At 59.2% G+C, this 266,656-nt stretch overlaps 18 protein-coding genes and 1 pseudogene across 31 annotated transcripts; 7 read left to right on the top strand and 12 right to left on the bottom strand.

Annotated features, from left to right (window-relative positions):
* Positions 1-12,922: 12,922 nt before the first annotated feature.
* On the bottom strand, positions 12,923-15,473 carry SLC52A2 (solute carrier family 52 member 2). Its single transcript, XM_082858681.1, has 5 exons — positions 15,420-15,473; positions 14,557-14,800; positions 13,576-14,443; positions 13,366-13,489; positions 12,923-13,257 (listed from the first exon to the last, which is right to left on the bottom strand). Exons 2-5 carry the CDS (start codon positions 14,684-14,686, stop codon positions 13,045-13,047), a joined length of 1,335 nt encoding a protein of 444 aa, XP_082714807.1. The 5' UTR covers positions 14,687-14,800; positions 15,420-15,473; the 3' UTR covers positions 12,923-13,044.
* Positions 15,474-15,625: 152 nt separating this feature from the next.
* FBXL6 (F-box and leucine rich repeat protein 6) lies at positions 15,626-18,648 on the top strand. Of its 3 annotated transcripts, none has more exons than XM_082858390.1 (9): positions 15,626-16,047; positions 16,323-16,481; positions 16,646-16,709; positions 17,006-17,137; positions 17,213-17,320; positions 17,408-17,521; positions 17,625-17,820; positions 17,909-18,155; positions 18,448-18,648. In XM_082858390.1, the coding sequence occupies exons 1-9, from the start codon at positions 15,641-15,643 to the stop codon at positions 18,596-18,598; spliced, it is 1,578 nt and encodes a 525-aa protein (XP_082714516.1). In that variant the 5' UTR covers positions 15,626-15,640; the 3' UTR covers positions 18,599-18,648. The 3 variants fall into 3 exon arrangements, with proteins under 3 accessions (XP_082714516.1, XP_082714515.1, XP_082714514.1); XM_082858389.1 differs by having other exon boundaries at positions 17,589-17,820; XM_082858388.1 differs by having other exon boundaries at positions 17,006-17,521; positions 17,589-17,820.
* Positions 18,649-38,986: 20,338 nt separating this feature from the next.
* SCRT1 (scratch family transcriptional repressor 1) lies at positions 38,987-42,050 on the top strand (the record flags this gene model as incomplete). The annotated part of the gene is made up of 2 exons (XM_082858520.1): positions 38,987-39,101; positions 41,107-42,050. The coding sequence occupies 2 exons, from the start codon at positions 38,987-38,989 to the stop codon at positions 42,048-42,050; spliced, it is 1,059 nt and encodes a 352-aa protein (XP_082714646.1).
* A 6,454-nt stretch (positions 42,051-48,504) lies between these two features.
* On the top strand, positions 48,505-57,927 carry DGAT1 (diacylglycerol O-acyltransferase 1). The gene is made up of 17 exons (XM_082858420.1): positions 48,505-48,753; positions 52,892-52,979; positions 55,056-55,096; positions 55,202-55,287; positions 55,370-55,422; positions 55,657-55,762; positions 55,908-56,021; positions 56,125-56,199; positions 56,280-56,383; positions 56,471-56,509; positions 56,611-56,652; positions 56,727-56,771; positions 56,849-56,961; positions 57,047-57,112; positions 57,205-57,292; positions 57,376-57,438; positions 57,531-57,927. Exons 1-17 carry the CDS (start codon positions 48,557-48,559, stop codon positions 57,684-57,686), a joined length of 1,476 nt encoding a protein of 491 aa, XP_082714546.1. The 5' UTR covers positions 48,505-48,556; the 3' UTR covers positions 57,687-57,927.
* A 1,411-nt stretch (positions 57,928-59,338) lies between these two features.
* Positions 59,339-78,649, bottom strand: HSF1 (heat shock transcription factor 1). Of its 3 annotated transcripts, none has more exons than XM_082858622.1 (14): positions 78,470-78,649; positions 64,545-64,653; positions 64,101-64,237; positions 63,741-63,865; positions 62,392-62,467; positions 62,262-62,323; positions 62,077-62,173; positions 61,840-61,976; positions 61,490-61,759; positions 61,072-61,155; positions 60,228-60,333; positions 60,080-60,145; positions 59,932-60,001; positions 59,339-59,848 (listed from the first exon to the last, which is right to left on the bottom strand). In XM_082858622.1, exons 1-14 carry the CDS (start codon positions 78,584-78,586, stop codon positions 59,643-59,645), a joined length of 1,662 nt encoding a protein of 553 aa, XP_082714748.1. In that variant the 5' UTR covers positions 78,587-78,649; the 3' UTR covers positions 59,339-59,642. The 3 variants fall into 3 exon arrangements, with proteins under 3 accessions (XP_082714748.1, XP_082714749.1, XP_082714750.1); XM_082858623.1 differs by having other exon boundaries at positions 59,932-59,977; XM_082858624.1 differs by lacking the exon at positions 61,072-61,155.
* Positions 78,602-99,897, top strand: BOP1 (BOP1 ribosomal biogenesis factor). Of its 2 annotated transcripts, none has more exons than XM_082858620.1 (16): positions 78,602-78,992; positions 80,464-80,661; positions 86,617-86,697; positions 97,082-97,236; positions 97,335-97,452; positions 97,531-97,632; positions 97,703-97,915; positions 97,989-98,150; positions 98,239-98,319; positions 98,391-98,460; positions 98,539-98,671; positions 98,750-98,930; positions 99,006-99,294; positions 99,368-99,452; positions 99,529-99,636; positions 99,718-99,897. In XM_082858620.1, exons 1-16 carry the CDS (start codon positions 78,720-78,722, stop codon positions 99,869-99,871), a joined length of 2,403 nt encoding a protein of 800 aa, XP_082714746.1. In that variant the 5' UTR covers positions 78,602-78,719; the 3' UTR covers positions 99,872-99,897. The 2 variants fall into 2 exon arrangements, with proteins under 2 accessions (XP_082714746.1, XP_082714747.1); XM_082858621.1 differs by having other exon boundaries at positions 78,880-78,992; positions 98,391-98,439.
* On the bottom strand, positions 93,847-95,400 carry SCX (scleraxis bHLH transcription factor; the record flags this gene model as incomplete). The annotated part of the gene is made up of 2 exons (XM_082858551.1): positions 93,847-93,891; positions 94,828-95,400. The coding sequence occupies 2 exons, from the start codon at positions 95,398-95,400 to the stop codon at positions 93,847-93,849; spliced, it is 618 nt and encodes a 205-aa protein (XP_082714677.1).
* A 191-nt stretch (positions 99,898-100,088) lies between the features above and the next one.
* On the bottom strand, positions 100,089-167,178 carry MROH1 (maestro heat like repeat family member 1). Of its 2 annotated transcripts, XM_082858619.1 has the most exons (43): positions 167,109-167,178; positions 153,868-153,945; positions 152,784-152,929; positions 147,087-147,218; positions 146,533-146,695; positions 146,199-146,297; positions 141,541-141,692; positions 141,013-141,153; positions 140,673-140,765; positions 136,233-136,311; positions 135,890-136,003; positions 131,731-131,804; positions 130,126-130,248; positions 125,092-125,199; positions 124,836-124,980; positions 124,705-124,745; positions 124,252-124,393; positions 123,874-123,926; positions 123,226-123,333; positions 122,679-122,798; positions 122,322-122,444; positions 121,407-121,553; positions 121,288-121,314; positions 120,252-120,374; positions 120,043-120,122; positions 119,851-119,962; positions 119,673-119,768; positions 119,069-119,173; positions 117,007-117,142; positions 116,781-116,893; positions 115,563-115,715; positions 109,792-109,946; positions 106,621-106,786; positions 105,805-106,001; positions 102,941-103,078; positions 102,480-102,594; positions 102,028-102,174; positions 101,651-101,839; positions 101,319-101,474; positions 101,094-101,228; positions 100,921-101,023; positions 100,781-100,846; positions 100,089-100,331 (listed from the first exon to the last, which is right to left on the bottom strand). In XM_082858619.1, the coding sequence occupies exons 2-43, from the start codon at positions 153,887-153,889 to the stop codon at positions 100,246-100,248; spliced, it is 4,923 nt and encodes a 1,640-aa protein (XP_082714745.1). In that variant the 5' UTR covers positions 153,890-153,945; positions 167,109-167,178; the 3' UTR covers positions 100,089-100,245. The 2 variants fall into 2 exon arrangements, with proteins under 2 accessions (XP_082714745.1, XP_082714744.1); XM_082858618.1 differs by having other exon boundaries at positions 101,094-101,474.
* Positions 167,179-167,505: 327 nt separating this feature from the next.
* Positions 167,506-174,177, top strand: LOC309974032 (testis-specific serine/threonine-protein kinase 5-like; the record flags this gene model as incomplete). Its single annotated transcript, XM_082858472.1, is given in 11 exon segments — positions 167,506-167,570; positions 171,486-171,725; positions 172,086-172,215; positions 172,382-172,593; positions 172,665-172,720; positions 173,010-173,029; positions 173,033-173,130; positions 173,224-173,339; positions 173,657-173,794; positions 173,868-174,044; positions 174,047-174,177. Coding segments are annotated over 11 exon segments (1,383 nt in total).
* A 1,059-nt stretch (positions 174,178-175,236) lies between these two features.
* Positions 175,237-177,018, bottom strand: HGH1 (HGH1 homolog; the record flags this gene model as incomplete). Its single annotated transcript, XM_082858532.1, has 6 exons — positions 175,237-175,432; positions 175,518-175,640; positions 175,729-175,820; positions 176,023-176,121; positions 176,220-176,320; positions 176,393-177,018. The coding sequence occupies 6 exons, from the start codon at positions 177,016-177,018 to the stop codon at positions 175,253-175,255; spliced, it is 1,221 nt and encodes a 406-aa protein (XP_082714658.1). The 3' UTR covers positions 175,237-175,252.
* Positions 177,019-184,193: 7,175 nt separating this feature from the next.
* WDR97 (WD repeat domain 97) lies at positions 184,194-192,958 on the bottom strand (the record flags this gene model as incomplete). The annotated part of the gene is made up of 24 exons (XM_082858471.1): positions 184,194-184,396; positions 184,506-184,567; positions 184,664-185,205; positions 185,500-185,662; positions 185,749-185,870; positions 185,951-186,148; positions 186,251-186,445; positions 186,529-186,693; positions 186,786-186,908; positions 187,901-187,984; positions 188,080-188,205; positions 188,287-188,514; positions 188,593-188,742; positions 188,914-188,974; positions 189,250-189,371; positions 189,460-189,592; positions 189,695-189,785; positions 189,862-190,098; positions 190,181-190,323; positions 190,395-191,100; positions 191,289-191,410; positions 191,573-192,201; positions 192,386-192,516; positions 192,721-192,958. The coding sequence occupies 24 exons, from the start codon at positions 192,956-192,958 to the stop codon at positions 184,194-184,196; spliced, it is 4,974 nt and encodes a 1,657-aa protein (XP_082714597.1).
* A 13-nt stretch (positions 192,959-192,971) lies between these two features.
* MAF1 (MAF1 homolog, negative regulator of RNA polymerase III) lies at positions 192,972-196,030 on the bottom strand. Of its 2 annotated transcripts, none has more exons than XM_082858667.1 (8): positions 195,698-196,030; positions 194,841-194,966; positions 194,608-194,736; positions 194,368-194,533; positions 194,114-194,235; positions 193,914-194,033; positions 193,613-193,744; positions 192,972-193,486 (listed from the first exon to the last, which is right to left on the bottom strand). In XM_082858667.1, the coding sequence occupies exons 2-8, from the start codon at positions 194,921-194,923 to the stop codon at positions 193,465-193,467; spliced, it is 774 nt and encodes a 257-aa protein (XP_082714793.1). In that variant the 5' UTR covers positions 194,924-194,966; positions 195,698-196,030; the 3' UTR covers positions 192,972-193,464. The 2 variants fall into 2 exon arrangements, with proteins under 2 accessions (XP_082714793.1, XP_082714794.1); XM_082858668.1 differs by having other exon boundaries at positions 195,706-196,030.
* Positions 196,031-196,131: 101 nt separating this feature from the next.
* On the top strand, positions 196,132-200,798 carry SHARPIN (SHANK associated RH domain interactor). 3 transcript variants are annotated; one of them, XM_082858666.1, is made up of 9 exons: positions 196,132-196,863; positions 197,153-197,327; positions 199,395-199,532; positions 199,604-199,745; positions 199,830-199,920; positions 199,987-200,140; positions 200,220-200,338; positions 200,426-200,554; positions 200,644-200,798. In XM_082858666.1, exons 1-9 carry the CDS (start codon positions 196,507-196,509, stop codon positions 200,725-200,727), a joined length of 1,389 nt encoding a protein of 462 aa, XP_082714792.1. In that variant the 5' UTR covers positions 196,132-196,506; the 3' UTR covers positions 200,728-200,798. The 3 variants fall into 3 exon arrangements, with proteins under 3 accessions (XP_082714792.1, XP_082714791.1, XP_082714790.1); XM_082858665.1 differs by having other exon boundaries at positions 199,637-199,745; positions 199,830-200,140; XM_082858664.1 differs by having other exon boundaries at positions 199,830-200,140.
* Positions 200,799-201,959: 1,161 nt separating this feature from the next.
* Positions 201,960-204,438, bottom strand: CYC1 (cytochrome c1). The gene is made up of 7 exons (XM_082858326.1): positions 204,271-204,438; positions 203,466-203,662; positions 203,257-203,383; positions 203,013-203,170; positions 202,757-202,917; positions 202,348-202,448; positions 201,960-202,244 (listed from the first exon to the last, which is right to left on the bottom strand). The coding sequence occupies exons 1-7, from the start codon at positions 204,400-204,402 to the stop codon at positions 202,140-202,142; spliced, it is 981 nt and encodes a 326-aa protein (XP_082714452.1). The 5' UTR covers positions 204,403-204,438; the 3' UTR covers positions 201,960-202,139.
* Positions 204,439-214,310: 9,872 nt separating this feature from the next.
* On the bottom strand, positions 214,311-217,821 carry GPAA1 (glycosylphosphatidylinositol anchor attachment 1). Its single transcript, XM_082858387.1, has 12 exons — positions 217,659-217,821; positions 217,239-217,418; positions 217,042-217,153; positions 216,673-216,820; positions 216,491-216,592; positions 216,208-216,404; positions 215,939-216,135; positions 215,689-215,842; positions 215,430-215,525; positions 215,099-215,289; positions 214,847-215,017; positions 214,311-214,703 (listed from the first exon to the last, which is right to left on the bottom strand). Exons 1-12 carry the CDS (start codon positions 217,730-217,732, stop codon positions 214,457-214,459), a joined length of 1,869 nt encoding a protein of 622 aa, XP_082714513.1. The 5' UTR covers positions 217,733-217,821; the 3' UTR covers positions 214,311-214,456.
* Positions 217,822-219,059: 1,238 nt separating this feature from the next.
* EXOSC4 (exosome component 4) lies at positions 219,060-220,964 on the bottom strand. The gene is made up of 3 exons (XM_082858615.1): positions 220,784-220,964; positions 219,574-219,780; positions 219,060-219,456 (listed from the first exon to the last, which is right to left on the bottom strand). Exons 1-3 carry the CDS (start codon positions 220,952-220,954, stop codon positions 219,097-219,099), a joined length of 738 nt encoding a protein of 245 aa, XP_082714741.1. The 5' UTR covers positions 220,955-220,964; the 3' UTR covers positions 219,060-219,096.
* An 11,286-nt stretch (positions 220,965-232,250) lies between these two features.
* On the top strand, positions 232,251-242,059 carry OPLAH (5-oxoprolinase, ATP-hydrolysing). 4 transcript variants are annotated; one of them, XM_082858340.1, is made up of 27 exons: positions 232,251-232,467; positions 232,925-233,148; positions 233,223-233,414; positions 233,917-234,016; positions 234,097-234,220; positions 234,306-234,501; positions 234,583-234,748; positions 234,856-234,994; positions 235,087-235,154; positions 235,282-235,547; positions 235,643-235,755; positions 235,866-236,036; positions 236,185-236,322; positions 236,414-236,552; positions 236,674-236,786; positions 236,973-237,124; positions 237,598-237,758; positions 237,837-237,938; positions 238,010-238,184; positions 239,803-239,987; positions 240,108-240,254; positions 240,340-240,474; positions 240,636-240,785; positions 240,910-241,067; positions 241,159-241,319; positions 241,474-241,571; positions 241,832-242,059. In XM_082858340.1, exons 1-27 carry the CDS (start codon positions 232,314-232,316, stop codon positions 241,976-241,978), a joined length of 4,074 nt encoding a protein of 1,357 aa, XP_082714466.1. In that variant the 5' UTR covers positions 232,251-232,313; the 3' UTR covers positions 241,979-242,059. The 4 variants fall into 4 exon arrangements, with proteins under 4 accessions (XP_082714466.1, XP_082714467.1, XP_082714465.1 ...); XM_082858341.1 differs by having other exon boundaries at positions 232,882-233,148; XM_082858339.1 differs by having other exon boundaries at positions 239,803-240,245.
* Positions 242,060-242,196: 137 nt separating this feature from the next.
* On the bottom strand, positions 242,197-245,472 carry LOC309974030 (sphingomyelin phosphodiesterase 5-like; annotated as a pseudogene). The gene is made up of 7 exons: positions 245,412-245,472; positions 243,327-244,208; positions 243,176-243,295; positions 242,758-242,899; positions 242,622-242,693; positions 242,472-242,532; positions 242,197-242,393 (listed from the first exon to the last, which is right to left on the bottom strand). The product of its transcript is annotated as a sphingomyelin phosphodiesterase 5-like (transcript).
* Positions 245,473-246,338: 866 nt separating this feature from the next.
* Positions 246,339-263,505, bottom strand: SPATC1 (spermatogenesis and centriole associated 1; the record flags this gene model as incomplete). The annotated part of the gene is made up of 5 exons (XM_082859056.1): positions 263,093-263,505; positions 255,121-255,696; positions 254,479-254,994; positions 254,229-254,368; positions 246,339-246,668 (listed from the first exon to the last, which is right to left on the bottom strand). Exons 1-5 carry the CDS (start codon positions 263,295-263,297, stop codon positions 246,339-246,341), a joined length of 1,767 nt encoding a protein of 588 aa, XP_082715182.1. The 5' UTR covers positions 263,298-263,505.
* Between the last annotated feature and the right edge of the window lie 3,151 nt (positions 263,506-266,656).

Genomic DNA, 266,656 nt, shown 5'->3' with positions numbered 1-266,656 from the left:
ACCAAGGAAACCTTCCCGCAGTGACCACCACTCCCGTTCCACTCACACCCCAGACACAGTCTCCTCCAGTCTCCCCCAGTGGATCCCCCACCCCCAAGCATATCTGCACAATCTCCCAGCACCCTGTGTTTCCAGGGCCTTGAATCTTCAAGCTGCCCTTAAAGAAAAAGAGTGCAGGTGTATATTCAGAAGCATGACACACAGACATGATGGGAACAACGTTCCCCCAAAAGGTTTGTCCAAGTTCTAACCTCTGGAATCTGTGATGTGACTTTCTTTGGAAATAGGGTTGTTACAGATGTAATTAAGTTAAGGCTCCCTAGTGGAGATCATCCTGAATGAGGATGGGCTCTAAATCCAATGACTGGTGTACTTACATGAGAAGGGAGAAGGAGATCTGAGACACAGAGGAAAAGTCCATGTGAAGACAGAGGCAAAGATTGTGGATGTGGCCACAAGCCAAGGGACACCGAGGATGGCTGGCACCACCAGAAGCTGGATGGGAGCCTGGAACAGATCCTCCCGACAGCCCTCAGAAGGAACCAACCCTGCCAACATCTTGATTCCAGACTTCTGACTTCTAGCACTGTGATAGAACAAATTTCTGTTGGTTTAAGATACCAGATTTGTGGTAATTTGTTCCAACAGTCCTAGAAAACTAGTGCAGTGTGTCAAAGGTTTACTTAACTCATTAACTAATGCGAGAACCAGGAAAGGGGTTACAAATTCAAAAAAAGAGGTTCGAAAACCACAAATTTATATGGAGTAAAGGAATGCTAAAATAAACTTTAAAATAGATGGAGATCGGCTTTTTTCACAGGAAAAATACAAGTGAACCTCTACTGGACCAAATGTATTTGCATGTCTATAAAAAGGAAGTATTTTCATTGCTCTTGGTCACGGGTAATTTATAGAGCTATAAAACAGCTCACAGACAATGAACGGCAGGGACCCGACGAAGTCAGAATTGGACAACCCGGAAGGGCACGCGCTAAACAACACTGGAGATACCAGCATGATACTTTTTTTTTTTAAGTAAGACATTTCTGTATTGCTTGTTTTTGTTTTTTTAAATATATTTTATTTATTTAATTTTGGCTGCGTTGGGTCTTTGTTGCTGTGCGCAGGATTTCTCTAGCTGCGGCGAGCGGGGGCTACTCTTCGTTGAGGTGCGCGGGCCTCTCATTGCGGTGGCCTCTCCTGTTGCGGAGCACGAGCTCGAGGCGCACGGGCTTCAGTAGTTGTGGCACGCAGGCTCTGTAGTTGTGGCGCATTGGCTTAGTTGCTCCGCGGCATGTGGGATCTTGCCTGACCAGGGCTTGAACCCGTGTCCCCTGCACTGGCAGGCGGATTCTTAACCACTGCGCCACCAGGGAAGCCCGCAGGTGTCATTTTAAAAGGCTGCGTTTCAGTTTACAAAAAGAGTCTACTAGGGCTTCCCTGGTGGCGCAGTGGTTGAGAGTCCGCCTGCCAATGCAGGGGACACGGGTTCGTGCCCCGGTCCGGGAAGATCCCACGTGCCGCGGAGCGGCTGGGCCTCTGAGCCATGGCCGCTGAGCCTGTGCGTCTGGATCCTGTGCTCCGCAACGGGAGAGGCCACAGCAGTGAGAGGCCCGCGTACCGCAAAAACAAAAGCAAAAACAAAAAGAGTCTACTAAATGACTATGGGTTACAGATAGCTTGAGGAGAGAGAAAGGGCTTCTTTACGTACCGTACCCAGTGTTAAAAAGAAAGCCACAGCCCCCACAGGGAATCACTTATGCTCGGCCAGGCCACTAAACCAGGGCTTAACACCAACCCTCACTGACGCTTCAACCTCCCCCAGAAATGCAGTCTTAACTGGTCAGTCAGGAATTCTCTGGTCGGCACCAATGAGGTTACCTGCCACATGGGCCCTCTCCACCCACAGAGGAAGAGGAAGTCATCCGCCACAATGACCCCTTCCATCCCCCATAAGTAGGTGACCTAAGCCTGACATCGTCTTTTTTGTTTATGAGTTTTTTGTCTTGCTTTTAAAAACCTTCCCCTTTCTGGAGCCCTTTGGAACTCCCCTATACTTGCTGGATGGCACGCTGCCCAATTCATTAATTGGTCAGTAACACCAATTAGACCTTCAAATTTTAGTTGGTTGGATTTTTGTTTTTTAATACCAGGAAACAGAGCATTGAAAGAACATCAATGGTGTTCAGGCAAATGACCACGGAAGCATTTCCCTCACCTGCTCACGCTGTCCTGTTATCAGTTTCTGGTTAGCTGGGTTTGGGGTGAGCCCAAAGCACAGGCTGCTTCTCCATGAGAGGCTGGAAATGGGGAGTCCGCCTCAAGGTATCCAAAGGTCATCCGAATGTCCATCCTCGGATAGGTCAATAGTTTGAAGGACATGGTCCCAACTTTTTCTCAGGGACTCTGGGGCTATCCTCCATGAAGGCTCAGTCTCTCTCCTGTGGCTGATGGCAGAGCCTCAAAAGATAAGAGACTCAGTGGGTGTGGCTAATTTACTACCTAACATTTTCAAATGGAAGAGGTCTGACGAGGGTCAAAATAAGAACGATGCAACTGACAAAAAAATTTGGTTGTTTCTGTGACATGCAAAGATAGTAAAACAAATTAAAAAATTTTTTTGGCCGCGTGGCACATGCGATCTTAGTTCCCTGACCAGGGATCGAACCCGCACCCCCTGCATCGGAAGCACGGAGTCTTAACCACTGGACTGCCAGGGAAGTCCCCAGTAAAACCAATTTTTAAAAAACTTAGACAAAGAGTTCATGCAGGCGCCAAGCAAAGAGTCCAGGCGGCTAGTGCTTAAAGGGCCCAACCCCCCCGAAGGCTTTCAGGGAAAGGTTTTTAAAAACAGGGTGAGGGGCTTCCCTGGTGGCGCAGTGGTTCAGAGTCCACCTGCCGATGCAGGGGACGCGGGTTCGTGCCCCGGTCCGGGAAGATCCCACGTGCTGCGGAGCGGCTGGGCCCGTGAGCCATGGCCGCTGAGCCTGCGCGTCCGGAGCCTGTGCTCCACACGGGAGAGGCCACAGCAGTGAGAGGCCCGCGTACCGCAAAAAATAAAAATAAGATAAATAAATAAATATATAAAAAAACAAAAAAAACAGGGTGAGGGACAGGGTTGTGCGGTGAGTGGTCAGCTTGTGGACATTCTCCTGATTGGCTGGTAGTGAGGTAACCGGGAGTCAACATCATCAACTTTCTGGTTCCAACTGGTCTGGGGTCCATGGGCTTGTGGGCAGCAGACAGTTAACTTCTTCCAGCTGGTGTGGGTTTCAGCATCTGCAGATCAGCTCAAGGACATGGCTCAGAATAGTCTCTATGGTCCTTGAGGAGGAACTAAAGGTCCCTGGCTTTAATGGCTAAACTATTATTATTTTGTTTTGACTTTGCTTGACTGTTTTCCTTTCTTTCTGCAGTTTATCACTTCTCTGATTAAATTTACTCTTTAGAACTCAGGGAAGGATTAGGAGGCTGAAGTTTTTCTACAGACAAGAGGCAGGCAGAGGACATGTGTGTGTGTGGCGGGGGTCTGCTCCAAGAAGGTCCCGTAGGTCCTGCTCGGTTACGGAATGTCTACTCAATATTTTGCCCATTTTTAATTGCGTTACTTGTCATTTTACTGTAAAGCTGTGAGAGTGCTTTATATATTCTGGATACAAGTCCCTTATCAGATAGATGATTTGCAAACATTTCTCCCCATTCCATGGATTGTCCTTTCAGTTTACTGATAATGTCCTTTGAAGCACAGAAGTCTTTAACTTTGATACAGTCCAGTTTATCTAATTTTCCTTTTGTTGCTTATGCTTTTAGATTGTTAAGATTTAATCCTACGTTTTCTTCCAAGAATTTCATAGTTTTAACTCTTAAATTTGTCTACGATCCACTTTTGAGTTAATTTTTGTATATGGTATGATATAGGGGTCAAACATCGTTCTTTTGCATGTGGATATTCAGTTGTATAAAAGATTATTCTTTCAACATTGAATTGTCTTGGCACCTTGCCAAAAATCCATTAATCATAAACGTAAGAGTTTCATCCTGAACCTGTGATTCTGTTCCATCGATCCATGTGTCTTGAATATCCAGCACCACCTTGCCTCAATTAGCATAGCTTTGTAATAAGTTTTGTAACTGGGAACTGTGAGAGATTCCTCCAACATTATTCTTTTTCTTTCTTTTAGTGTGTTTAATATTTTATTGCATCTCTCTATATTATATCTCTATATTATACATGACCACATTTTTATATTATCATACATACATATATGCTTTGAAAGCAAATGCTCTTCTTTTTTTCTTCCAGTTTTATTGAGATGTAATTGATGTTTGCACTGGATAAGTGTGAGGTGTGCAGCATAATGATTAGACTCCCACACATCATGAAATGATGACCTCAGTACGTTTACTGGACATCCATCATCTCATATAGATACAAAATAAAAGAAAAAGGAAAAAACGTTTTTCTCCTCGTACTGAGAACTCTTAGGATTTCCTCTTAACAACTTCCGTATGTAACATTCAGCAGTTGAATATACTAATCATGTTGTACATTACATCCCTAGCACTTATAACTGGAAGTTTGTACCTTTTGACCAGCTTCATCCAATTCCCCCTCCCCCCACCCCTTGCCTCTGGTGACCACAAATCGGATCTCTTTTTCTGAGTTTGTTTTCGATGTATAATTGACCTACAACACTAGGTTAGTTCCAGGTGAACAACAGAGCGATTCAATATTTCTACACATTACAGAATGATGCCCAGGATAAGTCTAGTTACCAGCGGCCACTGTAACCAAAAGTGGGGTCCAGCTGCTCCCTGCTCAAAAGCCAATAAAGAGGCAACGTGGTGGAGAGGAAAGTTTCTTTATTTTGGATGCCAGCAACTGGTGTGGGGGGCGCACCTGTCCAAAGGCCGACTGCCCCCGCCACCCGCAACCGGAGGCAAGAGCTTTTATAGACAGACGGAGGGGCTATGTGTAGAAACAGCACAGTCAACTCTGACAGTCATCTTGAAATTAGTCTTTGGTGGTCTGACTGGCATCATCTTGATTGTTTTAAGCACGGTTAATCTTCAGTTCCAGGGTCTGTTTGTTCCCTTTCCTTTGAGGCCAGTTCTTGGAATTGTGGCAGCTTATGTCATGGCTACAGCCTGGTCATCATGTAGTTAACTTCTTCCACCTGGCGGGGTTTCAGTATCTATAAGACAGCTCACAGGATACGGCTCAGAACATGATCTATAGCCCTGGAGAAGGAACTAAAGGAATCTGACTCTGCTTAATGACTAAGCTATTACTATTTGGTCTCCTTTGACTGTTTCCTTTTTTTCTGCATTTTCTCACTTCTCTCTGATTAAACTTTTCTTTGGCTAAAGTTTTTCCACAGACAAAAGGCAGGCTGAGGACATGGTGGGCAAGGACCATAGGGTCCTGCTCCGTTTCATCACCACACAAAGTTATTACAATAGTATTATTGTTATTATTATTATTATTATTTTTGCGGTACGCGGGCCTCTCACTGTTGTGGCCTCTCCCGTTGCGGAACACAGGCTCCGGACGCGCAGGCTCCACGGCCATGGCTCACGGGCCCAGCCGCTCCGCGGCATGTGGGATCTTCCTGGACCGGGGCACGAACCCGTGTCCCCTGCATCAGCAGGTGGACTCTCAACCACCGCGCCACCAGGGAAGCCCCAACAATATTATTGACTATATTCCCAACACTGTATGTTTCATGCCTGTGACTCATTTATTTTGTAACTGGACGTTTGTGCCTCTTGATCTCCCCCACCTATTTCACTCATCCCCCACCCCTCTCCTCTCTGGCAACCACCAGTTTGTTCTCTGCATCTATGAGTCTGTTTCTGCTTTGATATGTTTGTTCGTTTGTTTTGCTTCTTATTCCACATATAAGTGAAATCGCACAGTATTTGTCTTTCACTGTCTGACTTATTCCAATCAGCATAATAACCTCTAAGTCCATCCATGTTGGGACTTCCCTGGTGGTCCAGTGGTAAGGAATCCGCCTTGCAATGCAGGGGACGCAGGTTCGACCGCTGGTCAGGGAACTAAGATCCCACATGCCGCGGGGCAACTAAGCCCGCGTGCCACAATTACTGAGCTTGCCCGCCTCAACTAGAGAGCCCATGCGCCCTGGACCCCATGCGCCGCAACCAGAGAGAGAAAACCCGCACGCCACAACTAGAGAGAAGACTGCACGCCACAACAAAAGATCCCACATGCCTCAACGAAGATCCCGCGTGCCGCAATTAAGATCCAACACAGCCAAAATAATAAAATCTAAAAACAAACAAAAAAGAGTTGGAACTTCCCTGGTGGCACGGTGGTTAAGAATCCACCTGCCAGTGCAGGGGACACGGGTTTGAGTCACGCTCCAGGAAAATCCCACATGCCGCGGAGCAACTAAGCCCATGAGCCACAACTGTTGAGCCTCGTTCTAGAGGCCACGAGCCACAACTACTGAGCCCATGCGCCACAACTACTGAAGCCCGCGCACCCTAGAGCCCGCACCCCGTAACTACTGAGCCCATGTGCCACAACCACTGAAGCCCGTGCCCTCCAGGGCCCATGTGCCGCAACTACTGAGTCCGCGTGCTGCAACTACGGAAGCCCATATGCCTAGAGCCCGTGCCCCACAACAAGAGGAGTCAGCACAATAAGCCCACGCACTGCAACGAAGAGTAGCCCCCACTCGCCGCAACTAGAGAAAGCCCGCACGCAGCAACGAAGACCCAACGCAGCCAAAAAAACAAACAAACAAAAAATCCATCCATGTTGTCACAAACGGCAAGATTTCATACTTTTCTATGGCTGAGTAATACTCCATTGTATATATGTAGCACATCTTCTTTATCCACTCATCTGCCGATAGGTTGTTTCCATATCTTGGCTATTGTAAATAATGCTGCAATAAACAGGGGTGCATATATCTTTTCTATTTAGTGTTGTTTTCTTCAGACAAATACTCAGAAGTGAAATTGCTGGATCATATGGTGGCTCTGTTTTCATTTTTTGAGGAACCTCCACAGTTTCCCATAGTGGCTGCACCAATCGACACTCCCAGCAACAGTGCACGAGGATTTGCTTTTCTCCACATCCTCGCCAACACTTGCTATTTGTTGCCTTTTGATGGTGGCCATTCTGACAGGTGTGAGGTGACACCTCATTGTGGTTTTGATTTGCATTTCTCTTATAATTAACGATGTTGAGCATCTTTTCACGCGCCTGCTGGCTGAATGTATGTCTTCTTTACAAAAATGTCTATTTAGGTCTTCTACCCACTTTTTTAACTGGGTTGTTTGTTTTCCTGAGGTTGCATCATGAGTTCTCTGAATATTTTGGATATTACTCCCTTGTTGGATATAACCTTTGCACATATCTTCTTCCATTCAATAGGCTGCTTTTTCATTTTGTTGATAGTTTCTTTTACTATCAAGTAAAAGTGCAACAACTTTTTAGGTTGATGTAGTCCCATTTATTTATTTTTGCTTTTGTTTCTCTGGCCTGAGGAGACATAGCCAAAAAAAAAAAAAAAAATGGCTAAGACTGATGACAAAGTGTACAGCCAATGTCTTCTTCTAGGAGATTTATGGCTTCAGGTCTTACATGTAAGTCTTTAATCCATTTTAGTTTATTTTTGTGTGTGAGGTGTGAGGAAGTATATATGAGGTGTGAGGAAGTATATATATGGTGTGAGGAAGTAGTCCAGTTTCTTATGCATGTAGCTGTCCAGTTTTTCCAACACCATGTATTGAAGAGGTTGTCTTTTCCCCTTTGTATATTCTCACCTCTTTTGTTGTAGATTAATTGACCATAAGTGTGTGGGTTTATTTCTGGGCTCCCTATTCTGTTCCACTGATCTATGTGTCTGTCTTGATTACTGTAGCTTTGTAGCCAATTTTATTCTTTTTAAAGATTGCTTTGGGGAACTGGCGGTCCAGTGGTTAGGACTCAGCGCTTTCACTGCCCAGGGCCCGGGTTCAATCCCTCGTTGGGGAACTAAGATCCCACAAACAGTGTGATAAAAAAAACAAAGGATTGTTTTGGCTACTCTGGGTCTCCTGCATCTTGTTATGAACATTAGGATCCGTTTGTTAGGTTTTTGCAAAAGGCCAGCTGGAATTTGATAGGCATCACTTGAATCTCTGGATCAGTGTGCAGAGTTCTGCCACATAAACACCCGAAGTCTTCTGATCCATGAATATTTACTCGCATCTTTAGTTTTTTCCAACGGTTTTGTAGTTTTCATGTAAAAGGCTTGCTTTTCTTTTGTTAAACTTATTTCTAAGTATTTTATTCTTTTGATGCTATTGTAAATGAAAAGTTTTTCTTAATTTCATTTTCAGATTTTTTGCTTCTAGTATATAAAGATACAACTGATTTCGGTATATCTATGCTGTAATCTGCAAAATTTGGTTGAATTTGTTTTCTTAGTCCTAATAGTTTTTTTGTGGATTCCTTATGAGTTTCTTTCTTTCCTTTTTAAAAATACTTATTTATTTATTTGGTTGTGCTGGGTCTTAGTTGAGGCAATCAGGCTCCTTAGTTGTGGCACGTGAGCTCCTTAGTTGTGGCATACAAACTCTTAGTTGTGGCGTGCATGTGGGATCTCTTTCCTTGACCAGGGATCGAACCTGGGTCCCCTGCACTGGGAGTGTGGAGTCTTAACCACTGCGCCACTGGGGAAGTCCCTCCTTATGAGTTTCTAAACATAGAATTGTGTCATCTGAGGGACTTCCCCTGTGGTTCAGTGCCTAAGACTCTGCCCTCCCAATGCAGGGGGCCCAGGTTCGATCCCTGGTCAGGGAACTAGATACCACGTGCCGCAACTAAGAGTTCACGTGCCACAACTAAGACCCGGCGCAGCCAAATAAATAAATAAATATTTTTAAAAAAAAAAGAAAATCAGTTTAAAAAAATCACATCATCTGAGAATAGAGATAGTTTTACCTCTTTTCCAATCTGGATGCCTTTTCTTTCTTTTTCCTGCCTAACTACCCTTGCCAGGACCTGCAGTGCAATAGAGAGCAGACACATTCGTTTGTGGATCTGCCTGCTTTTCCTCTCTGGATGTTCAAGCCCACGTGCTAACTGGCCCTGGAGCCCGAGCACCCTGGCCTCAGCAACTCTTCGCATCCCTCTGGCTTAAGTCAGCGTGGGGGTGGGGTGGGGGGGCATAGGCAGCATGGACACCTGCAGCGGGGGGCGGGGCGCTGGGGAGCTGCCTTCCCCACGACTTGCCTTTAGAGGACTGGCGCCCTGGTCTCCCCGGCCACAACATGTACCCGCTCAGCGCTCTCAGAGGGTGTTGTCCACAGAATGTTTTGCAAAGGGAATATCAAGGGCTGGCTCGGGGTATCAACGAGGGATCAGGTAGGGAATCTTTTGCAATCTGCGTTCTAAAGAGCTCGGCTTTCCTGCCTGTCTTGCAAAACGAGGGGAATTTCCAGGCTGCTTTGCCACTTGCCTTTCATTTAGCTCATACAGTTACGCAGACAGAAACCTCCTCCCGGGGGGTCCTGCCGAGCAAGGTCCTGCCTTCTCCCCCACGGGCCTGGCTTGAGGTGTTCTCAGAGGGTCGGACGTCCAGGAGACTCTTCTACGCAGGTTGGAAGTGGGTCAGGGAAGCACCCTGGTCAGGAGCTGGAGTGGCGGCCTGGGAGATGGAAGGGTCATGGGGAGTACAACAGGGAGCATCTCCAAGAGAATGACCGACTCTCCCCCAGGCAAGGAAAGATTAACCAGTGCTGTGCGTGCAAAGTCTGAACAGTCCTAAATGCTTCAGAGAGGAGACGAAAGAGGATTTCACAACTCCTGCAGCTGTGACAGACAAGAACCAACTCAACTTAAGCAAGAAATTGTGGGCCCACATAACTTGCAAGTCCAAGGGGCTTAGTTTCGGGTACAGCTGGATCCAGGAGATCCCAGAATGCTCTCGGAATTCTGCCTCTCTCCACCCTTCGCTCTGCTTGCCCTGGGACGCCTTCACTCTCTGGTGTGCACCCTGAGTAGTCTGGGTGTTTTTTATAGCTCTTGGGATGACTGACACCCCGAGGCAAATCTCTGTTAGCGCCCGACTTGCTCCCCAGGCCCAGGGCTCCCAGTTCAATCACCATGGGCAGGAGGGTGGGCACCAGCTGGATTAGCTGGGCACCCACCCAGCCAAAGGGGGGAAGGCAGGGGCCTGTGACTGACAGCCCCTGGAAGGTGCAGTGGAGAGCATGTGGCCCCACTGAGGTGGGCAGCACCCCAGGCCAGTGTGGGCCCGGTCCGAGTGGCCGACTCTGGAGTTGCTGATAACTGCACCCGCTCCCTCACCAGAGGCCCAGTCACTCCCACACTCCCATCCTCTGGCCCCATTCCCCACAGAAGCGAGGAGGTCCCTTTGAACCCATGGAGGGGAGGGCACCCCTGAAAGGACTCAGCCCTTGCCCCCGAGTCAGGCAGTGGGGCTCTGAACAGGCGCAGATGAGGGGTGTGACCATCCCCTCACCCCGGTGTCGTCACACTCATGCCCGCGTCGGACCCACACCTGCCTAGGGACCCCGGTGGGCTGACGAAGGCGGTGCTGAAGGAAGGTGAAGGCCCCACCTCTACTTGCTCAACCAGAGCCGGGTGAGCCTCGTCCCTCTGTCTTGGGGGAGTGGCTGACACCTGCGGAGGGGCTGCTGCGTGTGGCAGGGCACACCCTGGCTGCCTCTTCTCTGGTTTCGAGAGAAGCTGAGCCACAGACCGCAGAGGGCCCGTGGCTCAGCTCTGTTCTCACACAGGGGACACCGCCTCCCTTCTGGGGTCTCCTTCTAGTTCCTCACCGCCCCGGGCCTGAGAGACCCTTTGGGCAGGGCTGTGAGCTTGAGTGGCTGGCCACCTGCTGTCCAGCTGGAGGCGTGGGTGCCCGGATAGGGCCCTGGGGGGACGCTCAGGTCTGAGCGGCTGGTGTGGCTGGCCGCCCTGCTTCCCAGCCACTGGCCTCGTGCCCGGACGCCGTGAGCGGGAAGGGCGTGCCGCGCGGCCCTCTAGGACTTGACCCCAGGCGTCTTCCTCCCCTGGTTGTTTGGGCTCCTGCCTTGTTCCCTTCGGGTAGCTGACCGGACGCCCTGGAGACGCCAAAGGGCAGGGGCTCCTTCAAGCCACCCCTGCAGTCCTGGCCTCCGGGGCTCAAGGCCAGCCCCCCTCGGGAGACCGTGCCTTGCTTCCCGGGGCCCTCACGCCTGGCACACGTGGCGCAGACACACACGCCGGCAGGGGAGGCTGCCCACATGCCCAACGTGAGGGAAGGCAGGAAGGAACTGGGGGAAGGCTCCACCAGCCTCCGGCCCCAGGGTGGGCAGGGGAGGGGTGAGGGGCAGCGTCAGAGGCCAGGGGAGGGCACGCGGAGGCCCGGGGCCACACCACCCCCGTCACACCCTCGGCCTCCTCCCTCCCACTCTCCAGAGGTGGCTTCCACAGCTCACACCCGCCTGCCGGCGCCCCCCTCCCCAGCCCTATCAGGTCAGGGGGCCGGGTGGTTAGCGCTCTGGAGGGCGGTGGCCTTCTGCCTTAAGGGCTGGGCTGTGTCTGGGCCAGCTGGGAGCCTGGTCCTACCACATGCCTGATGGGGGGGGGGGGGTCAAGGCCTGGGGATCTTTCCCTCCCGCCAGGAAGTCCCTCAGCTCAGCCGGTCCTGCCAAGGCCGGGGAGGAAGCCCCTGAGAAGCCTCCGCGCAGCCCAAGTCAAGGACAGGCGGCTTCAGCAGCTTAGAAACGGCATCCGGAGAGGGCTGGCCAGCAGGGCAGGAGCCGCTCCCCCCGGAGCCCACGCTCGGCCCCTGGCAGCTGCAGGGCCCCTTGTCTGTGAGAATGGGCGCTCAGTACCACGCCAGTCACGCTGGCTCACGGCTCAGGTGTCCTGCCCCCCCGGGGAGCCTGTGCTCCCCACCTGCCCAGGAGGCTGCAGAAGCCCAGGCCCCGGCCCTGCGGCAGCCCCGCCTGAATCCCCTCGGATCGTCCCGGCCCTCCTGGCTCGGGGCGCACTCCAGTCCCCACCAGTCCTGTGTGTGGGAGCCCCCGGTGCAGGACAGCCTGTGTTTGGTGCTGAGCTCCCTGCAGACACCAACAAGCAAAGGCCTGGACTGCTGTCCCAGGGTGGGGACAGAGCGTGGGCTGCTCAGAGCCAGGGCCATCTGCCAGCAGCCCAGGGAGAAGGCAGCCACTGTCGCGTCTGTGTGAATAAAGGGTTTGGGGCCTTTGCAGGTTTGATCACAGGAGCTACAAACGAGGCTGGTGGTTTGGGGGAGGGGACCACGTCCTTGGGCAGAAGAATCCCAAGATCGGCTGGACCCTCACACCTTGGTCTCTTCTAAGTCCCACTCGCTGAGCCCTTTCTGTGCCAGGACCTGGCAACAAGCCCCGGGCACAAATCCCCCGGTAGGATCCTCCCATAAAGCAGCGGGTAAGTGGGCCACACCCAGGCCACAAAGGCAGTGACTACGAGGCAGCCCATGCGGCCTGACCCTCATGCCTGGCTGGCTCGGCCCACCGGACAGCCTCTGACTGCCGTAGCCTGTGTGGGTCCTTGGCCTACACTCCAGGCCCTGGGGGCTGGCCTTCACCCTCCCTCTGGGCAGTTCTCTATGTGTATCTGTGTTTAGGAGGAGGTTCTATGACCCCCAGGACCTATGAGTGCCCCAGGGAGTGGGACAGGCCCCTGTTGAACAGGTCAGGCTACTGCTCTAGCTCAGGGGAGGTCTATCTACACAGCAAGAGTTGTTCCTAGGGTTAGCTCCAACTCATGAAATGAACACACTTTATTGTACAAATCCCACACACGTCCTGGGCCTGGGCCAAATCCACATCCCCAGCTGGGTTCTGGCTCCGAGCCTGCTCTGTGGTCCCAACCCTGGCCTGCAGTGCCAGGTTCTCCCGTGGAGTACGCAGGCATCCGTGAGCAGGCTGCTTGTAGGGTGGGCCTCCCTGGGCTGTGGGCACGCAGGCACTGTGGCAACCCCAACCTGAAGACAAGTGGAGTGGAGCGGAGTCCCCACCTGCTCAGGCTTAGGGGCCACAAGGGTCCACACAGTCCTTCCCGCTGCGGAACACATGGTAGATGCTGGTGGGAGGGAACATGGCCACGGCGCCGAGCAGAGAGCCCACCTGGATGGCCACGCCAGCTGCCAGCAACGACTGCTGGCCGCCCCCATGCAGCAGGGAGCTGGAAGCCACCTTCACGTATGAGAACACGCCGAGACACAGAACCCACGACACCACCTGGGAAGGTGGACACAGTAGCAGGCTGAGCGTGAGATGCCCCTGCTCTAGGGTGAACCCCCTCCCTACTGCCACCCTCTTTGCTTCACTGTGCCCCAACATACTTACCACAAGGACCACGCCTGCAGAGGTGCCCACCAGAGGTGGGCAGGGGCTCAGGATTGCCAGCGCCATCAGGTAGGCCCCAAAGAGCATGCCCAGCAGGGAGAGACTGCCCAGCCCTGCCAGGGACCTGCCAGGAGTGAGCAAAAACTCAGGGCTCAGGCCCAGGCTCTCACCCCTAAGTCCCACCCTGAGTGGCCTGGGCTGCCCGTATACCTGCATAGAATACCCATGGCCAGGAAGCAGGCGAGGGGGTTGGCGGCACTGCCCAGCACCACAGCCAAGTGGTAGGCTGGGCGCCCATAGGGCAAGCAGGAATAGCTCTGCACAGCAGGCAACACGCCATTGGTCAGAGCGTTGGTGACGGCCAGCAGGCCCAGCAGGCAGACACTACGGGTGGAGAGCAGCCGATGGGCCGCAGGTTCTGGGCTGCAGGTGGTGCCTGCCGCCTTGCTGGGAGACTCCTGCAGGGGTGAGGCCTCTTCCTCTTCCTCCACTCCAGGGGCTCCCGCCTGCAGGCCAGGCCCTGGGCCTCCTGTGGGTACAGGCGGTGGTGACGGCAACAGCACCAGGAGACCCTGAAAGGCGGCAGCTGAAACGACTAATAGGGCGGACAATACCCCAAAAAAAGTGCTGGCAGGAAAACGCTCTGGGAAGTCAATGGGGGGCCCAGGAGTGCCATTGGTGGGGGTTGGTGGGCACTCGAGGCGACCCACACCCTGCACTAGGGCCAGCACACAGGGCAGCAGGGCGCTGAGGCCCTGACCCAGGAAGAAGGACCGCAGGAAGGAAGGCGGCAAGCGGCTCAGGAAGGGCAGGAACGTGACATTCGAAGCACAACAGGCCAGCGCCAGCACGAAGGAGAGAGTCAGGAAGGCCACTGAGTACTCCTGCCCCGCCACTGCTGCCACGTGGGGCCACAGGGGGGCCAGCAGGGCCGTGCCCACCACACTCAGCGCCTGCACCACTTGGATGGGGGCCCTCTCGCCCTTGCCCGGGGCCAGCCGCCTCCACAGGGTCACCACCAGCAGACCCAGGTTCCCCAGTGCCACAAGCACAGAGAGGTAGGAGGGGAGACTCCAACCTGCAAGGAAAAAAAGGAGGAAGCCGTGTCAGGGGCAGGATGCGCAGGTCCAGAGAGCAGCTGCAACCCACCTCCCCCGCACGCAGCCTCGCCCCCTGCCCACATGAACTCACCCTCGGGGAGGTCTTTCACCACCACAGGCAGCTCCACCCAGATCCCGTTGATGGCAGCCCATGAGCCCATGCCAAAGAGGGCTACCAGCACGTGGGTCAGCACCAGACGGCCCAGCGGGGGTGCTGCCATTTAGCCCAAGGCCGGAGCCTTCAGGACAGGGCAGAGGTCACGGCCAGCTCTTCTTTCCCCACGTAGGTCCACAAAAGACCTTCGGCTCCTCCGGGAACTGAAGACTTCGTCTAGCTTGAAAAAAAGTAACATGCATGCAAAATCACAAGGGAAAGACACAGAACCGTTGTCAGGAAAGGACCAGACGGCCAAGACCAGGGAAACTGGGGGGATGCCGGGGGTGGGGGATGGGGAGAAGGGACAAAGCACACCGGCAGCCTGTGTCGGGGTCACGACACAGCAAAGGCCGGCGCCAGGCAGGGAAGCAAGAAGGCGCCGAAGCCCAGGAGAGTATGATGAAAGAGGGAGATGATCTTCGGGTGTGAGCTACCGAGACCGCCAAAGCACTACCCCGCACGGATACGGGACAAGGACTCCGGGACAGGTCTACCTCTCAGGCGCCAAGCACACCTCTACGGCTTCTGCGAGACCCCGGACAGCCGGAGCCAAGTCGGGGCTGGGGATGTGGCCACGGCGGGCACCGCCCCTCGCTGCACCACGGGGGCGGCGGAGAGCCGACCGGTGCGCTGGGGTGCCTGAGCCTCCCGGTCCTGAACGAGCGCGCTCCCTGACCCGGCGACCGGCCGTCCCGCCACACTTCGAGGGCGCCGCCTCCGGCCCAGGGTCGAGGACCCAGCACAGAACGGGTGGGGCCGGAAAATGCAGCCGAGCGGGAGCGAGGACTCCAACTCACCCGCCGGGACTCGCAGAAACCACCCGCCGGCGCGCCCCAGCGCCCGATATCCCGCTCCGGAAATCGAGTGGGGAGTCCAGGGGCAGGGGCGGGTAGGGCCAGCCCGGGGCCCTGACCCCGCCCCGCGAGGCAAGCCTCGCCTCCGCCGGCCACACCCCTTCCGCCGCAGGCTCCGCCTCTTCCGCTCCCCCTGGGCGGAACTCGGAACGCAGCGAGTGGCTATGGCTCCGGGTGTGGCCCGGCGGGCCCGGCAAAGGGTCCGGATCTTGCCGCTGGCCGGGGCGCGGAGCCGCTCGGCGGAGGACTGGTGGTGGGATCGGCTGGCCCCGAGCGGCTCCGGTTACCACCTGCTGCAGTCGGACAGCATGCTGCTGGTGTTGCCAGGTCCGGGGCCCGCCCGCCGCCGCGCTCAGAGGCGCGCCGCCCGCCGTGCTCAGCTGCTGCGGCTCCACGGGGCCCGCGCCGCTGAGGCCAAGGCCAAGCCCAGGACCGTACCCGCACCCGCACCCGCGCCCGCACCGCAGCAGGAGCCCGACCCGGGCTGGGGCGACCGCATTCCCTTGGAAATCCTGCTGCAGATTTTCGGGCTGCTGGTGGCGGCGGATGGGCCTATACCCTTCCTTGGCAGGTACCCCAGGACCATCGCGCACAGCGCCGGGTCTCAGGCTGACCTCTTAGGCACTCAGCGGGTGGCTGAGCGCCCACACACGCGTCTCAGAGAGCGCAGTCTCTCAGGGCGTCCAGCTGGAATCCCAGGGGCACGACCTTGAACTGAGGGGTCCGCAGCGTTGTGAGAGTTGGCGGGGGGCAGGTCCCTCCTCTTAGAAAACCCCATAGCGACAGCCATTGAGGGCGAGCATCGACCACAAAAGGCCCGGCCCCTCAGGAGAGATTTTCTCCCAGGGCTGCACGCGTGTGCCGCCGCTGGCACGAGGCCGCCTCCCAGCCAGCGCTCTGGCACACCCTCACCCTGTCACCCCCGCTGGTTGGCCGCCCCGCCAAGAGTGGGACCAAGACTGAGAAGAAGCTTCTTACATCCCTGGAGTGGCTTATGCCCAGTCGGTGAGCAGTTCCATCTTTTTCTTATCCCCTCATTCCGCTTGTGTGTTGTGTGAATGCCCCAGGCCCCCTCCTGCCTCCCTGCACGAAGGTGATGGGTGGGGAGAAGGCTGGCAGAAGGGGCAGCATGGGAACACTGTGCAGCTCTGCCTCTGCTGTCGGCCCAGGTTCTCACAGCTCCAGAGGCTGACTCTCATCCACTGGAAGTCTCAGGTACACCCTGTGTTGAAGGTGAGAGCTCGAGGCTGCCCTGCACGCCAGCCATGACACTCTGGGGTTACCCACCAGGGAGTGGGTCAGGTACCGTGGGGCCCAACGATGCCCCATGAAGATGCCTGCTTGGTTCTCCTTTCCTGGAGTGTCTTCCAGCAGGGAGGTATGAGAGGTGGGAGCACCCAGGTAGGCCTGGCATGGCCAGAAAGGAGACCATTGCTGAGGCAGTAAAGTGCGGTTGGCGTCAGCCATTGGTCCGTTTCCCTTGTGGACCACAGCCTGCCCTCCCCCAACCGGCCCTCTGTTTTCCACAGCTGGTTAGCGAGTCCTGTCCCCGGCTCACCTTCCTCAAGCTTTCCGATTGCCACGGTGTGACCCCTGACACTCTGATCATGCTAGCCAAAGCCTGCCCCCAGCTCCACAGCCTGGACATACAGCATTCCATGGTGAGCCCAGGAGTCCCCAGGGGCCCCAAGGAAGCCTGGGCTGCATTGACCGGTACCTCTGTGCTGGGTCTCCAGGTGGAGTCCACGGCTGTGGTAAGCTTCTTGGAGGAGGCGGGGCCCCGAATGCGGAAGCTGTGGCTGACCTACAGCTCCCAGACGACAGCTATCTTGGGTGCACTGTTGGTATGTTGGTCACGGGCAGGAGCAGAGCTGGGTGCTGAACCAGGGACTGCCAGGCCTCCGACCCTGTGTTCTCCCCCACCTCTACAGGGCAGCTGCTGCCCACAACTCCAGCTCCTGGAGGTGAGCACAGGCCTCAACCACAACAGCACTCCCCTCCAGCTGCCTGTCGAGGCCCTGCAGAAAGGCTGCCCCCAGCTGCAGGTACCTGCCGCCCCACCCCTTCCACCTGTCGCCCCCTCCCCACCTGCAGCCTGGGCCTCGCTCCCAGGTGTTGCGGCTGCTGAACCTCATGTGGCTTCCCAAGCCTTCCGGGCGAGCGACGCCTCCTGGCCCAGGCTTCCCCAGCCTTGAGGAGCTCTGCCTTGCCAGCTCCACCTGCAACTTTGTGAGCAACGAGGTCCTGGACCGCCTGCTCCACGGCTCCCCTCACCTGCGCTTGCTGGATCTCCGCGGCTGTGCTCGAATCACACCTGCTGGCCTGCATGACCTTCCATGTCAGGGTCAGCACTCCCCGGGTGGTGGCTGGGCAGGTGGGATGTGGGGATTCTTGCCCACCCCGCAGCTCATGCCCATTCCTCTCACCTCCAGAGCTGGAGCAACTTCACCTGGGCCTGTATGGCATGTCAGACCGGCTGACTCTAGCCAAGGAGGGCAGCCTTCTGTTAACTCAGAAGTGGTGTCACACTCTGCAGGAGCTGGACTTGAGTGGCCAGGGCTTCAGTGAGAGGGACCTGGAGCAGGCCTTAGCTGCCTTCTCAGGCGCCCCCGGGGGCTCGCACCTGGCACTGTGCTCCCTCAACCTCCGGGGCACCCGGGTCACAGCAAGCACAGTCAGGTCAGCATCCCCACCCCCGCCAGTTCCTTGGAGCCAGTATGGCTTGATGCCCTGTCCTGCCTGGCTCGCCAGCTCCAGGGCTCTGAAAAGGGAGCCCATCCTGGCCCAGCCCCTGCTTGGGGTTGGCCTCAGGGACACCAAGGGTACTGGGCTTGGGCCTTTGGGCTGTAGGTGGCAGAGCCAGCTGCGGTGCAAGGGTAGAGAGGGCTCCTTAGACTGGCTCAGCCATGCTGTGCCTGGGTCTTCTTGGGGCCAGTGGCTCAACCTCCCATGGCCTGCACTGCTCCCACAGCGCTGTGATCAGCAACTGCCCGGGTCTGCTGTACCTCAACCTGGAGTCCTGCCGCTGCCTTCCCCGGGGCCTGAAGCGGGCCTACCGGGGCGCGGAGGAAGTCCAGTGGTGCCTGCGGCAGCTGCTCACCAGCCTGGCCCCTCCCAGCTAGGCAGCTCCAGCCAGCCAGCCCTGCCCTGCCCCCTTTCCCAGTTTTGAATGTGTGAGCGTTTTGTTACAATAAAACATTTTTAGGAACTCATGTGTGGTCTTTGGGATCCCAGTGAGAGGCTAGGGGTTGTCCCTGAGGGAACTACTTGGGGCTACAGCTGGCCCAGAACCTGTGTGTTGCGGCGTTGGGGGCAGCCCCCCAGGGCTCCTCAGTCAGCCTGTGGCCGGGCCTTGCCTGCTCAATCCTGGGCTCAAATCTTGGACTGAGTGTGAGTGAGTGAGTGTGTGTGTGTGTGTGTGTGTGTGTGCTTTCCACCCTCAGGGACACTAAGGTGAGCTGTCTGTGTTTGTATATGAGGTTCTGACCCGGGCAGAGGCGGCAGTGGGGAAGGGGAGGCCATGCTCAGCCACGGGGCTCGTGGTGGGGCCCCTGCCTACAGATTCCTCTCCAGCTCAGGCCTGGGATGTCCCACTACCCCACCCTTCAGGTGAGGACTGTGAACCAGGCTGTACAGGGGGCCTCCGGTGGGGTGGGGCCTAGCGGGGGAAGTGCACGCCCACCGCAGGGCCGGGCCGGGCCGGGCGACTCCCTGGAGACGGGAAGATCAACAGGACGGCCCTAATAGAACCGCCGCCCAGAGCTTCTAGAAGCCGGCGCAGCCCAGAGCTTCTAGAAGCCGGCGTCGCCCAGCCTAGACCGCCACTCGGTGTCGCTCCCCTGCCTTCGCCTGAGAACTGCTCCTTCCTGGACCGCAACCCTGAAGGCTTTATTCTCCCAGGTATGAGTGTGGCTGTGAGCCGTGGGCAGTGGCAACAGACAAGCCGCACAGCTGACGGTCTGTACCCCGACCCAGGCCCCCAAGGGCAGGTTCAGCGGCCTGCCTACGACCGCCGGCAGCAAGCCCTTTCAGCTCTGGGCCCAAGGACTCTTCTGCACCGAGCGCAACCTGGCCAAGCGCCTCAAGAACAACAGTTTCTACCCGTTCACGCAGCAGCAGCCCAACGGTGAGCGCGACACTCAGTTGCCAGGGGACCAGAACCCGGCGGAGCGGCGACGCGGGGCGGGGACTGGAATCTGAACGGGGCGGGGCCGGGCCGGCTGCGGCCTTCGCGGGCGCTGGAACTGCAGGCTGGACCCCGACAGCGGCCCCGGGCCCTGCGGCCGGCGGGCAGTTCCGGGTCCAAGCCCTGGCACTTCCACCTCGGGCTGCGAGCAGGGTCCCGGTATCCTCACGCGCCTCTGCCGCGCCGCCCCCAGTCTTCGTGCTCGAGTACTACCTGGACACGCTGTGGAAGGGGACGCTGCTCTTCATCGTCTGCTTCTTCCTCGTCAGCTTCGGGCTTGTGAGCGAGGTCTGAGCTCCTGGGCCCGCCCCCCACGGCCTTCCTACCCTGGGGGCCGGACCCCCACTCGGTGCCCCGCCCCCGGGTCCCGCGGCGGCTCAGAAAGTCCCCGCGGCGCCCACAGGTGCAGAAGCAGAAGACTTGGGGCTTCCCTGCCTACGGCGTGGGCGTGGGCCTGTGGCTCATGATCTCGTCGCTGCCGCGGCGCCGCCTGGTGCTGAACCACGTGCGCGGCGTGTACCACTTCTCCATCCAGGGCCGCACCGTGTGTCAGGCCCCCATGCACCTGGTCTACGTGCGCATGGCGCTCAGCTCCGATGGTGACGCACGGGGCGGGCCGCGGACTGGGGGATGGCGTCCAGGGGAAGGGGAAGCCACGTGGAGTGGGGAGGAGCAGACAACTGGCCCGTGCCCCCGCCCCCGGAGCCCCCGCCCCCGGAGCCCCCGCCCCCGGAGCCCCCGCCCCCGGCTCTACAGGGACCTGGGGCTGAGCGGCTTGCCCCTTGCCAGCCTACGGAAGGTGCTTCTTCCAGCTGGTTCTGTGCGGCCACAAGCTGGAGCCGCTGGTGCTGGTGCAGCTGTCGGAGCGCTACGAGGTGGGTCCCTCCCAGCCCGCCACGGGGTCCCAGACACGCTCCCTTCCCCTCCTTGGTTCAACATGACGCCAGCCACTGTTTAGGGTCTTAAGATAGAGCCATTTCGCAGGTGGAGAGTGCATACAACGGGGACCTGGCCCAGGCCCTCGAGCTGGGAGCCAGCGGAGAGGGCGCCGGGGCTGATGGGCAGGGCTGGAGGTGCGGTCTGGCCAAGGGGAGGGGACGCCTCCGGCGCAGCTCTTGTTCAGGCAAGAGCTGACCGCCACCCGCTCGCACAGCAAATGGAATACCTCGGCCGTCATATTGCCCGGAAGCTCAACATTAACTACTTCGACTGCTTGGCCACGTCGTACCGGCACGTGGTCCGCCACTGGCCGCCGGGGGCCACCTTCAGCCCGGGAATCCTGCTGCACCAGAACGGTGCCTAGGACAAGCGGAACTCTCACAAGTCAGCCCAGGACTTGTGATGCTGCCAGCTGGCGCCCACCCCTCCCCCACCCCGGGACTACATTCTCCCTTCCCCTCCAGTCTCCCGCCTCCACCTGACCACTGGCCTTCTTCTCAATAAAGCGACCTCCTGCTCCAAGCCTGCTCATTTCCTCCGTGCGGTGGGGGCTGCCGCCCCAGGGCCCTCCCGTGGTGCACACCTCGCAGGGCCTCAGGGAGCCTTTCAGGGAGCAACCCCGGAGTTTGGGTTGGAAGATGGGGGTCGCAGTGGGACTGAGGGTGACAAGTAGCCAGGCCTCTAGAACACGTGTGGGACACACTGCCTCTCTCGGTCAGTAGCAGTGAACTGGTCCTTCCAGGCTTTGGAAGTGCTGACCAATGAGCAGAATCCAGGAGTCAGAATCTGATCTGTCCAGTCTGGGTCAGATGCTGTTCTAGTCCAGTGAGCAATGGGATGGGGGCACCGCTGAAGGTCCAGCACTGTGCCTAGGGGTGGATCCTGCACTGGACACTAGTGGAGTTTCCCCTGCGGAGCTCTAGGCCAGAGCTCAAGGCCTGCTGGGGAGTAGACCCACCATATCCCTGGAGCGTGCTCCTGCCTGCCTGCTGGAACCCCAGTCCCATGTTCCCTGTCCAGCGGGTGTTCTTGCCTCCTGGGTGCTGGAAGCTGCTGTGGGAGCGGAGAAGGCACCTGGGTCTTCCTGTCAGCATTTTTTCTCAGGGCCATGCTCACGACCCAGGTCTTTGTGCATTGTATCAGCTGAGTGTCCCTGGAACCAGAACCAGCTGCATAATTTGCAGGGCCCCATGCAAACTGAAAATGCAGAGGTCCTTGTTAAAAAGTTATTAAGAATTTCCAGATGGCAGCACAAGAGCATTAAACCAAGTGCACCCGTTAGTGCTGCGGGCTTACCTGCCCACCAGCCAGCAGGCTGAACAGCCAGGTGTGTAGGCATCCAGCCCCACCCACCAGCAGGTTGGCACCAGACCTGGGATCCCCTGTGCCCACAGCCAGCCCCACCCACCAGTGAGCCTGCACCCTCTGCATGAGGCAAGGTCTGGCAGCCAACTGGTCCAGGGGCCAGCCCCATCTACCAGTGTGCCCACAGTAGCAGGCCTTGCCACAACAGAAGGGCCCTTGCAGCCCACACAGAGGGCAGCCCTAGAGCATACAGCTCTGGTGACCAGAGGGGAGTGTGCTGCTGGGTGGGTCGCATAGGACATCTCCAACATAAGCCACTTTTCCAAGATCAGGAAACATAACTGACCTACCTAATACACAGAAATAAAAACAGAGAATTAGGCAAATGAGGCTACAGAGGAATATGTTCCAAATGAAGGAACAAAGGCACTACAAAAAAAGGAAATTACAGGCCAATATCCCTGATGAACATAGATTAAAAAAAATCCTCAATAATATATTAGCAAACCAAATCCAACAATATATTAAAAGGATCATACACAATGATCAAGTGGGATTTATCCCAGGTATGCAAGGATGGTTTAATATCCACAAATTAATCAATGTGATACACCACATCAACAAATTGAAGAATAAAAATCATATGATCATCTCCACAGATGTGGAAAAATCTTTTGACAAAAATTCAACATCCTTTTTTTAAAAAATGTATTTATTTTTAATTTATTTATTATTTTTGGCTGCGTTGGATCTTCATTGCTGCACGTGGGCTTTCTCTAGTTGCAGCCAGCCGGTGCTACTCTTTGTTGCAGTGCATGGGCTTCTCATTGCAGTGGCTTCTCTTGTTGTGGAGCACGGTCTCTAGGCACACGGGCTTCAGTAGTTGTGGTTCGTGGGCTTCAGTAGTTGTGGCTTGCGGGCTCTAGAGTGCAGGCTCAGCAGTTGTGGCGCACGGGCTTAGTTGCTCCACGGCATGTGGGATCTTCCTGGACCAGGGCTTGAACCCGTGTCCCCTGCATTGGCAGGCAGAGTCTTAACCACTGTGCCACCAGGGAAGTCCTCAACATCCATTTTTGATAAAAACTCTCAACAAAGTGGGTATAGAGGCAACCTGCTTCAACATTATAAAGGCCATATATGATAAGCCCACAGCTAACATTATACTCAACGGTGAAAAACTGAAAGTGTTTCCTCTAAGATCAGGAACAAGACAAGGATGCCCACTCTCACCAATTCTATTTAACATAGTATTGGAAGTCCTAGCCAGAACAATCAGAGAAGAAAAATATTTAAAAGTAATCCAAATTGGAAAGGAAGAAATAAAACTGTCGCTGTTTACAGATGACATGATGCTATACATAAAAAATTATTAAGACACCACCAAAAAACTATTAGAACTAATAAATGCATTCAGTACAGTTGCAACATCAAAATTAATATACAGAAATCTGTTGCATTTCCATACGCTAACAAAGAACTGTCAGAAAGAGAAAGTAAGAAAACAATCCCATTTACAATTGCATTAAAAAGAATAAAATATCTGGGAATAACCCTAATTAAGAAGGTAAAATACCTATGCTCAGAAAACTATAAGACACTGATGAAAAAAATTGAAGATGAGGGACTTCCCTGGTGGTGCAGTGGTTAAGACTCTGGGCTCCCAATGCAGGGGGCCTGGGTTCAATCCCTGGTCAGGGAACTAGATCCCACATGCATGCCACAACTAAGAGTTCATATGCCACAACTAAGGATCCCACATGCCACAACTAAGGAGCCTGCCTGTTGCAACTAAGAAGCTGGTGAGCCGCAACTAAGGAGCCAGCGAGCTGCAACTAAGGAGCCCGCCTGCTGCAGCTAAGACCCAGAACAACCACATAAATAAATAAATATTAAAAAGAAAAAAGAAATTGAAGACAACACAAACAAGTAGAAAGATATACTGTGTTCATGGATTGGAAGGATTAATATTGTTAAAATGTCCACACGACCCAAATCAGTTTACAGATTCAATGCAATCCCTATCAAAATACCAATGGCATTCTCCACATACCCATTCACAAAGTATGTCTAAAATGTGTATGGAAACACAAAAGACCCCAAATAGTCAAAACAATCTTAAAAAAGAGAACAAAGCTGGAGCATTCACACTCCCTGATTTCAAACTATACTACATAGCTCCAGTCATCAAAACAGTATGGTATTGGCACAAAAACAGAAATATAGATTAATGGAACAGGATAGAGAGCCCAGAAATAAATCCATGTGTACAAGGTCAGCTAATCCATGACAAAGGAGGCAAGAATATACAAGGAGGAAAAGACAGTCTCCTCAATATGGTGTTGGGAAAACTGGACAGCTACAGGCATAAGAATCAAACTGGATTACTTTCTCACACCATATACAAAAATAAGCTAAAATGGATTAAAGACTTACATGTAAGACCTGAAACCATAAATCTCCTAGAAGAAAACATTGTCAGTATGCTCTTTGTCATCATTCTTAGCAATTTTTTTTGATACGTCTCCTCAGGCAAGAGAAACAAATGCAAAAATAAACAAATAGGACTACATCAACCTAAAAAACTTTTGCACATCCAACAAAATGAATAGGCCACCTACTGAATGGGAAAATATATTTGCAAATGATATATCTGAGAAGGGGTTAATATCCAAAATATACAATGAACTCATACAACACAATATCAAAAACAAACAACTCGATTCAAAAATGGGCAGAGGACCTGAATAGAGATTTTTCTAAAGAAGACATACAGATGGCTAACAGGCACAGGAAAAGATGCTCAACATCACTAATTATTAGAGAAATTCAAATCGAAACTACAGTAAGGTACCACCTCACACTGGTCAGGATGGCCTTCGTTAAAAAGTCTACAAGGGCTTCCCTGGTGGTGCAGTGATTAAGAATCCGCCTGCCAATGCAGGGGACACGGGTTTGAGCCCTGGTCTGGGAAGATCCCACATGCCGCGGAACAACTAAGCCCGTGTGCCACAACTACTGAGCCTGCTCTCTAGAGCCCGCGAGCCACAACTACTGAGCCCATGTGCCACAACTACTGAAGCCCGCGCGCCTAGAGACTGTGCTCCACAACAAGAGAAGCCACCGCAATGAGAAGCCCGCGCACTGCAACGAAGAGTAGCTCCCACTCGCTGCAATTAGAGAAAGCCTGCACGCAGCAATGAAGACCCAACGCAGCCAAAAATAAATAAATAAATTTTAAAAATAGTCTACAAATAACAAATGCTGGAGAAGGTGTGGAGAAAAGTGAACCCTCCTACACTATGGAGAACAGTATGGAGTTTCCTCAAAATGAAACTACCATATGATCCAGCAATTCCACTTTCAAGTATTTTTCAAAAGAAAGAAAAATACTAATCTGAAAAAATATATACATTGTAAATATTTTCTCTAAATTCTTCTTGAAAGTACTCCCTGGTACTCTGTCCTGCGAATCCTGGCCACCCCGGCCTTCCCAGACACCCAGCTCCGTCTCTGAACTTGAGGAGTCTGCCCGGGTGGCCCACCTGTGCCACAGCCTGGACACACTCTCTAGGCAGTGACCTGGGGGATCATAGGGCTCACCTTGTTTGTCACCTCTCAGGGGTCACTGTCCTTCATTGCTGATGCCCAATGTCTTTAGATCCATTGCTTCATCTATTTTGCCTAGTTTTTTTTTTTTTTGAATGGGAACCTGTTTGTGTCCCTCCTCCCTTTTGTTATTTTAAAAAATTAATTAATTAATTTATGGCTGCATTGGGTCTTCGTTGCTGCTCACGGGATTTCTCTAGTTGCGGCGAGCAGGGGCTACCCTTCGTTGCGGTGCGCGGGCTTCTCATTGCGGTGGCTTCTCTTGTTGTGGAGCGTGGGCTCTAGGCGTGCCAGCTTCAGTAGTTGTGGCTCGTGGGCTCAGTAGTTGTGGCTCGCGGGCTTAGTTCCTCCACGGCATGTGGGATCTTCCCAGACCAGGGCTTGAACCCGTGTCCCCTGCATTGGCAGGCGGATTCTCAACCACTGCGCCCCCAGGGAAGCCCCATTTTGCCTAGTTTTTTAGCTGTTTCAGGTAGGATGGTAAATTTGGTTCCTGTAACTGCACTCTGTGCTGGAAGTGGACACTCGTCCAAGTTCCTCTGGAGCTCAGCTGCTCTGACGCTTAAGTCGAGGCCTGACCCTCAGCACTCTCTGCACTTTGGCTGCAGAGCTGGGAGCTGCCGCCAAGGGGCTGGGCTTTCCGTGGCTAGGCCAGGCTCTTGGCCTCTCATCACCCTTCCGTTGGAGCCTCACCAGAGCTGAACCACGGCCCCGATCGCGACTGCTGCTCCTGCACGTTTGAAACGCCAGGCCCTCCAGCCGCTGGTGCAGCCGTTCATGCTGTGTGATGCCCGCTCACTACAGGGGAAAGTTTGAACCGCTGGACCCTGGCCTTGTGCCCCGGTCTGTCTGTGCCCCACCTGCAGCCAGCCAGGCAGCGAGCGAGTCTGCCTCAGTCCAGGCTGTCTTGGACCACTCCTGACTTCAACTCCCTGCCCGGGCTCTCCAAGAGGGAGACACTGAAGCAGAGTGTGCAGGATGTGCCACTGCGAGGGCTCTGGGGTCGGAACATCTTGCTAGAGGCGCCCACATCGGGCTGAGACGCCAGGCCTTTGGCTCCTGCATCGCCCAGCCCTTCGATGCCAGCCATCACGAGAAGGCTGGCACATGGGGCCAGGGGCAACCCCTGGAGCCTCTGACAGCTGAAGTTGTCCCCTGCAGGCAATGGGACCAGAGTCCCTCCTGGGTAGACGATCAGGGCAGTGTGTCACGTGTGCACCACAGAGAAAAGTCGTAGGAGTGGCTACGGGACGGGAAGAGGCTAGTTAGTGTTCAGAAGAATGACCCGCTGCCCTTGCTGAGGAAGTGTAGTCCTCAGGGGGCCGGGCTCCTGGGAGAGTGAGAAGGTGGACGGACGGGCAGCAGAGAGGATGTAGTGAGCATGGTCATCTCTCTGGGGCAGAGCTGGGGTAGGGGGGTTGCGGGGGGAGCCATGGGGGCGTGATGTCCAGAGCAAAGGTTGAATGAAAGTGGCAACCCGATGGAGAGGACAGGAAGGTGAGGTTACGGAAGTCCACACTGTATCAGGAAGTGCGGGGCTGCCAGGCTACCACATACCAAGCTTCTGTGGAGCGTAGGAGGGGTGGCAGTCCACCCCCTGCTGCCAGAGCCTCCCCCTGGTGGCCCAGGCAGCCCTGCCCTGCAGTCCCTCTGGTCACTTTCTCCCGGCTTCCTCCGCCCCCCCAGAGCTCACTCTCCTGCCCGCCGCCCCCACCCCCCACCCCCGCCGTGTCTCCTTTAAAACTCCCCAAAGAACAGTCCTGTAGGGGACACTAGTGGCCTGTGTCTGGATAGGACAGATGCCTGTGTTGACTCGGGAACACGGAGGCGTCTGAAGCGTATGGGAGGTTCCAGCTCAGGCTCAGGCTGAATGAGACCAAGGCTGTGAGCGAGTCGGGCAGTTGGATCCCTTGGACTGAGGAGGGATCTGGGCCACTTTGGGGCAGCTGGCCTCTCATATAGCCAGCTGGAGACCCTGGACGCGGGAGGCTAAGGGGACACCCTGCCCCAAACAGGAAGGGGGCAGGGCCCAGTCATACCTCTGGTGCCCCCAGGTAGGGCTGGACGGACTCAGAGCACGAGGCTGGGGCTCCATCACACAACAGCCAGGCCGCCTGCTCTCCCGCCTTTGTTTAGCTCCTAAGAGGAGAGTGGCGCTTTGCGATGGGGGGAGGACAAAAAGGAAACCAGGCTGGCCGTGATGGCCTTAGGTGGTGGTGGTGACAGTCACATGGTCTGACTCTCTACACTTTTGTGCATGTCTGATATTTTCTATAATAAGATGTTAAAAAAAAAAAAAACAACAAAAACCCCCGAAAACCCTGAATTTACATTTTCATTGTTTAATTTGCATGACTTTTCTGGCGAGGCCTCATTTCTTGTGTAGTAAATCTCCTGTTAACCCCTTGGGAGTACCAGCATTCCTGCTCTGTACAAGTTCACCTAATACTACTTGTTCCTACTATCAGAATAGTAACCATTGCTGAATTTACTGCACTCATTTTCTACTACCTTGATGTTCACCCTTTGTTTTTCCTGGTCTTTTTCAGGTAGCCGGTTTCAGTTGCCTCGTGGTCTGGCCTTCCTGCTGCGGCTCAGACCTCCCACCCCAGCAGGTCCGCCTCAAGCCCTTGTTCCAATGAGCCCCTCCCAGCACACATCACTTGTTTAGGAGTAAAGCCCCCCAGTCCTGACACCCTCCCCCGGGGCCAGGCTCCAGCTTCCCCCCACGCCCTCAGCCCCATCACTCAGCCGTTGCTCTCCCCCGACCGCGGCCCCTCCTCCCTGCTCCCTTCCCGCCAGCCTTCTCCGGGGCTGCTTTTTCTCTCCCCGCCTCACCCCCAGGCCTGGAAGTGCCACGACCCCTCTTCCTGCTGCAGCCTGCAGCCCCTTCCCCCTGCTCCCCCCAAGAGTCCTGGCTGACGCGTCCATCGCCCGTCGGCCGCACCCACCCCCCACCCCAGCCCTTGCCGAGGCATCGCCGCACCGCTGCATCAGGCCTGAACTCCCGTGCACCACCCTTCAGCTCCCTGCCCCTCGGTGTTGACCTCTTCTTCCTGCCAGTGACCTCATCCTCTGCCTCAACGACGCCCTGGACCCTGTCACCTCCAGTAACCCCCCCAACCCCACCCCGGCATCTCGGTTCAACACCCGGTTCCCTGCCCATCACCCCTCCCAGCTCACTGCTGCCTCCAGCGCCCCAGAGCCCCAGGATGACGCGTCGTCACCCTCTTCTCATCTGGTTTAGATTCCACAATCACTGCCACCCCTCCCTTGCACGCCCCTTGATTCACATGCCTCTCTCAGTAGCTCACCTGGATAAACTCAACCCCTCTGCTTACCCTCACTGGCCTCCCTGCTGTTCCTGAAAGACACAGAATCCCATCACCTCTGGAATAGAGGCCAAAGCCCGTAACCACCTCACAGGCTTAGTCTCTGCCCCCTTCCTCTCCTTCTTCAACTTGTTACTGCTCTCCCTCATGCACCTGCCCTTCTCTGGCCTAGGGTTTCTGCCCACACTCCTCCCACTGTGGCCTCAGGACCTTTGCACGGGTTGTTTCCCCCAGTACTGTTCGGTCTCAGTAGCCCTCCACTGCTTGTCTCCTCCCAGTCTTTCCCGTGCCTGCTCTCATCGTCCAAGCTTTCACTGGTTCGCCTCTGTTTCCTGGGCTGGACTGTGGGCTCTAGGAGCACAGAGATCAGTGTCTGCTGCCCCTGCTTCAGAGCACAGATTGATGTTCAATATAGGTTAGGGGGGTGAAGGCAGAACTGGTTCCAGATACGCCCACTGGGGCAGAGAGTAGGGCAGAGGGGGTGAGACGGTGACCACGGGCCCAGGGGTGGGCACACACAGGGCTCCTGGCTCTGCTGGGGCCACGGTGCTGGGGATACAGCACTGGGGGTCCCCGCTTAAAGTCTGGCTCTTCAGTAACATGCGACCTGCCAGGCCTGGAAGTGGCACACATGGAAGCAGAGGAAGGTGGCAGAACATAGAACCAACACCAGATCCTTCCCATTTGACATGGATAAGGGGCTGGGCCCAGCTCTTGCAGTGTGAACCTGGGCAGGGTGGGGCTGGTGGACAGAGACCCTGAGGCCCAGAGGCTCCTCGGGGTACGGTCCCTGCGTGGGCCTCGAGTGCCACAGTGCCCCGCAACCCACTGGGTCCGCCGGAGGCCAAAGTGGCCTTGCCTTGCGACCCACTCCCCTCTCCTGCAACAAAGACCCCTATACCTCAGCTCTCGGTGGGAGAGACTCAAGGTGGCCCCCGGTGCAAGGGGGCTGAAACTTCCCAAAGGGGTTAGTACCTCCAGCTGTCCCTTCCCAGCCTCTCCTAGCTGGACCCCACCATGGGGCACAGTTGTTAGGGGAAACACTGACTGAAACCGCCTGCCCTGGCCAGGCAAAGACAATAACAGTTTGCATGAGTTATTTTACGACAGGAGATCCTGGTAAGGAACATGGAATTAACAATCCACCACTAACCGGAAGAATACAGGAAAGGTCAAAAGGAGACACCAGTCCATGTGTCCTACCAACCTCCCAGAATCCTCCTCGCTGGAACCCATCCTGGCTGAGCGGTTGCATGTGTCACCAGAAAGTTCCCTGAGTCAGAATGATCGGCCAGAAACAACCCAGAAAGTAACCCCATCACCATAAAGCCCAAGACTGCGAACCACGTGGCAGAGCAGTCCTCCTGGGGTCCCTAACCCTCCTCCTCTCCGCCTGGGCGCCCCTTCCCAATAAAGTCTCTTGCTCTGTCAGCACGTGTGTCTCCTCAGACAGTTCATTTCTGAGCATTAGACAGGAGCCCGCTCTCGGGCCCTGGGAGGGGTCCCCCTTCCTGCAACAAATGGCAACTCTGGTGGGATCCCTTCTTTGCTACGACTGACATCCTGACCACTCGGGGTACTCGGGGACCAGCTTGACCGCAGATGGACCAGACCCAGCGGCCGCAACTGGGACCCTTTTGTTCCTGGTCTCCTCCTGACGCGGACGACTGGCCAGAGTGCTCCGACCGGGTAAGGAGCAACAGACTTTATTGACCTCTTCCCCTACCCCCTCTCTTTCCTCTTTCAACCCCTCCTATCCTACCCCATTTTCTTCTGTCCTGGTCCTGGACGCAGGAGTCTGGTTGAAGGGCCGCAGCCTGATCTGATGGTCGGAGCCTGATCACCTCCAGTGAGCAGAGAACTCGAATTCGGGCTCTGGTGTGGTCTGGTCTCTGGTTTCTGGTAGGGCCAAGTTCCCGTCCTCCCTTCCTGGAGGCCCAGGGAAAAGTCCCATAATGGTTGGACGTCTGCAGGTGGCCGGAGACGTCTGTAAGGCCACCCCTTTTGTCCCCCCTCCTTCCCCTCATCTTTTAACCTGGCCTCCTCTCCTCCCTTTGAAATCTTTGAAGACCTGAGATATTTCTATTTACTCTGTTAGTACTCGGATCTGAAGTTCTGTGTCTCCATAGGAGGTTTTCTGAGAGTCTTCAATCTTGTATTTAAGGGAGTGTCTGATTAGGATGGCCGGGCCTGTGTGTGTGTTTTTTTTTGTTTTTTTTTTTTTTGGTACGTGGGCCTCTCACTGCTGTGGCCTCTCCCGTTGCGGAGCACAGGCTCCGGACGCGCAGGCTCAGCGGCCATGGCTCACGGGCCCAGCCGCTCCGCGGCACGCGGGATCCTCCCGGACCGGGGCACGAACCCGCGGCCCCCGCATCGGCAGGCGGGCTCCCAACCACTGCGCCACCAGGGAAGCCCAAGTAAAAGAATTTTAAATGTAAGTGGGAGCAAAACTTGAACTTGGCTTTTCTCTCTCTTAAGAGGACACGATTTCTTAAAATGTTGAGCTGCGTTTGATAACAGATTTCAAGTTTCTTTACCTTTTAAGTGATCTGTTCTGTATTTGCCTTTGAAGTCTTTATTGTTACTTTGGCTAAGTGAATAACTATTGTTTCACAGTGACCTTTCATCCTTCCTGACTGAGTGTTCTAAACCCTTTTTAATTTTTTTTGACAAAACTTCCTAAATCAAATTCTAATGAAGTCCTTTTTTTACCTCTAGCTAACTTTGGGATGCTTCAAAGGGCCCTTGAAACATCCCAAAGAAAAATATTAAACTAAGTTCATCTGGTATGTTAAGTTACATGGGAAGTATTGTCAAATGAGTAATAAATCTTCTTAGGTTATATTGTATGGTAAATGTTACTAATATAGATATCCTAGACATTATAGGCAGTTCCTAAAATTCTGACATGTCCTGGTAAAATGTTATCAGTCATAATGCTAGTTATTATCTTAAAGTGTTGTATGTCACAGCAGTAATCAAGTTTCTTTGTCAATTGTATTGTAATCAGATTTAAACGTGCCTTCTTAAGTCTTTTGTCATTATAGGCAGTTATGGTTTCACTCGAATGCCTTTGCAGAAATGCTTCCTCTTCAAGAAGATTTATAGAAAGGACTTTTGGATAAATACAGGTTTCTGACTTTCAGACCATAGTGCTGAACTGGGTAACAAACTGAAGAATTCTAATGAAAAACCTGATGGCTTCGTAAAGTTGTTAACAAAAAGGGTTAGTTACATAGGACTGAGTGAACTGGTGAATACGGTTATAATTTTTATGGTTTCTATCTGAAAAATTACTGGTTTAAATCTGTGTTTTCCAGGTATACAGAAACTTTCCCCTCAAACTCATTGACTTACAGAAATTTGGTAAATGATACTCTTGTAAGCAGAATTGAAACATTTTTCTTTTTCTATCTGCTCCCTCCAGAGACTGGAAACTCTTAGGTTCCCAGCAGCTTTGTCAGATAAATTAGGAAGGCTACCTCACTAGCAGGTACAGAAATCCCAAGGTATTTTGGAGACCTCGAAAAGGGAGGAATTCACCTATATTTGTTAGGCAAAAATCTGTGATAAGCCCTTGGCATGACTTTCCTAGCCCTGAGAGGTCTTTTAAAAGTTCAGTCTGAGACGCCTTATAAAAATTTCAGCAAGTCTATATGATCAGTTACAGTTATATAAGTCATCAGGCCAAGTACTGAGACCAGACTTATTCTGCAAACAAATTAGTCTTAATTTGGTTACATTTGGTAGAAAAGAGGGTAATTTTAGAGAGAAAAAGATTATGTTTCAATGAATGTTAAATCTCACTTTTGTTAATGGAGATCTGTATTTACTAAGACTCACCTCCCAGATAGTTCTTTGCTGTTATGTTATATTAATGTAAAATTTAATTGAAGGACACTCTAAGTTTGTTTCTGAAGCATATCTCAGTAATCTATTTTTGGATGAAGATCAGATGCACCACAACCTGCAACTGGGGGATTATGCATACCGGAAAAGACATAATTTAAAAAACTATCTCCAACCTGGATGGTGGACGGAAGGACGCTTATCAGGTACTCTTAACTAGCTCATGCACAGTGAAACTGAAGGGAATTGACTCGGATTAATTTCCACTCATAAAGGGTCCCTGCACTGGACTGGCCTATAGAGAGGATGGCTGACCTCAAACCCACCTTAAGGGGCTTCCCTGGTGGCGCAGTGGTTGAGAATCCACCTGCCAATGCAAGGGACACGGGTTCGAGCCCTGGTGCAGGAAGATCCCACATGCCGCGGAGCAACTAAGCTCATGAGCCACAAGTACTGAGCCCGCGTGTCCCAGCTGCTGAAGCCCGTGCGCCTAGAGCCCGTGCTCTGCAACAAAGAGAAGCCACGGCAATGAGAAGCCCACGCGCCGCAACAAAGGGTAGCCCCTGGCCGCCACAACTAGAGAAAGCCCGCGTGCAGCAATGAAGACCCAACGCGGCAAAAAGAAATAAATAAATAAATTTAAAAAAGAAAAAAAAAACTCACCTGAAAACAATGCTCAGAGGAGAAACTACACTCACACTAGGACAAGAAGACGACAACATCAGAAGTAGACAGATTGCCCAAGATCCTCGACCTGACTCATACAATCATTTCCAATGTTTTCCTGACTTCTTGCATATGAATCAAATGTTCTCCTATCATGGGCACGATCCTATGCTAGTTTTAAAAATCAGTCCAATTGTTGGGTTTGTGACCAATTACCTGTGTCTAGTACTTCTGGGTTACCTTGGTGAATTTCTCCACTCCAAGGCCCATTGGTTGGCCCTGAGGAAATTTACTTTATTTTTAAAACATTTTTTAAATAAATAAATAAATTTAATTTATTATTTTTTTAATTTTTAAAAATTTATTTTATTTTATTTTTATTTTTGGCTGCATTGGGTCTTCGTTGCTGTGTGCGGGCTTTTCTCTGGTGGTGGTGAGCAGGGGCTACTCTTTGTTGCGGTGCACAGGCTTTTCATTGCAGTGGCTTCTCTTGTTGCAGAGCACAGGCTCTAGGTGCGTGCGCTTCAGTAGTTGTGGCACAGGGGCTCAGCAGTTGTGGCCTGCGGGCTCTAGAGTGCAGGTTCAGTAGCTCAGTAGTTGTGGCGCATGGGCTTATTCGCTCTACGGCATGTGGGATCTTCCCAGACCAGGGCTCAGACCCATGTCCCCTGAACTGGCAGGCGGATTCTTAACCACTGTGCCACCAGGGAAACCTGGAAATTTACTTTAAAAGAAAAATTATAGTCACGTTCAGGTAACTATTGATATTACTAGGTAGAATCCCTTCACCTGGCCAATTCATAATGCCTGCTCTGACCCTGGCCATAAACACGAGTTTTCTTCTGTTACTCAAGCTCATTCAGAGCAACAAGCAGAGTTTCCGCCAAGGAATGAGACCTCCCGCAATCATGGGCTGGATTTATGTAGTTAACACCAGGCTGTGGTAAGTTAAGTTTAGAGGCTCCTCTATGTTGGGAACAATTAAATCATACTAAGGATAATCAGTCTAGTAACACTAGGAAACTGGCCTGGGGGCCTTATGGACAACGCCAGTATATAACTTCCCTTAAAGATAAGGATTGGTACAGAACAGACTAAGTCAGACGAACCGGGATATGATGGGCTGCACCTAATGGAAGTTCTTGACTTCTATTCTTGCTTATGAGCTTACTAATCTGCTAGCGATATAATTTGTTTATATTGCCTGTTTTACAAAATTGTTGTTTCTTGCATTACCAAATGTGTGACTGAGCCTCTGACAGAATGATAATATATAGTTCCACATAAGATCAACGACGGCAATAGTGTAAGTCTGGATATGGGAAGAAGCAGCAAGCGGGAATATTGTCCTGCACCATAAGAGACTAGACTAGACAGGTAGTCCAGAGGCTTTTGGGCTACTCGTAAGGCCTAGTCCAATAATAGCGGCACACTGAGTGGCCTGTCAGTGAAATCTTCACCTGACCTGGGAATACGCATTCCTAGCACCGTGGGATGAAATGGTCATGAAATGCCCCCCAAACCATGCTGAAATTTACGACCCTGAAGGGGATCTGCCAACTGAAAATTGCCGTCTGCCTCTGCAAGGATTAAGTCAATGGCCACTACAGCCACTGAGCTTCAACACCCCCTGAAAGGAATTCAGGGTGGAGATCAGGAATGAGGCACTCTGTGCTCTGAGAAAACCTGGCAGAACAGGCCTTCAGATCGTGAGATATTTTCAGGAGAAGATTTTATGAGTCCAAACTCTTGCATCTTCTCATACCTAGAGAAACACTAACATCATTAATGGTGACATCTGCTTTGGCTATGAAGGAGAAAATTACAATTAAAAGTCAAAATGGATTTAAAAAAAAAAGTCAAAATGGAGTAGCTATGGTTCAGACATCCAAGGAAATAACTAGGTGACACTATGGGTGTGATTTCAGACAAGTCCTTGTATTGCTGAAAGTCACACATCCTGCAGCCCTCACCCCAAATTTTGATCAGGTAGAGACAGACTTTTACTCTATGAGGCAACACTACGCCCCCTCTCAGCAGGAAGTAGTTACAGAAGAAAGAGACCTCTGCCCCAATTCCCAAGAAGTATCTTGAGTACGAAGTCTCTCAAGAGGGAGTTGTTAGGGGAAACACTGACTGAAACCGCCTGCCCTGGCCAGGCAAAGACAGTAACAATTTGCATGAGTTATTTTACGACAGGAGATCCTGGTAAGGAACACGGAACTAACAAGCCACCACCAACCGGAAGAATACAGGAAAAGTCAAAAGGAGAGAGGAGACGCCAGTCCACATGTCCTACCAACCTCCCAGAATCCTCCTCGCTGGAACCCATCCTGGCTGAGCGGTTGCATGTGCCACCAGAAAGTTCCCTGAGTCAGAATGATCGGCCAGAAACAACCCAGAAAGTAATCCCATCACCATAAAGCCCAAGACTGCGAGCCACGCAGCAGAGCAGTCCTCCTGGGGTCCCTTACCCTCCTCCTCTCCGCCTGGGCGCCCCTTCCCAATAAAGTCTCTTGCTCTGTCAGCACATGTGTCTCCTCGGACAGTTCATTTCTGAGTATTAGACAAGAGCCCGCTCTCAGGCCCTGGGAGGGGTCCCCCTTCCTGCAACACAGTGACCTCGACCTCAGGGTGCTTGAAAGGAGGTGGGGTGGAGAGGACTAAGTAATTGCTTCCGAGCCGCATGTGTGCTCCACAACCTGGCCTTTTCGGACTGATGGCCAAGGCCTAGGCCCAGCTGCCCCTCCCCGCTGGGCGCCCCGAGGGGCTGCAGGCTCTACCCCCGAACGAGTGCGAGCTCGAGGGCGGCCTAAATGATCCCCTTGGGAGCGCCCGGGCCGTAGGACACATGTGTCGGTGCTCTGACGCCCGGTCGGTCAAGAGGGTTGGGAGCCTCGGGGACGGGGAAATTGACCGACAGGCAGGGTCTGGGACAGCGAGCCAGGAATGGAAGAATCGAGAAGCTGGATGAAGGAACAGAAATGAGGGAAAAGCGAAGGGCGATGGAGGAATGGGACTGAGGAAACAGGTGCAGAGGGAGGGACAAAGGACAGGGTAGGGGAGTGGAAGAATGAGGGAAGGGGTGGAGGAGCAAAAGTACACGGACAGAGCGACAGGGCCACTGGGATAACGGAGGGGGACAGGGACGTGGTCCGAGAGCAGTACTGGGGCGGACTGTTCGGGAGGCGGGGAACCCAGGGTGAAGGGAGTGCGCCTGGCCCGTCCCGCTGGCGCCCCGAGGGTTAGCCCGGTAATTAGGCCTCGGTCCAGATGGGCCCCCCAGTCCCGCAATCAAAATGCTAATTGGGCCCGTGCCTCCGGCTGCGCCTCTGCCTGGCCCCCCTGGGAGGGGGCAGGGACGAGTGGCTCGGCCGAGGGGGATCCCCGTCCCCGCCCCCACTGCGGGGCCCGCCGGCTGCGGCTCTGCGATAAGGGGCCAGCCGCGCCCCGCCCCCGCCCCTTGGGAGCAACTGCCACGCAAGATGAATATCCCGCCACTGCCGCGGCCTGGGCCGCCGCCACAAAGCGGGCCTGTGGTCTCCGCCGCGCCCCCGCGCCGGGCTGGCTCGCTCACAGCCACGCTCACTCGGCTCCTGGGCTGAGATGCGGGGGGAACCGGAGAGCCGGGCAGGCGGCGGGGCGCTGAGCTCAGCGCGCCCGGCACGCCCCCGAACGCGCGCCCCCGGTGCGGCCCTCCCGCCGCGCGCTCCCGGCAGGTGTCCGCGGGACCGCCGTGCCGCCCCGCACAAGGTCACCGCTCTCTGCGCCGGGTGCGCACGCGCTCCCGGCTCGGACGCGCCCGGATACTCCCGGAGCCACCCCTGCAACCTTGGTCCTCAGGGACGGAGGGCTGCGTTGGGGAGCGCTCGGAGCGTGGAGACCCGAACCTCCGGGCGGGGGAGGGTGAGGGGACAATGGCGGCGGCGGGCCCTAATTGGGGACATATGTCCTCGCGCGCGGCCATTGTGCGGCCCGGAACTCCCCGCACCCCCGCGCCAGCCATTGGCTGCTGGGCCTGACGTCATGGGGGCTGCAAACTCGGGGCGGGCGGCCGGGGGAAGGGTTATCCGCCTGGTTGCGGGGCCGCGTGGGGGAGCTGCAGGCGCGCGGGAGGGCGGAAAACCACCAGTGAAACCGAATTTCTGGAGCAAGGGCAAAGCAGCCCCTCTCCCCCTTCACATCCCGCTCGGTGCGTCGCCGCTGCGCTCGACCTCCGGCCCTTGGGAGGAAGGCGGGGGTGGAGGAGGCCTCTCCAGCGGGCGCGGGGTCAGCCCGGGTGACCGAGTGGCAGGGAGCCACTGCGGCACAGGGCGAGCGCAGCACTTCCACACTGCACTTTCGCTGCCTCAGCATTCGCTCCTTCGCCTCCCGCCTCCCCCACCTGCCCCCGCAGATCCCTCGCCTCCACACCCGAGAGTTAGACTGGCCGGACCATTCTGGGGTCCGCCCTGCGTTCCTCCCCCAAAGATCCCAAGTCCGGGCTCGTGGGTCCCAGGCCTGTTTCCACCTCTCCCCCCACGCCCCACAATGCCGCGGACAGCTGGGCCTCCGTTCCTGGAGTCTCTCGGGGGAACTCCACACAAGCCGGGCCGCGGCATCCCCAAGACCCCTCCCAGGAGATCCTGGCGGGGGCCCGGCCCAGCGCAGCCATTTCCGCCGTCCTCTCCCCCACTCCTCCCACCCCCTCCCTCAGCTCCTGGGCTTTAAAAGCCGGAGGCTGGGCCGGGCCGCAGGCAGAGGCGGCCGCGGGTGCAGGAGGCCGGGCCCAGGAGCTGTCGGAGGGCCGAGCCCCGCCCCCGGAGCCCCCGTCCCTCCCTCCCACCTTCCCTCGGCCCGCCCTCCCAGCGCACCCCTCCCCCCGAGGACCCCCGCCCGCCGCCCGCCGCCCGCCGCCCGCCGCCGCCGCCGCCGCTCGCTCCGGCTGCAGAACAATAAAGCAAGCCTCCCAGAGACCCCCTTCCGAGGACCCCCGCCCGGCGGCCGAGCCCCCGCGGCCCGCCCCTCGCAGCTCGCGCCGGCTTTACCCGCCCGGTCGCTGGCCGAGGTGCTGGCCGGGCCGGCGCTGGCCGCGGTGCTGAAGCTGCCGGCACTCCCGCCGCCGCCCCGTTCTCCGGGCCCGGCGCCGCCACCTCCGGGGGCATGGGGGGTCGCTGACTGAGGCTCCGCCGCGGTGGCGGGGGGGAGGGGAAGGGGGCCGCGGAGCCGGGCCAGCCCTGCACCCACTCGCAGCCTCCGGGCCCGGGACGGAGCCGCTCCCCCCCTCCCCGCCCTCCCAGCCTCCTCCCCCGCCTGTCCAGGGGCGGCACTGCGGGCTGGGGAGCCGGGACCAGAGGAGGAAAGGAAGGAAGGAAGGAAGAGAAGAGAGAAGAGGAGAAGAGAGAAGAGAATAGAAGAAGAGAAGAGAAGGAAGGAAGGAGAAGAAAAGGGATCCCGAGGAGCAGAGGAGGAAACGCAGGACAGGCAGGCAGAAGAGAGGACGGCACTCGCGCGGCAGCACCCAAAGGCCAGAGTGGGGACCCGTGCTGCTTCCGCCGCCCCTCGGATGGTGACGGGGCCCCGCCGCGGCCGCAGCCCCCCCGCGTCCCGGCTCCGCAGGCCCACAGCGCCGGAGCCCCGCAGGAATCATGCCCAGATCCTTCCTGGTCAAGAAGGTCAAACTTGACACGTTCTCCTCGGCAGACCTCGAGAGCTCCTACGGGCGCGCCCGAAGCGACCTCGGCGAGCGACTGCAGGAGAAAGGTGTGAGCTGGGATGAGGCTGGGGGCGGCGAGGGGCCCAGGGCAGGGCCGGAAGGGGTAGAGGGCCAGAGTGTGGGGCTGGAGGGAGCAGGGGCCCCAGGAAATAGACCCGAGGGAACCAGAACCAGCAGGAGGCAGTGGCTGGAGTGGGGCTTGGAGGGGAGGGAGATGGGGGGTAGGGAGAGGGGAAGGCAGAGGTAGGCCAGAACGGAGCCAAGGCTGGGCAGCGAGAGTGTCAATGCAGGAGAGACTGTGGGGAACAGGGGGCAGGAACAGGAGGTACCTGAAGGTACACACTGACCCACACCCTGACCGACACAGCATGGACACCTGCTGACATGACAGGACTTAGCGATGCATGCAAACCCACACTCAGGAAGCTGAGCCTGCTTCGGAGCCCTCTCCTCTTCTTTGGCTACACCTCCAGGACCCCCTGTTAGGGCCATCGGGGAAGTGCTATGAGCTCCAGGGAGTAGCCATGTGGTCCAGGGGGGCGGCCCACCTGTCAGGGCAAAGGTCCCAGCCGAGGCAGCAGCAGTGTCTTCTTCCCTGAATCCAGGGTCAGGGAGAAGGGTGTGGGCAGGTGGGCTGTGGGCCGGGAAGCCCAAAGTGCTGGGGGCGGGGGGGCTCTTTGTGTGAGGGCGCCCAAAGTCAAGGACAACTGCTAGCACGCAGGCAAGGGGTCTGAGAGTGCCAGCAGCTGGGGTGGCAGAACAAGTGTGACCTGAAGAAGCATAAGCCTGTGTGTGCCCATGTGACTGCGTGTGGCCATGTGACTGTGTGCGCTTGTGTGTGACCCTGTATGAGTGTGTGCCTGCCTGTGTGCCACTACATGGGACCATGTGACTCTGAGGCTGCTTTGCGCCCATGTGACTGGTGACCCTAGCTGAGAGTGTCTGGGTGGCTGCATGTCTGACCCTGCATGAGTAGGTGGCACAGGCCTGGGTCAGCATGCAGCCCACCCTGAGGGGACTCCAGGATTGACAGTGTCTGAGAGGCTGAGTGTAACCCTGAAGAAGCCAGAGCCTGTATTGTGTGGGGTGTGCATTTGTGACTTTGAGGTTGTGAGACCCATCTCATGCCTTGAGAACAGCGGCAGTTACCGGCATGAATAATGCTGCCTGCCTGCAGTTTGTCCCTGTGAAGGTGTCCCCTGGTGGACGCCCTGGCACTGTCTCCAATGCAGCATCTTCCTGGTCGTCTGTCCTGGGGCTGAGGAAGGCCCCCATAAAGGATTAGGGCCTGGGGGAAGAGGGCAATGCGGAACAAGGTAGGACCCAAGGCTGCAGGATGACTGAAGGGAGTGGGGGCAGAAGCAGAGTGGATGGAGGGAGATAGGGCTGGAGCTGAAGGTGGTCAAATCTAGTGAGTAGTGGGAGAGCTGGGAGATGAAAGGGAGGTGCTAGAGGTCTGCGGGAGGTAGAATTCTCCAGGGCTTGTGGGGAGACCTCGAGCACCGGAGAGGGTCGGCATCAAGGCTGGGCGCGGGTTCTCAGCACAGTGGAAAAGCCGCTGGGAGCCATGAGAGCGGGAGCGACGGGGTCCCTGGACAGGCGGTCCTGGCTTTGTGCGCTGCGGGTCTGCAGTGTGTTGCATAATCAGGGAAAACTGCTGAAGTGGGGAGAACCCGAGGGGGAGGGAGAGGGGGAGGGGAGAGGGGGGAGGAGGGGAAGGAGGGCGAGGGAAGCGCCGCCCCTCCCCCCTGACCTTGAAGCTCCGCGGAAGGTGGGGGGGGGGGCAGCCGCGCCCGAAGATGCGACTCTTTTTCCTCCTCCTGCGAGGGTGGGGCGGGGCCGGGCCGGGCCCTGTCTCATCTCTCCTCTCTTCTCTTCCCCTCCCTGCCGTCTCCATCCTCCCTGCCCCGCGGTCCCTCGGCCCCTTATTCTTTGTCCTCCTTGTTCCCTCCTTCCCGGACCCCGCTGTCTCCCGCCGCCCTCCCGTGTGTGTCTCGCCCGCTGCCCGGTTCCCCTCCCTCTGTCTCTCTGTCTGTCCGCCTCGGCCCTTAGGATACCTCAACGACTACGCGGGGCCTGCCTCTGTCTACGATGGCGACGCCGAGGCGGCCCTGCTCAAAGGGCCGTCCCCGGAGCCCATGTACGCTGCGGCCGTGCGGGGAGAGTTGGGCCCGGCGGCTGCGGGCTCGGCGCCGCCGCCCACCCCGCGCCCGGAGCTGGCCACAGCCGCGGGTGGCTACATCAACGGCGATGCGGCGGTCAGCGAGGGTTACGCTGCTGACGCCTTCTTCATCACCGACGGGCGCTCCCGCCGCAAGGCCGCCAACGCCAATGCCGCCGCCGCCCCCTCCACGGCCTCGGCGGCGGCCCCCGACGGCGACGGCGGAGGCGGGGCCGGGGCAGGCACGCGCGGTGCGGGATCGGGGGCCGGGGGTCGGGGCGGCGCGCGCGCGGGGGCGAGCACCGAGGCGCGTGCGGGGCCTGGGGCCGGCAGCGCGGGAGGCCGGCATGCGTGCGGCGAGTGCGGCAAAACGTACGCCACGTCGTCGAACCTGAGCCGCCACAAGCAGACGCACCGCAGCCTGGACAGTCAGCTGGCGCGGCGCTGCCCGACGTGCGGCAAGGTGTACGTGTCCATGCCGGCCATGGCCATGCACCTGCTCACGCACGACCTGCGCCACAAGTGCGGCGTGTGCGGCAAGGCCTTCTCCAGGCCCTGGCTGCTGCAGGGCCACATGCGCTCCCACACCGGCGAGAAACCCTTCGGCTGCGCGCACTGCGGCAAGGCCTTCGCCGACCGCTCCAACCTGCGCGCGCACATGCAGACGCACTCGGCCTTCAAGCACTTCCAGTGCAAGCGCTGCAAGAAGAGCTTCGCGCTCAAGTCCTATCTCAACAAGCACTACGAGTCGGCCTGCTTCAAGGGCGCCGCCGCCGCCGGCCCCCCGGCCCCGGCGCCCGCCGCGGCGCCTCAGCTCAGCCCCGTGCAGGCCTAGGGCGGCGTGGCCTCCGCCGGCCGGGTCGGCTCTCAGCAATACGGGCCCCCAGGGAGGTCTCCGCCGGCGAACGGGCGGAGGGGCCGGAGGGCGGGCCCCTCCTCACAGCAATAGGGGGAGGGGGCCCGGCCCCGCCCCGCCCGCCGGGGGCCCTGCCGGCCCCTTCAAGCAATAGGGTCCCGAGGGGAGACCCACCCCGAGCCCCCTCCCTTCCCCTCCAGGGTGCCCCAGGCTTTTTCCCAGCAATAGGGTCGAGGAGACCCAGAACCGAACCTCATCTCCGAGTTAGGTCTCTGAAGACCGGGGTGGGGTGAGGTAGGGAGCGCCCCCTTCCTCCCTCTTCTGCGCCCCTGGATCGTGTCGCAGAGACTCAGGTCTTCCCCACCCCTTCCCAAGCCTTCCAGGGCCAGGCCTGCGGCCTAGACGTCCAGGGAGCCGGTCCCTCCCCAGCAGCAGGCGGGGGAGGGGCAGGATGGGGGGCTGCAGAGGCGTCCCTACTCCTCAGTGTTCGTTGAACCCCAGGAGTGTTAGACGCGTTGGGGATCGGGGAGGGGGGCGGATGGCGGCACCTCTCTCCCTTGGGTTCCTTCTGGGGCCTCAGTCCGAGCCGCTCTCCTACCCTCGCCTCGCATCCCCTGCCAAATCCGAATTCTTCCAGCCCAGCTTCCCGGGCTCTGTCCTCCATAACGAATAATAATGACGCATATCAAATCGCATGGACTTATCCGACCTCCTCAGAACCCGCTCCCGCCCTGCCCCGGGGCCCCCTCCCTCGTACCCGGGCATTCGGTGTTGGAGGACGGATTTCTGGGGCCCGGCAGGCAGGCCTGGGCACAGCCCTCTACACACCTCTCTGTATTCGCTTTGCGGGTAAAGCCCCCTGGGGGGGGGGTTGCGGATGCGTCGGGTTTCTTTCTGTATTTGTACGTTATATTTATGAACGGATTGCACTCGGGTCAGGGAAGGGGCGCTGCGGCCCCTATCCTTCCCGCCGACGCCAGGGGTTTGGGATGTCCTGGATCACTTTCCCCGCCCCTGAACCCCGCCCCACCCGGGCTCCGCCTCTTGGGAGCCTCAGGCCCCGCCTCTCAGAGGCCGGTCCCCTCCCTGGAACCCCAGGCCCCGCCCTCACTCTGTTGCCAACTTACGCCCGTCTATGCCAAAGCCTCGGCGGCGACACCGCCCCAAGGGCCCGCCCCATTGGCCGCCGCCTTTGTGACGTCACTGCATGCAGCCCCACCCACCTCCCGTCCCTTCCCGGGGCTGCCCGCTCCCTGTCCCTCTTAGTTAGTCCGAAGCCGACTATAGAGCAATAATGCGCACTGCATGCGAAGCTGCCGCCGCCTCTAGAGTTACTGAGAATCAGGTATCCCCCTGCCCCACCCACCCCATAGGCCCCTAGATCAGGGACGCTGCGCGGGGCCGGACGCGCAGACTTTCTTCCCCCTCCTCCTCCCTCCTCCTCCTCCTCCCCCCCACGGCAGAGGCCGGCGGGTGTAACGGTTTCAGGGGCGGGGCGGGGTGGTTGCCCCCCAAGACCCCTCCTTCAGTCGTCCATCACCCACCAATCCTTCATTAGGCACCAACTATGTTCCAGGCCCCCTTCTGAGTCCGCTAGGGACGTGGCGACCTGCGGGGTGTGTGTGTGTGTGTGTGTGTGTACGTTTGTGACGGGCCCAACGGGCTTGGGTGGGCCAGGGATGGCCGCAGGTGCAGAGAGAGCCGCGGTCCCTAGACCTAACCGTGGCCCCTCACTCCTCCCCGCCCCAGCGCCGAGCCAGTGCTCGGGGCAGTGGGGCTCTGCCTTTGACTTGGGCCTGGGTTCTCAGCTCAGGTGGCACAGACCGAGGGCCCCAAGGCCCAGCGCCACCAGGGCCACCCATACCGAATCCCATTCCTTCCATCCCCTGGCAATGAGGGCTCTGTCACGTCAGTCCAGGGCTCCAGGCCAGAAGAAAAGGTGCACGCTGGAGCATTTGACCTGGCTAGCCCCATCCCCGTGGGTACCAAGCCCAGCTGCTACTCCGCTGCTCCTGCAGCGGGGCACCTGGACCTGAGAGGCCAGCACAGCAGAGCCCACGTCCAAGACCCCTACATCCCAGCTTGGTGTTCACACAGCTCCCAAGCTGGGGCCTGCCCCGCTTGCGCTGGGCACACCCGCATGCACACGCACACACAGGCACCCCACCCTACCCCACATGCCTATCTACCTACCTAAGGAGAAGGCCGGAGGGCTGTGGGCCGGCCAGGGTCTCCCGCTTCTCCCCACACCCCGCCGCCGCCGTGGAAAGCCATGGGCCCCCTCCCGCCCCCATAACTAAGCAGCACAATAACCGACTTAGCGAATTCAGGTAGAAGGAACGTTTAGGTAGCACCTATTTTGTACTGATTCTACGAGTAGGGCCCGAGATGCGGGGGCCCTCGGGTGGGGGCTGCGGCCGCCGGCCCGCCCCGCCCCCACCCCCGCCTGCGCCCCGCCGCCTTGTACATACTCCCACCCGGAACAGGCCGGGATTTTTACTCGGGCCGCGCCCCTCTTCCGCCCCCGTTTGGGGCCGGGCCGGCCGGACAGACGGACGGACGGACAGACCTCCTTCCTAAGCACAATAGCACCAGCTCCCCGGAGCACCGCACCTCCACGAGGAGAATAAATGCCACTCTTGATAGAACTCGGAGTGTCGGGCTGATGTATACAGGGCTGGGCCCGCGCAGCAGGGGGCACTGGGGTCACCTAGGAGGCGTCTTCCGGGTCCTGCCGCTCCTAAGAGGTCGGGGCAGGCGCAGGCCCAGCGCTGGGAGTGGCACCCTACCCACACAGCCTTGGAGTCGCGCCGCTGCCTTTTGCTGGGGTGCGCCCGTGTCTTCTTTTGCGAGAAGGCAGTCTTCCACCCTGGAGGGCCGGCTTGTCAGACCCCTGAAGGCAAGGCAGTTAGCATTTCTCCTGTGGCAGGTGACTCTGCTCTGTGCCAGGAACTGGGGAGGCTACAGTCAGATCTGGCCCGGGACTGATCTAGAATGGCCAGAGGAGGTGCAGCAGGGCCTGTAATCCTGTGGCCTGGGACACCCCCACTCTTCCTGTAGGGGCTCCTGCTGTCCCTACAGGCCTGACAGCCACCAGCGAGCCTTCCTCGATGCCACTGGAGAACATGGGGACAGCAGAGGGTGTGGGGTCTGACCCCTTCCTGCAGCCTGCTGTCCACATCCTGACTCCCAGACTCAGGGGATATGTTCCCACACTGAGGAGCCCTCCATAGGTAGCTGGGCCAGGCTGGCTCTGGGGAGGAGGTGCCCAGGGGTCATAGGAGTTCCCACAGCCGCCCACAGCCACCCACAGCCCTCGGGCTCCAGACAGGACGTCATGTTGAGGAGATGAGGGGCAGGGCTGTGCTGGGCTCAGAGAACCCAGGGACATGGACTCCTACCCCAGCAAATGCCCTCGGCACCCAGGGAGGTAGGCATGAGCTGAGAGGTCCCACATCTTTGGAGACATGTGGTCAAACCAGGTCATCCCAGGCCCAGAGCAGCTGTCTGCACACTGGCAGGGGACAGGCCCGCCCAGACTCCACTGGTATGGACAGCAGGGGAGACTGACCTGCAACAGACCATAGCCTGTGGGCCTGCTGCTCAGGGTGGGGCTCACCTGGAGGTGGGCGCCCCCTTCTGGGGAGCGTCATCAGCCTTAACAACCTCAGGAAAGCCCCCAGTATTGGTAGAGGATAGGTAGGAAGCATTGCCTAATTTGCATATGAAGACTCTGAGCCTCAGGGGGAGGAACAACTTGTCCAAGGGCTGCCTTTGACTTAAGCCCTGCCCAATACCCCACCCATCCTAAACTCAGATTCACACCTGGGTGGGCACCAATGGCAGGGAGGAAGGCTCTCAGAGGTCCACTCCTCCCCAGGGCTCCTCAGCTTCGGGGTCTGGACTGACTGTTTCTGCTTCTCCAAGACTCTAAGGGGCAGTGGGGGTGGAAGGATGGAGGCTGCCTCCCCGGTGTCTGGGACGAGCCCACGCTTGTCTCCACAGGTGTCCATGGACAGAACTTTGCATTCCAGAGAACAGGCTGCTGGTCACCATGTCCAGTGTCTTCCCTCATAGGCTTCCTTGGCCTGCCCGCGGTGCCTCCAACCTAGTGTCAGCTCGAGGCCCTTTCTAAACCCCAAAACCCTTCCAGCGCTTTTTTCGACCAGACCTGCAGGTTCCTCACCCCGGGCCAGGTGTTGCTTCCACCAGCAGGGAAACTCGCCACTGAGCTTTCTTCGACAACTCCTCATGCACACATTTGTCCCCAAACAACCTCACCTACCTTGACCTTTTGCCTCTCCCCTGTGGGTCTGGGCCGCACCGCACCCAGGATCCTGAGGTGCTGGGGCTGTGGGCGGGGCTGGCGTAGGCCCCACCTCCCTCCTAGAAGTCCCGCCCACTATCAACCACAGGCCTCCGCCTCCCTCAGACAGGCCCTGCACCCCGCTGGTACAGGGGCTCTTCCTTATTGGTGCCTTCACAGCCCCTGCCTTCCCATTGGCTCGAGGCCTTCATCTTGCTCTCAACTTCGGTGGTGGAACCCTTGGTTCCCCCACAGGCCCCGGTCAGATCGGTCCTTTCTGGCGGCCCCCAGTCCACCGTGGTCCCCTCACTCCTACTGCTTCTTGTCTGCCGACGACTTGGAGCCTGGACTTGGACACAGGCAGCCGCTTCTAACACGGCCCTTCACTCCTCGTTGGCTACTGCGCTCAGCCTCTCTGGGCCTACTGGCAGCCTGAGCCGTCGATCTTCTCCTCTACCAATCAGCGTGCCAGTCCGGGCCGGCCCTCTAGTCTTGGCTCTTTATTGGAGGATGGCAGGGCCAGAAGGTGCGCGGAGACACGTGGGCGTGGGTGGGGAGCTTACCACTAGCTGCCTGGGAGAGGTCATTGGGAGGGAGGGCCAGAGCTCCCAGGGCTCACCCCTACGCTGCGGGCTCCCGAGAGGACCCTCTCCTGCGTCCGACCTCCCTTGGGATCAGTACTCAGAAAGGCCTAGCTCCCCCTGGCTCAGGTCTGCCTAGGAACAGACGAACGTTCTTGGACACTGGATAAGAGACGGGGCTGGTCCTGACCCACCGAGGCTGGGCCATGTGGGCACGCAGAAGGGGTTCTGGCGCCCAATGAGGGCGGCCCCTTTAGCAGGCTACTCGAAAACACCTGCAAGGTAGCCTCAGCCTGCCAGGAAGGGATGCCAGGCTGCTATAAGTCGCAAATGGTCCGGTGGCAGAAGCACGTGTCACCAGGGGGCCCAGGTGCCTGTCCGTGGAGGTGATGGATCCAGGGCAAGCCGGGCGGGAAGGAGGGCTGACCTCAGGCTGAGCCTCTGGGTTTATTTGCTTTCAGAGAGGTGATCTTCTCAGCCTTGCTTACCTCAGAGGAGTGAATGGAGTGGGTTCTGCGGCTAGGGGTGTTTCTTGGGTAAACCAGGCCTGAGCCCCCAGTGAACCCTCGCATCCGGAAATCCAGGATACTCACACTCCATGCTCTTCGCAAAATGCAGGTCAAGCCAAGTGGGACCGGACTTGCCCGCCCACGGTTCTCCCCGTGCAGTTGTTATGGTGTATTAGTTGCTTCATTTAACGACTGGATGACTGCAGACTGTGCAATGACACAGAAGCCTCTGGGCCGCCGCGAATTGGCACTTCAGGATCCCCACGCCCTGGCAAAACTGGCCCGGGAGCGAAAGGCGGGAAGCTCTGCAAGTCTGCGGACGAGGGCAGAAGGGGGCTGGGTGGAGAGGCGGGCCGGGCGTGCCCATTGTGGGGGCGAGGGCAGCACCCTTGCCCTTCCCCGTCCTGGGCCTGCAGGGGAGAGGTGCTGCCCTGGGCGTAGGTGGGCCAGGCGGAGGTACCCAGGACGCGGGGCCTGGGGCCTTTCTCTCGCTCCATCCTTTGGCCTGGCGCTTGTCTGAACAACCTAAGCGGAGGAAAAGCGGGGGCCTACGGTAGTAACTAGAGGGCTCGCGGAGCATCAACGCCCTCGGTGTCTGACAGTAACGCACGAGGCATTTCATAAATAACCTACATCCCCACACCCCGCGCCTGGGCTGAGGCATGACGAAACCCTGCGTTGAAAGAGCGGGACAAGGGTCAGGCAGCGGTCAGGAGGGGCTTCCAGCTGCCAGGAAGCCGCGCGTTTTCCGCCGAGGCCCTCGGGGAGCAGCGTCCGCCCCTGGCTGCGCGCCCGCCTCCGCGCTCCGGCTCGCGCCATGAGACTACAACTCCCAGCGTGCCCCGCGCGCCAACGGACTACAAATGGACGCGCGCCGCGGCCACGGGCCAGTTAGCAGCTCCGGGAGCGACGCTGCCGCGGGCTCGGGGAGGACCCGGCGGTTGCGCGCTGATTGGCGGCGCAGGCTACGGCGGCCGACAGGGGGCGGTGGCGGCCTCTGGCCGAGGGACCGGAGGCGGGGCCTCGGGCCTCGGGCGCTGCGAGCGCGGTGGACCACGACTCCGCCGCGGCTGGGTGCGGGCTGAGGCCATGGGCGATCGCAGCGGCGCAAGCGGCTCCCGGCGCCGGAGGACGGGGTCGCGGCCCTCGAGCCAGGGCGGCAGCGGGCCCGCGGCGGCAGCGGCGGAAGAGGAGGTACGGGACGTGGGCGCCGGGGGGGACGCGCCTGCCCCGGAGAAGGACAAGGACGGAGACGTCGACGTGGGCAGCGGCCAGTGGGATTTGAGGTAGCGGTGCGCCTGACCCCTAACCTTTGACCCCGACCCGGGGCCTGCGCGACCCTCGCTGTTCCCCCAGGCGTGTCCGCCGCAGCTCGGATTCCGAGCCCGAGAGCCTGGCTTCCGGACTTTGCGTGGACAGGTGTGCCCCTTGGGCCTCCGCGGGGAAACTTAGGGAGAGGTTAGGGGTGGAGGGTCGCCTGACAGAGTCACACAGGTGGGGGCGCCGAGGGGAGCCGGCCCAGCTTCCAGACGCCCCCCCCTGCCCATCTTTAGGTGGGTCCTGAGGCTCTTTCCCAGGGTGAGCCCAGAACCTGGAGCCCGAGGTGGGCTGGTTCCAGCCACCCGTACTGTCTTCTTCCTGGAAGGAGATGGATGGCGTCTGGCGGTGTGTGATGAAGGGGGCCCCTCCTGAGGGCTGTGAGGGGTGCCTTGTGGGTAGATAAGGCTCCCAGAGGAGGGTGGGCTGGCTGGGGAGTGGGCCAGCAGGAGCTTGGGACTGCCTGAGGAAAGGGGCAGGGGGCAATGCGAGAGGGTTTCTCATTCCTTGCAGACCCTCCCAAGAATGGTCTTCACAAAGGTCCCTCATCCTTTACCCAGCGATTCATTGGCCTGGGGTCCTGCTTATATTACCAGCACAAATGCCTGCTCTAGGGTCAGAGATGGGTCCTGTATTGGGACTCTCACCCCTGGCTGGGGTACAGGAGAGGGGTTTGAAGTGGGCACACCCACAGGTGGTCTCCCTGCTTAGCTGAAGGACTCATGGGAAGCGGGTGGGGAGCAAGCTGTGGCTGATGGCGAGGACCTGGCCCACCTGGGCATTGGCTAAGCCCTGCAGCTGGCTCCAGGCGGTCGCTTTGCCGTCCTCCACGCCCCCTCCCCCCACCGGAGCCTTCCCGGCCAAGGGGCCCTCAGGGACTCTGGCTTTGGAAGCAGCTCCAGAGCTAGAGATTATCAAGGAGGAAGTGGGCAACCTGTCAGTGGGTTGGCAAGGATTTGCTCTCTCATGAAAGAAGGACCGAGGCTTTCTTCACTGGGTACTGTGGGGAGGGGATGGGCAAAGGCAGCTGTGGTGCAGGCACTGTCCTTGCCCTTGGGGTGCGCACAGTTCACCTGGGAGATAAGATAATCTCAGCACTGAGCAGTGTGGGCAAAGGTCTGGCGCAGAGTTCATGAGGGCGGCTCTCCTGAGGGGTGCTGGCTTCCTGTGGGCCTGCGGTGGGACTGAGGGAGGATGCAAAGGATAGGAGTGTCCTGGAGTCCCCTCTGCCACCTCCCCACATTATCCTCTCCAGGAGGCAGGGGCGTGGCTGGCTCCATCTCCCTCTGGAGGGGGTGGGATTTGGGGTCACTTTGTGTGAGATGGGGGGAGTGTGCCAGCTTTGGGCCAAGCTGTCACCCTGGGCGGGCAGTCACTTTCCTGCTCTACGCAGGTCAGTGGCCAGAAGCCTCCCCTGTACTCCTGCTAGTTGGGCTGAGCCAGCGGGAGCCCCGACTGCCCACCGTCAAGGTTGGGACCCTTGGGAAGAGGAGCTGGAGGTGGCAGGGATGGGCCACAGTCCCCCCGGGTCTGCAGGACACACAGGCTCTGTGCGCTTGTCCCTCATGCCAGATACCGCAGGGGTTGGGTCTCCTGGGGCAGAACCAGGCCTTGCTCTGTCTGCCCGCTTGGCATCTGGCCTCCGCCGCCCCTCCTCCCCGTCATCTTCCTCTCACCTGCCGCCTCTCCTCCCTGCTTGTTCCTCCCCCTTCTTCCTCCCTCCCCTCCCGACACTTCCTGCTCACCTTGGCCTGGCCGGGCGGTCAGGCTCTGGGTGGGGCCGGAAGGAGGGCCGCCCCTCTAGCCCTGCCTCTCAGCTCATTCCTTTCAGGTGCACCACACGCGCCTGTGCGCTCTCCAGCCCTTGGTTCACGGGCCCTCCAGGCGGGGCCTTCTTGTCGTGGGGCTCTCCCAGGGGTTTGTCTCTGGGGTGTCCTCTGTTTCTCCCTCTCTAGCAGGGACTGAGGACACGGGGAGCCCACCCAACTGGAGGAAGTGCCAAGGGGGTGGCAGCTGGGAGGCGAGCTGGCACCCTGCCCCCTCCTTGTTCTAACTGGCCCTGGAGCTGGACCGTGTAGTCCTGCGTGTGTGGTCCACACTTGGGGCTGCGCCTCTGGGCAGGCTTTGAACCTCAGTGAGCCTCAGTTTCCCTGTGTGCCCGCCTCCCAGTGCTGGTGCGAGGTGGTGATGAGTTAGAATGGCCCTGCTGGCTGGGCGGGACTTGGGAGCAGGTGGGCAGGCCGCTGGAGGGCACAGAGGCGTGGGCAGCGCCTGCAGTAGGGGAGAGGGTGACAGAGCTCTGGGCAAGGCGGCCAGGCCCCGCGTCCATGCCAACCATGCCTGGTGCCCTCTGGTCCACTGCAGCTGACTGCATCGGCAAGGCTGGACCTCTGGGGGGGTTGGTGGGCGGTGGGCTTCCTTCCCTGGGTCGGGCCCTCCGACCTCTGGGCGCACAGAGCTGCCTGGGTCGGGGGTCGTCAGAAGGCCGGTGGAGGGACCTGAGGGGCGGGTGTGGGTGGCTTGGGGAAGGCCTTAGGAGCTTGGGAGCAGCGATCTGGGAGAGCTTTTATAATGTTACTTGTTGTCAGGTTTGGAAAATGCCACCGCTCCCTCACCCCCAGTTTCATCTTAGAGATTGCTGCAGATAAAGTCAGCGTGGTCTTCTCGGTGGCCCAAAGCGGGCAGGGGTCACGCTGTTGTGAAACAGTCCCCTGGGCGTGTCGAGCCGGGCGTGGACATGCAGATGGCGGTTGGCAGCTTGTAGCATGAGGTGGCTTTGGGACGCTTCCAGTAAAAGCGACTGGGCTTGAATTTGGGGGAGGGTTCTGGGCAAGCCCGGCCAGTGGAGAGGCCCAGAGACTGTCCTGTCTGGGGAGCTGGGCCTTGGAGCTCTGCTTGCCTCTTCGAAAGGCAGAGCGCCTGGGGTGGAGCTCACAGCCCCGCTGCGCGTGCTCCAGGATGGCGCTGGAGGGCAGGTGCGAGGAGGCCAGGCCTGTGACTGGGAGAGGCGGGTGGGCCAGGTGTGGGCAGACCTCGGTCTGGGAAGGCAGAGGTCAGACCGTCAGCACTACCCTGGCTGAAGATGCTGAGTGGTGTCTCGTCCTCCCTGGCCCTCATCTCCTGGGTGCGGCTGTCTGAGTGCTGACCCCAGCCGTAGCCAGGCCTGCCACAGAGGCAGGGCCACCCCCGGAGGCCCTGTCTTCTCCTGTGCCCCAGCTGCCTCTTGAGGTGGAGCTGTGTCCACAGAAGGGAAGGGGAGGCCCTGGCTTCTCTTACAAAACCGGAGGCCTTGCTCAATGCCGTGGAAGGCCTCCTGGTGGCAGGGCACTCGGGGTGAGGCGGGGCTGCCGCCAAGGACCGGCACGAGGTCTGAGCCTTGCCCCGCCGTGCTGTGGCCCCTCCACCTCTGCCTCGCCCTGAGGGTCAGGCAGGGACGTGAGGGTCTGCGTCTGTGTCCCCCAACCCCGGCGCTGGGTGGGAGCGCTCAAGGGCGGGGGGCACCGAAAGCGCCTCCGCTGGCTTCTACTGTAGACCTCCCTGCCATCAGGCGTCCAGCGCCTGGGTGCCGGTGCCCGCTGGGACCTGTGTGGGCCAGATGGAGGGAGGAGGCGGTTGGAGTGGGGCCCTTGGCTCACTGGGTGGTGGGCTGGGCTGACTGCAAAGGCAGATTCGCACACCCCCATCTGTCCAGCATTGCCGGATGGGCCCCCGGACCCCTGGGGTGGACTCTTCCTGGGGGCCCATCAGCACTCCTTAGCCAGCGAGGGTGGCGGCAACCAGAGGCAGCTGCGGGGGCAGGGGTGCTCCCAGCCTGGGGGACTCCAGCCGCCCCGTAGCCAGCTCCTGCCTGTGGCGTGCCCCGCCCACCCGCAGTGTGGAGCGGCAGGCCTCTGGGTGTTCCTGAGAGCTTGGCACGGCCTGGCCCCTCTCTGGTGACAGTTGGGGAGTAGGCTGGTGGGCAGATGGGCGTGCGCTGCCCAGAGTGAGGGGCTGGGCGTGGCCAGGTTCACAGGTGTCTGCCAGGGCTGGGAGGCGTGGGCCTGCTTTGGGCCTCGCTCGAGGTTCTCACTGCCTTGGGCTCTGCGGGTGCCCACTCCTGCTTTCCAGGTGCCACCGCCTGCAGGATTCTCTGTTCAGCTCTGACAGTGGCTTCAACAACTACCGTGGCATCCTGAATTGGTGTGTGGTGATGCTGGTAAGTAGGGTGGCATCTTGGAGCAGGTGTCCCTGTGGCCAGGCGGGGCACGAGCTCTGCCCCCTGGGGCGGGTGGCCAGAGCTTTTGTGGCTGGGCTGAGTGGAGGGGGATCGCGGTGGCGGTGCCTGCAGCAGCCGTATACTGGGCTCCCGGAGGGCACACACTCAACCCTTGTCCCTGTTGAATCCCAGGAGACGCCTGCAGGGCTAGCGTGGGAGCCTTTGTGCCGTGGGCTGTGCCCGAGGGGCTGGGGTCTCCTGAGGGGCTTCTCTGGCTTGGCGTGGGGGCAGGAAGGAGTAGATGGGCTGGTGGGCCTTGGGGCTGTGGAAGGGGTGCTGTGGGCGCAGGGCCTCCTGGCAGCGCGTGTGAGTGGTCTTGGGGCTCCGCGAAGAGTTTCCTCTTCTGTTCCAAATGGCCCTCATGGGCGTGGAGCCCCCGGGCAGGCCTGGACTTGGAGGAGCAAGGTTGAGAATACGGTTCTAGCCCCGGGCTCCCCTCCCTCAGTCTCAGGAGGGTGAGAGTGGGGAGCCCCGCGCCTGCCTCGCTCTGCGGCCTGGTCGAGGCCACTGCTTCAGGGGCCCCGCTCCTCCGGCATTTGGCAGCTAGAGTCCAGCGCTCCAGGGTACAGCCTTTGGGCGGGGCAGGGGGCAGGGGCCTCTCTGGGCTCTGCCCCCGCCACTCAGGGCTGACGTGGCACATCACCCTTGACCCTCCACCCGACGTGTCTGCCTGTCTTGGGCGTGGCTCCCGCGGCTGCCCGTGTGCAAGGGGCTCCCGCACCTTCCCTGCCTGTGGCCCCAGGAGGCTCCCTGGGGAGCTGTGGGGCACCATGCAGCCTGGTGGGTGAGAAGCTGGCTGGGCAAGGGGAGGGCGGGCCATTGGCCAGCCCAGACCCAGGAGATGACGTGTCTCTGGTCTCTGGAGGCCGTTGCCGGCCGAGGCTGGGTTTGTGAAGAGGGGGTCGTGTGGGGCGGGCCCTCAGCTGCCTGGGCGGCACTGTCTGCTCCCCTGCAGCCCCTGGGCCTGCCTGGCCCTTTGGTGTCGCCCCAAAGCCTTCCCCCTGCTTCTGGTACCTCTGCCACACCCTTCCTGTAGGAGACGCGCATCCCGCGCTGCGTCCCCTCTGCAGCCTGGGCCTCCAGGTGGGTGCTGCCTGTTTGCAGCTCCAGCTCTCGCCTGCTGTGAGCTCTCAGGACAGGCCACCGCCAGGTGGGGTGACACTGTAGGACCGCGTGTGTCCTGGTAAGCTGGCCGCTCAGGCGTGTGACTGGGAGAGGGTGTGGCAGCTGGCCCCTGCATCTCTGAGCTTGTTCACCTCTTCGTGAACCTTGCCAGGTAAGGGACCCCACCAGTGTCCCCTGGAGAAGCATCACTTTTCTGCGGACCCTTCCGTAACCTGCACGGGGCCTGTGCCTTGTGGGGTGAGGGAGCAGGTCCCCGTCCCTGCAGAGGAAAGCCAGGCCCCCGCCACCGGCTAAGGCAAGAGCTTGTTGTGATGGGGCTCCATCCTCAGCTGCTGTTGCCGCAGGAATGGCCGAGGCGGGCAGGGGCGTGAGTCACAGTGTGGCGCTCCAGGCCCAGCTTCCCCCGGCCCCTCAGGACTCTGGCCCACAGGGCGTGGGCACTCCCGGTGCAGCGCCTGCCACACAGCCGGGCTCTGCGAGGACTGGCCTGACTGGCAGGGCGGCGCCCTGGGCGTGGGGCGTGGCTCCATCCGGCAGGCTTGGACTTTGGGACTGTTGCTGTGGCCTTGGGGCCCTCACCAGCTCGGTGGGATGGGTGCGGGCTGCTGGACGGCGTGGGTCTCTGTCTGCTGCTGAAGACACAGGCATCTGGGAGATGCCTGGTGTCGGGGCGGCTCCTGTTGGCGTGCCGGGGGCAGTGCCGAGGGGCTTCCCGCCCCTGCGCTGGCGTCTGCGGGGTGGCTGGCGAGTCTTGGAGCTTGGCGTGAGGTCAGGCAGGGCTGGGCCTGCAGGGTGGAGGCTGCTGCTGGGACCCAGGGGTGCGGGGAGGAGCTGGGGTGGCTGTTCCGGGGCCAGAGGTGACGGAGTCGTGTCCCTCTCTCTCTCTTGCAGGTCTTGAGCAATGCGCGGTTATTTTTAGAGAACCTCATCAAGTGAGTGGGCCCTGGCCCTGCCCCACCCACTGCCAGCTGAGGCCCTGCCCTCCCTCCCCCCCCCCGCCCCGCTCAGACCCTCATCCCCCACCTGCCCATCCGCAGGTACGGCATCCTGGTGGATCCCATCCAGGTGGTGTCTCTGTTTCTGAAGGACCCCTACAGCTGGCCCGCTCTGTGCCTGGTCATTGGTGAGCTGAGTGCCCAGGAGGCCTCGGGTGGGGACGGGGCTGACCCGAGCCTGAACCTGCCCTGTGGCGCTTTTGTCCTCAGTGGCCAACGTCTTTGCCGTGGCTGCGTTCCAGGTGGAGAAGCGCCTGGCTGTGGTGAGCAGCACCCTCACGCCCACCCTCGCCCTGCCCGGAGGTCTGCTCCTCTCCAGCCAGACTTAGGGCAGACCAGCAGCCCGGCCCACTGTGTCTCATCCAGGCTTTGGGGCTGTGTGTGGCTTTCCCGGGAGGGGCTGCACCACAGGCCTGGCAGCCATGCCCTAGGGAGACCCTCTGGCCGGGGAGTGAGGGCCCCCGGCTGAGCGCTGTGCTTCCCCCCCGCCACCTCAGGGTGCCCTGACGGAGCCGGCAGGGCTGCTGCTGCACGTGGTCAACTTGGCCACTATTCTCTGCTTCCCGGCGGCTGTGGCCTTACTGCTTGAGTCCATCACTCCAGGTGGGCCACCCATCTCAGCCCCATCCCAACCTGTCTCTGGGGCCCGTAGGAGAGACCTAGGCGAGCCACAGGGGCTGCCCCTGTGGCCGTGGCTCTCCTGTGGCCAGTGTGGGAGGTGCATGGCCTGAGCTTGCCTCTCCTGCAGTGGGCTCCGTGCTGGCTTTGATGGCGTACACCATCCTCTTCCTCAAGCTGTTCTCCTATCGGGACGTCAACCTGTGGTGCCGACAGCGCAGGGCTAGGGCCAAGGCCAAGGCTGGTGAGGGGCTGCCTGGGGCTGGGGCCACCCGGGGCTGCCACCTGCTGTGGGGCTGGACCCGGGCAGCATCGCAGCCTCACCCCGCCCTGCCACTTGCTCGTAGCTGCTGCGGGTAAGAAGGCCAACGGGGGAGCCGCCCAGTGCACCGTGAGCTACCCTGACAACCTGACTTACCGAGGTGAGAACCCTGCCAGGGCCTGGGGGAGGGGCTGCTGGGGGCCGGGGCCTCGGCCTGCTAGCCCCACCCTCCCATTGCAGACTTGTACTACTTCCTCTTCGCCCCCACCCTGTGTTACGAGCTCAACTTCCCCCGCTCCGCCCGCATCCGAAAGCGTTTCCTGCTGCGGCGGCTCCTTGAGATGGTGAGGCTGGAGGCTGGGGCCCTCGCGGGCTCGGGGGCCACGGGGCACTGGGGCGCTCAGCCCGCTGTTCTCTGCTTCCTCCTCCAGCTGTTCCTCACGCAGCTCATGGTGGGGCTGATTCAGCAGGTATGCGGGCTGGGCTGGGGGCTGCGCTGTGCGGGGTGGGGGAGTTGCTGGAGGAGGGTAGCTCGGGCGGCCAGCGAGCTGACACCCTGCCCTCTTTGCAGTGGATGGTCCCCACCATCCAGAACTCCATGAAGCCCTTCAAGGTGAGCAGGCAGGCCCTCGCAGGGTGGGGTCTGAGGGCGGGGCCGAGGGAGCCAGCTGCACCCTGTCTCCGCAGGACATGGACCACTCCCGCATCATCGAGCGCCTCCTGAAGCTGGCGGTGAGCAGCCTGGCGGGTTGGGGCATGTGGGGGGCGGGGTGGTGGTGTTCTGGAACCTGGCACGCGCCTCCCCGCAGGTCCCCAACCACCTCATCTGGCTCATCTTCTTCTACTGGCTGTTCCACTCCTGCCTGAACGCCGTGGCCGAGCTCATGCACTTCGGAGACCGGGAGTTCTATCGGGACTGGTGGTGGGTGGCCTTGGGTGTGGGGCCGGGGGCTGGGGGGGGGAGGGCCCTGGCGCAGCCCGGTCACCCGCCGTCTCCCGACCCCCAGGAACTCTGAGTCCGTCACCTACTTTTGGCAGAACTGGAACATCCCCGTACACAAGTGGTGCCTAAGGTGGGTGTGGGCGCTGCAGCCAGCGGGCGGGCGGCACATGGCCGGGGCGCCCGCCCCACGGCCGCCCGCCCCACGGCTGCTCCCTTTTGCAGACACTTCTACAAGCCCATGCTCCGGAAGGGCAGCAGCAAGTGGGTAGCCAGGACGGGGGTGTTCCTGGCTTCGGCCTTCTTCCACGAGGTCAGTGCCCTGTGGGCGCGTCTGCCCCACCTCGGGCGGGGGTGGCAGAGGGGTAAGCTGACGTCCCTCTCACCCCCACCCAGTACCTGGTGAGCGTCCCTCTGCGCATGTTCCGCCTCTGGGCCTTCACGGGCATGATGGCTCAGGTGAGCACCCCGCGTGGCCGGGCATCCGCTCCGCGCCCGGGAGCCAGCCCCGTGGTCGCTGAGGCCTGCTAACCGGGCCCCCGTGTCCCCAGATCCCACTGGCCTGGATAGTGGGCCGCTTCTTCCGCGGCAACTACGGCAACGCGGCCGTGTGGCTGACGATCATCATCGGGCAGCCGGTGGCGGTGCTCATGTACGTCCACGACTACTACGTGCTCAACCACGAGGCCCCGACGGCCGCGGCCTGAGCCGCTCCGGGCCGGCCCTCCTTGCTGCGGCTGCCCGCCTTGCCTCACTGCCCGTGGCTGGAGCCGGCCCCCCACCTGTGTGCTGGGGAGAGGCCTGGCTGCTCGATGCTGCCTCTCTGCCCCTATGGGGCACCCTCCTGCCCCCTCAGGGATGGCAGACTGGGCCCGTGGGAGGTGCCAGCACTCGGGAGCTGTGCCGATCCTGCCCAGGGGTCTGAACGTGTCAATAAAGCGCTGTCCACAGTGAGCTCCCTCAGCCTCCGGGGCACGGGGCTGCTGGGAGGTGGTGGCCGTCCCAGTCCCGCGGGGGCGGCCTTCCTTGGGCTTGACCATGGGAGGGGGATCTGGGTCCCTTCGGCATCCCAGGGCCTGGAGCAGTTGCCCGGCTGTGGCTGGGCTGGGGGGAGGGGGTGCGCGGCATAGGACACAACCTCCCTGCATCCCAAGACTTCTTGTCCTACAAGGTGGGGCCTCAGAACTCCCAGGCCCCGTGTGCCTGAGGGCTCCCCAGAAGTGGACTTCAGCTTGGGGTGGGGCCGGAGGCCGAGAATCAGGACTGACTCGAGGGGCTAAGAGACTCCAAGGCAAGGCTGCAGAGGACACAAAGGCCAAGTGCCCAGGACCCTGGGGAGGGGCAGCCACGTGCTGGGGCGCTCACCTGGGGTGGGCTCTGGGCCTCTGGGATGAGGCAGGTGGCCTGACCCAACCCTCGTCCTGGGCCTCCCTCTCAGTGGCCTCCCGGATAACTGCTGGCTTGAGGCCTCCCCGGCCCCCTCCCAGCCCTGCCCAGTTTTCCTGGCACTGACTGGGCTGGATGGCCCACTTGATACATCCTGAGTGTGGCCTTCGGGATACCTTGCTCCCAGAGCTTGCCAGGGAGGTGGGGGCAGCCCCGGGCTCCTGTTCCCACCTCTGGTGGAACCCCGAGGCTGTGCCGGGCCACGTGTGCCCTGACGTACAGCCACAGCCCAACAAGGTGGGCGTCTGAGGAGGTGACTGGGTGCTGGTCTCGGAGCCATGCTGCCCCTGCCCCAACCAGAAGCTGCTCAGCCCCGGGTCCTCGCCTCCTCTGGGTCATGGTGGTGGTTTGGGGAGAGGGAGGCCACCTGGGGGTGCCCTTTGAGTCCAAGGGGTTACAGGCCGCATCTCCCCGACCCTTGCCTCCTGGCGGCTGCTGGGAGAATGGTGAGCAGCGCGTGAGCCAGGTGGGGCAGGACGTCGGGTGCGCTGCTCTGGCCCCTTCCCCGTGCTGCACGCACGTGCTCACCAGTGGCTGCCTGGCGCAGGGGCGGTGCTGTGCTCCCACTGCCTCCCTTTTGCCAAAGCCAGCCCGGCCCCTCGTGACATGAGTGCAGAGCAGAGGTGGCTCTGCTGGGCAGATACACAACGGTGCACCCACCTGTGTCCCACCTGGTGCAGACCTGGCAATGGAGTTCCTAGGGGCCCTCTGACCCCTCCCGGTCCTTTAATAAAGACTTCTGCATGGACATGGCCCAGTGGAGCCAGGCAGGCTCAGGATCAGGTGTGCTGTGCCCATCTACCCTCCCTCCAGCCCCTTCTGAGACCCCTGTGTCCCTCCTCACCCCCACCCACCCACCCCAGGACCCCCGCGGGAGGAAAGAGACAGGGAGGCCACACACACGGCCCGTCGTTTATAGATCTCTGTCTCGTCTGTCTGTCCGTCCACGTATATGCCTGTATATCTCTACAGAAGGGGAAAGGGGGGACTCTCGTGTAAAAATCCAAAATACAATTCTATGAGCACCCGCGTACCGGTCAGTCCGAGTGTGGCCGTGAAGGCCCCAGCAGGCAACTGCTCATGGGGCTGGGCCCTCGGTGCTGACTGGGGGCCATGCCCGCCCAGCCGGCCCGGTACTACTGAGACCAGCCCTGCACTGGGGGGTGGGGGTGGGGTGGGGGTGTGTGGGGCGCAGGCTGGCCCTCCTCCTGGGACCTCTAGGAGACAGTGGGGTCCTTGGCTTTGGGGGGCTCGGAGCCCGTCAGCAGGGAGATGGTGGGGTCGTCTGTGTAGTCATCCCCCTCGGAGAAGTAGGAGCCCTCTCCCAGCTCGAAGAGCACCGGCAGGTCGCCACCCCCCACGTCCACGGAGCCAGGGTCCAGCAGCAGCAGGGGCTGGGCCGTGTAGTGCACCAGCTGCTTCCCTGGGGGGGGGGGGGGGGCGGGCAGGTCAGCGTGCTGGCGCGAGGGCACGGGGCGGGGGCGGGGGCGGGCAGGTTCAGCTCACCTGAGTCAGGGCTGCTGCTCTCTGCTTCAAGAGGCCTGGGGGGCTCCTGGGGAGAGAGGAGCTCCTGGATCTGCTGGGGCGGAGGGAGCGTGGTGAGGGTTCCCGGATCCTCTCCCCCGCCACCCCGCCACCCCCATGCTCTACGCACGCTGGCCAGGCTGCTGTCAAGGTCGGGCAGGCTCATGTCAGGCACTGTCACCGAAGGGCTGAACAACTGCAGGGAAGGGAGGGCAGTCAGGCTGTGCCTGTGGGCGGGCCGGGGGGCGGGGCCGGGCCAGGCCGGGGCCGGGACTCACGTCCAGCAGGGTGCTGGTGTCCACGCTGAAGCCGTGGCTTGTCAGCATGGTCTGCAGGTTGTCCAGGTTGGAGTCCATGGCATCCAGGTGGTCGCTGAGCTCGGTCCTGGCCAGACGGAGGGAATCGGGTGAAGCGGCACCCCGGGCGTCCCCACCCAGGCACCTTCCTGCCAGCGCTCACACCCGCCTGCCAGAGAAGGGCTCCCCTCGGCCACCACCCACCCTGCTCGGGCACACGGGAGGCCCTCCAAGGCAGGGCCCCTCTGCGCTGCCAGCCCGGCCCGGCGGGGCAGTGTGCACAGGGCCGGGATCCTTGGCCACCCCGGGGGAGTGGCTCAGGCCCTGCCGTCCCCGGTCACCGTGAGGCCCCGTAAGGCCTCTGGCAGCACTTTAGGCTGGGCCAAGATGGCAGGAGGGCCAAGGAGGAGTTCAGTGCTCAGAATGGGGTGGGCGCCCAGATCTTCAGGCTCGGTAAGGTTGGGCCTTTGCACCGGAAGACAGCAGGAGGCGGCGAGTAGCCGTGCTCGGCGGTGGCTGGGCCAGCCTCTCCCCCGGTGCCCACCAGGAAAGACCAGGCCTGGCGGCTGCGAACCAAAAGGCCCTGCCCTCTCCTTAGAGGAGGCCGGTCAGCACAACACCTGGGCCACCCTCTGTCAGTCAGCAACTCAGGGTGCTGGCTGGGGCCCCAGAGCCCGGGGGGCCAGTCCCTGTCGCAGAGGGCCTGGGGCGCCCATTCACCAGGCAGGGCTGAGTGCTCCCAGCCGGGCTGGGGTCTGGTCCGCGGCTGGGGAGGGGCCCGAGCTCTGGCAGAGCCCTCCTCCCTCCCCAGTGGGACAGCGCTAACCCTGGCTGGACTCGGCCATGTAGAGAGGAGGAGGGGCAGGGGAAGAGGCGGGCGACCCCAGACATCTGTGGAGCGCGAGCCACACTGCAAGATAGAAAGACAAGAGCCCCCGGATTGCAGGTGGGGGCCGGGCAGACCCCCAGGCCCCACCCTTGCCTGCCCACCTCTGGGGCGGCAGGACAGGCGCAGGGGCCCAGCAGCCTGCTGCAGGAGAGGGCGGCCTGGCCACGCGCCTGGGCTCCTGCGGTGGAGGGGCTGTGGGGCCACCTGGTTGGCATCTGTCTCCCTCCCCAGCCCTGAGCTTTGAGCTCATCCCCGGCAAGCCCTAAGCCGCAGGCCTGACGGCCGCCCGTGTCCAGCCCTCGCCAGAGGCCCGGCCGTGCTTCCAGAAGCCGGTGGGTGAGCGGACGGCACTCACTTGTCCAGGCAGGCTACGCTGAGGCACTTCTCGGGGGCCGAGGCAGGCCGGGGCGAGGGGGGGCGGCCCCCGGCATCAGCGAGGGCCGGGGCCGAGGCGGCTGGCGCAGGCTCGCTCTCCCGCAGGATGGAATCAATGAGGGCGGTCGGGGACAGGGGCGTCTCCACCACGGAGGACGGCTGGCTGGGACTGGCATCCTCTGCCCGGGGGCTCCGAGGTGGGCTGGGGGGCTCCTCCTTGACTCGAACCAGGGGGCTGCTGGACAGGGGCCTGCACAGGGGGCGCACGTGTCAGCAGGCGCCTCCACCAGCCCCACCCGCTCCCGCCTGCTGGGAAGGCGCCGGGCCCACCTCTCAGCTACGCTCCCGCCTGCGGAGGCCAAGGGGCTGCCGGGGGCCAGCTCGGTGATGTCGGAGATGATGGGTCCGGAGCTGGCAACAGCCTCTGGGGGGTAGAGGCTGGAGCCGCTATAGGCCGGGGACGGAGCCTGCCACCAGAGGGAGGTGACCACATGCAGCACCTGCCGCCGCCTCAAAACACCCCCCCCCCCCCCCCCCCCCCCGCCCCGCGCGGCACCCGCCGCTCACCGAGTAGGGCCCCGGGCCATGGATGCGCTCCAGAGAGAACTGCCGGCCGTACTTGGGCATGGAATGCGCGGAGCTGCTGTCGTTCAGCATCAGCGGGCTGTGGGAAGAGGCAGGTTAGCTGCGTCCCCAGCCTCGGCGGCCCCCAGGACACAGCCAACAGGAGGTGGGCATGCCTAGTGCCTCACATCTTTCTCTTCACCCCCAGGATCCGGTTCGACTGCACCAGCGAGATGAGGAACTGGATGAGCTGCAAGGGGAGAAGTGGTCAGCCTGGCTGCAGACAGGGACTCCGCGCCCCGCCCGCCGGCGTCGCACCTTGTTGACGACTTTCTGCTGTTGGGCGTGCTTCTGCCGCAGGCTGGCCACCTCCCGCCACAGGGCCTCGTTCTCACTGCAACAGACCAGGCGCTGTCGGGGGCTGCAGGGAGCCCCACGGACACTCCACCCCACCCGGGCAGGAGCAGGGCCGTGGGGGACTGCGTCTCGTCACAAGCCCAGCTGCCGGCCCATCCCCACCCTACCCGAGCACAGGCTGTGGGACGGTCTGGGGGCCAGGCCAGCGCCCCCGCCCCTCCTCGCGCTGTTGCGCTGCGAAGGGAGGTGCCAGTTGCGGGGGCAGCGGGGCTGTGGTGGAGACCTGGGCAGGGCCCGCTGGTGTGCCCCAGGATCTGGGCCGAGACCCCCGGGGCTTTCTCGGTCACAGTCGAGGTGGCAGAGCCTTGAGGGCGGCCCCCACCCTTGGCCGACTCTCCCTAGACCGAGGCTGAGAATGGGAGGGGAGTCCAGGAGAAGGGGGCAGTACAGCTTTCAGGCCACAGGGTGGCATGTGGGGGGGTTGTCCCGTGCCTTGAGGGGACCAGAGGTGGCCTCGAGGAGCAGAAAGGGCCACCTGAGCAGCCCACGGTCTGCCACTCCAGGGGGCCAGCCCTGCTCAGCCCCCAGCATGTCCCATTGACATGCAAGAGACCCTCCTGGCTTCACCCTGAGAGGTGTCCATGTCCCAGAGGCCAAGTTCACCTGGTTCCATCTCCAGGTATCACCCAGCCAGGGGCTTCTGCTGGGCCCTGATGTGAGTAGTCGGGGCCCAGGAGCATCCTCCATGGTCTGGGGGGCATGACGGCCGGCCCTCTGAGCGGCTTTGAGGCCTCACCGAGACACGGACAGCCACCCCGGGCTGGGGTTCCTGAGGTCCCCAGGGCCCCAAGTACATGGGAGGAGACCTAAGCCAGCCTCCATAGGGGTCCTGGCTCGGGGGAGCCTAGAGCTGGTTCTGTGATGGCCACACATGCCCCAGGGGCAGGGGTTCCAGAGAGAACCCAAAGTGTTTCCTGCTTCCCAGGCCTGAGGAGAGGCGACACCCGTGCTGAGTGATGCCAGGCACGCGCTCGGGGGCTGCGTGAGGCGCCCAAGGGCGTGGCCGCTGCTCCGGGCCCAGCTCTGCTTGCTGCCATGGGAACCGGGTCCAACCCCACCTTCTGGAAACGAGTTCAACCTGGCAGGGTGGGAGGCTGTGCAAGCCTGAACCTAGCTCTGTCTGGAGAGCGGAAGGCCTGAAGCGTCTGTCTTGGAGCCTGTGGGGCGGGACTGGGGGGAGAGACCCTCCGCTGGCGCCCCTCCCCCTCCTCTGCTTGCTCCCCAGGAGGCCTCTTGGCCCCAGCACCTACTGCTTCATGGCCAGCAGCTTGGAGTCCATGCTCTCCTGCTTCCCCTTCATCAGCTGCACGTCGGTCAGCAGCTTGGTGACACTGTCCTGGTGAATCTTTATGTCCTCGCTCCTCAGGGTGGACACCTGGGTCCCCAGGGGAGCAGTCACTGAGATGGCCTGGGGGGGGCGGGATACAGCAGAAAGGGCCAAGGGGCTGCCGGTCTGGAGGGGCCTTCGCTGTGGTGGCTGACGGAGGAGGGGCTGCCAGCAGGAAGAGGGCTCGGTGCAGCCAGGCCAGCAGGGTAGGGGGTGGACGCTGCTCCTGCTGACGGCCTGGAGGGAAGTCCGAGGACGTGGGGGAGGGAGGAGGGCTACTCACGCTGGTCACTTTCCTCTTGATGTTCTCCAGGAGCTGCTCCTGGCCGCGCAGGAAGCATGGGTGCTGGAACTCGGTGTCGTCCCTCTCTGGCTTGACCAGGCCACCCTGCTCGATGTGGACCACCTTCCGGAAGCCATCTGCGCGCGACAGGGTGGGGCAGTGCTGCCTCAGGGCTGGGGACCCAGCCCTCACTCCGGCACGGCCACCGCCCCGCTGGAGGACGAGGGAGGCTGGGGAAGTGGGGAAATGCCCAGCACTGCCCTCTTGGGAGCCCTGCCTGAGGTGGCTGGGTGGTCTCGGTCTCAGGGAGGCTCCACACCCCCCCACGACACCCCCTCCCCCTGCAGGTGCGCGGGATCCGGGCCACGCCCCCGGGCTACCCAGGGCTCAGAGCCTGGGGGCTGCACCAGGCCAGCGAGTGGGGCCCCGGGGCGGCGCACTCACACATGTTGAGCTGCCGCACGAAGCTGGCCATGTTGCTGTGCTTGAAGTACTTGGGCAGCACCTCCTTGGCGAACTGGCCCTGGTCCAGCACGTGGAAGCTGTTCCCACTCTGCCAGGAGACGTGGGGGTCACGCAGCTGCCTCCGTGCAGGGGCTGTGCCCCCACCCAGGGTGGAGGTCTCCCTGGGACCCAGCACCCTTGCCGAGGCCCGCTCACCCGGGCTGCAGAGGGCCGTTCAGGAAGCACCTCAGAGCACGGCAGGCCCCTCCCTCAGGGGGCCTCGTGCTAGCTTTAATCAGCAAACTTCCCCTAAGAACAGCCAAGACCCCAAACGGAGGCAGCCAAGAAAACGGGAACCTGATTTCTGTTACTCTGGAGGAAAACAACACAGTCACGTTCAGAAACGCAGCTTTGTTTTTCTTTTGGCAACAGAGACAAAAAACAGAGATGAACAAAACTGCTACGCTGGGCTTCCCTGGTGGCGCAGTGGTTGAGAGTCCGCCTGCCGATGCAGGGGACGCGGGTTCGTGCCCCGGTCCGGGAAGGTCCCACATGCCGCGGAGCGGCTGGGCCCGTGAGCCATGGCCGCTGAGCCTGCGCATCTGGAGCCTGTGCTCCACACGGGAGAGGCCACAGCAGTGAGAGGTCTGCGTACCGCAAAAAAAAAAAACCCCAAAAATTGCTACGCTGCTCTTCCATTTCTTTCCTGCCCTCAGTCCAAAAGCTACTGGAAGGGCGACAAGGCAGCCCTCTGTGCTGGCAGGGCCCGGGAGCGGGTGCAGTCCTCCCCTGGGACGAGGGACAGGGAAGAGCCGGAAGATCCCCGTGGCGGTGACCAGGACGCAGCAACGCTTCTCAACACGGACAAAGACGGGACAATAAACAGACGTAAGTGTGAGGTGAGGAGAAATGGTGGAAGAGAGACCTCTACAGCTTTCTTCCTCCAAAGAAGCAATAAGAAAACGAGCAGAAAATGTTCAGTCAACTTCTTCAGAACCCTGACACTCACCCAAAGGACTGCACCAACATGGGGAGAGTTTATTCAAGAAACGGTTGAATCTCAGCAAGATCAGTGAGCTGTGGCACTCAGACTCGCCCTGTTCCCGCCTCCTTTCCCGTAGCTGTGAAAACCAACAGCTGAAATCGTGGGGGAACCAGCATTCTGGCAGCCACAGGGTGAGAATGGGGCTGGGGCTCCTTCAAGGCCTGTATGGCAACTCCCTGGAAGGTTCCACTTGCAAGGCTGTTTTTGTTTGATTTGACTGGAAGCTCTCTTAGTATAAAAAGCCTTTTCCTAGGGATGTTTGTTGAAAACATCTAGAGGCAATTTTGAAACCTCTGCCTGCCTAAGACAGTGGACAGCAGACGGGGAAAAACAAGCTAACCAGAAAACTTAAAAGGAAGAGCTGGGGAATGAGATATCAAGAGGAGCTTTGAAAAGCTCCGAAATATTCCAGGGGATCTAGAAGTCACATGCCCATGTAGAGCTCTGTGCACGCCTGAGAGAGACCTGAAAAGGCCCTCTCACCTCTGGCTGACTGAGGCTCTGCATAAGCAGGAAGTGGAGGAGAAAGTCAAGGTGTCAACTACCTGGCTGGGAGGTGAACGCACGCCCAGCACATACAGAGTCCGCTGCAGAGGCTGGGAGGGTTATTGTCTCCAGGCATTGAAGGACGTTCCTGCTCCCTTTACTCCCTGACCAATGAGCTAACTGGGCAGAGAACTCAGTGACCACACATAACAACACAAACTGCCCAGAATTAGTTCAGAAAAGTCACTAAACAAACAAACAGCAACAGCAAGAAACAGCGACAAATCCTGGCCAGCGTAGACAATCTGATACTGAGTTTAACAAATGCCACATTATATTAATGGAAAGTCCAACATTCAACAAAAAGTTACGAAACATGCAAAGAAACAAGGTATGACCCATACATCGGACAAAAGCAACCAAAAGAAACTGTCCCTAAGGAAGCTCAGATGTTGGACTTACTAGACAAAGACTTTAAAATCAGGTATTTGAAATATGTTCAAAGAACAAAACAAAATGGCATCTAAAGAAATAAAGGAAAGCATAAGAATGATATCTCTTAGAACAAAGAATAACAATAAAGATAGAAGTTATAAATATGAACAAAAAAAATCATCCTGGAGTTGAAAAGTGTAACAACTCAGATTTAAAATTCACTAGCGGGCTCAAGAGCAGATCCAAGCAGGAATGAGAAAGAATCGTGAAGGAAGATATTCAACTGAGATTACCCAGGCTGAGAGACAGAAAGAGAAAAGAATGAAGAAAGTGAACAGGCCTCAGAGACAATGTGGTACGCCACCAAAGACCAACATATGCATAAAGGAGAGGAGAGAAAGGGACAGAAAGAATATCTGAAGAAATAATGGCAGAAAACTTCCCAAATTTGATGAAAAATATCCAAGAAGCTTAACAAATTCCAAGGATAAACTCAAAGAGATTCGCATCTAGATATCCATAATCAAACTGAAGAAAGCAAAAGACCAAGGAAGAATCTTGAAAGCAGTTAAGAGAGAATAGACCCATCATGTACAAGGAATCCCTAATAACAGCTAATTTGTCATCAGAAACCATGCAGGCCAGAAGCCAGTGGGATGACATACCAAAAGTGCTGAAAGAAAAAACCCTGTCAGCCAAGAATTCGATATCCAGCAAAACTATCCTCTAAAGATAAAGGCAAGGTTTCTCTGTCTGCGAAGGCAGCTAAGGAGATCCAGCGAACCACTCCAAGGAGAAAAAAAACGAAGCTTATTTAAGTCATCTAAAGTCTCTGGAAATTGTCCTAAAGGCATATAACAAATGAAGAAACATTTATTCAAGAAAACCTAAAACTCAGTAGGAACAGTGAGTCTGTAGCATTTTAGCCATAACTTACTCCCTCTTTCTCACACCAGTTCACCTGGATTGATATGACACTCTGGGAGGCTATGGCCTAGAGGTGGGGATTCCTCTCCCCTCCGTTTACAACCAAGGCTTTCTGTATCTTGCTGAGGGGCAGGCCACCAGCATTTCTCATCCTGTCCAACTTGCAGGTGAAGAGGCTAAATTCCTGGTGATTGCAGCCAAGAGGTTGAGGGTCCTCTTCCCCATTCTGCCCCCGCCTGCAGAATGGAGGCTCTACCCCAGGCATGGCAGGCTGAGAATACTGGGGCTTCAATTACCCTCACCCCAGTTAGCCTTTAACTTCTTTTTCTTGTCTTAATGTACTGGGTAGGACTTCCAGTACACTATTAGCTAGAACTGGTGAAAACAGACTTTGTGCTTTGTTCTGATCTTATGAGCAAAGCATTCAGTGTCTTACCATTATGTATGATATTAGGTGTGGGATTTTTTTTGTGTGTTGTTTTTTTTTAGAGATCCTTTTGTATCAAGCTGAGGAAGGTCCCTGCTAGCCCTAGTTTTCCTAGTTTCCTGAGGAATTTTTTTTTTAATATCATGAATGTCAAATTTTGTCAAATGCTTTTTCTGAATCAAATAATATGATCATGTGGTTTTTCTTCTCTAGATTGTTAACATGGTGGATTATATTCATTTAAAAATCTTGAACCATCCTTGCATTCCTGGGATAAATCCCATTTGTTGTGACATTATTCTTCTTATGTACTGCCAAATTTGATTTGCTAAAATTTTATAGAAGACATTATGAAGGATATTGGCCTGTAATTTTCTTGGACTGTTTTTGTCTAATCATTTGGGCCTGAAAACTTCTTTCTAGGAAGGTTTATGACTAGGAATTCTATTTCTCCAATAGACTCAGGGCCACTAATAGTTATGTTTCCCCTTGGGTGAGTTTTGGCCGTTTGTGCTTTTCAAGGAATTGGTCCATTTTATCAACTTTACATGCATAGAGTTGTTTGTAGTACTTCCTCATTATCCTCTTACCACCTGTGGCGTCTGTAGTGATACATCCTCTGTGACTCCTGGTATTAGTAATTTACCTTTTTCTTCTGTCAGTCATTCCACAAGTTACCGATCTCCATCTTTTGAAAGACTCAGCTTTCGAATGCGTTTGTCACGTTTTGCTGTTTTCAGTCTCACTGATTTTTGTTGCCTTTATTGTCGCCTTCCTTCTGCTTGCTTTGGGCTTATTTTGCCCCTTTTCACTTCAATGTGGAAGCTCAGACGCCATTCTGATTTCCCTTTTAGCACTGCTTTACGTGGATCTCACACATTTTCAGACAGGAAGAGTTTGGTGGGCTGCTGGGGAATGTCTGTGGCACAGGAGATGGAGGTCCTGTCAGATGGAAATGGGGGAGAAAACAGTGCTCCTCTGGAGGCTGCACTCCTGCGAGTCTTGATGGTGGTATCTGCAGGCTGCCACTGTGCCTCAGTCTCCCCACGTGGCATCTACCATTCACCCACACGACCTCAAGCACATCCTGTCTCACCCTAGGCCAGACTGCTTGCTGAGCTCTACCCTTGCTGACTGATTGGGTGTCTCCACACGGCTGGCCGTCTGGGATGTACCTCCGTATCTCTGAAAAGGAAGCTATAATCTATATACAGTTTACCATTTTAAATGAACAGCTCTCCATTTCTGACACACAGCTGTTTACTCGCACAAGCGAGGAATAGAGAACATTTCCATCTACCCCCCAAACCACCCCTATGTCCCTTTGCAGTCAACCCCCTCCCTCATCCCCAGGCAACCACTGATCTTTTGTCCCCATAGTTTTGCCTTTTCTGGAATGTCATGTAAGTGGAATCACAGGGTATGTAGCCTTTTGTGTTTGTATGTAGCCTTTCACTTAGCATAATGCCTTTGAGATGCAGCCGTAGTGTTGCAAGGGTAAGCTGTTTGTTCCTCTTAAATGCTGAGTAGTATTCCATTGTAGGGATGTCCCACAGTTTGTCTTCTACTCACCAGTTAATGGACATTTGGGTTGTGTCCTGTTTTTGGCTATTATAACTAAGTGCTACGAAGATTTGTGTCCCGGTTTTCTCCTTCTAGAAGTTATACAGTTTTAGCTCTTATATTTCAATCTATGTTTAATTTTTGTATATAGTATTAAACACAGGACAGGCTCACATTTGTGCTTGTGGAAGTCCAATTATTCCAGCACCATTTGTTGAAAAGACAGTTCTTCCTCCATTGAATTACAGTGGCATCTTTGTCAAAAATCAAATAACCTTGAATGGGTGGGGCTACTTCTGGACTCTCTAGTCTGTTCCACTTATTTGTATGTTTATAGTTATGCCAATATCACTCAGTATTGATTATTATAGCTTTACAGTATGTCTTGATATCAGATAGTGTGAGTCTTCCAACTTTGTTCTCCTTAAAAAAAAAAAAAGTTTGACTATTCTCTGTCCTTTGCTTTTTCATATAAACTGAAGGTTAGTGCACACAAAAATTTCTGCTTGGATTTCACTGGGGTTGTGTGGAATCTACTTACATCTTTTTCTCAGCCATGTTTTACAGTTTTCAATGAATAAATCACACACGTATATATATGTGCGTGTGTGTGTGTGTATATAGACATATATATATATACATATACACATTTTGCAAGATCTACCCCATGATAACTAGCCTACAGATGGCCTCCAAGGATCCCCACCTCCAGGAGTTCACAGCTTGTGCTGTCCCCTTCCATGACCTACCAAAAGTGTTCTCTATGACCAGCCGCATCCAGCAGACATGATGGTATTGGAGAATACATTACAAGCCCACCTTGGGCTCCCGCTCTCTCAGATCGCTTGCCCTGGGAGAGGCAAGGTGACATGCTGAAAGCAGCCCTAAGGAGAGGTCCACAGGGTGAGGAACTGAGGCTGCCAGCACCCAGCTGAGTCTATTTTTTTTTTAAGATTTTTTTGATGTGGACCGTTTTCAAGGTATTTATTGAATTTGTTACAGTATTAATTGTTTTATCTTTTGGTTTTTTGGCCGAGAGGCATGTGGGACGTTGGCTCCCCGACCAGGGATTGAACCCGCACCCCCTGCATTGGAAGGCGAAGTATTAACCACTGGACCACCAGGAAAGTCCCCCCAGCTGAGTCTTGAGATGATTGCACCCTCACAAGAGATCCTGAGGCAGCCAGCTCACGGCTCTCAGACACTGGGAGATAACAAGGGTTTGTTGTTTTAGGCAGTTAGTCTGGAGGTGACTGGTTACACAGCCACAGATAATACAACCAGTACGTGTTCTGTGGTTTTTGTAGCACTGTAAGTATTTCCATTTTCAACAGCTCGTTACTGGCACATAGAAATATATTCCATTTCTGTATATTGGCCTTGAATCCTGTGACCTCACTAAATTCATCCATTAGTTCTAATAACTTTTCTGTAGGTTCTTTGGGATTTGCTAAGTAAACAATAATGTTTTCTACGAATAGAGAGTTTTAGTTCTTGCACTTCCATCTTGATGTCTTTTACTTATGGATTTGCCATATTGCCTGACCAGGGCATCCCAAACATATTAAGGAAAAGCAGTAAGAGCAGACATCCTTGCCTTCTTTCCCAGCCTTGGGGGAAAGTATTCAGTTTTTCACCATTAAGTATAATGTTAGCAGTAGGGTTTTTTTTGGTACAAGCTTTTTATGAGATCGATGAATTTCCCTTCCTAGTTTGCTGAGCTTTTAAAAAAATTTTATGTATTTATTTTTGGCTGCGTTGGGTCTTCGTTGCTGCACACAGGCTTTCTCTAGTTGTGGCGAGTGAGGGCTATCCTTCGTTGCGCTGCGTGGGCTTCTCATTGTGGTGGCTTCTCTTGTTGCGGAGCACGGGCTCTAGGCGCGCGGGCTTCAGTAGTTGTGGCTTGCGGGCTCTAGAGCTCAGGCTCAGCAGTTGTGGTGCATGGGTTTAGTTGCTCCGCAGCATGTGGGATCTTCCCAGACCAGGGACGGAACCCGTGTCCCCTGCACTGGCAGGTGGATTCTTAACCACTGCGCCACTCAGGGAAGTCCCTTGCTGAGTTTTTATCATGAAATGCATATTGAATCTTGTCAAATGCTTCTTCTGCCTCTGTTGAGATCCTGTGGCTTTTCTTCCCCGTTCTGTTGATGTGGTGAGTTACACTAGGTCTTGAGTGTTGACCAGACTTCCACCTACAGGGCCCCTTCCAGTTCCAGGCCTCATGCTGTCTCTGATCGGAAGTCAGTCTCATTCTTACCCTATTCTTCCGTCTGGCTGCTTTTAAGATTTTCTCTTCACCACTTGTTTTCAGCAATTCGATTGTGATGTGCATTGGTTATCATTTTTATTTTTGTGCTTTATCTTCCTTGGGAATCATTGAAATTCTTGGATCTGTGGGTTTACAGCTTTCAAAGAAAAAAAAAGCTGGGGCAAATTTCAACCAGTATTTCTAAAATTCTCCTTCCTCCTTTACTCTGGAACTTAAATTGTGTGTCAGACCACGTGACATTATCCCCGTAAGGCTCTGCTCACTTTTTTCAGTCTTTTTTTCCTCTCTGTGATCACCAGGCATAGTTTCTTTTGCTAGTCTAGTGTTCAGTGATCTTTTCTTCTGCAGTTTCTAATCTGCTGTTTAATCCCCTCCAGTGACTTATAAAAACAAGCTTTAAACTTTAGAAAGTTAGATTTACAGAAAAGCTAGACAGTACAGAGTTCCCATATATCCCACGCCCCATTTCCCTATTATTAACACCCTGCATTAGTGCATATGCCACAAGTAACGAATCAATATATTGATAGTTTATTTTTAACCAAAGTCCCCATTTTGTTCAGATTTCCTTAGTTTTTACCTAATAGGTCTTTCTATTCCAGGACAATCATCTGAGACATTCCATTCCATGCACGTCTCCTTACGTCATTCTCGACAGTCTCAGACTTTCCTGGTTCCTGACGCCCCTGACAGCTTTGAGGACGGGGCTGCTTCTGTGCAGAATGTTGCTCAACTTGGATTCGTCTGATGTTTTCCCCTCATGAGGAGTTGGGGTTATGTAAGTTTTTGGAGAGGAAGACCACAGAGGTGGCTTGCACTGCCCATCACAGCACGGCAGGGCACACCCGTCAACGTGACTCGTCACTGCTGGTGGAGGCCTGTCTGTCAGGCGTCTCCACTGTACAGTCTCTCCCCCCACCCCCTCCTGTACTCCTCAGAAGGAAGTCTGTGTGCAGCCAACACTGAAGGGTGGGAATTACGTGTCACCTCTTTGAAGGGAGTCAACAGAAGTAATGTGGAATTCTTCTGCATGGGACACTTGTTCCAGAGATATTCTGTTCAATTTCCTTCCTTTTTATATCTTCCGTTTCTGTCTTAACGTTTTCTCGCTGCTGCTTTGGGCAAACAGAGCGTCTTGGTAACACCTTTGGCGTCCTTGCTCGCCACTCCCATCGCGCCTGGATCTGTTGCCGTGGCTCTTCCCTTCTTCGTTACAGGTCACATTCTCAGGCCAAGTGGATCCTCTATTAGTTTTGACTAATAGACAAAGACACGAAGAATTTTACTACATTGTGTCTGAGTTTAGTTGTCTTCCTTTCAAGAGTACTGCACCCTCAGTTCTGCAGGAAAGGATCAGCCTGATCCTTTTTTTTTTTATGCGGCACGCGGGCCTCTCACTGCTGTGGCCTCTCCCGTTGCGGAGCACAGGCTCCGGACGCGCAGGCTCAGCGGCCATGGCTCACGGGCCCAGCCGCTCCGCGGCATGTGGGATCCTCCTGGACCGGGGCACGAACCCGTGTCCCCTGCATCGGCAGGCGGACTCTCAACCACTGCGCCACCAGGGAAGCCCTGATCCTTTTAAGGCTTGTTTTTAAGCTCGTTCACACTGCATTTGGGTAGCCTTTTCCCTGGGGCTAATCCAGCCCCACTTTCAAGGCGTGGCTGTTCTGAGGTCCGTGAAAGGCTCTGCATGTTAGAGCGGCCTCTCCGCTCTGGCTGTGAGGAATCAGATGACTCGGCAGCTCTAGGTGAGCCTGGTGATCGCTCACCACGCGGCTCCTCAGCGGCTGTTCTTTCCCTGGAAGTTCTGGGGCGGCATCCCAGGCTCCCCACACGGATGCGCAAAGCAGCACTCGACCAAGATCCTCAGGGGCTCACGTGCAGCTCCTCCTCTCTGGTACCAGGCCTTGCAAATTCTGGCTGTCTCACTTTCTCCAAAGGCCGGGCTCTCAGAGTCTGAACACTGCTTCCAGATAGAAAGCCTAGGCACCTGGAGGGCTCACCTGTCCTTCCTGTTTAACAATCCTGAACACTGCTGGTGGGTTGAGTCCATGTTGAATGTGTCCTGCCAGCCTGACCTTAAGGTGTGTTAGAAGTTTGAGAGGGCCTTCTGGTGAGTCCATCGCAGAGCCCGATGCCTCCTCCTCCTCTGCTGACCACGTGCAATTCTTGCAGGAAGTCCTGGCTTACCCTTGGATATAACGGAAACCAGTGACGGGAAATACGGCAGGACCAGGGAGAAGCTGCTGCCCAGCTGCTGGCTGGTGAGCAATGCCCTTGCCCCTGCGATGCAGTTCTTAGTAAATATCAAGTCTTACTGTAAATTCAGAGTCTGTGGCCCTATTTCCTACACAACTGTGAACAACCTGAAACGTATACAAAGTTTTGCATGTAAGTACATTTTTACAGAGGGAGGATCTCTGTCTTTGAATATTTTCTCAAAGCGCCCACAACTCAACAGGATTAACATCCACGGTAATTCCATGAGAGGCCTACCTGTACTTCTCAAGTATATTCCCAGAAAAAAAGGCCCGTTTTAGTCCCCCAGCCAAAGAGACTGGTGTGTGTGATGTGCTCCGGGAGCAGTGGGCGTGTAGCTGGCACCCACGTGCAGTGTGAGCACTAGAGCCGCGTGGACGCGGCAGCAGAGAAACGCAGCCTGGCGGGAGGACACGGGAGGCACAAGGCGGGGTGCAGAGGGGAGCTCGCTTTCGGTCCCCTCCCCGGCCTTCGTCTTGTCCTCAACTGAGGATAGGACCATCTGCACTGTCCTCATGTCATTTTCTTATTTCTGCTCAGGGTCGCAGCACAGGCCCCATGACCAAAGCATCCCGGCTCATGTCCAGCCGCTGGCCCCATGCTCGGGTCTCCAGGCCCAGCTGAACATCTGCACACGGGTGACTGCTGACTCAGTAACTGCCGGCGCCCTCCCAGTGGGAGGAGACTGTGGGGCAGCTGCCAGCGCCTCCAAGATCGGGAAACATTCAGGGAGCCGGCCTCCCTCCTTCCACAGCCTGCAAAGCCAGCCCCTGCGAGCCCTGCAGATCTCAAGGAAACCCTGCAGCCAAAGGTGCAGGCTCTGGGGTCTTCACCCGGCTCCCGTGATATCTGATGGGAGCTGACCGCTCATTCCAGGGTGGGTCCTAAGGACCCTGCTGACCACTCCCTGGTCCTTTAATAAAGAATTCTGAGCACACACGGCCCAGTGGAGGCAGGCAGGCTCAGGCTCAGGTGTGCTGTGCCCATCTACCCTCCCTCCAGCCCCTTCTGAGACCCCTGTGCCCCTCCTCACACCCCCCCCCCGCCCACCCCAGGACCGTGGAGGGAGGAAAGAGACAGGAGGCCACACACATAGCCTGCCGTTTATAGATCTCTGCTCGTCTCGTCCATCCATCCATCCATCTATACATTTACCTATATATCTCTACGGAAGGGGAAGGGGGGGACTCTAGTGTAAAAATACAAACTACAGTTCTTTGAGCACCAAGTACTGGTTAGTCCGAGTGTGGCCGGGGTCAAGCTAAGAAAGCAGGTAGGGACTTCCCTGGTGGCGCAGTGGTTAAGAATCCGCCTGCCAATGCAGGGGACACGAGTTCGATCCCTGGTCCGGGATGATCCCACATGCCGCGGAGAAACTAAGCCATACGCCACAACTACTGAGCCTGCGCTCTAGAGCCCACGAGCCACAACTACTGAGCCCATGTGCCTAGAGCCTATGCTCCCTAACAAGAGAAGCCACGACAATGAGAAGCCCGTGCACCGCAACAGAGTAGCCCCCGCTCGCCACAACTAGAGAAAGCCCGCACACAGCAACGAAGACCCAAGGCAGCCAAAAATAAATAAATATATTTATTAAAAAAAAAAAGAAAAGAAAAAGAAAGCAAGCAGGTGGGGTGGAGCCGGAGCCCGGACCCCACAGGTGGAGGCCTCGCGTTGCCCTCTACCCGGGAGACGCGGAGCGTGGCGAGGGCAGGCGTGAGCCAGAGCTGGACGCCTCTGGCTCCAGAGGTGAGCGAGAGACCGTGGACTTCGGGTCCTGCTCAGCAGTCCCCCAGCTCTTTGTCTGTTTCCTGATGTCTCTGGGACTCAGTTCCCGTGTCTCTAAAAGGCCGGCTGTCACCTCCACGTGGGGCTGTGGAAGGAGAGGAACCGATACCCGAGGGGCTGGGCCTCCCGCTGCGCAGAGGGACTGGATAGGGACAGCCGTGTCCTGTTTGGCAGGTGCAGGGGCACCGGGAGCCTCCAGGCCCCCAGCGCCCCTCACAGCCTGCACCGGGTGTGCCTCGGGTCTTTTGGGGCCACTGCCCATCCCCGAGGGCGGGGCGGAGGGCCTGCTGGGGCCCACCTGGCTCCCAGGCCGGGTGGAGGAGCAGCCCTGCCTGTCGTGGGAGCCCCGAAAACGGTCCTTGGCCAGCTCGGAGTGGCCAGGTGCGACCAGGACCCTCCTCGAAGGGTCGGTCTCACAGGGAGCTGGCGACCTGACTGCAGCGACTGCTCTCCAGCCAGCCCCTCCAGTGTGACCCTCTGACCCTCTGACTGCCCGTGCTCACATGGGACTCCCTAGGCGAAAGAGGCCCTCGCTCTTAGGGCCTCGAGGTGCCTGCAGCCTAAAAGCAGAGCCTCCTTCCCCTGCGCGCTCCCTCCCCCCGTCCCTGTCCCTTGGGAGTGGGGTCAGGAGAGCCGCTGCATTCGCCAGCTTCCCTCCCGAGGGCGGTGGGGCCTCGGGTCCTGCAGGGCAGCCCCGGCCTATTCAGCAGTGGCCCCACACCAAGCGCATTGGTAACTGGCAGGGGGTCTGGAAGCGGGGGAGCCAACACGACTCTCTGGGCAGCGACGTGCTGGCCGTCCGCTGGGCTGTGCAGAGGCCGCACAACACTGCCGGACTGGCCCCCCGGCCAGAGTTTCTGGGGTCGGAAGCCACTCCCCCACATTATCAACCTTGAGGGTCAGCCACCCCACCACCGCCTTTCCCTGGTCCCCTGGGTCAAACGCAGGGAGGGTCCTCAGCAGAATGGGGAGAAAACTTCCAGCACAAGGGGGAAGGCACCGAGAGCACAGATGCCAGAACCTTCCAAGGTCTCTGGAAGCTGGACTTTGGGCTGCAAGTCTGCAGAAGTCTCCATGAGGACTTTTTGACAGAGGCCCGGGGCTTGTGTGTGCATCACTGAGGCCTTAGGCAGGGGGCTGTCTCTTTTCTCGGGGCTGGGCAGCTCTGCAGACCGTGCCCAACCCAGAAAAGGGCTCCGTTTCTGTCCTGCCTAGCAGAGCCAGCCCGCCCGCTGCGTCCTGCACCAAGCACACCCTGCTCAGCCTGTGGACAGACCAGGGGGGCTCAAATGCACAGGCTCCAGTCAGCACCCCTCTACCCCCGGGGAGGAAGTGCCAGCAGGGCCGGCGGGTGGCGCAGCCACTGTGAACGAGGCTGTCTCAGGCTTGATGGTTCCCGCTTTCCTGCTCCAAGGCCTTGCCCAGAGCACAGGCAGTGGGACTTGGAGAACTTGCTGGTGCGGCTTCACCCGCTGCCTCACGATCTTTAAGCAGAAGCAGTGAGCAGGTCAAAAGTTGGGGCGATCACCCCAGTAGGACTAAGCTCGGAACATCCCAAAAGATCTCTGATGCCCCTCCCCAAACCGGGTAAGAGTGCTGCCCGGGAGTTAAGGGAAAGGGGAAAGAGGAAGAAGGAAGGATGACAGAAACATGGGGTCATTTCCTCGGGTCTGCAAAGTTCAAGGCCTGCAACGAAGGGATGGTGGTAACAGGACAAGCTTTAGGAAAGCACGGCCCCCTCTCTGGGAATGCTGCCCACCATCACAGAGACAAGCAGTGGGAATGCAGAGTGCCACATGGATGTGCTACTTGGACCAACACGAAGTGTCCCCCACAAGGACGCGGCAGGATTTCTAGTCTCTTTACTCCCTCTCCCCCTCTTGAGGCAGAGCTTCAGCAGACAACCCAGGAACGAGGACCCAGCCTCCAGTTCTGGGCTCGCTTCAGCCCTGACTGCTTCCTTCCTAAGGGCTTAAGACTATGAAAGACAAGTACTTAGGAGAGTCTGAGAAAGCCAGCGTCTGGACCCTCAGGAGAGCAAGCATGTCTGAAGGCGCCCAGGGCGGCCTAGGCCACCCATCTGCCGGCCCTGAGCTATGGCTCCGGCCTTCCCCGGACACGACGTCACAGCCCGGACGTGAACGGCAGATTCTCGGCCGCAACTCCAGACAGTCTCTGCTGTACCTCTGCAAGCCTGAATTGTCCGGTCTGCAGGGTCAGACCACGGAAACGAGCCTGCTGCCAGGCAACTGGAGGCAGGGACGCGAACGAAGACGTCCCGAGAGGAATGAAAAACAAAGTCGCTCTTGGGAAACCCGGCTCTGGTCTCCGGACACCGGCTCGAGACCCACTGGAACTTTATGACGTTTTGCTTTCTGTTTTCGCTCCTTTTCCTTTTCCAGTAGAGTAACGCCCTCCAATTCCTGTGTCAAGCCCTGATTTCTTCCCAAAGGCTGCCGACCCCACCACCCTGGTAACTCATCTAAGAAGCTACGGGGGCCACCTGGGCACAACGCTCGCCAGCGAAACTGGGCGCTGCCCTAAGGCCAGACGCGCTTCCGCAGTTGTCCCGCACATAGTCGGCGCGAGACCGAGGAGGAGAGGCCCCTCCTGCCCAGCCCAGGGGAGCGCGCGGCAGGAGCGACGAGGGGCGGCCTCGGACGCTCTTTCCCGACGCCCTGCTGCCCGCCCCCAAAAGCCCCGGGCCGGCGCGCCCAGCCCCTCACCGGGCTCCAGCAGATAAGCGCGTCCGTGTCCGGGTCGCTCACGAGGGTCCACAGCTTGGTCAGGAAGGCCGGGACGTTGCTGGGCCCCGCCGCGCCCGGGCCCACGGGCAGATCCATAGCGGGCGAGGCGGGAGAAACGGAGGTAGCGATCGCGAGGAGGGGCTGAGGGCCGGGCTAGCGCCGCCGCCGCGCCTCCCGCTCGGGCCGCGCCGCCGCCGCTCGCTGCGCACACACGGCCCCGAGCCCTAGCATGGCCGCCGCCATCTTGCGACGGGCGCGCTCCCGCCGGCGCCGCCCGCCCGCGTCCCCACGGCGCGCGCACGCCGGCCCCGCCCCACCCAGGGCCCGCCCTGCGCCCTCTGACCCCGAGGGCCCCGCCCCCAGGCCCACGCGGTCGTGTCGCTGCCGGAAGTGGCGGCGCGGGTCGGGGCTGGCCTGGAGCATGGCGGGCACGCGGGGCGTGGGGCGCGAGGCGGCGGCGGCGGGGTCGCTGCCGGGGAAGCGGCCGCCGGAGCCGGAGGAGGTGACCGCGGGCTGCGCGAGCGGGACGGGGAGGTGCATCTGGGCCGCACGTGGCGGCTCCTCGGCCGCCAGCCCCGGGGAGCCAGGCCGGGGAAAGCGGGGAGGAGGGTCGCCTGTCCTCTGCTGGTGGTGGCCTTGTGGGGGCGTCCTGGGCAGGGAGCACCCCCTGCGCGAGGGGTAGCCGGTGTGGGGCTGGGCTGTTCTGCGGTTGGAAGAACGTCTGGGCCGGAGAGAGCTAGGAAGGAGGGCTGGCATCCTGTGCGGCAGCCTCCCTAGCCCTTTGAATTGTGCTTCCTGCGTTAAAGGGATTTGAGCCTGCAGTAACCACTTGTCTGTTGATACGTTACTAATACGTCGCATACATTGTAAAAGAGCGTACGAGAATAGTAAGGCAGTGCCTGCTGCACTGGATGCATCGTTTCAACTGGACTCATGGCCACTCCGGGTTTCCAGCTGGACCCCAGCTGGGTTGTGGGGTGTCATCAAATCTCGGTGGTAGAAAGCCGCCGAAGGCTTGTACAGTCGAGCCTCTCTGAGCCGGGACTCCACGTTGCTGGGTTGTCCGGCTGCCCGCTCACTTTGCGACAAGTCCTCCTGGCTCTGTACCCATCAGCAGCCATTTGTACTTGTGCCCAAATCATTTATGCCGTTTTCACTTGCTGTTTTAATTGTGTGGCTTACTAAGTGTTGGAGTAGTTAGTGTGTGTCAGAGTCGTTTCTGTGGAAGCTGAGTTGAGTGCTGCCAAGTAATTGGTGAGTGCAGGCTGTCCAATTAGGTGAGAGACTTCTTAACAATTGAAAAGCAGCGAATTCTCCGTTCAGATAAATGCTTGCTAAAAGTCTGCAATTTCTTGTTGCACTTCTAAAAGGTCCGCACCGTGCACTGCGTCCTGTAGACTTAGGGATCGGGGAGTGTCTGGTCAGCAGAGCTCTGCTCGGAGGAAGCTCTGGTCCTACCCCTTGAGGGGGTGAATGGAAACACTTGCTTTTAAGTAAAGCTTGTGTAGTTTTTATGTCTTTTCAACCAACCTTTACAATTTACTGATCAACTGTTGGTCCCAATCTGGTTGGATACAGAGTCTTCTGCTTCAGGTGGGAAAAGGCCCTCAGGTTGGGGTCCTCTGCTTGCCCCAGACCCTGCCCTAGTGTCCTCATAGCTCTGGGTCTGTTAAGTGCCAGGGTGGGGTGTGGAGGATAGGGGGCCGGTGTGGGGGATGTGATGGGAACTGAGCTCCTTGAAGAGTCCTTGCCTTGTGAGATGCTAGGAGTTGAATGTCTCTTCCGAGGGCACGCGGCCTGCTGTCGGCGGAGGTGGGTGGTGAGGGAGGCCTGGGTTGGGTGGGTGGTTTTGGTGGAGGTGGAGGCTGTGGCCTGAGGGCTGTGGCCTTGGAGGCCGGCCACACAGAGCTGTGGGTCAGCGCAGGGTGCCCGCTGCGTGGGCTGTGGGCTCGTTGACACCATGCTCCTTTTAGCCTTCTCTCCTCGGTGCTCCTGGTCTCAGCCCTGGGCCTGGCAGCGATCCTGGCCTCTCCGACAGCGAGGAAAGTGTGTTCTCAGGCCTGGAGGATTCCGGCAGTGACGGTAGTGAGGCCGACACTGCGGCTGAGGAGGAGGATGGGGCCAGCAGCGATGAGCAGCACAGCGGGACGGAGAAGCCCCCCAGGCAGCAGGTGCGTAGGCAAGGAGCCTCCTGGTGGGCTCTCCCCCTGGATGACCATGGCCAGGAAAGTGCCTGGCAGGCATCGGGCTCTCTGGGGGCTCCCGGCAGTGCTTTCTCCCGTTCCTTGGGAACCCCAAGACCCTCGTCCCTCCTCTGGTGCAGCGGGGCAGGGGAGGGGGTGGGTGTTGCTGGTGGGGGCTGAGTAGGACGCTTTCTTGGAGCTGAGGTGCTCTGAGCTCTAGGGCACCAGTTTTCAAGCATAGTCATGTGCTCTGTTCATAGGAACCCCAAAAATCTACCTGCCTGGGCCCCCACACCTACCCCGGTGATTCTGATGTCACTTCTCCTGAGGCTCAGGCCGCTTTGCTAGACTCAGCTGTAGGCTGGGTTTCCTAGGGGCAAAGCCCAAGGTGGCATTTGTTTGCAGGGGCCTGCCTCGGGGGAGCTGGTGGCCCCGCACTTGTGGGAGCGAGTGGAGCTCCATCCACCTGGCCTGGTCTCGGGGGCACAGGAGCCAGCTGGCCGCCGCCTGAGGCTTTGCTGTCCTGCCTGTTGCTGTGACGATGGGGAAAGGCAAACCCCACTCTTGTCTTAAGTGAGGAAAATGACAGAAAAGCTTAATTTAAGTAAAACACAACACTGGTTGTTCAGAGCATCCTAGAAACGATCTTGTAACTGTTTATACTTTGAATGGCCGTGGTGTCCTGGAGGTTAGGACCGTGATGGAAACCAAAAGCCACACTTATTTGATCTGTTTCCTAGGAAGACAAGATTTTAAATCCAATTTAAACTCTCCACCCATTCAAGCTTTAATTGTAGCGCTGGTGCACAAAGAGAAGATGGTCCACAGACTGCCTTGCCCGTGCTTTATGGGCTTATGGGCAGATTTTTCTCCTTTTTAACTTTTTTTTTTAAGACTCATTTTTATTTATTTATTTAGTTATTTTATTTTTGGCTGCATCGGGTTTTAGTTGCGGCACACAGGCTCTTTTGTTGCGGCTCACAGGCTTCTCTCTAGTTGTGCCGTGCGGGTTTTCTCTCTCTAGTTGTGGCGTGTGGGCTCCAGAGCGCTGGGCTCTGTAGTTTGTAGCACGTGGGCTTAGTTGCCCTGCGGCACGTGGGAACTTAGTTCCCTGACCGGGGATCGAACCCGCGTCCCCTGCATTGGAAGGCGGATTCTTTACCACTGGACCACCAGGGAAGTCCCTTAACTTTTTAAATTTACAAAATATTCCCTCCTTGACAAAACGTTAAATCTTAGATCAACACTATTTGGTAAAGGACGTTTCCATTCGCTGCCTTCACTCTCCTTGGTGAGCACAGTTCATGGTTAAATTATCTTCCTGGATCTTTTCCTCCTCTTTTAAAATTAAGGATCGGGGCTTCCCTGGTGGCGCAGTGGTTGAGAGTCCGCCTGCCAATGCAGGGGACGCGGGTTCGTGCCCCGGTCCGGGAAGATCCCACATGCCGCGGAACGGCTGGGCCCGTGAGCCATGGCCGCTGAGCCTGCGCGTCCGGAGCCTGTGCTCCGCAACGGGAGAGGCCACAACAGGGAGAGGCCCGCGTACCGGAAAAAAAAAAAAAAAAAAATTAAGGGTCCACACGCTTAAGTTTTTTCCTTTAAAATAGGATTTTTATCCTCTTTTATAAGCAAAATTTTAGGAATGATTTTTAAAAGTTAAAGTTATTTTTAAAGTTATTTTTTAAATAACTTTTTTTAATAAAAATAATTTTTAGTGGAAATTCTCTAGGTTAGGTACTGCTGTACAGGCATCTCGAGGCTGACCACCTGTGCCCCGCGAGCCACTGGGCTTGTGCTGCTCCGCAGAGGTACCTGTGCCGCCGTCCTGGGTCTGCTGGCGGCCGGCTCAGCGGGTGCCGAGCTGCAGCTCGGCAGAGACTCCATGCCCACCCTCTCCAGAGGGTGGGGAGCCGTCCTCGCCCCTGGCCCTCGGCTCTCCGGGGTGCCCTCTGAGCCCTCTGTCTGAGGACGTCAGCCCAGGCCACCTGGCTGGGGGCGTCCTCAGAGGGGGTGAGGCTGCCTGTGGCTCTGCGCCCTCCCCAGGCGTCCCCCACTGGCAGCCAGGCCCTCGGGCCCTCCCTTCCGTGCTCCGTTGGGCCGGCGGTGCTCCCTCACCCCGCCTGGTCTCCCGCTAGTGCCGTGCTCCCCTCCCCGCGCGTGTGCAGGCTCTTAGCGCCCATCCGCATGCCCTGTGGGTCGTCCTGGAGCCCTGCCAGCTTCCCTGGAACCTGCTTGGCCTGGGCACTCACGTCTCTGGCTTCTTGGTGCTGTAGCTGAGGGGTGTTGGAGTATTTTCTTCTAAAGCGGGGACCTCAGTACTGGGTTGGAATTAGTCCAGGCCAAGAACGGGAACTGAAGAGGTGGGTGCTCTTGACTCCTGGTGGAAGTCCCCCCATCTCCCCTTTTCTTCCACCCGTTCCTCAGAAGCCATCCACCACTCCACCTGGTGTAGCTGGCGATTCTCCATGTCTCCTGTTCACGAACAGGCTAGTCAGTGCTTCCTGTGTGTTCTCCTGTCTCCCCCCGAGCCTGGCCGCACGAGACACCCAGGAGCGGCCCCCGTGACAGCCCTGTCATGCTCTGCATCGGGGCCCCCCGAGTCAGCCTGTCCCTCTCATCCTGCAGCTACGGCAGGGCTGCTAACCTGCAGAACCTTCCTACCACGCTGGGGAGTTCCGCTAGTTCAGGGCCCTCTCGAGGGTCTGCCGACCCACCTTCACCTGCCCCAGCCCGTGGGCTGTCCCCTGCGAGCAAGCTGGAGGGGAGCCCCGGGCCCCTGCCCCACTGGCCGCCCACACGCCTCCTGTTTCCACCCTCAGGTGGTGGCTCCTGCCGCCGGGCAGCCCCAGTCACCCAGGGCCCCTTGCTTCCCTGTGTGCCCCGGTGGCACTTGGTGGTGCTTTTGGGCGGGCTTTTCCGGTCCCACAGGTCTCGCGTTGCTGGGCCTCCTCTTTATTTCTCATCTTGAGTGGGCTTAGGTGCTGGCGGCCGTTTCTTCATTTTTGTGCTTGTTTAGATCCGTGTTTCTTCTGCTCGTCCTGTTTGGTTTGGTCCTTCCTCGCTTGTGTGGGTTTTCCCGTATTTTGTTTTCTTATTCTTTTGTACAGAAGTTCCCATCTTCACTAGTTGAACCTGCTTGCTACGTTCAAGAATGTAACAGGGCTTCCCTGGTGGCGCAGCGGTTGAGAGTCCGCCTGCCGATGCAGGGGACGCCCCGGTCCGGGAGGATCCCACATGCCGCGGAGCGGCTGGGCCCGTGAGCCATGGCCGCTGAGCCTGCGCGTCCGGAGCCTGTGCTCCGCAACGGGAGGGGCCACAGCAGTGAGAGGCCCGCGTACCGCAAAAAAAAAAAAAAGGAATGTAACAGAAGACCTAGTAGCGATGCCTAATGTGCAGCTAGCATCTCCCAGATAACTTAAGAGTCCTGCCTGTACTGTCTGTGCACTGAGCTTACTGCAAACCCTTGGGCAGGAGGAGCCCATCTGGGTCTCAGCTCAGCTCTGGGGAGTGGTGGGCAGGGCCGCCAGGAGACCAGTAGCAGCTGTGAGTCCCAGGCCTGTGCACTGTGGGGTCTGGGCGTTGGCTCCTGGGGAGGGAGTGGGCCCAGTCAGTGGAGGCCACCTCAGGCAGGATGTACCCGGGCCTGTCCCAGAGAGCCCCGGCCGTGGCCCAGCGTCAGACACTCTTATTTCTGGGGATCCGAGTTCAGGGCAGGTGGGGTGGTGTCGCATCTGGGGTGACATGATCAGTGGGTTTGGGAGATCCCACAGCCCCCCCTCAGCTGTGAAGCGCGTCAGCTTCTCCTGTACCCTCCCCAGGTTTCTAGTATGTTCTGCTCTCGGAGGGTGGTCACTCAGATCACATCCCATGTTCTGGGCTTCACTCACACGTCTGGGTGGGGTGACCCGAGTGGCTGGCTGTCACCGGGCATCTCACCTCTGCCTGCCTGTCCCCCTCTCGGGACTCAGGCCTCCAAGAGCGAGCAAGCCGTGCAGCAGCGCCTGGCCGTGGAGCTGCCAGTCATGTTGGGAGGCTGCAGCCCCTCCCAGGAGAGGCCCGTCCTGCCTCCCTTGGTCCCCTGGTCTGGGACATTTGCCTACAGAACCCCACTTCCCTCTGGTCCTGCCCGTGGGCCCCCAGCCATCCACATGGACACGTTTGCGAGCCCGCAGCACGTGGCGTTGACCCCGTCTTGGGGTGGGCGCTGGCGGCTCTGGGCAGTCCCTCGCCACCTGGTGCCTGTGCCTGAGGATGTTGGGGGCCAGGGCTGGGCCGCTTGAGAAAGCGGAGAGAGGGCGGCGCTGTGCGAGTTCTCCCTTTTTTACGGTGGCCACTGCCCGGCTATGGTACCTCTAAACTTTGAAGGGGCGGGGTTTGTTAGGTCCTCCTGGTCCCAGGAGCTGGGCCACGCCCCGCATCACGGCAGCCCCCTGGTGGCCACCATCTGCCTTGCAGCGTCACCTCTGGAGGGAGGATGTGGCTTCAGAGCCCTGCTGCCGTGAGGGAGGGCCCTCCTTGCCGGGTGTCCAGCTCTTTTGCCCAGGAACTCACAGCCCCGCTGCTGGGTGTCCCCTCCCCTTGCTGAGGTCCCGCCTGTGTCTGGTTCCGCAGGCATCACTGGGGCTGGCCAGGGCCCCGGGATGGTGGCCTGTCGTGCAGGTGGTGCTGGGCTCCTGGGGTCCGGTGCCTGGTGGGGGGCATCAGACTGGCTGGCGGTTGGCAGCCTTGGAGCACCGTGGCCTGCACTGCCGACCCTGCTGCGACCAGTGGCCTGTCAGCCACGGGCTGGCCTCAGGGGGCTGTGGAGAGACTTGCAAGTGGCCCGGCCTGGGGTCCTGCCAGCCCAGGGCCTGGGGCAGGTGTGTCCGCTGGTTGCTGCTGTGGGTGAGGACGGCAGGAAAGCTTTGGGTCCCAGGCTGGCCCTCTGCGCCCCCCGCTTGCCCCCACCCCCAGGCAGTGCTGACCCACTTTCAGGGCAGGGCTCCCGCAGCGCACAGCTCGGGAGCAAGGGGTGGGAGAGACGTGGAAACCGAATCTCGCCTTTTCCTGGCCTGGAAAGAAAGTTACTCTCCCACCCTCCTTACACCGAGGGAAAAACAGGAGGGAGGGAGAGCTGCCTTGCGGGCCTTTGGCTCCTGCCCGGGCAGGGGGAGCGGGGCTCTGGGCGGGGCGCCCGTGCTTGGGGTGGGGGGGCCCCTGCTACACTTTACTGCCCCTGGAGTCGGGGGGGGGGGAGAGACGGGCTGTTCTCCCCATCAATCCCAGTTCCGGTACACCAGGTCCCCCCGCCCCACAAGGGGAGAATCTGTTTTCCAGGTTGGGGTGTGAATGAGCAGTGGCACCCACTCACTGGCCCGGTGGGCGGGGTCAGCCTGGGGCCGGGTCCTCCCAGCAGTCTGAGAGTGTGGGTGCCTCTCTGGGCCCTTGGCCGGCTGCGCTGAATGTGGCCTCCTCGGGGCAAGGGTCTTGCCCTAGGAGTGGGTCGGCTGTGGCCCCTCTGCTGGTGGCCAAGAGCGAGTACCATGGCCTTCCCCTCGGTGGAACGGCTGCTGAGAGGCCTCGTCCCCTGAGCCCAGGCTGGCTCTGGGCTCGGCTGGGCCTTTGGGCCGGGAGCCCTGCAGCCGTTGTTCGCATTAAGGGGTGCGGGGGTGGCTAAGTGCTCCTTTGCCGGTGTCAGCCCCTCCCTGGGGTCCTCTCCCGGAGCTTGGACGTTATGATGGGTCCAGCCCTTGACAGAGGATGACCCTGGGTGGGACCCCCCTCCCTGAGAGGCCCACTTAGACCTGCGGTGGGACCAGGTTGGAGCCGCTTAGAGACTGGGGTGTAGGAACCTAGGCCTCAGCGTTGGCAGGAGGGGGCGGGCATCCTGGACCCGCGATCTGCCCCAGGCACAGGGCGTCAGTGTCCTGACATAACATAATTGCTCTCCCCTTCCCTTCCCAGGCCGGGACCCCTTCGCCGAGGACGGAGGTGACGAATGTGCGGCTTGAGGACGAGTACGTGGAGGACAGCTCTGACGAGGAGGTATGGCTGGGGCCGTGGCCTCCTCGCTCGCAGGGTGGGCTGCACTGCCTGGGCAGAGGTGGGTCAGGCCACAGCGAGGCCTGAGTGGGCGTCCTGGCCTGGGGCCCCAGTCCCCGTCTGGAAGAGCGATTCAGGGTCGGGTACACGTGACTGCAGGAGTGTGTGTCATCGCAGGGAGGGGAGGGCACTGGGCACCTCGCAGCCACCCCTGGGCCCTGGGGGGTGGGCGGCGGGGCTGGCAGGCGGTGGGCGCCCCTATGCTCTGGGCGGGCACCGATAGGCCCGGGGAGGCTTCGCCGACACCAGCCGGCCTGGGCTGGGCCCCAGGGGTGAGGGTGCAGTGACAGGCCCCACGGGCACCTGCACTGGGCACTGAGGGCAGGAGACGGGCGGCCCCGGTTCTCTGCCCCTTTCCTCCCTGGCATCCTGGAGGCCTGGGCCGCTGGGGCCCTCAGTGAATCTGGTCGTCCTTCCCACGTTTACGCTCTCAAGGGGAAAGCTTGCTGCCAGGCTAGGGGTGCTCGGGCAGAGGCTGCTGTGGCTCAGCTGCCCGGAGCTGCCCGTGGGTTCTGGGGGACGCTGGGGCTGAGGAGCCTCCCAGGTAGACGTGGCCGTGCTGCTCGCCCAGCCGCCCCCGTGCCCACTGCCCTGGCGTTAGCCCTCCGGGTGTGTGCCTCCTCGGGCTGGGGGGCCTGCAGAGACGGCGGTCCCCGCCGCCCGGTGGCTCTTCCTGCCGCCTGCCAGGGGCTGTCCCCGGCTGGGGAGACACGCGCCCCCCCCCCCCCCCCCCCCCCCCGCGCAGCTTCCACCCCCATCCTCTGCTCTCTTGGCAGCGGCTGTAGGAGCCTTGGCTGCGCGCCCGGCCCGGTCTCTGTGTGCTCAGAGAACAGACACAAAACAAAATAAATTGGTTTCCTGGCCGGGGCAGCGGGCGCGCTCGGCGAAGGGGGGCCGGGGCAGCTCGGCTCCCGGCCTGTCTCCCCCCCCCCCCCCCAGGGGCTCTGGCTGTCGGCAGCCACATCCTGTCGGCTACTTTTTTATATTCGGCATTTTGAGAAATCGATGATGATTGTAAATGGAGTGCAGAGGCCGGGGGAGGGGCTTCGGCCCGCCCGCGGGGAGGCGCTCCTCCTGGCCCGGGCTGTGCCGGAGCCGCCGGGGTGGGGGCTGCTTCCTCCGGCGATGACTATCCCATATGTCGCCTGAGTGACAGGGAGCCGTACTTCTGCCAGCACAGCCGGCTGTGGCTCGAGGGGGCGGCAGAGCTCGGCTTTCAGGGACCAGGCTGGCCTGACAGATGCTCTCCTCCCTGAGAAGTGCTGCCCCGGCCCCGCCCCCGACACACACACACACTTGTCGCCGCGTCTCTGCCGTCTGTGCAAAGCAGGGTGGGCTTCAGGGAAGAGGCTTGAGAGGTGGGGTGGCGAGCAGTCCTCTCGGGAGCCCAAGGGGCAAGAGCACGCGAGGGGCGCGGGAGCCTCCCCCACCCCGGGGCTGTGCCCTGGGTGGTTGGCACTTGGGAGGGGCCACCGTCCGCGAACACTTGGTCGCACTGTGTCGGGCAGCGCCTCCTCCACGCAGCATCCTTGGAGGTGGCCGGTGGTGCCAGCACTCCACTCAGGCCTTGGCCAGCCTCCAGCAGTGGTGTCCTGACAAGGCGTGCTCCTGGGGGAGAACCTGCGGTGTGGCAGTGCCCAACCTCCCCCTCCCCAGTCCCTGTCCTGCCCACCCCTCAGGCCTGGGCTTGAGGCCCGGACTTTCTAGGCCCTCTGACCGCCGGCCTCTGCCGTGCACGGCTTTGGGGGACCCCGGCCCCAGGCACTGACGGGTGAGCAACGGCCCTCCTCGGGAGACCTGGGTCCTGTTTCCGCACCTTGGCCTTCTCCGTACCTGCCCCCCAGCTCACATCCCAGGCAGCAACAGGGCTGCAGCCCCTGAACGTGCTGCCAGGCCACGCGTGGCGGGGGTCCTGGCCACCGTGAGTGGGGGAGCCCCGCTCCCACAAGTCCACTGCACCCCTCCCCCACAGACGTGATCTCATCCAGCTGCCGCCCCGGGAGGAGGGGCGGGGGCGGGGGGCTGGGCGGCCTTCGCAGCAGCGGGGTTCCCCCACCCTGCCTCTGGCCTGGGAGAAGCTGAGGCCTTGGGCGGGTGGGGTGGGGGCGGGGCTGCGAGCCCCCGGTGTCCCGGCCCTGCAAGGGTGGGCGGGCGGCGGGCGCATCTGCGTCCGGGCTGCGGTCCTCCCAGCTCTCCCGCCAGGCGCCGCTAATGGCCTCCCGGCTACTGAGCGGCAGCCGCGTCCTCCGGGCCCCGCCCCCGGCCCCGGCCCCCGGCGCGGCCCTCGGCCCCCGGCGCTCGCTTGCTGCTGGCAGCGCAGCCGCGGCTCGGGTTTCGAGCTGTTGCGCAGAGCGTGCGTCTCGGCCTCGCGGGCCGCCGGCCTCCCTGGCGGGCCCCCGTCCCACGGCCAGGCTCCGACAGACCCTCGGGTCGCCCCGGCCGCCTGGCCTGGGAGGGGCCCGATGACACCGTGGCCTCACAGGTGGCCGTGGGGGGGCTGTGGGTGTGGCGGCTGTGACCTCAGGGCGCCCCTGGCTGCCTTTGCCAGGCACCACCTCTCAGCCAGGCCCGCTGCGTTTGGGTGTGTGTGGGGTGCCCCCCGCCAGCGCCGCCCCCCCTGGGTCCACTTGTCACACTTGGGAGACAGGGTTCCCCCTGGGGAGGGCGGAGGGTGTTGGAGGATAGCAGCACCCTCCCTTTCACTGGGGCACCTGGGTGGTAGAGGCCCTGGCCTGCCCTGTGCCCACTGGAGCCAGTTTCCTGGGCCTGGGGCGGGGCGGGGGTGGGGTGGGTGTCGCCCTAGGGCTGGAGGTGTGGCCTTGGACTGGGGCTGGCTGGGCAGGCTTGTGGGGGCAAGTTGTGTAGGAAAGGCGGTGAGCGGCCGGCTGCTGAGCAGGGCCAGCATGTGTCCCGGCCCAGGCCGCGGCTGCCTCGCTGAGGACAGGGCTCGGGGTGGGGGGCTGGCCGTGTGTGGGCAGGGGCTCGGGGCGAGTCCTCCCGAATGAGGTCTTAGAGGGGCTGGGGCTGGGATGTGTGAAGCAGCGTAGTGGGCCTTTGGCACTTAGCAAGGGGGTCCCAAGCCTGTGCCCACCTCCAGCATTCCCAGGGGAGTTTCTGGGAGCCCTTGCCTGCAGGGAGCCGAGATTCGGGTGTCCCACGTGGGAATGCCCGCTGGACCCTGGCCAACCCCAGGAGGTGGAGGGGCAGGTGGGTGGGGGTCTTGGGTATCTGAGGACCCAAGAGCAGGGGCAACCTCGGTGCCCTCTCCCCCTCCCCCTCCCCCATGGACCCCTTGGTGGGGGAGTGGACTTGCTTCTCTCTACCCCAGCAGCCGTGGAGGCACTGGTCAGGGGTCAAGGAGTGGCCTCGGAGGGGCCCTGTGCCCACACGACGTCCGACGGCTCGGGTGGGTCGGGCCAGCAGCACTTCTGTGAGGACGGCAACTGGGAGGGACAGTCTGACGGAGGAGGTTTGGGAAGGGGGTTCCGAGTTTCTCGCCCGCCCCACCCTGGCCTGGCTGGCTACAGCTGGTGGGCCCTGCTTCTGACCCCGACCCCTGCCGGGATCCCCTCAGCTGGCTTTGGTCTTTGGGGCAGGAAGAGGCCGAGTGGGACCTGGCTTTCTCCCCTTGGGCCCGTCGACCAGGACTCAGGACTCATCCTGCCAGCACCTTGTGTGGGTTCAGCTGCAGCAGGTGGCCTGGGGCACGTGGCCTGTCCTCCTCCCGCCATGGAGTGCGGGAGAGAGGAGGCGCAGGAAGGCGGGGGGCGGGGGGGGGGCTCCGTGTCGGGGGAGCTGAGGGAACACTGCCGGCATTGTAATCGGAGAGGGGCAAGGGGAAGAGAGAGCCCGAGCGAGGGCGGCTGACCCCGCGCTCCCCGGGGACAGGTGGGAGAGGCGGAACGAGGAGAGAGTGAAGGATTCCAGAGGTGGGCCGGCTTCCTTTCTCTCAGACAGACACGGGAGGGAGGTGGGCAGCGGGCCAGCGCCGTACCTGCAGTTCCAATCTGCGGTCCTGACAGCTGCAGCCACTTTGGGGAGGGGGAGGGGAGGGGGGGGCTCTGCGAGAGCGGAAAAATCCCAGCCGACACATCAGCCGGTGGCCGCCTGTGTCCGGTGCAGCCTGGGGGGCGGGGGACCCCTGCCGCCCGAAGGCTCGTCCTTGGGGCATGGCGGCCCCCTGGGAGAGCGCAGGCTGGGGGCTGTCTGGGCCCTGGAGGGGTCGGCGGGCTCCCGCCCCCACGGGGTCACATGTGCTTCCTGGCAGCCCGCAGGTGCTGCGCAGGGTGGGGGCCGGCTGGCCTGCGGGCGCAGGCGGCCTGGCGATGGATCACGTGGTGCCGGCAGCAGCTCGTTCCCCGGGCTGGGGACAGGGAGCTGACAGCCTGGCCCCGATGGCCATCAGAGCGTTTCCAGGCCTGCTTGGCCCGAAGAGGCGGCTGCTGGCCCAGGGTGCGGGCTGGGCCCTCCTTTAGTGCCGCCTCTGTGGGGCACTGGCACGCGGAGGCTCGGTGGAGGGGCGAGGCTGGCGTCCTGGGGAGGAAGTGGGGTTTGTGGTGGACGGGGGCCTGGCGGCTGCCGTGAGTAGCCAAGTGGACTCTCGTGGGGCTGCAGGGGCTCGGGCCGGCCCGCCACCCCCAGTCTGGTTTGAATTTCTGGAGCGGTGGAGGGTGACGGCGTGCCCCTCCCCGCCCCCTCCCCTCCCTCTCCTGCTGGCTGGCGGGCCAGGCTCTCAGCCTCTGCTGCTACCGGTGCAGCTCAGGGAGCGACCGGGCCCACTGCCCGGGCCCGAGGCTGGCCAAGCTGCAGCCGCTGTCGGAGTCACAGGCCCAGCAGCCGAGGGCCTGGCCCACGCGCCCCGTGCCAGGACCTGCCGGCCCCTGGGGACCGTCCCAACGGCCTGTCCTCTCCTACCGACTTGGCATCTCCGAGGCTCCCTCAGCCCCTTCTCCTCTCCTGCACCGGCTCCAAGGGTCCCTGACACCCATGCCCCTCCGGCCTCGCCCTGCCTGTCCCCCTCACCCCGCACTCTTCTCTCAGACCTTTGTGCAGGGCATGCGGCCCCCTGCCCCCTGCCGCCCATCGTCTTCGGGAGGATTTGTGAGGGAGGGTGCACTCCCACCTAGCCCAGGTATGGAGAGGTGAGGCCGGTGGGTGAGCGGCAGGTGGGCCACAGACTGTCCCCACAGAACTGCACTGGTGCCCCGGGGAGCAGGGGAGGCAGGCCGGAGACCCTGGGGGGCGTCCCTGCTTGCCCGCGTGCCCCTCTGCGGGTCGCGTTCTCGCAGTGTCCTCAGTGCCCCGGGGCGGAAGGGGTGCCTTTCTCATCCCCCAGGCAGACCCCCACATTCCTCCTGGGTCCTGGCTCTCCAGGCAGGCGGGTGGGGGTGACCGAGCATGCCCTCTCCCCCCCTTTGGCTGGCCAGCTGTAAGCTCCTGCAGGATTAAGGAGAGGAAATTTGGGGTTGGGTTTCTCTCTGAGTGGAACCTGCCGTTGTGACTTTTTATCCTGTTATATTTCTATCAGATGGGACACAGCCCCCTTCTAGTCCTTAATGGCTCTGGCTTTGAGAATTTCCTCCAAAATTACACCATCGCTTCCTGCTTCTCGGTTCCCTGGAGCCCGTCTGTTCAGAGGAGGGGGCGGCTCTAGCCCTGCCCTGTTGCGGTGCCCACGTGGGCCTCGGCACCTGCCCTCTCCCGGGGTCCCTGAGCCTGCGCTGAGGGCTTGCAGGGCCCGGGGCTGGCACCTGGCGCTCATGGCCATTCCCCGCCCGCTGGCCGGAAGTCAGGCTGCTGGCCAGCCTGGGGGTGCTGGGGTGGCCTGCACAGAGCCGCCCCCACCTCTCTTCTCTGCTGTGCCCGTGGAGCTCGCGCCACTAGTCTATAATTGTCACCTGCATGATTTTAGTGGTCCACCAGCTGTGCACAGCTCTGGGGAGAGGCCTGGATTGCCCTCCTCATGGGCATGTGGCCTTTGGGGGAGTTCGGTGGGTGGGTGGGTGGTGGGCAGCCAGGGGTCCTCCCGGTGTGAGCAGTGCTGCCGGGGCCAATTGCAGGGCTGGGGGCAGGGGTGGGCCCCAGGGGTACACACGGGCAGCTGCCACCTGGTCCATGCTCTCAGGCCTGGGGACTCACTCTGCCAGACAGTGCCCCTCGCTTACCCTCCCCCACAGGCCCACTTCATGGGGCTCTGTGGGCAGAGGCTGAGGTGCCGAGGCCCTGAAGAGCGACCAGTGAGTTGCATGCCGCAAGCACTGAGGACCCTTCAGGGCACTGGGACACCAGGCAGGCTCTTGGAACGGGGGTGGGGCGAGACTGCTCCCGGGCCTGGGCTGCCTGTGTCCTGCTCGGTCCCTCGCCCTCCTCTCCCTTCACAGGTCTCCTTTGGACCCCACGCCGTAGTTCCCTGGTCGGGGGTGCTGGGCGCGCCGGCCCTGAGCCCTGGAAAGTGGGGGACCTTCCCCGAGAACTGGGCACCTTGGCCCACGGAGCCCTGAGGGGTGGGAGGGTGGGCTCGGGTTCCGGCTCAGGGTGGATTCGCGATTGCTGGAGAGGACAGTGTGCGTCCGTGTTTAGAAGATAATTGTTTTGCTTTTAATTATACAAAGTTTCCAGACTTTATATTATCGTATCAAAGATGCCAGCACATAGCGACCAGAAGAAAACCAGGTTGGGAGCCAGCACGGAAAGTTCCAGTGGGGCTGGGCAAGTGCTGGGCCAGCTCTGAGCCCCACCGCCTGTCTGTCCCTCGGCCCCGCGCACAGCTGGGGCAGGGCTGGCCGGGGGCGCCCTCGGGGAGGCCTGTGCCCGAGCCAGGTCCATGGGGGCTCTCCGTGGACGGCCCCGCAGTGTCCGCCTGGGGGCGCCCTCGGGGAGGCCTGTGCCCGAGCCAGGCCCATGGGGGCTCTCCGTGGACGGCCCCGCAGTGTCCGCCTGGGGGCGCCCTCGGGGAGGCCTGTGCCCGAGCCAGGCCCATGGGGGCTCTCCGTGGACGGCCCCGCAGTGTCCGCCCGGGGGCGCCCTCGGGGAGGCCTGTGCCCGAGCCAGGCCCATGGGGGCTCTCCGTGGGCGGCCCCGCAGTGTCCGCCTCTAACTGCGAATCGCCGTCGCCGTCTTTCTGTCTCGGTCCTTGCCCTGCAGAGGGAGGGCAGTGTCAGGGCCCACGCAGAGACCAGTGCCAGCCTGCACCTCTGCGCTTCCCCTCTGGGTGCTGTCTCGGGTGGTGGGGTGCTGAAAGCACCCCCCTTCCACGCTCAGCCCAGCCTCCCCAGGCGGCTTGGGGAGGGGAGTATGCTGCTGCACAGCCGAAATTGTAAACTTAAATTTCCCAGATGCTCAGGCCCCAGGAGCTCGCGCGTGCCGTCTGGAGAGGAAGTGGGGACTGGGGGGAGCGCGCCGTATTTTCTCCTTGCCTGCTCACCCAGCTTTTCCAGTGCCACCAAGCACAGCAGAAGCCGTAAATCACGGCCAGCCAGCGTCTCCCGCAGCGGGGCCTCTCCCCCAGCCCCCAGTCTCCTGCCCGCTCCTGCCAGCGGGTCCCACCGCTGCACTGGTGTCCGAGTGGGCAGCCCCAGGGGCAGGGGCCAGGGGAGGGCAGGCAGGTGCCCGATAAGCCTTAGGCCAGTGGCAGAGCAAGTGGATCCCACTGCCCCTGAGTCTCTTTCCCCCGGGGGCAGGGTGGGTGGCCAGAGTTGCTTGATCCAACCCTGGTTTGGTCCCCTAGCTTCCAAGTTGGTGTCGGCCCTGCCTCAGTCTCCTCCCCCATCTGGCCCTGGGTGCCCTTGTCTGGTCCCCGTGGGAGCCTGTGTCCAGGGGACTCGTGGGGAGAACGTCCAGGGAAGGCCCGGCCCCGCCTGCTCCAGCTGCGCTCTCCTCCTCGTGCTGCGCCCCCCCCCCCCCGCCCCGGCACGGGGTTGCGCGTGGGTTAACAGGTGCTGCTGGGGAGCTCTGCCTGCCTCTGGCCCCGCCCTCTCTGCCAGGCAGGTGTGGGTTGCACGGGTGGTTTGGAGGTGGGGGGCGCCCCATCCTCCTCGCCTCCCTTTCTGGGGACGACCCGCGGCCAACACTCACCAACTTTCTTTGGTTGCTGAGGCAGAAGGTGCAGATCTGTTTGGGCTGGGCGTTCTCGCCGTCGCGGGCGGGGGGCGGGGGCGGCGGGGGTGGAGGGCTGCCAGAGCGCGCCGCGTGGAAGAAGGCGGGCCCCGAGTGGCAGGGTTGCCCGTCGCCGCAGGCCTCACCCACCAGCAACACGTTGCCCAGGTGCGAGATGTAGCTGGAGGCCAGGCGCAGGGTCTCGATCTTGGAGAGCTTGCGGTCGGCCGGCTCGGTGGGGATGAGCGTGCGCAGCGCCGTGAAGGCCGTGTTCACGCTGTTCGTCCGGTCCCGCTCGCGCGCGTTCGCCGTGTGCCGCTGTCGGGGCTCGCGGCCCGGCCGCCCCCCAGGCCCCGGGCCGCCGCCCCCCGCCCGCCGGCCCCCGGCCCGTCTTCGGGCGCCCTGGAGGCCACAGCGCGCCGCGTGCACGCGGCAGGGCTTCTCGTCGGAGCCCGAACTCTCGCTGCCGCGGTCCTCGTCCTCCGACAGCGGGCTCACCTCGGGGTACAGGTAGCGGCCGGGCGGTGCCGAGCGCAGCATCGCGAAGGACATGGGGCCGGCGGCCGCCGTCAGCTCCGCGGCGCGCTGTGCATGCCGCTGCCGCCGCCGCCGCCCAGGCCAGGGGGGCGCGGGGTCTCAGGGCTCCCGCGGTGGCGGCTGCGGCGCCGCGCGCACGTGTGCGTCCCGGGCTGGAGCAGGGCCGCGGGCCGGGCCTTTATAGCCGAGGCGGCCCCTCCCCCGCGCCGGCCCGCCCTCCTCCCCGCCTCCCAGCCCCTGGAGGCCGCTTGGAGCAGGGGCCCTCTGTCCCTCTGCCTTCTCGCGCCACGGTGAAGGGGCCTGGAGCATCTTGCTGTCTTTGGGGGATGCGGGGAAAGTGGGAGCCCCCTTCTGGGTGGTACCGGGGCTGTGCCGCCTCCTCTCCTCCCTCTTTGCGGGGGGGCAGGAGGGTCAAGCAGGACCCATGACCCGGGCCTTCTTCCTTGGCATGACCAAGTTAACCCAGCTGCCCTGGCCCCAGCGCCTAGCCACACCCTGTCTGTCTCTCCCTCCCATGTACACTTGGGCCTTCTGTGCCCGGAGGAGGGGGCAGAGAACAGCTTTGAGGGGCTGGAGTTCAGCCCCAGCTCCCTTGGCCGCCCCCTCTCAGGTTTGTGCCTGGGGTGGCCTGATGACACAGCCTGTGTCTCCTGCACCTGCCCCCTCCTGGCATCAACCTCCAGGTCTGGCCCAGGCTGTGTGTGCCCACTTTACCGGGTCCTGCCTGCGCTCCTGCTCTGGAGAAACCCCCACCGGCACCCCGTTCCCCTGCTGAGTGCTCCCGTGGGCCTTTTCTCTGGGCCACCGACCCCCCCACCCCCAGTCTGTCCAATTCAGGGATGGCTGTGTAGACTTGGGGGTCACAGGAGAAGGAAGGGCATTCCTAGCAACGGCAGGGACACGCGGGGGCACACCTGGAGGATGGGCAAGCGGGGAGAACTGAAGTCGGCAGGTTGGGGGCTGGGGGCAGGTGCAGAGGGGCAGCTCCCAGAGGGCCCTGTCCTGCTGTAAGGGGGAGGGGTTCCCAGGCTCCCGGCCGTGCTGTCTCGTTGGGGCCACTCCTCCCGGGGCTACTGTTGCAGGAAGCGGCCGCCTGGGCAGCAGTCTCTGTGCTGGGTGGAGGGAGGGTGGCGGCTGGCAGGGGCCTCGACCAGGAATGTGTGTCCAGGAATGTGGCTGCTCTGCCCGCTGAGGGTGGGGTGGGGGGCAGGGCTGGGGGGCTGGGGAGTCCCTGAACGCCTGCAGGTCACAGTGCGGTGGCTTCGGCGTCCCTTTGTGGTGGGGGGGTGGGGTCTTCCCCAGTCCCTGCCCGTGGCTACCCGGTTTTGCCTAAGGCCCCCGCCAGGGGAGGGAGCCCACGGGCGATGAGGTCACCCTTGCCTGTGGCTGCCCGGAGCCCTGGCCAAGGAATCCAGGGGGAGGCTCCGGCGTTGGCGCTACTTCAGTGGAAAATGTGAAGGTACAGCTCCGGCGCCTCTGAGGGCCAGGGGGTGGTGGGGGACAGTGCCGGCTGCCCTGCCACGTCACACCCCCGGGAGAGGGCACAAGGCAGGGTGCCCGGGCGCTGCCCCTGGCTAGCCTCGAAGCCCGTCCCTTTGCCCTCACCTTTCCCCCTCGCCTGTATCTTCTGGGGGGCTTGGAGGGACGGGTGGGCACAGTGGGTGTCCAGTGCCGATATGCTGGCCTCCTGCCCCAGGACATCCGGAACACGGTGGGCAACGTGCCCTTGGAGTGGTACGATGACTTCCCCCACGTGGGCTACGACCTGGACGGCAGGCGCATCTATAAGCCCCTGCGCACCCCTGACGAGCTGGACCAGTTTCTGGACAAGATGGACAACCCTGACTACTGGTGCGGGCGTGGGGCGGAGACTGTGGGGTGGGACAGGGCCGGTGGGCTGGGGCGGGGCGGGATGGGGCAGGGCCTCGGCGCTGACGGGCAGCCCCTAGGCGTACGGTGCGGGACCGGATGACGGGGCACAGCGTGCAGCTGACAGATGAACAGGTGGCCCTGGTGCGGCGACTGCAGAGAGGCCAGTTTGGGGATGTGAGCTTCAACCCGTACGAGGTAAGGGGCAGCCGCTGTCCCCAGGGTCTGGGGGCACCTGCGGGGCCCGGGCCCACACCCCTCTGTTCGTCCCCGCAGCCGGCTGTGGACTTCTTCAGTGGGGACCTCATGATACACCCGGTGACCAACCGGCCTGCTGACAAGCGCAGCTTTATCCCGTCCCTGGTGGAGAAGGAGAAGGTGGGTACGGCCCCATCCTCCGGCCCACCCCTGGCCACCTGCCCCCGCCCTGACCCTGCCACCTCTGCAGGTCTCCCGCATGGTGCACGCCATTAAGATGGGCTGGATCCAGCCTCGCCGTCCTCGGGACTCCACCCCCAGCTTCTACGACCTGTGGGCCCAAGAGGACCCCGACGCGGTGCTGGGCCGCCACAAAATGCACGTGCCTGCACCCAAGCTGGCCCTGCCGGGCCACGCGGAGTCCTACAACCCACCTCCCGAGTACCTGCCCAGCGAGGAGGAGGTGAGCCTGGTGCAGGCTGGGGTCTGCCTGCCCCCGCCCGCCCCGCGCTCCGGGCTCACTCCTGCCTTCACAGCGCATGGCCTGGGAGCAGCGGGAGCCCGAGGAGAGGAGGCTCAACTTCCTGCCGCGCCGGTTCCCGAGCCTGCGGGCTGTGCCTGCGTACGGCCGCTTCATCCAGGAGCGCTTCGAGCGCTGCCTTGACCTCTACCTGTGCCCACGGCAGCGCAAGATGAGGGTGTGCGGTGGGGGGTGGGGGGTGGGGCTCCCGGGCGGGGGCGGGGAGTGGGGGTGGACACAGCTGACCCCACGTGCTCCTCTCCCAGGTGAACGTGGACCCTGAGGACCTCATCCCCAGACTGCCCCGGCCACGCGACCTGCAGCCTTTCCCCGCGTGCCAGGCCCTGGTGAGCAGACAGGGCGGGGCGGCTGGCAGCACAGTTCCGGGGCTCCGCCCCTCACCGCCCCTTCTCTGCAGGTCTACAGGGGCCACGGCGACCTCGTCCGCTGCCTCAGTGTCTCCCCGGGTGGCCAGTGGCTGGCATCAGGTGGGCCTCGGGCGGGGCAGCCCTGCCATGGGGGCTGGGCTGGGGGCCGGGTGCTGAGAGCCCATCCGCTGTGCTCAGGCTCAGACGATGGCTCGGTGCGGCTCTGGGAGGTGGCCTCCGCCCGCTGCGTGAGGACCGTGCCCGTGGGGGGCGTGGTGAAGAGTGTCGCCTGGAACCCCCGCCCGACCGTCTGCCTGGTGGCCGTGGCAGTGTGAGTATGAGGCCGGGGGTGCCCGCGCCGGCGGGGGTGGTCCTGTGCCCGGGGGCCTTCACTGGGCTCTGGCCGCAGGGAGGACGCGGTCCTGCTGCTGAACCCGGCCCTGGGGGACCGGCTGGTGGTGGGCAGCACGGACCAGCTGCTGAGCGCCTTCACCCCGCCCGCGGAGCCTGCTGCGCAGCCCGCCCACTGGCTGGAAGCCTCGGAGGAGGAGCGCCGGGTTGGCCTGCGGCTGCGCATCTGCCATGGCAAGGTGCGGGGGCTGTGGGGGAGGGGGAGGGCGGGGGCGGGGCGGGGGGCGCGGCTGAGCCCACCTCCCTTCCCGCAGCCAGTGACGCAGGCGACGTGGCACGGTCGTGGGGACTACATGGCCGTGGTGCTGGCCACCCCGGGCCGCAGCCAGGTGCTGATCCACCAGCTGAGCCGGCGCCGCAGCCAGAGCCCTTTCCGCCGCGGCCACGGCCAGGTGCAGCGCGTGGCCTTCCACCCCGTGCGGCCCTTCCTGCTCGTGGCTTCCCAGCGCAGCGTCCGCCTCTACCACCTGCTGCGCCAGGAGCTCACCAAGAAGCTGACGCCCAACTGCAAGTGGGTGTCCAGCCTGGCAGTGCACCCGGCAGGTGAGGGGGCGCCCTGGTTGGTGGGGGGCAGGTGAGGGGGCCACCAGGTCCCTACCACCGCGTCTTCCCCCAGGCGACAACGTCATCTGTGGCAGCTATGACAGCAAGCTGGTGTGGTTTGACCTGGACCTGTCCACCAGGCCGTACAGGGTGCTGAGGTGAGGTGCTGGCGGGTGGCAGGCTGCTCCCTACTCACCCCCCCACACACCCCCCTCAACCTGGTCCCCCCCTCAGGCACCACAAGAAGGCCCTCCGGGCCGTGGCCTTCCACCCCCGGTACCCGCTCTTTGCATCTGGCTCCGACGACGGCAGTGTCATCGTCTGCCACGGGATGGTGTACAAGTGAGTGCCGGTGCCCACCCGCCCGCCCGCACCCCGTGGGGGCTGTGCCGCCCACGTCCTGAGCCTCTCCCTTCCCCACAGCGACCTGCTGCAGAACCCGCTGCTGGTGCCGGTCAAGGTGCTCAAGGGGCACAGCCTGGCCAGAGGCCTGGGGGTGCTGGACGTGGCCTTCCACCCCACCCAGCCGTGGGTCTTCTCCGCCGGGGCTGACGGCACCCTCCGCCTCTTCACCTAGGTGGCCCTGCTTCCCCGGGGGGGGGGGGGGGGGCAGGTGGGGCTGGGCTGTGTGTGTGCTCGGACGCTCAATAGAGGCGTTTCTCCTGCTGGCGTGACCTTCTCTGAGTCAGGATGCCTAACGGGGGAGGGGGCCTGCTGCCCTGCCCAGAAGGAGAGGCCACGTCACTGCGGCACCTGCTGAGCAGCAAATGGCTTTATTGGGAAGGGGGGGGACAGCGACTTGCCCACCCTCGTGGCCCCGGCCCTCCCTTGCTGTTGGGTGGGCCTGGGGGCTCCCCTCGGGCAGGGGGCTCCTTAGGGCCCCATCTCGGAGGTTCGGTTCGGGCCGGCAAGGCCGGTATTGCGTGTAGGGGCAGCGCTGCCACGGGAGCCTCAGGCGAACTTCACCAGGCGGCCCAGAGTCTCCGCAGCTTTCACGCGCACCGCGGGGGCCGGGTCCTTGAGCAGGAGCTGGAGCGCTGGGGGACAGGGAGCCGCTGCTGGGGGCTCCTCTGCGGCCCTCTGAGAACTGACCGTCCGAGCCCGCGGTCCCGCCCACACCCCGCTAGCAGCTGCGGCTAAGGCTGAGCCCCCCTTTCTTTCTTGGCGCGCTGAGCCTGGGGGCCAGGACCCCCGAGGCTCACACCCCACCCTGTGCGTGGGGGCCGCCCGCCCACCGCCCTCCTAAGACAGGCCTCTGCCGGGAGGGCTCAGGAGCCAACGGAAAGATAGTTTTTCCTTTTTTAGTGTTTTTTAAGCTCTTTTGGAACAGTCAAGAAGTTTCCGTGAATTACTAGAGACGATGAGGTCACCAGTGACAGGGAAAAAATCCTTGAAATCCAGGAAAATCACTTAGTCCCCCCTGGTGCCCACAGGGTCAGCGCGGCCCAGCGCGCCGTGGGGGGCGGGGCCCAGGGCTGGGGCTCACCCGCCAGGAGCTGTTCCAGGTCCACCTGCGGCCGGCGCTCAGGCTCCACGTGCAGCGCCAGGAACCCTGCGGGGCGGGGGTGGGGCCGGGGTCAGGGCCCGCGCCGTGGGGAGCGGGAGGGGGGCCCAGGGCAGCCTCACCTGTGAGCATGGGGGCCGCGGCGCGGATGTCCTCCCAGCTGCTCTTGAAGTAGAACAGGCTGGTGCTCAGCAGGCGGCCCAGCAGGTCGGGGAAGTGGTGCATCTGCAGGAGGCCCTCAGTCAGGCCCCGCCCCCGCCCTGCCGCCCCGCCCCCACCCCGCCCCGCCCCTCACCAGGTGCTTGCAGGTGGTGTTGAGGAACTCTCCGAAGTGCAGGCCCCGGCCCTCCTGCAGGTGCTTCTGGAAGATGGCTGCCAGCTCCTCACACTCCAGGTTGGGGCCGCACATGCGCAAGGCGAACCTGCAGGCCTGCAGGGCACAGGTCGAGCCCTGAGTCCCTGAGTCCCTGAGTCCCTGAGTGAGTCCGGCCCGGCCTGCCCATACCCTCTGGCTACTCACAGCAGCCACTGGGGGCTGGGGGTCCTGCAGGTGCAGCAGCAGGGGCGCGAGCCCGCCAACAAGCTGCTCCAGGAAGACGTCCTCGCAGTCCCCCTGGCAGGCTTTGTTGAGGTGCCCGAAGAGGCGGATGGACGCAGAACGGAACTCCACCTTTTCCTGGGGCGGGGTGGCGGGCGGCAGGTGTCACCCTATGGGGCCCTCCCCAGAGCTGCCCATCCGTCAACCCCGGGGCCCGGCCCTGAGCGTGCGGTGGTGACACGGCTCGCGGGGCCCGGAGAGGAAGGGGCAGGAGCCAGGCTGGCGTGGCCAGGGGCGGGGCTGGCGGGGCCTACACTGTCGAAGAAGGGCCGGATGCGGATGGCAACGTGCAGCAGCACCGAGCGCAGGTCCCAGGCCTCCACCAGGTCCAGCAGCCTCGCGAGGCCCACCATGGCCTCCAGGGCCACCAGGCTGTGCGGGTCATCCCCGTCGTCCAGCCCACCGATCATGGCCGTCAGGAGTTGGGGGCCATGGGCCCGTACCTGGGGACGCCACACACACCTGTGTGCCCAGGTCATGCTGTGGAGCGGCCCAGCGCCCCACCCTCCCGGTGCCACCTCCGCGCCCACGCCCACCGCCTGCCCCGTGCCCACCTGGGTCTCCTCACTGGCTGCAGCTCTGCCGTCTCCCTCCCGGGGACGGGGCCCCAGAGGGCTGGCCAGCCCCTCACCTTATCCGGGGAGCCCGAGGCAACGTTGGCCAGGCCCCGGAGCACCAGTCTCCGCACACGGGCGCACGTGTCCTTCTGCCGCGCCAGCAGGTTGTCCAGCAGGGACTCCAGGAGCATCAGGTCGTTCACCGTGTTGCTGCTAAGCAGCTGGGGGCAGAGGTGCTCTGACCGCCCTCGCCCCACTAACCCCAGGCTCGCCCCGCCCCCTCCCCACCACTGCACTGGGCAGCCCTCCCAGTCGCAGGTCACTTTGAGGAGGGGACGTGGCGAAGGCCAGCTGAGGCCTGTATGCCAAGCCTGGGCTCCTGGCCTCCCCGGAACTCCTGACCCAGCCCCACCCTGGCCCCTGCTGCCATGGCCTGGGGCAGGTTTTCCAGGGGGAGGCCTGAGCCTGCCTGTCGGGGAGGGGTCCCCGCTGCCTCTATTCGTGATCTAGAGCACGTGGCTCCTACCTCGGCCAGGAAGGCTGTGGAGCTGACCCTCTGCATCTCGTACACGCTGCTCTGTGTGGCGAAGAGCGCCTTCATCATCAGGGGCAGCCGGGGGCCCGCGAACTTGGCCATGGCGCTGGGAAGGAGGCTACACTGGGCAGGGCTGGGGCCTCAGGCCTCCCCCGAGCACGTCCCACTCCCATGTGGGCCTGGGGGCACTTCCGCCTCCCAGCCTGCACTGTCTGCGCCCTCCAGCCCGTGAGCCCCCCGCCCGCTGCCGGGCCCTGCACGTCCTCCCCCTCCAGACACGCCCCTCCCAGCCCGCCGCGCCTAGAGACCACAGCTGCCCCCACGCACCTGCTCCTCATGCCGGGCCCCCTCCCAGGCGCCACTGGGGGCCCCCGGATGGTACCTGAACAGTACCTGGCTTGTTAGAGCCCAGCCAGCACCAGAACTGGGGTGCGCGGGCCGGGCCTGCTCACCTGGCCAGCCGGGTGACCCCCTCCTCGTGCCCAGCCGAGGTCCTGAGCAGCTGCCAGCCCCCCTCCAGTTCCATGCGCTGCACCACGTCATCGTTGCCGCCTCGGAGAAGCACGGCCTGCAGCGCATCCACTGCGGAGCTGCGGAGACACGGGTGCGGCTGGCAGGGCTCCCAGCTCAGGCACACACCTGTCCTGCTGGCAGACATGCCCCGGGGCTACCCAGCCTGCTCCCTACCAGCAGGATCCTGTGGGGCGCAGGCTCTGGGCTCTCCCCTCCCCCTCATCTGGGCACCACTGTGGACCCTCTGGTCTCAGGCAGACTGCTCCTGTCTCCCCAACCCCCATGAGGGGCAGCTGGGGGCTCTGCAGGTAGTGTCCCCAAGGCCCCTGGAGCAGGCAAGGCCCTCAGGTTAATTTTAGGGTAACAATCAGCTGTCTTCACCTGCCTTAAAGACCTTCATTTAATTTAAAAAAAAAAAAAAAGGTGAAAAGAAAATGGAGAAAACCCTTCATAAAAATGAATTCAAGAGGCAGACCAGAGCCTGACTCCTGCCTGGGCCAGGCAGCCCCGTCTGCCACGCCCCGCTGGCCCTCTCTCTCGTAGGAGGGGCCCAAGGAGGCAGAAACCAGCTGGAATTGCGCGTCCGCCCCCCCTCATTTGATGAACCCTTCCCCAGCTCAGGCAGAGGGTGCAGGGCTGCCAGTGAGCAGGCAGCAGGGGCAGGACCCCAGACAGCACTGGGGACAGCAGTGCTGGCCCAACATGGACCTGGCAGAGACTCACACCACGACCTGCGGCCCGGAGAGACAGCACGTCGGGGTCCCCAGGGCCGCACAGGGAGGGCCTCAGGGCCGCGCCCCCAGCCCCGTGCTGACCCCCTCTCCCCTGACATCGACCACCTCACGTGTCAGGGCCCATGTGGGCCCTCAGACGTGAGCGCATCGACGTAGGCGCCGTCCCCAGGGCTCCTGGCCCAAGGGCACGCGCCCACCCCAGGGCAGTGCGCTGGACCGTCCTCGGGGCGGTCAGGCATCAGCTGCACGGGGTCTTCCTGTGACCTCGACGGCTCAGCCGCTGGGGTGCAGGGGCAGCCAGGGGCCTAGGCGCTTGGAGCGTGAGGGCCAGGTCTCGCCAGCTGCGCAGCACAGGCCTCACGTCTGGGGAGGGGCGGGGGTGGCTGTGGGGGAATCTGACGCGCTTTTGGAGGCCCCGTGACTGGTCCTGGCCCAGGGGTCCCGGCAGCCCAGGAAGCAGATGCTGGTAGACTCCCCCGAGCCCGCATATGCACACAACCCCCTGCCCCCACCTGGGCCCAGCTCCAGCCTCATGGTCGTCCCGGGGTGGAATGAGGGCTGTGGGGGTGCCCCTGGTGGGGGCGGGGAGGGATCTGGTGTCCACCGACAGCTGGACAGTCTCCCCGGCTCTGCGTCCACAGACTGACTATACCCAGCTGGGTCCCCACCCCAGGGAAGATACTGGAAGGTGGCTCCCACTATCCCAGGAGCTCTGCAATCCCAGCGAAGGCCCAGACACGGGGGGGGGGGGGGGCCCTGGATGTGGGGCGCCCACACCGACTGCAGGCACAGAAAACCATTCCAGCCACGCGGTCACCGGGCAGATGCCCACGGTGCCTGCCAAGGAGTCCCGCACGGTGTGGGCAGGGCCGGGCCACAGCTAGGGCCCAGCAGCTCTGCCCCTGGCTCCACACCCTGCTCCAGGCCCCAAGGCCCAGAAGAGGTGCCCCTGGCTCCAGCGGACGGGCAGTGGTGAGGGGCAGGTCTGGCCGAGAAGCAGGTCGACGATTCAGAGGAGGTTCCTCCCCTGCCTGTTCACCCTACTGCCCAGACTTGCCGGGGCTGTGGCGTTTGCAAGGGTCTGACTTGCTGACGAATGGCCTCCGTCAGAGCCAAGGCCTGTGCCTGGCACTGCACGCATCCTGGCTCAGGCCCCCCCAGAACCCCTCTTTGGGCCATGGGGCTGTAGGCCCCACAGCTCAGACCACGGTGCTGGAGCCGGTGTGCTAGGCCCGGGGTTGCTTGGGCCGTGTCTGCTGGGCCGTTCACATTTCCACCCGGTCTGCAGTCAGTCCAGGCCTCCTGACACACAGCCTTCGCTGGAGTGGACGCGTTAGTTCTGCGGTGGGGCAGCCCTGCAGTGGGGCGGGGAGAGCTGACTCTGTCCCTCGTGTGTCCCCAGCCAGACACTGGGGAAGGGTGGGGAGGCGGCCAGGCTGACAGTCACTCAGGCTCCGGTGGCCCCGGGGCGTCAGCTTCCTCTGCTCATCCTGTGGCCCCAGACAGCTGTTTGGAGCCCCGAAGAGCCACCAGGGGGACCAGGAATGTCCCCAGGAGCTGAAACAGCTCCACCCTGCCGTCCCCAGGCTCCTGCCCCAGGGCCCCAAACCCCAACGAGAGGCAAGGGGAAGGTGGCTGCACAGGCCAGTGGCGCCAGGGGCCTGGCTCTGAGCCAACCTGGCATCACCCGTGTAGCAGCTGGGCCCTCCCCAGCAGGGCTGGGGGCCGGGGCCAACCCAGGTGAGAGGCCGCTCAGGGGAGGCAGGGAGGCTGCTGCGGAGTTTCTGTCCGAAGATGGGGGGCCCCGGTCAAGTGTAGGAAGAGCCAGAATTTGGAGCTGAAGACTGAGGTCGCAAACACAGAGCGGGCTCGCGCAGACCCCGCCGTGCCCAAGCGTTCCTCGCACTCCGCCCTCCCAAAGAAGGCGCCGCTCACGACCCATCTGATGTCCCCAGGAAGCCCCGCCCCGACTGTCCCCATCCCTCCTGCAGCCCAGGGAAGCTGCACCCCCAGCAGGGACAGCAGCCCACAGACGAGGGTGCCAGGGGCGGAAGGCGGGGCCCACTTACCTGCAGGGTTCGAGGCTCCGCGAGGCCAGGCCTGAGCTGGCGCTCTTCCTCTCCTTGGCCTGCAGGTTCCTGGGCAGCTGGACACCCACGGTGCAGCTGACCCGCAGCAGCAGCGCCGCAAACAGCTGGGGGTAGAGCTCCAGCACCGCCGGCCCAGACGCCGGGGCAGACGCAACCTCGTACAGTGCACAGGTGGCCTGGGGAAGGTGCCACCTCAGCCTCAGTCCTCCCCGCCCCAGGCCAGGTCTAATGAGGCTGGCCACAGCGAAGGCTGGACCCTGCACCCCAGGACCCAAGCTAGCCTGAAGCCCCACTTCCTTAGCAGGTACCCCGTGTCCCCAGAAGTCTTGGGCCCTGGGAGCAGCAGGAGGCGCCTGAGGGGCGGCCGGGTGGGCAGGACGAGGAGCTCAGCCCCGGGGCAGGAGGCGGGCCCAGGGCAGTGTGGCCGCCGGGGGGGGGGGGGGGGGGGCGGGCTCCCAGCATCTGCTCTCGGTGCTTCAGCAGGAGGGGGAGGAAACTCTCACAGCTGCTGTACTGTGGACACGCTGCCAAGCTGGGTTTATTCTTTTTCCACAGGGTGAAACAGAGGGCGCTCCCTCGGGGACCGACACCTGCGGGGCCTTTACGAGCCTGGGCTCCAAGCTCGCCTGCTCCGGTGCCCCAGTCAGCCGCCAGGTGCCTGCAGGGTGCCACCCAGGCCCACCCCCCCAGGGGCCCTCCCGCAGCGGCCACGCGGCCCCGTTCCCGCCTCCTGGACCGGCAGCGGGGAGGGGGGATGGGGGAGGGGCCAGGCGTGCCGCCCCAGAGCTCACTCACCGCAAGGGGCGGCAGGGTGGCCACGCGGTCGGGTGCGCTGCTCAGCAGGAAGGCCCGGCTCTCCTTGAACGGCACGTCCCCGCTCATCTTCTCCAGGAGCAGCCCCAGGACCTGTGTGGCGAGGCCGGGCTCCACGGCCAGCGCCCTCCACAGGGTGCAGGTGTGGCTGGAGCGGGGCAGGAGGACGGTCACCCCGAGGCCACGGCCGGCCCCTGTCGTGCCCAGCAGCCTCAGCTCCAGCCAGGCCACGAGCGGCACCCTGACCTCAGACCCGAACTCACCCCTTCCTCTGACCCAGTGGCCTGCAATCAGGCGGCCCGGGGGTGAGCAGAGCTGGCAAGAAAGGGTGGTACAGGGCCAGGGAGAGGAGGCGTCCCCAGAGCTGCCAGAGCAGACACTGGACTTCCTTGGAGGGGGGCAGCGCCACCCCAGGCCGCGGGGGCGCCTGCAAGTCACTTTCCCCGCACAGAGCAGCGCGTGGCCAAGGCAGGCAGGCATGTGAGTGAGGCCAGGCGGAGGCTGCGGGAGGCCCGAGCAGCCTGCAGACCCCGGGTGCTCAGACACACGGGAGGCGGCTGCGCGTCACGTTTACGGAGAGAAGTGACAGACTCCAGATATCTAACTGGACCCGGAAATTCTAAAAATAGCGCACATTTGGAAGCCAACCAACAGCCCTTTAGAAATGAGACACAGGGACTTCCCTGGCGGTCCAGTGGTCAAGACTCTGCACTCCCAATGCAGGGGGCCCGGGTTCGATCCCTGGTCGGGGGACTAGATCCCACATGCTACGCGGTGTGGCCAAAAAGACAAAAAAAAAAAAAAAAAGAATTGAGACACCTAACCCTGCACTCAGTGACATATTTGGCACCAGCCTGGATACAGCAGGAGAGAGAAACAATGAACTGGAAGATAAATGGAGGGAGTTACCCAGAACCCGGCAGATAACAATCACGGAGGAAATTCAGAAACAGACAAGTAGGGGGTGGGACGAAAAGGTCTGGCAGACATTCGAGAGAGTGTCTGAAGAGGAGGGCTGAAAACCGGTCAGAGCTGATGACAGACACCAACTCACAGGTTCAGGAAGCCCGGTAGCCACCTGGCAGGACAAGGAATGGACACCCACGCCCCCCACCCCCCAAAGGTGCAGAGCGCCATAGACAAGGGGCACCTGGTGTGTGTCCCTCACGACCTCGGCACTACCTGGACTCACAGGAGCCAGAAAAGGACACGTCCTCTTACTCAGACTCAAAGAAAGCACGCGCCCAGCTCGAGTCCCAAACTCTGGCAAATAACCTCCGAGAAGGACAGCTGAATAAATGCATGTTCAGACGCACGAAGTGGGGCTTGTCGCCCCCAGGAGCCGCACGGGGCTCTGGGGGGTGCGCTCCAGCGGGAGGGCGCCAGGGCCCCTCGCCGCCCAGTCTCTGCACACCAGGCAGCTCTGCTGTGACGAGGCAACGGCAGCCACGGGCACGGACAAGGAAACGAAGGTGTGCTCGCTCCCGGAACGCCACCCCGGACACGGACGTTCCGGTTGCATGTGACTTTCCGGACATGAAATATAGTTCTTTGGACTTTTCCCCAACCATTTACAAGTGTAAAGCCCATCGTTGGCTCAGAGGCAGCGGGTGGTGGGCAGATTCGGCCCTGGCCGCACTGTGCCCACCTTGCCCTGACGACCCCGCTCCTATGAACACGCAAAGCACTGGCACAGCAGGAAAGGAGGGACAGCAGCACCCTGCACCCCGAGGACAGCAAAAGAAGCAGGAGAAAGTCCAGAGGGCTCCACTGACGCCACGTTCAAGGTCAGGCAAAACACACCTCTGGCAACAGCAGTCAGACAGCGGCGACCTTTCAGGGAGTTTCGACCGAGCAGGCACGGAGCCCAGTAGGGGCTGGATGCCTGCCCCATCGCCCGCTGCGTGCGGCTGAGGCCCCCCCAGGGCCTGTGGCCGTGTGCGTGCTCCTCTGCGTGAGCCGCACCCATGAAAGGCAGGGACGCAGAGCCGAGGGCCAGGTGCGTGGGCAGACACACTGCCCGCGCAGAGCAGCCATGACGATGACGGGCAGGGCAGGGGGCCGCCCCTGCAGAGGCCTGCACTGCCCAGGGACGCTGTGCCCACGCGGTCGTTCTCACGGCCACCGCTGGAGAACACAGAGTGTGCAACTTCCAGACTGACTGAGTGGAAGATGAAATTGTAAAAAAGACCCTGTCAATCTAAAAAGGACAATGAAGACGATAAAGAAAAAAGACCAAGAGAAGACACAAAATAAGACAGTGGGTTTAACCCCAACTACCTCAGCAACCGAGAGCGTCTGTTTACCCTGGAAAAGGAACACACCTAAACTGCGAGGGCAAAGGAAGGCTGACAGTGACGGGCCGGAGAGGTGACAGCGGCAGACGCTGACAGGCGTGACCTGGGGAGAAGCCACACACCTTGGAACCGGGGGCCCAGAGCGGCGCCGGCATCTAAGTGAGAGCAGAGCAGGCAGCGCGAGCCCACATCTTGACGGCAGGTGCAGGCGCGTCCGGCCACCCGGGCCGTGGCCACGGGGAAGGGCTGTGCTGCCTCCCCGCACAGGGGCCTCCAGGAGGCCACAGGTGCCGGCCTCCACCCACGCCGTGGACAGCAAACCAAGGCAGGAGCAGCGGGCCCTGAGCTCTGGAAGCACTGGGACCACAGCAACGGCCACCTGGAGGCCTCGGAGCAGGAGGGGAGGGACCCCAGGGGCTGTGGTCCACAGACGGGGCCGGGCACAGGCCCTGGCGCGGAGAAGTCCTGCCCTGAGAGCCCGAGGATGGCGACTTGAGAGTCACCGATGGGAGCTCGGGGACCGGGGTGGGAGTGGGGGGCGGGTCAGAGCTCCCACACTTCGCCCCGCCCCTGGCAACCATGAATCCCCCCTTCCTGGCTCAAGGAGGGGGCCTGGCCCCAGGGGTCTGCTCACAGATGATGGTGGACGCCCTCCAGAGAACCAGCCCTGAGGACTGGCCAGCACAGCCCATGAGAGTGAGCCTGTCTCTACCCAGTCCAGGGCCGGGGTCTCCAGGCTCCCATGCAGAGGGGCTGGGGCCCGTGAACACCACACCAGGGTGGGAGTGACCCCGGAACGTGGAGCCCAGGTGGCTGGAGCCCCGTCCGCCCCCGCAGGCTAGTGGGCACCACGTACCTGTCAAAGGGCAGGGGGCTGCCCAGAAGGCTGGACACCACGGCAGCATGGTGCCGGGCCGCCAGGACGTACACGCTGTGCTGTGCGGCCTGCAGGACGTGCTCCCCGTGGGTCTCCTGCAGCTTGGAGCACAGCACGCTCACGATCTCGGGCACCTGCGGGCGAGGAAGCCGCGGTTAGGCCTACGGCGGGGACACGCCCACACCAGGGGCCAGTCCCCCGTGGCCAGGGTGCAGGGGCCCCGGGGAGACTGGCTGGCCAAGGGGAGGGGAGGGAAGTCCTGTGAGATCAGAGCTCCCTGCTGCCCGCGCCCGATGGAGAGCCGGAACCCAGAGCCCTCGGGGCCGAGGGAGCCAATCCCACATTCCACACGGGAAGCGACAGGGACCCAAGAGGGGCCTGCCGGGAGGAGGCACTGAGACACACACAGGCGTGTGCAGGGCAGAGCGGGACGGGAAGGCCCCGGGGTGAGTGCTGAGGCTGACGGGGTGACCCAGCCTGTCCATGGAGGCAGGACACACACGGGCTGCGCGGCCCCACACCACCTCCCGTGCAGCCCTGTGCCCAGACTGAGGCCACAGCTGGGCCGGGAGAGGGCCGGCAGCCTCAGGCAGGCTTCATGGGCTGCAGCTGCTGCAGAGGCCACAGACGGGCACCCAGGGCACGGTCACCAGCGTGGGCCCCGCGCCACGGGGGTGCTGCCCACGATGGTCTGGGCTGCGCAGCTGGGAAGCACGCTGGTGCAAGGTGAAAGCTGATGACAGAGCACTGGACACGGCCCCAGGGACATGGTCCCCGGGACGGGCAGCTGGCAGTCCTTGGGCTCCGCCAACCCTGGGCTCCTGGGCAGGGCTGGCTGAGGAACCTGCCCGGGGACCTGGGCCGCAGGAGCCGCTAGCGGGAAGGGACCGGCGCGGGGGCACGGGGCGTGGTCCTCGGCAGGGGAGGCGGCGCTGCGTGTCCAGTGCTGCCTGGGTTGGGCCTCAGGGAGGGGCACTGCCGCCGCCATTTCTCGAAGGACTTGTAAGCGTAACGAGGCTGTTTTCTTTTTATGACCTCGAGTCCAGAAGGTTTGATAACCCCGCTCACAGGCATCCGCACCTCCTTCTAAGGACCTGAACCTCTTTGCTTTGCCCCCGCCCGCCTGCGTCTCCCTGACGAGACAGGCCGCCACACTAAGGAGCTCCCCGTGGTCCTGCCTGGGGACCTGGGCGGGCAAGTGGTGCTTTAGTGGAGCAGCCTTCGCAGCCGCTGGGCCGGTGCCCCCCGCCAGCCGTGGGCACGGCGACGTTCGCAGACAGATGCGCCGGGACGTTCCAGTCCACGGCTGCCACTGAAACAGGCCAGCCCGTCTCTGGGGCGAGGGGCACGGCTCCCCTCCAGTCTCCCGGGCTCTTTCTTGGTCGCCTGAAGATGTGCAGGCCTGGCGGACTCGCGCACTTGTGCGGTTCCTGCGCAGACGCGGAGAGAGCGGCCTCCCTGCAGAAGCCTGTCCCTGTCGCCCCAGGTTCTCAAGCGTTGGAGTACAGTTGTCCGTAGATATGCTTCGCGGTACGTGGAACCTCTTACGTAATGTTCCCCTTCCTCACTTCGCCTTCTTGGACGATGGTTCTCCTTCTGTGGCTTGTCTTGACAGAGCTTCCTCCCTAATCGTTTCCCTGGGTTTATCCATCTTCTTCTCTAACGTCGTCTTCGCTGTTGCATGTGCTTCTCAGCGGCTGTACCCGCTGGCGCCCGTGAGCAGCTTGAATCTGCTTCCTGCGAACCGTGATGGCAGCGCCCGGGCGCTCAGGCGTGGCGGGCTCCGGGGCTGCATCGGCACCGGGTTCTCGGCTTCCCAGGACTGGTGAGCAGGAGCCGCACCCTAGGCCTGCAGGGCTGCTCCCGCGCCTCTCGGTGGCAAGCCCCGCGGGGGCCCTTTAACCTCCCCTCACACCTGGTCTAGGCTGTTTCCTCACAATAGCCTCACGGAGCTATAACTGCGCACCACAGACTTCGCCCATTCTAAGTGTACAAGTCAGTGGTTTCCGTATATTCACAGGGTTGTGCAGCCACGATTTTAGAGTATTTCTATCACCCGAAAAGAAACCTCATTTCCACCAGCAGTCACTCCCCAGTTCCCCCGCCCCACCCCGGCAACCACGAATCCACTTTCCGTGTCTGGATTTGCCTCTTCTGAACATTTCAGAGAAATGGAATCACACTCTATGGGGCCTTTTGTGACCAGCTTCTTTCACTTTGCCAAGTGTTTTCCAGGCTCCTCCATGCTGCGGCAGGAATCAGCCGTCACTCCTTCCTGCTGCTGAGTAATGTTTCACTGAATGGACAGATCCAGCTACTAACTGATGGGCGTCTGCGTCGTTGCCATGGTTGGGCTGCCAGGCGCGTGTCGGTACAGGTTCCCATGGGCATAGGCCCACCTCTCTCGGGTACACGCCTAGCAGTGGAACTGCTGGGTTGGGCGGCGCTTCTGTGTCTAACGCCTGCCGGGCTTCTCTGCAGCAGCGGCTTCACTTCCCACGCCCGCTGTTTATTAAGAGGAGTCTGTTCTTTCCCGGCATGTCCGTCCCGCCCTCCACCTGACCAGCCTGGCTTGCTGGCGGAGGGGCTCAGCCCGGTCACGGGTCACCTGCTAGGACCACTTTTTCTGATTTAGTGTCAGAGAAACTCAAAGTCCAACAGTGTCCAGGTGTCTCTAGGGGGTCCCCCTGCCAGGCTCTCAGGGCAGGAAAGAAAACGGTGGCCCCACGGCCCGCATGGGTACTGATACCAGTGACCATGCCACATGAGACAGAGGTGGCACGTCGCAGACAGGCTGAAGGTTTAAGTCAGGAACACAGCACCCAGGGTGGGTGTGCTGAGTGTGTCTGGGAGCCTGAGCCAGGAGGAGACAGCCCAGCAGCTCCCTGAGAGGCCAGGAGCAGGCTCGGTGTGTTGGGCCCAAGGAGAGGCACCTGGATTTATCAAGGACGGGTGGGACCCGAAACTATTAAGGAACTCCTAGAAGAAAACAGGGGGAAATCTTCAGGACATTAGGTTTGGCAATGATTTCTTGGATGTGATGCCCAAAGCACAGGCAACAAAAGCAAACACAGGCATGTGGAACTATATCAAACTTTAAAACTTTTATGCATCCAAGGACACGGTCATGAGTGTGAAAAGACAACCTATGGAATGGGAAAAATATCTGCAAATCATATATCCGATAATGGGTTAATATCCAGAATATATAAAGAACTCCTACAATTCAACAACAACAAAAAAATCAAATAATCTGATTTAAAAATGGGCAAAGGACGCAAACTTCTCCAAAGAAGACATACAAATGGCCAACAAGCATATCAAAAGACGCTCAACAACACTAATTACGCGGGACGTGCAAATCAAAACCAACATGACACACCACCTCACACCCATCAGGGTGGCGGCTATCAAACCAACAGGTATTTAAAGGAAACCGTGATTAGAGAAACAGAATACAAGTTAACACAGAGACACTTGATATACAAAAATATTAAATGAAAGAATATTACCAATATTAATAATTATAGAGGTCTGTTCATTTTCTCTTTTAGCTAATTAAAATAATATGCCATATTGTACTTCTGAGGCTTAGGGGAAAATGTCCATTCCTGAAGAACTTTCGTTATGTAAAATATATATATATATATATATATATATATATATATATATACACATACATATAAAACATTAAAAAAAGAGAAAACAGGTATTAACAAGTGCTGGTGAGGATGTGGAGAAACTGGAGCCCCTGTGTGCTGCTGGTGGGGATGTAAACTGGTGCAGCCACTAAGGAAAACAGTACGGCAGTTCCTCAAAACATTCCAAATAGAACTACCCTATGATCCTGCAAATCCACTTCTGGGTATTTACCCAAAAGAAAACAGGACCTTGAAGGGATATGTATTACACCCACGCTCACAGCAGCATTATTCACAGTAGCCAAGAGGCGAAAGCGGCCCACGTGTCCATCCACAGATGAACAAGCAGACAAAATGCGCCGTGTGTACACACACACCAGGACCACCGGTGGCCACTGCCTGCGGCCTGGTCTGTCCCCTCCCCCCACACAGAGCCTCCAGGGCACCTCTCTACCACTCCAGCCTGACCCGGAAGCCCCACTGAGTGCAAGATAAGATCCAAACCTTGGGCCATCAAACCCCGACGAGGACTCACGGCCGTGCCCTGTGCTGCCCTCCTCCTCCCCCAGCCCGCTTCCACTCCCAGGAGGAGCGCGCCACGATGGCACGCTCCCCTCCCGGCGCCGCGCCGCGCACTGCGGCCCCTCCCCCGCTCCCTGGGATCCACCCAGTACAGGCCCTGCACCCAGAATATACAAAGTGCGTCTGCAAATCAATAAGCAAAGCACAGACAAGCCGGAAGAAAGATGGGCAAGGCTGGTGTCCTCACAGCAGACGACGCCTGAACAGCCAGGAAGTGTGCCAAAGTGTGCCACTGCGTAAGCCGCCAGAGAAACGCGAACAAAACCCAACCAGGAAGCCGTTACACACCCACCAGAAGGGACAGAAACGGCGTCGGCAGGGGCGTGGCATGCGGGAGCTGAACGGCCCGGAGCGCCATCTGACAGCCCTGGGACAGCTGCACGGGGGGGGGGGGGGGGGGGGCCCGGGCCTCTCCTGCAGGCCCCAGTCGCTCTCCTGGGTGTCTCTCCAACCAAAATGTACCCTCAGGTCCAACGGACCCGCGCTCTGGCAGCACTCTCAGTGCTCAGACTGGGAACTGCCCAAGCGCTCACGGAGGTGGGTGGGTGCGTGCGTGACGTTGCCCTCACGGCGGGGAGGAGCAACGCTCGGGCCAGGCCGGGAGACGCGCCGTCTCACAGGCTACCGCCATGTGGGGCAGACGTGAGGCCCCTCTACATGAGGTGCGCGCCGAGGCACGGTCTGTGCTGCAGAGCGTCTGCTGGGGTATAAGGGACTCTGGAGTGGGTAGGACCTCTGCTCCTGCCTGTGCGAGCCCCCAAGGCCATGCACTTAGGACAAACCCCCTTTTCTGCTGCTATGCTTCACTTTAATGGGGAGCTTAACTCTCCCTCTAGGCACATGGGACCCCACCTGCCAGGCCACCGGCTCTCCAGGATTCAAAGACACGCGTTCTAGAAATCCCCTGATCCTCGGAGCCTGCCTCAGACCTACACCTACGAGGACCTGGGCACGTCTGTCATGGTGGCTGCCGATGCATGTCTGGGAACTATGTGGACAGCCACGTGAGCTCACGGCCAGGACTCAGAGGCGATGGGCAGGGCAGCACCTGAGTGTCCCGGGCACCTCTGCTCTGGGCCAGACCCGCCGTGGAACCCTTTGCACAGGCACCTGGGGACCCTCTGGACCTGCGTCTTCACCAGCAGGTGAAGCAGGGAGCTCAGCCGGTGCTGGCTCGGCGCCAAGCGATAGCCCCTAGCACTGACATTGCCCTCTCGATGGCCTTTTCTACCCTTAAGCTCTCAGCAGTTACTTTCACTTAATTCTGTCTTCAAAGAGAAGAGAAAGATTTGTCCAAATCAGGCCCACAGGGAAAAGGAGCTGAGCACTGAGGGCCAAACCTCCACAGGGCACGGGTTGGGGGTGAGGGAGTGGGGTGGGGCGCCCCAAGTTACCCAGCCCCGCCCACCCACACTCTTGGCCTGTCCCAGACAAGACCACGCCCACGCCTGGCCCCTGACGAGCCCCGCGCCGGCCACGCCCCTGCCCGCCCCCGCCCATCCGAGCCCCAGCCCCGCCCAGCCCCACCTTCTCCAGGAGCACGTGGCCCCGCTCCTTCAGCAGGCAGTTGACGATCACTGCAGCGGCTCGGGAACAGTTCTGGTCGGGGTCTCCCAGGCCCTCAAACAGCGTTAGCAAGAGGCTGATGAGCTGATCTGGCGGGAGGCGCTTGCCAATAATCTAGGAGGACAGTTGCGTCAGGAAGACTTGAGAGCACAGCGTCAGCACACCTTCCAGGCGTAACATCCCAGGGGCTCGAGTTTCCTGGGAAGGGCTGACATTTCCGCCTCTCAAATCCCTCCTCCAGCCTTTCCCACCCTCATACAAGCCCTGTACGCCTTCGGGAGCTCCTGCCAGTGCAAGGGTGGGGTGGCCCATGCACGGGAGCCCCTGTCCCCAGACTGAAGCCTGGCCAGGTCCCGGAGGCAGCCTCCAGGGCCTCCAGGCCCAGGCCCCTGGAAGGGGGGGGTCCCTGGGCAGCTGCAGGGCCCAGGTCAGTGTGCCCTCCCTGAGGCTCCTCCTGACCAGTGGGGTGGGCTGGGAGTGGCCCTGGTGGTGCAGCCTCTCTAGAACTCTCTAGAATGCAGAGAGTCAAGGGTAGATGGTGGCATGTTCCACCCTGGACCGCCCGGCCACCAAGACTCTACGGACCTTCAGCTCCCCCTGCAGCCCCTGTCCTTCCCTCCACATAAAAGAGAGCAACCAGAAGTTAAAGCAGATGAACTTTGTACAAAGAAGAAATAAAAGTGGTTTAATACCCATGAAGTCTGATCCCAAACACAGAGTTCCGCTGTGCCTGGACTCGCCCAGGGCGGGGCCTCCGCTTCCCAGTGTCTGAGCCCGCCCCCACCCGACAAAGGGCCCTGTTGACCCCCTCCCCTTCCTTCTTTGGCTGGAGAGAAAGCCTCCTGACCCCTGAGGGCCATTTCCAGTCACCAAGTGGGACAACAGCGCCGCCCTGGCTTGGGGGCTCACGGGTGGGCTAGGGGCAGCTTTCTCAACCCTCTGGGGCCGGAGCTGAGCTCCTGCCCACACCCTCCCCGCTGGGCCTCGGAGGGAGGGGGGACCCCAGCAAGCACAGGAGGGGGCGGGAGGTGGTGCTGGACACCGAACTCTCTGAGTGAGACCCGTCCATGTGCCCGGCCCGGCACCCGTGGAGCCCGTGCAAGAGACGAGCTGCCGCAGAGGCCCCCTGGGCCCCGACGGTGCGGCCCCTCCTTCCCTCGCAGAGGCCCTGGCAGGTACCTGGGCTACGCTGTGGCAGGTGTGGAAGAGGATGGCGGGGTCAGGGTGCCCCAGGCCGTCCTTGAGGGTGAGGAGCTGCTCAACCACATCGTCCTGATAATCGCGGGAGAAACCTGCAGAGGCGGGAGGGAGCGCAGGGCTGGGTGGAGGCCTCCCCTGGCCTCCAGAGGCCCAGACTCTGCTCCCTCACCACACCCCCTGCACCTCTGCCCAGCCAGGGGCTCACCCTCGTAGCCCAGCTGGAGGTAGAGCAGGGAGTAGACACAGCTCACAGCCTCCTGGCGGGTGGCAGGCCATAGGTCCGCGCACCGTGGGGAGAAGAGGCCGAGGAGGAGGCCCAGGTTGTGGAAGGGCACCAGGGCCTGGAGAGGCAGATGTGCGGGTGCTGGAGGGGCACGGGGGCAGAGGTCCAGAGATGGGGGCTGGAGCTCTGGAGATGCTGCGGTGGGCAGGTGCCACCCACACCCAGATTCGGGCAGGGGTGTGAGCAGCAGGGCAGCCCCTGTCCACCCCTGTGGCCAGCAGGGCCCCTGTCAAGCTCCTCCTCCTGCATGGCGAGCCCCACCCCCCAAGTGCAGGTCCCTAAGAGGGGAGGAGGGCCGGGCGAGTAGGTGTGTGCAGGCAGAGGGACGGTCGGGCTCTGCTGCCTCGGCAGACACATGGGAAGCCCCCGCCCCAGAAGGCAAGCCCCCCGTCAGGTAAGGGGGCTGCTGCGTGAGACCTCTCTCCTCCTAACTGGGTCCTGGTCCCACCTTTCAGAGCCTTTCCTGCTCTCCTCAAATACTAAGCCTTCCCGACCCTGCTCTTAGCAAAGGGCCTTGTTTCCTATGCCCTGGACCTGGGGATGTCAACTTCCGCCCCCGCCATCACTCAGCCCTCGGCCTTCCCGGCCCCACCACCCTGCTGTCAGCCCCCCACACGAGAGGCCTCCCCAGGGAAGCAGCCCGCCCCGCCCCCGCCCTGCACGGGCTCCTAAGGACGTGCAGGGCTCCCAGGCTGCTGCTCTCCCAGAAGTCACTAGAGGGGACCTGCACAAGGCAGGGAGGCTGGAGCGCTGGACAGAGGACCCCCCAGCTGCTGTTCTCTTAGAGAGGGCAGAGCTCTGTCTCATCACAAACAAACATGAACTCTGGTTGGACCAGGGTTACATGAAAAACAGGCCACAGGGGAACCTGGGTGGGAAAAGCCGTGTAAGCGAGCAAACAGATGCTTCTGGAACACGACGAAAAAGAAATACTGCCAACCAAATCAAGCATCGCGCTTAAGAGTGAGACCGTAAAGGCTCGGGGCTGCCGCCAGCTTTCATCTTCAGCACGGACTAACATGCATCAACATCGGGGGAGAAAGGCCAAAGTCGCGGCATTTGTAAACTATGATGACTGTATCTGAGGAGTACAGAGAACTAACCAAAAATTCACTAGAAACAACAACGGAATCTTATAAACTAGCCAGTTCCTAAATACCCAAAAGTCCATAGTTTTCCTGCCTACCAGCAATCAGCAAATTATTAAATACAGTGGAAGAAAAAGTTACGCTGACAACGGCAACAGAACCTGCGACCCAGAACCTGCTTCTGAGGGGCCCAGGGGGACCTGGATGGAAAGGCCCATTATTAAAAGATGTTACTGCTCAACACACGAAAATGTGGGGTGCGTGCCCCCACAAAGCCGCGCTGGGAGCATCTGAGGACTGCGTCCAATCTACCCTAAAACCCCCTGATTAATGGCCTTGAGAGAACCGGGAAGTTCTGAAAACGTAAAAAGCTGCTTACTCTTAGCAAATATTAAAACGCATAATAACCGCGCGGTTCTTGGACCAAGCTCCTTCTCCCCCGCTCCAACCACTGAATAATACTTGCCTTTTCCGCAGCATTTCGTGGGTTCACGTCCCCCTGCCTTTGCCCAAACTGCTGCTTCTGCCGCGAACGCCCTCCTTCTCTCCTTTCACACCCAGGTCCCCATCACCCGTTCCCTCCTCCGGGGAGCACGTCAGGCGCCAGTCCCGGCCCATGATCCCGCTCCCAAGGACGAGGGTGCCCATCAGATCGACACCGGGCGGCCAGCCCTGAGGACAGTTCCTGGCCCTCATGGCTCTCCGTCCACGGCTCAGGAAGAGGACGGTGGCACTCGCTGGGACGCGGGATGAGCCCAGGCAGCAGCTGGGCGAAGGGCAGAGAGCGTGCTGGCATTCAGAGACGCAAGGGCCGCAGGCAGTGGTCCCCAAGCCGAGGGGCCAGGAATGGGGACAGGGCAAGGGAGTGGCCATGCGGGTCGCCACCTGGTACTCACGCTGATGTGCAGGTGCTTCAGGAAGTGCTGAAGCAGGCAGGCGCTCAGGCCAAGCGCCCGCACCCGCTCGTGGCCCCTCGGGGACTTGATCCATGGGCTCAGGTGCTGGGGAAGAGGGGGCTTCATATAGGTGCCCTGCCTACAGCCACCCTTCTGGGTGGGGGGGCCAGCGTGCCAGGTCAGAGCAAGCCCCCTGTGCAGTGCACCCCGCCCCGTCACTCCGTCCTGCTGGCCTGGCTCACGGCCACGGCCACCCAGAGCAAGCCAGGCATACAGAGGGACGGTGTTCCTAGGAGTGGGTCGGCCCTGCACCAGCCCACCGCAGTGCTGCAAAGGGCAGGAAGCCATGCCGCAGGCCACTGCAGGCCAGGAGGGCATGTCCGGGGCACCTCAGGGTCTCTCCATCCCGGCATCATGTGATGGGGGGGCGGGGAGAACCAGCTTGGGGCCCCCATCTGGGTCGGGGACTGCACCCATCTGCATACCTGCCCAGGCAGGAGGGGGTCCCCCCGCCGCTCACAGAACCCCCCCCACCTCCTTGCATAGCACACCACAGGGTCCCCACGGCGCCCCTGCCCCGGGGAAGCGCACACCCACCGCACACCTCCACCATGACCTGCAGGCCCTGGGGGGTCATGTTTCGCTGAAGGAGGCTTGTCAGTAAGTCCTTGAGGGCCTGCATGGTGTCCAGGTACAGGGGCTGGAACGAGAGAAGCAGCCGGTCCCGCCGTGACCCTGCCACCCGCGCACGGGCACCCACGCGGCCAGGGCCATGCTCATACCTCCTGGCGGCCGTCCACCCCCTCGGGCTCAGGCAGCACGGCCATAATGCTGTGCAGGCAGCTGTGGATGAGGTCCGCCTGCGCCTGCCCCTCCAGCGCCGGCTCCAGGGAGCTGAGTCTCGAGTTAAGGGCCCAGCACTCACGCAGAGGGGCCCCCCGGCCGGGCCCCCCAGCCCCCGGAGGAAAGGATACGCCAGGTAAGTGCAGGCGAGCATGGCCTTCTTCCGCATGGGCGTCCTCAGGGAGTCCGAGGGCTCGGCCTTGATGAACTCCTGGGGGAGCAGCCGCGGGATGGCCCTTGGCCACAGCACTGGCTTGCCTCCCAGTCAGCTGCCGCCCCTCACCCGCTGGGGAACTCAGGCCCCTCCCCAGGCCCCTCCCCAGGCCCCGCCGGCGCTCACCATCATCTGCGCCACCAGCTCCGGCTTCCTCAGGAGCTGGAAGGAGCTGCCGTGGGAGCTGCTGCGGACGGCCTGGCTGGCCATGCAAACGCTCTGCGCGAGGCACAGCCTCAGGCCCAGGTCCTGCGGGGACGCTGGGCTGCAGGAAGGCACCAAGGCCCGAGGCAGCAGCCGCTCCCTCTAGGCCCGTGGGGCTGAACCAGGATGGGGGCTGCCCACAGCAGCGAGACCAGACCACCGGCCCGCGCTTCCCGCCAAAGCCAGAAACGCTCCCCTCCACTCTGGGGCTCTTGGCCAGCCCCCCACGTGGGCCATGGGGGGTCTGTGAGGGAACACGGGGCCCTCGGCTGTCTGCCCGGCCTGGGCCTGGGGGGCCCCGGGTCACGGCCCCGGGCAGACGCAGTAGGCAGATGCCCACGCCATCCACCAGTGGAGTGGCTGGAGATGCTCCCAAGGTGGAGGGGAAGCCTGCTGCCCAAGAAGAGCCCCGGCAGAGGGGGGCTGCCCCCCACTCAGTCAGAGCGACCACTCTCAGCACAGCCCCACCACCCGGCCGACTGCAGGAGACCCGGGGTGGAGGGTCTGCTCTTTAAGGGGAGACCCAGCCGCTCCAGAGGGGGCTTCCAGGTTAGTGCCGGAGAGTCCAGAGGGAAACACGTTAGTGAGGCCAGAGGCCACTGTCACTGGCTGCAGAACGCACCCCTCCCCGGCGCTGTCAAGAGGGCAGCCGTGGGCGTCAGGGAGCAGAGCCAGGAGAGGGGCTGCGGCCGAGGCCCCGCGCCCCGCCTGCGAGCCCTCACCTCCCCCTCCTTCCCACCCACCGTCCGGGGCCTGGGCCAGAGAAGGAGCTCCTGGGCCCCCATTCTGCTCCGAGGCGGTGGGGACAGGCCCCGGAGGGATGTCCCGAATGCTCTGCCCTTGCACTGGGACCAGGGAGCCCCAGTGAGCACTCCTGGCTGCTGCCCCGGCAGCTCACGGCCCAGCCCGGAGGAGAGAGGAAAGCAGAGCCCCCCCGCTCCACTCCTGCACACTGTACCTTGGTCTCTACCTTTATCCCCAGAACCTGAACGACAGAGGCGACATGAGTTAGCGCGTGAGGCCCCAGTGGCGGCACCCCTCCCTCTCTCCCTCCCCGCGCCACGGCCGGGCACCCACCTTGGTGCTGAAGCACTGGGACATGTTCCGGAAGATGTCCGACTCCACCCTGGCCAGCAGCAGCTCGCGGGGGGCCCGCGCTGCCACGTGCCCGTAGCACAGGATCAGCGCGCTCTTCACTTTCTCCAGCCCGTTCTCACTCCGATCCTGAGAGGCCGGAGGCACCAGCGGGGCTGTGACACAGTCACGCCCCCCAGCAGCAGCCCAGCACTCCAACCCCACGTGCGCGGGAAGAAGGGCACAGCTGGTTGGGAGGAAGGCGCCACCCCACCCAGAGAGCCCCAAGGTCGGGAACAGCAGGACAGGATAGGACTGGGCAGGCTCGGGCCTGGTGGGGACCAAGGTGGGAGGGGCACGCAGGAGGAAGAGCTGGGGGGCTGAGAGCAACGGAAGGGCCAGAGGTGGGGTCCCTGCCTTCGCTTGGGGGCTGCCCAGGAGCCCCCCTCCGTCCTCAGGGCCTGTTCACACTACACAGCCCTGAGACTCTGTCACTGGCTGACCCAGGCACAGGGAGACTGAAAACCTAGGGACAAGGGCTGGGGTGGAGGCCCACAGCGGGGGTCCAGCCCCCAGCGGGGCTTCAGCGAGCACACAGCCTCCACTGGCCACCAGGGGGCAGAAGACGCACAGATAGGCGGTGGGACAGGAAGGTGGCCGCCCCATCCCTGCTGCCCAGAGCCCCTCTCATTGCCCCAGTCAGCAGCTGGGAGGGAGCCCTCATCTGCCAGCCCCGCCCACGACTGGATGCCAGCTCCCTGACCCACCCCCAACGTGCGAGGCACCAAAGCCCAGGAAGCGCCAGGACCAACCCTCCACCCCACAGAACCTCGAAATGCAGGGTACCACGGCTAAGACCAAATCACAGGCCAGGCCCACCCCAGACCTCCCCTTCAGCTGTCAGCCTGACCTTTGTACCTTAAAAATGTTGAAAATGCCGGCGGATTTTCTGAACACATCTGACTTTACGAAGTCCTCCAGCTGGGCCAGGGTGTCATCCAGGTGGGAGCTGGCACAGATCCCAAAGCAACAGGCAAGGCCCTGGGGAGGTACACAGGTGCACTCACACCTGGGCAAGGTCGGGGACGGAGAGGAGTACACACGCATGCGCACACCATCCGGTGCATCTGTGCACACCACACACACACATACACACACACACACACACACACACACACAGGTACACACGCTGGCTACACGTCTGAGAGGACAGAGAGTGACCACTGCCAGCAAGCCTGTGGGCACCCGGGCTTCCCGTGGGGAAGGGGCGGCCACCTCACGCTCGCTCTCCTCCTGGTATCGGGCGGTTTCCAGCAGCTCCTGCAGATGCTTTCTTACCACCTCCTTACTTGAAGCAGCACCCAGGGTAGTTCCTATGCATTTATACAGGAAGTTCTGCAACGAAGTCAGAGAACAGGGCTGTGCCTGGCTCCCGAGTAGAGGGGTGCCCAGCACTACCAAAGCGCTGCCCCCGGCAGAGTACGCGCTGAGTACTCAGAGTACGCCCCTGGCAGAGCCAGCGGACGCGGGAACCCACGGCACTGACCGCCGCAAGGACCAGACGAGCTCTGGGCGGTGTCTGAGGAGTAGGAGGTGGGTGCGGAGCCCCTGCATCTCCCAGCCGTCAGCCACTACGAGGAGGCTCCCAGGCCTTCCCGTCCAGCCTCTGCCAGGACCACAGGGGCCACCAGAGACAGGCGCAGGGAGCGAGTGACAGCACCAAGGAACAGGAGCTGAGGGCCACGCCCACAGCGCCCCGCGGGTTGTCCTCCCACACCTCCCCCTGCATCTCCTCCTGGGGCGTTCCCCCCTCCCCCTGCACCTTCTCCAGGGGCGTCCCGTTGTAGCTGGGTAGCTGCTTGCACATCTCCAGGCTCAGCTGGCAAATCCACGTGTTGTCAGACACAACAGCTAGAGTGTCGCGAAGGAACTGTGGGCAGGAGCTCTACCAGTGAGGGGCCGGAGCTCGGCCTTTCACTGCGCTGGCTGGGGAGGGACCCAATGCCTGGCGGTGTCACAGGCACGGACCTCAGGGTCCTGTGCCATGGCTCTGAAGGGTTGTGGATCACTTTCGAGCCCAGACAAAACAAATTCTGGGGGGTCAGACACGCACCACACAGGGGCACAGACAGCTCTGAGCCAAGCAGGGGAGAGGAGAGAAGGCTCCAGTGGCCAGAGCAGCTCAAAGCCCCTGTAATTTGACTCCATCATAGCAGGGTGACAATCTGTGAGGTCAGTAGGCAGGGCTCCCCCCAGAGACACCCACCTGTCCCTCTACCCCTCCCCCAGCCACACCGTTAGGCCAAGGCAAACATCACAGCCCTGGGAAGGTACAGTTCCCCTAGCGTGGCTGCCCCAAGCTCTCCCCGCCCAGGCCAGAAAAGGCCCCTGGGTCCAATCCCCGCCCAGGCCAGAAAGGGCCCCTGGGTCCAAGACAGGCTACGCTCCCACCTCCTCTCCCTTCTCTCACCATCAGCAGCTTCTCCTCCCATTCCTTCCGCGATAGGGTTTCCTCCGTATATCCTGAAACGACCAGTCATTCACTCAGCCCAGCACACAGACCCATGCCCACAGGCAGGAGTGCAGTGCTCAGAGCCCCGCCCCCAGCCTGGCCCCATCAACGCTAGCACAGAGGAAGAAAGGGCTGCACCCACATCCAGTGTGCTCCCAGGTGACAACCAGCAGGGAGCATCTTTTCAGCCCCACTGTCCAGGCCCTTTCCTGAACCACAGCAGAGGCCATTTCTTCCAACTTTCAAAACCCTGGTCCCCACTGGCCAGGCTTGGTGCCGACTGGCTGAAAAAACGCGACCAGAGGACGAGTGGCGCCGCCCCGCTCTGGGCCTCACCGTCCAGGTGCTCCAGCAGCAGGGGGATGGTGGTCGCCCACCGCTGACCCAGCATAGGATGGATGTCCCGGTGAAGGACGCTCAGGAGGCGCAGCGAGGCCGCCCCGCGACCGTCCCCCAGGTAGGGGCTGGAAGACACAGCCTGGAGGAGCCAGAAGTGGGTTCTCCACCGGCGCCCAGGGCCACAGCGCCCCAACGCCCCACATGAGGCCGAGCACGGCCTCCCAGGTGGGGCAAGAAGCCCCCAGAGACGCAGCTCCCCAAAACTCCGCCTGGAGCACCTGACAGTCCCCACTGCGAGACAGTGTCCTTCTCACAGCAGTGACAGCGTGAGGACGGGGACAAAGGCAAGAGCCCACTCCTCCCCGCCATCCCCAGAGCGCGGCTGCCCAGCGGCCACCTGCCTGGGGACGTGATGCTTCTGGGAAGGCAAGCCCCCAGTGCGCTGCTTACCAGGAGCCTGGTGGCCATGGCGTAGGGAGATGGAAGGGTCACTGCGGGGGAGACAGACATGCAACACTCAGGGCCGCCCGTGCCCTGGGGTCAAGGTGGGCTGGGGGGCCGGGCCAGGGCCGGGGGCGCACCGTTGCCGTTGTACTGAATGAGGAGGGCGTGGGCCCCCGCCTCCTGCCTCTTCTGGGCCAGGTGCACGAGGCTCCTGCAGAGCGGGGTCAGCGCCCCGGTGAAGCGCACGGGGACGAGGAACTCGAACAGGTATGGCCAGAGGACCTGGGGGCAGCGGCATGGGAGTCTGCTCCCAGGTGGGCGGGCAGCAGACCCCCAGGCCGAGGGGTCAGGAGGGGCGCGGTGGGTCCCAGGGGGTGGGTGGGCGGCACTCACGTCGCCCATCCTGTCCACAGTGGTGCTGACCAGGTAGAGGGTGCTGACACTGATGGCCCGCACGCTGTCTGCCGCCAGGGCCTCGCTGTTGGCGCCCAGCTTCTGAGGCTGCAGGAGGGGAGGGCGGAGGGTGTGCTCTCTGCTCTCCAGGTTACACCATCGTGGGCTCTGGCCCTGAGGACACGGCCTGAGCGAAGCAGGACAGACCCTGCCCAGCCCCCGCTGAGGGGACGCCCATGCCACCTGTCACTCTGCACTAAAGTCACCCAAGGAAGCCGGCTCACCAGGCTCGGTTCAGCCACCAGAACAGAGGGAGCCTTGACTCCGTCCTGATGGGCAGTGCCGACGTCCACGGAAACCGGAGGCCCTTTGTGGACCTGATAATAGGCTGAGAAAATGGCATTTTCTACGAAGAACAGAGACAAGCTCTGGAACCCGATGGGCCAGTGGCTTCTCTCAGACCTGAGCAGACAGTGCTCCAGGGCCCGGCTCCCCGGGAACCTTCCACGCGGAAAAGGACTCTGCTCTCCAAACACTCTGAGTCTTCAACTCACGCTTTGAAATACCAAAAAGCAAACACTGAAAACCAAGAGAAATTGGGAAAACTGCAATGACTGTAGGAGACATTTAACACCTCTCCCTGAGAAATCAAAGATGGAGTAGAAAAATAGAGGTATTTAATAGGGCCTAAACAGCAATTTTTAAAGCATGCTCTAAAAATATAGATAAATCTTAATACCAAATACACACAAACAACTTGAAAGTCTGACCACCTATTAGGCTAAAAAGAAGATCTCAACAAACTCTCAGAAGCAAAAATAAACCTGTGGCCAGATTCAACGTAGAGAACGCAATAAAATTACAAACCCACAGTAGCCACGAAAAGCGAGTCACCTAGAAAACTTTAAACATCCTAAAAGAAACCTTGGGTTAATAAAGAATCCACACAGAAACCGCAAACTACCCAAGAGTGAACGCTGAGGACACATACAAAGCCCAACAAAGGCGCAACTACCGGGACCCACAGACCAAGAACATCAACTTAACCCGAAAAATACTATCGGTGGGAAAATATTAATATGAACCAAGAACAAGAAAAGCATGTGAAAGAGTGTAACAATTAAACACAGAATGTGATTCAAGAAATTAGTAGTGAAATAGTTAAGAAAGAAATCACTGACGTGGAAGAACAGATTGAAGACTTCAGGGAAATGAAGAAGAAAGATATTAAAGTGCAACATTCAGATAACAGAAGTGCCGGAACGAGAGAGACAGAAAAACGGAGAACAAGAAAAAATTAAAGAGATAAAGGAGACTAATTCCCCCCAGAAATAAAAGAGAAAAAGAGCTCATCTGAAAAGTGTCCACAGAGCTAGAGTTAAGGACAGGTCAGGTGAGCCTGGAACATCTTCTTGTGCCAGAAAACAAGGAAAGGCTCACTCAAAAAATGATGGAGACGTGCCTTGCCTCAAGGACACAGGAGCCCGCTCCACGGGGGCTCCCACAGGCCAAACTCAGAACAATTTGACCACCAAAACCAATGACAGAAATGCATGAAAGAGTAACCCATGAATCCACACTGAGATATTATATATGAACATAAAAATAGCAAAAAGCCGGGGCTTCCCTGGTGGTGCAGTGGGTGAGAGTCCGCCTGCCGATGCAGGGGACACGGGTTCGTGCCCCGGTCCGGGAAGATCCCACATGCCGCTGGGCCTGCGCGTCCAGAGCCCGTGCTCTGCAACGGGAGAGGCCACAACAGTGAGAGGCCTGTGTACCGCAAAAAAAAAAAAAAAAAAAACTAGCAAAAAGCTCTTTGTTACAACAGAAGGCCAAAAAAATAAGTATAGAAAATTAATGGAGTTAGAAAATGAACAACTGATGCTAAAACTAGTAGGGAAAACTTTAATCAGCAAGTTATCAAAGTTTACACATGTTGTAACATGTGTCCAAATCTCCTTCCTCTTTAAGGTTGAGTAACATTCTACTATAGAGATAGAGCAGACCGCGTTCACCCAGTCATCCCCTGATGGACACTTGGGCTGCTTCTACCTCTTGGCTATCGTGAATGACGCTGCTACAAACATGGGCGTGCAAGTATCTCTTCAAGATCCCGCTTTCATTTCTCTTGGGTAAATACCCAGAAGTGGAATTGCCGGATCATATGGTAATTCTGTCCACAGCACCTGAAACACTTTACATCCGGGAGCTCATCTTTTGAAACTTCCCTAAGTGAGAAGTAAGGCTGTTCTGGCTGCCTGAGCAGCGAACACGGGCTCCCCCGGGAGGCTGGCATTTTGCTGGCTGTGGCAGAAGGTGCCCACCTCCAGTGACAGCCGTGACTCAGGCTGTCAGATGGGCCTCCCTGGGCTGCACCTCTCTGATGCAGGAGGGAGTGTGCTCTGTGTGGCCCCTCCTGGGAGCACACAGGAAACCTGCACAGGGATTTTAGCTACGAGTACAGTTACCTCTGAGTCCTACAAGTCCTTCTAGTGAACCACCAAGCATGTAGGTAGTCTTAGGACCCTTTACCCAGAGACAAACCATCAAAGCTTACCCAAGAAAACAGATAACCTAAATAGTTCTTTGTCTAGTAAACAATTCATGGTTAAAAGCTTTTCAACAAAGAAACCTCCAGGCCTATGTAGTTCCACTGAGGGATTCTACCAAAGATTTAAGGAAAAAATACCAAATCTTCACAAACTCTTCCATAAGTTAGAAGAGGAGGGGACGCGTCCAAACTCACCTAATGAAGGATCACCAGAGAGAGACATTACAGGAAAGTACAGGCCAATAACACTCTTGAAGAGGTGCAAAATCTCTCAACAAAGTATCGGGAAATCAAGTCCAGCAATATATTAAAAGCATTATAAATCATGACCAAGCATGGTTTATCTTGGCACTGCAAGGAATTCAATACCTAAAAAGCAATCACTTACGTCCATTTCAAATTGAAAAGAATTGAAAGCAGAATCTTGAATATTAAAAGACTGAAGGTGTTCCCCTTAGAACGGAAACAAAGTAAGGATGTCTGCACTCATCACTTGTATTCAGCATTGTAATGGAGATTCTAACCGAGGCAATAAGGCCAGAAAAAGAAATAAAAGGCATTCAGATCGGAAAGGAAGACTGAGCTGTCTATTGGAAAACATGATGTTCCATGTAGAAGATCTCAAAGAATCTATAAAAAGTAAGGCCACAGGATACAAGGTCAATATGCAAAAATCAACTGTATTTCTACACACTAGCAATGAACAATTGGAAATTGAAATTAACAACACTATACTACTACAATAGCACTAAAACCATAGTTACAAATCTAACAAAATATGTGCAGAATCTATATGCTTAAAATTACGAAGTACTGACGAAAGAAATCAAAGATGACCTAAGTAAATGTAATGCACCATTTTCATAGATGGGAAGACAACATCAATTCATCAAAAGATATCAATTCTTCCCGAAGAGTCTACAGATTCAACACAATCCCAGTCAAAATTATAATAGCTGGGCTTCCGTGGCGGCACAGTGGTTAAGAATCCGCCTGCCAATGCAGGGGACACGGGTTCGAGCCCTGGTCCGGGAAGATCCCACATGCCGCGGAGCAACTAAGCCTGTGTGCCACAACTACAGAGCCTGCGCTTTAGAGCCTGTGAGCCACAACTCCTGAGCCCGTGCACCACAACTACTGAAGCCCGCGCGCCTAGAGCCCATGCTCTGCAACAAGAGAAGTCACTGCAATGAGAAGCCCACGCACTGCAACGAAGAGTAGCCCCTGCTCGCCGCAACTAGAGAAAGCCCGCGTGCAGCAATGAAGATCCAATGCAGCCAAAAATAAAAACAAATAAATAAACCAACAAATAAAATTCTAATAGGTTTATTTTTGTAGAAATCAACAAGATGATTCTAAAATTTATAAGGATAAGTGAAGGAACTATAATAGCCAAACGAATTAGAAAAGAAGACTGAAGTTAGAGGACTCATGCTACTTTGCTCCAGAGTTTACTGTAAAGCTTCAGGCAAGACAGCGTGGTCCCGACAAAAGGACAGACGCAGACCAGTGGAGCAAAACAGAGTCCACAGTCACTTGATTTTGACAAAGATGCAAAGGCAACTCATCCACGTGGAAAGAAGAGTCTTTTCAGCAGATGGTGCTAGGACAACTGGACATCCACGTGCAAAATAATGAGCCGTAACAACAACCACACCTCCCATTAAACAATATTCACTCAAAGTGGATCACAAACCTATATGTAAAACCTCCAAGTTAAAACTTCTAGAAGAAAACAGAGAAGAACATCTTTGTGACCTTGGGTTAAGAGAGGATTTACTAGCTAGAACACCAAAAGCAAGAGCTATAAATAAAAACCTGATAAAGTGGACTTCTAGAATATTAAAATAGCCACCTTTTGAAGAAAATAAAAAGATAAGTATGACGCAACAGACTTGTCAGAAAATATTTAAGCCATAAATCTGATAAAGGACTTGCATCCGAAATATATAAAGAACATTCTGTACTCAATAATAGGAAAGTAAACAACTCAAGAATAGGCAAAAAGCTGTGAACAGACACTTAAGGAAGACATGGGGATGGCAAACATTGGTCGTTGGTGAGATGCCAGCCCGTCAGGACAGCTTGAGAAACAACCAGCCTGGACCCGAGCCTGCAAGTACCCACAGGGCCTCTCACCCGCTGCTGCTGGGGCCATGAGACGGCACAGCCGCTTCAGAAAACCGTTTGGAAATTTCTTATGAAATTAAATGCACACTCTCCATTCGTGCTTACCCAGGTGTACAAACGCATGCTCCCACAGAAACCTGTACCCACACGGTCACAGTGGCTTTTTTCGTAACTGCCACACTGCAAACAACTGGAGTCTCCTTCCTCTAGAGAGTGGAGAACAGACTGGCACGTCCGTACCACGGAATGCTACTCAGCAGTAAGAGAACCAATCACTGGCACATGTGACAACGCCCCCGACGGAAGTGGGGAATCAGGGGCCCAGGAGCAGGAGGGTGAGGCCGCGCCCTTACCTCCGCCTCGGGGGGCAGCGCGCACTGCTGCACGATGTACTCGATCATGGCCTCGCCTCCAGGCTGCTCCAGGTAGCCATGATGGGCCATGGCACTGATCACCTGCACCACGGCCCGCTTCACCTGCCCGGACCAAGGGAGAGCGGCAAGGGCCTCAGAGGAGCGCCGGACAGCACGCCGGCCCAGCTGGGCGGTGGAATCTCACCCTTCCCTCTGCCTGCGCCTGCACCTGCCCCCACCTTCTCCCCAGACGCCTACTACGAAGGCCAGCCTGCGGCCACGCCCACACCCCCAGGGGAAGGCCTCTTCTTCCTCTTTCCCGCAGACCCTCCCCTCCCGGCGCCTCCTTGGGCATCTCCCGACCCTGTTTTGCCCTTCTGGGCAAGGGCCCTGGGTCTGCACTTGTCACCCAAACACTCCTGAGAGTTCTGAGTGTCCTGCTGTCCAGCCCCTTCGATAACTCTGTCTGGCGGCTCCAAGGAATGGCTGGGCCGTCGCGGCCGGAAGCAGCACCCTCTTCCCGGGGCTCGCGCCCCCTCCAGGGCCCCCTGCTCCTACGCTCCATCAGACGCCGGCCTAATGCCCCTCCCTGGGGACCCTTCCCTGTGTCCCGGTGACGCCTCTCCTCCCCCGGATCTCAGGTCGCACATCGCTGCCCTGTGCCCCCAGCTACACGTGTGTCCTGAGGGACCGTGGGGCTGACAGGTCTGGAGGGAGTGAGCGATGTGGTAGCACGAGGGCCGCTCCGGCTGAGTGCGTCTGGTCACTGACACTGTTGGAGGCACGCGGTGTGGCCCCTTGGGGGTGACCCAGGGCACGGGGGCCCTGAAACAGATGCAGGTGGTTTGGGGTCCATTTCAGTAGCTTCTGAAACTCTCACAGAAGGTCCCAAAGAACAGGGCCCCAGGATGAGCACAAAAGCTGGGGCAGCCCCAGGACAGAGCCGAGGGGCCCTGCTGGCGCTGAGCCCAGGAGGGAGGAGCAGCCCTGCCCCCGGCTCTGGGCGTCGCCCCCAAGGCCTTGGATGTCCCACCTGAGCCCCGGGTCCTCGCTTCCCTGAGGCTTCAGCCACGCTGAATCACCTAACCACCTGATGGTTGAGGGTGGGGGCTTCGGGCCAGGAGGGGCTGGACTCTGAGGTCTCCACGACGGAGGACCGACAGAGACCCCTGACACAAGGCTGGGGGCTTCCCTGGCGGGCAGCCGGCACAGCACTGCCAGGGAGCCCAGGCTGCCCACGGCTCCACAGGGAGAGGACAGCGGGGCTCCGACTTCAGACCCTCCTGGGCCTCCTGCCCCTCGTGCCTCTTCTGTGGCCGATGTTAGCCTGTGTCTTTTTGGTGTAGTAAACCATAACGTGGGTATGACGACTCTTGTGAGCTTGGGGGTTCTTCTAGAGAACGATTGAACCCCAGGGTGGTTTTGGGGACCACTTCCTAACTTCATACTTGGTTAACTGCGTCAGGAGGAAGCTGGGGGTCCCAGATGCCCAGGCCTGCACGCGCCCACTGAGGTCTGGCCTGGCTGAGAGGTGGCTGCCGGGTCCCTGGTGGCCACACTGCCCGCAGCTGCTCACGGCGGAGCTAGGGCTGCCCGCTGACCTACCTTGCTGTTGGTGTCCAGAAGAGGAAGCTTCATGGAGGAGAGAATAAAGGGTTGCTTGACTTCCATCTGCGCAGCTGCAGGAAACAGAGAGATGGCTCAGGCCGCCCACCACCACAAGGCCCAAGGCCACACTGCCGGGGTTCTGGCCTCAGTGTGGCCCTCCACGTGGCAGGGGGGGGGGGCCGCATACGCACAGGCCCACCCATTTCTCTCCGGTGGGCGGGAGGGGGAAATGACCTTTTTCAGCAAATAACATTATTTCACCCAATTAAAAAGCTAGGAGGTTTGTAGTTTAGGGCAGCAGAGAAAGAGCGGGCTGAGCAGGTATCCCAGTTCAAGTGCCAGGGTCAGGGGGTCTCCTGGGGCATCAGAATCACAGCAGGCTCGTTAAGCACCACCAGCCGCTGTCCCCTCTCCCCACTCCAACCTGCAGGCCCAGGTGGGCTCAGGCGTTCACTTTTCACACATTCCCAGGTGAGCTGGTGCTGAGGACCCCACTTTGAGAACCAGCTGTATAACCCTTCCTTTCCTGATATTTATTTATTTTAGTTTTTTTTGGGGGGGGGCGCACCACGCCACACGTGGGATCTTAGTTCCCGGACCACGGATCGAACCCGGACCCTCGGCAGTGAGAGTGCGGAGTCCTAACCACCGGACCGCCAGGGAAGTCGCATTCTGACATTTAAATGGGGGTAAAAAGTGAATACCAAGAAGTGGTCATGAGATTAATAAAAATAAAAACAAAGAGGGACCTCCTGGTGGACCAGTGGTTAGGACTCCGCACTCTCACTGCCGAGGGCCCGGGTTTGATCCCTGGTGGGGAACTAAGATCCTGCAAGCCACGTGGCGTGGCCAAAAACAATTTTTTAAATGAAAACAGAGACTGGGAGCACAGTGATGGCGCTGTCATTCCAAGGACAGCCCCAGGGCAGGGGTGTGTCATGATCCCACCTCACGCAGGGAACTGGAGGCCTCACAGCCTGGAATGGCTGATTCCAGGTCTGGGGCAAGAAATATATACACAACAAGCTTAGTTCATCATCAAAGGACTCGGAACTTGAAGAAGCCTCCCCACTCCCCGGAGATGACACCATTTGAGCTCCAATAATGGTAACAACTATAGATAACGAATAAGGACCCACTGTCTAGCACAGGGAACTCTACTCAGTGCTCTGTGGTGACCTAGATGGGAATATAATCTAAAAAACAGGGGATATATGGATACAAGCTGCTGATTCACTTTGCTGTACAGCAGAATCTAAAATGACACTGTAAATCAACTATACTCCAATAAAAGTTAATTAAAAAATAATGGTGATAACTGCAATGAACTGAAATTTCTCAAATATGTTTGAATTCATGAGTCCCTATGATATTTTTAGAGAGCAATGGTCACCTTTAGAAGATGACGGGACCAGTGTATTATCTTGAAAACTGACAAAACAAAGGAGCCAACAGCTGAGCCTGCAGTTCCTACGTGAGCCACACTTCTGCATGGCTGAGCGGCAGGTGAAGAGCGTCTCTTCATCACGGCACCCAGCGAATCGGCGCAGCACAAGCCGTGCCCCAGGCGGCGAGCGGCAGCGCTGCCGAGGCCGCCCGGTACACACTGTGCCCCCTACAGTCTTGCCAAAGGGACTCGACTGGAGTCTGAGTTCTTGCCAATTTGCAAGAAATCCAGACAGACGAGAAAACCTCAGTCTGCACCTCGAGAACACAGCCCACCAAGCTGACCGTGTGAAACTCCACAGGTCCAATGGCCTAGGCTCTTCCACGGATAAATTACAAGGGAAAGAGAAGAGCACAGGAGACCTGCGGTTTAAAAGGGACCGAAATGTGGGGAGTGTTGTTTAGTGGGGACAGAGTTTCAGGTTTGCAGGATGAAGAGGGTCCTGGAGGCGGCTGCACAGCCATGTGAACGTACTTAACGCTGCTGAGTGCACATCTACGACGAGCGTGGACAATTTTATGTTATGTGTACTTTACCACAATTGTAAACAAGCCAAGCCCCCCCCAAAAGGGAGAGATTTAAATCTATCTATCTATATATGTATATATAATTTTAAAAAATTTTACTTTTTTACTGAAGTAGAGCTTACTTACAGTGTTGCTGGTGTTCAGCAAAGTGGTCCAGTTATACATAAACGTATCTATTCTTTTTTTTTTTTTTTTGACTGCATTGCATTCGTTGCTGCGCGCAGGCTTTCTCTAGCTGTGGTGATCAGGGACTACCCTTCCCTGCGGTGCGCGGGTTTCTCGTTGTGGCGGCTTCTCTTGTTGTGGAGCACGGGCTCTAGGTGTGTGGGCTCAGTAGTTGTGGCTCGTGGATTCTAGAGCGCAGGCTCAGTAGTTGTGGCACACGGGCTCAGTTGCTCCGCGGCATGTGGGATCTTCCCAGATCAGGGCTTGAACCCGTGTCCCCTGCATCGGCAGGCGGGTTCTTAAACACTGTGCCACCAGGGCAGCCCTATGTATCTATTCTTTTTCAGATTGTTTTCCATTATAGTTTATTACAAGATACTGAGTATGTTGTTTATCTATTTTATATATAGTAGTATCTGTTAATCCCAAACTCCTAATTTATCTCTTCCCCCCAATTTTCCCCTTTGGTAACAATTTTCTGTCTGTATGTTTCTATTTTGTAAATAAGTTCATTTCTGTCATATTTTAGGTTCCACATAAAAGTGATATATTGTATGTCTTCTTTCTGACTTACTTCACTTAGTATGATAATCTCTAGGTCCATCCATGTTGCTGCAATGGCATTACTTCATTCTTTTTATGGCCGAGTAGCATTCCATTTTTTATATGTACAACATCTTTCTTTTGGCCATGCCGCGTGGCTTGCAGGATCTTAGTTCCCTGAGCAGGGCTTGAACCCGGGGCCTGGGCAGTGAGAGCACCGAGTCCTAACCATATATACGTATATACACTTATGGCCAGAGAAAGAACTTAAAGGAAAAAATGAAAGACAAGTGGATACGAAGTGACTCTGGAACATCATCGTGAGAGAAGAATTAACAAAGGAGAGGCAAGCGAGGCTAAACCGCGTAAAAAACGTTCAGCGCCGCTAATGACCATGAACCGCGCAAAAAACGTTCAGCGCCGCTAATGACCATGAACCGCGCAAAAAACGTTCAGCGCCGCTAATGACCATGAACCGCGCAAAAAACGTCCAGCGCCGCTAATGACCACAAACAGCAGATCAGAGAGGAAGCGAAGGCCCGGCCGAGGCCCGCAGGCAAGGGCTCCCAAGGGCGCTGTGGCTCAGGTGAGAGGCCTTGCTCTCTGTCCCAGCACCACCCTTCCCCAGCAGCCACCAGCCACGTGCTCCTGGGCTCACGGCAGGACCCGGCCCTGCCCGCCGAGTGCTGCCCCCTCACTCCCCAAACCCGAGAGCTGCCGAGTCCACAGGTGCCACCTGGTCCACATGCTCGTTCCACAGAGGGTCAGACAGAGAACACTTGGGCTTCCAGGGCCACAAGCGGCCTCCGTCACATCTTCTTTGTTTGCTTGTACAGCCCGTTGCCATGTGAAAACCACTCTCAGCTCAGGACTGTACCGAAGCAGGCTGCAGGCCTGGCGTGGCCCACGGCCACGGCCACTGTTTAGCAACCAAGCTCACCGGAAAAAAACAGACTTAAGTGCGAAAGCTGTTCAAGCCTATTGCTGATTAAATTAGCCTTAAAAGCAAGAAACCCGAATTCTTCCATCCAATTGTGAGGAAATCATCAGACACACGGAAACTGAGGGACTGTCTACAGAACCGGCCTCAACTCTTCTCAAAGGTCCACATCTAAGACACAACTAGGCAACATATGCCCGTGCACAGACCCCACACTGAGGGGCAGCTGCGGCAGACAGCGTGACGGGGCAGCGGGACTGAGCCACCCGACCGGCGGGCATGTGGCAGCTGCCGGGCCCAGGGTCAGGGGCGCCGTGTCCCACCGCCCACAGCCAGCTGTCAAGGGCAAAGGTCAGCGATGGACGCCTGCTGGGAGGCAGATGAGCGCTATTGCTGCAACTTTTCAGAAAGTTCGGAATTTTGCAAACTAGAAAGTTGGGGAAAATATTTAAAGAATTCAAAGCAAGATGTTCCTTTTCACCTAAAAGCTGGACAATGTCTGCCTTTTCCATCTGCGCCACAAAGGGCACTTACCGGCCGAGTTGATGATGTGCCTCACGACCTGGAGGGTGCCCACACGGGTCCTCTCGTTGCTGGTGTCCAGCTTGGGCAGCAGGAAGGCCAGCAGGCGGTCAGGCGAGCAGCAGGCTGCAGGGCAAGCGCTCATCAAAGAACTGTTTGTAACGAGCTGTCCTATGCTCCCTGCTGGCTGTCTGCACCTCCAAGACAAGCTAGGCCCGGCGGCCAGGGAGGCCGGACGCTCGGGGCTGCGGCCCAGCCAGGCCTTGGCTGTGTGCTCCCCAGAGACACAGGCGGGCAGCACACGAGACAAAGGGCCCCCCCCGCCCCCCAGAGCAGCCAGGCGCCGGCCTCGTACCCAGCACCGTGAAGCAGCGCAGCACCTCCTTCTGGTTGCTCATCACCAGGGGGCTCGAGGACTCCACGGGCACGCAGATCTGCTCGGGAACAGAGGGCACGGTCACGGGGCCCAGCAAGGCCACGGGAGGGGCAGGCCCCCTGACGATGCTGGGCCCAGGGGCACTGCTCCGGGAACAGAGGGCACAGTCACAGGGCCCAGCAAGGCCACGGGAGGGGCAGGAGCCCCTCGCCTGTGGCTGGAAGCGCCCTGGGGACCTCAGCCCACACCTTACAGTTGGCCCTCTCAAGGGAAAAGAGTCCTGGCTCCGTCTACACCCCACCCCTCCCACCACCAGCCAGGTAAACAAACTCCCAAGACACATTCCCTGATGAGAAAGGAGACACTTTCCCGCTTTCCTGGGCATGACATCCTGGGCTGGAAACCGCGGACCTCTAGAATGCAGAAAGCACTGGAAACCAAAATACCGCGAGTCCATTCGTTCAAAATTGTAAAAGAAAAAGGAGCTGCACTAGTAAAAGTAAAAACAGAGGCTGTTGGCACATGTGCCCCTGGGCTCCACTGCACCTCAGCGGGTGACACTCACCGGGGGCTGAGCTCTGGGTGGCACCCCAGTCCCCACTCAACCCCTCAAGGTCACAACAAAGGACACCCACAGGGCCTCCGGGCACAGGGCTCTAAGGTGAGAAGTGACCAGCGGTGAGTGCAGGACCAGGTGAGTGCCAGGCGGCCAGGTTCTGCTCCAGGCCCCCAGGGTGCTGCTTGTCACTTCCACTGCAAAGACCGAACCTGGCCATAAAAGGCACCGCGGCTTCCTACCTGCTCCCGGGCTCGCTCAGCCGCTCAGGCAGTCCAGGAGCAGGGAGCCGGCTTGGAAGCAGAACCCCCGCCCCCCGGGGAGCCTTCAGAAGATGCGTGACCGTGACCACGCGGGAGCCTGAGCTGCTCAGGACTCCGCAGTAACTCGGAGAGAGTAAACTGCTGCTGTTTTCACGTACTAAGTTTTGGAGTGATCGGTCAAAGGGCAATAGATAACTAGTGCAAATGGGTAGTCATCTGGAAAAAAGATAAAACTAGATTCTCACTCTTTCCCTAAAATAAACTCCAGACGGATTAAACAGTAAAAGTATAGGGGAAAATGAGAGAAGCTAAAAATTAATTGCAGAACTCGAAAGCCTTTTCCAAGTATAGCAAAAGCTGAACTGTAACATAAAAGATGAATAAATGATGGTGTAAAAACTAAATAATTTTGCATGGCAAAAAATACCATAAACAGGGCTTCCCTGGTGGCGCAGTGGTTGAGGGTCCGCCTGCCGATGCAGGGGACGCGGGTTCATGCCCCGGTCCGGGAAGATCCCACATGCCGCGGAGCGGCTGGGCCCGTGAGCCATGGCTGCTGAGCCTGTGCGTCCGGAGCCTGTGCTCCGCAACGGGAGGGGCCACAGCAGTGAGAGGTCCGCGTACCGCAAAACAAACAAACAAACAAAAAACCATAAACAGAGCCACAGATAACGGACAAAGTAGAAACAAACATTTATACATACATGATATGAGACTATAAATAACTGCTACAGATCAATATGAAAAAAACCTCTAAAAACCAACAGAAAAACAAAAGACATGAATGGAAAGCTCTAAGAGAAGGAAATATCACATTTTTTCTGCCTTTTCAGCTTTTATATATTTATTTTCCCGTTTAAACCCCACCCCCATCCCATAGATAATCATTGTTTGTTTTTATAGTTTTACGCAATCACTTTTATATTAAGTAAATGATATTGTGCTACATCTCTCACTTTTTTTCAGAGTTGTAAGCTTTTTCTCCATAGAGATCTTAGGCATTCTTCGTTAGGTGAATTCCCAGATACTTCACGATAAGTTTCTGTTGCTGTTGTAAAGGGTCGTTTTTTTGTGCTTGGTCACTACTGACGGAGAAGAACGCTCCCGATTTTTACAGGGTGGTCTTGTAACCGGCAACCTTGCTGAACTTAGTTCTAGTATTTGTGAACCGACTCAGTTCATAAATGAGTGCATTTCTGGATGAATAAATCAACCATCCATAAAACAAACATCTACTGAGTGCTCACGGGTAACACGCACCGGTGCTGGGACAGCAGGGAACGGAACAGAGCGAACCCTCCCCCGCAGGCCTGTGCCTTCTCGCTGGGGAGACCCGAGTGGCAACCCCCCCGTCGCTAAGTGTATTAAGAGGAGCTCGGGGCCTCGGGAAAGGCAAAGAGGGGACCGGGACGGAGGGTGGGTGGCCGGGAGAAGATGAACGACAGGTCGGTCCTCACTCCCCCCATTTCTGTTCCTTTCCCCGTTAACACTGAGAGTGGGGCTGCTTCCTGCTCCTGACGCTAGAGGAAGCGTGCCTGTCTCCCGTTCACCATGATGCACGCGGAGGGTCTGGGCATTTAAACTTCGTCAAGTTAGAGAAGTTCCTTTCTGATTCTGGTTGCTAAGAGCTTTAGCGACAAATAGGTGTTAAACTTTATCAAAAGCTTTTTCTGCATTGATTGATATCAGACAATATTTTCGGGAATCTCGTTCCATCATGAGGTGAGCTGACTGGCCTCAGCGCTGTGCAGCCCCCCTGGCTGGGCCCTACACCCCTCGTGTACTGGGAGCGCAGTGCTGGGAGCGCAGTGCTGAGGGAACGGTGGTGAGGGCGCAGTGCTGAGGGTGCAGTGCTGGGAGCTCAGTGCTGAGGGTGCAGTGCTGAGGGAATGGTGCTGAGGGTGCAGTGCTGAGGGCGCAGTGCTGGGAGAGCAGTGCTGAGGGTACAGTGCTGAGGGAACGGTGCTGAGGGTGCAGTGCTGAGGGTGCAGTGCTGAGGGAACGGTGCTGAGGGAATGGTGCTAAGGGCGCAGTGCTGAGGGCACAGTGCTGGGAGCTCAGTGCTGAGGGTGCAGTGCTGAGAGAGCAGTGCTCAGGGTACAGTGCTGAGGGAACGGTGCTGAGGGTACAGTGCTGAGGGCGCAGTGCTGAGGGCACAGTGCTGGGAGAGCAGTGCTGGGAGCTCAGTGCTGAGGGTGCAGTGCTGAGGGAACAGCGCTGAGGGCGCAGTGCTGAGGGTGCAGTGCTGAGGGAATGGTGCTGAGGGAATGGTGCTAAGGGCGCAGTGCTGAGGGCGCAGTGCTGAGGGCTCAGTGCTGAGGGTGCAGTGCTGGGAGAGCAGTGCTGAGGGCGCAGTGCTGAGGGCACAGTGCTGAGGGCGCAGTGCTGAGGGCGCAGTGCTGGGAGAGCAGTGCTGGGAGCTCAGTGCTGAGGGTGCAGTGCTGAGGGAACAGCGCTGAGGGCGCAGTGCTGAGGGTGCAGTGCTGAGGGAATGGTGCTGAGGGAATGGTGCTGAGGGCGCAGTGCTGAGGGCGCAGTGCTGAGGGCTCAGTGCTGAGGGTGCAGTGCCGGGAGCGCAGTGCGGGGCAACTCCCTTCACTGAGCACACGATTCTCACATCTAGCCTCACAGTAGTAGACCTAGATTTTTCTGTGTGGTCCTGACTTGGATTTGGAATCAAGACCAGCCTCAAAGAATCCATCAGGCAGCTCTGGATCCTTTTCTCATTTCCAAGCCCACCTGTGTATGGTGGAAATTAGCTGTCCCTCAAAAGTTTGGAAGAACGCAACCTTCAAACCACGTGGGTCCTGGGTTTGCTTTCAGAAAGGAAGGGCTTGGAACGTTGTTTCCATTTCTTTACTGGTTTAGTCAAGTTTTCTATTTCTTCTCTGCCAATTTTGACATTTTTAAGATTTTTCTAGGAATCTATCCACTTCCTACAGTTTTTCAGGTTCATTACCATTGCTCACACACTAAAATTACTATTTAATCTCTCTACCATAGCCTGGCCCCCGGCCCTCGCAGGGCGCCGTCCGTGTGTGTGGCAGGTAAGGGCTCAGGCCGGCGGGCCAGGCTGGCAACCCAGCAGGTGTGGGAGTGGAGCAGGCCCAGAGATGCCCCAGGGGGTGGGGGGAGCAAGGAAGTAAGTCCACTCTCCCTGCTTCTCTTTCTCACAGAGCCGCCTGCCCACGCTCTCTCTAGTTTTCCGGCCCTCTTCTCTCCCACTCAGAAAGTCCCACGGACACAACGTCCCCCCAGAGCTCCCCGTGACCTCCATGCCCCTCATCTGACCTGGGGGGCAGGGTGTGCACGGCTGCGGAGCCTCCTCGAAGCCCTTTCTCCATCAGAGCCATCAAGACCCCTGGAGGGGGTCTCCACCTGAGCCCGGGCCCTCGGGACGCACGGCCAGTGCAGATGGCCCCAGAGCTGCCCCTGGCCTGCTGGCTGCCCGCTCCGGCCCCTGCACGGCGGGGCTGTGCTGTGTCGCGCGGCCCGAGCCCCAGCGCTGGGCAGATGGCGCTTCAGCCCCGCCTCCTGCTCCCTGACCCTCAGCAGGCACCTCCCAGCGTGCTCCCACCCCTCCCTGGGCCCCCAGCCCACCTGAGCATGCAGGGCAGCCAGGAGTGAGTCAAGCTGGACGTCCAGCGTGCGGCTGCCCACGCTTGCGGCCGCCTCGAGGATCTGGCCCAGGCTCTGCTCGAGGAGGGAGGAGAGGGGCCGTCAGGGCCTCCTCCTGGCCCAGCCCCACCCCTGCTGGCTGCGGGAGTCTCCCAGCCCTCCACCCCAGCGCTCGCTCGTGGGGAAGGGCCGGGAAGGGGGCGCGTGGCAAGGCCAGGTGGGCCTGGCTCCCCGGCTCCTGTCCGCGCCCCCCACTGAGGCTGGCTGCCCCCAGGGCTTCCCCCCCACCCCGTGCCCCCTGCAGCTGAACTCCTGAACGCACCCTGGACACGTGGACAGTCTCGGCGTGCTTCTTGTAGAGGCCGAGGACTCCAGGCAGCAGCTTGGGGAGCTGCTCCTCCAGCTTCTCGCTGGGCAGCAGGTGGCTCATGGGCCCCAGGGCCTCCACCACAGCGAGCCGCAGCTGGGGGGACACAGGGACAGGCGCTCGCGTGCGGACCGGCCGGCAACGCCCGTCAGCCCAGGGCAGAGATGTGCAAAGAGCCCTTCCCCAAGGACCCCACAGTTGGACTCGAAGACCCGGGTTACCGCGAGCGGGGGTCCTAAAGGGGTGGAGGGAGTGGGCCTACAGGGAGAGGTCCAGCGCTGGGGCCCCAGAAAACTAGCCCTACTCTGTGAGGACCTGTGGGGCGGGGGAGGGAGGGGCACATGTAGACAGATCTCCCCCCAACACCCGAGAACCCGCAGGACCCCAGAAGAGGCCCAGGTGACTGGAGCAGTACCTCCAGGCTGGGGGTGGGAGAGGAAAGCCAGCTAGGTGAGGCCACAGGTCCCTAAGGGCCACACATACCTTGGCTTCCCGGCTCTGCAGCCAGTGGTGGAAGAGGATGTCGTAGGCGCTGAAGATGTCAGTGGCGAAGGCATCCTTCCTGACCGTGGGGTCGGGGGCCTGGTCCAGGTCAGCCAGGTACTCCAGGGTGCTCTCGCTAAAGCGCTGCAGAGCTGTGGCGACCCACGCGGTAAGCGGCGGCCGGCCCATGGCCGCACAGCTTCCGCGCGACACCTGCCCCTTCTAACATGCCATGCTGCCTGCGAGACACCCTCCAGAGCACCCGGCCAGGCTCGGGACCAAAGCGCTGTGCGGGCGTCAAGGGTCCCCCAACTCGCGTGCTTCGCAGAAGCTCAGAACGTGACCTTTTTCGGAAATAGGGTCTTTGCAGATGCAATGAGTCAAGACGAGGTCACAGTAGGTGGGGGGCAACTCCAACAGGACCGTGTCCTCACAAGAAGAGAGACAGACACGCGGGGACAACGGAGGCAGAGCTGCACTGCTGCAGCCTCGAGCCAACACGCCAGGATGCACGGGCACCTCCAGACGCCAGGGGGCCTGGAAGGTTTCTCTCCAGAGCTGCAGAGGGCGCACGGCCCTGTCAACACCCTGCTCTCGGAATCCTGGCCTCCTGAGCCGTAGAGAACACATTTCTGTTGTTTTAACCCCCCCAATTTGTGGTCTTTCGTTGAGGTGGTCCAAGGAAACCAGTACAGGCACCAACCTCCCCAAAATGCCCCCAGGCCACCACGCCTGGCCCACTCCAGTCTGCTGTGCCCACCTCCCCCCTCACAGAGATGCGTGCCACACGCTTTCAAGGGCCGCTGTGCCGGGCAGGCGTGGGCCCCCCAGGACACGTGTAGGAAGAAGACCTGGGGGCACGGTGGCGGGGTGCCGAGGGTGGGGAGCGCTGGCCTGGGGGTCTGTGTCTGTGGAAGGGACTGTGCTGTGGACACCAGGCGGGTAAGCCTGGGGACGCGCTTTGCTGCAGACCTGCAAGTGGTCAGCAGGACCTGGACCCTGGGTCAGGGGAGACGATGGGGCCACGAAGGAGAGTCGGAGGCCAGGCCCCGGCCACGGGCCTGGGCAGTGGAGGGGGAGATGAGGATGCAGTGGCCCGGGGCGGCGGCTCCCGGCCGGGCCTCCCGAGGGCAGAGCCCGGCGCCAGGCAGGGGCTGCAGCAGCTGCCCCGGGGTCTTTACTTGCCCCAGCTCACACTCAAACCTGGCCCACTTGTAGGCTAATTTCTTAGCCTGCGCTTTGCAGCCCAGCAGAAAGACTAACCCCAACCCTCCATCTACAGGAGGGCAGCCATGTTCACACGTGCTCGAGACAGAACATAAAGAAATTCTCAAAGAAAACTACCTCCTGGGGGAAGGTTTCTGTGTCATGGGCAGCCCTTCCACTGAGGATGGGCCCCTGGAGGGTCTGGCGAGGTGGGCTCTGGTCCCCTCCCTGCCACACGGCTGCTAAAACCGGGGCTGCAGGTGCCCCGAGAACCCTCAGCTCCTCTCTCAACCCCCCACTCCTCCACGGCCCCTTCGTCCCCCCACTCTTTTGCCTCCTTGAGCTGTTCAGTCAGGCTGTTGCTCAAACTGATCAGGGATCCTAGGTATTTTGCGTGGGAAGGTCTTTCAGGGTAACAGGCTACCATACGGCCAGAAGCAGAAGCCCAGCCCCGACCTGTTACTAGGCTTGAGTGTTCCATCAGGTACACACACGGGCACAGAGTAAAGGGCACTCCTCACACACCCTCCGCCAGCCCAACCTCCCTTGCCCCGGAAGCAAACATGGGGTTTGATCTCTCTCTCGATAAATAACGCGTCCACGGTGTTCCTCACCCACTCCCCGCAAGGACGGGGCCCGTCCTTCCCGTCCATCCCTCCAGACCCACGCCGCCAGGGCCCACCCACTCCGTCCATGAGCAGCTTTGTTTCCCAGAGTCACCGACCACCTGCGGTTTGAGTCTCCTTGGCTCTCCAGGCACGAGTCACCAAGGCGACCTCCACATCTCTTGCCGCACACCCTGGGGCTCCCCGGCCCCATGTGGGACCGCACCCTTCCTGATCCCGGCTTCTCCACAAGAGCCTTTACCTCCCGCTCAAGTAGCATCTGGGCAGGGCTCTGATTCTCAGAGGGTGCCTTCCACCGCAGCTTTCTGGCACTCTCGCTTGAGCGAGAGAAGGCAAGGCCACCTATTTCCTCAGCCTCCCCTTGGCCCACCCCTGCCCACCCCCCTGCAAAGTCTTCCTGGTGCGGTGCCTGGAGGGCATCTCCACCAGGAACAGCTCCTGCTGCAGGGCAGGTTCAGGGATTACTGCACGACGCCCCCACTCCACTCTCTCCGTTCGTTCTTTCCAGGTTGTCTCATTCGAATGCTGGCTTCGTGGCCTAGCCTGCTAATTCTTTTCTCTCCTATTTTCCATATATTTGCATTTTTCCTCTACTTTCTGGACAATTTCCTCAACTCTCTGTTCCATTTCTGCCTTCCATTTTCATCATGTTTTTAATTGCCAGAAGCTTAATTTTATTCTCTGAATGTAGCTTCTTCACAGCCACACGCTCGTTTCCTAAACGCATCTTCTCCGAGCTCCCAGAGGACATTAACCACAGACTTCCTTTCCTGCCTGCCTTCTCCTCCCTGAACCGTCTGCTTTCCCCAAGTCTCGGTTTCTGCTTATTTTGCGGCCACCTTTCCTATCAGAGACTTTCCTCGTGGGCAGTGATTTTTGGCCGCTACTGGTGCTGGACAGTGTGGCCAGGCCAGCCGTGCACCCTGCTGTCTGGGGCATGTCAACACGGTCTCTGGGTCTCCCTGCCCACTCCTCCCCTGCCTGGCCACAGCGTACTGCAAACTGGACGAGAAGCTTCAAGTGTGCACGTGCTCCTGTTCTCGGCCCAGCGCCGCCGCCCACTTGTGCCGCCTTCCGGCAGTGGACACAGACATCTGCCCAGAACCAGAGGCTGCCTGGAAGGACAGGAGGCCCCAGCCCTCTCGTGGCCCACCCAGGCCGCTGATGGGCTGTTGTGGACCCTCCTGGCCCGACTGAGGCCCCTCCAGCAGACAGGACCACTCTTCCCTCCAACTGCAGACCCTGAACGTTCTGTCTGCGGTGAGGGGCGCACACCTCAGCAGGAGGGCGGCCTGCAGGCAGGTCTCTTGGCCCACGCACTTGCTTCATACACGACATAGCAACAGGTGGGAACTGCAGGGGCCTTTGGCCCGTGAAGGGCTGGGACCAGAGCGCCTGAGAAGCGCGAGTCCGCTCTCTGTGCAGGGCCCTGCACCTCCCGGAGCGAGGCCAGTGCCTCCCAGAGGAGCTGCCTGGGGCCGGTACCTAAGCCCTCGGCTCCGACACGGGCTCTGTCCTAGGCTGGTCTTCTCCCCGTGTGCGGCGCACCCGAGGTACAGCCCCAGCCCCTCAGCTCTGCCTCGGCCCCTTCTGTGTCCTGCTCCTGCATTCCCAGCTCAGCGGTGATTCCCACCCAGCTGATCGGGGATCCTGTCACAATTCCCCTTTTCAGCCAAAACTAGGTCAAGGAGGGTTTCTGCCCTTCAGCCCACGCAGCCTGCCAATCACGCACAGTTGGGAGGAGCCTGCAAGAGGCACCAAGGAGACCATGGCAGGGAATGGAGAGAATGGGGAACGCGGGGGGCTGTGAGGAGGGCTGGTAGGGGCTGGAGCCCCTCCTAGGGCCCCCTGAAAGCAGGGGGACCCTGAACCCAAAGCCACTGTGAACAGGGAGGCCTGGGGCCCAAAGCTCTAGGCCCTGGCTAGGAAAGTCCCCAGGTGTGTGCACGATACGCAGCTTCCCTAGGAACCCTCCCCAGACACCAATCCTCTAGCTACCAGCCCCCAACTCCAACCCTGAGCCCTGCCCAGTGCGGCCACGCCCTCACCACATGCTCCCTAGCTGGCAGCCTGGGGTGGAAGCCCAGCACCTGCTAACAGGCTGGGCTGCGGGTTAAAAAGGGTCCAGTCCTCATGCGGGCCTAGATGCTCCCTCTCCCTCCCCTCAGTACCGGCCAGCGTCTCCCTGAGCCTGGTGGGGACACTAGGGACACCAGGAAGCTGAAGGACAAGGGCAACGTGGTGGCTGCTAGAAGAGGCCCAGGCCCCCTCTGTCCCCGGGTCTCAGGACCCTCTGCTTCCCTCCCACACGAGTGCCCTCCTCTCCCCCAAGAGTCATGCCGCGAGGCACCGTCCCCTGGCCAGGCACGCGGAGGGCCGCACACAGAAGGTGGGAGAGTGAATGCCCCATCCCAAGATGCCCAGGGAATGGTCACGCTCCCAGCACGGGGCAGGGAGAGGAATGGGAAGCAGCTGCAGCCTTGGGTAAGTCTCTTCCCGGCCCACATCAAGCGTCCACGGCTCAGGGACTGCAGTGTGAAGTCCTGGGCAGGGGGGCCCCCAGCAGCAGAGAAAAGCAGTCAGACGGCAGAGGCCAGGTCTCTATCTGCAGCAGTGCCCACCCAGCCTGCGCCTGCAGTCACCCTTCCTCTAAATGTCCCGCCCTCCTCCTGCGCCTGGAGGACCCACAGCCCCACAAAGGGGCACCGGAGACAAAAGGTCCAGGAGTGGACAGGCTGCACCCAGCCCCTGCCCCGCAGAGACCCACCTGCCCGCGGAGGCCCCCCTGCCCGCGGAGGCCCCCCTGCCCGCGGAGGCCCGTCTTACCGCAGCAGAACACCACCCTCATCGAGTCGGGCTTGGCTGCACTCAGCATGGGCAGCATGGTGCTCAGGATGGACGTCAGGAAGGGCACCACGCCGAACACTGCAAGAGGGGCACGTCACGGGGGCCCCACTGCCATCCCCACCCAGCCTGTCCTTCCCTCGGGCCCTGTGCCCCAGGGGGGCAGAGGGCACCCCGGCCACACGCCTTGAGCTCCTTCTGCACAGCCTGCGGCTCACGGTGGAGCTGCTGGGACACGAGGAACCAAGGCCGGCGGGCTCTCAGAGGTCTTCAAGACACTCAGAGCACGGGTCGAAGGGGCCGAGCCGCCACCTACCGTTGGCAACGGAGAGGTTGGCGAGCGTCTGCACGACGAAATGGTGCGGCAGGACCCCGGGCTGGAACTTGCTCAGTATCTCCTCCAGCACGCTGCTGGCGAAACGCTTCCCCAAAGCCACCAGCACGCTGCTGGCGGCCTGCTGCCAGCCACAAACCGGTTCCTATGCCCCCAAAAGACCTGAACTGGCACCCAGACCGAGGAGGCAGAGCTCGCCCTGAAACCACCCAGGGAGCGAAGCGAGACACTCTGCCCTCAGTCACGCCAGGGGACACGCCGCTGCCGCTGGGAGCGGGGCTCCCTGCTGAGCCCAGCGCCTCCACACACCGGGCACCACCGCCCCCGCGTGTGCCCTGAGGGTTCGGGGAGTTTGCTCTCTGCGTCAGTTTCCATTGTGGGGTGACCCTCCCCACCCCAGGAGGGCAGTCAGTGCACAGGACCCAGGGGCCAAGCTGAGGCAGACGGACACAAACCCACACCCTTAAGGCACCTGGGAGGAAAGGCCTCGGAAGGCAGCTTCCCTCCCAAGCCAGGGCCTGCTCAGCCCCACGGACCTTCACTTTGGTCATCTCGCTGGAGGCCAGGAGGATGCTGGCCCTGGCCAAGCCCTTGTCCAGCTCGCCGAGGTGACTGCTCACGACCGTCTCCATGACCCTCAGGATCATCGTCCGGTACGGGTGCGCCAGCTGAGGAGAGAACCATGGAGGGAGGGCCAGGACCTGCTTGTCTCTCACGGCTCCTCTCTGAGCTTAAGAAAGAGCCCTGGTCTCCTGACGGCGTCGCTCTGGGTGGCCCGCCTCCTGGGGAGCTCTCCATATGTCCTGGTGCAGCCCTCTCCTCAGCCATGTCCCTGCAGCGCCCCCGTCCAGCACGCATCATCCTCGCCTTCACTGAGGACACGCAGACCACAGCGGAGGCCGTGACAGGTGGAGGGCATGTCACGGTGATGACAGAAAACCCCGCGACGTGAGCAGAGCCCAGCCAAGGGAAGGGCTTCATCCTGCCGGAGTCCCGGGCGTCACGGAGACCGGCGGTGAGGACAGGAAATACTCAGGGAGCCAGGAAAGACCAAGACCTGCTGCTCCCTGAGGACCCTCCCCCCTCCCCCGGGAATGCAGCGTCCAGACTGGGGGTGCAGACCAGGGGGCACAACCTCAGTGCAGCTGGAGTGCCCAGGCCACGTGACGGGAGCAAAGAGGGCAAGAAAGGGCGCGACTCAGGCTGGCTGCACTCTGCAGAGCTGCTCAGGCCTGAGAAAAGGTGCTCGTGACCCTCGGGCCCCCCGCCAACGACGTCCCCACCACGCTCCCTCCTGCAGAGGCTGCTAGCAGCCCTCACGGGGGTGGCCCACACTACCCGGTCACTCAGCCCTGCACGCGAGAGGGGAGGGCAGGAACCCCTCTATTTCAAGTAGAAACATACAGCTTATACCTGGGAAAAGTACCAATGTCCTACTGATGGGGTCATTCACAGCTGCTGGGGTTTTTTTTTAATTTATTTATTTATCTCTGGCTGCGTTGGGTCTTCATTGCTGCGCGCGGGCTTTCTCTAGTTGTGGCGAGCGGGGGCTCCTCTTTGTTGCGGTGCGCGGGCTTCTCACTGTGGTGGCTTCTCTTGTTGCAGAGCATGGGCTCTAGGCACGCAGGCTTCAGTAGTTGTGGCGCACGGGCTTCAGTAGTTGTGGCTCGCGGGCTCTAGAGCGCAGGCTCAGCAGTTGTGGCGCACGGGCTTAGGTGCTCCGTGGCATGTGGGATCTTCCCAGACCAGGGCTCGAACCCGTGTCCCCTGCATTGGCAGGCAGATTCTCAACCACTGTGCCACCAGGGAAGCCCTACTGGTTTGTTCTGTTCTGTTTTTCGCTTTTTTAAATTGTGTTAAAATACACGTAACAAAGTTTACCATCTTAACCATTCTCAAACATACAGTGCAGTGGTATTAAATACATTCAGCTGGTGGTGTGGCCGTCAGTACCATCCCTCCCCATAGCTCTTTCCATCTTATAAAACTGAAACCCTGTCCCATTAAACCCTAACTCTCCATTCCCATCCCCTCAGCCCCTGCCACCCACCTTTCTACTTTCTGTATCTGAATTTGACTATTCTAGACACTTCATAGAAGTAGAAGTATACAGTATTTGTCCTTTAGTGACTGGCTTATTTCACTGAGCAAAATGTCCTCAAGGAGGTTCATTCAGGGGCTTCCCTGGTGGCGCAGTGGTTGGGAATCCGCCTGCCAATGCAGGGGACACGGGTTCGAGTTCTGGTCCGGGAAGATCCCACATGCCATGGAGCACCTAAGCCCGTGTGCCATAACTACTGAGTCTGTGCTCTAGAGTCCTCAAGCCACAACTACTGAAGCCCGTGCGCCTAGAGCCCAGGCTCCGCAACAAGAGAAGCCACTGCAATGGGAAGCCCACGTACCGCAACAAAGAGTAGCCCCCGCTCGCCACAACTAGAGAAAGGCCCGCGCACAGCAACAAAGACCCAATGTAGCCAAAAACAATAAATAAAATAAAATAAATTTATTTTTTAAAAGTCATATGTATCCCTAGATAAAAATATTTTTTTTAAAAAAAAGAGGTTCCTCCATGTTGTAGCATGTGTGAGAATTCCCTTTTTTTTTTTTTTTTTTTTTTTGCAGCACCACGGCTTGTGGGATCTTAGTTCCCCGACCAGGGATTGAACCTGGGCCCTTAGCAGTGACAGGGCTGAGTCCTAACCACAGGACCGCCAGGGAGTTTCCAGAATTCACTTCCTTTTTAAGGCTGAATATTCCATTGTGGATGGACCACATCTGGCTTATCCATCACCCACTGATGGGCATTTGGGTTGCCTCCACCTTTTGACTAATGTGATTAATGCTGCTATGAACAAAGGTGTGCAAATATCTCTTTCAGACTCTGCTTTCAATCTTTTGGGTATATACCCAGAAGTGGAACTGGTGGGTCATATGATAATTCTATTTTTATTTTTTGAGGAACCTCCATAATGTTTTCCATAGCCACTGCACCATTTAACACTCCCACCACCACTGCACAAGGTTTCCCGTTTCTCCACATTTTCACCAACACTTGTTATTTTCTCTTTTTTTGATAGTATCCATTGCAATGGATGTGAGGTGGTATTTCACTGTAGTTTTGATTTGCATTTCCCTAATGATTAGGGATGCTGACCACCTTTTCATGTTCTTAGTGGCCATTTGTGTATCTTTTTTGGAGAAATGTCTATTCAAGTCCCTTGCCTATTTTTTTTGTTTTCCTTGCCTATTTTTGAATTGAGTAGTTTGGTATTTTGTTGCTCAGTTTTCAGAGTTCTCTATATATCCTGGATATTAATTCCTTATTGGATATATGATTTGCAAACATTTTCTGCCATGCTGTGGGTTGCCTGTCCCTTTGGTGTCATATCCAAGAAATCATTGCCAAGTCCAATGTCCAGGAGCTTCTGTCCTATGTTTTCTTCTAAGAGTTTTACAGTTTTAGGTTTTACGTTTAGGTCTTTGACCCCTTGAGTTAATTTTTGTGTATGATGTGAGGTAGCGGTCCAACTTCATTCTTTTGCAAATGGAGACCCAGTTTTCCCAGTATCATTTGTTGAAAAGACTATCCTTTCCGCATTCAATTATCTTGGCACCCCTGTTGAAAAGCATTTGACCGTATATGTGAGTTTATTTCTAGGCTCTATTCTACTCCATTGTCTATGCGTCTGTCTACGCCAGTGCCACACTGGTTTGATTACCGTAGCTTTCCTGGTCAATTTTGGAATTAGGAATTGGGAGCCTCCAGCTTCGTTCTTCTTCTTTAGGAATGTTCTGGCTATTCAGGATCCCTCGAGATTCCCTATGAATTTCAGGATGGGTTCTTCTACTTCTACAAAGTTGCGACAGCTGCTTATTTTTTAAGATTTTATTTCCACTTTACGTTGCTCTTGAGAGTTCAATGAGCAGAACAGTAACCACGTCAAAGGAAGATGTGCAGCACTCCCTCTGAGGGAGGGGGTTTCGCCCAGGCCCTCACGCAGGATGATGTAGCCGCAGCCCCGTCAGGTAGCACACTGGGAAGGGAACGGGGCTGGGGGGGGTGGGGGCAGCTCTCTGATGCTACCTGCCCTTGGCAGGAGTGTGTGAGATTTCCGGCTCAACCGTTCTGATGTGTTGGTGGGTGGCCTGCTGCCCTTCCCCCACCCCCAGAACTGACTGAGTCCACTAAATGGACGAACTGGATGACTAGGCTACCTGCGGGCAGGACGACGTTAGGAGGCAGGGCCTTTGGGATGTGATTAGGCCACGAGGGTGCAGCCCTCATGAATGGAATTTGTGCCCCTATAGAAGAGACCCCAGAGAGCTCCCTCATCCCTTCTGCCAGGTGAGGACAAAGGGAGGACACATCCACCTATAAACCAAGAAGCAAGCGCTCACCAGGCACCGAACCTGCCAGCACCTTGATCCTAAGACCTCCAGCCTCCAGAACTGTGGGAGACACAAGTCTGCTGTCTCAGAGCCGCCCAGTCTGTGGCATTTTGTCCTAGGAGCCAGAGGGGGCTAAGACAACTATTTCTGCCTCTCTTCCCCAAATCACTTCCCTGCCCACTGGCCTGACAGCCCTTGCGAAGGAGCCTGCTTGCCCCTGTGTTCACCTTTCCTATGCTGAGACTTGGCCAACAGGAAGGAGACTGGATCTGTCTAAAACCGTGCGGCCCCCCACCGTCCAGGAACACAGACCAGGACCAGCTGGAGGAGCAGCGAACATGCCCCAGCGCCCCAGGCACACGGAAGCCTCGAGAAGCTGATATCTACAAAGTATCGCACGCATCTCAAAACGCTGCACCGACCTACGTTGACCAGATAGTGCTGTACACCTTTCTTCTGCTAGCCCCCATCTTTTTGGAGAGAGAGTCAAGGGGATTCGAAATGTACATGCTAAGATGCAGCCCAACGAGTGAGTGGCGCACGAGTGAGTGAAAGAAACACGAGTGAGTGGCACAAAGCTGCCGGCAGCAGGGTGTGGATGGGGCAGTGGCTGGTGGGGGAGAGGCGCTAGGAAGGGCTCCACTGCGAGGGACAGGGCTTCCAACTCCAGACACGCTTACTGTAAAGGGCCACTGCGAAGGAAGCTGGTTTTTACAGTTGGTTGAAGAAACTAAAAAGGCTAGAAAAGGGGTGAAATCATAAATGAACCAGAAAATGGCAAGTGTGAAGCACACGTAAGTTCTGCTGTGAACTGTTAGAAACAACAAGGCTTTTAGCCACCTCTAGTACTCTCAGGCCATCTCCTCAAACAGCCAGGGCAGCCCTAAGCTTTGTCTAAATTCAGCAGGCCACGATGATGGAGCCTTTCGGCCACGAAGAGAAGGGCCCTGACGCCCAGCGTGCATGCACCGTGAAGCTCCATGAGCCGAGGAGCCTGGGTAGACACACACGTGCCCAAGCGTGAGGGTGCCCTTCCCGTCCTGTGTACCCCCAGTCCCACAGCAGTCCACGAACACGTAAAAGGCCCAGAACAGCTAGGACAGCGGGGCGGGGGCAGGGGACCCTCCCCACGAGAGGAGAGGCCGTCAAGCCGCAGCACAGGCCGCTCAGCAGGACTTGGCTCTTTCCCCCAGGAGAGGGCAGTTGACAGATGAGAGAGAAATAACTTATACTGTATAGGGATCCTCTTTTACCGATCAAATGGCAAAAACAAAAAGAAAAATGGTCTTTTGAGACCGAAAGTCTAACTCCCAGGAATGAGCCTAAAACACGCACTGGGGAAAACTGAAATAATTTCCCACCACAGGGAGCTGAGAGCGTCACAGAACCGTGGAGCCGAGACCCAGGAGAGGGGGAGCTGGCAGAGCCCCTTCTGAGCCATCTCTGCAGAGTCCAGTCGGCGCGCCCACCCAGCCACAGCCCCTCTCCAAGGCCTGTCCACGTGTTCCCGTTACCGCGGTGGACGCGAGCTGCCCTCTCTCATCGGCGAGGACGGCTGTCCAGGCTCCAGCGGGTCAGCGAAAGGGGATGGCGGCACTGGGCCTGCGAGCGAGCGGCTGGACGCTGCAGTGCTCACCACCTGGTCCCTCCACGACAGGACCAGCCCACAGGCCACGAGGCAAAGAGGGTCATCTATGCTGGACTTGCCCGCCTCGAGGGGGCTTGGACTTGCAGGTACGATTTTCTACCCACAGCAGCACGGCTCTGCACTCCGGACCCAGCCAGCCGGCAGACCCCTGGCGCAGGCCCCGCCCCGCAGCCCCGCCCGGCAGGAGCAGCAATACCTTCTCGTGCAGCCGCAGGTGCTCCTCGCAGGCGCGTAGAGCCTCCTCAGGCTGTGACTCTCCGAGGGCGCACAGGGCGCCACACACCTGCTCCTGCACCTGAGGGTCCTTGTCGGTGACAGCGTCCAGCAGAATGGTGAACAGCCCTGCCGTGACAAAGCCCAGTGGCGTAGTCAGGCCCAGCCCCGACCCCACCATCGCTACACTCAGCCTCTGAGGACTCGGCCCCACAGCTGGAGGAGACCGCCGCGCCAGCCTGGCCGCTTTGCAGCCTCCACTGCGCTGGCCGGGATCTCTGGGACCCACTGGCCGCCTGCTCTGAGGTCACTCCAGCCACCTGTACCCCGACCTTCCAGCCCAGGCCACGTCTGCTCCACGTCTCCGGCCCCGCTGGATCCGAGCTCCTATAAAAGGCAGGCGGTGCAGACTCAGGGCCCCTTCAGAAGCTGCCCCAGGTGGCCCTCTGGCCCACACTCTGCCCTGTGCTTGCCAGGCGGCACCCCAGTCCAACCAGCTGCTTTCGCAGACTCCTCACCCTGGCAACTCCCCACACTCAGATCCAGGCCTCCGCCCCACGGACAGGACCCCCCATCCTCAGTGCCCCGAGAGCTCCGGGCGTGTGCCCGCCAGCGGTTCGCAGACCCTCACCCTGGGGATGGAAGCTGTGGGGCAGGAACACCATTCCCAGCCTCTGCCCCGCCCTGGGCCATGCCCTCAGCAAACAGCTGGCCCTGGCTGCAAGCAGAGCGGCCAGCCAGAGTGGATGCCGGCCCTGGGGCTTCTGTAAGAAGGGACGAAGGCTCAGGGACCCTCCCACATGGAGCACGAAGCCCCCTGTGCCAGGCAAACGCCGTCCCCCAGGCCAGACTGAGCCTGTGGCCAGATCTGGACCTCTGCGTCAGCATCTGCAGAGACGAGAGCTTTGTTTTCTTTTTTTTTTCTAATGGAAACTTAGAGAAAGTGTGTTCGTGCAAGCGTCATTCCTTCCAAGCACATTTACTCAATGCCACGGGCTCCTCTGTGTCCCAAGCTCAGAAACCGGCAGGCATGACATGGAGACCTGCCAAGAGCCCCACACACTCACTCTTCACGTATGACTCGCTCATTGCTGTGGCCGTGGCTTCCTCTCGCCCGGTGTGAACATGGACAGCTGTCTTCAAACCTGGAGCAACCAGACGCGCAACATTTAAGTCATAAGCCTCCTCAGTTTTTGAGCAGTGACTGTGTTTGTGTAAAACACAAGGTTTAAACAATTTCGCCCTGGGGGAACTGTCTCTGCCACAGTTTGGCTGAAAGGCGTGCGGAGGACCGGAGGCACCGTCCCCTCAATGGTCACCGGCTCTCCTCCACCCCAGCAGCTGTCAGCCCCGCCGATGCGTGGCCGGCCCACCAGGGCTGGTCCTGATTGGCCCACGGTGGCCTGGGCAAGCGTGTTACCACCCCCAGCTACAGCATCTCCCTTCACTCCGTGCGCATCAGGTCTGGTGTCGCTGGCGGTCTGTGCGGAGCAGGGACACCCTCCCTGAGAGCCAAGAGCAACAGCCTTGGTGGCTGCGGGGCTGGGACTCCCCATGCCTGAGATCCTAGCACAACGTTAAATGAGCCTCCTGCTGGCCGAGAGACTGGGTGGGCAGCACAGGGACCTGGTGGGCTCCCTGGCGCCTGAAACCAACCATCCAAACAGCACACGGGATCCAAACACCACATGCCTCGAAGCGCCACTTGCAACAGATGGGCCCAAAGGATAAAGCCCATGAAATGCGCAAGCGGCCCCCACTTCAGCACGTGGCCACATGCTCTGCCCTACAGCACACTCTCCGAGGACCTGTATGGTGCTGCTTTCTCACACTAGTGTCCTGGATTTGCTGGTCACCACCCTTCATTCCCCAGTCACCACCTATTCAGAAAAGGCTGAAGGTGGAGGCAGCAAAGGAGAGACGCCTGGCCTTGCTCCCGAGCATGGAGGATGTGCTCATTTGGTTGCGGCCACACAGGAAGGGGGCAGTGAGAAGTCACCTAATGCGGGGACAGGGTTAGGGGGTGGAATTAAAAATAAGTGAGAGGGCTTCCCTGGTGGCGCAGTGGTTGAGAGTCCGCCTGCCGAGGCAGGGGACACGGGTTCGATCCCTGGTCCGGGAAGATCCCACATGCCGCAGAGCAACTAAGCCCGTGCGCCACAACTACTGAGCTTGTGCGCCTAGAGCCCGTGAGCCACAACTACTGAGCCTGCATGCTGCAACTACTGAGCCTGCGCACCTAGAGCCCGTGCTCCGCAAGGAGAGAAGCCACTGCAATGAGAAGCCCATGCACCACAATGAAGAGTAGCCCCGGCTCTCTGCAACTAGAGAAATCCCGCGCACAGCAACGAAGACCCAATGCAACCAAAAATTAATTAATTAATTTTTAAAAAATAAGTGAGAATTCTAGATCAGGAAGGCACACTGGTCCTAAGCATTCACCCATCCCACCAAAACCTCAGTGAAATGACAGAAAAGATGCATGTTTTAAAAGAACAAACCCACAAGAGCACTAGAAAACAAGAAAAGATAAAATTAGCAGACCAGAAGCTTCCAGAAATCCCAGGCAGAAAGAAAGCAGATGGAGAGGACTGGTTTGAAGCTGGTGGCATCAGCAAGGTGTTTCCCCTTTCTGGAAAGCATCTGAAAATAACAAGGAAAACAAGAAATAAAAACACATATTCCACTGGCAGCACAGCAAGAAGGTGGCAGAAACCGCCCCCCTGAAAAGCTGAAAGGCGGAAGCGCCACAGCCAGCAGGCAGGTGTGAGGTGCACCGGCCACAGGCTTCAGAAAGCCCACAGGACACTTCTCAGAGGCAGGCACCCCCGCACATGGAACCCACATCCTGAGTTCCCAGAACTGGTCTGAGTTTACAAGGCAAGCAGCCAGTTCCTGGGGCAGAGGCTTTGCCCTGTGGAAAGATACAGCTATGTCCACGCCTCAGAGCAAAGGGGCTAACCAGCTCCAGCTGGAACATCCTTCACACAAGTGCAGACAGCTGTGCTCACTCGGCTCGAGTCGCAGCAAACGCAAACAAGCATAAGAGACGTCAGCCCCCAGCCCACCTGGGAGGGATGGACCCGTTTGCCATCTCAACCAAAACAACTAAGAAACTGAACAAAACACGTGAAGCCATAGTTCTCAGGCTGTTGGTCAACAGGAAACGAAGGGCAGGAAACCCTGAGGTCACTCCAGCTCGTCACCTATAGGGCACATCCAGCTGAGGACACTCAGGAAGGCCCAGAGTTAGGACGGGGAGCATCTCGGGAGGCCTGAGTCTTGCTGGAGTTTGGAGGGTCTAGTGCCAGAGAGAAGTCCAGAGACCTGCAGAGGGTCTCCTGGTTACTCAGTTGACTTACTGGCCAGCACAGGGGCAACAGAATAATGTCCCCAAAGATGCCCATGCCCTCATCCCCAGAATGTGAATATGTTACCTTATCTGGCAAAGGGACTTAGCAGATGGGATTAAGGGTACAGACCTTGAGGTGGAGAAATTACCCTGGATTATGTGGGTGAGACCAGCCTAAGTTCTTAAAAGCAGAGAACCTTTCCCAGCTGTGTCAGAGAGCTGAGATGGGAAAAGGGGGAGAAAATCAAAGCATGGGAAGAAAACCCACCATGGCTGGCTTTGAAGATGGAGGAAGGAGGCTCTGAGCCAACGAATGTGGGCACCTATAGAAGCTGGGAACAACCCTCAGCTTACAGTCAGCAAGAAGACACGGACTTTGGTCCTACAGCCATAAAGAACCAAATTCTGCCAACAGTCTGAAACAGCAGGAAACAGATCCTCCCCAGAGTCCCCAGAAAGGAGCACAGCCCTAGCAACCCAATTAGAGCCCCATGAGATCCACGTCAGCCTTCTGATCTTAAGAACTTTAAGATAATGAATATGTGTTGTTTAAGCCACTAAGTTTGTAGTAATTTGTTACAACAGCAATAGAAAACCAATACAAGCACGATGTTTAAGAAGAAATTACGGGGGCTTCCCTGGTGGCGCAGTGGTTAAGAATCCGCCTGCCAATGCAGGGCACACGGGTTCGAGCCCTGGTCCGGGAAGATCCCACATCCCGTGGAGCAACTATGCCCCTGCGCCACAACTACTGAGCCTGTGCTCTAGAGCCCGCGAGGCACAACTACTGAGCCCGCGTGCCACAACTACTGAGCCCGTGTGCCACAACTACTGAAGGCCACGTGCCTAGAGCCCGAGCTCTGCAACAAGAAAAGCCACCACAATGAGAAGCCTGCGCACTGCAACGAAGAGTAGCCCCCACTCGCCTCAACTAGAGAAAGCTGCGCGCAGCAACGAAGACCCAATGCAGCCAAAAATAAATAAATAAATTTATTTTTAAAAAAAAAAGAAGAAGAAATTACGCAAGGCCAGGAAAGGAGCCACCCAAAAGGATTAGCAGCAAATAATCCCTGGAGCTCACAATGAGGCAGGAATGGGCCTGCTCCCAGCAATCGGGGGAAACACCACAACTCACAGGGTTCTGGGAAGGGCACTAAAAAAGATTTCAGCTCAGTAAAGAAGTAAAATTAGGGAGTTCCTTGATGGCCTAGTGGTTAGGATTCCAGGCTTTCACTGCCACGGCCCGGGTTCAATCCCGCAAACTGTGCCATGCAGCCAAAAAAAGACAAAGAAAAAGAACAAGTAAGATTAGCCCGACGCTAAATGCCATTCTGGTTTCACCTAACAAAGCTAAAAGCAAGACCTGAAAAGATCAAACTGTTCCCAAATAACTTAGCCACAACCCAGCACAAAGCTTGAGAATAGTAATCGGAACACAAAAACATCTAGCACTAACAAAGTAAAATTACAATGTCTGTCATCCAATCAAAAATTACCAGGCAGGGACTTCCCTCGTGGTGCAGTGGTTAAGAATCTGCCTGCCAATGCAGGGGACACGGGTTCGATCCCTCGTCCGGGAAGATCCCACATGCCACGGAGCAGCTAAGCCGGTGCGCCACAACTACTGAGCCCACGTGCCACAACTACTGAGCCTGCGTGCCACAACTACTGAAGCCTGCACGCCTAGAGCCTGTGCTCCGCAACAAGAGAAGCCACCGCAATGAGAAGCCCGCGCACCGCAACGAAGAGTAGCCCCCACTCGCCGCAACTAGAGAAAGCCCGTGAGCAGCAACGAAGACCCAACGCGGCCAAAAGTAAATAAATAAATTTATTAAAGAAAAGAAATTACCAGACATGCAAACAGGCAAGAAAACTCAACCCATAATGAGGATGAATCAATCAATAGACACTGACCCAGAAATGATGCAGAGGAAAGAATTAGTAGTTAAGGACATTTAGATTATAATTGCATTTCATTTATTCAAGAAACCACAGGGAACACTGAGTATGTTAACATAAAGAGGCTAAAGTACAAGAATGGGAAAAGAAAAACAAGGCTGACAACTAGTCATAAAAAAGCTGGAGTGACCATATTAATAGTAGACAAAGTGGATTACAGAGACACAACAATTCTAAGCATTTATGCACCTAATAACAGAGCTTCAAAATACACAGAGTCAAACCTAATAAAAATGCAAGGAGAAAGAGACAAATCCAAAATACAGGAGAAATTCAGCACCCCTCTGCCTGTAACTGTCAGAACAAGTGCGCAGAAAATTGCTAAAGGTACAGGAGACCTGAACAATACCGTCGACCAACTTAAGTAGTATTTATAGAACACTGTGTTCATTAACAGTAGAATATGTATTTTTTCCAAAATCACATGAAACATTTACCAAGACTGACCATATTCTGAGCAATAAAACGAGTCTCAACAAGCCTAGAAGAGTTCGAGTCATACAAAGTGCGCTCTCTGAGCGCATGGGGTTGAATTTGAAGTCAGTAAGGGAGAGCCATCTGCGAGAGCCCCAAGTATTTAGAAACTGCTTAATATGCTTCAAAATAATGCTGAGTCAAAAAGGAAATCAAAAATGAAGTTAGAAAGCATTCTGAAGTGAATGAAAATGAAGACATCAAAATCTGTGGGAAAGGTATAGCACTAAATGTCTGCATTAGAAAAGAAGAATGACTCTGAATTTGAATAAAAGAAACCTAATTTAGCAGGGAGTGCGGAGGCCAGAGTGGGAGCTCCTGTGCACTACCACTCCAGGTGAATCACAGACCCAACAGGAAGAGTCATGACTTGCATTCCCAGCAGGAAGATGTCTCTACTTTAGGACCCTGGCAAGAGGAAGGAAGATCTCTCCTTGCCCGGCAACAAGCCCAGCAGATGGGAACCCTGTCAGCTCAGGCACTGGGAAGCCATCACCATCCTGAACTCTCCCATCCCTCTGGTGGACTTTCCTTCAGAGCAGCCCCTCCCAACTTCCTCCTTTTTCTCTGCAAAGTAACTTCCTCTCCTTTGTTTGCTGGACTAGCCTATAGTTTTTGCTATACCATGGCTGCAATTCTCTGCTATTCCCAAATAAACACATTTTGCTGGTAAAATAACTGGCTGTTTTAGTTTTAAGGTCAACAACATCAAATTCCACCTTAAGGGACTCCCCTCGTGGCACAGTGGTTAAGAATCTGCCTGCTCGGGGCTTCCCTGGTGGCGCAGTGGTTGAGAGTCCGCCTGCCGATGCAGGGGACACGGGTTCGAGCCCTGGTCCGGGAAGATTCCACATGCCACGGAGCAACTAAGCCCATGCACCACAACTACTAAGCCTGCACTCTAGAGCCTGCAAGTCACAACTAAGTCACTACTAAGCCCGCATGCCACAACTACTGAAGCCCGTGTGCCTAGACCCCGTGCTCCACAACAAGAGAAGCCACCACAATGAGAAGCCTGCGTGCCGCAATGAAGAGTAGCTCCCGCTCGCCGCAACTAGAGAAAACCCACGTGCAGCAACGAAGACACAACACAGCCAAATAAATAAATAAATTTATTAAAAAAAAAATTCCGCCTTAAGAAACTAGACACTCAAAAGAAGCAAAAGGAAATAATAAGTATCAGTACATAAATAAAGAAATAAAGAGAAGATCAATAAATTTGATAACCTCCAGCCTGACTGATCAGGAAAAAGAGAGAAAACACAAATTACCAATCTTATGAATGAGAACGGTGACATCACTACAGATTCCACAGATATTAAAAGAATAGTAAGAATATATTCTGAATAACTTTTTGCCAGTAAATTAGACAACTTAAAAGAAATAGACAAGTCAATTATATCTCAATAAAAAATTATAAAAATTTAAAAAATAAGAGAAATAGGGCTTCCCTGGTGGCACAGCGGTTGGGGGTCCACCTGCCGATGCAGGGGACGTGGGTTAGTGCCCCGGTCCGGGAAGATCCCACATGGCGCAGGGCGGCTGGGCCCGTGAGCCATGGCTGCTGAGCCTGCGCGTCCGGAGCCTGTGCTCCGCAACAAGAGAGGCCACAGCAGTGACAGGCTCACGTACCGCAAAAAATAAGTAAAGAAGAGAAATAGACAAGTTCCTTGAAAGACAGACTATCAAACCTCACTCAAAAAAAACAGATAACCTAAATAGCCCTATATCTAATAAAGAAATTGAACCTGTAGTTAAAAGCCTTCCCACAGAGAAAACTCTAGGCCTAGATGACTTCCCTGGGGAATTCTGTCAAACATTTAAGGAAGAAACAATACCAAGTATATACAAATTCTTCCAGGAAAACTGAAAATAAAAAGCACTTACCAAGACTTCCCTGGTGGCACAGTGGTTAAGAATCCACCTGCCAATGCAGGGGACACGGGTTCGAGCCCTGGTCCAGGAAGATTCCACATGCCACGGAGCAACTAAGCCTGTGCACCGCAACTACTGAGCCTGCGCTCTAGAGCCCACGAGCCACAACTACTGAGCCTGCACACCACAACTACTGAAGCCCGCACACCTAGGGCCCGTGCTCTGCAACAAGAGAAGCCACCACAATAAGCCCGCGCACCGCAACAAAGAGTAGCCCCTGCTCGCCGCAACTAGCAAAAAGCCCACGCCCAGCAACGAAGACTCAATGCGGCCAAAACTAAATAACGAACTAAATAAAAACACTTACCAACTGATTCTCTGAGGCCAGCATAACTCTGATAACAAAACCAGACACAGATACTACAAATAATGAAAACTATAGACCAATATCCCTCACAGACACAAAATTTCTTGACAATATTTTATCAAATCATATCCAACATGTAAAAAGGATAATACATCATGACTAAATTGGGTTTATCCTATGAATGCAAGGTTGGTTGAGTATTTTTAAGTGCAGCCAATGTAAGTCACATTAACAGACCAAAAAATAAAAACTATATAATCATCTCAATAAATGCAGAAAAAGCATTTGCCACAATCCAACATCCACTTATAATAAAAATTACCAACAAACAGGAATAGAAGGGAACTTCCACAACCTGACAAAGAGCACCTAAGGGAAACCTATAAGAACATCCTTAATGGTAAAAGACTAAATGCAATCCCTGTAAGATGGGGGACAAGGCAAGGATGTCTGCTCTCACCCATTCTATTCACTATCATACTGGAGGCTCTAGCCTATGCAACAAGGCAAGGAAAACAATAATATAAGGCATCCAAATTGAAAAAGAAGTAAAACTGTTTTTATTCACAGATGATGTGGCCATCTATGCAGAAAATCCTACAGAACCTACAAGTGGAACCAGATCAATAAGTCAGCTAGCAAGATCACAGGATATAAAATTAACATTAAAAAAGCAACGTATGGGGCTTCCTTGGTGGCGCAGTGGTTAAGAATCCACCTGCCAATGCAGGGGACACGGATTCGATCCCTGGTCTGGGAAGATCCCACATGCCACAGAGTAACTAAGCCTGTGCACCACAACTACTGAGCCTGCGCTCTAGAGTCCACGAGCCACACTACTGAGCCCGCAAGCCACAACTACTGAGCCCATGTGCCACGACTACTGAAGCCCGCACACCTAGAGCCCGTGCTCCACAACAAGAGAAGCCACCGCAGTGAGGAGCCCACGCACCGTAATGAAGAGTAGCACCCACTCGCCTCAACTAGAGAAAGCCTGCACACAGCAACGAAGACCCAACACAGGCAAAAATAAATAAATTTTTAAAAAATTAAGAACAATAAAGCAACTGTATTTCCATATACTAACAATAAACAAAAATTGAAAAAGCCACACCATTTGCCACTGAGCAAAAACTATATGAAATATTTGGGGATAAATTTGACAAAAGGTGGACCTGGTGAGAGATATTAAAGAAAACTTAAATAAATGGAGAGAAATACGGTACAAGGATATCAATTTTTTACAAATGCATCTACGGATTGAAGGCATTCCCAATCAAAATCCCAGAATGTTTTTTGTAGAAATTGACAGACTGATTCTAAACTCATATGGAAATGCAAAGGACCTAGAATAGCCAAGACAACTCTGAAATAAAGCAAACCAAAACTAAACTGGAGAACTTACACTACCTGACTTCAGGACTTATATGTCCAGTTTTCAACAAAGGTACAAAGGCAACTGAGTGGAGAAGAGATAGTCTTTCAACAAACAGTACTGAACAACTGGACACCCACATACAATAAGTAAACTCCAATCTATACCTCACACCGCACACAAAAACTCCAAATGACCCACAGACCTAAATGTGAAACTTAAAAACTATAAAACTTCTGGAAAGAAACATAGAAGAAAATATCCATGACTGACACCAAAAGCAAAATCTATAAAAGAAAAACTTGATAAACTGACATTTGTCCAAGCACTGCTCTTTGAATATGCTGCTAAGGGAGTGGCAACTGAACGAGTGAACACCTCTAAGGCCACCATTCAGTGACAGACATGCCATGATCAACGTCAGCGCCCCCCCCCACCCTCCTCACTCCACCCCCACACTGCACATCAGACAGCAGATGCCCTGCTCCTTCTCTGAGAGCTGATCCCTGGCGGCCGCCTCACCTAACCCTGCCTTTAGCCACTTCCTCCACGCTGAGTGCTGGCCTTTGTCAAACGCAGGTCACATCACGTCACACCGCTTCTCACTGATCTTCACTGTTGCCCACAGAATCAAACCAACACCTTCAACGAGGGCTGTCGCAACCTAGACCCAAGCCCCTCTCTGCTTCTCTCTCGCCCCTCACGCTGCAGGCGTCCAGCACCTGAACGCCCTGGGCCAGGGCTTCGGCTCTCGCACCTCTGCTTCTGTTGGTCCCTACAAGTACCCTGCCCCGCCCTGTCCCCTCCACCCCGGGAAACCCACTCATTCCTCAAGGGCCAGTCCCTTAGCGCACCCCTCCAGCGGGTGACCCAGTGTTCCTGCGGCCCTGGCTCCTACGGGGACTGTGGCATCAGTTCCAAACAGTGACAGTTGTGCGTGCCAGTCCGCTCCAGCGCACTGTGAGTGGGGAGAAAAGTTGTGGTTTATATCCTTAGTATGCACGCAATTTCAAAAAACAAACAAAAGCTGTTCATTGAAGGAAAAGACCCAAAATCCTCCCATAAGACTCAATAATACAACTGTCAATTTTCCTTCATCTACAAATATGTGAGTCGGGCTACTGGAGGGTACTTGATAAAATGGTTCCAAAGTTCATATGGAAGAATCAACAGACAAAAGTAGCCAACTAAATTCTGAAAAGTATGTGAACAGGATTTGTCCTATGTTGTGTTAAAACGTATTAAAAGGCTACCGTAATTAAAACTATGCTATTGTTCTAAGAAGAGGTGAACAGATCAACAGAACTGTACAGGAAGTCCAGAAATAAACACCAGTAAGGAAGAAAAGGAGGATTTTAAATAATGAAGACAGATTAGCCAATAGTGTTGGAACAGCTAGTTAGGCACTTAGGGAAAAAAATTAGTCTTCCCTACATCTTTCCTTACCCCAAAATAAATGCTAGATGGATATAAGTGTTACATGTAAAAATGAAATGTAAGTCCTAAGTAGAAAATACAAGTACACATTTTAGAGTCTTGGAGTAGGAAAGGACTTTCTAAGCCAGACACAAAAACCCACACACCTTGATGAATGTTGTTCAGTTGGACTATATAAAATTTTTTAATTTCTGAAAGTCAAAAACACACATAAATTGAAGACCACATCCATACACATACACCTAAGCCCACAACCCCACACTCTCACAACTCACCCCATCCTCAGTGGAGCATAAAGTAACTAAAAGACAAAGCAGGTCCAACCGTTCATAACCGTTCATAATCAAGAGGCGAATCTGTCTCCTACTACACGCAAAGGAGCCCATCCGCACCAACAAGACGAACACGAAGGAGGGCGGCATGCAGACGGCCAGTCCAGGACTGCGCTCTGCCCGCGTCACGAGTGAGCCGCTGGGAGTGAGGCCTGCACGCAGCTGCGCTCTGCCAGCACCAGACGTTGTCAGTGCTGTGGCCACCACACAGGTGCGGACAACCAGCAGAGCCTGTGGAGTGTCCCCCACAAGCCCAAATGGTCGCGCTGCGTGACGGGATCATCCACCTCTCGACATCCGTCTACAGAAGCCCTCCCGTGAGCGCAGATGTTAGAAAACACACGTGTCAATCAGGGATCTGGTTAGACTTTTTAAAAAACAAGCACTGGAAAAAGGTGGTTGTCAAGTATGTATAAACTACCTGGCTGGTGGAAGAGCCGGGCTTGACCGGTTTTGTAAGTTTCCACCTGCTGCCCCTGCCCCAGGCCAGGAGGTCTGTGGAGCAGACAGACCTGTGAGCACAGAGCTGACGGCAAATCGAGGTGAACACGCTGCAGGGGAAGGGGGTTCAGAGGCGGGGACGGGTCTGGGAGGCTCCCCGCGTCCCACAGGATGCACTGAAGGGCACCATCTCCTTTAATCTGCACGGCCAAGCACGTCTGCGAGGCACGTGCTGTCAGCAGCTGGTCAGCGATGGGGCGGGACTTCCGCCGGGACTGGCTCCTGCACTGCCCTCCTCCACACCTGCCCAGATGCTCCCAGCACAGGGCACGGTGCAGGGCCAACAGGGTCCTCCTTCCCACGCTGGACACGCTGTGGGTGAGCACGGAAGCAGCTCCCTCCTCCCTCTCCCACCCCTCCTCCTCGCTCACCTGTACTCAGCATTCATTCAATGGCATTTAGTAATGCCCACTAGGTGCTGCCCCCACCCACAGAGCCCCTGGCCTGAAAGATGCCCACTTGTATTATGGCTGCCACATGAACTGGCACATGCTAACAGAGGTGCTGGGCCAACTTTGCTGAGCCGGAGAGGGGTCAGAAGCGGGTGTGGGAGGCCAAGGAGGCCACACACAGCCCAGCCCAGAGGCAGCCAGGAGCTGGTCTGGAGGGTAGGTGTGTGAGGGGAGACTGGGAAGTCAGGAGGCCCTGGGGGGTCACGGGAACTCCCCACCCCCACCCACGCACAAGGCCCAGGGTCTTCCCCTCTTAGCACAGGAGCTAGAGAAGGAATCAGCTTCCAGAGTCACCGACAAGAACCTGGGCAGATGACCCAGGAAGCACAGTCCTTTGAGAACACCGTTTCTCAACATAAGCCATGCCAAGCGGTGTCCCCCCAGAACTGGGTGGCCCTCCAGCTCAGTGGAGAAAGCACGTTTCTCACGACGTCCAGCAGCCAACATTCCTTGAGCACCGAGCAGGAGCCTTCCCGGGGCCCTACCTCGAGAAGATCAAGTAACTCAGCTCCACGAAGGGGCTCACGAGATCTGGGGCTGCTGATCACAGACAAGCAGCGAGCCGGCTGTCCACCTGGGCCTCGGTGGACCCTGGTCCGAACTAAGCACAGACACCTGCTTCCAGGCACAGGCGGCAGCTGTGAAGGTGAGGGAGCCAGGCAAGCAGCCACGGGCTCCACCTCTGATCCCCTGAGGGCCCTCAGCAGGCAGCAAACAGCACTGGAGGAGTGAGAAACAGCAAGAGCAGGTCCAAACAATCCACCGCAGCGTGGACGTCGGTTTCAAGGTAACCAAGACAGCTCAACTCCAGGTGATCCTATTCTGACACCAAAGAGAGACGAGAGACACGTGCTTGCGTGAGCCATGATGGCCGAAGACCCTGCTGACAACAGCATCCCCAGGCCCTTTGGCTGCCAGGACCACAGGGGCAACCACGTCACAATCATGCCACCACTCAAGTGTCCCACACTGATGATTCCCGCATGGGTCTCCTGGGGCCCAGCGCCTGCTGGCCTTCTCCATCTGGACCACCATCGCCACGCACACTCAACGGCTCTAACACCATCGTCACCCCGACTTCTCCCCGACCCCCACCTCACCTGCCTCTTTTCCTGTGTCATCGTGCACTCAGCTACGTGGGTCAGAGGTCAGCATCACCCCCTCCTGTTCCTCTATCTCCCTTCCCACACCCTACAGTGACTCACTGACCACCTTCTTCCCCACCTCTACCACCATCCCTTTCCAGGGTGGTCCCCTCAGCCAGCCTCCACCCCAACCCCACCTGCCCCTCGCACCAGGCAGCCGCTCCCGCTTACATCCCCACACCCGCCCCCTCTGCCCCCCGCACCCCTTTGTGCCTCACTGCCCTTGAGCTTACCAGTCAGCCCCGCCCCCACCCCGGCTGGGCCGGCAAGGGGGAACCTCAGGCCCTAGCTGTGCTGGCGCTCCAGGAAAACCAGAACCCAAACTTGGGCCTAAGGGCCCAGGGGCTGACTGGGAGCCAGCCCTGGCCTAGCACCACGGAGCTCTCACCTGGATTGAGAGCGGGACTTCCTGCAGCCCTCCAGCTTCACGCCTACCTTACATGACCAGTAATCCTCAGGACTGTGGACAAAGTACCTCCCTGCTCTACAGTCAAAGAGAAAATGGAACGAATACAACGGCCCCTGCGCGTTGGGACTCTCGGGTTTAGGCTTAGCTTCCCATAGGGAGGACCCCGTTTTCCCCCCGGGGAAGCAAGGGCGTGGACCACACGCCTCCGGAGTGACAGGCGCTAGGACTGGGGACCGAGCGCCCCCCAGGGAGGAGACGGGCACAGAGACCAGGTACTCCGAGTCCCACCCTGGGAGGGGACGGGCACGGGGGCCGGGCTCCCATGCCGTTGCGACGAAGAATGTGAGCGGCTCGGCTCCCAGGGCGCTCTTCCGGGTTGTGACGCGGCAAATGCGGCTCCGCGCGCAGCTGGGCGCACCTGAGCCCGGGGAAGGGGGTGGGCTCGGCCCCGCGACGCCCGGGACCCTTTCCGCGCTCGCCCGGTGACCTTGGAGAGGCGCCCCCTGACTCGGTTTCCCGCGGCGGCCTGGCCAAGGCGGCGGCCCGAGAGTCCGCAGCCCAGGCTTCCCCGAGGGGCGCCTCGCCGAGTTACCGCCGCCAGCCCCGATCCCGGGCCCCGACCCCGTTTACCTGAGGAGCCGCGGCAGCCGCAGCCCGGGATCCGCCCTCCCGCCTGCCGCTGACCGGAGTGGGCGGGGCCACGCGGCGAGGCCACCGCCCCCCCCGCCAACCGTGGCCCGGCGCGCGGCAGCCCGGCCCCGCCCCCAAGCGATCTCTGCGCTCACTGGTCGGAGGTGCGTCCCTCTCGCCCTCTCCACCCGGTCCCCCGAACCCCAGAGAGTGCGAGTGCGCAAACTCCGCCTCGCGCTCGGCCCCGCCCCCGGCCGCCCCGTGACCGCCACACCTGACTGTTGGGCGCCAGTAGGGCAGCCCTGTCGGCCTCAAGGCGTGCAGCCGGCCACTGCGCAGGCGCAGGACGCGGCTCCCTTCCCACTCTGCCGTGTCCTCGTACGACATTTACACCGCGATGATCCCGGCACACAGACACCGCCCCACATACCGGGAGAGGCACCGGCGACGCCGGCTCGGCGCGTCAGTGCGCCCAAAGCCGGTCCTCTCACAAGCACATACCTGTCCAGGTACGCACGCCAGGTGGGCCTGACCGGGACACACACAGGCACTGTCATGCCCTATATGCACACACACTGAACACCCAACCAACACCCGAGAGACCCAGGGCCGAGGAACCCTCCGCAAAAAGGTACACACACGCAAACTGGAGGCACACGTCCAGTATGCCAACAGACCGTGGGAATCAAGATGAGCAGCCATAGGGCTTCCCTGGTGGCGCAGTGGTTGAGAGTCCGCCTGCCGATGCAGGGGACATGGGTTCATACCCCGGTCTGGGACGATCCCACATGCCGCGGAGCGGGCCATGGCCGCTGAGCCTGCGCGTCCGGAGCCTGTGCTCCGCAACGGGAGAGGCCATGACAATGAGAGGCCCGCGTACCGCAAAAAAAAAAAAAAAAAAGATGAGCAGGCATCAATGAAACTCCTAGGGACTTCCCCGGTGGCCCAATGGTTAAGAACCCACCTGCCAATGCAGGAGACACGGGTTCCGGGTTTCAGCCCTGATCCGGGAAGATCCCACATGCAGCGGAGCAACTAAGCCCGTGCACCACAACTACTGAGCCTGCGCCCCAGAGCCCGCGAGCCACAACTACTGAGCCCGCAAGCTGCAACTACTGAAACCAAGCACCTAGAGCCCATGCTCCGCAACAAAGAGAAGCCACCACAATGAGAAGCCTGCGCACCACAACCAAGAGTAGCCCTCGCTCCCACAACTAGAGAAAAGCCCAGGCCCAGCAACAAAGACCCAGCGCAGCCAAAAATAAATAAATTAAATAAATAAATTAATTTATTTATTTATTTTAAAAAATAAAACTCCTAGAAGAGAACATAGGCAAAACATTCTCTGACATAAATCGTACCAATGTTTTCTTAGGTCAGTCTTCCAAGGCAATAAAAGTAAAAGCAGGGCTTCCCTGGTGGCGCAGCGGTTGGGAGTCCGCCTGCTGATGCAGGGGACACGGGTTCGTGCCCCGGTCCGGGAGGATCCCACGTGCCGCAAAGCGGCTGGGCCCGTGAGCCATGGCCGCTGAGCCTATGCGTCTGGAGCCCGTGCTCCGCAACGGGAGAGGCCCGCGTACCACAAAAAAAAAAAAAAAAAAAGTAAAAGCAAAAATAAATAAATGGGACCTAATCAAACTTAAAAGCTTTTGCACAGCAAAGGAAACCATAAACAAAACAAAAAGACATCCTATGGAATAGCAGAAAATATTTGCAAATGATGCGACCAACAACGGCTTTATTTCCAAAACATACAAACAGCTCATAGAAATCAATAAAAAAAAAAAAACCCAATCAAAAAATGCACAGAAAGGACATCCCTGGTGGCGCAGTGGTTAAGAATCTGCCTGCCAATGCAGGGGACATGGGTTCGAGCCCTGGTCCGGGAAGATGCCACATGCTGCGGAGCAACTAAGCCCGTGCACCACAACTACTGAGGCTGTGCTCCAGAGTCCGCAAGCCACAACTACTGAGCCCACGTGCCACAACTACTGAAGCCAGCATGCCTAGAGCCCATGCTCTGCAATAAGAGAAGCCACTGCAATGAGAAGCCTGCACACCACAACGAAGAGTAGCCCTGGCTCACCACAACTAGAGAAAGCCTGCAGGCAGCAACGAAGACCCAACTCAGTCAAAAGTAAAATAAATAAAATAAATACACTTTTTTTTTTAAATGCACAGAAGACGTTTCTCCAAAGACATACAGATGGCCAATAGGCACATGAAAAGATACTCAACATTGCTAATTATTAGAGAAATGCAAATCAAAACTGCAATAAGGTACCACCTGACACCAGTCAGAATGGCCATCATTAAAAAGTCTACAAATAACAAATGCTGGAGAGGGTGTGGAGAAAAGGGAACCCTCCTACACTGTTGGTGTGAATGTGAAGTGGTGCAGCCACTATGGCAAACAGTATGGGGTTCCTCAAAAAACCCAAAATAGAGTTGCCATATGAGCCAGCAATCCCACTCTTGGGCATATATCTGGAGTAAACTATAAGTTGAAAAGATACATGCACCTCAGTGTTAATAGCAGCACTATTTACAATAGCCAAGACATGGAAGCATCCTAAGTGTCCACTGACAGATGAATGGATAAAGAAGATGTGGCACATATATACAATGGAATACTATTCAACCATAAAAAAGGATGAAATAATGGCATTTGCAGGGACATGGATGGACCTAGAGATTATCATGCTAAGTGAAGTAAGTCAGAAAGAGAAAGACAAATATAACGTTACCCTCCCCTTGAAATACCTGGCGCAGCTTCTCTTTTCCTAACCCCCAGGTCAGTAGCAAACCAGTTAGTTTGCCCATATTTTCTATACTCCAGGCAGTTTGCTAGACAAGGGTTGGGGGTGAGCAACAGAATATCAAACACCAGCCTTGTTCTCAAGCAGCTCACAGTCCAACAGGGATGACAAAATGTGTCGCAGCAATTCAATTCTAAGCATTCTAAGGCTTTCCCTGCAGTGGGAGTACCCTGTGGACCGTGGATCCCGGTGGGGACAAGTCCAGTCCCCAGCCACTGCCAGGACGGCAGCTCCCAGCCACTGTGCCATCCAGCTCACAGAAGAGAGACTACGACTTGGGCCTCAGTTGTGTCGTCTGGAAAGGGGGCATCGCTTGGTGTTACTCAGATTTGAAATCCTGGGTGTGAACTGCCTACCACAGGACAGGCATGTCGGGTGCGGTCTGTGCACAGGAGCAGGACTCTGGGAGCTGGTAGTTGCCCCTTAGAACAGCACCTGGCTCACAGCAGGCACTTAGGAAACATTGGCTCCCCATGGTAAAGGCACTCACAGAAGACTCCAGGGGCCAGAAGGGAGGGACCATGCTGGCGCATCTCTCCTGGAGCTGGGGTTTGAGGTGGACCCAGGCGGGGGCGAGGGTTACTTGCTTGCTTGGGAATGTGTCATCAAGTGTGTAGACAGCTCTGGGGGAAAGGCCTCTGCAGCAGGTCTTGGCCTGAGCAGAAGCTTCCAGGCCTGAGCAGAGGAAGGCTGGGTGGCTTTGGGAATTCTCTGGCTGGCCAGTGGTTTTTTTGTTTGTTTTTGTTTTTTGGCTGCATTGGGTCTTCAGTGTTGCGCGTGGGCTTCCTCTAGTTGCGGCGAGCAGGGACTACTCTTCATTGCAGTGCGTGGGCTTCTCATTGCAGTGGCTTCTCTAATTGGGGAACAGACTCTAGGCGCGTGGGCTTCAGTAGTGGTGGTTCGTGGGCTCTAGAACACAGGCTCAGTAGTTATGGCGCACGGGCTTAGCTGCTCTGTGGCATGTGGGATCTTCCTGGACCAGAGATTGAACCGGGGTCCCCTGCATTGGCAGGCGGATTCTTAACCGCTGTGCCACCAGGGAAGTCCCCAGGCCAGTGGATGTGACTTGGCACTTTCACTGCCAAAGGCCTGGATTCAATCCCTGGTCAGGGAAATAAGATCCTGCAAGCCTCACAGCACCGTCCAAAAAACGCCTCTTTTGGCCCTTGGGGTTCTCACCCCAGAGAATGGGCCTCAGGCAGGGCAGGGCTGGTTCCAGCAAGATGTTCTTAGGGCAAGCAAGTCCTGGGGGATAGGACACCCCCTCCGAGGGCGCACTGCAGGTGCAGCTACAGAACCTTCCACTCTAGAATCTGCCCCCGCTATCCCAGAGCCTGCCTTCCCCGTGCCAGTCTATAGTTGTGCAGCTGTGTTACCTCCCACCCCGAGTTCTCAGTCCTGGGCCCTCCCGTGTCTCTGCCCCAGTCCCAGGAAGACTTCAGAAACTTGGCTGCAGCCTTGAGGGGGCGCAGGTCCCAGCTGGCCACCTGCAGCCCCATCACCCCTGTCCCGCTAACAGGTCAGGCCTCAGTCACGCCTCCCGTCCCCCATCCCCAAGGCCCTGCGGTGAGCTGGATGGCCCCAACCCCTTCCGCAGTGCCCTGACCTCCGGAAGGTCAGACCAGACCTTCATGGACCAGAGAGCCTTCATGGAGCAGGTATGCGAATGCAGGGACAACAGCTACCTGCCTTCCTCCAAGAAGATCGGCTCTGGGGCCTTCTCCAAAGTCTACCTGGCCTATGCCACGCAGGAGCGCACACAGCACAACTCCAAGCTGGCCTCTGACCTGCGGGGTACGTGCCACACCACAGAGAGGCAGGCCACCTCCTCCCCATGGGGTGGGGGATCCGTGGTTCACCCTCCAGCCCAGCCCTGAGGCCCCTGTCCTAACCCCACTCAGGCACTTTCCAGGTGCTCTGGCCCCCTCCTGGTCCTGCATCCTCCCTGAAGGCCAAGGCTCGGGCAGGCTGATCACTCCCAGTTCCTGGACCCCTTGAACACATAAGTGCCTGGGACAGGAGTGAGCAGGAGACCAGAGCTGCCCCCCAAGGACGCTGCTCACCGAGCCTTGCCCCGGCCAAGTTCAGCAACATGCACAAAGGCCACAGGGCCTGTTCTGCCACATCCCGCCCCCGAGGGGCTGTGGTCTTCGCACAGTGGCCACCCTCCACTCCCGCAGGTGGCTATCAAGATCGTCTCCACCGCTGAGGCCTCTGTGGAGTTCTCCTGCAAGTTCCTGCCCTGTGAGATCTCGTCACTCAGTGCTACCTACAAGCACCTGAACGTGGTGGGCAGAGACCCCAAGACATCCTGGTCCCCTCCTGCCCAGCCCAGGCCTGCCGCCTTCCCCTCCTGGGACCCTTACGCTCGAGCCCAGCCCCATCCTGAGACCCCAATCCAGTGCACCTGACGGCCCCTCCTCGGGGTGATGGCAGGCGGGCGGGATCCAGTAGGTGCAGCTCTACGAGACCTACCGGAACAGCTGGCGCGCCTACTTGGTGCTGGAGCCAGCGGCCCGTGGTGACCTGCCGGAGCACATCAATGCCGTGTCCGACGACTGCCGCTGCCCGGGGCTGGAGCAGAGGGCCCACGGGCTGTGCCGGCAGCTAGCCAGTGCTGCGGCGCACTGCCCCAACTCAGGCATGGCAGTTGAGGGCGCCGCCCAGCCCACCCGCCCACCACATGGAGAGAGCCGCCTGAGCTCAGGCCCAGCCTCACCTCCGCTTCCCCATGCAGGGACCTAAAGTGTGAGAACATCCTGCTAGATGACCGAGGCTTCCTAAAGCTGAGCGGTGAGCCTGCGGCCCAGCCCGCAACCCTGCCCCCAGCCTGCGCCAACTGACTGAGGTCTTCGACTTCTGAGGGCCACACATTCCCCACTCTCGCCCCAGCCAGGCACCCAGTGTCTACACTGGCTTGCTCCAAACTTCTGACCCCAGTCTGCCTTGTCCTTCAATCCCCCTAGGAGGCCTACACCCCACCCTCGCCCAGAGCCACACTTGCAGTCACCCCACACACCCCATGCCCACCACAGGAGCCCACTTACACCCCGCCCCCCCCCTCCCTGTATGCCCCCTGCAGACTTCGGCTTTGCCAATCGGTAGGGGCTTAAGAACTCGCGGCTGAGCACCTTCCGTGGCTCCATGGCCTACACAGCCCTGGAGGTCCTCACAAGCAAGTACAGCGGAGAGCAGGCTGACCCGTGGAGCCGGGGAGCGCCACATCACGGGCTCCAGGACCCCTAGGGAGGGGAGGGGAGGGGAGGGGGCACGCCCTGGGAAGCCCACACCCCCAGAGGTGTCATCCTCTACGCCATGGTGACCGGGAACCTGCCCTTCAAGGAGCGCCAGCCCCACCGCATGCGGTACCTGATGCGCCAGGGCCCCACCTTACGGCCAGGCCTGTCCCCAGGTGAGCGCCTCCACCCTGCGTCCCTCCCCGGTCCCAGCCCACACCCAGGTGGGCGGCAAGAGAGAGCTGGGTCCAGAGAGGTGGAAATGTGTTGGTGGCCCCGCTAAGCCTGAACCCTGCGCTAGCCCAGGGCAGGGCGCCTCACCTCTCTCTGCCTGTCTCCCCACGTGTGAAACACGGACACCCTACGGCCGTTTGGGAGGACTGAACGGGATGACACCTCCAAGCTGCCAGCATTGTTGGCCGTGATGGCTGCGGGCTGGGGCGCGAGAGGGCAGTGGCACCTGTAGGCCGCATCCTTGAGCCCTCACCCACAGAGTGCCAGGACCTGATCCGAGGCCTGCGCCAGCTGCGCCCGCGAGCGCGCCTGGGCCTGCAGCAGGTGGCCGCGCAGCACGGGAGGCTGCCCGCCGCACATACGCTCTTCCGCACCGTGCTCGGCGGCGTCACACCAGGTGCTGCATGCCCACCAGTGTGGGCAGGTGGGCGGCTCCTCAGCGCCCCACCTGACCCTCCCACTCCGGTCAGTTGCAAAGAAGCCCGAGGAGTCTGAGCTCCCAACGTCCCCGGACAACGTGGAGCCCAGCGCGGACTCAGATCCCCCAAGGCCGCTCCTGCACCTGCGGCGACCCCAGCAACAGTGCACCCCCCTTGAGAGTGCCTCTGGTCCGGCGCCCGAGCCCACGGAGTCTCCCCCGAGACGAGGTGCGACCCTGCCGGGCTGGGACTCTGGAGCACGGAGACGGCCAGTCGCGCGGTGAGCCCCTCCAGGCGTCCGCTGTCGCCACGCTCCATGTCTGCCATCCGGACCGTGCCTGGACACTACTTGGTTAACTGAGGGCGGGCGGGACGGTGGGGGCAAGGCCAAACAGAGCGTTTATTCTGTGGAGCCAACGGTGTGGACTTCTCAACGCGGGAAGAGGGCCGCGGGCCTTGGGGCATCTGGAAAACAGTCCACACACCTCCAGGCCAGAGCTTTCACTTATCTGGGGGGAGGGAGGGAAGAGAGAGGGGACCGCAGAGGAGGGCGGCACCCGGCACCCATGAAGAAGCCAGCCTTGATGGGCGCGCCAGGGGACGGTCTCCAGCTTTGGAGGGTGGTCAGGGGAAAGAAGAGCCCAGGGCAAGGCTGCAGGCACATCAGGGAGGCTCTCAGCTCGGCAGGCGAGGGGCTCTGGGGAGCTGAGGCTCAGGCAGGCTGACCAGCGAGAGGGCCTAGCTAGCGGGGGAGAGCGAGGGCATCAGCTCAGTCCAGGACTGGGAAATAGGACTGGAGGAGCTTGCAAAGAGCGGAGGGCAGGTTTGGGCACAGGTCAAGTGGAAAGGTGGGGAGCATGAAGGGGAGGCAACGCCCAGCAAGTGCTCCGAGGACAGGCCACAGGGGTGCAGCCCTGGCTAGACCCCATGACAGGCTGTGGCTGGTGAAAACCTCAACAGGTGAGCCCTTTGAGGCTGGGTCTCAGGCAGGGCCCCAGGATGGAGGGGCCTGGGGTGGGACTGGTACCAAGGGGCACTGCAAGCACCTGGGTGCCCCCCTATGCCCAGACCCCCATAGCACCGTTGGGACTGGGAAGCTCCAGCTAGCCCCTCGGGCTTGCAGTGTTTTTCTGTCCGGCCCTGCTGGCCATCCCCGTGGAGATACCTGAGCAAGTCACAGGGTTGGGCCAGCTCTGGCTGAACAGTCCTCCTCTGAGCAACCAGCCTTCTTGCTGGAGCCAACAGGGCACAGGGAGGCACCCTCAACCCTCAGCAAAGACCTGGAGCTTAAGAACAGCTCTGCTTCTCAGCAAGGCGCACCCTCAGAGCCAGGGGACCCAGAGGCCTGCGGGCGGCTGCACACAGACCCGGTCTGGGAGGCCTGGACGGATGGCGAGCAGAGGTGGGCCCAGGGCTGGCGGCAGGCTTCGCGGGCCTCAGGTGGGTGCAGCTCCCTCTGCGCGCGTCTCTGGGGCCACAGCTCCAGCTGCTGCCGCACCGCTCGCGCTGCTCTGCTCCTGGCGGTCCTGCTGCTGCAGCTGTCGCTCAATATCCTCAGGTACTTGCACCTCCAGCAGGTTTTCCATGCCATGCTCTGGCTCATCCCCAATGAGGACCTGCCAGCAGGGCAGGCAGGGGAAGCAGGTGAGCAGCTGGCTGGCACACTGTGGATATCCACCACTCCCCCAACCCTGCACCCACCTGGATGAGTTTCTCACAAGTCACCCGCACATCGGGCTCTGGCTCCCAGTTGTGCAGCTCGCGCAGGATCAAGTAGGCTCCCTGGTCCCTCACCTGCTTCCGACCAGGTGCCGTGGCCGTCAGCTGGGAGAGGGCAGAGATCATCCAGACATCAGTGTGCTAATATGTAAGTGTGTGGGGGTGACATTAATGTAGCAGCACTCCGGCTCACCAGCATGATGGCCTCAATGAGCATCTTGCGGATGTCGGCATCAGGATCTCGCTGCTTGTCTTGTGGCAGGTATTGCAGGTCAACGGGCAGCCCTAGGAGTGAATTCACTGGGTCCCTATGCTGGCCCCTGGTCTGCTAGGCAAGACCCTGCCATTGTAAGGCCCATCTGTGTTCAGCAACTCCCTGCTAGAAGGTTTCAGAAGGGGCCCTGATCTGGACACTTCCTTCTACCTCTCCCCCCACTGGCCTCCCCTCCTGCCAGACCAACCCTGAGGCTCGACCCAAGCCACTCACGCTCCATCTCCTCCTCGGAGAAGTCCTCAGGCCCAGCCAGGGGCAGTAGCAAGTAGGGGAGAATGTCCACCTCAGGCCCAAGCAACCACTCATGGTGTCCTGGGGAGAAACAGGAATGGAGGTCAGTCCAGAGGGGCCCCAGGGTCCAGTCTATTCCTCCCACTCCCCGACACGGCAACTTCCTCACCACCACTCACGGTGCTCGAAGCAGCAGTTTCGCAGTGTCCCCACCACCCCGCCCCTGCGCACCGAGGAGTCCGGGTATTGGGTAAGGGGCAGCAGCCGCTGGATCACGCACCTGGAGGGAAAAACCACTCAGTGCCGTCCCTGCTCATTTCCACGCCCTCCCCGCGAGCGCCCTGGGCTTCACCTGTCGTGATTCAGCAGGAAAGCGCGCGTCGCAGGACGCTGGCTGAGGTTGGAGAGCATCGGCCCCAAGTAGTGCAGGGGCGCGCGGGCGTTGTAGCCGGGAGTGCACAGCGCGAGCACCAGCCGCTCCAGGCCCGACTCCCCGGGCTCAGCGGCCGCCAGCGCCGCCATCAGCGCAGTACATGGCACCGGCTCGCGGCTGAGGTTAGCCAGCACGGCGGCCGCCTCCTCGGCCCAGGGCCACTGTGGGTCCAAAGCGCAGCCCAGCAGGCGGGCAGGTAGTCCGGGCTCGGCCGCCAGCAGCGGCTCGTGCAGACCAGGGTCGGCGGCCAAATTGACTAGCGCGCGAGCGGCGTCTCGGGCCGGGGCGGGAGGAGGGGCCACCGCCAGCTCGACCAGAGCCCGCAGCAGTGCCGCCTGGCCGGCCAGCAGCGTGCGGCCGGGCCCCGAGCCGGTCAGCGCCAGCACATGCTGCGCCGCCGCCGCCTGCAGGTCAGCCCGCGCCCCGAGCGCCAGGAAAGGCAGCAGCTTCGCCGCCTCCGCCTTCGGGCCGGCCTCCACTATCGGCGACCCTACGGAGGCGAGGCCACCGGCTGACCCACCCACGACCCCTTCGTCCTCCCGCATGCTTGTCTGCGTGCTCCGCTGCGCAAGCTCAGCTTTGCGATGCGCCTACAGGTGGGCAGCGGCCCCGCCCACCAGGGTACCGGAAGCCCCGGTGACCAATCCGAGGCTACCGACTCCGCGCAAGGGGCGGGACCGGCGCGCGGAGGCGGGGCCACGCCAAGGCCCGGGGGATTGTGGGATTGGTTGCCGGCCAGAAGCCGGGGACCTCGGGCTCTGCGCGGTGGTGGGGGTCGTGCAGGGACAAGCTTTGGGCCCCGGCATGGCACCGTCCCTTGGGGGTCCTGCCAGCCTCTGATAGCAGACCGATTACATGATTGGCAAACATCCGTCTTCGCGGGAAGAAAAGCAGGATCAATTACAGTGATTGCCTTTCTAGTGTATCCCTGGCATACTCTCCGTTTGATCGTGATATATTTTCGGTTTTATATATGGTTGTATTCAGTTTAAGAAAAAAAAATTTTTTTTTAATTTTTGGCTGTGTTGGGTCTTTGTTGCTGCGCGCGGGCTCTCTCTAGTTGCGGCGAGCGGGGGCTACTCTTCGTCCGGGTGCGCGGGCTTCTCATTGCGATGGTTTCTCCGTCTCGGTGCGCGGGCTCTAGGCGCGCGGGCTCAGTAGTTGTGGCGCACGGGCTTAGTTGCATCTGCGGCATGTGGGAATCTTCCCGGACCAGGGCTCGAACCCGTATCCCTTTCATTGGCACGCGGCTTCTTAACCACTGCGCCACCACGGAAGACGTTATTGGTCTTGTTAAAGAACCACCTTTTGGATTCATTTCTTTATTGTTTTCTTTTTCAAGTTTATTGATTTCTACTTTGACCTTACTGTTTCCTTTCTTCTGGTTACTTTGAGTTTAATTTACTGTTCTTTTTCTAGTTTCTTAAGGTAGAAGCTGAGGTCATTGATTTGAAACCTTTCTTCTTTTCTAATATAGGGGTTTCCCCACAATTATTACCTGACTCATGGGTTATTTGTTATGTACTTTACTTTTACATAGGTTATAAGCCTCTTAATAGATATTATTTTTGTTTCACACTAAGGGCTAGGACAAAGCCTCTAGGGGCAGTGATGCCCAGAAGAGTCACTTACAGGGAAAAATATGGCCCTGAAGTCAGGAGGTCATAACGTCCAAGAGCCGGGACTTGCCCCGCCTGAGACCCATAGCCTCAATCCCAATCTAAACTTTCCTGAAAGTCCCATGGAAATTGAGGAAGAGGATGGATGAGTCCAAGGACGTGCCACCTCTCCAAGGCAACCACATGCTCGGGACACACAGATCCCGGCCAGGCCATAAGAGTTGAAAATTCCTCAAGGTATGGAATTAGAATATTGTGGATAACCTAGGTAAATGATGCCCTCTGGTGGGTACTTTTGACTGAGACAGAAATGTGCACCTTCAGGGCCCACTTGCGTGAGCAGGGGACTAATGAGCAGGCCCGTGATTTGACTGCATCAAGGATGTGTTTACAGTAATCAGCAGCTAGGGAGCCTTAAATATGCCCACGGGGAATTAAAAGATCCAAAGTGTTTGGAAGTGATTTCAAAGTTAAAGGTACGAGAACTGTACAAAGAACCCCCATATAGCCTTGACCCAGAGACCCCAAATTCCCAGGTCACCCCTGTAATGACCTTTGTCTCACCTTTTGTGTCCAGGTGGGAACAGCTCTTCATGCCCTTGACACAGACCACCGGCCAGCTATTGTGGAGCACGTTCCTCGATTTGTATTTGTCTGGTTGGCTCCTGATTAGATTCAGGTTGTACATTTCTGGCAGGAATGCTCTGGAGGAAATCCTGGGTTCTTTTCATCCTGTCCAATCAGGTGGCACAACGTCAGTGTGTCTCAGCGCGGGAGAGGCTTATTTTGATTACTTAATTATGATGGAGTGGCCTAAGCTTCTTCCCTGTCAGGTTACTCTTTTTCTTCTTGTATTTAATAAGTATTTTATGGGGGGATACTTTGAGGCTATGTAAACACTCCGTTCCTCATCCACCTTTCACTCCCTAGTTTTTGCATGTATTGTTTTTTTTCTCTGAATTAGTTATTACTGTGATGGTTTCCAAATGGCTGTTTTCTAATTTTATCATTTATTGTAGGGAAAAAAGCTTTCTCTTTACCTATTTATGTCAATGAAGTCTCATGGATTCCTAGTTTATTCATAGAAATATAATACTTTACTGTCATTATTTTGATCCTCAGTTTGGCCAGTGGAAGCCCCTTTAAGGAGGCTCCTGTGTGTTTTTATTTATTTATTTTTAAAATTTATTTATTTATTTATTTTTGGCTGTGTTGGGTCTTCGTTGCTGTGCGTGGGTTTTCTCTAGTTGCGGCGAGCAGGGGCTACTCTTGGTTGCGATGTGCGGCCTTCTCATTGTGGTGGCTTCTCGTTGCGCGGAGCACAGGCTCTAGGCACGCAGGCTTCAGTAGTTGTGGCATGTGGGCTCAGTAGTTGTGGCGAGCTCTAGAGCTCAGGCTCAGTAGTTGTGGCGCACGGGCTTAGTGGCTCCGTGGCATGTGGGATCTTCCCGGACCAGGGCTGGAACCTGTGTCCCTTGTATTGGCAGGCAGATTCTTAACCACTGTGCCACCAGGGAAGGCCTTCTCTGTTTTTTTGTTTTTTTTTAAATTTTTTAATTTTGTTTTATTTTTATTTATTTATTTTTGGCTGCGTTGGGTCTTTGTTGCTGTGCGTGGGCTTTCTCTAGTTGTGGCGAGCGGGGGCTACTCTTTGTTGTGGTGCGTGGGTTTCTCATTGCGGTGGCTTCTCTTGTGGAGCATGGGCTCTAGGCACGCGGGCTTCGGTAGTTGTGGCACGTGGGCTCAGTAGTTGTGGCTTGTGGGCTCTAGAGTGCAGGCTCAGTAGTTGTGGTGCACAGGCTTAGCTGCAATGCGGCATGTGGGATCTTCCCCGACCAGGGCTCAAACCCGTGTCCCCTGCATTGGCAGGCGGATTCTTAACCTCTGTGCCACCAGGGAAGTCCCTTCTGCGTGTTTTTTAAAATAGCTTTATTTGAAACCAAACAGGACCCTGCAGGGCCTTCCTGGGGAGAGACACCCGCCACGTCCCACCACCTCTTGTTTGTAGAGGAGGTTTAGCCTCCTAGGCCGTCCCTGAGTTCCAAAGAGCAAATTGAATCAGAGAAGTGGGAAAACGTAGCAAAAAAGAGAGAGCAGTCTAGACAAAGTAATAATAGTTTAGCCATAAAACAAAGTCAAGGACCTTTAGTTGTACTTGAAGGCTACAGATAATATCCCGAGCCGTATCCTTGAGTGGCTTTGCAGACACTAAAGCCCCCAGCAGGTGGAAGAAGTTAACTGCATGCTGACCACCAGCACTTAGACCGCAGAAAACTGATAACTGAGATTTCCGAAATACCTAGTACCCTGTTACCTCACCATCAACCAACCAGAGAACTGTGCACGAGCTGATCACAAAACCCATGACACTCTCCCTCACACTGTCATTAAAAGCCATTCCCTGAAAGCCACTGGGGAGTTCAGGTCTTTTGAATATGAGCTGCCAGCTCTTCTTGATTGGCACCTGCAATAAACGCTGTACCCTCCTTCACTACAGCCCAGTGTCAGCAGATTGGTTTCGCTGTGCATCAGGCAGGCAGACCCAAGTTCCGTTCGGTAGCATATTGAGATGTAATCCACATACAGTACAGATCATCCATTTAGATTCAGTGGTTTCTGGTGTGTTACATTAACTGTTGTAAACGGTTGTAAAATACATGTAACAAAATTGACCCTTTTTTTGGCTGTGCTGCACAGCTTGTGGGATCTTAGTTCCCCAACCAGGGATTGAACCCTTGCCCTCGGCAGCGAGAGCGCCAAGTCCTAACCACTGGACCAACAGGGAATTCCCCCATTTAATTATTTTTAAGTGTATAATTAGTGGCATTAATCACAACCACAACATTCTGCCACCATCACCACTGTGTATTTCCAAAACATTTTCACCACCCAGAGCAGAAACTCTAACCTCCCAACCCCTCCAGTGACCTCATGGCTATTTTCTGTCTCTACAAAGCTGCCTGTTCTAGGTTCTTCAGTGGTTACTCTTATGAGGCTATAATACAGTGTCAAAATGAAATTGTGTGTGTAGATTCGTGCCTCTTTTTTTTGTTTTTTAAAGATTTATTATTTAATTATTTTATTTATGTTTGGATGCATCGGGTCTTAGTTGCGGCATGCGGGCTGTTCGTTGTGGTGTGCTGGCTTCTCTCTAGTTGTGGCATGCGGGTTTTCTCTTCTCTAGCTGTGGCACACAGGCTCCAGGGTGCACGGGCTCTGTAGTTTGCGGCACGCGGGTTCTAGTTGAGGCGCGCGAGCTCAGTAGTTGTGGCGCACGGGCTTAGCTGCCCTGCGGCGTGTGGGATCTTAGTTCCCTGACCAGGGGTCGAACCCACGTTCCCCGCATTGTAAGGCGGATTCTTTACCACTGGACCACCAGGGAAGTCCTTCCATGCCTCTTTATCCCTTGTGTAGATTCGTGTAACCAATATCACAGTCAAAATAGAGAATAGCTTCATCACCACAGAGTTCTCCCTCCTGCTCTGCCCTCTCCTGCCCGTCCTTAACCCCAGGCAACCACTAGTCTGTTCTTCACCTCTATAATTTTGTCATCTCAGGAACGTTATCTAAATGGAATGTTTTGAGATTGGCTTTTTTCACTCAGCGTAATTATCTGGAGATTCATCCAGGTTGTTGCGTTAATAATTTATTTTTATTGCTGAGAAGTATTCCATGGTGTGGATGTGCCACAGATTGGCCAGCCATTCACCTGTTGAGGACCTTTGTGTCATCGCCAGTTTGGGGCTGTTACAAATAAAGCTGCTGTAAACAGTGGTGCATAGTATGGTTTCGTGTGGACATAAGTCCTCATTTCTCTGGGATAAATGCCCAGCAGTATGATTGCTGAGTCCTGCTTTTCAAGAAGTTGCCAAACTGCTTTCCAGCATCTGGACCATTTTACATTCCCGCCAGCATCGTACACAGATCCAGCTGCTCCACATCTCCAGCATCTGGTGGCGTCCCTTTTTAAATCTGAGCCATTCTTAATTTACACTTCCCTAATGGATGGTGTGTGGAGCATCTTCTCATGTGCTCGTTTGCCATCTTCATCTTCTCTTGGGTGAAATGTCTGTTTTGTTTCTTTTGCCTGTTTTCTAAGGCTAAATTTTTATAATTTTACATTTACATGTATGATCTGCTTTGAGTTTTGTCTTTGCCATAACTTTTTTTTTTAATCAGCAAATATATCTGTCTTTTCTGAGTGTTCTAAGTTAATTATTTTTCTAAATTACCTTCTGATATATTTATAGTTTTATTTTCTACATTACAATCTTCATCTGAAAATTACTCTCATAAATGATGTGAGGAAGGGTTCCGGCTTTGTTTTCTATCTACCTACGCTGTGCTCAGCACTGTTCCTAAGTTCTTTAGCTATAACGATTCATTTAATCCTCACAGCAGTCCTGTGAGGTGTCATAGCATTATTATCCACATTTCATAGATTGGAAACTGAGGCTTAGAGAACACAGGTAACTTGTTTAACGTCACACAGTCAGGAAGTGGAAAAAAATATGTATTTATGTTTGCTATATATATATTTGGTATTTTAACATCTATAGTGGAAATCCCATTCTAGCTTTTTGTACATTTAATTGGGTTGTGTGATTTTTTTTATTAATTTGTAGAACTTCTTTATATATTTTGGAGACAAGCCATTTTTAGTTACATGTATTTCAAATATGTTCTCCCACTCTGTGGCCTGACTTTTTACTCTCTTAATGGTATATTTTCATTAATATATTTCCTAATTTTAAAAGTTATACATTAATACGTATTAATAAATATATTAGTGTTTTCCTTTACGATTAGCGGGGATTTGGACCTGTTTAAACTCTTGCCCTACTTTCTCACGTTTGTATGTTGGTGGTTTTTTTTGGCTGCACCGCGTGGCTTGCGGAATCTTAGTTCCCCAGCCAGGGATCGAACCTGAGTCCTCGGCAGTAAAAGCGCAGAGTCCTAACCACTGGACTGCCAGGGAATTCCCGTGTCTGTATTTTTTAAAGCATTTATTGCTTCTGTAATTCGAAACATAGAAACACCAGTAGATGCAGACTACTACGGGCCTCAGTCCTTGTTGTAGCAGGTACAGTTCCTTTTATAAAAACGTCAAGTTTTTCAGTTATCTGGACCTGGCACTGCTGGCCCTCCTTGGCCTAGGAAAGAGCGGCCCACTCAGCAGCCCTGTGACAAGAGCCCCTGCACAGGTTAGGGGCTGTGGGAAAGGTGTGGGAGACCAGTTTTAACCACAAAGCCATTGAGCAAAATGTGTAAAGTCAGAGGCTGAAAATACAGGAAAGAGATCGCTGCCCAGGCAGCCCAGCAGCAGGACACAGAAAGCTAGAACAGGCCCGCCACAAAAGCCGTCCTAGTAAGTGCGCACGTGGGCTCCACGTGTGGTTGGGTCAGTGCCCTTTGAGGTCACGGCAGTTCAGAAGAAGGCCGAGGCCCCGAGACCCCGTGCTTCACAGACAAGGTGAATCTCCTGGTGACTTTTAGGTTGAAAGGTCCAGAGAACACTGCCCCTTTACTGCTTCTCGGATAAAGCAGACGGGGCCTCTTCATTAATTTTTCTCCTTTCCAGCCTAAAGGTAGCAAAGCTCCAACCGACTCCTGGTTTCACCTGCATCAAATGACTGCAAGCTCCCCCCCACACACCTGCGACCACCCAGACCCTCCCCTCTCCCCGGCCCACCCCTTAGTCTCCCCCTCCCCTCCTGAGCACCGTGGCTGAGTGCCTGAGCAGGGCCACGCCCGTGCGGCAGGTTCCCTCTCTGGGCAGACAGGCCCTCCCGCACCGAGAACGCTGCTCTACCACGTGCTGACCCGAGCCCAGACCCTGTCCCATCCCAGACCCCACCAGTCCCCCAGCTCCTGCCTCACACATGCAGCTGGCCACCAGCAGGTTCGTGACACACCAGCCAGACCCCCCCCCCCGCCCACATCAGGGGCCCCCAAAGGTGAAAGTGAGCTGGCCGTGGCCTCTGGACTTTATTCGGGCCCTGGGCCTTGGCTGGGGTGAATAGCCGGCTGGAGAGCCATGTCCTGACTCCATGCTGGAGGGAAAAGGGGGAGGCAGGGTCAGGCCAGGGTCACCAGCCAGCTCAGCTGTAGCTGTCAGGGTCCGTGTCATCTGGCAGAAAGTAGCGTTGCAGGGCAGGCTGCAGGAGCTGCGGGGGCAGCGGATGGGCCGGCCTGGGCCAGTCTGGGGGGAAAGGCTGCAGTTCCACCCGGGGCAGTGGCAGCTTCAGCATCCGGACGGCACCATCCAGGGTGCGGCCCGCCCAGAGCCGGGACAGCATTCGGCCTGGGGGCCAGCAGTATAGTGAGGCCTTGGGGTGGGGTCAGTGCTCCGCGGGAACTGGGCTGGGGTGGGGTAGAGGTCAGGTCCGATTTCTACCCCTGTCCCTACTCACCCCTCAGTTTCATTGGAGACCTCTGGACCTTGGCCTCCTGAAGCCGGAGGATGGAGTAGTGCCTGGAGGATAAGGAAGCGGGTTTGGCTAAGCCCACGCCTCAGCTGTTCCACACAGGCTCTGCCCCAACCTCTTCCAGGGACCCGTGGCGTGCTCACCGGGGTTCCCGGGGCTGTGGCACCACCATGCTGGGCGTCCGTGGGGGCGGGCGAGGGGGCGGGGTCTTGGGCTCCTCCTGCAGGGGGTCCTGCTGCCGAGCCCCACGCTGCTCGCAGAAGAAGTTGAGTGCGTTGATGGGCCCCAGGTCCAGCAGTTTTGACTGTGACCAGGTCGTCTGCTCCAGAGACAGTGGCTCATCAGGCAGTGCAGCTGGCGCGGAGGATCCCAAGTGGGCCTCAGGCAAGGGGCAGAAGTGCGTCAGTGTCCCAGACAGTGCACGTTGGGTCCGCCCAAAGCGCATCTGTGCAAGCGTCTGCTGGGCCTGCAACTCCAGGGCGGCCAAGTCCGGCTCTCCGGGTGAGACCACCGGTGAGGGCGTCCGGGAGACGCTTGAGGGCATCACAGAGATATGAACAGTTGCCCCAGAGACCATGGAAATCTGCGACAGGGTCTCCTTCGAAGGAGGGTGAAGTGCTGAGGTCTCTGTGACCTCGGGCAGCATCTCTGACGACTTGGCTACAGATGGCGGCACAGTTTCCATCTGCTGGGGAGTTGGCCAGTGGAGGCTGGAGAGGTGCTGCCCATGGCTCCAAGCCTGAGACCCCACCCCAGACTCCCTCCTGGGGAGACGCAGGAAGATCCCGGGAGATGGGGGAGGGGTGAGGGATGGGGGAGGATGGAAGAGGCGCAGAGCCAGAGCGGGGCAAGGAGCCCGCTGGCCTCACCTGGCTCTCCCCTCTGCACTTGGGAAAAGCCTGGGGAGAAGGCGAGAGGCTCTGCGGGCAGGTGGCCCGCCCCCGCCCCGCCCCGCCCCCACTCCCGCCCCCGCCCAGACCTTCAGCTGCCCGACCATCTCCTCCAGCTTCTGGCAGCAGCGCTTGCGCAGTGCGGCCTTGGAGGCGCGCTCCGGGCCCTGGACCCAGGTCATCATCTCCTTGAACAGGAGGCCGTGCGGGTCCTGAAGGCCGAGTCCTTCCAGCAGCTTCCTGAGGTCCGGCCTGGGACAGGTGTACAGGCGTGGGAGGCTTCTGGGCGGCCTCCCTGGCAGCAGCGGGGAGGAGGGAGGGAAGGGAGCGGAACTCACCAGCAGGAGGCTGGCGAGTAAAGGACGTAGCACAGGAGCTCCAGCACCACCTCGCGGGACTCCAGGGAGCAGGCCAGGAGCAGCTGCAGCGCCAGCATCACAAACTGCTTCTGCATCCTGTCCTGAGCGCAGGGGGAGCGACACTGGGGCCCGAGGCCTGGGGCGGGGCGGGGCGGGGCGGGTCTCGGGACTAGGGGCTCACCTGGAGGCTGGGGGGCTGGTCCAGGTTGAGCAAGCGCACGAGGATGCCGCGCAGCCGGCTACAGAGGTCTCTGCTGACGTCGGGCAGCAGCCGCAGCAGCGCGTGCAGGATGTGCACGCGGTCTGCCCAAGAGGCCTCGTCCAGCAGGTCCATGAACAGCGAGGCCAGGCCCTCCACCGTGCCCGCCTCGGGGTACGCCTGCAGGGATCTGGTGCTGAGGCCTGGCCCCCTGCGCCGCACCCGGGCGCTCCAGCCTCCCCCTCCCGTACCTGAGCCCGTGCCTCCCAAACTCCCCCGAACCTGCAGAGTGAAGATGGGGAAGAGCTTTTTGAACCAGTTCTGGCCGACGAAAAAAAGCAGGAACCTAGGCAGATGCCCGCAGCGCTCTTCCCAGAGCGAGTGCCCGTAGTGGAACTGGGGGCAGTGAAGACAGGTCTCGGCCCTGGCGGTGTCCTCGCGGGAGCCCATGGGCTTCGGGATGCGACCCTCGGGGCTCTAGGGGCAGCGGCAGCAGCTGCAGACCCTGCCCGCCTCAGGCAGCTCCTGCGCCGCTGCCCAGCCCAGCCCCGGACGCCCACCTGAGCTTCCTGCTCCGGCAGCTGGTCGGAGAGCTGCGTGTGGCGGCGCTGCGAGTCCGAGGCCCAGTCCAGACCCTGCTCGCCCTCCTCCTCCCCCTCCCCTCCCAACAACTGGGTCAGCTTCTCCTGCCGCGGCAGCCACGGGTCGTCCCGGCTCCCTCCAGGCTGCGAAGTGGAGAGCGAGGCGTGGCCACGGGCGCGGCAGGGATCCGGCCCCGCCCGCCGCAGACCCCGCCCCGCCTCGCCCCGCCCCTTGCCTTGCTCTCGCAGCGGCGCGGGCCCGGGGCTCCGAGGCCGCTGACCTCCACAGGCAGCCACATCTGCTGCAGCACCACCGAGTTGGGCACGCAGCCCGGGAAGCGGATGGGCCGCCGCCAGTACTGCAGGTGGAGCACAGCGGGGCAGGTTGAGGGCCTGGACTCCACCTGCCCCAGAGACCACGCTGGCAGGGCACCCCCGCCACCAGCCCAGCTCTGCCCGCCTGACGTCCAAGAGCTGAGTGGGGCTCACACGCCCTGCCCACGACACACAGACAGGAAGAGAGAATCTCTAGAAATCAGGCCGAAGGGCAGGCAGTGAGTGTGGCATCAGCTGTGGTAACTGAGGACGGAGATCTGGGTAACAGCCGGCCTTTGGGGAGCCCTGACACCCACATGGTCTCCACAGGACTCAGCCCCCGGTCCTGGAGCAGAGACGCTGATAAGAAGGGGGCAGTAGGAGGGACTCCCTCGGCGGTCCACTGGTTAGGACTCCGTGCTTTCACTGCTGGGCCGGGGTTCAATCCCTGGTCGGGGAACTAAGATTCCACGAGGCACGCAGCGTGGCCAAAAAATAAAAAAAAAAAAAGAAGGGGGCAACGGGAGCTCGAGGGGGTGCTACTGGGGGCTTGGGCAGATGGAGCGGCAGCTGGGAGGACCCGTTACCCACCTGGGAAGGCAAGAGCGCCAGATGTGTGGGGAGAAGGGGCTCGGCCTGTCTGGGCATCTGGCGGGGGAGATAGTGGGAAGGCCGGCTCCCACCGACTCTGCTCCCCTCAAGGGAGGGGACTCTGGTCTCGCGGACAAAGTGCACAGAGGCCCCAGCCCCCCGACCCTCGCGCTAGGGAGTGGCTGCAGGAGCGACCGCTGGCAGAGGCTCTGGCTTCGCCTGGCTCCAGCTCCGAAGTCCCTGGCCCTCTGGCAGCCAGTTCCCGGAGTGAGGAGTTAGGGCACACGGAGAGCAGCGGCGGCAAAGCGGGCCCGGGGTGAGGGGTGCAGGTGGGCCTGGCCCTCGGGTCAGAGCTGGGCACAAAGGCTTACAGCAAAGGGGACATGGGGTACATAAGGAGGGCCCCCCGGGGAGGGAAGGGCCTCAGGACAGCGAGGGGTCTCACCTCATAGGGCTGAACAGCGGCAGGGAAGAAGCCCCTGGGGTTGGAGAGATGCTCCTGGGGCCGCCTCTTCAGCAGCAGGGGGATCTGGGGATGGGACAGGGATCAGAGCCGAGTTTGGACTCCAGTGTCCCTGCAGTTCTGCCTTCGGGCAGCAGCCTCCACCCACCTGGGCCCCTCACCCTGCGCTGCAGGTGGGAGGACAGTGGATCCGGGGCCACAGGCTTCTCCCCGTGGAGCCGCTCCAACTGCAGCTGCAGTTGCAGACTAAGGCCCAGTTCATGGCTCGGGGAGGAGCGGGCCAGCAGCTGGGGTGGAAGGAGTCGTCAGGGGGTGGGGTGGGGACCATGAGGTGAAGGCAGAGGGGTGGGAGTGGTGGTAAGCCTCACCTGGGGTGCTCTGCTGTGCAACCTCCGGTGGGTGGTGGGGGGAGGCAAGGGGACTTGGGGTGGTCGGGCAAAGCGCTGGCCCAGGGTCCCAAGATCCTGTGGTGGCGAGGCTTCAACGCCCCCGAGATCGGGGACGTCTCTGGGCAGGGCGCACATGTCCCAGGTCTGTCTCTCCACTGTGAGGGTCACGGTGCTCCACTGCTGGGACTCTCCTCCGGAATACCTGCCCTGGCAGGGAGGGCAGGGCAGACGGGCAGTGTCAGAGGCTCCGGGTGAAGGGAGGGACTGGGGAGGCCCCACACTCACCAGCAGACCAGGGCCATAAATCAGACGGAGGTAGTTATCAAAGGCCTCCTGGCACTGCTGCCAGGAGGGTGAGGGCCGGGCTGCAGGGCCCACCAGCCCCAGTTTCAGCTGCTGAAGGTCTTGGTCCCGGGCAATGAAGGCTTCCAAGTCCTGGGGTGAGGGTCAGGGGTCAGCGCATTCTTCCTTGAGCCTTGCTGCGTGCCCCTAGACAAGCACAGGGATCCCAGGCCTGGCCCAGGGACTGAAGGGGAAGGGCCTGAGCCGGGGTCGGGGGGCAGTGCTGGGCCACTGAGGTGGAGAAGGGGTCAGGAGCCACCCCACCTTCTCCAACACTGGCTGCTGAGGCGTGGCCGTCGGGCAGTGGATGAAAGACGAGGCTGCGCTGCAGACAGGGAAGGACACAGGTGGGACACTGGGTGGCATTACCAGTGGGATAGGGCAGAGGCTGGGCCAGGGACCCAGGGGTGGTGGGCAGGCCCCTGGCGGAGAACCACAAACAGCCAGGAGTGGGAAGGCCGGCACTGGGACGGGCTTGCGGTGGGTGGCCAAGGGGCCTGGGAGCCCTGGGGTGTCAGGTTGGGAGCACTCGGCCAGGCCCTGACCCAGGGGAGCCAGGTCGGGGCCTCCGGGACGGCTCGGTTGGGCCTGCCGGCAGACCTGAGGCTGGCCACCCCGCGCAGGCTGGCGAGCCTCTGCAGCTGGGCTGAGGTCAGCGACTCCTGGCTGGTCAGCGGCAGTGGAGGGTCATCCACCACATCAGGGACATCCTGGCACAGCTTCTGAGCGGGGAAAGGAGCCTGGAGCCCTGGCCTCGGTGGCTGGTCGCCCACAGCAGCCCCACCCTGCCTACCTGTGCTCAGTGCGCACCTTAATCAGGTAAGATGTGGGCAGGTAGAGCCTGTGGGCCACCAGGCAGAGGCAGGAGCCCAGGGCCAGCACCAGGTCCCCACTGTTACTGCAGAAGCTCAGGGCCTGAGGGGCACCGTTCAGCTGCAGGAGCCTGGAGGGTTGTTCAGACCGACAGTCTGGCCCTGCTCCTTGGAACAGAACACGGAGGCAGCAGCAGAGGCAAGCCCCCAACCCTCTCCCACCCCCAGCCCACCGCAGCAGGCGGTTCTCCGCGGTCCAGATGCGGATGGTGCCGTCCAGGCTGGAGCAGGCGTACAGCTTGAGTGTGGGACAGCAGCACAGGCCTGGGGGGCCAGGACTCAGGGTCAGGGGCCAGAGCCATCTGGCGGCCTGGACTTCACCTCTGCCCTGCCCGCTCACCGGTGATGTGGTCCGTGGGGTCGTCCTGGGGCCGGTGATCAAAGCGAGGGCTGTTGCCCAGGCCAAACTGCACCAAGCCATAGGTGGCGCTGTTCAGGTCCTCGAAGCCCACGGTGATGCGATTCCCGAGGGCGCAGAGCACCAGCGCCGGGCGGCAGCAGGAGAAGGTGCGCACGAGGCTCAGGCTCTCCTCGGCATACGGGAAGACGCGCCACATCTTCACGGTCAAGTCTCCCCCTGTGGGGACGGGAGCCACAGTGGGGCCTTTGGGGAGGGAAGGGCTTCCCAGGCCGGCCGTGGAGGGAGGAGAGGTACCCACCGGAGGACACGATGCTGTTCCAGGTGGACGCAATGGCGGTGACGGGGCCTGGGCCGTGCGCCTCCGTACGGAAGACCGTCTTCGAGGAGCGCAACTCAAGTACGGACAGGGTGCCATCAGTGTGCCCCACCACGAGCAGGTACCTATGGGTGACCACAGCCTGTTGGTGTGGACCCGGCCGCCTTGCCCAACCCTGGCTGGCTCCGGCACCCACCGGTTCTTGTCCTTCCAGGCCCCGGCCACATCACTGCGGCACAGCTCGCCCTTGTACTGGCGCACTATCTCCCAGGCGGCAAACGCGCTCCCGGGGTCCGTGAGGTGGCTGTAGAGGTGCAGGCAGCAAGGCCGGGGCGCCGGGGGCGGCGGCGGCCACAGGCGGTGCAGCACGCGCATGGGGCAGCGTGCTGCGTTGGCACACAGCAGGTGCCCGGCGCGCGTCATCAGCCACAGCACCTCGCGGGGCAGGCAGTAGGCCACGGCGGCCGCGCAGTCCTCAGGCTCCAGCAGAAGCGCGCTCACGGTGCGTCCGCTGGAGACCGACACCAGGTAGACCGAGCCGTCGGCGCAGGCGCACACGAGGCGCGTGGGCAGCTGCGCTTGCGGGGCCATGGGCGAGGGCAGCGCCGGCGCCACCTGCAGGTGGAGCACCGGCGCCGACAGCTGGGCCAATGGCGAGTAGAGCTCCCGCACGCGCCACAGCTCCACGCTGCGGGCGCGCAAGGCGAGCAAGGGCCAGCCGGGGCCGGCGGGAGCCAGCAGATGCCTCACGGTCTCCGACGGCACGCTCGGGCGCCGGCGGCTCGGCGCCACCTCACCCACCTGCGCCGCTGCCTGCAGGTCCCACGTGCGCAGCGTCCCGTCTTGAGAAGCCGACAGCACAAGGGCCGTGTTCGGGAGCACGGCCACCGCAGTCACCGGGCCTGCGGGAGGGGCTCGGGTCACTCCTGAGCACCAGGGACTGAGGGAAGGGGAGTCGTCGGTCAGGGTCATGACCAGGGCGGAGAAGCTTGGCCAGAAGCCCGTGGAGATCCTGTGCCCGGAGCTCTCAAAGGCAGGGCTGTGCCCAGGGTGAGGGGAGACCAGGCCTCAATAGCCACACACGGCGCACCTGTGTGTCCCACGAACACCATCCGGATCTGCCAGTCAGCCTCCCACACCTTCACCGTGCTGTCCCGGGAAGCTGTCACCATGGCCCCCACCTCTCTACAGTACACCAGGTCGGAGATGGTGCTGAGGGGGGAGAGGGAGGCCCGTGGACTCAGGACTGCTGTGTGTGTGTGTGTGTGTGTGCGCGCGTGCGCACGCGCCGGCACCCCTACCACGACCGGATTTGTGTCGCGGACTCACCTCATGATTTCCCCCTCTCCCACCAGCCCCTGGGCCCCTCCTCACGTTTTGTGCAGATCCCGACGCACATCTGTGACAGCCCAGGTGTGCAGATCAAAGGTGAGCACGGCTGAGCCGTAGGCTGCGCAGCAGCGTGGGACGTGAGGGGGATGCTGAGGCCCGAGAGCCAGACGCGCAAGCGCACCCGAGAGGTTTGGCGGCAGCCATAGAGGGGACCCATGGGGAACCAGGCAGCGACCCCCTGCACGGAACTTCCAGAGCACCAGGCTTCTGCCCGCCTCCGCCACCAGCAGCAGCCCGGCGTCGGGCACCGGCAGGCAGCAGACTGGCTCGTGGCCCGGCACCCTGCGCTCCACTGGCTTACTCTGCCACAGCAGGCTGAGGTCGGACCTTAGGATGGCCAACCCCGCTGGGCCCCAGCCCACAAAGCGGCCCACAGTGCCCAGCTCGCCCGGCACTGCCACCAGCCCTGTAAGCGCGACCGGAGCTAGCAGCTTCTCTTGTGCCCAGCCATCCTGTCTGCGCAGGTGCAGGCGGCCGGCACCGTCCAGCACCACGAAGCGTCTGCCCATGGGGTCCTGTGCCACCGAGCACAGCCCGGCTGCCACCTCCAGGCGGCGCAGCAGCTCCAGCCCGTGCGTCAAGCGCGCCACGTGCAGCTCGGCTCTCTTTTCCTGCGGACCGGGACCAGCAAGCCTGCCGTAAACTTGGCGGGGGCCAGGGGTTGGGGGGCGGGGGTGTAGGCGGCACCCACCTAGGGGAGCCAAGAGGATCTGGGCTGGGGTCCTGCAGGGGACCCCTAGGGGAAGGGCTGGGCCGGAAAGAGGCCTTGAGACGGATGCCATGGGCAAGCCGCACCTTTTCCACCAAAGTCTGGAGGCCTGTACGCAGGAGCAGCCACAGCTGGCGGGCACGGGCGCTCGGGGTCACATTCCGCCACCGAGAGTTGCTGGTAAAAAGCCGTGGGGCCGCCTCCTTAAACGATGAGTCTGCGAACCGGCAGCGGAAGCCCTGTCGGTGTGGCCTTTGGGCCCCTAACCCTGGAGGTCGTGGGCAGCCAAGGCCCCTCCTGAGGGCCCTGCCAGGTTAGGGGACTGCCCGGGGAGTGCTGCATTCCCAGAGGACAGAACCAGAGCTTGAGTGAGGCCTGCGGCCAAGCCGGCCATCTGGGGGTCGAGGCCAGGACACCTCACCATCCTCTTCGTTGAGCAGTCCCGGGTCCGGGACGTCGTAGATGTCGGCATCATACAGGTCCAGGTCTGGAATCAGGTGGTCGCCTTCTATGGTAAAGGGGTTGCTTGCGTCCCACACTTCTGGCTCCATTTCAGGAGCCGCGGGGTCCAGGCGGCTCAACAGCCCTCTAGGACCGTTGCTAGGATACCGGACGCAGCAGGCCCCGCCCTCGACGCAGGCCCCGCCCCCACGCCTCATGAGCCTCCGTGCGCACTGAGTCACAGAAACTTTTATTGGAAGCAAACCAGCTGCAGCAAAGTGACACTCAGTGCACGCTGCCCGATGGGCAAGGTGGGGAGTACAAGTGGGCGGATGACCCCTGGGGACCGCCTGCTGGGTCTCCGGCCCTTTGGGCTGGAGTGTGCAGGTCCAGGCCTGACCCTGCACAAAATACAAAAATAAACTCTGTGGTCCAGCTGTCCCTGCCCGTGTCAGTTCGTTTGGGCGGGGCAGTGGCTCTTCCCACCAGGCCCTGTGCCGTTGCTGTCCAGTCCAGCCACAGCGTGGGCAGCGGGAGCCTGTGGGGCTGAGGGGACATCCACAGGCTACAGCCAAAGGGCTAGGCAGGTGTGGCCTGGAGTGGCGCTGGTGCTGTGGTAGCGCCAGGATCTGGCCAGCAGCTGTGGAGGCCCTGCGGCCCCTCAGGTGGGCAGGTCCAGGCACTGTTTGAAGCTGGGTGAAGCGAGGGCCTCTGTTCCTCCTCTTCACATACAGATCACCGGAACCCTGGGCAACGGGCGGCACACAGTGAGTTCTGAGGAGCCCACACTCAGGAGACCAGGCAGAGGGGGCCCCACCCTGCCCTGCACACCCCAGGCTGAAGGGAGGGAGGCCACTGCAACCGTCACGCACCTGTCCTCTTCCATGGTGCTGGTCTCCTCGTGGCCGCCCTCGCGGCCTCCACCTCCACTCTCCTCCTCCTCCTCTCCCCCGAGCTCCATGTCCAGCTCATTGCCTGCCTCCGACGGAGTGTAGGTGGATCCACTGGGGGTGGGGGGACCAGTCTTAAAACCGCCTACCCCCAGCCTGCTGCTAACCCCAGGGAGGGTGTCTGGGGAGGACAAAGTTAGGAATGGGGTGGGCCAGGCTGGGGAAACGGTGTGTGAGCCAAACAGGGAGGTAAAGGAAGGGAGGTGGACAGGTGCTGGCCAACCTGATAGAGCGGCAGCTGAAGAACACGATCCGTTTCAGCCGCTTGTTGTAGAAGAAGTAGTTGAAGGACCAGAGGCTGCCATCTTCCCCGAAGGGATCTGAGTCCAGGTCTGGGTTGTAGCTGGGGCGTGTGGGGCGAGATGTGGTGTTAGGTCCCAAGTGCCACCCGCCCAGGACCCACCTGCAGGGACGCCAGCTCACCTGTAGATGTCGCACTCAGCCAAGCAGATCTCCTCATCCACCGCGTTCCACAGCTGCGGCTTCAGGGCCTTGAAGTCCTCCCGAACAGCGGAGAACAGGCTGCAGTTGACTGCGTTCACCACCTAGGATGGTCACAGTCAGGGCTGACGAGGACCCAGGGCAGCAGGCGTGAACCGGGCCGAGCCCCAGTGAGTTAGGGAGGATGCCAAGGATGGCTGTGGGCCTACAGGTCCCTTCCCCGACCCGACCCTCACCCAGCTGAGGCTGGGCTCCCGGCTGAACTCGTGGCTCCGGGCTCTGCTGAAGTCGTAGTCCGGCCGGAAGGACTCGTTGAGCGTGGCGATCAGGTAGAAGAGGGTCTTGCGGCTGCACTTGTCGCTGAGGGGGCCCTCATCCTCGCCACCCTGGCTCTTACTCAGTCTGCACAGAGAGAAGCGTCAGCCTGGCACTGCCCCGCTTGCCAGTGCACAGTGGGCAGGCCCTGCCCGGCTCACCTGCTGGGGCTGAGGCCCGAGGTCTGGGGTGGGGACAGCGCCTCCAGCACATGTGGCTGGCCCTCCTGGCAGAACTGCTTGAACATGTGCTTGTCATCACCTGCCATCTTACACGAGTAGCTCTCAATCCTAGAGACGCAGGCACAACCATGAAGCACGCCACCCCCGCAGGCTCAACCCAGAGACAGGGCAGAGTGACCTCTGAGACGCCAGCCCCAGAGCCCCGGCCTCACCTGCCAATGATGTGGGCATCTCCCGTCTCCACGGTCAGCTGCGAGTTGATGGCCTCGAAGCTGGAGTTCTCCAACAGCTTCATGTCCTCGGGGAGGAGGTCCTGTGCTCCAAAGGGCTACTGCTGCCTGAGGATGCAGGTCAGTCCATGGGTGTCTGGCCCTTGGGGCTCCACCTTCAGCCCTCCTCCCAGTAAGTGGCGCCGCTGTAAACAACTTGGGTCCCTCCTGCAGCCTGCTCCCAGGCCTTCAGCACTGGCGGGAGAGGTGATGAGAGCGGCACGTCCAGGCCCCAGATCAGCCACACCTCTTGCACCTCACAGGAGTTCTTGGGCCAGGCTGGGGGACCCACCGGGGATCCTGCTAACCCCGGGGCTGCTGGGTTAGTCTCTCCCTTAACAGCCCCCATCCCGACACAAGAGCCCTACCCACCAAGGGGGGCCCTGCGAGCCCGCGAAGGGACGTGACTCCTGCGGTGCCCCTCCGGCCGGGATCCTCAGCCCGGGTAAGAACCGCACCCAATTAGGAACCAGATCACCTGGGGCTCGGCCCTGCCGTCACCTGGACGCGGCGCTCTTTCCTGTTCTACAGGCTGCTTTCTAGTGAGCTCCTCCGTTTTTCTCCGAAAGTACGACAGGGAGCGGAGGGAGGCCCGCGGCCCCCGGAGGGCCTGTCAGCCGGGCAGCTAGGGCGCTACAGCGTCTGCCGGGTCTAAGGGGAACCCCAGCCAAGCCGCGCGAACTACAAGTCCCAGGAAGCCGTGCGCCTTGGGAGGCGCGCGTGCGCTCCAGCGCGAAGCCTGCTGGGGGCTGTAGTTCTGGAGGGCCCGAGTCGGCGCCGGGCACAGGGCGTACCCCTACCTGCTTACTCTGCGCTCAATCGGGCCGGACCGGACCAGGCAGGGTCAGGTCGATTGGCGTCGGTGCGGGTGAGAAGGCGGTGCGGGCCCCGGGTAGCGCGGACGCCTCAGGACCGGAGTGCGGCGCCGCGGCCTCCGCTCGGGCCGCACTGTATCCGGGGAAAGAAGCTCCGCAGCGACGTCCCGTTACTCCCGGCCCCGCCGGCCCATCCGAGCTGCCACCGCGACATAGCCTCGCCCGTGCACGGCGCCCGACTATCGCGACCGACCTGCCCGCCGACCGCCACAGAAGGCCCGAGCAAGCGAGCGAACGACCTCTACCTCCCCGGGCCGGACAACAACAAGCGTCCGCCAGGCCCGGCCCCACGCGTCTGAATGGCCCGCTCCAGACGCCGGGACCGGGAGCTCGCAGAGCCATTGGGGGCAGTACCCGCCGCTCAGTCCCGTCTTCCACTCCTACTGGCTGTGGCGCATGTCCGTCATCTTCTCGGCCGTGCGAACCCGCCTTCCTCCCTGGCGCTCATTGGTCGCGGCCCCTCGCCGGCTCCGCCCCGGGTGCTGTAGGTGTGGGCGAGAGGGGGCAACTGAGTGTTCGGTGGGCGGCGAGAGGCGGGCGGCGGCCCAGAAGGAGCCTAGGAGCGCGTCCGGCTCCCGCCAGACGCGGGGGTCGACAGGGCCGCCGGGCTGCAGCCCCCAGCCGAGCCTCTAGGGCCTTCCAGTTGTGGCAGGTGCTTCAGTCCCTGACGCTTTGCCCAGAATACAGGCCTCCAAGCCCAGCCTCGCCCGCCGGAGTCCGAAGACCCTCTGGCCATGTCCATCGTGGGCGAAGCGGGAGGGTCAGACGGCTCCAACGCTCGGGCGGCGCCCGGAACCCCAGGCTCGCGGTCCCAGTTTCCGGCCGGTGGAGGCGCTCAGCGGCCCGAGGCCACGGAAGCGGGCTCGTGGGGCCGGGCCGGGACCGGACCGGAGATGGCGCCGCCGGCGGACGGCGCGGCTGCGGCCTCCGACGCTGGCTCGGCTGCAGTGCTCCTGGCCGTGCACGCCGCGGTGAGGCCGCTGGGCGCGGGGCCGGACGCAGAGGCGCAGCTGCGGAGGCTGCAGCTGAGCGCGGACCCCGAGCGACCAGGGCGCTTCCGGCTGGAGCTGCTTGGCGCGGGGCCCGGGGCGGTGAGTGGGGGCGGCGGGGGCTGGCCGCTGAACCCGAGGCCATGCCCTTCCATTCGCCAGCTGCGTGCTCTTGAGCAGTTACCTTTTCTTTGCTTCTGTTTCCTTGTGTGTTAAATGGGGATAATGCTGGTACCTCCCTTCGTAGGACTAGTGTGAGAGTTTCATAAGGTAATACGTGTAAAGGGCTTAGGACAGTGAAAGTGGCCTGCAAATGTTACCTCGTGTTCCTTTGATCATCATGCAGTATGTGCTGGGGGAGGCACTGAGCCCGGACTCTCCCCCTCCTCAGGTCAGTTTGGAGTGGCCCTTGGAGTCCGTCTCCTACACCGTCCGAGGCCCCAGCCAGCATGAGCTGCAGCCTCCACCAGGAGGGCCTGGGACTCTCAGCCTGCACTTCGCCAACCCTCAGGAAGCTCGGCGGTGGGCAGCCCTGGTCCGAGGTGCCACCGTGGAAGGACAGAATGGTCAGTGCCCTGGAGTGAAGATTCACTGGGACCGGGATAGTGTTAGTTCTGCAAGAGAACAGGAGTAGCCCCGACCCCCCAGGTCTCGATGGGGGGAGTAGTGGGGAAAGCTGAGCCCACCTTACCCACTGCTGGGGTTCTGGGAGGACTCCCAGGAGGGAGGAAGTAGAGAAAAGGAACAGAGACCGAAGAGCTGGAGCCTGGAGTGCCAGACAATGTGGAGGGGCAGAGCACGCAGGCCCTCAGGACCTGGGTGAGAAGACGGACTATATGAAAAGCTTTGGGAAGGTATTCAGTGGGAGAGTGACAGGCTCAGATTCGAGCTACTTAAGACTGGTTGAGACCTGCATTCGTGTGAGTGGTGCAGATAGGGCCGGAGAGAAGAAGGATGTTTCAGAGATGCTTAGGAGATGGAATTGGCTGGATTTCCTTGAGGTTTAAATGGAAGAGTGAGTGGTTGAGACAGAAAGCTGCAAGGAACAGACACTGGGGAGCTCCCAGATAGAGGACCTTTTTGGGAGGGCACAGAGGTGGTCAAGTTCTTAAACATGTGGGAGGGAAGGGAGATAGGTGGATCTGGACTGGGGCTGGGGCTCTAAAGAGGTAAAGGTTGGGAGTAGAAAAGGTCAACCAAGGTCACCAGAAGAGAGAAGTGGGAAGAGAAGAGGGTCGGGAAGGCAGACAGTGCACCAGGGAAAGTCCACAGATGCATCAGAACAGCCGTCAGAGGTGAGAAGAAAACCATACACTGAGATGAAGAGAGGTCCAGACGACAGCATCTGCAGAGAAGGAAAGGCCTTTTTTTTTTGTTCATTCGTTGTCCGTTGGTTCACCAAATGTGTGTTCAGCACCTGTAGTAAGCACTCTTTTAAGGCCTTAGAGATTTAGCATGAATAAAACTTTTAAATCCCTGCTCTCTTGGAGCTGGCATTTCCAGAGAGGAGACAGACGTATAAAATAAGTAAAATAAATTCTGTCAGATGGTGGAAAGGATGGGAGCGCTGGAAGGGAGGGGTTTGCAATTTAAAATAGGGTGGCAGGGAAATACTCATTAAGGTGACCCTTGAGTGAAATTTAAAGATCATGGGGTGAACCATGTGTCCTGGGAGCAGCAGGTACAGAAGCCCCAAGGCAACAGTATGCATGACATCTTTCGGGCTCGGTGCTCGGGAGCCCTGCTTATCTCGGTGGGAGGACAGCTCAGAATACTGAGGCCACCACAGGAGCTGCATCAGCACCGCGTGGGCAGGGCCTCAAGTGGGTGGTAAGAAGCAGAGACGGCAGCATGCCCAGGGCAGGCATCGGCTGGAGAGGGTTTGGCATGGGGGCAGCCCAAGGTGTTCTGTGACGATGGTAGAGCCAAGAGAGAGGATGGAGGTCCCCGAGGACAACAAAGAGGCCATCTTGGGGCTTCTCTGGTGGCGCAGTGGTTGGGAGTCCGCCTGCCGATGCAGGGGACACGGGTTCGTGCCCCGGTCCGGGAAGATCCCACATGCCGCGGAGCGGCTGGGCCCGTGAGCCATGGCCGCTGGGCCTGCGCGTCCGGAGCCTGTGCTCCACAACGGGAGAGGCCACAGCAGTGAGAGAGGCCCGCGTACCGCAAAAAAAAAAAAAAAAAAAAGAGGCCATCTTGACTCCAGGGCTCCTGGTGAGCAGTATGGGGTGGGCTCCTTCTGAGGACCTCCTCTGGTTCTGCTGCGAGGCCAGGGAGCCTCCTGGCTGGCTGAGAGGGCCTGTACAGGCCAAGAGAAGGGGCCCGGCCTCTGTGGAGGAGGGGCACGGGTGGGACTGGGCAGCAGAAGGGACCAAAAGGACTCCAGAGCCCAAGGAAGAGCCAGGTGCAGCTCTGAGTGGAGTCAGCTGGGACCTCTGGAGTTTGCAAGGGCCAAGGCTGGGGAAAAGGCCTGGCTTTAAGTGTGGCCAAGGCGGGGCCCTGGCAGGGGCTGAGCTGAGGAGGGAGAAGACAAAAGTACTGGAAACCTGAGGTCAGAGAGCAGAGGCCTGGGTGAGTACTCAGCTGGGGGCTAGAGCTCAGACCACCAGCCCACCCCACATCTTCCCTCCTAGGCAGTGACAGCCTGACCCCAGCCCTAGGCTCAGAAACGTGCCCTGTTTCCCCGCCCAGTCTCCTTGAAGTACCTGCAACCAAGGCCCCCAAGCCCAAGGTGGATCTTCCTTGGCGCCCTGGAGACTTGATGGAGAAAGGTAAGGGCAGGGGGCTGGAGGGGCTGGGGGGCAGCCCGCGGGGGGCTGTGACGGCCCTCTCTCCCCTGTAGAGGACCTAGCAGGGCACCTGACCCGGGCCATAGAGGGTGGGGATGAGAAGCGGGCAGCCCACGCAGCAGCCATCCTGGCCCAGCATCACGTGGCCCTCAGCATCCAGCTCCAGGAGGCCTGCTTCCCTCCCGGCCCCATCAGGTAAGGCCTGGGGCTTCCATCTCACCCGCCCTCCCAGTCCTGTCAGGTCCCCGGTCTTTACCGCTGACCTACACTCTGGCCCAGGCTACAGGTTACAGTTGAAGATGCTGCGTCCTCTGCCCACATCTCGCTGGCAGTCCACCCCCACTCCACCATCGGGGCCCTCCAGGAGCAGGTGAGCACGGGGTCTGGGGAGCCCTGCTGGGGGGACCTGGGTGACATTCCGACACTCTGGCCCCAGGTATTCTCGGAGTTTGGCTTCCCACCGGCTGTGCAGCGCTGGGTCATCGGCAGGTGCCTGTGTGTCCCCGAATACAGCCTTGCTTTCTATGGGGTCCGGCGGGATGGGGATCCTGCTTTCCTCTACCTGCTCTCAGCCCCCCGAGAGGCCCCAGGTCAGTCCTTGATTGGAGTGGGATGAGGAAGGTGGGGTGCAGCCTGACATGGTCCTGAGCCTCATTCCCTCTATGGCAGGACGCAATCCTCAGCACCCCCAGAAGATGGATGGGGAACTAGGCCGCCTGTTTCCTCAGTCACTGGGGCTGCCCCAAGCCCCTCAGCCAGCTGGCTCCACCCTGCCCAACCCCCTTCAGGTGGGCAAGGGACTGGGCAGGGAGGGCCTAGGAGGCTGTGGGCATTGAAGGAATGGGTAAGCAGTAACTGTGTCCTCACCTCCCCAGCCCGGCTGGCCCTGCCCTTCCTGCACCTTCATCAATGCCCCAAGCCGACCCGGCTGTGAGATGTGCAGCACCCAGAGGCCCTGTGCTTGGGACCCCCTTCCCACAGCCTCCACCCAGCAGCTACCAAAGGTACCAGGGGCAGAGGCAGAGGCAGGGGAGGGGATGGGGGCAGGGGGGCAAAACAAGCAGAATGACCCATCTTCTGCCCCTGCCCCCAGGTCACAAGGAGAGAGGATGGCCCTTCCCTTCCAGGCCCAAGGTCCCTGGACCCCCTCCTGAACCTCTCAGGGAACCTCTGCTGACTGACCGCTCGCTGGAGACAAAACCGGGGCTGCCAGGGAGGGGCTGTGAGCTGGAGTCATTAAATACACTTGTGAGCCAGCTGGGTGCCCCTTTACTGTGCCCTTGTGCAGACTGGGCTGCTGGGAGAATGCAGAGCAGGGTGCAGCCCCACTCAGATGAAACTGAGTGGCAGAGGCAGGGGTGGCGGCTCCCGAGCTGGGCCCAGGTGGCTACTGAAGAGCATACTTGGGACGCAAGTCCCCTGAAGTCTCCCAGGCCCCAAGGGTGCTTAGGACACCCCCTGCCTGCTGACCACTGGGCTGGGCCCTCTGAGCCCCACCCAGCCCTCAGCTGACTGGCCCTCCTTTTCCAACCAGAGCTTTTCAGGCACACACCCTCCCTCTGCTTTTCTCCTCTCTGCTCTTGCCCTCCCCACGCTGGTCCCCACTCCTCTGGGCTATTCCCACCAGGCTGCCCTTACATTCCCTGCTTGGGGACAAGAAAAGCTCAGAGGATAAGAGCCCCGAGCCAGGGCCCAGGGCTACTACTAAGAAAACATCGCCATGGCCCTCTTGCTACTGACAGGTCCATGGCTGTGTTAGCCCAGCCACTGTCTGGCCGTGTGGCCTGAGCCCACTCCCAGCCGCCCTGTATACTGCTAGGAGGTGCTGTCCCCTCACAAAGACCGTGACCCTTGAGTCAACAGCACCTCCAGCTGCCCAGCCAAGAGACCAGAAGCACCTCTGGGTGGCCTCCACCTGCCTCTCTGCTTCCTTGGTGAGGTTGAGCGCTGCCCCTCCTCTCCCGGCCACCGCCCAGCCCTGCCTGCCCCTGAGCCCCAGGAACAGCTCCTGCAGCTCCTACTTTAGGCCAGCCTCTCCCTGGTTGAAATGCTATGCAGGGCTCCCCGCCGCCTTCAGGATGAAGGCCAAATGGTTCAATACACGGACACTGGTGGGTTACTGCAGCAGGGCCCTGGGTCCCTGGGCCGTGTCCGGCCAAGCGAAGCCCTTTCCACCTGGAACCAGGTTCTCTCCACTCCGGTCAGTGTTGCCGCTTTCTCTAACAGCTAGTTCTCTGCTTCCTGTCCCACGTTCACTGCTGGCTGGACTCCCAGCATTCAGGGCAATGTTGACCACACTGCACTGGACACCCCGGGAGCTCTGAGGGCAGGGATCTTCGTCCCAGAGTCCTCTGCAAACCTGTATTCCCATCACACAATAGCTCAAATGGGTATATTGAGAAACTTAATTTATTTCCATGATGGGCGCTGAACGATCTGGAGCTGGAACCCCGTCTCCTGCCCCTTCCCCTCTGTCCCAGAGGAAGAGGGGCTTGGCCAGGAGGGCCAGCTGGGACCTGAACAGGCCCAGGGTGGCTCCTTGGCTTGAGGACCCATTCAGGCAGGACAGCAAGCAGACACTGGGCAGGGTCACTTGGGTGGCCGATATGCCAGCTTCCGGCTCTTCAGGACTGACCACTTATGCCGCTTCATGGCATAGACCAGGGGCAAAAGCAAGCCCATCATCATCAACATCTGGGGGGGGGGGCAGGCTCAGAGGAGGGAGGCAGGAAGGAGCCCTGCCCAGCTCCCAGCCCCTCCCCCAGGCCCACTGTGCCCCTCCGCCCAGCCCTCTCACCTTGAGCCCCATGCGTTTGCGATGGTCATGTTCTGGTTCAGATGTCCAGCGCAGGAAGGTACTCACGTCCTTGGCTACCTGGGACATGGTAGCTGGGGTGCCTGGACCAAGGACAAGTGGTACGAGCTGCCCGTGGGTGTCCCTGCCCAATTTGGGGTAGCCCAAAGAGCATCCTCCACCATGGGGCAGAGACGGGTTCCTGCCCACAGCTTCAAAAGGGATGGGACCCACCCTACCACCAGCCAGCACACAGATGGCCTCAAGGCTGCCCATGAGCCTCCTCAGAAACACACAGTGTCCCAGCCAAGGAAGGTGCAGGCACTCTTGGGCCAAGAACACCAGGAGAGCGTCCCTGGCAGTGGGGAAAGCAGGACCCAGCTTGCCCACCCCCAGCGTGGGGGCCTCTCACCGTCGTCAAACTCCAAGACTTCATTGTAGATGGGAGGCGCCATGCCAATGGCCTGGCCAGGAAAATAGGGATTGAAGTGGAGGCCTTCTCGCAGCGACACCCCAGTGGGTGGCTCACAGTAGCCCGTGAGTAGGGAGAAGACGTAGTCCTCACCACCGTGCCTGGGACCAGATTGGGGTCTCCTCAGCCCCTGGCATGAGGCAGCCCTTCCCGCCGTCCCCCGCCACACACACACCCGGCCACCGCAGGCCAGTACCTAGCTCGCACGACGTAGCTGAGGTCAGGGGGCAGTGCTCCGTTGTTGGCCGCTCGTGCAGCCTCAGGGTTGGGGTATGGTTTGGGGAAGTAGTCAGACAGCTTCCCCGGCCGCATGAACATCTCCCCGTTCTCGTTGGGGCCGTCCTCAACCTCCACCTGCCACCAAGAGCCCCATCACAACTCTGCTGTCCAGCACAGCAGGAGCCCCGATCTGTGGGTCCTCGGCATCCCCACGTCCCCACCTCCTCAGCCAGCGCCTTAGCTTCATCCTCTGTGTAGCACACGCCCACCAGGTGGCGGTAAGCCACGTAGTCCATGCTGTGGCAGGAGGAGCACACCTGCTTGTACACCTGGAAACCCCTCCGGATGCTAGAGACATAGAAAGGGTTAAGGGCGCCGAGGATTCCACCCCACCCGGCCCACCCAGAAATTCCCCCAGCCAGCCACACACCTGGTGTGGTCCAGGGAGGAGAGGAGGCCGCGGTGGGACCACGGATAGCTGGGGGGGTGCAACTCCAGGTCACTGGCACTCACCGCTGAATGCAGAGCCACAGCCAGCCCTGCACCCCCTGCCGCCAGCATGCCAAGCGCTGACAGAATCACTTTCCGGCCCCGGGACGGGCCAGACTTCGACGACAGGGACACTGCCTGCAAGAGTCCCGCTCAGCGCCTGCCAGAACACCACCCAGCCCTACCTGGGGATCTGACTCTCAGCGCCTACCTCTCCCAACTCAGGCACCCAGCACCGGCCACCTCCCGCGCCACTGCCCTCCCCACCCTCCCCGCTGCGGACCCCTTGACCGGAATTCGGCCCTGAGGGCGGGGGGGGGGTTGTGAGGCGTGTTCTTAGATCCTGCGCCAGGAATCGGGCCGAAGTGAGCAAGGGTGCTGGGGCAGGCCAAGGTCACAAGCAGCTGGCCGAGATCAGGCTGAGGTCACTTTAGGACGCGGGCCCAGTCTGGAAGCCGGAGAGGGGAGAGGGCCTGGGCGCGCCCCCCGGGGAAGCGCCCAGTCCCGAGCCGGCAGCGAGCCCGCCCCGCCGCCCCCCACGCTCGGCACCAGGTGCCTGTGCTGCTCGGAGGGGTGGGAGCGCAGCCCTGCTCCCAAGGTCGGCAGGCAGCGGGGGTCCGGCCGGGGCGCGGGCCCGGGTGCGAAGGCTGCTCCCGCGCTGCCCGGCCCGCGCCCGGAGCCTCCCAGCGGTGACCTTCACCGGCCTGCGGGTCCGCGCGGCGGCCAGGGTTAAGACCAGCTCTCACCTGGGGTGTTCGCAGTGGGAGCTGCCCGGGCCGCGCACCGCTCAGCAGACCCCGGGACCGCGCGCCCGGCAGCCCCGCGCCCCGCGGGCCCAGCCCTAACCCGCGAAGCGAAGCCACCGCCGCTGCCGCCATATTGCCCCTCTTCAGCGCTGCCGCCGCTACCGTGGGCCTCTGCGGCGCCGAAAGAGCTTAAACATCGCGAGAACCGGGGAGCGTGGGAGGCCGCGGGGCGGGGGAGAGGCGGGGCTCTGTCAGTCAGGGCCGGGCACCGCCTCGCCGCGCTACTCCGGTCGTCATGGAAACCAGAGGTTGGGCGGGTCCTCGTTGCGTCTCTCTGTTGCCGTGACAACTCCCAACAACCCTGGTTTCCCTGATCCCGCCGCTGGTCTCCGGGGCTCAGCGGTGCTGCGCCCCCCACGCCCGGACGCCCCCAACCCGGAATCCACCGCTTTTCGAAGGCATCGCACGCTTTCGTCCAGCAACATTTCCAGACCTGGCGCAGTGGCAGAACACCCTCACTGCAAAGCACTGATATTACTTAACCAGTCAGGTGATCCCCTGGAAGGCCCCTCTTGCCGAGCCCACTCAACTTGCCCAGTGCTAGTAGCCTATTCCCCGAGGCTGTTTGGTGAAGGCAATTACTGGCAAGTGTTGTAGTTTCAAAGCTGTAATCTCCCTGAGGCAATGGAGAACAGCTGGGGCAAATAACAGACTAACCAAAAAGCTTAAAAGGAAGAACTGGGGAATACATTGTCCACAGGGGCGTTGAAAAGCCCTACAAATTTCCGGAATACAGTTGGTCAAAAACATAAGTAGGGCTGTGCATATACTCATGAAAGACCTGACCTTGAGTCTCTGTGCACAGGTGAAGCCTAAAGCAGAGTTGTAAACTGCCTGGCTGAATTCCGAGAGCATGTCCCACATACACACAGAGCCACTTGGGAATGACAGAGATTTATTGGTTCCAGACACTTAAGGAAATTTCTGTCCAATCATTTATCTGACCACTAAGCTAACCAGGTAGAGACTTAAGTGGCTACCCACGACAAATAATAGACTTGACAGAATCAGTTCAGAAAAGCCAATACACAAACACAACTACCATAGCAGCAACAGCAACAAAACCTGGAATCAGATTTCCAGAAATGCCACATTATATCATTGAAAATGTCTAGTTTTCAACAAAAAATTATGAGACATCCAAAGAAACAAGAAGGTCTGGCCTATAAATAGGGAAAAAAGAACCAATCAATAGAAACTATCTCTAGGGAATCTTAACTATTTAAATATGTTTGGGGGGGATAAACTGGAAGATTGAGATTGACATATACATACTACTATGTATAAAATAGATAATTAATGAGGACTGAGGACCTACTGTATAGCACAGGGAACTCTACTCAATACTCTGTAATGACCTATACGGGAAAAGAATCTACAAAAGAGTGGATATGTGTATATGTATAACTGATTCACTTTGCTGTGCAGCAGAAGCTAACACAATATTGTAAATCAACTATACTCCAATAAAAATTAAAAAAATAATAAAAAATTTTAATAAAAAAACAATTAAATTTAAAAATATGTTCAAAGAGCTAAAGGAAACCATTATGTCTAAAGAACTAGAGGAAAGTATGAGAATAATATCTCATCAAATAGAGAATGTCAGTAAAAAGAAATTATAAACAGGATCCAAGTGGAAATTATGGAGTTGAAATGTACAATAATGGAATTGAAAATTTTTACTTATGGGGTTCTACTGCAGATTTGAGCAGGTAGAAGAAAGAATTAGCAAACTTGAAGTTAGGTCGGTTGAGATTGTCTGGTCTGCGAAACAGAAAAAAAAAATAGAGAGAAAAATTAACAGCGCCCCAGAGACCTGTGGGACACCATTAAGCATACCAACCTATACATAATTCTCAGGAGCAGAGGAGAAAGAGGGGCAAAAAGAATATTTGAAGAAATTGTGACTGAAAACTTTCCAAATTTGATGAAAAACATGGATCTACACATCCAGGAAGTTAAAAAACTCCAAGCAGGATGAAGTAAAAGAGGTCCACACCTGTACACATTATACATTGTTGAAAAGCAAAGAAAAGGAATCTTGAAAGCAGCAAGAGAGAAGTGACTCATCACATATAAGTGGTCCTCAATAAAATTAACAGAAGATTTCATACCAGAAACCATGGAGGCCAGAAGGTGGTGGTATGACATATTCCAAGTGCTGAAAGAACAAACTTGCCAACCGAGAATTCTGTATCTGTCAAAATCATCTCTCACAACAAGGGGGCAGGGACTTCCTTGGCGGCACAGTGGTTAAGAATCTGCCTGCCAATCCAGGGGACATGGGTTCAAGCCCTGGTCCAGGAAGATCTCACTTGCCACGGGGCAACTAAGCCCATGCGCCACAACTAAGATCTCACAAGCTGTGTGGTGAGGCCAAAAAAAAAAAAAAATCTATGGGTATAGACACAGAATATATGAGGTGGAATATGTGGCAATAAATTAAGAAGGGGTAAACAGCTATACAGGAGCAACATCTTTTAATACAGTTAAAATTAATGTAATTTTAATCTAAATCAGATTGTTACAAATTAAGATGTCAGTTGTAATCCCAAGGGTAACCACTAAGAAAATAACTCAAAAAATGTAGTCAAAGAAATAACAAAGGAATTAAAGTTGTTCACTGGAAAATAACACACACACACACACACACACACACACACACACACAAAGACAATAATGAAGAAATTGGGGGCAAAAAAGACATAAGACACATAGAGAGCAAATATCAAGATAGCAGGTATAAATTGTACTATATCATTAATTACGTTAAATGTAAATGGATTAAAGTTTCCAGTTAAAGGGAAGAGATTGGCACAGTGGATTTTTCTTTTTAAAGTCATGGTCCAACTATATAATGCCTATAAGAAACACACTTTATATTCAAAGACACAAATAGAAAGTAAAATTTGGAAAAAAGGACACTTCATCAACAGTAACCAAAACAGAGCTGGAGGGGCTATACTAATATCAGACAATATAAACTTTAAGACAAATGTTTATATTAGAGTTAAAGAAGGACATTTTATAATGAAAAAAGGATCCATTCATCAAGAAGAAATGACAGCTATAAAGATATATTTGCCTAACACAGCCCCAAAATACATGAAGCAAAACTGGACAGAATTGAAAGGAGAAATAGAAAATTTAACATAACAGTTGGAGACTTCAGTACCCCACTTTCAGTAATGGATAGAACAGCTAGACAGAATATCAGCAGGGAAAGAGGAGACTTGAACAACACAATAAGCCAACTAGACGTAACGGGCAGCAATGAAACACTCCAACAACAGAAGAGTACATATTCTTCCCAAGTGCACATGGAATATTCTTCAGGATAGATCATATGTTAGGCAATAAAACAAGTCTCAATAAATTTAAGAGTAGTAAAAGCATACAAAGTATGTTTGCTGACTACAACAGAATGAAATTAGAAATCAATAACAGAAGGAGAGTAGGGAAATTCACAAGTATGTGAAAATTAAATGACATACTCCTAAATAAACAATTAGTCAAAGAAGAAATAACAGGGAGGGACTTCCCTGGTGGCTCAGTGGTTTAGAATCTGCCTGCCAATGCAGAGGACACGGGTTCAATCCCTGGCCCGGGAAGATCCCACATGCTGCAGAGCAACTAAGCCCATGAGCCACAACTACTGAGGCTGCACTCCAGAGCCCGTGGGTCACAACTACTGAAGCCCATGCGTCTAGAGCCTGTGCTCTGCAACAAGGAAAGCCAAGGCAATGAGAAGCCGCGCACCACAATGAAGAGTAGCTCCTGCTCACAACAACTCGAGAAAAGCCCGTGTGCAGCACCGAAGACCCAACACAGCCAAAAATAAAAATTAAATTAAAAAAAAAATCACAGGGAAAATTAGAAAATACTCTGAGATGAATAAAAACAAAAACACAACATACTAAAACTTAGCACCGTCAAGAGAGCTGCTAAGAGGGAAATTTAGAGCTTTAAATTACTGTATTAAAAAAATAATAAGATCTTAAATAAATAACCTAACATTCTAACTTTAAAAACTACAAAAAGTAGACAATCTAAACCCAAAGTAAGCAGAAGGAAGGAAATAATAAAGATTAGAGCAGAAACAATTGAAACAGAGAATAGAAAAACAACAGAGAAAATAAACTAAAAGTTGATTCTTTAAAAAGATCAACGAAAATGACACACCTGTAGCTTGACTCACTAAGATTAAAAGAGAAGACTCAAATTGCTAAAATTAGAAATGAAAAAAGTGACATTACTACCAACCTTACTGAAATAAAAATGATTATAAGGTAACACCATAAATAATTTATGCCTCCAAATTAGATGACCTATATGAAATGGCCAGATTCCTAGAAAGATACAGACTGCCAAAACTGACTCAAGAAGAAGTAGAAAATCTAAATAGACCGATAACAAGTAAAGAAACGGAACTAGTAATTAAATAACAACAACAACTTCCCAGAAAGAAAAGCCCAGGATGAGATGGCTTCACTGGTGAATTCTACCAAAATTAAGGAAGACTTAACTCCAATACTTCACAAACTCCTCCAAAAAATAGAAGATGAGGGAATACTTCCCAACTCATTATTTGAGATCAGTATTACCCTGACACTAAAACTAGACAACATATCATAGGAAAGAAAGCTACAGGCCAATATCCTATATGAATACAGATAACAAAAATCCTCAACAAAATATTAGCAAACTCAACCCAATGCTTGAAAAATGCAGTACGTCTTTTTCCCAGTGGGATTTATCTCAGTAATGTAAAGATAAATCAATGTAAACATCAATCAATGTATAAAAAACGCTCAATATAACACATAATAGTAATAAAGGGGAAAGGACCACATTTGATCATTACAATAGACACAGAAAAAGCTTCTGAAAAAAAATCCAACACATTTTCGTGATGAAAACCTCAAAGAAACAGGAATACAGAGCAACTTCCTCAACCTGATAAAGGACATCTATGAAAACCTCACGGCTAATATACTCAATGGTGCAAGACTGAAAGCTTTCCTAGTAAGATTAGAGGGAAGAGAAGGATGTTCTTGCCACTTCTATTCAGCATTATATAGGAGGGTCTATCCAGGACAATTAGGCAGGAATATAAAATAAAAAGCATCTAAATTTGAAAGGAAGAAATGAAATTATATTTGCAGATAACATGAATTACATACAATTGACCCATGAACAACATGGGTTTGAACTGCGCAGGTCCACTTATACTCAGATTTTTTTGCTAAATACACACTACAGTACTACACCATCTGCAGTTGGTGGAATCTGAGGATTTGGAACTGCAGATACAGAGGGCTGACTGTAGAGTTATAGGTGGATTTTCAACTTTGCAGAGGGTCGGCGCCCCTAACCCCTGCATTGTTCAAGGGTCAACTGTGAAATCCTAAGGAACACAAAAACTATTGATATTAGAGGTAATGGATGAGTTCATCAAGTTTGACTGAAGATCAATATACAGAAATCAGTTGTGTTTCTATACACCAGCAATGAACAAACTGAAAATGAAATTAAGAAACTAATTATATTTACAATAGCATCAAAAAATTAAATACTTAGGGGACTTCCCTGGTGGCGCAGCTGTTAAGAATCCGCCTGCCAATGCAGGGGACACGGGTTCGACCCCTGGTCTGGGAAGATCCCACACACTGCGGAGCAACTAAGCCCGCACGCCACAACTACTGAGTCCGCGTACCGCAACTACTATTTCACAGCTGACCCTTGAACAACGCGGGGGTTAGGGGCGCCCGACCCTCTGCAAAGTTGAAAATCCACCTGTAACTCTAAAGTCAGCCCTCTATATCTGCAGTTCCGCGTGCTGCAACTACTGAACCCCGTGCACCTAGAGCCCGTGCTCCACAACAAGAGAAGCCAGAGCAATGAGCAGCCCATGCACCACAACAGAGTAGCCCCCACTCGCTACAAATAGAGAAAGCCTGTGTGCAGCAACGAAGACCCAATGCAGCCAAAAATAAATTAAAAGAAAAAATTAAATATTTAAGAATAAATTTAACAACCTTTGTACACTGAAAATTATAAAACATTACTGAAATTAAAGAAGACCTAAATAAATGTAAGGACATCCTGTGTTCACAGGTTGGAAGTCTTAATATTGCTAACATGTTAATACTTCCCATACTGAGTACAGTGATGAAATCTTGCACCCGCCCCTCTGTCTTGCCTGGGACACAAATGATCTCTTTGTCCAGTATATCCTGCCCATTAGTCACTTAGTAGCCATCTGGGTTATCAGATCATCTGTGGAGGCATCACAGTGTCTGTGTTCAAGTAAGTGACCCTTTTATTTTATTTATTTGTTTTTTCACATCTTTATTGGAGTATAATTGCTTTACAGTGTTGTGTTAGTTTCTGCTGTATGACAAAGTGAATCAGCTCTATGCACACATATATCACCATATCCCTTCCCCCTTGCATCTCCCTCCCACACTCCCTATCCCAGCCCTCTAGGTGGTCACACAGCACCGAGCTGATCTCCCTGTGCAATGCGGCTGCTTCCCACTAGCTAGCTGTTTTACATTTAGTGACCCTTATTTTACCTAAGAATGGCTTCAAAGTGCAAGAGTAGCGGTGCTTGCGATTCAGGTACACCAAAGAGAAGCCTTTGAGTGAAATGAAGTGCTTCCTTTAAGCGAAAAGGTGAAAGTCCTCAACTTAATAAGGAAAGGAGAAAAATTGTATGCTGAGGTTGCTAAGATCTACGCCAAGAACCAATCTTCTGTCCGCGAAACTGTGAGGGAGAAAGAAATTCATGCTAGTTTTGCTGGTGCGCCTCAGAAACTGCAAAAGTTATGGCCGCAGTGCGCGGCAAGAACCTGGTTAAGGTGGAAGAAGCATTACGTTCGTGGGCGGAGGACACGAACAGATAGGATTCGGCACTATCCAGGGTTTCAGGCGCCCCTGGGAGTCTTGGGACACAAGCCCCGAAGGTAAGGGGCACTACTGTACTGCATGAATCCATTCATGTCAAAGTCCAGATTCGGCAACTCTATAGCGGCGGAAAGTAGGTTAACGGCGCCAGGGGCTGAAAGGGGAGGGGCAAGTGGGGCACAGGGTTCCTTCTGGGGGGCAATAAAAATGTTCTGAAGAACAGGCAGGAGCTGGCCAGGCAGGCCTTGGAGACCAAGGTAAGGAGGTTTGATTTTATCCTGGAAGCGATAGGCATCCCCTGAAGAGAGACAAGGTGGACCGCAGGTCCAGGATTGGGTGAGGGCACCAGGGGAGGAGATGCACGCGGGGGTGGGAGGTGTTCAGGTTGGGAAGAGATGACTTAAAGGTGACCATGGCACATCCAGGAGGCGGAGGTGACAGGACGTGGCCTCAGGACAGAGGCCTAGAGGAAAGACACGATCTGAGTTGCAGGCATGAGGGTAGCTGGAGCCCGCAGGGGCGGCTCACAGAGAAAGGCCCCCAGGGCAGCCCTGGAGCCCCATCTTAAAGCCCCAGGTGGAATGGGGTGACTTCGCAAAGGATCTGATAGAAGCACAGAGGAGACCTGGGACAGCCAGCCAATTGCAGGAGGACGTCTGCAGAGGGTCTGGTCGTGAGGAAGCTGCTGGGTGTCCTGAGGTGGGTCCCGCCTGGCTCAGGACCTCCCCAGTCTTGCACCCTAAACTGCCGGGCCCTCACCCCATATCATAAGACAGGAGCCCCCTGTGGAAGCCAAAAGGTCTGCCCCTGGACCTCCAGAAGGGTTCCCTCTGATTCTTCCCTTCTTTCATTCAAGAAAGACGTAGGAATATTCCACCACGTCCCTGGCTCTGTGCTGGAAAAGAGGCAGGAAGAAAGACAAAGCCTGTGCCATAGAGCTGCTCTTCTGGGGCATGGGAGGCAAGCGACCAAGGAATGAGCACTTACTACCAACACAACAGACACACACACTTCTAGATGCACCCGGCTGCTCACCGCCTGAGAGCCCCATGTGAGCTGGGCTCAGCAATAGTCCCTCTTGAACTGGACTGAGATGTCAGAAAACTCCAATAACAACGACTTAAACACAGTAGAAGTTTGTTTCTTTCTTGCAAATGAAGCCCAGTTGAGCAACCCTGGGCGACGGCTAACCCCAGTTTAGCAAGGGCTTTGGAGGGTCAGGGAGCCCCTGCTCATCTCCACCCCCAGCCTGGGCTGGAGCTCACGTCCCAGACGTGCTTCCGGTTCCACGTGGCCCCGGGGAAGGAGAGAGAAGCGGCTCAGAGGGCCATCCTCTGTTTGAAGTCTCTGCATGGAATTCACTCTTGAAGCTTCTGCTCAGGTCCTGTGGGCCACAGCAGCCACACGGCCACACCTAGCTGCACAGAGTCTGGCAGTGCGCCTGTGCCGTGACTAAGGAGAAGGGACGTGGGGGCCAGCGGCAAGCACCCTGAGTAAAGCCTGCGGGGCCTTATCCTCACCCCCTGTACGTCTCATCTGTATCTTTACAGCCTGACGTTTTCTTTCGTTTTAAAATGTATTGCACAAGTGACATCAATGAAAATCAGAGCAGAAATTCTGTTTCCCCAACATATCAGCTTCAAAACTCCCATGGCTCCCCTCCACCTCTTGTGTATGGGTAAGCCCAAAACAACTGATGATCGGACAGCTTTTGTCCTCACTTGTATGTTTCACGATATAAGGTATTTTCATGATTTGCGTTTTAAGTGGCTGCCTAAGTCCAGTTGAAAATGACTGACTGGCGCCGAAGTGCTGGTAAAATGTGTGGAAGGGATTTTGTATCAGATGCCAGTCCACAAAGACAGAGACAACGGGAGACCACAGCAGAGCAGAGATCTCTACGCACCTTGGAAGATGGGAAGCCCACAGGCAGGCGGCGCCTGCCTTACAGGGGAGATTTCCGAGAGAGGCCAGTCTGGAGGCACTGCTGGGGGTGCAGGGTGTGGGGCTGCAATCCTCCTCTGGCCTCAAAGTGGCTAGACGACAAGCAGCTGGAAGCCGGCTGCAGCCACAGAGGGCCCCCAGCGCCCTTGCCCCACCCTATCCCTCACACTCTGCACACAGCACACGCGCCCTTCAGCAGTGAGAAGCCCCAGAGTGAACCTCTCCAGGTGCTGCGCCCCACTGTGGAGCCAGGGCCCCCAGCTGTTGAGGGGGTCCCCCGGAAGATGAGCCCCACCACGGAGGTGGGCCTGGGCGGGGGCCGGGGGCGGAGCTTCCTCCCCGAGACTTGCCAGGACGCCCCGTCCCAGGATGCGGTCCCGAAGGGAGGCTGGTCCTGGGCTGATGCTCCAGGCAGTGCATCTCTGTCTCCCTTCCAACTCTGAGGCCTGTAGGAGGTGGTACCGGTCTCGCTGCCCTGTGGGGCGCTGGCAGGGGCACCTTGGCCCTCCCGTGAGGTCTCTTAGCCTCATGTGGCCGTAACGTCACCAGAGGGCTACACTTTGCTTTCCTCCCCTCCCGAATGTACACTGGACACCCCAGTCCCTTTCAGGGTCTTGGTACAACCAGTGACCTCTCTGTGTACCAGCCCATCAGTGCCCCCCGCCAGCCCCCGGTGCTCAGGTGGTGCTGGGTGGGCACCCGGCCTGGGCTGGCCTGGCCCCCAGGAAGCCGGGCCAGGGGCGCCTCCTGCTCTACCCCAAGCCCACACGAGGCTCTGGCCTTGGCTGGGGCGCCATTCTCCTCCTCTGGAGGGAGCCAGCTCCAGCTCCTTTGACCTCTCAGCTCCAGCGCTGAAGACTGTGCTGTGTGGTCTCTGGGTGTCTCAGCTCCTGTCAGGCCTCCCAGCCCTGCCTGTCATGTTTCCTCTTGCACAGCACTGGGCCATGATGCGCAGAGACCTCCAAGGCCGGGAGAGTGCACCTGGGGCTGCGGCCAGGTCTGCCTGTGCCACTTCCACACCCCGAGCATCCACCCAAGGACCTCTTCCCAAGGCTGGTGCAGCTGGGGCCCTCCCTCTCGCCATCAGTAAGTGGACCAGAAGGGGCTGAGCAGGGTGTCTAACCCTGCAGGCAAAGCCTCTTGCTACAGGCCCCGGGGCCCCACGTACAGGGCAGACAGTGTGACCAGGAGCCCGAAGGGCAGTTAAGCAGAACTGTTTATTTCCCAGGAAGGGAAGAGCGTGGGGCGCGTGGGGGATTCCCACCTGCCTTCAGCGCTTCCAGAAGAGAACATTCCAGAAGAGGAGCCAGCAGGGGAAGAGGCCCAGTGCCAGCAGCGGGAAGAGCAGGGCGCCATAGGTGTGGTGCGCCAGCACGCCCTGAGCCAGCACGGCCAGGAAGAGCCGCCAGCCCTCGGCCAGGGAGAGCGGCGCCTCCTGCAGCTGCCGCCACAGGAACAGGCCGCCCAGGAGCGTAGCTGCTGGGCTTGTCAGCACCAGCAGGGCAGCACAGAGTGGCCTGCGTGGAGAGGCAAGGTCAAGGGGGCTCTGGTGGGGGAGGAGGAGTGACGCGTGAGGGGGAGTCTGCGGCGAGGGGCAGAGGCCCTGGAGGTGGGGGGCACGTCGCGGCGGGCTTTGTGGTGGGGACTGACCAGCACATACCGGGGCCCGGAGGGCTTGGTGAGTGCAGCGCCGGGCACCATGGTGGCAGCCAGCAGAAAGCCCAGGGAGAAGTTGGTGAGGGTGATGCAGGCCAGCTGTAGTGCCAGGTAGATCAGGGCCACCAGCTTCAGCGCCATCCAGCTCCTGTCTGGGGCCTGTGTACTCAGCACCCTGCAAGGCAAGGGGTTCAGGGGCAGCCGCCTGCGTGTCCAGGGTGCACCCTGCCCGCGCCCATCCAGCCCAGCTCCTCACCAGTGGGTGCTGTGTGGAAGGGCCAGGCCAGCTGCATAGACGGCCAGCAGCGTCAGCACCACGGCCTCTGCCTCGGCCACGGGGAAGTGCTGGGCAGCCACGTGCTGACCCAGCACCGGGAGGACGTAGAGGGCCAGGCCCACAGCCTGGGAGATCACCAAGGGTGCCACGAGCGAGGCCAGCCCCACGCGCTGCAGGGCACACGGGCACTTGGAGACAGATCCCGGGCCGGGGCGTCCCGAGGAGCCTCACCATCCCGCCACCAGCTGAGACTGAGTGGCAGCAGTAACCACCACCCGGGACCCCAACAGCAGGAGTGGGGGGCCATCACCTGTGCTGCAGGGAGGGGAGGACTGGACCCAGGGGTCCCCCCAGCCTCCTCAGGACCCACTCCAGCCTCATGCAGCTGCATCCACAGTTCCAGAGCGTGGCTGAGTCAAGGACCCTGACAAGGGGTGTGATGGGCTCTGCCCAGCGGGGGACCCAGGGCTCACTCCCACTCCCCCACCCCGAGGTTGGAGAGCTCTCCCCAGCCTAGAGTGGGGGGACCTGAGGCTGGCCACAAACGGACAGCGGGAAGCAGAGGATATCTTGAGACCAAGGACCAGGAGCAAAAAGCCGGCGGCAGGCATGTAGAGGCCGATGGAGACGAAGCGGGAGAGCGCGGGGAGCAGGTAGAAGAAGAAGGACTGGTGCAGGCGCTCCAGGAGATGGTTGAGTTTGCGGAACATGCCCTCCAGAGCCCTGCCGGGCGTGGGCTGGGGTCACGGCTGGCCAGACACCCCCGGGCACCCACTACCCCGCCCCGAGTATGCAAAGGGCAGACCAGAAGGCACTCACTTGCCGACCGCCACCAGGTCATACTTATACTGGCGGAAGCTATTGACGCCACGGAGAGTTAGAGCCTCCACGCGGTAGCGCAGGAAGAGGCCGTGGGCGCCGTGGGGGTGGCCAGAGGCCTGCTGCAGAGCCATGAGCAGCAGCGTTTGCACACCCTGCAGCGGCCCGTCCGCTGATGTCCAGTCCTGGGGCTGCAGCTTAGACAGCGTGAGACAAAGTCAGATAAAGCCTGCACAAAGGCCCCGTGCTCCCCAGGCAGGTGGCCCTACCTTGCCCTGCAGCGTGCACAGGAGCCCCCCTTTCTGGCAGAAGGTCTGGAAGAGGTTGAGCAGGTCCAGGTTGGGCAGCTGTCCGTTGAGTCCCTCCACAGCCACGTCGAGGCTAGTGACCACATCACTGCTCAGCTCCAGGGCCACGGCTGCCTGGATGGCCCCAGCCCGGCCCTGCAGAGGGGATGACTGCATACCTGTAGAAGCAGGTGAATGAGCTGCCAGTAAGGGGCTGGTGAGGACAGTGGCCCTGTGGGGGCCAGAGCAGGGCAAGAACACCCACCAGTGACATTGACGTCGTGGTAGGCTTCAAGCCAAGCCTCAGAGCCCAGAAGGTCGTGTTCTGTCACCAGGAAGATGATGTCTTTGGCCCAGTAAATCTGCCCTAAAGACCAAAAGCAGGGTCAGCAGGGCCTGAGGCGGTGGCCAAGCCCTCCCTTGCCAGCGGTAGCCCCCGAGCCTCACCCCGGAAGTGGGCAGCAAGTGCTAGCGTCAGCCCCACAGCCTGGCTGTTGGTAGACTCAGGGCCACAGGGCACGGTGAGCACCAGGGACTCAGTGCTGGCAGCGCGCGGTGCCCGAAGGATGCCGTACACGTTGATGCCCGACACCATCTGCATGCAGTATTGGGGAAGCCTCAGCACGGCCCCACTCTAGATGGCCGAAACCCCTCCCCTTTAGCCCTAGAATGCCCACCAGTGACTTCTCTGGCCCCAAGACATCCCCCCCGCCCCCAATGAGCTTCCCGGCCCCAAGGCCACCCCCTCAAGGTGCTTTTTGGTCGCAGGCACACCCCCCTCCCAGCCTCCCACGCCCCGCCCCGCCCCCCCAGTACATAGCGCTCGTGAGTCTCATCTGGAAAGGGCAGTTTCCGGGAGAAACTCTGCGTGTAGACCTCCAGCCCCACTGACCGCATCGTCCGCTCCAGCCAAGCCACTGGCAGAGCCCTGGAAACACCAAGAGAGCTTCTGAGCAGAGCTCTCTGGCCTTGACTGACATTGCTTCCCCCATACCCACGGCTCTGCCGCTCACCCCGACTTCCTGCGGTGGGCAGCGAAGTCCCGGGCAAAGCTTCGGGCACGCTCTCCGCCCGCAAACTGCTCCTCCACCATGGTGGAGCCCATGGCGTTCTCCGACATGTAAGTGCGCTGGGTCAGCGGCGGGAAAGCCAGCGCCAGGAACCAGGCGATGCCCGCCACGTAGCTCAGCACGCTGCGGGGAGAGAGACGGAGGGACCACCGGAGCGTTAGCGGGCCCTGGCACCCCGGCCCGCAGCCTCTACCTCTGCACTGGGGGTGGAGGGACCATGTCTGCGGGACCTGGATCCAGAGTCCCGGTGCCCGGGACGCCGGACGGGAGAGCTGAGCCCCAGGCCTCAGGCCCCGAGTGATGCCGGCGAGCGGGAGGAGACCGGCACGCGCTGCCGGAGGGGTCCGCGCCCCCGGCCCTCACCAGAGCGGCGCGTTGAGGCGCAGCACGAGGCGGGCAAGCGCGCGCCGGCGCACCGGGTCCGACAGGAGGCCCATCGCAGGGCCGGGCGGCTCCGGGACCGCGCTCCCGCTGTCAGGTACGGCCGCCGGCCGGGCACGCCTCTCCTGTCAGACCCTGGGCTGCACGCCGGTCCCCACTTCCGGTCCCGACGGCCCTCACGCCGCTGCGCCTGCGCCGTCCCCCTAGTCACCCCCCCCCCGCACCGCCGCCGCGCATGCCCAGAGCAGAGCCGCTGTGGAGGGAGCGGGACCCGGGTCCGGGTTTCCCCGCCTGCGGAGAGCGTCCTCCAGGCAGGCCGACGGCATTGTGCAACGCTGGAGGGTAGTGAAGACGACGGGCCGCTCGAGAAAGCTCGGCTCAAAGGGGAATCAGAGTAGGATGATGAGTAGGGCAGGTGGGAGGAAATCCGGAAGCGGCGACCAGAGCATAGACGCCGGAAGATTTCCGAAGGTGCTGCCACTGGCAATGACAGGTCTGAATGCCGTGGTGGGAAGGGAGGGGGCTTCCGTGAACTGAGAGACCAAGGCATTGGCGGACCCTTTCCTATGGATGTCGGTCACCAAAAACAGCCGAGTGGAATCACAGCGTGTGCCCAGAACCAAGGTCATTGGGGTCAGATGGCCACAGGGAGGAGGGTGCGTGATACTACTGGCCAAAGGGGTGTCAAAGGAGCTGGGGTGTGTTAAGTAGAAAGTGGGGCGCACCCCTGTCCAGGCCAGGAGGTGCCTGGGATATTGGAGGAGAAGCAGCCCCTGGGTAGGCTGCAGGGGGCTCGGGCAGGTCTGAGGGCAAGAGGTGGGAGAAGGGGAGTCTGAAGAGGGAGGGGCAGTGGTGGGGCAGCAGGGAGTGTCTGTGTCTGACTGAGAAAGGATCAGAGCTGAGAAGACTCCAGGCTAGATCATGTGTCTGTTGTACTTTTGGAGCCCAAGGTAAGTAGCAGGACAGGCCCAAGGGATTCCTAGGGGGAAAGAGAGCATTCGGGCTAAGCCGTAATCCAGAGGATGTGGGATATGGGCCCCTACAGCACCACGGGGGATGCCACAGCCAGCTGAGTACTCCCTCAGCACTTGTGCTCAGGGCCCTGGAGGTGCCGGGGTGAGAATGGCAGACTCCACGGTCTCAGGGCTTGGCTCATTATACCAGGCCACGTCTCACTGCCCAGCTGCCTTGACCCCTTCCTGGCCCAAGCTGCTGTCCTCACCCAGGGACATCCCCTCCTTCTTCAGGCTTTGACTCCTGAGGCTGCAAGGGGTACGCAGTTCATGTGTGGGGGAGCATCCTTAGTCAGCCCTGGAGCCAGCACCAGGCCAGGCCTTGAGGGCATGGGAGTGCTGCAGGGAGAGATCAAAGTACAGTGCAGTGTGCGTGGGTTTTATTCTGGCCCTGGGTGGCCACGTGCTCAGTCCCCCAGCAAGACAGAGGCCTCCTGGACGTGCTGCCGGACCACACGGTCCAGTAGGGTATGTACATCTCGGGCGGCCTGGGCAGCAGCCTCTAGCACCTGCTCCAGCTGGTCCTCGTGCAGCCTGGCATCCATCTCAAGCAGTGCAATCTGGCCTGAGGACGGGAGCAGGGCCAGGGCCAGCTGGGGGCCGCCAGCTGCTTCCTCCACGTGGCTGAGGTCTGCCAGGGCTGTCCCATCCACAAAGCCAGCTGAGCAGGCACACACAAAGTCCCGCATGGGTATCCCTGCATCCAACACTGCCAGCGTGGCTGCATTCACACAAGCCGCGTAGGTGCCACCATCTGCCTGCAGCACCTGCAGGGACGCCCCCCAGTGGCATCAGTCCATTAGGCCGCTGACCCCATCCCCACCCCCCCACACACACCCTCCTCCTCTCTCCCCTCCCTGGGTTGAGGGCTGCTGTCTGCTCACCTGCACATAGATATCAATCTGGGAGCGTGGATGAAGCTGTGTAAGGACGGCTGCCTCGAAGGTTTGACGCAGCTGCAGGCCCATCTCGCAGGATTTACGGTCCCCGTGTGGCCGCCGCTTGCGCTCACCTGTGCTGAAGGTCGCAGAACTGTACTGACAGTTCACCAGGGCCCTGTCAGGCAGGGCTCGTGCACGGGAGCCCCGGATCTGGGGGAGGGTTGGGGGAGGACACGTGAGCCAGGCCCACTCCTCCCAGCTCACACTACCCCTTCCTCTGGCTCTTGCCCTGAGCCTTGGCCTCCCTCCCTCCCTCCCGTCCCTCTTTCTGCAGCGTCTCAACAAGCAACTACTTTACCTCCAAAACATAGCCTGGGGGAGGGCCACTGGGCCAGTCTCCAAGCTACCATCACCTCTGGATCTCACCTCTCTCCTAACAGGCCTCCCTGTTTCCATCCTTGACTCATCTTCTCCCAACCCACTCTCTGTTTGTATCAGAGTCTGTTTACAAATGTCAAGTCTGATTCTGCCTTCTCTAGGCAATACATGTACTACTTACCTTTAAAGGCTTCCCACCACGTATGAGACAAAAATCCTAAATCTTTTCCCTGTTCTACAAATCCCTCAATCTCATTTGGAAATACTCCCCACCCTCCCCACCATCAGCCTTTCTGATCTGCAGGCGTGTCATGCTTACTCTTCCACCCCTCTGGCCTTATGCCTCCAGCGCTGGAGTGGCAATATACCCAGGCGGCTTTATTTACAGTCCCTGTCCTCACCGAGTTTATTCCAGTGGGGAGACAAACGGTGAGAAATACGTTAAATTGATGTCTGAGGAGGCGGGTGCAGAAAAGCAGGAAGTGTGTGAACGTAGGGGAGGGAATCTGACAGGTGAGTAAGGTGATCTGGGAAGGTGTCACGGGAGGGTGACGTCGGAGTAGAGCTGAGTGGTGAGGGAGCGAGTGGGAGCGCACCTGGCGGGTTTAGGAATAGCAAAGAGGAGTGGAGGGTGCAGGGGACAGTGGCCGATGAGAAAGGCAGGGACCATCGTGCATCACACTGTTAGGACTCTGGCCGCGGCCCCACACGGAGGCGCGCGCCGGCCTCACCTCCCGAGCCTCTGCGCAGCCTGGCGGCCCCGCGCACCCCACAATTGCCGCCGCCGGATTTCTCTGCCCGCCCCGGAGGAAGCCCGGCTCGCGCGCCCACTCGCCTCGTGAGGCCCGTAGACCACCGCTAACGCCTTGGTGTTTCCCTGCTCGATGTAGGCCGAGCCGTCGGCCTGCGCGAATACACCCATCCGCGCCTGGATCTTACGCAGCTCCCCGGCGCGCCGCCCGTCCACCCGGTAGCCCTGGTCCGACAGAAGCTCCAGCCCCGCCATGCCGCCCGGCCGCTAGCCCCGTTTCCGCTCTCTGGAGAACTACAGTTCCCGGCGGTCCGGATGCCCCACTTCCGACCTCCGGGGTCCTACGGTTTCCGGAGCGCCGCCTCCCATTTCCGGTTCCGGAGAACGACGGTTCTCCCAGGGTTCCCGGCGGCGCCGCTTTCCGCACTTCCGGTCCGCGGGGAGGTTGGGGTACGGCTGTTTGGGATGACTGTCCCGTGGCTGCTAGGGGTGGAGACCCGCTGGGCGTGGAATCCCCACGTCGTTTCCCCCCGGGTTTGTCGTGGGGGCGGCTCCCACGACCCTCGGGGCCTATCCGCCTTGGTTGCCGCCGGCGCGCGCCTTCTCCCTTGCCCAGAGTCCCGGGCCTCCCACTGCGCCCGCGACCCGCCGGCCCTGCCGCGCCTCCGCCTCTCCCTCTCCCTCTGCGGCCGAGCCCCGCTCGGACCCCGCGCAGCCGGTGCGCCTCTGCTTCTCTTTGACGCCAGGCGTCTTCCTCGAGGTTCGCGGGTGAGAGCCGCGACTGCTGGAATGATAGCGTCGTTTTGTCTGACCGCTTCTGTTCTTCCGCGCTCGTAAATGCATTCGTTTTCCCAAGCTGAGACACATTCTCTGTTCTCGTTTTTTACCGTTTAGTTTTAACAATTGTCCATAAAAAAAAAAAACCACGTAGTTTATATTGTACATACACGTGGTTCTTTTTAGAGCAGTTTTAATTTTCCATGTTGCTTTGGTTCTTCACTCCGTACGACCCCACGCCCCCCAGCATCTGCCGTAGCTTAAATACTGGTTTTATGATTTTCTCCACACACATAATTACATACAAGTCACAACAAATATGTGCAGTTGTAACGTACAGACATATAGGGGCTTTTGGAACTCTGCTTATTTTTTTAAATGGGATCATTTCGTACACACTTTTCTGTTTCTCACTAAAAAACACGTAGTGAAATCTGTCCAGATAATCCTGTGGAACTCTAATTTTTTGCTTGATACTCATGGGGTGGATGTACCAGAATTTACCCATCTACTGCCCCACTGTGGGCAGTGGGTGTGTGTCCAGGGGCTTGGGAGATGGAACCCCAGGGTAGGGACTAACTGGGTGAAGGCTGTAAGTGTGAGTTACATTTTCCCTCCTTTCCCACCAAGAAAAAGTTACAGTTTTTACATAATCCTCGCCAACCTGCAGAGTGTTATTGACATGCTGTAATCACTCATGCATTTCTTTGCCTGACGTAGTCCAACATCTTGTGTCGGTCAAGTCCCCTGGAACTGTTGAGGGGTCTACAGAAGGGAGAAATGAGATGCTTTTCTCCCTAGCTGCCTCCTGTTTCCAGGTACCTCTGTTTCTCGGTGGTCAAGGTTATTACCATCAGGGAGTTCATCCCCCTCGCCACCGCCCCCCATTCCCACCAGCTGCATTATTCAGCCCCTCTGCAGTGCTTAGGAAGCCAGATCGCATTCTTCAGACTTGAACGTGGAAGGATGAACCAGCAGGGTTACAACACTCACCAAGAGGAGGTGGCATTCACAGGGGCCTAGGAAGGGGCACAGGCCTGTGTCCCAGCACCACCTGCACGTAGTGTCTTTCAGGTCCTCTCATGCTCCCCCATTACATCCAGCTCCCACGTGCAATAAAATGGGCCTCCTTTTTCCGTTTGAGAGTGAAGAGATCCTCACCCTTTCCAGAAGGGAATTGTATGGGGTTGTGTGTCTGTCTGAGTCTTGATGCATGGCCTTGGTGCCTTCAAATAACAAAAAATAAATATATTATTGAGGTAGGAGGTAGATGGGCCTCTGGGCTGAGCAGCTGGAATTTGTCAAGCTGAGTAAATTGGAGTTTGTCTTCCCCTGACATTTTCAAGGAAAAAGTTAATGGCAGGAGCAGAGAGGAGTTGAGCTCGGCTGGAGTAAAGAGATAAGATGACCACATCTATCATTCTTGAGGTCAAGGAGACCTCCCCAACTGCCCATGCACAGAAAGACTCTTCAGGGGTCAAAAAGGGAGGGGTCACTATCCCATAATAGGTGCTGTCAATCTCCTAAAGACCCTCATGCTGGAATCCATCTTGGCTAAAAGATGCATGCATATGTCGGGGAGGACCCTGGTCCAGTCAGTTGTGGGAAATGAAGCAAGATGGTTGGCCAGAGGAAAAGAAAGACCTGGAAAAACTGCCCCTATAGAAATGATTTAACTGCCTCTTAGGTGTGCTCATTAGGGAGGACACCCACACGTCTTCTTCCCTGGGTGTGTAACTTTGCTTTGCTTCTCTCTTAAACAAACTGCTTCTCTGTGCGCTCTCCCACACGTGCTGTGCTTCTAATAAACTGTGTCTGTTTTATAGCCTTAGTCTATTTATCTATTTATTTATTTATTTGGCTGCGTTGGGTCTTTGTTGCTGCGTGCTGGTGTTCTCTAGTTGTGGTTACTCTTCGTTGCGGTGCGCGGGCTTCTCATTGCGGTGGCTTCTCTTGCTGAGGAGCTCGGACTCTAGGTGTGCGGGCTCAGTAGTTGTGGCTCGCGGGCTCTAGAGCACAGGCTCAGTAGCTGTTGCTCCGCAGCATGTGGGATCTTCCTGGACCAGGGATTGAATGTGTCCCCTGCATTGGCAGGTGGATTCTTAACCACTGTGCCACCAGGGAAATCCTGCATGGTGTTCTAAGACCTAGCCTCAGAAGTCACGTAGTGGCACTCTCGCCAAATTCTGGGTCAAGGCAGTCACAGAGGTCTGCCAGGCTCAAGGGGAGGGGACATGCCCTCCCCACCCCCACCCCCCCCACCGCCATAGAAGCAGTTCAATGTCAAGCCATGAGAAGAGCAGGTGGAATGGACATACTGTGGTGGGCTTGGGCCTAAGTCTTAGGCAAAGCGTCCCCTCCAAGGCGGTGGTCTCCTACAATACTGGGGCATGAGACCCTGCCACTGTGCCTGGTCGAAGGCCGTGAATGATGGCCATCATTCTCTGCCACTAGCCATCCTCCATCCCCTCACCCTCGACTCTTCAGCTGGACTGAGCAGGCCTTCTTCCCTCAGCAGTGTGGGCTCTTACTCTTCCAGTTCTTACTAGGTCAAGATTGCTGTAGTCCATTGCTGCAGGTGGAAGCCCCCCGGGTGCCCCGCCCTCATTTCATGGTTGGCCCTAGCAGCTCAGGATAATTAGGATAATGTTGGTTCTGGGCCTAAGGAGCCCAGAGTGACTGCGGGGTGGCTTTTCCTTCCAGATCAGTGCTAACCTTACTGTGTCCCCTTGTGGAAGTGTCCCCCCACCCCAGGAACTAAGATCTCCAACCTGGCAGCATCTCTGGTTTAGGGTATGGGCTGTTCAGGAATGAGAACCCCTTGGTTCTCTGGCCCTTGTGTTCTAGCCATAGGGTACACACATGGGTGGATTCACGTTTGGGGCCTAAAGCTTATACAAATTTGGGAGCTGTGTTGAGGATCCCCAAGACCAGCCCTGGATTCAGTGATTGACTAGGACTCATAGAATTCAGCACATACAGTTGTACTCATGACCACGATTCAAGGGAGAGAATGTTAATCAAAATCAGCAAAGGGAAAAGGCTGGTGGGGCAAAGTAAGAGCAAACCAGGCCCCAGCTTCCAGAGTCCTCTCCTTGAGAAATCGCTCAGGACACACTCCATCCCCCCGGGAACAAGGTGCAACAATGTGTGTGAAATGCTGGCCACCAGCGAAGCTCACTGGAGACTCAGGGCCTACAGCTTTCATAGGGAGCTGGTCACGGTCATGTAGGCACGCCTGCCTGGTATGTACCCAGAGTCCTGGGACGAAAGCAGGAGTTTAGCATAAACCATATTTGTTTGTACAAAGAGTTTAGGTTCAGTGAGCCACTCTTATTGGGGAATGGTAGGAACCCTTCTGAAACCTCGGTTCCCAGACACCACAGCTCTGCAAACATCATCTGAAGGAGAGCAGCCTCAGGGCCCTCTTTAAGAAACAGAGGACAGGGATTTCCCTGGTGGTCCAGTGGTTAAGACTCCATGCTCCCAATGCAGGGGGCCCAGGTTCGATCCCTGGTGAGGGAACTAGATCCCGCATGCCACAGCTAAAGATCCCACATGCCACAATGAAGATCCCGTGTGCCGTAAATAATTTTATTAATAAATAAATAAACTTTTTTTAAAAAAAGAAACAGAGGACAAAATCATATATACAAAATTAAGTGAACAGAGTGAGGAAAGAAATCCCAATGTGCAACACACAGAAAACAAACATAATGTCATCAATTAACTTCCTGACATATTTCTAACGTTTCCCCTGTGCTTTTCAGACGCAAAATCTGTCACCTCTTAAGATGATGACACTTTCATGATGTCACTTTCTGTATATGGAGAGAGGATAATTTAGTCTCCCCTCTAACATGCTTAATCAAAGTTTATTTAATATATTTATTTTTATTTATTTATTTTGGCTGTGCCGTGTCTTCATTGTGGCACACGGGATCTTTTTAGTTGCAGCATGCGGGCTTCTTAGTTGCAGCGTACTGACTTCTTAGTTGCAGCATGCATGCGGGATCTAGTTCCCCAACCAGGGATCGAACCTGGGCCCCCTGCACTGGGAGTGCAGAGTCTTACCCTCTGGACCACCAAGGAAGTCCCATCAAAGTTTATTTTTATAGCTTACAGCTTAGGAGAAAAGTTGTTTTCAGGTAACAGCACCTTTAGCTAATATTGTGTACATTTTTAGAATTATTAAATTTGAGAAAACCTCTATCAAATTTCTTTTACGTATGAGCCCTAAGATTTCAGGGCCTTTGGGGGCTCTTGTCTGTGACTAACTTAGATGGTTTTCGAATTGACGACACTCTTCAGCCAATTGCATTAGCTTGATGTGTAGTGATACACAGCACACAGGCGGGTGTGTTCCTGGCGGCCACTTCTCCACCAGAATGACAGCAATAACTGCACTACATCAGGAAGTGAATGTTCCCCCCAGAACCACACTAAAGCCCTCCCGACTCAGCCTCCCTGAGTGGAGCCCACGAGGCCCCCCCCCCCCATTCAGTGCAGCAGGGGAGGAAATGACCCAAGGCAGGTGGCAGTGGGAAGAGACAGCATTAACCGACTGTGATTAAATTATGTACTTTGCAAATTTTACAAAATGTGCGACCCTGTGAACACTTTGCTGGGGCCCTGGCCTGGAAGAGTCCCGAGTTGAGCCTCATGACCTCGCAGTGAATCTGTCCCCAGACCCCAGACCCCTTAGGCAGCACAGACGCATCTCAGCAGCGTCCCATCCCAGGAGGCGTCGACAGCCAGTTGGAAGCACGGCAGGGCCTTCAACAGACGGTCTCCATTCCGTTAGGCTGGTGGGGAACCTGGGAAGACCAGCGAGTCCCGGGGTCATGAGCTCATTGCCGTGGGCCATCGGCTCTCAGATGGGTCCTTGGTGTGCATCCCCATCCAGCGGGAGGTAAGGCACTTGGTAAGCCTGGGGTGAAGGTGCTGGGAGAGGAGCTGTCAGGGAGGCAAAGCCGTGTCCAGAACAGGGGTTGGTTTGGGGCAGAATAACTGCCCCTCCAGGTGGAAGGGGTGCGAGTGAGGTTGTGGGTCTCTGCTGCCCCAGGTGGGGTATTTGCAGTGGCAGAGGGGCCTGCCACCGCCTGTCACTACAGCCACCCCTCTCACGGGCCTTTGTGTAAGCGAAGCTTTGATGTCTCTGTCTACGAACCAAGACCTGGCCCTTCAAGGGCAGTGACTGCTGCGTGCCTCTCCTGTGCAACCATCACCCTGTCCTGTTTCTCTGCACGTCTCAGGGTGTTTTGCTGAAAGCTGGACGTTTTAGGTGATCTGTTGTAGTAACTCTGGGTCACGTTTAGCTGGCCCCTCCTTGGGCTTGTTGCTGTTGCTGTTAATTAGTCCAGTGGCTTGGCTGCAGCAGTTCTGTGAAGTCTGTTCCTCCACAGTGTGCAGCTTATGACGTCACTCCTCAGGCCCCCTCCCCCCTCCTTTTTTTTTTTTAATAAATAAATTTATTTATTTATTTCTGGCTGCGTTGGGTCTTCATTGCTGCGCGCGGGCTTTCTCTAGTTGCGGCGAGCGGGGGCTACTCTTGGTTGCGCTGCGTGGGCTTCTCATTACGGTGGCTTCTCTTGTTGCAGAGGACGGGTTCTAGGCGCGCGGGCTTCAGTAGTTGTGGCACACAGGCTCTAGAGCGCAGGCTCAGCAGTTGTGGCACATGGGCTTAGTTGCCCCCTGGCACGTGGGATCTTCCCAGACCAGGGCTCGAACCCATGTCCCCTGCATTGGCAGGCGGATTCTTAACCACTGTGCCACCGGGGAAGTCCCCCCCACCCTTCTTATAGTTAAGCCTGGCTGCCCAGAAGTTGCGTCTGAGTCAGCATAGCTTAGGGTTCAGCCACCGACTGGGCACAGGTTGTGCTTCAGCTCCCAAGCCAGTGACGTGCTGCCCTTTGCTGATGAATCAGGTTGTGGTTGAGGAACACTTTCAAGTCTGCCCCACGTCCAGCCATTGTAACAGGCTGAAGAATAGCCAGGTCCTAATTCCCAAAGACTGTGAATGTCACTTTCAATGGCAAAAGGAACTTTGCACGTATGATTAAGCTAAGGGTCTTGAGAAGGAAGGAGTGTCCTAGAGTATCCAGGTGGGCCCTACATGTAATCATGAGTATCCTTTTAAGGTGGAAGCAGAGGGGCATTTGGTTGCAGAAGCAGAGGAGGAGGAGAGGTGGCCTTGGAGGCAGATTGGAGTGATGCAGCCACAAGCCGGGGAGCGCCAACTGCTGGCCTCAGCGAGGAACAAACTCCTCCCCGCCGCCCCCCCCCCCCCCGGACCCTCCAGAAGGGACTGTCCTGGCTGCTGGCCGCAGCGAGGAACAAACTCCTCCCCGCCCCCCCCCCCGGACCCTCCAGAAGGGACTGTCCTGGCTGCTGGCCGCAGCGAGGAACAAACTCCTCCCCCCCCCGGACCCCCCAGAAGGGACTGTCCTGGCTGACATCTTCATTTTAGCCCAAATGACTCCGTTTGGGCTTCCGGCCCTTAGAACTGGAAGAGAATAAATGTCTGTTGTTCTAAGCCTTCGGATTTGTGGTAACGTGTTCGAGCTTTTTTTTGGGGGGGGGCTGCTCAGTGCAGCATGTGGGATCTTAGCTCCCCGACCAGGGATTGAACCCATGCCCTCTGCATTGGAAGCAGGGAGTCTTAACCACTGCACTGCCAGGAAAGTCCTGTTTGAGCTCCTTAATAATTTCTCACCACTAGGATCTCCACCATCCTCCCCAACACCACACTCAGCGTCCGAGGAGCTGCTCAGCTACGCTGTGGAGCCACTCGTCCTTCCGTCTCACCTCCTCACCGCTGGCTGGGGTCTGGGGGAGCTGGGGCGGGTGGGAGCCTGCCCCTCCCAGAGATACCCCTGACCCGCGGCTGTTGCGGGGGAGGCCTCGTCTTCTCAGTTCGTCTCTCCCAGTTTCCTCTGCCCTCGGCTGGAGCCAAGCCCAGGGCGCCCCGTGCTCTTGGCCACAGCCTCTCGGAGCCCAGCTGTCATGATGCAGAGCAGGGCGGGGAGGGGCAGGTCCCGCTCTTCTTACCAAGAAGTAGACCTCCACGAATGACTGCTGCACGCCCAGAATGACAGGCTCCAGAGTGACAGGGTCACTCCTGGAACTCCTGCCCCTGCCAGGCCTCTCAAGGTCACGGCTCGGCACAGGAACACTGTCACTTCCACCACGTTCTTCCAGTCAAAATAAGGCAGAAGGCCAGGTCAGAGTCCAAGGACTGAGAACTGGACGCACCTGTTGAGGGGAGACAGCACGTGCACCTACAGTGGCAGCAGTGGTCGGCGGCCCTCTGCACCCCAGGGGAGGCCACTGCCCGCTCCTCCAGCGAGGAACGAGGGGCTGCTTCTGCCAGGAAGGGGCTCGTGGGAGTTTGGCAGCCAAAGATCCAAGTGTATCCGCTCCAAGTTCCCATCCCAGGTCTCAAGGCTGACTCTGCCCCGGGACAGTAAACATGCCATTTCCTTTGCAACCCAGCTACTTGTATAATCAGCTCCTCTGTTTCCTTCAACACAGGAGGCTGTGCTAGCTTCCACTGCTATGGAATAGGTTGCCCCAAATGCAGTGGCTTAAAACTACATCCACTTGTAAACTCACAGCTCTGCAGGTCACAAGTCTGGGTGCAACATGGCTGCATTTGGGCAACTGGACTAGAATGACTATTTCATGTGACTTCCTTTCAGCTTGAAGAACTTTCTTTAGTATTTCTTGTAAGGTAGGTCTGCTAACAATAGATTCTCTCTTTGTTTATTTTAGACTTTCTTTATTTCACCTGAATTTACAAAAGATCATTTTCCAAAATATTGGATTCTTGCTTGAGTTTTTTAGTAATTTGAGTTTATCATCCCATTGTCTCCTGGCCTCCATTGTTTCTGATGAGAAGTTAGGTGTAAATCTTATGGTATTCTCTTATATGTGATGAGTTATTTTTATCTTGTGGCTTTTGAAGTTTTCTCTTTGTCTTTCAAGATTTTGGCTATGACATATCAGGTCCTAGGGGCTGCCCACATGTCCTGCCTCATGGCCCCCCCAGCAGTGGAGAATCTCCCTTGCGTGAATCTCTCTGGAGCTTTGCATCCTTCCTCCAGGAAGAAAGCCGTCCTTATATGGGATCTCCTGATTAAGCCAGGTCTGCCCAGGATAATATCCCTTTATACCTCAGCTGTGTCATAACACAATCATGGGTGTAAAAGCCATTCTACTCACAGTACTGGAATTATGCAGGGCGCGTGTGCCAGGGCAGGAAAACTTGGGGGCCTTCTTAGAATTCTGCCTACCACAGTCTACCCTCTGGCCTCCAGAGAGCGTCCGAGCTGGAAGTTGACTGCCCTGAGCCTGTCGTCGTCTGGGGGTAAGATCTCTAGTTCTGCATAAACACTCTACTTCATAACCCTTAGAATGAGGATTATTTCCCACTTACAGAAACCATTAAAATTGATATCACTTCCATCGAGATTAAGTGTGGCTGCTCCCCAGTCTCCCGGAAACTGCTCTCAGGACTGTCCCCCCATGCTCAGCACTGGCGAGAACTTCCTGCCAGCGTGTCACCCTGGAGCAGTGGGGAAATGACATGCAAATCCCAGGAAAACTACTGGTTAACAACTGGAAACAGCAGACCCGCAAAAAGGAAATGACGATGTGAAATAAACAATAATCATAATGGAAGAAATGACACAAAATAATGCCAACTGCACAGAGCCGTCCCATTGGAAACTAGACTGGGTGAAGGAAAGATGTCCTTTATATGATCTCAAGTGTAAACCCAGTTGTCCTTGAGGCGGTCCCCCTGCCCCCAGGAACCTGCTGTCCTCAACGTCTCCTGGGGCCTCCCTGCTCCCTGCCCTCCCCGCCCATGCCCTGAGGTGTGGCCCTGAATGTGGTGCCTCGTCCTCCCTGTGACAGTGACACTCCCTACCACCCCAGCAGCAGGACCACTTTGCCTCCAGCCTTGCCCTGAGGTGCTCGTTGGCTCACCCCACGCCCCCAAGCTCTGACCCACCTTCGCCTCCACAGTCCAGCTCCCCCTTGCTGTTGGGCCAGAGATGCCCCCTCCCTCAGGGCAGCTCAAACATCCACTCTCCCGACCCCTTCAGAGGCTGTGCTGGCCACGACCGCCTCTGGGACTGTGCCCAGTCAGCCAGCCCCACAACATGGCACGAGCAGCTGGTGGCCAGTGGGTGGCCAGATGGGTGGGGAAGGATGCCTGAATCTCGCAGCCCTCTACCTGCAACACCGCCATCCTGGGCTAGGATGCAGAAGCTTCTGTCCTCCAGGAGGAGCTTCCTAGGGGGACTCCAGGCCTGAGGCAGGTCTGGGCTCCTCTAGCCATTCAACCCTCAGGGGGCCAGAGGTCAGAGGTTAAGTTCGCCCTGCTCCAGGTGCTCTGAAGCCCTGGAATGCGGCTGAGGGGCAGTGCTGACCTCACAATGGCAGGGTCTGCTGCCCCTGGCCAGCCCGCTAGCTGCCGGCAGCTGCCGCCCACCGCTGCCAGGCATGTCCCTCCTCAGCAGCTACGAGGGCCTGCAGCAGGAGATCCAGCGGCTGGCACAGGAGAACCAAGAGCTGCGGCGGCTCGTGCAGCTCATCCAGGAGAACGAGGAGCTGAAGCTGGTGCTCAGGAACCGGGGCATCGGCCTGAGCTTCTGCAGCTCCGGGCTCCTGGCCGAGGTGACCGCCAGCCCCCGCCTGCCCCGGCGCAGAACCATCAAGTTCAGGGATGCTGAAAGAGGTGCGTGGGCCAGGGCCGTGGGGGTCTCCTCAGGGACCCGCAGGCTGCACTCACCGAGCCGTGCAGGACAGCGAAAAGTGGGAGAAACCCCTGCTCCCATGCGGCCGTGTCCTGTCAGGTGCTGACAGGTGCTGTGGAGGAAGGGGCGAGGAATGGAGTTGGGGGGCTCTTTTAGGGGTGCAGCGGGGAGAGGGTGACATCTCTGAGAGAGTGACCTCAGAGCAGCGCTAGACTGAAGTGAGGGAGCCGTGAGGCTGCCCTTTAATGCCCCATCATACAGAGGATGTGAGGCGGCCAGAGGCCACCAGTCCGTGGGGAGCCCTGCTGCAGCCTGGGTTGCGGCCCAGACCCTGTGCTCTCACAGCAGCCAACCTCCCTCTCTCCTCTTGGGACCAAGCAGACTTCAAGGGCCAGCAGGGCTCAAGGAAGCGGTAGCGTCTGGGGTGGGATGGGGCCAGGGCATGGACCGTGTCCCTGCCTGTCTGGCCACCTGTCTGCCTGGCCCGTGAGGTGAGGTGGCCCCTTCACCTGCTGTTCCTCTGCTTGGGAAGCCCCCTATCCCCCACCGTTCCTTTGCGGCCCCTCACAGCTCCAGCCCACCTCAGGCCTGGGCAGGCACCCGGGCAGCTTTCAGCTCGCCGGGAAACGGGCCAGGGAAGGGCAGCCACCCGCCCCGGGGTCCCGAGACTGACCACAGCGTCTGGCGATATCAGCCCGAGCGTCGCGCGGTCGGCCTGGGAGGGCGGCGTGGAGGGCCCCCAGCCCACAGCGCCTGGCGCGCCCACGGGGAGTGAGGGGTTTCTCCAGGACGCCCCCCTGCCCCCCCGCCGCGGGTCGGGCCACTCAATTCTGCCCTCCCGCGTCACCCATCCCCCACCCCGGGCCGCCACAACCGCCGCACGCTGCGGGGCGCGGTCCGAGGTCGTCTGCGCTCCGCCTGCCCCGGGGCACCTGGAGGAGGGCACCCGGGGCGCCCGCGCTCAGCGAGCTCCGGACCGGCGCAGGGCCGGGCGGCCGCAGAGCCCAGGTGCCCGGGGGCCGGGCCGCGGGGTGGGGCCGCGCCGGCACGGCGCCGCCCCGCCGGGGATCTGGATGGAGACGCCTGCCGCCCGCGGCTCCGGGCCACCCGAGCCTGACGCAACCGGAGAGCCCGGCGGGCCCCGCTTCCGGGCTGGGGGAGGGCGCGGGCAGGGCCCAGAGCGAGTGCGGCCGAACGGACGGCGAGCGACCGGAGCCGACAGGCCAGGTGGGCGCCGCGCCAGGATCCTCCCCGCTCCCCCGTCCGCACCCCCGGACCCGCTTGCCCCCACCGCCCGCTCCCCTTCGCCTCCCGGCCCCGCCCCGTCGTCTGCGCAGGCTCCGCCCCGTCCCCGTGTCCCGCTCGGCCTCTGCTCCAAGGTCGAGCCTTTGGGAAGTGGGCCTTTTCTCACCAGCCCCCAACCCACGTGCCTCTTCGTGCTTAAGGGCCCAGAAACCCCAGCCCGAGGGCTCCCGCCGCGCCTCCTCCTTTGAAAGGCCTGCTCCAGGCCCTGGGGTCCCTTGCAACCCTGCGCACTGGAACTGGGGAGTGGGGGTCATGAGGCCCTGCAGGACTTGCCCAGCTCTGGCTCCACCCAGGGCCCCTCATGGGCGTGGAACCCCTGTCTTCTCCCCATCCCAGGATGCCCCCCAGGCCTCCCTGCTGACCCACTGCCTCTGTCCAGTGCTCCCAGGACTGCCGGCTGAAGAGTCGCTGCTGGACTCCAGCCCCACCACCATGGGCAGCCCGGAGGGGCGCTTCCACTTTGCCATTGACCGCGGAGGCACCTTCACAGATGTCTTTGCCCAGTGCCCAGGGGGGCACGTGAGGGTCTTAAAGCTGCTCTCAGAAGACCCCGCCAACTATGTGGACGCACCCACCGAGGGCATCCGCCGCATCCTGGAGCAGGTGGCCAGGGCAGAGTGGTGGGGTGGGGAGGGACTTGGGGCCAGAGGCCTGATGGCTGACCACGTGGTTCCCAGGAGGGGGGCATGCTGTTGCCGCGGGACCGGCCGCTGGACACCAGTCGCATCGCCAGCATCCGCATGGGCACCACGGTAGCTACCAACGCGCTGCTGGAACGGCGCGGGGAGCGGGTGGCACTGCTGGTGACTCGCGGCTTCCGAGACCTGCTGCATGTGGGCACCCAGGCTCGTGAAGACCTCTTTGACCTGGTGAGTTCATCACGCCAGCAGGTGGCCAGCTCTGCAGCACATGTTTTCCCTGGAGTGCCGTGGCCCCGCAGGGAGGGCGGTCCTTGGAAGGGTCAGTGCCAGCCCAAGGCCACCAGCTGATAGAGAGGAGGTTCCGGGCACTCGTAGTGGGATGCTGCGTCCCCCTAGCCCTGACTGGTCACGTGTTGTCCTATGCCTGTCTGCCGTTCCGCCCAGTCTTGGACCCTGACCCTCACCCCCACGGTTGGGCTCTGGGAAGGAGCTGCCTTTGTGGGGGTGGGGCAGTTGGCTGCACTCAGAGGCCTGGGGGCAGAGAGCCGCCCCCCGGGGGGGCCTTCCCGGGGCCACCCGCTCTGACTGTGTCACCCTGTCTCATTGTGTCTCCTGGGCCTGTGGACTGGCCTGTTGGGACACATCTGCTCGCCTGCATTGCCCCACCTGTGCAGGGCCCCAGCAGGGACCCTCAGGCCTGGGACTCCTCTGAGCCTCTGCCTGCCCTCAGGCCGTGCCCATGCCCGAGATGCTGTATGAGGAGGTGCTGGAAGTGGACGAGCGTGTGGTGCTGTATCGAGAGGAGCCAGGTGCTGGGATGCCCGTGAAAGGTACGGATGCCCGAGTGTTGGGGCGCAGGGCAGCAGGCCCAGATGGGCCTTTGACGGGGCAGCGGCGGGCTTCCCTGCAGGCCGCACAGGGGACCTGCTGGAGGTGCAGCAGCCTGTGGACCTGGGGGGCCTGCGAGGGAAGCTGGAGGGGCTCCTGTCCCGAGGCATCCGCAGCCTGGCCGTGGTGCTCATGCACTCATACACGTGAGTGTGGGCTGGCTGGGGGTGCGGGCGGCAGGTGGGCCAGCGGGTGGGCAGGTAGCTCAGCGGCACTCGGACGCCATCGTAGGTGGGCCCAGCACGAGCAGCAGGTGGGCGCCCTGGCCCGCGAGCTGGGCTTCACACACGTGTCACTGTCCTCGGAGGCCATGCCCATGGTGCGCATCGTGCCCCGGGGGCACACTGCCTGCGCCGACGCCTACCTCACACCCACCATCCAGCGCTACGTGCAGGGCTTCCGCCGTGGCTTCCAGGGTCAGCTCAAGGTGAGGCCCCCCCGCCGGCCCGCCCCAGCCACCCCCGCCCTGCGCCGCCCCGCCCCTCACTGCCCACCTGCCTGCCCACAGGACGTGCAGGTGCTGTTCATGCGCTCCGATGGTGGCCTGGCGCCCATGGACTCCTTCAGTGGCTCCCGCGCTGTGCTCTCGGGCCCTGCTGGGGGCGTCGTTGGGTACTCAGCCACCACCTACCGGGTGGAGGGTGGCCATCCTGTCATCGGCTTTGACATGGGAGGTATGAGGGCCTGAGGGGGGGGTCCGGGGGAGCCTCAGATGCCGGGCTGGGCAATGTCAGGCATCCAGGTCTGTGGGATGAACCCTCATCACCCCGTCTCCCACCAGGCACGTCTACTGACGTGAGCCGCTATGCTGGCGAATTTGAACACGTCTTCGAGGCCAGCACAGCTGGTGTCACCCTCCAGGCCCCCCAGCTGGACATCAACACCGTGGCAGCTGGTGGGGGCTCCCGCCTCTTCTTCAGGTCAGCCCCATCCCGCACCTGGGCGGACCCCCAGCCCTGCCTCCCAGCCCTGCCTCCCAGCCCACCTCCACCTCCAATTCCCCTCTCCAAAGGTCAGGCCTCTTCGTGGTGGGGCCAGAGTCTGCAGGAGCCCACCCTGGCCCCGCCTGCTACCGCAAAGGTAAGAGCTGGCACGTGCTCTGCCAGTCCCCTTCCCACACGGCCCAGGCCCAGCGACCCCTCCAGCCCCACCCCCACTGCCCGCTCCCGGCGCTCACCTCCAGCCCCACACCGTGCACACCTCCCAGGAGGCCCTGTGACCGTGACGGATGCTAATCTGGTCCTGGGTCGCCTGCTGCCTGCCTCCTTCCCCCGCATTTTTGGGCCGGGAGAGGACCAGCCACTGTCCCCGGAGGCGTCCCGAAAGGCCCTGGAGGCTGTAGCCACTGAGGTCAACAGCTTCCTGACCAACGGGCCTTGTCCGGCCTCCCCACTGAGCCTGGAGGAGGTGGCCATGGGGTTTGTGCGTGTGGCCAACGAGGCCATGTGCCGGCCCATCCGTGCGCTCACGCAGGTACAGCCGCCTTTCCCCTCGCCCAGGGGTGGGGGACAGGATGGGGGAGGGCCGGGCGGGGCAGGGTAGGCCACTGATCCCCTCTGGCTCCCCAGGCACGAGGCCACGACCCCTCGGCCCACGTGCTGGCGTGCTTTGGGGGAGCTGGTGGGCAGCACGCTTGCGCCATCGCCCGGGCCCTGGGCATGGACACCGTGCACATTCATAGGTGTGTCTGGGTGTGGTGCGTGTGTCCGGGTGTGGTGCGTGTGTCCTGGGGCCGGGGGGCCACTGTGGGAGGCACCCCACCCTTTCGCTGTGCGGTCCCTGTCCCCCTAGGCATAGTGGGCTGCTGTCAGCACTGGGGCTGGCCCTGGCAGACGTGGTGCACGAGGCACAGGAGCCCTGCTCCCTGCCCTACGCGCCCGAGACCTTTGTGCAGCTGGACCAGAGGCTGAGCCGCCTGGAGGAGCAGTGCGTGGATGCCTTGCGGGCCCAGGGCTTCCCCAGGTGGGGCTCCGGGGGCTGCCGGGCCAGGTGGAGGGCCTGCCGCACCCGAGCCGCTGCACTTGGGGCCTCTTCGGCGGCAGTCAGGGAGGGGTGGCCTGGGTGTCCTCAAGGGTACCCAGTGCGACTGCCCTGCCTGTCGCCGCTGCAGGGCTCAGATCAGCACCGAGAGCTTCCTGCACCTGCGCTACCAGGGCACGGACTGCGCCCTGATGGTGTCCGCCCACCAGCACCTGGCCACGGCCCACTCACCCCGAGCGGGCGACTTCGGGGCAGGCTTCGTCGAGAGGTATGTGAGCTCCGCGTCTTGGGAGCCCTGCCTGGCGTCCGCTGGCCTGGCTGCCCGCCCTGATGGCTCTCCGGGACCTCCGGGTGTGCAGGTACATGAGGGAGTTTGGCTTCATCATCCCTGAGCGGCCAGTGGTGGTGGACGACGTGCGGGTGAGGGGCACTGGCCGCAGTGGCCTTCGCCTCGAGTATGTCCCGAAAGCCCAGAGTGGGCCTCCCCGGGTAGACAAGGTTGGTGGCCCTGCCTGTGCCCATCCACCCACACCCACTGGGACACGGGGACAGGTGTGGAGGGGGAGACGCAGGGAGGGCACCGGCCCTAGGAACTTCGCTCACCTGACGCTCTCCTCAGACGACCCGTTGCTACTTCGAGGGGGGCTACCAGGAGACCCCCGTGTACCTGTTGGGCGAGCTGGGCGCTGGGCACAAGCTGCAGGGTCCCTGCCTCCTCATTGACAGCAACAGGTGGGCTGAGGGCCGGGGCCATGGCTGCCGGGGCTGGGGTGACCCGTGGGGCCCAGGCTGCAGGAGCCTGAAGGGCTCTCGGGTTCCTTCCTGGTTGGGCTGCTTCTGGGCCTGGGCACGTGGGGTCCCTGCTTGGGAGGAGTATGTGGCCTGGCTCCTGCAGCCCCTTTGCTGCCCTGCCCGCAGTACCATCCTGGTGGAGCCAGCCTGCCAAGCGGAGGTGACTGAGACTGGGGACATCCGCATCTCCGTGGGGGCTGAGGCCCCCGGCACGGTGGGTGCCCAGCTCGACCCCATCCACCTGTCCATCTTCTCCCATCGCTTCATGAGCATTGCTGGTGAGTGGCTTCCACCATCCTGCTCCCCCGCCCCGCTCCCTGCGGTGCACCAGGCAGGGGTGTGCGGAGAGAAAGCGTGACCCGGGGGAAGGGGCGGAAGCGGAAGGCGTCCTGCGGTGGTGCAGGCCCTGGGCAGGGTGGGCGCTCTTCTCCTCCCGGCACCGCGTGGTCTGGGCTCCGCACGGTGAACCCAGGCTCCGAAGCCTGTGCCTCGCACCAGTTTCTTAATGTGCGAAGCAGGGCGTAGGGCTGATGGTGGCGCTGGGCAGGGCTGGGGAGGAAGGGGGTGCCCTTCACGAGTAAGATGTGGCTTGGCCATGGCCTCGCAGTGTCTGGGTGGACCATCGCCCGCTTCGCGTCCTGGGTCCGGGACTCAGAGGCCTTGAAGGCGGTGGGCCCTGCCTCTCCGTACCCCGGGGATGCGCTGTGGATGGGGTGGGGCCAGCGGGCATCTGGTCACTCTGTGTCCCCAGAGCAGATGGGCCGCATCCTGCAGCGCACGGCCATCTCCACCAACATCAAGGAGCGCCTGGACTTCTCCTGCGCCCTCTTTGGGCCCGACGGGGGGCTGGTTTCCAACGCCCCTCACATCCCTGTGCACCTGGGTGCCATGCAGGAGACGGTGCAGTTCCAGGTTCGGCGGGCCCCTCTCCCTGCCCCCCGCCCCTTGCACCGGCCCCCTCCCCACTCTGCACCTGTCTCCTGGCTTCAGATCCAGCACGTGGGGGCTGACCTCCATCCCGGCGACGTTCTGCTGAGCAACCACCCCTGCGCGGGGGGCAGCCACCTGCCAGACCTGACCGTCATCACACCGGTGAGGGTCGCTGCCCAGGTACCTCGGGTGGTAGGGCCGCCGGCGCCCCTGACCGTTGCCCTCACCCCTAGGTGTTTTGGCCGGGTCAGACGCGGCCTGTGTTCTACGTGGCCAGCCGTGGGCACCACGCGGACATTGGGGGCATCACACCGGGCTCCATGCCCCCCCACTCCACCACCCTGCAGCAGGAGGGCGCCCTCTTTCTGTCCTTCAAACTCGTCCAGGCGGGTGTCTTCCAGGAGGAGGGTGAGTGGGAACGGATCTGGGGTGGGGCTGAAACACCTGGCCGCTTCGTGCAGCCAGGCTGGGCCGGACATGGGGATGCAGCCCCCGCTGCCCCCCTCCCCCCTGGCCTAGGCCAGCCTCCAGGCTGAGGGAGCTGGTCGGTGACCCCCCAGGGTGGTTGCAGATCGCCTCTCAGAGGTGATCAGACGAGCTGAGCTGAGTTCTGCCTGGGTCCAAGGAGGCCTGGAAGGTTTGGGGGTGGGGAGCTGGCCAGGACACCCAAGGGATTGGGTGCAGGAAGGGGAGGAGCTTATTTTAAGGTGGGCGGCTGCTGGTGGCGTTTATGATTTGCACTGGGCTTGCACTGGGTCTGGGGACTGCAGAGACACCAGTGCGGCACCAGCGGCCAGGGGCTGCAGGCTCTCGGGGCCTGGGTCAGTCACTGGGTAGCCGTGAAGGGCTTCAGCTGGGCCTGAGCTGCCTGTGTGCCAGGCAAGCCCCCACCTGTGTGCAGGGCGCGTGGAGGCTCCTGCAGGCCAGGCAGGGGGCGTGGGGGGGGCAGCCGCTCTCGCCCTCGAAGATGCTGAGCCTCAAGCTGGGAGGCAACGGTGAGGGGGTTTTGGAGGTCAGGGTTGGTAAGTGGTGGGACTTGGGCAGCGGGGAGGGAATCAAGTTTGGACAGCTGTAGGATGGAGGTCCTGGCACTGCAGTTGCCAGGAAGGTGGGACAGAGACTGCAGTGGCACCTGCGGGTCAGGGACAGCTGGTGTGAGAGCCCACGGGGCATCCCAGAGTGAGGACAGGTGATGTGGGCAGGTGGAAGGTGGGGTAACAGAGCCACGGGCTGTTGTGGGTGCTGAGAACACGAACAGAGTGACTGAGGCCTGGCTGCTCCCTTGGTCAGTATGGGTGGGGGCAGAGGGTAGGGGTCACCGAGGGACCTGTGCAGGCGTGTCTGGCAGAGGACCCAGTGGCCAGGGAGCCTGAGAGGACCCTGATCCAGACTCAGGAGGGGAGCTTGCCCGAAGCAGGGAGTGGTCCACGGGGCCAGAACCCGTACTGCTGCCCGAGGTGGACGCCTTGTCCAGATCTTTTGGGGGCGGTGGCGGGGCGCACAGGCAGCCATGCTGGCGCTCTTTCAAAACGACTGGCTGTGGCGGTGAGTTTGGGGCCCCAGGGCTGAGGGCAGTGTGAGTGTGGGAGGGTTAAGGGAAGTGGTTTTTCCTGCTGGGAGAGGGGAGGGGAGCCCAGAAAAGGCTGGAGAGTGTGGGCCAGGTGGTGGGGAGGTAGGGCAGGAGAAATGAAGGAGGGAGGAGGGTTTGCTGAGGGAACCTTCCCCCTGCCCTGCCCCCTGCCCTGGGTACCTCCAGCCCACGTGAGATCATGGTCACGGTCAAAGCTGCTTGTCCCATCCTAGGGTGCCCTGGGGCATTGTGGTGTGGGAAGAAGGTTCAGTAGCTGATGGGGGGAAGCTGGGGATTTTCAGGGACCTGGAAGAGCCAGCAGGGTAGTGGGGAGCCAGTGATGGGCCAACATGTGGTCCCTGCCAGTGCCCCAGCAGAGAAGCACAGCAGGTGTGGAGCAGGGCACCAGGTGGCCCTGGGACTTTGAGTGGCTCAGTGGCGATCCCATCCATTCAGCGGTAACCGAAGCCCTGCGGGCACCAGGCAAGATTCCAGGCTGCAGCGGAACACGGAACCTGCACGACAACCTGTCAGATCTGCGTGCCCAGGTGGCAGCCAACCAGAAGGGCATCCAGCTGGTGGGCGAGCTCATTGGGCAGTACGGCCTGGAGGTGGTGCAGGCCTACATGGGCCACATTCAGGTGGGCCGGGGGGAGGAGCAAGCCGGCAGCTCTGTGCCTGCCCCAGGCAGGTGGACGGAGGTGGGGGCACCTGGCCCACCTGGAAGGTGGCGCGGCCTTACTGAACATACTCTCCACCAGGCGAACGCTGAGCTAGCTGTGCGAGACATGCTTCGGGCCTTTGGAACCTCCCGGCAGGCCCGGGGCCTGCCCCTGGAGGTGTCTGCAGAGGACCACATGGACGACGGTTCTCCCATCCGACTCCGAGTGCAGATCGACGTGAGTGAGGTCAGTCTTGGGAGGAAGGACCTCCCCAGGCATCAGGGCCGTGGCCACCCGGCTGCTGACTTCTCCCCTCCTCTTTGGCGGGCAGGGTAGCGCGGTGTTTGATTTCAGCGGCACGGGGCCCGAGGTGTTCGGCAACCTCAACGCGCCTCGGGCCATCACGCTGTCTGCGCTCATCTACTGCCTTCGCTGTCTGGTCGGCCGCGACATCCCACTCAACCAGGTGTGCAAGGGTGTGCTGCGCACACGGACAGCAGGTCAACCCCAAGCCCCACGTCACCCTGAGGGAGCCTGGGGCTAGGTCAGCCCAAGGTCGGACTGATCCTAGGGACGCGTGTGGTGTACCTCCCAACTCTTCTTGAGCGCTGGCCCCTCTCCCCACAGGGCTGCCTGGCACCGGTGCATGTTGTGATCCCTAAGGGCTCCATCCTGGACCCGTCCCCAGAGGCGGCGGTGGTGGGCGGCAACGTGCTTACGTCGCAGCGGGTGGTGGACGTCATCCTGGGGGCCTTCGGGGCCTGCGCTGCTTCCCAGGTGTGGTGGGCCGGTGGGCACAGCTCTGGGGCTGCTGGGGGCGGGGGGAGGGAGGGCTGCAGGCTGCAACCGGCCGAGAGGGGACGCGCCCCCAGCCAGTGCAGCGGCCATTTGTCCCCGCCAGGGCTGCATGAACAACGTGACCTTGGGCAACGCCCACATGGGCTACTACGAGACGGTGGCGGGCGGTGCGGGCGCGGGCCCCGGCTGGCATGGGCGCAGCGGTGTGCACAGCCACATGACCAACACACGGATCACCGACCCCGAGATCCTGGAGAGCAGGTGAGCGCTGCAGGAAGGGGTGGGGCTGAGGAGCCCGGCCGGGGCGGAGCGGGGGCGGGGCAGGCTGGGCTGAGACCCTGGCCCTGCGCAGGTACCCAGTTATCCTGCGCCGCTTTGAACTGAGACTGGGGTCTGGGGGGCGCGGCCGCTTCCGGGGCGGCGATGGTGTTATCCGCGAGCTGCTTTTTCGTGAGGAGGCGCTACTGTCAGTGCTGACCGAGCGCCGCGCCTTCCAGCCTTACGGCCTTATGGGTAAGTGGCTCCCTTCCCCTCTCCCCCCAGCCCATCACGGCCGTCAGTTCCCCACCCACCTCCTGTCCCATCTACCCCCCTATTCCCCCACCAACTCCCCACGCCTCTCACTTCCTTGCCTCCTGGGCCGCCCCTACCTTGCCTCTTCTTGCAGGGGGTGAGCCCGGAACTCGTGGCCTAAACCTACTGATCCGGAAGGGCGGCCGGACAGTGAATCTGGGTGGGAAGACCTCAGTGCTCGTGTCCCCGGGGGTAAGGACTGCGGCCTGGCCTGTCCCATCCCCGCCCCCACCCCCAGCTGCCCTCATCCCACAGAGTGAATGGAGTGAATGGAGTGAATGGAGTTGCATAGATAACTAGAGACGGAGTTTAATTTGGCTCCTGAAGGATGGGGGCTGCAGACTCTGGGGTCCCAGCTGGCTGCTGTGGCTGCACTGCCCCGCCGGGGATGGGATGGCGGCAGGAGACAGGCAGAGCCCATCCCCACACTGAACCTCCCCTCTGCCCCACAGGATGTGTTCTGTCTCCACACACCAGGCGGCGGGGGCTATGGGGACCCAGAGGACCCCGCCCCTCTGCCGGCGTCGCTCCTGCAGCCCCTAACCTTCCCTGAGCGGGGCAGCGTCTATGAGTACCGCAGGGCCCAGGAGACTGTGTGAGGGAGGGCCCCGCACAATAAAGATTCCTGAAGTCGTCCTGTTCCAGTGGCGGCTGGCCAGGCTCACGTTCTGTGTCCCTGTCTGTCTTTCCACCCGTGCTGGCACCTGTCTCCTCCGTACCTGCCTTAGGAGGGCTTGCAAGTCCCACCGCCAGGTGGTCCGTAAGCCCCACCAGGGCGGTGCTGAATGTCACCCGTTCCACCTCTTGGGGGCAGGAGTCAGGTTGAGGGGTCGCCCCAGCGCCAGCAGGCCCAGCACCCTGAGCTCTGGCACGTACTGGGCTCAGAACTACTCCGGGTCCTCCTCGGTAGGTGACATACGTAGTCCAGGCGCCGGCCCGCCAGTGCTCAGCCGGGCGGCCTCCCCTGGGAGGGCCTGCCAGAGAGTGGCGGCGCCCTTCCTCCTTTCCAAGGCTCTGAGGAGGGTGGCAGTGTCACCAAGGTCAGGGCATCCCTCCTTCTGGGCGTTGCCTGGCCCCCAGGTAGCCACTCACCTCAGCATCTCCGCGGGGCAGGCCACGGAGTGGCGGAGATTGCAGGATCTCAGCAGCGTTTCTGGGGGGGGGGGGCGGAGGACGGTGGGGAGAGGCGGTATCAGTGGGAGCCTGGCCCGCGAGCCCGCCCTGGGTCCGTCCGCCCCCAACCCCGGCGCGTCCCCGGCCGGCGGCGGTCCCGGAAGCGGCTGAACAGTTGGTGCCGCTGCTCCCGCGCGTGGGCTGCGGAGAGGCCGGCGCTCCGTGGGCGGGGCCGCCCGGCCGCCCCGCTGCAGCCTCTTCTCACCTAAGCGCGCAGTTGTCGAAGTTGTGGTCACCCAGGCGCACACTGAAGGCCACGGCCTCGTCACTTTGGCGGCTCTTAACCTCGGACAGCTCGGCCCAGTCCAGCAACAGCGTCAGCTGTGTGCGGCGCAGGAGCCCGTCCTCTGCGGGGCGGGGTGGGTTGGAGGGGAGGGACGGGGAGGGAAGGAAGGCCCAGTCCGAGGTGCCATTCTGCCTCCTGGACACCCAGCTGCGCCCGCGCCTTCCCCCGCCCCGCCCGGTCCCGATCTGTGAGCCCACCAGCACTCCAAGGGACTGGCGGCGCCTGGGGCAATGAATAAACGGTGGGGGGAGGGGAGGTGCAGACAAGGATTGGGACTCCGCGCAGAGTGAGGGGGGGCGGCCCGCCCACGAGCCTACGAGCAGCCAGTCGGGCTCACCGCTCGGCGAATGCAAATGCGTGCCGTGCAGGAAAGCCCACGATGTGGCGCCCGTCCGGGATGCCCAGCTGCGCTTGGGGACCTTCGCGCGTTCGACCCCATGCCCCGCCCCCTTCCGGGTTCCGGGTCGCCGCGGCCGGTGGGCGGACACCTGTGCAGAAAGTAGTCACTTGGAGGCCAGCGCATCCTCGCAACGTGCGTGAGGAAGGACTGGAAATCTGCGCGTAGCAGCGGGTAGCGCGAGGCCAGCAGCAGCCCGCTGCCCAGCAGCTTCAGGTGTAGCCCGGGCTGCAGGCCGAATGTGCCACGTCGTACGACACCGGGCCCAGATTGGGTGCCAGGCGGCTCAGCAGGCGTCGCTCTGCGCGAAGATGGAACACGTCCTGCAGGCACATGAAGTCCAGCCTCGCTGGCACGGCGCCTATCAGCACCCCTCACGGCACCCCTGCACTGGCCAACTGCAGCCGGTAGCCCCATAGGGCGAATGCCGCAGGCCGGCGAGCAGCACGGCGCCCACGGTCTCGGCCCGCCGCTGGTTGTGCGCCAGCCCGTCGGGGAGCAGGCACAGGTTGACGCCGAAGAAGCTGAAGCTGCGCGCGGGCTCAATTGGGGGGGCGCCAGGGCGTGGGGGGCGCCCAGCACTGCGGAGGGGGCTGGTAGCAGAAGGGACGGCGCCAGGCTTGCAGCAGCAGGTCCGGCAGTGCCACAGGCAGGCCGACAAGCAGCAGCAGCGACAGAGCCGCTCCGGCGCCCGCTGCGGCGCTCAGCCAGATCTGGTCGCTCGGGCGTGCGGCCGGCGCCCAGCAGCCCAGCAGCTGGTCCAGGGCCCAGCAGGCCGAGAAACGTAGCGCGCGGGCCAGGCCGGGGAGAGCGTGCAGCACAGGGTGCGGGAAGGGTGAGGGCCGTAGGGCGCAGGGCGTCGGGGGCCAGTCGGGCGGGCATGGCGTGGCGCGCCGGGCTCTTGGTAGCAAGTCTCTCCGACGACCCCCTGGCTTCCAGCGTGCGAGTCGACTCGTTCGTGCGTGCCCGGGAGCTGCAGGGGAGTCACAGGGGTCAAGGCCACGTGGCACAACTTGTGCGCGGAGGAGGCAAGGCGCTGAGCCCCCGCGAGCCTGGGGGTATGGGCACAGGCGGAGCCACCCGGGAAGCCGCCCTCTCCTCACCCGCGCGGAACCTCGGCGGCGGTTGGAGAACAAAAGGGAAAGCGAAAGAGACCCTAGTCCCGCCCCAGATCCTTCTCGCCCCGCCCTCCCCTGAAAGCCGCGGGGAGAACCCCCAGACCCGCCCGATGGGAGCGACTTCTGGGTGCAGCCCACACCAAGCGGAGCGCGACACTTTTTAATGCGGGCCGGCGCAGCGACAGGGAGTGGAGCGCGATGCGCGCTGCCTCCCCCTCTCCCTCCTCCCGTGAGTCAGAGCGTAATGGCCCCGGCGCTCCCGCTGCCCAGACTGCGGGATCTACCCCACCCCGACCTGCTTCCCCCAAGTCCGAGGAAGGGGCGGACTCGGAGAGGCCTCACCGGCCACCGGCTCAGCGCCGGGCACCGCCCATAGTGGAGGCGGCTCTGTGACCCGCCCCCAAGAAGCTTCCAGTCTGGGGGAAGGGCTGTTGGTTCGGCCCCGCGCAGCAGGCCGGGCCGCCGGGGCACGCGAGCCAGGTGGAAGCCAGCTCTGCGTCCACGGAGCCTCTTGCACGCGCTCTGCTGCTTCCCAGGACCGAGCCGCCTCCCGCTTGCTCAGGCGCTGCCCTGCCCTCCACCTTCCTAATTCGAGGTGTGAACCAGTTCCTAGAGCTCTTAAGGTTGTCTCTAAAATTGCCCTGAAGTTTGGGCCAGGGCTGCCCTTCACACCTACAGACATGGAGGAGAAGGGGCTTCTGCTCTCCCCCCCCGCCCCCAATTTCCAGAAATCCCCGATACCCTTTACGAATCAAGAGCTGGTGCTGGGTGTGCTCGCTGCCGTGGGTTTGTCGTATCGCTAAGCCTTCTCGGCAGGCAGAGCTGGAAGGTCTGCATGTGTAGCTCTCTAACATGTCTGTACACAGAGGCCTTCCCTGCCTTTCCCAGGGCTCTGGCTTCGTCTCCTGAAGTAGCAGCCCGGCAGTGAGGGGCGCAAGCAGACGGAGCTCTGGGGCCAGAGCACCCCAGCACGCGCTACACCCCTCTCCTCCGCACCCCTCGCTGGTTGCTGACGTGATTCCCCTGCTAGAACCCAGACCCAGGGCTCCTCTGTTCACTTGCGGTCCTCAGGCTGGCAGGCAGCGGTGCTTCCAGAGCCTCCTCGACTGGGGTCCGCATCCCCACCACCTCCCCCTCTTCAGGCAGGCCCTCTGCTCTGCCCCACACTGCTCTCCTCTCCTCACGCACGTCCTGAAGGGACCAGCATCCTGGCCTGCACCCCTCTGCATCCCGCACTCTCCCTGAGCCCTTCCCGCTCCGAGTCTCTAGGTCACCTCCAGGAATCCCACCCCACCCCATCCCCACTCCCGCTCTCCCCTGCTCTGTTCGGCTTTCCGTCGGCCTGCGCACCTCAGCTCTGCCCCTGCAGTAGGTGGGATCTGCCCTCGCCGGCTCTGACTCTCCCCCAGTCCGGTCCCTTCCTGCGGGGCCTTTGGCAGAGACCCCGTCTCCCTGGGCTGCGCGGTGCCCAGGTTCCTCCTGGCTCCCCTCCCTTTAACGTCCTCCTGCCCTCCGTGAGGTTCCAGAAGCACTTGTTGCTGCCTCGTGCAGAGGGAGGCGCTCCCACGCCCACATCCTTCTCTTGACGTCGCCTCTGCCTCCTGCTCTGTGCCCAGGCCTCAGTTCCATGCCCGTCACCAGGCCTGCTGGCACACCACGACCCTTGCCTGCCAGCTGGGCTCCTTCCGGCTCTTCCCCCTCCAGGTCTCAGGGGCTCCTGTGCTCCCACTGCCAGGCCAGCTTTGGGGCCTTTGGAACATCCCCCTTGGTAACACAGCTGCTGAGCTTTGGTCTTGGGGCTCTCCCCAGGGGCCCCGGAAGGGGCGTGAACCTACAGGGTAGGCGGGACTGAAGGGGAGCTGGGGAGGGGGCGCTGGTGAGCCCCCCAGAGGAGGCAGCACCACCCAGGAGTACCAGCGCAGGCCCAGCGTCCGAGGCGAGCTTTAATGGCTGTGCACCCAGGTGCGGGCCACAGCGAGCCAGCATCACCAGATGAACATGGGCTTGCCGTCGTCGTGCGCCAGCTGGCTGAGGCAGGACAGCAGCAGCAGCGCATCGGCGAGCATGCTGGGGTGCACGGTCTCCACCAGCACGCGCTGCAGGAAATCCACAGTGTAGGAGACGCCCTTGGACGCGGCCAGCTCGGGCCGCTCCCGCAGGATGCCATAGGCGTTCACCAGCTGCTCGGTCAGTGCCGGGTGCACCCGCCCGTCATAGCCCAGGCTCTGCAGCCGGTTCATGATGCTCGTGTAGCGCTGTGTGAGTGTCTGGCACAGCTCCTCGTCCAGCTTGTGGTCACTGGGGTTCAGGGAGGCCTGAGGGGACAGCAGCCGTCAGGGACCCTCTGGCCCCACCACAGCACATAAGCAGGCAGGCAGGTGAGGGGCGACGGAGGCCGGGGGGTGTGGTTGTGGGGGGATCCAGATCCGAGGGGGTGTCCTCAGGGGGGTGTCCTGGAGGCCCTGAGAGAGGCGCCTGTGGGCTCCAGGGCGAGGGGAGCCCTGTGGGCTGCGCCTGAGCAGAGAGGCTCCAGAGGCCCCATCACCTGCTCCATCCACCGCCAGGGATTCGGACTGAGCGGGGGCCACAGGAGCCGGGGACAGAGAGCACGGCTGGGGGTGATGAAAGACGAGGGGGCCTCCCAAAGCCCCCAGGGTTGCCTCCTGGGTCCCGCCCCGCTTCCTCTCAGCCTTTCCTCCGGGCCCCCCGTCCCAGCACCCCGTGGCCTGCACACCCCCTGCGGGCGTCCCTTCCCACCCCTCATGCTGCACCGATGACCCCGGGCCCAGAGCCAGGGCCCTGAGTCCCAGCGCTGGGGGTCTGCTGCCACCGGGTGCCGCTCCCAGCGCCTGGACCCGGGGTCTGCTGCCACCGGGTGCTGGCTCCTAGCGCCTGGACCCGGGGTCTGCCAGCAACCGGGTTCTTTGCCTCCATCTTCATCACCTGTGACCACCCTGCCGGGCTGAGCTGCGTCCCACAGCGTCACCCCCCTGCCCCGTCCCTCCCTCCACTGCCTTCTGGGGCCTCAGCCGTCTCTGCTGTAGCCATTTGAAGTTCTTCATAATTTTGAACAGGGAGCCCTGTGTTTTTGTGTGCACTGGGTCCTGCAAATTAGGTATCTGTCACTGGTACCACTGCCCCCAGGCCTGCAGAACGAAGGTCTGAAGTGTACGTAGTGGGACAGGGTCTTTCCCCGCTAGAGCCCCCCCTGCACTTTCCACTGCTCCAACTTCCAGGGCCGGGGCGGACCGGCAAGGCCCGGATCTGGCCCTGCTCACCCTCTTCCCGCAGGTCCCCAGACGTCCACCAGGCTGGCTCCCAACCTGCTAGGGATGCCGGGACAGTCTGCTCAGGCACCGCCTTCTCCAGGAAGGCCTCCCTGTCCGCTCCCTGGATGGTCACGTGAGCAGAGCACCAGGCTGATGCCTGGGCTCAGCCCAGGGGCCCCCAGAGCCCTAGGCTCGCACCTCTGCTGCCTGGTGACACTAGGACGGGCCTGGCTTCCTGACCTGGGCGCCTGAATCTTCTTCCATTTGCCTGTTTCCAGGCCCCGGGGGGACAGACGGCAGCTCAGCCGGCATCTGTGGGCGAGCAAGTGGACCTGCGGCTGCCCACCCCGGGGCGGCCGGGGAGCGAGCCGGTGGCGCGCGCTCAGCCTCGGCCCCTGCGGGGGCATCGAGAGCCGCCACCTGCTCGCCCCCGGCCGTGGCTGGGCTCCTGCTGTGTGCCAGGCTGGGCACACGGAGCTTAAGTGGAGGGCGACAAGGGGGAGTGGGTGGGGAAGAGTAGGACAAGCACCCCAACAGCACGGGGCAGCGGGTGTGGGTCCCCGCCCCCAGTCCCCTCAGGCTTCCCCTGAGAAGCTGCGGGCCTGAGCAGAGCACGGGGCTGGAGGTGGCGGGCGAGCGGAGTGCCTGTCCTAAAGGCTCGGAGAGGCCTGGTGGGCTTTATGGTTTTAAGAGATCGTGCTGACCCCTGGCAGGGGCTGGACGGAAGCTGGCGAGAGAGGGTGAAGGGTTCTGTCCATCCATCCTCACTCTGCAGATCTCCGAGCCCTCCCAGTTCAGGTGTGAGCAAAAGGCCCTCAGAGTTTACAGTGAGGACACGGCCCGGTAGAGGGATGGTACTGTGAGCGCTGCCACTGGGATGGGGTCCTGGAGGGAGAGGTCGCTGAAGCGAGGCCTGAAGGACAAGGACAGTGGAGGGAAGAAGTTTCCAGGCTGGGGAGCACCATGCATGGCACGGAAGGTGCCAGGACGCCGGGTGCAGAGCAGGGCCCCCGGGGAGAGTCGGGTTCGACGGCCGCCACCACGCTGAGTGTGAGCCTCGCGTTCCCTGCTGGGACTGCAGGAAACACTGCACCGCCTGACAGCGCTGCTGTGAGGACAAAGGAAACGTCTCTGGGGCGTCAAGCACAGCACCCGGGCCAGTCAGCTCTGCTGCACGGGGGTCACGTCTACAGGCGTAGGAGTAGAGAAGGAGGGGCGCCCAGGGCGGTGAAGTTGGCCCCGGTGAGCCCGGGTCTGGGTGGGGAGAAGAACGAGAGGCAGAGCTCCTGACGGCTCTTCTTGTTGACTGAAGGCCTCGGAGGGAGAGAGTGAGCTCCTCGAGGGCAGAGACTGTGTCTGGCGCCCTCTTGGCATACTCTGAACGCTTGCCGCTAGCCAGGCCTGAACAGGTGGAGCGGCAAGCTAGCTGTGGACCAGTTAAGGTGACAGCAGTCTGGACCACGGGGTAGGAGTGGAGGAGAGAATGTAGCTGTGGAGGTGGACGTGGCGACAATCAGAGTGGAGGGGAAGAATCTCTACAGGGCGAAGCCGCAGGGCCTGGCGCTGGAGGGGATATGTGGGGGTCGGGGGCGCGGGGAGGCACATAGACTCACACCTGCGAGACCCAGCACACGTGCTCATCACGCAATCTTTCCGTCCTGGACCACACACAGCACCGACCATGTGCTCAGTGAGGGGAAATGGCAGCAAATACCAGAGAATCCGCGTGGTGCGGCCCTCATTCTCCAAACGCAGGGCAGGCGTGTTAGAAGCCAACACTCACGGGCAGCCAGACGCCCCTCAGATGGTGGTCCCGACGGACTCAGGGGTTAGAGAGGAAATGCAAGGCAGTTCGTGAGATAGTCAGACCTGAACAGCCACACACCACCCCTCTAGCCTGCAGGGCTGCAGCCAGAGTGCCACCAGAGTCAGGCTGGAGCCTTGGCGGACATAGCCGGGGCTGCCAGGAGACCGTCGCTTCTCCCCACCAGCCTTGAACAGCGGAAGCCTCCCGCTCTGCCTGGACCCTAGAACAGGGTCCACTCTGGCTGGGGTTCCCTGGTACCGGTTGTTGAGGATTTTGAATATCTCCCTGACCAGAAGGAACTTCCTTGTCCTAAATGTAGTTATTTAAAAACAAAAGAGATGTAAAATAACATGATTTAAGAGCTCAACCCAAGAAAGGAAAATAAAGCAAAGCTAACGGAAGGAGAAGGGAGGAAATAATAATGAGAAGTGAGGAAACACAATCTGAAGGCTCAATAGAGAGGATGAGCAAAGTCCACACCCTCCACTGAACAGGGCAGCGCCTCCCCCTTCTTCTAGGTAATGAAATGCCCAGCTGAGACCACCACGTGTCCCACCATCCTGCAGGGGGACCTGATGTCACTAAGTCCGAGCCAAGGGGAGGAGCCTGGGACTTCGAGCACCACCCCCAGGCCGAGTCCCGGGACGCGGGGACCCTGGGGACCCTGACGTGTGCGAGGGGCTGGTCAGCAGGGCCCCACAACCCTGTGGAGAGATAAACCTCTGGCTATGAAGCCATGTATTCCTGTCACAGAAACTTGGCACGATCTCTAAAAATGTAGCGAAGTTGCAGAACTCATCAACAGCAAACAGAGCCTCCCAGGGCATCTATAAACACCAGGGACGCAGTGTGGTTTATGAGCAGAGTATCTTCTCATGTGTATCAATATGTTAACAGAAAAGGGCGGGGGAAGAAAACTGTGTGGTCATCTCAGTGAGAGAGAGAAACAGCATTCTAAAAGTTCAGTATTTGTTCATGAGTAAGAAAAAAACCAAGCACTCTGGACAAAGGAGGAAGAGGGAACTTCTTCACCTGGTGAGGCAGATGCTGAATGTGGCTCACTGGCTTCTGTCCTGGTGCATTCTAGCACCTTCCTGAACTCTAAGAGGCTGGACGCTAAACATCACCTATTCCAGACTCCCCTGTGGCTCAGGTACCCCTCTGACCTGGGTTTCCGCCCAGCAAGTACAGGTGCGTGGACCTCGTCTCCTGGAGGAGACAGTGCAGGCAGGGGCTGGGCTCTCTGGAGAGCGCACTGGCTGTGGCACTGGTTCTTCGGGGCAGCCGTACCAAACTGCAGGCATCCGACTAGGCGTGTGCGTGCTCTTCCCGGGGCAGCAACGACGATGGCGTGTTCACTCCCTTGCCGTCTGGCATTTTTACTGGCTGTGTAGCAGGCAAGCCCAATTTGGTGTCCTTCCTGGAGCCTGTCTGAACACCTAAACATTTATAATAAACCCCTTTCTGCCTATATCAGCTAGTGTGGATTCTGTTGTGTGCAACCGAGGACTCTGACTGATTTGTCGAAAGAAGATCTGGCAAAAAGCCTGGAACACACATCGCACTTAACTGGAAGACTAGAAGTGTGTGTTTGTAATCACGTCAGAGACAAGATGAGGTAGCCTTATGATCTGCTTTTAAAACGTGCTGTATGGGACTTCCCTGGTGGTCCAGTGGGTAAGATTCTGAGCTCCCAATGCAGGGGGCCCGGGTTCAATCCCTGGCCGGGGAACTAGATCCCACATGCATGCCGCAACTGAGTTCGAATGCCGCAACTAAGAAGTCCACATGCTGCAACTAAGAAGTCCACATGCCGCAACTAAGACCCAGCGCGGCCAAAACAAAAAAAAATTTTTAAGTGCTATATGATATGATTGTCTACAGAGGAAAGCCAAAATGATATACAGACTATCAAAACTAGCGAGGGGGTTTGGCAAGGTAGCTAAATAACAAATCAGTACACAGAAATAAAAAATGTTCTGAGCAGGCCAATGCGTTGGCCTAGAGAGCATCCCGGGGGGACCACGGGCAGGACCGAGGTACCACCCTCAGTCACCCTCACACTGATGCAGCAGGACTCAGGGTCTCCTAGGACAAGGGCGCAGAAAGGAAGAGAGCCAGAGCATCTCCCATGGAGCAGATCTTTGTGTTTGGGTAGAAGAACTGACAGTAATGAGCACTGGGATAACTTTCAGTTGAGCTTAAAAGACAGCATAACTGTCTGCGAACTTACACAAAAGTAGATAGCCACGTTCTATGGAAAAAGTCAACGAGTCCTCATTGAATATCGGGTTCCATTACAGTGTTCGGCGTTAAAGCTCTACGGCATTTGGGAAGCAAAGGACCCCAGTGGGCCGACACCAGGTTTCGCCTGGGTTGGTGAATCTAGGTAGAATTTAGGGCTTCTAGCAACCGCCAACATTGGAGGTCAGTGTGCAGAGAAATAAACAAGATGTCTTGATGAAGGGAAGTGGAAGCCTGGGCAAAGTGGAATTAAATGCAGACGGGAATCAACGAATAATCCAGCCAAGTAGGCAGGATGGCTTGAGACCAGGAAGCATCTTTATGATCCTCAGGTGGGACCAGAGCTCAGTCAACCTGCAGTGGGCCCTACAGAAGGCCACCCAGGGGCTCTCCTGAAGACAGCTTCCGTGTGGGTGGGCTGCAGTGGAGCGCTTCCTGGGAACAAGGGCAGCAAGTGTAGGATCCTGCAGCTCTGGTCATGGCTGGATGGAAGGTGCATGGGCCGGAGGCCGTGGAATTGGTGACGGTGGCCGATGGGCAGAATGACCAGGGGAGTGTTGTGGTGAGAACCACCACCCAGAGGCCGCCAAGGTGGAGCCTGAAGCACAGGCTCAGGGGCACCAAGCTCCTCGACTTCCTTAAATACCAAACAAATTGCCTTACGTGCGTTCTGCTTCCTTTTCTTGCCTCTTCTCTAAAGAGTTGCCGTTTAGTGCCGTGACTTAAGTTCTCCGGCATAAGCAGCACCTCGCAGGCAAGGTGGAGAGCGACGTGGAAGCGGAGGACCTGCACGCACACACCCTCCTGGAGGGTCCACCTTATCCTCCGCATAAACAGCAGTTTCAAACAACCAGAAACCTCTCTCCATAGCTTGATGTCTAACTTCTATGTGGGCAACTAGACTTTCACTTATGATTAAGTGTAGTCTTTGCCAACTAGATATCAGATGCAGCATTTTAGAGACATAAATATTGTGCTTCTCCCGCGTCATCTGCCAAGTTTTAAACAGCCGCTGCCGGGCTGCACTCATGGCACAGCCGTGGTGGCGGTGGTCCAGGGTAGGAGTCAAGGCTCGTCAAACCCAGCATGGCCAAAGCTGGCCCCGCCGACACAAGCAGCACAGGGATACCCAACATGGCAAAGATGGGAAACTTCCCCAGTTCAACCTATAAACCAATGAAAAACTAAAAATTTGAACTAGGTTTTTCTTGGAAATTGCCAGACTGATCCTAAAATTCATCTTGAAGAGCGAAGGGCCAAGAGGAGCTACGCCGATCTGGAAGGAGAGATGCCCAGGCTCCCTTGGCCTCCCAGGATTAGGACACTGTCACCTGGGCAGGGCCAGACCTGCAAACCTGGAGCCCACACTCGTGGGACTGGGAGAGGGGACCGAGGCGGGGCCGGCAGCTCCAGCCTTAAATGGGACTCGAAGAGTACAAACAATACAGGAGAACGTGGGGCTTCCCTGGCGGTCCAGTGGTTAAGACTCTGCGCTTCCACTGCAGGGGACGCGGGTTCCATCCCTGGTCGGGAAACTAAGATTCTGCATGCCACGTGGCACGGCCAAAAAAAAAAAAAGGAAAAGGTGGATAAAAAAACGGGGATTATTTTGGTCTCATTAAAATTACAAACCTAACCAAAGGACACCTTAACAAAAGGAGAAGGCAAGCTCAAACCGGGACACAGATGAGCCCACTGTCACTGAACGTGATTCCTGCCCACTCACAGACCCAGAGCCACAGTCCATCCACGGATAAGGACGGCCAGAGAGGTAGAGGCCGGGAGCACCGAGGGCTACTTCGCGAGGGAAGAGTAAACGGCTGAAGGGCCGCGGCGCCGACGCCCGCCCCCTGCCCCACCCCCGCCCCACCCCCGCTCCACCCGAGTGGGCGTGTCGGTGGGGAAGGGCGCGCACCGGCTCATCCTGCCCCGGCGCGGCCCAAGCCCCCGACGGCTCCCACTCCAACGTGCCTCCTACACGTGGTGGCGAGGAGACGCGCCCAAGCGTGTTTGGGAAACATCGTCCTCTGTGTCCCTCAGTGGGAGCGGGCTCAGTGGAGGGCATGCTGGGAATACGGAACGAGCCCGGCCTGAAGACCCTGGCCACCAGGCCGCCAGCTGCTCAGAGGCTCTGAGAACTGCCTCCCCTGCGCCCCCCAGTGACACTTGAGGACTTGGACAGGGCGAGGGAGAGGCATAAGGCGGCAGCTCTGCCAGTCTGGGGAGGGCCTGTGGGAGCGGGGCCTGGCAGACCCGAGGCCATGGCAGTGGCAAAGTGGGAGCTCACAGGCCTGACAGTGCTGGGGCCCCTCTGCTGCTCTGCCCTCTGGGAAGGCCGCCCGGGTGGCTGGGACCACACACTCCTGCTGCCAGATGCCGCGGACACCTGCTGGCCACTTGGACTGAGTGCGGTGTATCCTCCATCCCAGGGTGCCCGCAGATTCTGATGCGCTCTGCCTAGCTGGAGTGCAGGGGCCCCCGGAAGGCCGTCCCCAGCCCTGCAGGTGGCGGGGTAGGCCCTCAGGCGGTGAGCTAGGCAGGTAGGCACAACACACCTGAATGATCTTCTCTGGAATGTTGGAGACCGTGAAGCCGTAGAGCCGGACACGCTCGGGGAAGATGCTGGACAGGATCCTGCGGTCCAGCTGGAAGGCGATCTCCCCCACCAGCCTCTCCCAGGCCAGCTGCTTCGACTCTGGGGACAACAAGGGGTGGAGGGAGTGGTCAGTGACCGTGGTCAGCAGCCCAGGGGGGTGCCTGGGAGGTCTCGTAGGGCAGCCGAGGAGACCCCAGACTCGTGCTGACGTCGGGAGCTGTCAGGGAACTTGCCGGTCTTCCGGTGGGCTAGCTTCCGCTCCAACTGCAGGGTGCTTTTCCGAGACGGCTCTGCCACGCGTGGACCTCGGGTGTCGTTGACTGAAGCCGGTGAGGACGAGGCTCGAGGCGGGGAGTGGGGGTTGTGTGCAGGGGAGTGGAGGGTGGGCGAGAGCCGGGTCGGGGAGCGGTGTGTGCGGGCAAAGGGGTGCGGGGTGCTTGAGGGCCTATAGCTGGTGGCAGCTTGGGGAGCGGGAGTGAGGGCAGAGGCGAGGATGGTGATGTTGTAGGAGGTGGCCGAGGCAGGGACAGAGGCAGAGACCGCTTGTCCCTGGGGGCCACCAGGCTGTGTCCGGGCGTCTGGGGTGCCGTAGGAGAAGGCTGTCGCGGGGCTGGGTGTGCCCATGGGACCGACGGGCGTGGAGGTCTGCATGGGCGCACCCACAGACGTCATGCTGAGGGCCTCCGGCTCCTGGGCGGGCTGGGGGTGCTCAGCGGAGGGCGGGGCTAGCGACGTGGGGGAGGGGCAGAAAGGAGAGGAGGAGGGTTAGAGCGAGGCAGGGCCAGGGCCTACCAGCCTGGCAGGGGCCCCGCCCCCTGGGCCCCCGCTGCCCCTCCCCCTGCACCGGTTACCTTCTGCGGTGGCAGCAGGCCCCCCACCCGCTGAGGGATGGGGTCCAGAGGGGCATCCTTGCAGCGGCTCTGCCAGCCACACCCTTGGGGCCTCCAACAGCACCAGACTGCTCACGGGATTGGCCGGAAGGTTCTGAGAGACACCTAGGGGGGCAGCCGTGGAGGTGAGCAGGGGGCTGCTCAGAGAGAGGGCCACCGAACCTGTTACAACGTCCATAAGGGGGCTGCTCTGAGGCACAGCTCGGGGGCCTGTCAGGGGGCTGCTGGGAGTCAGGGGGCCAGTCGAGGGCAGGCCCAGGGAGCTGGCCGGTGTGTCCGCCAGGGGCACTGCCACGGGGCTGGCCAGGTGGTCGCTCAGGGGGCCAGTCAGGAGGCTGGAGAGTGGGCTGCTCTGTGAGATGGGCCCCAGGCCGGGCAGCAGCGTGTTGAGAGGGCCCATCCGGGCGCTCACGACGGGGCCTGCCGCGGGGCTGGGCTGCGGGCTGTCTAGCGTGTCGGCCAGGGGCACCGGAGCCACCATCCCTTCTTCCAGGACGGGTTCGTTTGCTGCTGCCGGGGCCGGGGGCGGGAAGACACCTGGGGGACACGGAGAAAGCACTGAGACCCCAGGCTCTCTCCCCACTGGGGCAGGGCCTGCACCAAGATGTCCATGTGCCTCTGATGAGCTGACCAACTCTCTCTGAGCCTCACCTCTAAGCGGGCATCTGTGGGGCTGCTCAGTGGATCCCACGTGAGGGTCTGGCCCCTCATCCCTGTGCTCCGAGGGAGCCTGGTCCCTCCCAGGATCACCTCTGTAAACGCCGGCCCCCCAGCCACCAGGACCTTCCACGCTGCCTGTCCCTCAGACAGGCCCACTGCCTTGAGCCGCTGACCCCTCACGGAGGAGAGGAGGGTCTGAACACGTAGGTCGCCAAGTGGACCCCCTCTGTTCCCAGGTGGTGGGGGAGTGGGCCCGGGCCTCCTGACTGCTGTCCTCTTGGGGACGGCCGAGCCTCACCACGACCCTCAGGGAGGCCAGAGCTCAAAGCTGCTGGGAGCCTCCCGTGGAGCCCAGGGTGTGCCTGGCCCGTACAGGGCCCCCGCCTGCCTGTCGCCGGGGATGCAGGCAGAGGAGGGGGTGTTGCTTCTCCCCTGCGTGGGGCCTGGGAGCCCGTTTGCCCTTGGGTTCCTGAGGAGACTGCCCTCGGATGACTGAGTGACCGCTGTTTGGGGGAGAAGGCCCCTAGGGAGGGTGCAGGAAAGGTTTCTGTGAGTGTGCAGTTTGATTGAAAACTTCCACATTAAAAAAAAAAAGCAGTACATGCTTATTATAGGAAAAGAATGGAAATACAGAAAAGTCAGAAAAGATGAAAACCACTGGTGGTCCTGTTATCCCACCGTCCATCATATAGCAAAGCTCCGCGAAGGCTTGAAGACTTTCTCCACGTGTTTATGTCGCTCAGGGGCTGGCGAACCCCTCTGTAAAGAGCTGGTGAAAAGAGCTCCAGCTCTCCTGGCCATCCGGCCTCTATTGCAGCCGCTCAGCTCTGCTGTCACGGCTCCGAAACAGCCACAGACAACACGGAAACAAATACACGTGGAAGCTTGGCGACAAAACGTTACTTGTGGGTGCTGATATTAGAATTTCATGGACTCAGTGCATGTCGTGAACCAGCAGACTCCTTTGGGTTTTCCCTCAGCTCTTTAAAAAGGTAAAGTCCATTCCTAGCTCCCAGGCCACGCACACGTGTGTGGTGACTGCGTACGTGGCCCGTGTCCTTATGTGCCCCGCCTCTTCCTACTGGGCCTGCACCACGGCTACCTTCAGCATCATCGTTCCTGGAAAACAGCGCTTATCGTGGCTGCGGTGGTGCCCGGCTTGTGCACGTGCCATTGTTTATTGAGCCTGTTTCGGCTGTTGGGAGAATCAATTGTCTCCAGTTTTCCCAGTGACAAAAATTCTACTATATAAATCTTTATTATCTTTCCCCCCGAAAACAGACATTTGAGAGGTTCTTAATGCACACTGCTAAGTCTATCCACTTTCAGACCCCTCAGAAACATCTGACATTCCCTGAGAAGTCCGGGACTTGTTACACTGATGCCGCCCTGCACAATGTGTGCCAGGATGTCCTGCCGTTTATTTTTGTTTTAAGTTTTGTTATTTTTTCCCAAACAAATAACTTAAATTTTCAGAATCAAATCAACCAGTCTTTTATGATTTCTTGCTTTGGCTTTTTTGGATTTTTGCTTTAGGATTGAAGAGACAGTGAAGCTTGTGGCCCAAAGGGAAGTATCCCACGGAGAGGAACGGCGTGAGGGAAGGAGCAGGCGGTGCGGCAGAGACGGGTGACGGGGCACGGAGACCCGAGTCAGGGCGTTTGTCCTTCCCAGCCTGTCTCCTCTTGGGGGAGCCTAGGGTCCGGATGACATGGGAAAGGACCACTCGGGCAGCGTCTTCAGGACTTGGGAGAGAAGACGGTGCCTGCGCGGCCAGGTCCTCATGGTCTCTGAGACCCAGGGGATCTGGTTTCCATCTCACTGATGTCCCCACCTCCACTGGTGTCCTCTGTGTCCCTCGCAGATGTCCCTGGGCGTTGTACCAACTCAGCATCTCAGTCCATTTTCTCCTTCTCCATCCCTGCACCCAAACACCGATCGAGGGGCCGGTGACCCCGCGTCGCAGAACCCAGCGCACGCTTCACGGGGCTCTTCTCGCAGGTGGCGAGTGGTGTCCACGCGGCGGGACGTTCCTCCCTGTTGAAATCCCGTCTTGGTTTGGCATCCAGGTTCCCGGTCACCCGGCTTCCTCCAGGTGCTTCTGGGCCCACATCCTCTGCCCCCGGGGGCAGCCCCAAGGCCCACCTAGAGTCTGCTTCCCCGCAGGAGCTGATGCAGCTCGGACGCTCTGGACCAGCGCAGGCTGCTTACTCTCGGGCTGGACTCTGACTCACATCCCAGTGGCCTGACCCCCTTCTTCCCAGGGTTCTGCTGGGGACTCTGCCGCCCTGGCGTGCCGGCCGCCGACGTCTTCGCTCTTTCAGTGGCTCAGGCCTCAAATGGTGCAGCCTCAACACTTCTCTTTCAGGAGCCCCGAGCATCCCATCTGTCTGCAACATCTTCAAGTACGTATATCCAGAATCCAGCACGTGTGCTCCTCCCAACTCCGGTCCATACCAACACTACCCTGCCTGGATTATTGCAGGAGCCCCCTGGCTTGCTACCTGTTTCTGGCCTCTCCCTTCACACATCAGCCAGACTGTTCCAGTTAAAATGCCCACCAGCTAGCTCACCGTCTCATTCTGAGTGCTAGGCAGTTCAGTGTCCCCCGTGACCTGGCTCGTCCTCTCTCTGACTTTCTTCTCCTCCTGGTCTCTCCCTGGCACCTTCTTCTTCAGCCCCTCGGGCCTCCTTGCTGTTCCTCAAATGCTCCGGCACGCTCTTGCCTCTGTCTTTGTGTTGCTGTTCCCTCTGCCTGGAACGCTTTTCCCGTGTGCACAGCTGGCCACGTACTTCCACCCGTCCTTTCAGTTGTTACCTCTTCAATGAGCTCTTCCATCCCAAATCACCAGTTTCCTTCACCCAACCCGTTCCTTCCCCTTCCTCTGGACTATGTCCTCCTTAGCACTTATCTCTCTCCAAGATATTCTCCATTGACTTATTGGTTTTTCCTGTTTCCCTCGATTAGAATGGAAGCTCCGTGAGGGCAGGGCTTTGTCTGTTTGCTCCTGTTTCCCAGTGCCTAGAACAGTACTTGGGCCACAGAAAGTGTTCAATAAATATGAAGAACATGATGTATATATGAGCACAGATAAAACTTGATGATTAAAAAAGGTCAGTGTAGGATTATCCACGGGCCTAGCCGCTCCGCGGCATGTGGGATCTTCCCGGACCGCGGCACGAACCCGTGTCCCCTGCATCAGCAGGACTCAACCACTGCACCACCAGGGAAGCCATGTCCATGGATTTTTGACCCATTAGGGTCACCGATGAGAATCTCAGGAGCAGCCTGTTGAAATCTCTGGCTGGGAGATGGGGACATTTGAAAGCACAGAGTCCCAACCACTGGACCTCCAGGGAATTCTCATGAACAGGAGTGCTCTGAGCCAACAGGAGCCCCAGGTCGAGCCTCGGTTTAAGAGATTTCAGTCCTATAGCTTTGTATTGTAATGCAAAATGTGCAAGTTTGTTTTAACCTTATAATTTATATTTTGCTGATTTAGATTTACGAGTTGAAATGTTCCTAGGTACTTTACTACATACAGTATTAGAAACTTAAAGAGAACTTAGATTCACTGCATCTATATAGGGTTTTTTTTAGCTTTTTAAAATAATTAATTAATTAATTTTTTGGCTGCTTTGAGTCTTCGTTGCCACGCGCGGGCTTTAGCTAGTTGCAGTGAGTGGGGGCCACGCTTCCGTGCGGTGGCTTCTCTTGTGGAGCATGGGCTCTAGGCGCACGGGCTTAGTCGCTCCGCGGCATGTGCAATCTTTCCGGACCAGGGCTCGAACCTGTGTCCCCTGCATTGGCAGGTGGATTCTTAACCACTGCACCACCAGGGAAGCCCTATGTTTATTTTATACATAAGAATTATTTGGGTCCAGGAAGGTTTGTTTGTTACATCGGACTATTGAAGCTAAAAAGAAAAGCAAATGTCTTAGATCTACAAATGCAGTTTACAATGTTTTAACCGTTTAAGCGAACTTGTGATTTCCTCCCCCAGCCTGCTCCTCACAGGGGCAGCTCTATCCTTCCCGCCGAGGCCGAGGGCGGGACTCTGGAGGGGCCCCACTCTGGTCTCCCGCTCCTCGTCGCGTCGGTCAGGACGTGCGCCACACTGTCCTGCACTCGGCCGCGCCCTCGCGCCTTCTCCCTGGCAGGTCCTCGGGCTCCGGGCTGCAGAGCCTCCCCATCGGTCCCTCCCGGGCCTGCCCACCACCCGTGGCCTCTCCGGCCTCGGAACCCTCCCTCCGCGAGGACGTCGGCCCCGCGAGGACCAGGCCGGGCCCACACCCGGGCAAGGGCGGCCCGGCCACCGAGACCCCCCGGTCCACGCGGGGACGAAGCCGGGGGTCAGTCAATGTGGCGGGCGTCAAAGCCGGCGGTCGGAGCGGGCGGGGCGCCAGGGAGGGCCCTGACGGGACGGAGCCCGAGCGTAGGGGCGGGGCCAGAGTTGCGGCGCCGCCCAAGGGGCGGAGCTAGCGTAACGGGGCTGCCCTGAGGGGCGGGGCCTGAGGGTCTGGGCGGGAAGGTGTTGCTCGAGGCCGGACTCGAGGAGGCGAGACGGGTGAGCAGAGGCCGCTGGAGCCCAGGGTTCCAAGAGGTCTGGGGCGGCGGCAGGTGAGAAAGAGAGGGCGGATGGCGACAGGTCCTGAGGAGGGGACTGGCCCTGAGAAGGGGGCGGGTTCTGAGGGGGGCAAGGCTCCTAAGAGGAAGGCAATCCTGAGGGCGGGCTGGGGTCCCACGAGTGGTGGATCCGGGGCTTAGGGTCAACCCCTGGGGTGGGGGTGGGGCGGGGCTGGGGGTTGGGGCTTGGGGAGGACGGTTCCTGGGGGCAGGGGGAGGCCCCGGGGGTAACAGGCCCCGGCAGGATGGGGGGAGGGGAGGGAGGCTGTGAGGAGCAGGGCTGCTCAAAGCCCGTCGGGAAAGAGGAAGAAGGCTGCTCCCCGCCTAAGGAGGCAAGAGGAGACAGAGGGGCGGCAGGGTGGGGCCTGGGGGGAGGGGGGCGCCCGGCAGGAAGGGCAGCAGGGCCCTCCCGCCCCTCTGCCAGCCTCCCCGCCCGCCCCCTCGGGGGCGGAGCCGGCGCGCGGGCCGCCCCCGCGGTGCTGGCTCGAGCCCTCGGCGCAGCCCTCCCTTCCGCTCTGCGCCCACTGCCCCGACGCCGCGCGCGCCTTGCGCCTGCGAGACGGCGGCCCGAGAGCCCCTGAGCCCTCAGTCCCCATGCATCCCGGCTCCGCCTTCCCCTGCCATGTTCGCAAGGCCAGCGCCTGAGCCGCATGGCCCTTCTTCCCCGTGAGATTAATGCAGCCGACGGCGACGGTTGCTGGTTTCCCGCCGCGCAGGCGGCCCGCTCTGCCACGGAGGCGTGCCTTCGCCCCGGCTGCCGGCCTCTCTAGGTCTCTGGGCCGCTGGCCTCTTCCGTGTCATGTGCCAGCCCAGCTGGCGTCCACTCCCTTCCGTGGTGGGCCCAGGCTGTCGCTGACCGGCCCTCATGGCCACCTGCCTGCCTTCCGCATGTCTGTCCGCACCCCCGCCAGCCCAGTGCTGCTGGAGGCGGCTGGTGGCTGCCGCCTGCGAAGCCACACGTGCCGGCACCGTTTGCGCCCGTTACACACCTCCCGGCTCCCCTCTCACTTCCTCCTGCCATTTTCACTCTATTTCAGACTTTCCCCATCTTTTTCTCTCCACCCTGACTGTCAGAGAATGACATTTTTTCCAGAGAAAATTGAAGCCACGGTTCCGGAGTTCCGCAGCTTCCCACCTGGTGTTCTCACCCACCCTTCCGCCTTCCTTTCCCCGGCAGTGGACGGGATGCTCTTCCTTCAGTCAAGGCAGCCTCTGCTCTGTAAAGCGTTCCTTTTCTCTTTCGTATCTCCCCTTTCCATAGAAATAAACTCAGGTCTCTGCCATCAGGAAAAGCAGCTCTAGACGCCATGCCCCTCTCCAGCTGGCGCCCCTCCAAGCCCTACTTCATGAACGAAGTGTCAACCGTCTGTCCTCCCCGTTTTCTCCCGCACTCCCCACCTCACTCCTGGGCCTTTCCTGCTCGCAGTGCGCTTGAAGCTGCTCTAGCCGAGGTTCCCAACGCAGCTCATTAGCACCCTTCTTGCTCCACCTCTCAGGCAGCCTTTATTCCGCTGACACTCTGTCCCCTTCGAGGCTGTCTCGGCTTCTGTGACACTACACTTTTGAGGTGTCCCTTGTGTCTCTGAGTGCCCCTTTGCCAGCTTCTCCACCTGTCTTGAGTCAGGACTTGTCCCCAGTCTCTCCTCACTGTTCCTCTCTCTTTCCAGATCGTCTCACCCCTCCTGCGGCTTCAGTTATCAGTGACTCTTCCATCTTTTCTCTCTAGCCCTGACCTCTCCTTTGAGCCTCAGGCTCACACCTCCGCTGCCTCCTGGGTGCTCCAGGTGGATGTCGTGAGAACGTCTTAGAGTCAGTTTGTCCAAAGTGCAACTTATTCTCTTCCTCCAAGACTGAATTTCCTTCTCCCAGGTTCCCCCTGGCCGAGAGCACAAATGGAGGCTTACATATGATATGTCAGTTAAAAGTTATCAGTCAAGCTAACGACTGTTAAATTATGTTCTGTCTGCTTACCTGACAAATAAACCTTTGTAACAACCTGGAAGGTCAGGTTTGATTTTAGGACTCCTGTGCTCCCTGGAGTTCTGTGCCAGAGTGCGGTGGCTTGGGGAGAGCTGGCCCCTGGGCAGCTCCTGTGTGAACGCCCCTAACTTCTCTGCCCATTCTTCTGTCTCACCCTGCCCCATACCTCCTCTCCAGCCCCAGGGCTGTCACACACTAACGATTTCAAACCTCAAGCTTCAGTCCTGGCTTCTCTCCTTGGTCTCTAGACTCCGGTGGTCAATTCTGAGTGGAGAGGGATGGGGCAGGGGGCTGAGGGTGCTGGCGGGGGGATGGAGGGGAGGGGGGGAAGCTGAGGGTGGGTGCCGTATTGGGTCCAGTGGGGCAGCACCTTTGGATTCCAGGGCTGGGAAATTCTCAGTCTGTGGAGCTGCTTGGAAGTTCACCTGAGGGGAGGAGTGTGTGGGTGGGCAGGGACTCCTGCCATCAGGTGAATGGGGCTGGTGCCTAGTTTTGTTCTTTTATCGTGGTTGCCCTATGTCCTCGCCCTCCCCTCACCCGGTGTTTGTTGCTATCTCCGCCCTTCTCTCCACGATTTCCCGAGACCCCAGCACAGAGTCTCTCCTCTCGGGTGCAGTCTCACTCTTCCCTCCCCGCTTTTCTTGAACCCAGGCCCCTTGAAGTTACCCTGGTGTTGAGGAGGGTCGGTCGCTGCCTCGCCCAGCCTGCTGCTGAACCCGCTGATGCCCAGGCCACCCGCCTGCATCTTGATCGCCGACTTGAGCTCGTGATTCTCCCGAAGGAGCCGCACCAGCTTCTTCAGTTCCTCATTCTCCCGCACCAGCCTCTCGATCTGATGGCGAAGCCCCTCGTAATTGGTGAGTAGAGACATGCCCCAGGGCAGCGGGAAGGGTGTGGCTGTCAGCAGGGCGCTGCACCTGGAGGCTGCCCAGGGCCCGGGGCCTCACCCGGGCTGGAAGAGGGCACTAGAGTTTGCAAGTTGCAAGGCTGGCCCATGGGCCTGGGTATTGTGAGGTCAGAGGCTGCACCTCCTCCAGGCCTCTCTGCTCTACCAGGCTCAGCTCTCCGTGCCTCCAGGCCTGAGCGCAGGCCCTGCTTCAGCCTGGAACATTCCCACCCCTTCTCTGTCCAGCCGGCTCTCCTCCGTGGAGCTTCCCAGCAGCCGCCCTCTAGGCTTCCCCGCAGGCGTGTCCTCCATCACAGCACTTACCTGGCTCTGTGCAGTTAGCTCTTCAGCGCTGTTTCACTCACTTCACATCCAGGGCAAGGACTGCGACTCGCCAGCATCCAGCAAAGGGCCGAGTGCCGTGCAGGTAGGTAACCAGTGAACATCTGCTGAATGAAGACTCATCACCTGCCTTCCTGGAGAGGGTGCCCTTCCCTTGGGATCTTGGGCGCACCTGGATTTAGCTGTCAGCCTTCTCCTGGGGACTAACATGTTGGACAGCGGGACACTGGGCTATGCTTTCTTCTGACGCCAGGTGCTGAGAGCCTTTCCCTGGCTGCTGGCCCAGGGGCTCCCTCGTCTAAGCAGTCGGCTCCCTATAGCTTGGAGTTTCCATTTCTGATGACTCAGGTTCCCCTGTTCCAAATTCCCCAGCGGTGCCCCCTCTGTGCCCACTATTCTCTGGCTTCTTGAATTTTCCTGACTATAGTCCTTCAAGAACCCAAGACTGCATTCCCCATCAGGTTCCAAGAACTCACATCTCTGAGTCCTTATCGCACTCCCCCTTTTTAGAGCCGTCTACACAGAGAAATTTGCAGGCCTGACCTTGGGAGTTGTGTGAGGCCACGTCCTTGTGACCTCCACTGGCTCTGCGGACATCTGCTCTTGAACAGGAGAGGGTGGTGACGTCCTGGTATAAGACAGAGGGCACACTCCTGGCAGGAGGGTGGGGGTGAGGATGGAGTCGAAGATCAGCCAGGGCTGGGGCCAGTCTGGGTGGAGCGTTCTACCTGGACCTCACAATGGGGGGCCTGCCCTCACCTTCCTCTGACGCCCCAGACTGTAATCCTGGCTGAATCACTCTGGCCCTGGGGACCAGGGCTGAGATTTCTTCAGTGGAAGAGATCCCCTCTGCACACCCTCAGCTCTTCACAGAATGTCTCTGCTGGGTTTTCCTCCAGCATGTGAAAATAAGCCTGTCACGGCTCTCTCAATCGTCTTACCGCGCTGTTGGCCTCTCCTGGGGTTGCTGCCCTCCTTGCCATCTGTGATGGTTGCATTTTCTGTGTCAGCTTGGCTGGGCTATGGTGCTGCCCAGGTATTTGGTCAAACACTAGCCTAGTCATTGCTCTGAAGGTTGACTTTAAGTAAAGCAGATTATTCTCAGTCACGTGGGTGGTCTTTATACAATCATTTGAAAGCCTTAAGAATAGAAAACTGACGTTTTCCGGGGAAGAAGGAATTGTGCCTCAACGCTGTCCTAGAAATTCTGCCTGAGTTTCTGGTCTCCTGGTCTGCTCCACAGACTTCGGACGTGCTATTTCCCACGATTGTGTGAGCCAGTTCCTTAAAATAAACCTCTCAATATACAAGAACGCTGACTGATACACCATCTGTATTTCCCATGTACCAGTGCTGCGTTCCTCCAAAAATATATATACTGAGCACCAACTGTATGGCAGGCGTTGTGCTAGGAACTGGGGGTTCTGTGCTAGGAACTGGGGGTTCGATCCTAGTCATAATCAGGCATTGTCCCTGCCGTATCGGCCGTATGAAGTACAGTGGGGAGCAGCGGAGAATCGAACAGTCAATCACACGTAAATGTCGAATTACCAGCGTGATGAATGCTGAGCGTGGTGCCGGGAGAGGGTGCGGCGGGTAGGGTAGACCCAGTCGGCTCGGGGCAGCCTCCCCTGAGGAAGTGATGATTGACGTGACACGAAGGAGGAGTCTCTGGTGGGAGAAGAGCTTCCAACCGGAAGTACAGCCCGTGCAGAGGCCCCAGGGCAGTGTGCCGCCGAAGGAACGAGGGCGCCGGGCGCGGAGGACAGAGGGCCCAGGCTGTGATGGGGCCCCGGGGGCGGGGGCGGGGGCGGGGCGCGGAGGACAGAGGGCCCAGGCTGTGATGGGGCCTGGCGGCCGCAGGGCTTACATTCATCTTCATCCTAAAGGCCTTGGGAAGCCCTTGAAGGCTTTGAGAAGGGCACGTGGGAATGGATTGGAGAGAAAGAGCCGCTGAATGGAGCGCAGTAAGGAGGCCGCCACAGTCACGCAAGCAAGCGGCGCGGGTGCCTTGGACGCAGTGGTGCGGGGGAGGGAAGTTCAGCGGGTACCCGGCGGCCTGGTCTTGGGCACGGGCGTGAGCAGGGACAGCCTCACAGCTGCTGGGGGCCCCGCCCAGCAGGGAGCAAGACCGAGTTTAGAGCAAAGACCCTGAGTCGGGTTTGGATGCGCTGCTGAGAGCGGGTGCCGTGAAGCCTCTGAGGAGTGAGTTCAGGGAAGCAGTGGTTACCGCTCGGGTCCCAGGGCAGAGCCCGCTGCGTGGACTGGCAAGATACCACTTGGGGTCATCAGCTTCTAGACGGCACATGCAGCCACAGCGGTGGGTGAGGTCACCCAGCAATCAGTAAGTCATGACAGACAATAGGCTTTAGGCCTCCTGGGCCTTGAAGAGCAGGACAAGCCTGCAGAGAACACAGGACGGAAATGCCACAGGGACACGAGGAGGAGCCCGGGGGGCTGGGCTGGCACAGCCACGGGCTGAGGAAATCGAATGGCGCCGAGAGGCCAGATGACAGGAGGACAGAGTGTGCATCGGCCTTAGGGACTTAGGGAGGGCTGTTTGGCAGAGCCGTTGGGCCAATGCCGGGTTCCTGAGTGTGAGAAGTGAGCGGGAAGGTCACGAGGAGATGGGGGCACGACAGCTCCCAGGAGGAGGGGTGCAGCTGCGGGCTCCCCAGCCCCTTCCAGCTCTGGAAGCCCGGGGACGGGCCAGATGCTATCCCCACTGCCTGGTTGCGGCTCACTGTACCTCTGCTGCCACCAGCCTCTCCTCAGAAGACCCGGCTCCCCCAGGTGCTGAGCTGCAGCCTCCTGCCGCTTTCCTTGTACTCACCCTCTTCAGGCTTCATTTGCTCTCTTTAATTTTCTCATCTGTGTTTTGTTTGTTTTTGCTGTTATATCACATAGACAGTGTCCTTTGGTATCCAAATCTATTAGGTTTGAGTTTGGGATTGGGAGTAGCAAAAATCTGGCGAGCAAGGGATTCATCCACAAATTGGCCC

This window comes from Leucopleurus acutus (assembly GCF_964270905.1).
Source record: "Leucopleurus acutus genome assembly, chromosome: 17".
Classification (NCBI taxonomy): Eukaryota; Metazoa; Chordata; class Mammalia; order Artiodactyla; family Delphinidae; genus Leucopleurus; species Leucopleurus acutus.
The sequence above is the reverse complement of the archived record's forward strand: the minus strand, read 5'-3'. Positions and strand labels throughout refer to the sequence as shown.

What these genes read in the sequence shown, in the direction of transcription:
- SLC52A2 (XM_082858681.1), bottom strand. Translation starts at nt 14,686, where the DNA reads ATGGCAGCACCCCCGCTGGGCCGTCTGGTGCTGACCCACGTGCTGGTA. An exon ending in GCCATGGGTATTCTATGCAG is followed by an intron (nt 13,490 to 13,575) that starts GTATACGGGCAG and finishes CACTCCTGGCAG; the next exon opens with GTCCCTGGCAGGGCTGGGCA. An exon ending in CTGCAGGCGTGGTCCTTGTG is followed by an intron (nt 13,258 to 13,365) that starts GTAAGTATGTTG and finishes CCACCTTCCCAG; the next exon opens with GTGGTGTCGTGGGTTCTGTG.
- FBXL6 (XM_082858388.1), top strand. Translation starts at nt 15,641, where the DNA reads ATGGCTCCGGGTGTGGCCCGGCGGGCCCGGCAAAGGGTCCGGATCTTG. An exon ending in CCTATACCCTTCCTTGGCAG is followed by an intron (nt 16,048 to 16,322) that starts GTACCCCAGGAC and finishes ATTTTCTCCCAG; the next exon opens with GGCTGCACGCGTGTGCCGCC. An exon ending in GCATGACCTTCCATGTCAGG is followed by an intron (nt 17,821 to 17,908) that starts GTCAGCACTCCC and finishes TCTCACCTCCAG; the next exon opens with AGCTGGAGCAACTTCACCTG.
- DGAT1 (XM_082858420.1), top strand. Translation starts at nt 48,557, where the DNA reads ATGGGCGATCGCAGCGGCGCAAGCGGCTCCCGGCGCCGGAGGACGGGG. An exon ending in AGCGGCCAGTGGGATTTGAG is followed by an intron (nt 48,754 to 52,891) that starts GTAGCGGTGCGC and finishes CCTGCTTTCCAG; the next exon opens with GTGCCACCGCCTGCAGGATT. An exon ending in TCACGGGCATGATGGCTCAG is followed by an intron (nt 57,439 to 57,530) that starts GTGAGCACCCCG and finishes CCGTGTCCCCAG; the next exon opens with ATCCCACTGGCCTGGATAGT.
- HSF1 (XM_082858622.1), bottom strand. Translation starts at nt 78,586, where the DNA reads ATGGATCTGCCCGTGGGCCCGGGCGCGGCGGGGCCCAGCAACGTCCCG. An exon ending in AAGCTGCTGGCCATGAAGCA is followed by an intron (nt 62,468 to 63,740) that starts GTAGGTGCTGGG and finishes GGTCTGTTGCAG; the next exon opens with TGAGAACGAGGCCCTGTGGC. An exon ending in GGCGGGAGCGTAGCTGAGAG is followed by an intron (nt 61,760 to 61,839) that starts GTGGGCCCGGCG and finishes CCCCCTGTGCAG; the next exon opens with GCCCCTGTCCAGCAGCCCCC.
- BOP1 (XM_082858620.1), top strand. Translation starts at nt 78,720, where the DNA reads ATGGCCGCCGCCATCTTGCGACGGGCGCGCTCCCGCCGGCGCCGCCCG. An exon ending in AGGACAGCTCTGACGAGGAG is followed by an intron (nt 86,698 to 97,081) that starts GTATGGCTGGGG and finishes CTCCTGCCCCAG; the next exon opens with GACATCCGGAACACGGTGGG. An exon ending in ACCTGCCCAGCGAGGAGGAG is followed by an intron (nt 97,916 to 97,988) that starts GTGAGCCTGGTG and finishes CTGCCTTCACAG; the next exon opens with CGCATGGCCTGGGAGCAGCG.
- MROH1 (XM_082858618.1), bottom strand. Translation starts at nt 153,889, where the DNA reads ATGAGCGAGTCATACGTGAAGA. An exon ending in CAACCTCTCCGTTGCCAACG is followed by an intron (nt 146,298 to 146,532) that starts GTAGGTGGCGGC and finishes CCCCTCTTGCAG; the next exon opens with TGTTCGGCGTGGTGCCCTTC. An exon ending in CCACCCTGCCGCCCCTTGCG is followed by an intron (nt 106,002 to 106,620) that starts GTGAGTGAGCTC and finishes CACCTTCCCCAG; the next exon opens with GCCACCTGTGCACTGTACGA.
- MAF1 (XM_082858667.1), bottom strand. Translation starts at nt 194,923, where the DNA reads ATGAAGCTGTTGGAGAACTCCAGCTTCGAGGCCATCAACTCGCAGCTG. An exon ending in GATGCCCACATCATTGGCAG is followed by an intron (nt 194,737 to 194,840) that starts GTGAGGCCGGGG and finishes CTGCGTCTCTAG; the next exon opens with GATTGAGAGCTACTCGTGTA. An exon ending in TCGGGCCTCAGCCCCAGCAG is followed by an intron (nt 194,534 to 194,607) that starts GTGAGCCGGGCA and finishes CTCTCTGTGCAG; the next exon opens with ACTGAGTAAGAGCCAGGGTG.
- SHARPIN (XM_082858664.1), top strand. Translation starts at nt 196,507, where the DNA reads ATGTCCATCGTGGGCGAAGCGGGAGGGTCAGACGGCTCCAACGCTCGG. An exon ending in CACCGTGGAAGGACAGAATG is followed by an intron (nt 197,328 to 199,394) that starts GTCAGTGCCCTG and finishes CTTCCCTCCTAG; the next exon opens with GCAGTGACAGCCTGACCCCA. An exon ending in TGGAGACTTGATGGAGAAAG is followed by an intron (nt 199,533 to 199,603) that starts GTAAGGGCAGGG and finishes TCTCCCCTGTAG; the next exon opens with AGGACCTAGCAGGGCACCTG.
- CYC1 (XM_082858326.1), bottom strand. Translation starts at nt 204,402, where the DNA reads ATGGCGGCAGCGGCGGTGGCTTCGCTTCGCGGGTTAGGGCTGGGCCCG. An exon ending in AGCTACGTCGTGCGAGCTAG is followed by an intron (nt 202,918 to 203,012) that starts GTACTGGCCTGC and finishes ATCTGGTCCCAG; the next exon opens with GCACGGTGGTGAGGACTACG. An exon ending in GCAAACGCATGGGGCTCAAG is followed by an intron (nt 202,245 to 202,347) that starts GTGAGAGGGCTG and finishes CCCCCCCCCCAG; the next exon opens with ATGTTGATGATGATGGGCTT.
- GPAA1 (XM_082858387.1), bottom strand. Translation starts at nt 217,732, where the DNA reads ATGGGCCTCCTGTCGGACCCGGTGCGCCGGCGCGCGCTTGCCCGCCTC. An exon ending in ACTTGCTGCCCACTTCCGGG is followed by an intron (nt 216,593 to 216,672) that starts GTGAGGCTCGGG and finishes TTTGGTCTTTAG; the next exon opens with GGCAGATTTACTGGGCCAAA. An exon ending in ACCAAGCCCTCCGGGCCCCG is followed by an intron (nt 214,704 to 214,846) that starts GTATGTGCTGGT and finishes CTCTCCACGCAG; the next exon opens with GCCACTCTGTGCTGCCCTGC.
- EXOSC4 (XM_082858615.1), bottom strand. Translation starts at nt 220,954, where the DNA reads ATGGCGGGGCTGGAGCTTCTGTCGGACCAGGGCTACCGGGTGGACGGG. An exon ending in TGGTCTACGGGCCTCACGAG is followed by an intron (nt 219,781 to 220,783) that starts GCGAGTGGGCGC and finishes ACCCTCCCCCAG; the next exon opens with ATCCGGGGCTCCCGTGCACG. An exon ending in AGATTGATATCTATGTGCAG is followed by an intron (nt 219,457 to 219,573) that starts GTGAGCAGACAG and finishes GCGTCCCTGCAG; the next exon opens with GTGCTGCAGGCAGATGGTGG.
- OPLAH (XM_082858338.1), top strand. Translation starts at nt 232,314, where the DNA reads ATGGAGACGCCTGCCGCCCGCGGCTCCGGGCCACCCGAGCCTGACGCA. An exon ending in GTGAAGACCTCTTTGACCTG is followed by an intron (nt 233,415 to 233,916) that starts GTGAGTTCATCA and finishes GCCTGCCCTCAG; the next exon opens with GCCGTGCCCATGCCCGAGAT. An exon ending in CCCCGCCTGCTACCGCAAAG is followed by an intron (nt 235,155 to 235,281) that starts GTAAGAGCTGGC and finishes CACACCTCCCAG; the next exon opens with GAGGCCCTGTGACCGTGACG.